Genomic DNA, 267244 nt, shown 5'->3' with positions numbered 1-267244 from the left:
TTGCTTAAATCACCAGTTACTGTACCCCCAAAAATAATTTGCACTGCTTGGAGTACCCCTGAAGTACCCCCTCATGTTCATTTCACTAGTAAGTCTATGGTGTCATGAGTGTTTCCAAGTACCCCCTGTGGAAAGGCCAAGTACCCCCAGGGGTCCTAGTATTCCTGGTTGGGAACCACTGGATTAGATAATTGCATTAATGAGAAATTGAACAGGTGTTCCTAATAATCCTTTAGGTGAGTGTATACTGCATATGTGGGAGGAACTCACCCCATGCTTGAAACACTTCAGCACAGAATAAAGGAACAGTACATTGTCTTTTTCCATGCCATGAACAGACCACTCTCCTCACATCCACCAAATTCATATAGGTACTTCCTAAAAAAATCCATCCATACTCTTCCAACCCATACCAAAACCTTTTCACTATTCTAATCCGGAACACTTTCCTCCTTGCTTCCATGTCCACCAGTTTAAGTCCTCCATCTTTATACTCCGCAACAAGTGTAGGCCTAGATAGTCAGACATGATAGTATGAAGATCTCGTAACACCCATTCAGGCAACTCCGTCACTCCCAGGACATACACATATTTAGATAACAATAGAGAATTAGTCACCACCACTTTCCCTTTTAATTTCAGTCTCCTGATCTTCTGTACTCTCAGCGTTTGTTTGATTTTATTTAAAACCCCTATTCAAGTCATGTTGCATGCTCCCATCTCATCAATACCCAGAAAAACCTTTCCTACCAACAACACTTCTGACTTATCAACATTTATTTTTTGCACCTGAGGCCTTTACAAACAGTTCAAAGCACTCCATAATTCTATTAACACTTCTCATATCCTTCACTGTACACATTGTGTTGTCTGCATACTGATGCACCACACTGACAGCTCCCCCTGGGATCTCAATACCCTGTATATGAGCATCCGCTTTAAGAAGCGCTGCCAATGGCTCTACTGACAGACAGTATAACACAGCTGACAGAGGGCAGCCCTGCCTCACTGACCTCCCCAGGGGGGATCCGTTAGAAATCCATTACATTTCACTCTGCTAGTTGCAGATCTATACAGCAGCTCTATCCAGTCTACCATCCGCTTCCCAAACCCAAATTTCTGAAGTGCCTGCATGAGAAAAGTATGCTCCACTCTATCGAATGCTTTATTCATATCTATGCTCAATACAATACCTCCCTCTACAGCCATGTGTCTCATCACATCTCTAACTGTACATATTATAACTGTACTGTAAGCCTGTGTTTCTGCGATAATTCCTCCCATGACTGTTGATTCTCGTCGCTAGGTCCTTGGCTAAAATCTTATAATCCACATTTAATAGGCATAATGGCCTATAATTCTCCAGCTTTGCCCTACTTCCTTTATTCTTATATATCATAGTTTTTAGCCCTGTGGCCAATGACCCTGGGACTTCTTGGTTCAGCTCCATATTCCTATAGAGCTCTAATAAAACAGGTGCCAGTATATCTGCAAAGGTTTTGTAGAATTCACTTGTTAATCCATCAGAGCCCGGACTTTTAGTACTCTGCAAAGATGATATGGCCTCTCGTATCTCAGCGACTGTTATGTCTGCGTCACACATCCTTTTAACTTCTTCAGATAACTTAGCATCAACATAGCTTAACACTTCTGCTGTGGAGCTTTGCTCAGGATTACCTCTTTTATAGAGTTCTCGATAAAAAGATTCAGCAGTACCTAAAATACCCACCAGGTCCTCAACTTTCTTTCCCATCTCATCTTCAAGCTCACCTATTTGATTACTAACCAATCAATCAAATGTATTTATAAAGCCCTTTTTACAACAAACAACAGTAGTGTTGAATTTCAGTGGCTAGGAAAAACTCCCTAAGAAGGCCGAATTTTAGGAAGAAACCTAGAGAGGACCCAGGCTCAGAGGGGTGACCAGTCCTCTTCTGGCTGTGCCGGGTGAGATATTAAGAGTCCTGTCTTCTCTTTTCCATCCCTAAAAAGTAAGCAGTACATTTCTCCCCTTCTAGCGCATATTGCACTCTGCCTCTCACCACCGTCCCCTGCATCTCTCCATTTTCAAATGCTCCTCTGCTAGGAAGACTATAACCCAACTTAAAAATCATAGCGGCATGTTCACTTAGGGAATTGAACTTGTATCTGATGTCCGGTACCTGTTTTAAAACATTATCACTAGCTAAACAATAGTCAATCTGGCGCTGTCCAATCCTGTTAAGAACAATCTGCCTTCTGGAAAACTGTCTCTGCTTGGATTCCATGACATTCAACATAGTTGTTCTAGATGGATCATTACGAAATTGAGCATTGTGTGAAGCATCAAGCCTCGTCAGAATTATACAACTCCCTACGCATATTTGACTAAGTGCGTTAAAGAACCTAGCATGCTCATAGTCAGCATTCGGGGGCATAAACATTAATCAATCTATACACAACTTCCTGACATTCAAACTTCACCACCAACACCCTGCCCCCATCATCCATATACACTTGTCAAACATTTTTGTATCTTTTTTTTAGTAAAGTTGCTACACCACATGATCACCCACTTCCATGACTCGTGAAAATTAAATCGGTCCATCTGCTCCCAATGTCCCTCATCTTTGCGTCATTCCAATGTGTTTCTTGGAAACACAAAATGTCCTTTTGAAATAAAACTAAAGCCTGCTCAAACTTATACAGGTTCCCTAAAGCATTAGCATTGACAGATGTTACACTCACCATCATAAGGAGGAAGAGGATGATCCAGCCACTCGTCATAGGTCAGGCACTGTTTTTTCTAAAAGCCTTATTCTTCCTTCTACCCTGCCCTTGAGAAAGTGTCCCCACATTGTCCATTATGCTGCCTTCTCCCAAGCCTTTTCTCTTTGCTGATTTGTCTGTGCTTTCCAGGACTGTAGAGCTGTTGTCCCGATCATCTCCCGCCGGTCCAGGTTCGGCATCCCCGACCTCCGTAGCAGGACCTGCGCCCACGACCTCCATAGCAGGACCTGCGCCTCTGATCTCCATAGCAGGACCTCCGACCTCCGTAGCAGGACTTGCGCCTCCAACCTCCATAGCAGGACCTCTGACCTCCAACCTCCGTAGCATGACCTGCGCCTCCGACCTCCATAGCAGGACCTCCGACCTCCGTAGCAGGACCTGCATCTCCGACCTTCGTAGCAGGACCTCCGACCTCCATAGCAGGACCTGCGCCTCCGACCTCCGTAGCACCACCTCCGACCTCCGTAGCAGGACCTCCAATCTCCGTAGCACGACCTCCGATCTCCGTAGCATGACCTCCGACCTCCAACCTCCGTAGCATGACCTGCGCCTCCGAACTCCATAGCAGGACCTCCGACCTCCGTAGCAGGACCTCCGACCTCCGTAGCAGGACCTCCGTAGCAGGACCTCCGACCTCCGTAGCAGGACCTCCGACCTCCGTAGCAGGACCAGTATGCTGACACCAAGACCCAGCGGCCAGAATATTGACTGTCCTACCATAGAAGTCAGTAAAAAGCAGCTGCTGGTGAATGTCAGATGATACAAGTTGAAGGAAAAGCCACTTGGCCAGTACGGGTATCGAACCCGCGAGGAACAGAGGATTATCTACATCACTACAGTATGCCAGGAAATGAAGAATTCAAGAACCAGATGGTAGTAGCAAAACAGGGGCAGGTCCAACCGAGATTTCAACTGGGATTTCAGGATTCCGAGTCCTGAGTGCTAACCATTTCACCATAGAACCGTACAACGGAAGGGGATGTTGGCCTGCACAAGGATATCAAATGACCTGCCTGTTCTTTATGAACAGAGCGCTCTAAGCAACAATACTCCTAAACAAATCGACGATCGTTAGAGTAAGACAACGTCGTTGGCGACATAAAACAAGAAACACCCGCAACTTTGATTTCACACAGTAACTAGCGGGATCACCGGCAGGCCAGCAACCACATCTTAACAAAAGCTGACAGGTTCTACTGAGATTTGGATTCAAAGTCCAGTATGCTCAACATTACACCATAGAACCATCCCGATTGCAAAGACCCTGCGGCCAGAAGATGACTGTCCTACCGCAGAAGTCAGTAAAAAGCTGCCCCCGGTGAATGTCACAGAATTTTGGCAAAGACAGGGAATGACTCTGCCTACCTATTAATGTACAGGGATTTTCCAAAGAGAAATAAACTTGTTCTGGCGAGATTCGAACTAATATCTGGATTTCAAAAGACACTGTCTTATCCCACAGAGCTATCCTGGAACTGGATAAGAATAGTGACTTTTTAGGCCCCTTCATGGATTACAGAGATTCCATGAAAAATTATGGACGGTAATTTTGGCAAAGACAGGGAATGACTCTGCCCACCTTTTAATGGGTTCAAGTTTTATTTGTGAAGAATCAGGGGGTGCTGTGATATTATGGTCAAAATTGGACAACATCTAACAGTACACATTGTTGATTTAAAGCCCCCAATGCAGTCCTTGTAACCCCAGCGTGTAAAAATATACAGAATAGTGAACCTTAGGTTTGAACTTCAGAAGTTCAGAAATGGAGGTACGTTTCTAAGACATTCCCCTTTAACTATGTGAAACAAGGTCATTTGTACTCAGGAGATGAGTGTCCCAAACTATGAGCATTCTCAGGGACTCTGAAATGTACAACATAATCTGAGCAGCCTACCTCCAGCACCACTTCACTAACTGCCACAACAACAATACCGGAGAACCCACAGATCACGGCCAAGCACATAATCCACCTGGCAGGCATGCACTCTCTGAGTTCACTCATGGACTCAATGGCATTCCAGGTCACTGGGAGAAACGGATGGAAAAGGCATGAAACCATACAATTTCTGCTGCCTACTGGGGATCCAAATCATATGGCGAGACCGGAGTTCCCCCTTGTGGATTAGCCCAGAGATCCTGCGGAGTGTGGTCCAATTGGCCGGCACAGTCTGGGTTTGGTGTTTAGTGATCAGATATGGTTGCCTTGCCCTCGTGCAATCCAGTGACACCTTGTGGTGGACTGAGTGATTGCAAGCTCAGTCAAGGTGGAGACAGAGCGCGCTCCTTCCAGTGGATAAGGATAACGTCTAGATTTCCTGGTTTTGTGAGCTGTGTGAAAACCAGAAAAGCATTGGATGTGCTTAGGAAGATATCCAATCCATCAAGTCCACAGCAGGTTGCTGTGATGAAGCAGAGGCATAACCACAAATAAAAATAAACAAACACAGAACATATCTCTATAACATACAGTATATTGACCCATCTTCACAACAACTGCCAATATGGCCATTATAACTCTGAAACTAATGTGTAAGGAGTTCAGCATCCTTTATACACAACTTGGGTTTTAGTTTTATGAAAATAATCAAATACATCACCCTTCACTTAGAAGCTGTTTGTTATTTTGTGACAAAGGGATTGCCTGAATGTTATTGTATGACTGTAAGGTCATGCTGTTGGAGGGGAGTATCAGAATCAAGCCGATCAGACTAGATCCCGTGGCTGTCTTGTCAGATGGTGTAATGGAGCCAATGGGGTGTCAAAGGTTTCTAAACGACTCCTTTAATCTGCTGTGTTGCAGCCCAGTAATGAGCGTGTGTGTTGGTATGCGGGTTAATCCTTCATGGGGATAATGACTTGGTACTGGGAGCTCTGAGGCTGTGTTCACCCTGCTGAGAGAATACACATCACCGAAACATTACTCAAACAGAACGTTTTCCACCGACTGGTGTTCAGTCAGTAAAAAGCGTGGTTAAAGAGTCCCTATGGTTTAGATCCCTTTTTGGTTCCTGGTACAAACGTTTTGTAGTTAAAAGTGTTCTCCCACAATAACCCTATGTTCTATGAAAAATGTAATATTTTAATCTTTTGTCAATATGGCAACCTTGGTTTATCAAGAACACTTTATCCCCCCTAAAATATTAATTAGCACCCCTAAATAAATCAATATATCAGTCAATATATTTTTCTCTGTGATTTCCTTTTTTGTCAACCTTTCGATCACATCTAAATGTATAAATTGTATAGACATTTTATATAATCGTGTTCATTTGGCAGCATGTTTGGTTGAGTTTTGATGCTTTGAACATCTTCAGTAAATAGTAGCTAACATTTCTAGTGGTCGGAAAAGTAAATCTTCTCAAGTTCAAAATGTAATAGCACTGGAAAGCAACGGTATGTTTTGCTAATCAATATAACCTTTCAGCTAGCCCTCCACCATTTTTTGGTTAAAAAAAATATAGGTAAATATATTTATAGGTAAAAAAGGTAAAAAAAAATATATTCGCGTAAAAATGTCATGTATGAAAGTTGCAGTTTGTGAAATTTGACTTGTAGTATCAAAATGATCAGTGTTTTTTGTCTTTACCAGAAGGCAAGAAAGCATTCTAGTAGACGCTTCAGAGAAGACTATGATCTGTCATTTGTAATACAATTAAAAATGAATTATAATGTAATTCAAACAAAATAGTAAGGTGGCCAATAATTGGGGACGGTGGCTGATAAAAGGGGTTGTATTTTTTAGCTACGTCACTAACCAACTACTGAAAATATTAATTTCCCATTAATGACATCTGTTTTTGAAATGATTCAGAATGATTCAGAGAAATCTCGCTTCGATACAGAATATACTGTTTATGTTCATTTACTATAAACTATAGTTAACAAAATAATTTTGGCTACATAGTACAGCCGTTTTTGTGACTTTTGTTGGTGTTGGATAGATGAAGACAGAGTGGACTAAATAAAGACTAATTTCTTTATTTAGATAGAATTTAAATTATATTAGATCAGTGTCTAACACAAACTATGAGACAGGTATACTTTTAGCCAACCTTGACCATACATAACCTTATTTAGATAGATTTTACACCCATTATTACCTTAAAAATACATGATGAAAATATGTTTTGGGGAGTATGCCCAGACCCCTCAAAACGAGGCTTATCCCCCCATTCATGATACTCTACTGAGAATCCATTTGTCTTTTTAGAATTTGTTTTTTAGACCCAGGTCAATCAACCCCTTTCACCCTTTAAATGTTACTCTGGTTAATCACTACATGAATCATAAGGCCTAATTATACCCCAACAGTAGTCGGAAAGTTTTGGGTTACAGGAGCAAAGCAAGACAGTCAACATGGGTGCTTTTTAAAATGTTTCGAACTATTTTGTTGCATTGCTGTTTTATGGTTCTCTTTAAATATTTATGTTTTATTGTTCATGCTATATCTTGATTTTGTTAGAAACATGTAATCTGTTATTACATTTAAAGCACTTTGGAATGCATTTTTTATGTAAGAAATAACATTTGATTTCACAGATTTGAGATGCACTACCAAATACACAAAATGGCAAAAGACAGGGATGCTTTATAATTGTTCATGGTAAAATGATAAACTCTGGTTAGGTGGTCATGAACCAGATTGCAAAAATTCTAGGAACATTCAATAAATTCCCTGGTTTTTCACAAATCCTGCTTGGACAATTCAGGATTAGATGTTTATTCCCTTCTGATTCTTGGAATCAACCAACTGGGATTTTGCAACCCAAGTCGTGAGCAAGTTGCGAAGTGAATGATTCTTAGAATGGTTGACACTGTCATCATGGAGCTGTAAGCTTGACAAGAATATGGTTGCCAAGTATTGGAGCTGCTTAGCTTGGCTAACTGGATTAAGCCTTAGTTCCAATGGCAGCCAAGGTTAACCCTCATCAGATCACCTCTCTGGCCTGTAGACGCTGGAGCTATGATCTCATTATGCTAGCTACCGTCTGTCTGTCTCTGTCTGTCTCGGTCTGTCGATCTCTGTTTGTCTCTGCCTATGTCTGCCTGGATTAACTGAGTGACATATAAATCAATTTAAACCCTAAAACAGTTGTCTTAAACATCAAAGGGGTTAAACGTCCCACTTAGAGCCCTCTCATCTTTTGAGGGGTTCTTCCTTGAACCCTATATAAACTGTTCCACATACACGTTTAGCCTTAAAAACGAACTTGTGATGAAAATACATCAGTTCCTTTCTTCGAGGAACCCCCAGTTGTCAACTAACACAATAGCTTTAGAAACACATGTTTTACAGGCCACATCAGGCCTGCGAGTGACAGGATGCTGGCTTGCAAAGGGATGTGTAATTCCTGTTGGAATTCAGCCAGAGGTAGGAAAGCCAACATTTAATCACCCATGACCTCTATTTGGAATGACTGCCAGAACAAGATAAAATGCTGTATGCAGCTGACTGGTATATGAGACTGTCTGTTATATGAAACTGCCTGTCACCTGAGATTTCCTGCTTTATGAGACTGTCCGTTATACCGGACTACCTGTTATATGAGACTGTCTGTTATATGAGACAACCTGCTATATGAGACAACCTGCTATATATACAGTACTGTGCATAAGTCTTAGGCACCTGAAAGTCCTTTATTTGGATAGTGTTTATTTGTAAAAATACATATGCATTATATTCATGGATTACTATGGATATAAAAAGTCTACACACCCCTGTTAAAATGCCAGATTTCTGTGATGTAAAAGAATGACACAAAGATAAATCATGTCATAAATGTTTCTTCTAATGTGACCTATAATGTGAACAATACAATTGAAAAACAAACTGAAATCTTCGAGTGGGAAAATGAAAAATAAAAACCTTACAATAACCTGGTTGCATAAGTGTGCACACCCTCTTATAACTGGGGATGTGGCTGTGTTCAGAATTAACCAATCACATTCAAACTCATGTTAAATAAAAGTAATTACACACCTGCCATAATTTAAAGTGACTCTGATTAATTACAAATAAAGTTCAGCTGTTCTAATAGGATTTTCCTGACATTTTCTTAGTTGCATCTCAGAGCAAAAGCCATGGTCCGCAGAGAGCTTCCAAAGCAACAGAAGGATCTCATTGTTGAAAGATATCAGTCAGGAGAAGGGTACAAAATAATTTCCAAAGCATTAGATATACCATGGAACACAGTGAAGACTGTCATCATCAAGTGGAGAACAGAAACATTACCAAGAACATGGACGTCCCTCCAAAATTGATGAAAAGACGAGAAGAAAACTGGTCGGGGAGGCTTCCAAGAGGCCTACAGCAACATTAAATGAACTGCAGGAATTCTGGCCAGTACAGGCAGAAAAACATCCAAACCCGGGTGAAATTTGCAAAAACAAACATCAAGTCTCCCAAAAGCACATGGGAAAATGTGTTATGGTTTGATGAAACCAAGGTTGAACTTTTTGGCCATAATTCCAAAAGGTATGTTTGGCGCAAAAACAACACTGCACATCACCCAAAGAACACCATACCCACAGTGAAGTATGGTGGTGGCAGCATCGTGCTTTGGGGCTGTTTTTCTTCAGCTGAAACCAGGGCCTTAGTCAGGGTTGAGGGAATTATGAACAGTTCCAAATACCAGGCAATTTTGGCCCAAAACCTTCAGGCATCCATTAGAAAGCTGAAGATGAAGAGGATGTTCACCTTTCAGCAGGACAACGACCCAAAGCACACATCCAAATCCACAAAAGCATGGCTTCACCAGAAGAAGATTAACATTTTGGAATGGCCCAGCCAGAGCCCAGACCTAAATCCAATTGAACATCTGTGTGGTGATCTGAAGAGGGCTGTGCACAGGAGATGTCCTCGCAATCTGACAGATTTGTAGCGCTTTTGCAAAGAAGAGTGGGCAAATACTGCAACATCAAGATGTGTCATGCTAATAGACTCCTTCACAAAGAGTGCTGTAATAAAATCAAAAGGTGCTTCAACAAAGTATTATTTTCAAGGTGTGCACACTGAGTTTTTATTTTTCCCCCTCAAAGATTTCAGTTTGTTTTTCAATTGAATTGTTCACATTATATGTAGGTCACATTCAAAGTGGAAAAAGTTCTGACATGATTTATCTTTGTCTCATTCTTTTACATCACAAAATACTGGCATTTTAACAAGGGTGTGTAGACTTTTTATATCCACTGTATGTAATATGAGACTGCCTCTTGCCTGGATTAGCCATTTAGAATCGTGAGATCAACAAATCAATCAATGTACATGCAAAGCCACATTATGAAAAAATTTGCTTGTAAAGTGGGATGTCCACGCCCATGGTTTCCTTCTCAAATCCCATTAGAGGTTTAGAGGGGAGAGACCTCTGACTTTATCGTACAATGGGTTTTGAGAGGGAGACTATGTGGTGACTAAGGAAGCAAGGATTATGCAGTTGAGAGCCTCCCACAGAGTAAAACAAAAATAACACCAAATAATTTTTCAATCCAAGATAAAACACATATTCCCAAATACGTACATTTACTTTTTAGCCATTTTGCAAACCTATTCCTCCAGTGCAGTTAGGTTTATGTGTCTTGCTCAAGGGCATCACAACAGATTTAATTTTCTTCTTCACAGAACCCCTTTGGAAGGTGTTTCTAACCCTAACCCCCTATCAGGGTTTCCTTTCACTGTGGTCAGCCAGTATGCTACTCGGCGACAGGTCTCTGTACTTCAGGTCTGCTCAATCCTGTTCCTGGAGAGCTACAACCCCGCAGGTTCTCTCTCCAACCCAAATTTTGCCCACCTGATTCTAATAACGAGCTGGATGAAAAACGGAGTCACGTTAGTCACAACTGGGGTTGGGGAGGAAACCTGCCCGATGGTGGATCTCCAGGAGGAGGATTGAGCACCCCTGCTTACATTCTGACGCTACATTCAGATCAACTGCTGCTTTTAAGTAGCTGTAAACCTCCCATTCAGGTCAAAGGGTAATTGACAGTAAATCACACATTAATCAGATTATTATGTATTTAGGACCTGAGCCATATACTAGAAAACAGGTTTAGAGAGTTAAAGAGGGAACTTCTGTCAACTCTTGAGTTTAACTGCGTATAATCAGTAGAAAGAAAGTGGATCACCTTTCAGCCAGGTTAATGTCTATGGGAATACATCCTCTACAACTAACCTGCTGTAGTTGTACTATTTATTGTACTGTAATGTAATGGGCTGTAAAGTATTGTATTGTAATGTACTGTATGTTAACATACTATAATGTAATGGACTATACTGTTAAAACACCTGTGTAGAGAAATACATTATTATGCATTATGTACATTATTGTTTTACATTATGTATACTTCATTGTGATTTATTATATTTTGTTCTGTTTGCCTATTAGTCTATTGATTGTAATATTATGTGCAATTATATACAAATTATGCTATGCTATGCTGGGCGTGTGTTTTATTTCCTTTTAAGCCTTGTATTTGCTGCTGCTTAGCCAGGGGTTAATGGTGATCCCATTACTACACAGTCTATTATAATCCATTACATTCCAGCACATGAACATACAGTGCATTACATTATTTTACAGTCCATTATAGTCCATTACATTATAGTCCACAATGAAGTACATGAACATGCAGGACATTATAATACTTTACAATTCATAATAGTCCATTACATTACAGTCCATTACTTTACAGTCCATTACTTTACAGGTCATTACATTAAAATACTCCCTCAAATGTTTAATTACTGGTGCAAATCTTCGCATTCATCACTGTCTGTGATATTCTTCATTTGTCTGGGAGTCACTGACAAGTAAAAAAAGGTTTTGAATATTTTGCCACACTCATGCAATGCCAATCAATCAAGTAAATTTTTTTTGTACCTAGAAGACATTTTACTGTGAATTGTGATTGTTTTCTTAATGCATGTTTTATTTCCATTTTGCAAATGTTCTTATTGTTGTAATACAGGACTCAGCTGTAAATGAGACCTTGGTCTCAGCTAATTTATCTGTGTAAATAAAGGTATATAAAATAAACTAACAGTACATTACATTACAGTACATGTCTGCCATTTCTTTCCATAGCAGGAAAATACTGAAGAGGAAGTCAGAAGTTGAGATCTTTACACTTGTATTTTGTGCATTTGGCCAAGAGAAATAGATTTTCTGGGTTTACAGACTGACAGACCGACAGGCAGACACGTGATGAGCTACAATGTCCTACTGCTTGAGCCCCTGTTACAATGTGAACTCGGAAGCATCGTGGAAGCATCATGGAAGCATCGTGCTACCATGAGAATAGATGGTACCGGTACCCCGAAAGAGCACCGGCACATATTTCAATCCAAGCCGCATACTGCCAGTACCGCAGTCCATCTGTTCTGTCCCGAGTCCGTGGATTTAGCCGACCATATGGCGGTGCTGAGGGGTGGTGGGGCGGCGGGGCGGAGGGGGATTAACTGACATGATGCAATGATGTGTTGCTGCAGTTTAACAGGAAACCTGAAAAGCTGTAGCAGATCACAGTGTGGCGACCACTGAGAGGGGAAAGTCATTCACATGGATCTGTTACAGCACCATGTGTAGCCTTGGACACGGTGGGGTTGGGTAGGGTTGATGGGGTGTGGTTGGGGGTGATGGAGAGAGATTGAGACAGATGGAGTTTGTCTGTAGGGTTTACTTGGAAATTTCGAACGTTTTATTTTTGTTTTCACAAAAGACACAGTTGGTATTTTAACTTGCTTTGGCAATGTGAATAAATGTTTCCCATGCCAGTAAAGCCCTTGACCTTATGAAATTGAATAGAGAGTAGAAAGAAATAGGTGAAGAGAGACCAGTGAAGAGAAACAAAATGCGGAGAGATTGGGAGACCGGAGAGCACAGGAGCCTGGCTGTTCCTCAAGAAGTACAACATTAGATGACTGAAACCTCATCTAACTGGATGGAATGGACTTAGTAATTCACCTGGAGTAAAAGTTTGATAAATAGTTGAGTCCCCATTCAAGTAAACGATGTGTCTATCCTATTCATTATATTTCTATATACTTAATCCTTTTCAAATCAGTGACATGCAATGAGATCACCTTTGAGAAACCTGCCCCTGGCGACCGGAGGTGTATTGGCAAACTCAGAGTAAACCTCCCTTGAGCTTTCAACCCATACATATGCAGAAACTAGATTGACGGTCATGCAAAATATAATATTTTGGGCAAACGTCTGTTCACTTGCATCCATCCCCACACCTCACTGCACATGCAGTTGTGTTATCATTTTGAAGAGGGTCTCACTGAACAGCCTGCTAATCGTCTTGCATCATGAACACAGTAAGACTCAATATTTTTTGTACCATATATCAGTCATTCTGTGGTTACCCATGGTACATTGTGGTGTTTATCCTCCGTGGGGTAGATATAGGTCACCAGTTCTCTAAACGGACATTGAGTGATACTCTGAGGCTGGGCTCCATTAAAATTCAATCCCGGAAGTGACATTCCAATTAAATGACTAACGACAGCTTCATTTTCAATGATTTCTCAGTAAACCATCAACATTCGAATGTTCCTCAATGTTTATATTCCAGCATGGGTAAATATCCACGAATAATTTACTGAAATATGAATTCACTACAAAGTATGAAATGCATGAGCCACTGTGTCATTTCTCTTCTCAACAAATTCGAAGTAAAGCCCATCATGTTACATTTGTCAATAAGACAATACAGTGACTGAAAGTGATCATGATCTGATTTCTGTCTGAACAAACACAACACTCAGTCGTCCACTAGAGGGCATCGGACTACAGTGACATTCCTTTATGCACACACAGCTCGCCGCCTAATATTGTTTCACTTCATCACCATTACAACCTAATAGAAAACACTACATATTTGGACATAGATTACACTAAGTATGATATATAATGTGATAACCATAACAATGAAATTAAATGCATCCAGTGTACCAATTTCAATACCAATGTATCAGGGAGGTACTGTATATTCAGGCACACAGGAGAAAACAGCCCTGCTATCATAAAGAAATCCACCAATTATTTGAAACATGCAAGTTCACCTATCTAAACCTCATCTCTCTAAAAAACTGTCAGAATTCTAACAAAGCATAATTCCTGCCAGGCTTAAACCAATATCGTTTGTTGCAGGTAGAGAGGCCTGCTACTCCATAATGCTAGTTTCAGATGCTTATTGGAAAAATAGTAAACTGTAATGGGGGGTTGTGTTCAAGAGCTTTTTAAGTTTTTATTCTTCCACTATATGTTTACTAACATTGCTACTACTAAATTTACCTTGCTTTACACCGAGAATGATAACATTAACTACATTGATCGGTTTGTGGTAGTCTTCAAACATTTCTATCTTTTGGTTGAGAAGAGAAGATACCAGGTCAAGGGTGAAATGGCAATCCTCGACAACTAACACATTGATCGTGTTCCAGAGGATCAAAAGACTGCATGCGACTGTCGACTGACTGATCTACAAATCACAGTGCATCATAAATAACTACTCGTTGTAATTTGTATATCAGCCTGCTGGTCAGTCACAATTTACCCACGATACATTGCGGTTTTCATCCTGTAGAACACGGCCATTTTCTACGAGTTCCCACTGATAAATTCGACTTTCAATTGAAATGTCCCACTGGGAACTAGGAGCTTCCGATATCTCTGCACGTGAACGCGGTTTTAGCGCACATATAGAAGGACTGCCCCACTCCTTATATGGCTGGCCCACTCAATGGAGACGTCAGAGGCACACCCGTCACGTTCAAGCACATTATCCCGTTTTACAGGACAACACGTCCAGCCATAATCAAAAACCGTTTTCACTAGCTGTCCTCTTTCTTTTTTAAGATTAGGCCTACTTATTCCATGGAATAGCAAGAGCACAGAGACTGTTTTCATTAACCCAGTTTTATAGTTGCTCTGTCACCGCTTCGGCTCGAAACAACACGGGATATCTTGTTAGAGTACACGGTTTTCGTTAACAGGGTTGGATAGTGGGTATAGGAAACACTAACATTGTAGAAGCGGAATTGCTATGACTGGATCCAGGTGGATTTTGGCTGGATGCTGATGTGTTGTAATTTGTGCGACTGTTTTCTGAGCTAAACTCTGTTCAGTGCGATCATTTATTCACGCGTAATTTGTAATATTACGCATTCATCAGCCACCGGCACTTTACAGATTTGTATGCTTTATGCATCTAAATTACAGATGACAATGTTGCAATAATTTAGTATTTATATATATATGTGCCTTTACTTGTCGACACCCGCGAGCAGCGCCCTGGGGTTACAACGGAACGCAAAGTTTTGGAAACATTCACGGAAAGCTATGGCAATGGTAACGTGGAGAAATGGCGAGGAAGATGTCACCGGCGAATCTCAAGGCGGAATCTCTTCTCCAGTCGCTCAAGTTGGACCGTTATCCCTCTCTACCGACCTAACAGGTCACCTCAACCCGACAGCCTCCTTGGATGTCCCCACAACACCCCAGACACCCCAAGGTGCTCCTTCAAGTAATACATCTCAGTCTATTAACAGCCAAACGTCGACTAACTCGATGGACAAACAACAACCGCAGCAAATCGAGTGCGTAGTGTGCGGGGATAAATCCAGCGGGAAGCACTACGGCCAGTTCACATGTGAGGGATGTAAGAGCTTCTTCAAACGTAGCGTTAGACGGAACCTCAGCTACACCTGCCGTGCGAGCAGGAACTGTCCTATTGATCAACACCACAGGAATCAATGCCAGTACTGCCGCCTCAAGAAATGTCTCAAAGTGGGCATGCGGAGAGAAGGTAAACAACCATGTTTCTATTGTACCCATTGGTTGCTATACCCTGTAGAACTGACCGCTGGAATCGTATTTTTCACGTTGATTGTAAATGCACCCTCTGGGTCCTTTATTGTAAGCGGTTTGTAGGCTTTCGATGACCATTGTGTTTCTATTTGCTGTTGAATCTAAATCAATAATCTAAATATTAAATTGTTCTCCAAAAATGCAAAATCCACTGCAAAATGGCATATATTTAAGTTCAGTTGGGTTTAACACTATTTAATCTTCTTAATTATTGAGCTCCTTAGTATTGTCATTGTCCATTACGATAGCCTATGTATTTCGGGTTTTGTGTGCTTTTATATGAAGAGAAAAAAGGGTTTCATATAGAACTCAGAACACTTTTTGTTCGATCGGGTACACTTTTTCTAAACGTGTAGTCCTGCTCTAGGCCTAATCCGATAAAAACTCTGGCTAGTATTCGGACTAAAGTTAAACCTCTTCCATACCAATATATGTATCGACATTGTCACCTTGTGCGCCAACGCGACGCAATCCATTAATACTGTTGCTGTCTCTTTGTGTCATAGCCGTTCAGAGAGGGAGGATGCTCCCCACGCAACCGTACCACGGCCAGTTCTCCCTAACCAACGGAGATCCCCTCCAATGTCACTCCTATCTATCTGGATACATCTCCCTTCTTCTCCGAGCCGAACCCTACCCCACATCCAGATACGGCACTCAGTGTATGCAGTCCAACAACCTCATGGGGATAGAGAACATCTGCGAGTTGGCCGCCAGGATGCTGTTCTCGGCGGTGGAGTGGGCCCGGAACATCCCCTTCTTCCCGGATCTCCAGGTCACTGACCAGGTGGCCCTGCTCCGGCTCACGTGGAGCGAACTGTTCGTACTAAACGCGGCCCAGTGCTCCATGCCGGTGCATGTAGCTCCTCTCCTGGCTGCGGCAGGGCTGCATGCCTCCCCAATGTCCGCGGAGAGAGTCGTGGCCTTCATGGATCACATCAGGATTTTCCAGGAGCAGGTGGAGAAGCTGAAAGTTCTGCATGTCGACTCTGCCGAGTACAGCTGCATAAAGGCTATAGTTCTCTTTACTTCAGGTAAATACACACTGTTGTATTCGTGAATGGTATCAAGACAGCATCAATCCTTCACTGTGCTGAGCTACATTAGCCTGAAGGTCTTTCTGAGGTACTTAAATTTCAGAGGCCTCGATTTACTCTGAAATCCAGTTTACATTTAACACCAGAGACACTTTCTAAGGCAATTCACTTTGCAGCACATACAAATAACAACATTAAAGTAAATATATAGGAATACAGACCTACACAGATGTTAATTTAAAAAGCTACTGGATGCTGGGATGGAGAATAATTTGAAACTGGGGGAGCCTAATAACAATATTGGTGAATTATATCACTTAAATTATGATATTATGTTATTTTACAATAGTTGTACTTCATATTAGACCCATGTGCATCATTTAGTTATTAGGCCTAAGGGCGTATTATAATCTAAAACATATCAGGACGATTTACTTCATGGTATAATTTTATATTAATATATTTTGTTAAAGGCTTTTAAAAACATTAGCAAACAAAAATGTTTTAGGAAAGAAGTATTAGTGTGTGTGTGTGTGTGGGGGGGGGGGGGGTTGCCCAGAAATGTGTGACACTGAGCCATCATTACCCTAACAATATAACTTAACCTTTACCAACAGAATAGGAAGTAACGAACTAAAGTTTTGCTATATTTTTTGGTTTTGTTGAACGTAATTTATTTACACAACTGAGCCTAAGGGTAAATTTGGCATTTTATTGTCTAGATGGACTCGTTTATAATGGTCTATAAAAAGTTATGTAGTAAAATAAGAAATCCCATGATATTTTGTCATCTGGATTCCTTGAATAACAATAAAAACAGCATTAGACTGTTGTCACATTAGCTGCAAGGCTGTGAGCAAGCATTGTGTGCACGTGTTGTACAACTAGGACGTGACCCTTTATTCACCCCTGTATTCTAGAGCTGTTATCCTCACATAACATGAACCTGTGAACACGGAATGCCCTGCACCTCTGCATTCACAATAATGGTTCTAAATATGCTTTTAAAAATACTTTTGATGAGCGGATAACATGCGCTGTCTTAACACGTGATTACGAGAATAGGCCGGAAGGCCTGCTGCTGCTGGGCTTTTTTTCTGAAACCGCTTTGATTTTCACGGCTGGGCTGATCTAGGTATTGATTTGATAGGCCACTGTAACGCCATTTTGAGGCAACCGAATTCAGCATGATTAGTCATTGAAACACACGTATTTACATTAATTGAAATAATATCAACACGTATTTGAAATAATTTCTATCACTGTCTGTCTGCAATATTTACTATTTTATTTTTATTGATAAGCTTGTAAGTGAGGTTTCTCTGTCTGTTTTTAGATGCGTGCGGTCTGTCAGATGTCGCTCACGTAGACGGTCTTCAAGAGAAGTCCCAGTGCGCTCTGGAAGAATACGTGAGGAGCCAGTATCCTAACCAACCTACTCGTTTTGGGAAGCTATTACTCCGTCTGCCCTCTCTACGAACCGTCTCCTCGTCGGTTATAGAACAGTTATTTTTCGTCCGTTTGGTTGGAAAAACCCCAATAGAAACTCTCATCAGGGATATGTTGCTTTCCGGAAGCAGTTTTAATTGGCCTTACATGTCGATGCAGTAAAAAAGAAACACTCCAGGAACGGAATCATAGAACTAGAATTATTCTGTCAATGGAACCTGAACAGACCGCCATGAAAAAGCACGAGGAGACGCGGGAATGAAATGGCGGGGATCCTCCTCACAACTTGTGATTTTGGGAACAACATATAGTAGACTATTTATTGGACCCTGTATGTATATTTATCGTGCTTGTTAATGATGTTTGAGAAACTTGTTTTCAGATACATTTAAGAAAATAAAAAACTGTTTTGATTTAACCTGGATAGTGAAGGATATACCCGAGAATTGTTTTAGTTGTTTTCCTATGTTGTCTGGTGTCCATACATATTTTTTGTCTTATATGCACCAAACATGGCACTAAAATCATTAGGCCTAGTTACTTTCAATATGTCAATAGATAAATTATAGCCTACCATATTGCCAATTCTTGCCAGCCTGCCACTACCCACTGACAGAGAACCGTATTTATTTCATCTTTAAATATAAGATATTTGGTCACTTTCACTTGGTGGTTGCCTGAGTTTTTACATCGTTATTACTACCCTAATAATATCACACATTTCACATCACTCCCCAGTAAGATATACTTTCGGGATTCTACATTGAATCATATATGTTACGTCATCCGTCAGAGAGATTCAATGAGCAGGGTGGTTGGGAATGACTTGATAAGTGAGTAAAATACGTCACTGCAGGGTATTGCTGCGAATACGGCAGCTGATGTGCTTGCTCACGTCCGTGCGCGTGTGCGCGCGTTTTATTGATAATAATTATGATTTAAGTTTGTTGATTTTGAAAAACCACACTGATGTGATTTACTGTGAAAAGTGTTGCGTTAAATTATGAACAATGATTTATAAATAAAAGGTATTTCTCATTTACATTTTGTCTAGTTACTGTGTGTGTGTGTGTGTGTGTGTGTGTGTGTGTGTGTGTGTGTGTGTGTGTGTGTGTGTGTGTGTGTGTGTGTGTGTGTGCGTGCGCTGCAGTGGAATGTGGTATTGGTGTAACCAGAAGTTGTTCCTTCCAACTAGACGTTCTAAATCACAGTAATTGCTTCCTTAGACTGGCGCCATACTGGTGTCGCCATTAATTTGAGTTTCTGCCATTTCACGTTACGATATTGGCTTGCCTGGGCTACTGTATTCAAAGAGCAATCATGCAGTCAATGGGTCGAAAACATGAATGGTTTTTATCGTGTAGTATTGAAATAGCCTGGATTGAAATTCAAAATTTAGCTTTCAAATTAGCAGATGCCAATAGTAGGTCAGGCCTGTTAAACGTTCAGACATGATGCCCGTTGTTTACAAAACATTACATGTACTCTGAAATAGTGAGAGAAATAGTATAGGCTATCTTACATTATATTTTCAATATATAAATATTGGACGCTGATCGCGCCCAACCGTCGGCTTGTGTAAATAGGCCTAACCCGTAATAAAAAAGGCCTATCGCCATTACAAATCACGGAGTTGCCAGGTAAACTCTAGTCGACAGGGCGTGAGTTCAGACGAGGGATTATGATTGGCTCGGCTACTCCTGTATTGGCAGGCGGACAGCGACCTAATGAGCGTTCCCTCAGAGCGGTGTCCTCCGACGTTAAACAATCAGGACCACAATATAATAGTTCAAATAAAATTTAATATATGTTTATATTGAAGCCGAATGCGTAATGTTAAATGTATACAGTTTGAACATTACTTATTGGTCTAGTTTAAGTGGCTTGAAAAAAAATTACACAAAGTTGCCTGTTTGAATAACTTATTCCGAATTCCTGTTAGAACCCCTTTGGTTCCACTTTGTTTCAGATGCGACTCTTGGTTTCAGTCAGAAATCACCGTTTGGGGTCCTCTGTATCCAGTATCTCCGTTTCCAGTAGGCCTATCTAAAGTTCCACACACCATTTGTATCTGGAAACGGGGTTAAATCAGATAATTATTATTATACTGCTGAAGAACCCGTTTGGAATCCAAGGGTTTGTGCCTACTTTTGGTTGGATTGAATAAATAAACGTTTTTTTCCCTTCAGTTCTAGCACTGTTAGCTTTGGCTGTACCTATGCGTTGACCAAAACTTCAGTAGCTAATCTATCTAATCTGTAGTTGCTAGACGTTCTATAGGCTGACAATAAAGTAATTTAACATCGAAAGTAGTTAAGGCACGGCAACATTTTTTTTCTCGTTACCAAGGGTTTGAATTTCTAGGGGTTTGAATTTGTTCCTCCATCAAAAAAAGTTGTTAAATATATATATTTCACCCCAAGGAGGCTTCTACAATAAAGATTGTCAACCCGACATACTCCGTGTCTTCTGCACTCAAAGACTTCATGTTAATAGTGTAAAATGTAGGGTTTTTATGCTAGTGGGTCGTCAACAATTAATATTAATTAAATGTAAGTGTAAATTAATCCACAGTTCTTCATGAAGTCATGGAGTGGAACAAACCCATACCCTTGAAGGTAAGTAGAGTACAAAGAGATGATACACCTACAGCTGTTGACGAGAAACTTGTTTTTGTCGAGCCCTGAATAGTTTCAATGTAATTCCCTTTTTTGTCTGGCAAAAGGAACGTTTCACAACTACAGATAAGACAGAATTGCTACTGTTGTAGCGGTCGAAGCTATGCGCTGGACAGGTTTTGTATAGGCCTAGATCTAAATTACCCAGTTCAGTATCCGTTCTAAATAATTATATCAACTTTGTATTTTTTGTATTCCCTATAAGTGGTTTTACAACCAGCAGCACCGTTAAAAAAAAACTAAATGTCAGATTGTTGGCTTGAAGGCCCGCCAGTAGGCCAGGGCTTGCCCAGTCTACATATGTTTTATGCACAAACCAACTATTTATACAGACAAAAATTGAAAACATTGAAAATATTTAACTTAACCTGCCTTTTAATAGCCTAGCATGCTATTAAAATTGAAAATAATTGCTAGGATAGTCATTACTCTCAGAGATTTGTTATAAAGTCGGATAAGTTTGCACTAAAAGTAAGACAGATCATACATGAGATAACCCAACCTTTAAAAGGAAAAAAAGCATAGATCTAGATACATAACTAGTGTTCACTTGACAAACACATTATTTGCCCATTAACATTCCGAATATTAGTAGCCTACACTGTGTACCCACACCGGACTACCATGGACACTGAGGCATTTATCCTCTAGAATTTATGTGGACATTTTCATTTTGCAGTAATTAGATAATAGTCGAGATTATTTGAATTAGCCGTGTTGGTATTTGACTATTAACCATTAGCGTAAATCAATTAGAGTAAAAATGGCAATCGATTGTAAACTTTTTAAATTAAGGCCTCAAGAGATTTTCCAAAGAATTGACAGTTAAACGTGAGTTGTTCTCAGAATTAGAGGAAACGCGAAAATAATTAAAAATTAACAGTTTAGAAAAGTTGCCATGTCAAGAATTTAGCTAATAGCCTACACCCATCACCCCTCCCTCAACTCTCAATCGGCTTTGGATATATTTTCTTCATGACCTTTGAACTTTAGGTGTCAAGCCAGTTCCCGGAATGCTGCCTAGATAGTCCACACTTCTACATCGAGTTCATAAAGAAGGAAAACATTAAAATAGTTAACCCACATAACTTCTATTGACTATAGCCTAGTCCTCTGATTAGGATTCACTCAAATTCAAGAGCAAAATAATATTAATTCAGGGTAATGTAAATTAAATGTATTTATTATAATTTAAAGAAATAATTAAACATGTTTTTTTACCTCACAGGAATACCGTTAATGGTTCAAGGTTTTCAGGAATAAGCCTATCATTAAAGTAGGTGGCGTAAGATTTGTTCCGTCTGGACAGATTTACATAGAGGCTGTAACCATTAGGACCTGGGACAGCCCATTGCATGAAACTGATTTAATTATAATTGGCATTGTGTTGTTCAAATGCAGTCATTACTATAGCTATTGCTTTTCATTATTATATGTAAGTAAACAAAGAACAAAGTTGTATGGTTGTGAAATTTAAATGCCTTCTTGTTATCATTTGGAAAACTTTCTACTTTATAATTTTTTTTGCAATTGAAATTCTTTAATCCATGCCCCTAATCTCTTTTATTCTATTGAAACATTATTTGTATTATCTTAAAAACAGCACTCAGATTCAACCCGGTATTTGTTTGATATAAGCCTATTGTAGACGAACAAGAAGACCTATTTTGATATCTTTTGACCCAGAAAATGTTGTGGTTGCAATATCATTTAAACCGTTCTGTGTGGACTGTCGTCGGGGCGAATCAAATCTCTAGTCTGCAAAGTGCCCTTGGGGTCAATATTAGAAAGAAGCAAAGGCCTTCCGTAAACCGACAGATAATCATGATTTGTTTTAAAGCAGACAACCATTTGGTTCATTCTTGATTTGCGGCGGTAACTGTTTTTCGCTGTCTTTGGTATCACATAAAACCTGCTTCAATTGATAAAACATGACAGATAATAAATGCTTCGTTTTATTAAATAGGTATTTAAATAGGCTATGTAAGTTGTAATGCAAAACATCTTCGTATTCATTCTCTAAATGACTGTGGGGTAGAAAATTGTCTGGTCCTAATGTTGATGTGTAGAGGTGTAACGACGGTTTGTTGACTTAGACATTATTTAGCAGGATAAAATGAACAAACGTATATGTTGTATACATTTATAAAATAAAGGTTATTCAAAAGCATAATCTTTTTAGACGTGAAAGTCTTCCCTGTTCACTGTTCTTAATGTTGCCGCCTTGAAAATCACAGATTGCAAAGAAATACAAGGACCTTGAGCATTTTCTCTTGTGGCAAACTGTTAAGGGAAGAAATCTTTTTTCATCTGATCACATCCTTCTAGTTTGTAATATATTTTCGTAATCCACTGATAATTGGGTTTATCTTAATCCTCGGTGTATCTTGGGCGTTAGTCAAACAAATGAAAGAAAATAAAAACGATCAGGAAAAACGATTGATCGTATCAATATAGTAAATCATTTCAAAGAATAGAAGACGACGAGTGCTCTCTTTTTCAGCCCAAATTTACCTGAATTTTAATGTGAAACATAATTGGCTTTGCCAGGCCTACTCATATTGATTGCATTACGTAGCTTAAAAAATATTTTACCTATAGTTGATTTCGAATGGAAAAATGCAAACACATCTTAATACAAATACAGAGAAGGAAACAATGAAAATATTTGTTTATAAGCCCACATGCCAATATGATCCAAGAACGAGACATTTCTGTTTATTGCGCTCATCCAGCCTCCTCCGGATCCATGTTAACTTCATGACTCTGCTTGTCAAATAGATTGACGTCGAAAAGAGTTTAGACAGTGACCCTGATGTTTGCATTTAAGCTCTGCACTTCATCACTTTAGCTTTGAAATTATAAAGTGAATTAAACGGCGTGAAGATTTAGTTTGATGGTATTTTTCATACACATCGAGGGAAGCGTTTAGAAACGGCAGCAATTCTGCAAATAAACCCCCCATTTTAGGGGACCAAAAGTATTTGGAAAAAATTCACTCAATACTCTTAAGAAGTTTAATGTTCATTGGGGCAGTGAAGGTGAATATAGAGTCCTTATATTCATAGCACCGAACAGCTTGTTGAGTGTTAAAAACAGGTCGGATACAATCCTGTTGGTTTTGGCTGATTAGACTATGTTGCTTACAGTGGAAAATTATGTTCAATAAAGTTGTGCAATTTTTTGTCATCGATATCGTAAATTCGAATATAACGTGTTTCTCAAAATGTTATTTGTGGTTGTGTAAGTTTCATATTATTTTCACAATTAATTCGTGGTTATCCATATTCTTGATAGCATCCCATCTACAAGTGTTTAGAACTATAGTCTATCCTTATTTAAAGTAACAGTGACTCCAAAAGCCAGGAATTACAGTATATAACATTAATTTATACTTGATACAAATTAGCTTGAACAACTAAAGCAAACTGCCAATGCATCCAACAAGTTTGTACATATTAGCTTTCAGGGAGTACACTTGAAGTGAATTTAAGTTAAAATATCGATCTATTTAACAAAAAAGGGGCTGCTATTTTTTTATAATGTTTAGATGGTATGGCTAACAAAATAACCTCAAAATAAAGCAGACAGCATGCACTTTAACCCCTGCAGTCTGCACTTTAACCCCCAAAAGTAATGGAGCAACCCATAATCAGACAGCACAATATATATCAGATTGCTTTGGGAGTGTTAAATGCATTACTGCTTCCTACTAGCGTGAAGCGATAAGCATTTTATGTTACTGTATAGATTTTCATTGATAGCACAGGCAGTCAGGCAGGGGGGCGAGCAGGCGGATGGATAGACAGACTGGCTGGCTGGCAGACACACACACACACACACAGTCTCTCTCAAACACACACACACAGTCTCTCATGCGCACAAACCCCACGGACACAAGTGGACAGGCAGAGCATCCATGAATCCACATCCATAACTGAAAGGGTTGATATTACTGCAGATCTGCAGTAGAGTGAAGAACATGACCAGCCAACTAGAAACAATAAAAGAGGATGGTGTGTGTTCCAAATAACAACGTATTCCCTACATAGTACTCTACATTTGACCCTGGGCACTATGGGAAACTGGCTGCGCCATTTTTGACCCAGCCAGTGTTTTGTGTCCCACCACCACTAAGATTGTCCCCAACCTGTCCCCTCATCCCTGCGTGGGTTGGTAACATCCCTCCCTCTGTGTCTCGTGCTTGGAGGATTGACCTGGAGACTGTCTGGCTCTGTTCTCCGGCGTCTGAGGCTATCTACCAGACCTGGAATACCTTCAAGAGAATGTTTCCCAGAACACACAGGGAAGCGGGAGACCAATCGAGTGAGGAGCTGTTCTGGTGTTGCTAGGAGACAGATGCATTGTAACTTCCCTGGAGAGGTTGGCCGTGACCTCTCTTGGAGGATCCCCCTTACTAAACGTATGTTCCAAATGCCCCCCTAACTCTATTTAGTGCCCATAGGATCCTGTCTAAACTAGTGCACCACATGGAGACTATGGTGCCATTTGGGAAGCAATGTCTGGCTAAATAACAGACCAATCATTTCTCTCCCTGAGCTACCAATTACCCAGTAAAGACTCCTCTACCATCTACCTAAAGGGGAACTCTGTTGTAAATATGCCATACACTGTCTGATTGATGACACTGACAAACAGGGCGTGGACGAGCGAATGTGGACAGAACCTTGTAGTCAGACATGTTCCAAAGGGGAGGAGCTAGAAAAGGGTGGAACTGAGGTTGGCCACAGAGAGAGAGATGGAGAGAGAGAGATTTAGAGAAAGTGAGAGAGACGGAGAGATGTGCTGGGGGAGGACAGAGTGGAGTGAGGGAGGTGGAGGGGGAGAGAGAGGACAGGCATTGGGGAGGGTGGCGTAGCTGTCAGGCGAATGAGACGATGAAGATTTGACAGCGAGGTGAGAGAGAGTTCATACTAAACGAGGCTTGTCGATTAGAGCGGCTCGGGCACTGACAGGTGGAATCTCAGGGGGACGTCTGTCACTCTGTCTGCTGCCCGTCTGAGCGGACACACACTCACGAACACGCACACACGCACACACACAGCCTGACCATAGGGGATGCAGGCTGGGCGGCGCCTGTATAACCCACTGCCACTTTTGGCGCGTCTTATCAACCTGCCAGCCAATCAGCGACCCCGTTCTATCCACCCACCTGCCATTCAGCTGCCAGATAAAAGGAAGGTTCTAGGGTAATCCTACAGATTGATAGACAGAGGTCTGATTAATCTCAATTGAAATAACTAAAAAGGATATTCCTTTGCCTTTTCCTAGAAAAACTAGGAAAGGTCTTGGAAACAGAATTATTTTTTCTTATTCAATATTTTCTGGACGCTTAGTTGTGATGTGGAATACAGGGTTGGTCTCATTTCATCTCTCCTGCCTCCTGAACACTTGATCTCAAACCGTAATATAGAATCCACTACTGTGTGGATCAATTGTCTCTCCCATGGCTACACACATCCAATCCAATGCGTTTACATTTGTGGGAATTACTGAATCAGTAGAATACCAATAATGAACCAAATGACACAGGGGTTGGGGAAAGTGTCAGGAAAGGTTTTGGGAACAGTTTCAGAACAGCGCTGGGAAAAGTTTTGTGAAGGGTTGGTGACAGTGTTGGTGACAGCGTTTGAGACAGGGTTGGGAACAGTGTTGGGAACAGTGTTGGTGACAGGATTGGGAACGAAGTTGAGGACAGGTTTTGGAACAGAGAACATGGGACCCTAGCTTGGAGGTAGGGTGTGCTGACAAGGCACTGTGTGCTTGGTGTACGCTGTTTCTAAGATCTATTAAGATGCTAATCTCTCTGGTTGGAATTCAACTCGTTTTTGTTTCCCGACACAGAGAACACCAGGGTGGGACTTGTTTGGGGGGGGGCATGTGTTCATACTACAAAATGAAGGAAGAGGGTGAGAAGTGGGGGAGGACCCCAAAGAAGTTGACCAAGCAGACCGAGGTTAACAGTTTTGATTTGATTTTGTGTCTTGCCGTAATTAGCCAAGATAACCATGAAAGAAGGTCCTTACGTTTCATAAGCTATGTTGACACATCAAACCACATTGGATAACCCACAACAGTCCAACAGTTTAGCCTTCCAAACCCAAACTGGACACCTGAATCTTATTTCTACCAGGCCTGCACAGATATAACGTAAATTGTGTCAACTTCATTTAAAACGCTGTCATGGCTTCTTCAAGGAATATACAGTATTTCACAACACAAACTATGTATTCACCGCACATTACAGGCTAATGGTAACAACATGCCAAGCACATACAACCACAACTGAGGATCCTTACACCAAATACGCAACAAGGAAGCCATATTACCATGAAGCAGGCGTGTAATACTCCATTCCGTAAAGGCTGCCCTCGGTCTGTGTCAGCACGTCCCAACAGAGCTATTTGTACCAGTTGTAGTAGCGAGGTTACATGAAGCATGAGCATGACCTGGAAGACAGAGGGAGAAAGAAAGATGGAGAGAGAGAGAGAGAGAGAGAAAACAACAGAGAATTGGTTATGTGTGTGTGTGTATGTATATATATATATATATATATATATATATATATATATATATATACACTCATAGCTCTGGAAAAAATTAAGAAACCACTGCACCCTTTTCTTTCCTTTCCAAAAAAGTTGAAAAGTAACATATTGAGTGAGGAACAGAAAGGTTAAAATTGTAGTGGTCTCTTAATTTTAACCCTTCTGTACCTCACTCAAAACCTTCCTTTCCAACTTTTTTGGAAAGGAAACCAAAAGATGTAGTGGTCTCTTAATTTTTTCCAGAGCTGTATATATATATATATGTATATTTATACACACACACACTCGCAGAAACTCTGGAGTTTCTCTATGGAGGATTGCACTCAAATCACTTCCTTTATGGTCTCCCACCTCATTATAGCACATGACTCAGAGCTGTTATCTTGGCAAAAAGGGATTTATTTTTTCATTCAACAGTTAAACGTTAAATCCTTGTGATGTTTTTGTGTGTGTAAGATCAAGATGATAAACAACAATGGATTGGCGTTCATTGGGGGAAATTCAACTGACTGCACATTACACATAAAATATCACTGGAAAGCGTCTGTCAATATAAGTTCCCACACTTGTTTCTGAGACAATGTATGTCTGTATGTCTGAGCAAAAACATAAAAGAAAGTCTCAGGTCTATCTTTAGACTTCAGAAATTATATGTTGTCAAGGTATACATCTGGGGAAGGTTAGAAATACATTGCTGAAACATTATAGGTTCCCAGGAGCACAGTGGGCCCCATAATTGTGAAATGATGTAAAAAGTTTGGGACAAGTAAGACTCCTTCCTTGAGCTGGCCATAAAACCAAACTAAGTTACCAGGCAAGAAGAGCCCTGTGCAGAGAGGTGATCAAGAACTCAATGGCCACTCTAACAGAGCTTCAGAGTTTCAGAAACGGGACAACCTGCCAGAAGGACAATCATTTCTGCAGCTCTCCATCAATCAGGCCTTTATGGAAAATTGGCTAGATGCAAGGCGCTCCTGATTAAAATGCATATGATGTGCCACCTTGAGAGCAAGATATAAATGATTTTTCGGGGCTGATGAGACGACAATCAGACTAAGCCTGAATAACAAGTGCCACGCCTGGGCAAAAACTAAGTACCACTAATCACCTGGCTAAAACTATCCCTACAGTGAAAAGTGGTGGGAGCATCATGCAGTGGGGATGTTTCTCAGCAGCAGGGGCTGGCAGACTGGTCAGGATTGAGGGAATGATGAAGAGTAAAATACAGAAGTCCTTAAATAAAACATATTTAAAATATATTGGCCAACATTCCTAAAAACATACATTTGTTAAGTATACTCATACACTGTATATATTAGTGCAGTCAAAATACTTACTAGTAATATAATTAATGTGATTAATTGCACAATCTTTTGTAGTTTAATCGCGATGAATTGCAACTTTAGCATTTCTTCTAATTTGGCCCTGACTAAACAATTTGTTTTACAATGCAGTACATTATGTTAAAGACATACTATGTTTTATTGAACCTATGGACAGTCCTCGACTTGAAATTAAATAATTACTGTACTTGGGTCTTTGCGGGAGTCTTTTGTTGGTCCATTAGACCAGGGTGTCACAGGCCATGGTTCTAGGATTTCTTCCCTCAAATGACCACAACTATTGGTAGTATCTATTGGTAGTATCTATTTGTTGCACATAAATCTAAATAGAAGGTTGCTGTTTTTCTGATACCATAGTTCTACCATGTCCGATTTGTTGATCAAGACACCAAGTACCATGCTATGTTAGGCTACAATACAAAACACATCATCCCCCCTTTTGGGGAGGGCTGCTGAGTGTGCAGGGATCATCCCCCCTTTTGGGGGGGTTGGCCACAACAAAACACTTTGTCTTTATTAAATGATTCCCAAATTCAAACAGTTGCATAATGTAGTACTTAAATGACAAAGGCACAATGGCAGCAATATGGCTATAGATTGTTATCAGAAGGTAACTGAAATCTATGCACAGCATGCGAATTGTTAGTTAATTCCGATGCAAAATATTTTTGCATAAACGCGACTCACGACTGTAATGCGTAGCTTAGTCTAGCAAAAACATTAAATTACAACTTGTTACAAGCAAGGAGTTAGCTGGAGGATTTGTGCACACAGAGTCTCGTGATTAGATGGAGAAGAGGGTCAGACGGGAGACGCGACTGGCCTTTTTGTTTGCCGAGTTTGTGGAGGGAGACGGGCTTGGGGGACGTTAGGAGACATGATCAAATTCCGGGACGTATAATAACGCGCTGTTAGGCAGAATTCACAGACAAGTAGCGAGTGAACACCAATAACGACATGAATACATGCTTTCCATTGCTATATTGAAAAAAATTCGATGTGCAGCTCCAGAGCAAGTCAAATGCCAGTGAAGTTACCGTGAAGTAATTGCAGTACCGCGCTCCAGACAGGAAGTAAGTCATGCTCTGACTACGGAGGGTCAGGGTTCAAACAGGAAAAATGCGTAAACAACGACAAAAATATCATTTAATCATTAATCATTTGAAAATAAAAGCATTAAGTCTGGCAGCCCTAATTTACTGCATACATATTAAATATTATTTCCTAGTATCTCTCATCACAGTCTAGGGAAGAACAGCCTGTTCACTTCACGCAGCTCCTCTCTAGGTTTTCCTACTGTAGCTACTGGGCTTATATAAATGCATTGCTTGCTCTTTGGGCTTCAGACTGGATACTTTTGTGTAATCAGCTGTCATTTTTAACTGGCTAAATAAACTATATTTCATTGTTTGAAACTAGGATTAGAGTTTTTTAAAGTATGTAGAAATCTTGATAGAAGTGACACAGAGTTGACAGGGTGTTTATTTTTCATAGAAGAGACACAGTTTATTTTTTACTCCGCAAATTTTTTATTCAGCACATTAAAGGGCCCGTAATTTAACATAATGGTGAGAAATAATTTAAAGGGATGCAAGAAGGTGTGCTTCTCTCAGCTAGACGCAGTAGCATTGAGCCGCGCTTCTGTCAAGTTCTCAGGCTGCTAAACAGAGCAAAATGTATAGACATACAGACAGATAACCTGACAGACCGACAAGACTGAGAGAGCTTCAAGCTGCTGCAAGAAGGCTTTGGCAGCCGGGGCCCAGGTCCAGTGAATGGGAAGCAGGGAGTCCCCTGTGAGGCAGAGCGAGGGTGACCAGCTTCAATGAGAGCAGTGTACACAGGGTGACGGGGGAGAGGGAGGAGAGATTACCGGGGGAAGGGAATGCTTTAGCTCAGCGCTTGGCCCCCCTGACCCACCCACCCTCAGCTGCCCCGGCCGGCATCAGATGCTTTCACACACAACATATTTATTTGTTTGGCGGTGAAGAAGAAGGGGCGAAGTGGCTGTCAAGGGAAAGACACTGGAATTCTGACAGCTTTATTATGGTCTGAAGAGTGCCGCTGACAGGAGGACAGGGTCGGCACGGCCTGGGAGACAACGCCACCACTCCGGTGTCACATCCGGGCCCAGTGCTGGGAAAACTGACCCACATTTGACAAGTGAAAATAATTCTGTGGCGCAATTTGACTCAAAGCATGTTGTGGCTCAGCATAATGAAAATAGAGTGGGAACACTAAGGTAACCGGTGCAGTACTAGCTCCCAACCACTGGACCACTTATCATATCACACACCCACAGTCCTTCTACGGCACAATCCGACGGAGTGCATTTTCCAGCTCGACATGACTTATTTGGCCACTGAAATGAGGGTATGGAAATTGGGGAGGAAAGATGAATGGAGGCAGAAAGCCCCCCTGGTAGTATATCGTCGTACGGTACAGTAGGCTGTCTAATCATATTAGCGCAGGAGTGAGCCTCTGACATTAGCACCTGCTGGCTGGCGTCAGTCAGGCTAAGCTAGTGCACAGCATGCTGATATGCTAGTGCGCGTACACGCATGTAGCATTAAGCTAACATCGCAAGGCTAATATGCTAGTACATTTACTACGATGGTACACAATATCCTGCTTCACAAATCCAAGCAAAATATTGTTTTTGCTAGTCCTGAAATGCTAGCGTGCACATTGCATAGTCCACCAATGTGTTAGTCCATGCATGCTAGTTGTCACTAGTTGAGTTGCTGTAGGCCTATATGTCTTCATGATACGTTACAGCTACAGGCCTGATCTCCTGTGGAGCGTTAAATATCCCTGATTGTGTAGAATTGTTGAGAAACCCCTCCCCCTCCCCTCCCCCTGGAGTAGTTGGGGTGGTCTCTTGTGTCACTGTAGGCCCTAAATGCCCCCTCCCTCCCCGTCTTGTGGCTACGCTAAATGCCCCCTCCCTCCCCGTCTCTCTCCCTACACGGTGTGTGCATTTGTTCACTTTACTGGTTTGAAAATAAAGTGATCAAAGAAATGTGTGGTACACGAAATTATGTGGCATTAAAAAAATATGCGTTATAAGAAAAATGTGTTTTAAGAAATATGTGATAAAAAGTATGTTGTAATCTCACTCTAACGTAGTCAACGGGAGCATAAACATCAGGGGAAAGGAGATTATTGTGATGAACCCCCCCTCTCCCTCCTTCCCTCCCCCTCTCTCCTTCGTCCCCTCCCCCCTCTGGGCCCAGTCGTCATGAGATTACTGAAGCAGAGCTGACATCTCTATCAACCTGACCGTCCACCATGACGCTTTCCTTTCTCTCTCTCCTTCTCTCATCTCTCCATCCTCTTCTTCATCCCTCTCTCCTTTCTCCCTTCCCTTCTCCACCTCTGACCTCAACACTCCTCCACCTCTCTAACCACAACACTCCTCCACCTCTGACCTCAACACTCCTCCACCTCTGACCTCAACACTCCTCCACCTCTCTGACCTCAACACTCCTCCACCTCTCTGACCTCAACACTCCTCCACCTCTGACCTCAACACTCCTCCACCTCTCTGACCACAACACTCCTCCACCTCTCTAACCTCAACACTCCTCCACCTCTCTAACCTCAACACTCCTCCACCTCTAACCACAACACTCCTCCACCTCTCTGACCTCAACACTCCTCCACCTCTGACCTCAACACTCCTCCACCTCTCTGACCACAACACTCCTCCACCTCTCTGACCACAACACTCCTCCACCTCTGACCTCAACACTCCTCCACCTCTGACCACAACACTCCTCCACCTCTCTAACCTCAACACTCCTCCACCTCTCTGACCTCAACACTCATCCACCTCTCTGACCTCAACACTCCTCCACCTCTGACCTCAACACTCCTCCACCTCTCTGACCACAACACTCCTCCACCTCTCTGACCACAACACTCCTCCACCTCTGACCTCAACACTCCTCCACCTCTGACCACAACACTTCTTCACCTCTGACCACAACACTCCTCCACCTCTCTGACCACAACACTCCTCCACCTCTGACCACAACACTCCTCCACCTCTGACCACAACACTCCTCCACCTCTGAGCTCCCACAAAGGTGTTGCCTTCTTTCACACCACAGCAGTATTTTAAAAAATGTTGCACCAAGAGAGATCAAGCAATGACGCAGATCTACATAATTGTAGCAATTATGGTTTTAGACAGATTCCAATTTCCATGTAGATATTCTTGTCCTTGTTCAATAGAGGCACTGCACTCGCCTCAACAATGTACCTACACGACATTGTAGGACAGCCAGGTTGACACATTTTCTCTGGCTTTGTAAAGACTACAGCCTGACAAGAGCCCTATTCCCAGCCCTGAAGGTGGGCTTTTCAAAACCGGAATGGTCCTAGTTTCTACAGATCCTCAACAGCTCACTAGCTAGTCTTTTTGAGATTGCAAAATAATGGCTGGTTCTGATGATTCCTCATTACAAGAAGACCTGCACATCACTATGAATTCTGGATATTGTGGTTTGCTTCCAACCAGGAAGTGTACATGGCCTGTTTCTACCAGTGAAATGCAGAAACATTTGTAATTGCATAGCATGAGGAAATTCTAAATGTTTATGGCCATAGACAGAAAACAAATGTAATATCCTAATATCCACTTTCAGTTTGTTTCAATGTTTCAATTTGTTAGTTCCTGTTCCAATTTGTCTAAATAATTAAAAAGAAAGATCCATTAGCAAAAGTTCCACCATACAAAAACAGAAAAATCTAATTATACTATATTGTGCATTGCGGAAAGATCCTATTAGAAATGAAGTATTTTACAAATACTTTGCTAGTTAAAAGGTGACTCCAGGATACTGGCCTTCAAGGCACAGTTCTTCCTCTGCCTAGTGTCTGTGTTCTTATTCCCATCTTAATCTTATTTTTGATTGGCCAGCCAGAGATATATGTCTCTGTAAAGCACTTTGTGACAACTGCTGTTGTAAAAAGCGCTTTATAAATACATTTTGATTGATTGATTGAGATATGGCTTTTTCTTTGCAACTCTGCATCCTGGAATCGCCTTCACTGTTGACATTGAGACTGATGTTTTGCAGGTACTATTTAATGAAGCTGCCAGTTGAGGATCTGTGATATATCTGTTTCTCAAAAAATAAACACTCATCACCTTGCACCAATTTCTGTTCTGGTTGGAGGAAGTTTTGCGCTTTTCTGTGAAGGGAATATTATCCAATGTTTTACAACATTTTCGGTTTCTTGTAAATTTTGCTTGGAACAGCCTTCATTTCTTAGAACAAGAATAGACTGACAAACCGTAACCCTAACCCTGAACCACAAACGCTGATGCTGAAGCCACTGAACTAGTCTAAAGAAGTCCAGTTTTATTGCTTCTTTAATAATCACAACAGTTTTCAGCAATGCTAACATCATCTCAAAAGGGTTTTCTAAAGATCAAATAGCCTTTTTAAACTTGGATTAGCAAACACAACGTACCATTGGAACACAGGACTGATGTACATAGATATTCCATTGAAAAAAAGCAGTTTCCAGCTACAACAGCGATATAGAACATTAGCAATGTCTATACTGTATTTATGATCAATTTAATGTTAATTTAATGGACAGAAAATATGCTTTTCTTTCAAAAACAAGAACAGTGAACCCAACACTTTTGAACACTAGTGTATATCCTCACTGTTTAACAGTTAATGTTCACTTTAGGAATTTCTTTCACCACTGTTTCTATTTATATCTAAATGAGGTGAATTTTCTTTGAAATTTTATTGCATAATTTGATGTTAATGCTTTATCAAGCTGTAGTAAAGTATTAAAAAACATGTTGAAAAGGTCTTAATCACACCACATGGCTGGTAAAACATGCTCTGTCATAAGGCACATATTACTGTAGTTTCACATAGTGGCTACGCTGCCCAGTTGTCTCAGCCACTGTGCTTTCGCATCTTCATCTTTCAGGTTTAAGGCTGAGTAGTTATTTCATGAAGCACTTTGTGACAACTGCTTTGTAAAAAAAAAACAAAAAAACATTTAATGTATTGATTGATTGATAACATTAGTTCCATCCACAGTAACAGCAGGCTAACAAGGCTTAAAGAATGTGTCCATTAGGTGTCAACCATGGTCTGGTCTTTCATCCCAGGGGACCAGGAGTAAAAGCATCAGCTCATCAGTCGCCACAGGGGACTGATTGTCTCAGAAACACCAGGATTGCATTGTGCTTTGGCCTTCTAGGAATGGATAACCTTTTTTAGAATGGACTGGCCTTATGTTGGTAGGCTGTAAACCTCTTACGGAGGCAAGACCATGAAAAGTGGTGTGGGATGCTGAAGGAAGTGGGGGTCTATGGAGACAGCGAGACAGAGTCGTTGAGCGGTCCTGATCTGGGGAAGACCTCCTCTCAGACCTGATCTGGGGAAGACCTCCTCTCAGACCTGATCTGGGGAAGACCTCCTCTCAGACCTGATCTGGGGAAGACCTCCTCTCAGACCTGATCTGGGGAAGACCTCCTCTCAGACCTGATCTGGGGAAGACCTCCTCTCAGACCTGATCTGGGGAAGACCTCCTCTCAGACCTGATCTGGGGAAGACCTCCTCTCAGACCTGATCTGGGGAAGACCCCCCCTCGGAGCTGATCTGGGGAAGACCTCCTCTCAGACCTGATCTGGGGAACACCTCCTCTCAGACCTGATCTGGGGAAGACCTCCTCTCAGAGCTGATCTGGGGAAGACCTCCTCTCAGACCTGATCTAGGGAAGACCTCCTCTCAGACCTGATCTGGGGAAGACCTCCTCTCAGACCTGATCTGGGGAAGACCTCCTCTCAGACCTGATCTGGGGAAGACCTCCTCTCAGACCTGATCTGGGGAAGACCTCTTCTTAGACATATTGGGAGCCCTCTCTCTCTACTGTGACCCCTTGTCCTTAGCCGTCTCCATGAAGCCCGGCCTCCCTCTCCTTTTCACTCCACCGATCCTTCTCTCCGTCTCCTCCTCTCTTTCCTCGTGCTGACCCTGGGTCCCCTTCCAGTCTGCATAAAGCCCAGCGCTGGTCATTATTTTGGGCAGATGGAGAAGAGGTTAGAGTCTGAAAGGCGCCGGTGTCACTCCTGAGGAGAGGATGGTAGGGATGACAGAGAAGAAAAAGCAAATCAGAGAGAAGATCAAAAGCAGCAGAGCTTTTCATTGGTGTGAAAGACGCTAAAGAGGATAAGGAGCACTGGAGCCCAGAGGAGCCCAGAGGAGCCCAGGGCATAGAAATAGCCTCTCTAGATTGTGCTAAGAGCCTCTAACCCTGGTAGTTTGAATGAAGAAGTCGTGCTACTCATTCCAGTTCTGGGCCTGGAGCAGCCCGGGGTCCCCTGTTCTCTCTGGTAATCCAGTCAGCTGACGGAGCGAACGGGAGGAGAAAGAGATGAATGGCAGGGTTCAAGGCCCTCTGCAGGACTCACACAACAGGAGGGCCTTTCTCTCCTTCTCCTCCTTTATCCTGCCATCCTTTCAGAGTGTCAGACATGCAGCTTGAAGATCTACAGATGAAGATAGCACAATCCCACACGCCAAGCCCTAATCACAGTGGAAGATGGGGGTGAGATGGGGGTGGGATGGGGGTGGGATGGTGCGGGTGGGAGAGAGGGGGAGATGAAATACAAGCCAAAGGAGAGAGAATACTAGCATTCTTGTGTGTGTATGTGTATATATATATATATACACACACAAACACACACACACACACACACACACACACACACACATATATATATATATATATACACACAAACACGCACACACACATATATATATATATATATATATATATATATATATATATATATATATATATATATATAGTCCTGATAATTCTCTCCAGTTCATCAAACGGAAAGGATGTGACGATTGTCTCCATACTCATATTAGAATGACATGAAATAAGAAAGGAACTGTTAAACATGTTTAGAGAACCTTTCAGAATACAATGAGAATAAATCTAAATGGATTGGTGTATGTCATAGCATCAGTCAGAAATGGCCTGGGAACCATATATATATATATATATATATATATTTTTTTTAATGAAACTAGTTTTATTATGGTCTTATGTTATCTCTCTGGTGTTTCTTTCCCATTCTGTCTTGTGCCATCAGTCTCTCTGTACTGTTTCTCTTTCCACCGTCCTGTCTCTCTGTTCTGTCGTGCTGTCCTCCTCTACTATTTAGTTTTGTCCTAACAAATTAAAATCTGGTTTATTTTATGAATCCCACAGCTTCCCGTAGATGGACCTAATGCAATTGACCCGGTTTACATCAGTAGTTGTCACAAACCACTTAGAGCAAAGAGACACCAAATTGATATCCAACTGTTAGTAAATGCATTTTAATAGGAATCAAACCATCAACTGGAGCTGCAAGCACTAGCAGCTAAGCTACAGGGGAAAATGTTTCATCCCTGGCTAACTCAAGCAGCACATTTGTTGGCCTGCCTTGTTGATTGATGGGATGTTGACTTCTCAACTGAGATTGTGGATGATGGCTGCATAAAGTGACAGGTGTAGAGTTTGTGGTATTTGTGTTATTGGTGTAGATGTAGTGTAATTTGTGGTGAGGTAGTAGTATTTGTGTAATTGGTATAGAGGTAGTGGTATTGGTGTAATTGGTGTAGAGGTAGTGGTATTGGTGTAATTGGTGTAGAGGTAGGGGAATTAATGTAATTGGTAGTGGCACTGGTGTAGAGGTAGTTGTATTGGTGTAATTGGTGTAGAGGTAGTTGTATTGGTGTAATTGGTGTAGAGGTAGTGGTATTGGTGTAATTGGTGTAGAGGTAGGAGAATTAATGTAATTGGTAGTGGCACTGGTATAGAGGTAGTTGTATTGATGTAATTGGTGTAGAGGTAGTTGTATTGATGTAATTGGTGTAGAGGTAGTGGTATTGGTGTAATTGCTGTAGAGGTAGTGGTATTGGTGTAATTGGTGTAGAGGTAGGGGAATTAATGTAATTGGTAGTGGCACTGGTGTAGAGGTAGTTGTATTGGTGTAATTGGTGTAGAGGTAGTTGTATTGGTGTAATTGGTGTAGAGGTAGTGGTATTGGTGTAATTGGTGTAGAGGTAGGAGAATTAATGTAATTGGTAGTGGCACTGGTATAGAGGTAGTTGTATTGATGTAATTGGTGTAGAGGTAGTTGTATTGGTGTAATTGGTGTAGAGGTAGTTGTATTGGTGTAACTGGTGTAGAGGTAGTTGTATTGGTGTAATTGGTGTAGAGGTAGTGGTATTGGTGTAATTGGTGTAGAGGTAGTTGTATTGGTATAATTGGTGTAGAGGTAGTTGTATTGGGGTAATTGGTGTAGAGGTAGTGGTATTGGTGGTATTGTTGTTAACATATACAGCTCCAGAAAAAATGAAGAGACCACAGCACCTTTTTCTTTCCTTTCCAAAAAATGTGAAAAGGAAAGTTTTGAGTGAGGAACAGAAACATTCAATTTGCAGTGGTCTCTTAATTTTAACCCTTCTGTTCCTCACTCAAAACCTTCTTGGAAAGGAAAAAAAAAGGTACAGCGGTCAATTTTTTTTCCGGAACTGTATGTCAATGAATGCTTGCATCTTGTATGCGTGTAGATCTTTGTTTTAGTCACAGTGTGTGACCAGCTGTGGCCAAGTCCTCCTCACTTTGACACACCTAGCTTCTACGGATCGCTTAGGACCGGCTTGCAGGCCACATATTTTGAATTCAAAGATATGTGAGTTTTCTCCATGGTTTTCTAGCAAGACCTATAAAAGGACGCAGCCATTCTAGCAGACAATTATTTCACTGAATCAACAATGACATTCTCAATGAAGACAGGTTAGCTGGAGAGTCAATGGCACTGAATGTTCTCACTATGTTGGTTGTAGTGTGAAGGACAAATTCCCACATCAGTGTAACTACACACCTGACAGCATTCATACCCATCAGGACACACAAGCAGTCAACACCTGGCCTGATCACACCTACGCCCGTCAACATAGAGAGGAACAGAGGGAGCATCCTTCTATAGTCCAGGTTATGGCATCTGTGGGCACAAAAGCTGTGCTACTGAGGTTTATTTGGACTGTGAACGTTTTCCTCCTTGACAGCTAAATATCATGTTTAACTACACTTCCATTGCCAGACTCGTTGACACTAAGCAGCCCTGACCGATGCATTGGGACAACCAGGAGATTGATTAAAGTTGTGTTCATTAACTTAAACGTGTTTTCTTCATGTTCAGAGGCTGCAGCCACAAAAAATTACACTCAACACGGGATCACTGAAATGCTAGGATGTCTTAATTAACCAAACAAAGTATTTCATGGTAAATAGAGAGACATGTCCACACCTGGGGCGTGAAAGGGGGGCAATGTTTGCATCGTGCTAATGTGCTTTGTGTAATTTTTGTGGGGCTTCACTAATGAGATAATGCTAGAATAATGGATTATTACAACATAATATGCTGCCTGGAGTATTTACATAGTGAGTATGGATGAATGTGTTATTTGTAAAGAGAGGGATTCCTTTGAGCAGTGTCAGGAATGCTACTCTTGGATTTACATCCGATGGCCCCGCCCAAGTATTCCCCGCCCAAGTAATCTCCGCCCAAGTATTCCCGCCCAAGTATTCCCCGCCCAAGTAATCCCTGCCCTTGGACCTTTCCATCTTTCATTATGTTGCAAAATCAAAAATGGATTCAATTATCAGTTTTTGCCACTGATCAACACAAGAAAAGTCCTGAATGTCAAAATGAAAAAATTCTTTTTTTATTAAACTCATAACTATCGTATTTCTATATGCCTTGGGTTTACAGCAAAAAGCAATTCTGACATCACTGTATCTGTATTCACTGCATCTAGCTTACTTTGTTGCAGTAGAGAAACTGACTTACTGTAGCACCCTTAAGTGATCTGACAGTTTTCAAGACTGGATTCTCACTGCACTCATATTACATATCTTAACGGAAAAATCTGATTTAGCTGTCTTACTAGCTTCACACAGATTTCTCAAGTGCCCGAACAACCAGTCTGGGCCTAATTCTGTGTCTAGCTTTAACCCAGGCAGCATCTCTATTATGTATAACTAGTCTGGGCCTTATTCTGTGTCTAGCTTTAGCCCAGGCAGCATCTCTATTATGTATAACTAATCTGGGCCTAATTCTGTGTCTAGCTTTAGCCCAGGCAGCATCTCTATTATGTATAACTTCTGAGTGCACTGTGGTGAACCAAAGGCCAGACCTATTTTTAATTCTCAATCTCTATCAAAAGTCAGTAGTAGATAATAGTAGTGTGTAATTTATAGCCGTGTGTAGTTAATTGTATTGTTTATCTCTAGTAGTTAATATTAGAGTGCGAATAACAGTTAAACTACAATTGTCTACATGCTACTATTAAATACACACAAATATGAATCACGGTTATTCAAACACTAATATTAACTACCACAGACTTAGTTGTAGTTTACAGTTGTGGAAGCAGATGCACATGTAGATTTTAATGTAGTTCACGTTTACTACGATTTGTTGTCAAATGACTAGCTTAACTATAATTTACTATTCCATAACACTGGCTATCGGTAGAGATAACTGGAGATCACACGCGTGTATACACACAGATGTACATATACAACATAGACTGAGGAGTGAAATGGCCAGCGTTGTTCCGTAGCGGCAGTAAACTCCATTGTGCTCCAGGCCGGTTTCTCCTCAGCTTTGATACGGAGTTTTAACTAGTCTCCAGGGATGCTTCAGACAGAGCCATCAACTCCCTGCTAATCAGAACGCATATGCCACATCACAGTGCATCACCGCAACTCCCCCTCTTCCTGGAGCCGGGCTTATTTCACTTGGTAATTCAGATGCATCTCTCCATACATACCCCCTATACATATTCATGTTCAAGCCGACGTATGTGAGTGCCAGCCTAGTGAGATGTCCTTCTCGTGTCCTTGACAGCAGACTGGTAATGTGGAATATCTGTGCACTTCGAGTAACTATGGTATATGACACGATGCAGTATCATTGTGACTGGTTCCGCAGTTCGATGTCTCTCAAGTTGCCTGTGCAAATTATTTAGACCACTTCACTTTCGCCACATTCTGTTGTGTCATGGATGTAATTTAGAATTTATTAAATTATGATTTTTTTCCTTCAGTGTACACAAAATTCCCCATAATGACAGAGCGAAAACAAGTTTCTAGAAATTGTGCCAATTTGTTGAAATTATGGGGTATATATTACATACACATATCTCATGTTTACAAGTGTTCCGACTCTAGATTCTGAACTTTGTCAAAGGGTCTTTGGCAGCGATCATGGCTTTGAGTCTTCTTGGGTATGCATCTACCATCTTTGCACACCTGGAGTTTCCCCCATTCTTCCTAGTAGATCCTTTCAAGCTATGTCAGATTGTATGTGTTGGAGTGTTGGAGAACTGCGATCTTAAGGACTCCTCACAGATGTTCTATTGGGGTCAAGCCATTCAGGCCTATTAGTTACATTTTTGTCACAAACCTTCTGCCTGTCCTTCAGGCAGAATTTCATATGACTTTTACACAGGAGTGCTTCTGTCTAGTCACACTAATATAAAGGCCTGAATGATGGAGTGCTGCAGAGATGGTTGACCTTCTGGCAGGTTCTCCCATCTCTGCAGAGAAACACTGATGCTGTTAGATTGGCCAGTGGGTCACATCCTGGTTAATTACAGGTGCATCTCAAAACATTTTAATATCGTGGAAAAATTCATTTCTTTCCATATTCCGCCATATATTTTAGATTCATTACACAAAGTGAAATAGCACAAGCCTTTTTTGTTACAATCTTGATGATTACGGCTTACAGCTCATGGAAATCAAAAATCCAGTATCTCAAAATATTATAATTAAAATTTACAATAAAGAAATGTCGACCTAAGAATAGCTCTAATCAGATAATTAACTCAAAACACCTGCAAAGTGTCCTAAGAATGTTAATTCATGCACTTAATACTTGGTCAGGGCTTCTTTTGCACAAATGACTGCCTCAGTGCAGCGTGACATGGAGGCAAAGGTTTCCAAGGTTGTTCAAACCTTTTTGCATTTTACAATGATGGAGCACACACTGTTCCTGGGACACTTCCCCCAGATCCATGCCTCGACCCAATTCCCTCTCAGGTTCTCGGTCAGTTCCTTGGTTTCAGCTCTGAAATGTACTATGAAATGTGGGACATTATGGAGACAGTGGCATGCCCTCAATCAATTGAGGTGGACTCCAATCAAGTTCTCAAGACATGATCAAAGTGTCTGATTACCTATATAAAATTAAGTAAACTAAAAACACCTTTTCTCTTTGTCATTATTAGGTATTGTGGGTTGATTAATGGCAAAAATTACAAATCAAATCTATAACCAACAAAATGTGGAGAACGTGAAAAGGTCTGAATAATTCCAGGTGACACCGAATATTGTTCTTGTACCATAATATCAGTACGATAATGACCCAAACACTCTGCACAGATGATTGAGGCCTACTTACAGTGGAAGCCTAAAGATGGAACACGCAGTATCGCCTAAGGTGATCAACCCTAATATATATAGAACAGGGACAATAACAAAGATCAGCCCAAGTCAGGGACAATAACAAAGATCAGCCCAAGTCAGGGACAATAACAAAGATCAGCCCAAGTCAGGGACAATAACAAAGATCAGCCCAAGTCAGGGACAATAACAAAAATCAGCCCAAGTCAAAGGTAGCAAAATGGCAAATCCTCCATGAAACTAGGATGAATTAACCCAGGACTACTTTTACAAATGTTACTAAAACTACATAATAGTCTACCAAAGCAAATTGCTTCAGTTTTGAATTCAAATGGAGGAAACACAAAATACTGACTTAAAAACATATTTATTTAGTTGTTGCTTATTTCAGTGACAAATACTGTTTTTTCTTATGTTGTTCTGTTTTAAGTCTATTCATCTATAATCAGTTATTATACAGCAAGATTAGTTTCATGTTGGGAAATATTTCTAATAAAAAAAAAAAAACTGAAATGTGTTGCTTCAATGAATACTCAACCCCTGTACTGTGGGAGCTTCCCGTTTATGCAGAAAAAATAAATTGCTCTAAGAAGGGACACAGGTACCTACCCTTGTCCTCCACCTGTGAACCATTCAGTTTGCTGAAGGGCCACCGCTCAGGGTGTGAATCTGAAGGAAAATTAAGATCAAAGAGCCTCCTACAGATGTTTGAGTAATACTAATGCATGGATTTGGAAAAGGGTAGAAAATAATATCCACGTGTTTGGATATCCCAGTGAGCACAGTTGGATTAATAATCAGGAAGTGAAATCACACCACACCACCAAGGAAAGCCGAGTTCAAACATCCCCTAAACCCCAGCACTCAAACAAGAACAAGACGCTTGAGAGAAGCCACAGATAATCCAGCAATCACTTTGAAAGAGCTACGGAGTTCAGTGACTGGGAGTCAAGTAATGGTTCACTGGTCGACCATATCAAAAGTGCTGCATAAAACTGTCCTGTATTGACGGATGTCAACAAAGAAACTGTTAGTACCATTTGAAAGCTTGCTAGTGACCCAACTGTGATGTCTGTGGAGGTTTGTATGTATATAGATCCCATACCAACATTACATGAATTACATACAGTGGATATAAAAAGTCTACACACCCCTGTTATAATGCCAGGTTCTTGTGATGTAAAAGAATGAGACAAAGATAAATCATGTCAGAACCTTTTCCACCTTTAATAACCTATAATGTGAACAATTCAATTGAAAAACAAACAGAAAAATAAAAAACTATAATAACCTGGTTGCATAAGTGTACACACCCTTAAACTAATATTTTGTTGAAGCACCTTTTGATTTTATTACAGCACTCAATCTTTTTGGGTAGGAGTCTATTAGCAGGGTGCATCTTGACATGGCAATATTTGCCCACTCTTCTTTGCAAAAGTGCTCCAAATCTCTAAAATTGCCTGGTATTTGGAACTGTTCATAATTCCCTCCTTGAATAAGGCCCCGGTTCCAGCTCAAGAAAAACAGCCCCAAAGCATGATGCTGCCACCACCATCCTTCATTGTGGGTATGGTGTTCTTTGGGTGATGTGCAGGGTTGTTTCTGCGCCAGACATACCTTTTGGAATTATGGCCAAAAAGTTCAACCTTGATTTCAGACCATAATACATTTTCCCACATACTTTTGGGGGATTTGATGTTTGTTTTTGCAAACTTCAGCTGGGCTTGGATGTTTTTCTTTGTTAGAAAAGGCTTCCGTCTTGCTACCCTACCCCATAGCCCATTCATATGAAGAATATGAGAGATTGTTGTCACATGTAGCACACAGCCAGTACTCCTGAAATTCCTGCAGTTCCTTAACTGTTGCTGTAGGCCACTTGGAAGCCTCCCTGAGTCTTTTCATCAATTTTGGAGTCCAGTTCTTGATAATGTCTCTGTTGTGCCATATTTTCTCCACTTGATGATGACTGTCTTCACTGTGTTCCATGGTATATCTAATGCTTTGGAAATTATTTTGTACCCTTCTCCTGACTGATGTCTTTCAACAATGATATCCCTCTGATGCTTTGGAAGCTCTCTGCAGACCATGGCTTTTGCCCTGAGATGTAACTAAGAAAATGTCAGGAAAATCCTACTAGAACAGCTAAACTTTATTTGTGATTAATCAGTGTCACTTTAAATGATGGAAGTTGTGTAATGACTTCTATTTGACAAGAGTTTGAATGTGATTGGTAAATTCTGAACACAGCCACATCCCCAGTTATTAGAGGGTGTGCACACTTATGCAACCAGGTTATTGTAAGGTTTTTAATTTAAATTTTTCCCCCTTGAAGATTTCAGTTTGTTTTTCAATTTAATTGTTCACATTATAGGTCACATTAAAAGTGGAAAAAGTTCTGACATGGTTTATCTTTGTGTCATTCATTTACATCACAAAAACCTGGCATTTTCACAGGGTGTGTAGACTTTTATATCCACTGTAGATCCTTTACCATTCAGGTGCTGATGTGTGTGCCTCGATACGAGTAAAGGCTTTCTTCTGTCATGACATCCACCGTTTTAATGTGGATCTGTCCTCTACCAAGACCCCAAGGCAATATACACTTGGGTCCTTTTCCAGGCTGGTTTGTCACAGATTCAGATATTTTCAGGTATAAAGCAATTCTTTTCCCTAATTTATGTGGGTCAATAACATTTTATCTTACTTCATGTGTGTGTACTCTGACCTCCCACATGTTGATGACTAAAACAGTTTGGCTTGTGTGAGACCTCGTATTTATACCAAAGTGAAACAGGAAGTTATGGAAGAACACTTTAGATTTCCAATTTCAAGTGGTACTAATAATTGTTTCAAGCTTTGAGAATAATATTTATTTCTTGATTCGGAATTAGTTTATTCTTTGGATAATTTTACCTTAATTGAAGGTTACATTTCTATCCGATTTTGAGTGTAAAATCAAATAATGTTTGCTCATCTTAACATAGGTACAAATTATTCTGGATCGCACAGTCTAGTTCCCACACCAATCAGATATATACATTTGTTGTTAAAAAAACCAAAAGCATTAAAATAATTAATGCCCAATGTGGATGAAAAGGCTGTAAAGATTTAAACCAAACACAGAAGACAGTGACTATTATTCATTCATGTTGAAAATTTACTTTGCGTAGCATGTAGCACATAAAATATATCAATACTGTTACAGCTTTTATACACTCACCTAAAGGATTATTAGGAAAAACCTGTTCAATTTCTCATTAATGCAATTATCAACCAATCACATGGCAGTTGCTTCAATGCATTTAGGGGTGTGGTCTTGGTCAAGACAATCTCCTGAACTCCAAACTCAATGTCAGAATGGGAAAGAAAGGTGATTTAAGCAATGCTGAGCATGGCATGGTTGTTGGTGCCAGACGGGCCGGTCTGAGTATTTCACAATCTGCTCAGTTACTGGGATTTTCACGCACAACCATTTCTAGTGTTTACAAAGAATGTTGTGAAAAGGGAAAAACATCCAGTATGTGGCAGTCCTGGGGGGCGAAAATGCCTTGTTGATGCTAGAGGTCAGAGGAGAATGGGCCGACTGATTCAAGCTGATAGAAGAGCAACTTTGACTGAAATAACCACTCGTTACAACCGAGGTATGCAGCAAAGCAATAGTGAAGCCACAACACGCACAACCTTGAGGCGGATGGGCTACAACAGCAGAAGACCCCACCGGGTACCACTCATCTCCACTACAAATAGGAAAAAGAGGCTACAATTTGCACGAGCTCACCAAAATTGGACAGTTAAAGACTGGAAGAATGTTGCCTGGTCTAATGAGTCTCGATTTCTGTTGAGACATTCAGATGGTAGAGTCAGAATTTGGCGTAAACAGAATGAGAACATGGATCCATCATGCCTTGTTACCACTGTGCAGGCTGGTGGTGGTGGTGTAATGGTGTGGGGGATGTTTTCTTGGCACACTTTAGGCCCCTTAGTGCCAATTGGGCATCGTTTAAATGCCACGGCCTACCTGAGCATTGTTTCTGACCATGTCCATCCCTTTATGACCACCATGTACCCATCCTCTGATGGCTGCTCCCAGCAGGACAATGCACCATGTCACAAAGCTCGAATCATTTCAAATTGGTTTCTTGAACATGACAATGAGTTCACTGTACTGAAATGGCCCCCACAGTCACCAGATCTCAACCCAATAGAGCATCTTTGGGATGTGGTGGAACGGGAGCTTCGTGCCCTGGATGTGCATCCCACAAATCAACTGCAAGATGCTATCCTATCAATATGGGCCAACATTTCTAAAGAATGCTTTCAGCACCTTGTTGAATCAATGCCAGGTAGAATTAAGGCAGTTCTGAAGGCGAAAGGGGGTCAAACACAGTATTAGTATGGTGTTCCTAATAATCCTTTAGGTGAGTGTATGTTGGCAATCAGGGTTGCCATGTCTTCAACTTGTGAAATTGGCAAGAAATTAGGCAGATGATGAAGTCCAAGGGGGTGGCTTTTGGGCCAAATCCTTCCTGTGACCTGCTGCTGAGAACTATTAATCGGGGGGTCCTGACTGGGCGCTGGGGGGCTGACTGAGTGAGAACAGCACAGACGCACATAAAAGAAAAAAATCCTGTGTGAAATTTTTTTTTAGGGACAGTCTTCAAGCCTTGTGAATAGGTTTTCCGTTGTCATCATTCAACTAGACGTTTCTGCTGGACTTGGCAACCCTGACAGGAATAAAGATATTAGAGGAGTTGAGGTGCAGAAAAAAAAATTGTTACAAGATACTAGTAATTGTGCATATGAGATGAGGACGGAGGGTTCTGCACATCCAGGAGCAAAAAATATATATTTATAGTCATCATCTCTCAAAATAGATTTGAATCTCTTAGGGATTCATGATTAAAAAAAAAAAATCAGAAAGTTAATGTGCAAAAGTTGTTTGAATAACAATAACAGAATTTTTACCTGTTTAGGTGAGATATAAAGACCAATGACTGTTCATCTTGATAAGGGGGTGGGCTCTTGACCATTCTTTTAGCCAATCAGGCGTGTATATGTAAATATCTTGTCATTTGTTTTCTAAGGTCCACCTGATAAGACTAAGCTATTCAAGGGCAAACCATTATCATTAAATAAAAAAACAGCATTGTATTAGACATACAGTGGTGATTTTCAAATAAAATGAAAAAGCAAGGGTCTTTAAAAACCTAAATAAGATAACAAAAAATGATAGACATTTTGTTACAAAATCCAGATAAAGCCATTTTTGATTAAAATATTTCTTTCAATAAACAAAAAAAGCAAATTCCAAAAAGTCCACCTTAATGTCCGAAGTGTTGAGTCCGTCTTAATGTCCACAATGTTGAGGCCATCTTAATGTCCACAATGTTGAGGCCATCTTAATGTCCGAAGTGTTGAGGCCATCTTAATGTCCACAGTGTTTAGGCCATCTTAATGTCCGAAGTGTTGAGTCCGTCTTAATGTCCACAATGTTGAGGCCATCTTAATGTCCGAAGTGTTGAGGCCATCTTAATGTCCACAGTGTTGAGGCCATTTTAATCTCCACAGTGTTGAGGCCATCTTAATGTCCACAGTGTTGAGGCCATTTTAATCTCCACAGTGTTGAGGCCATTTTAATCTCCACAGTGTTGAGGCCATCTTAATGTCCACAGTGTTGAGGCCATTTTAATCTCCACAGTGTTGAGGCCATTTTAATCTCCACAGTGTTGAGGCCATCTTAATCTCCACAGTGTTGAGGCCATCTTAATGTCCACAGTGTTGAGGCCATCTTAATGTCCACAGTGTTGAGGCCATCTTAATGTCCGAAGTGTTGAGGCCATCTTTATGTCCGAAGTCTTTATGTAGCCTAACAGGAAAGTAGTGCATTCAATCCAGATTCCTGTGACCAGGCCTTCAGCTGCGATTACAAAATCCATGATTTGAAACTTATAATATATGTATTTAAGAAACATATAATATATGCAACTTCAGCAGAATGGTTTTCATCCAAAGTGACTTAGTCATGTGTGCTTGGTTTTTTAACGTATGGGTGGTCCTGGGAATTAAACCCACTACCCTGACGACAGAGGGCCAATAACTAATCAGCACATCCTGAGCTATATGCAAAGACAGGGCAAATGGATCTGAGGAGAAAACATGAATTTGTCTTCCACCAGGGCCCCTAGATCCTTCCTCCATCACCTACACCTTCATCACTTCCTCTTCCACCAGGGTCCCAAGAGCCCTCCTCCATCAACTCCACCTTCATCACTTCCTCTTCCTCCAAGGTCCCTAGATCCCTCCTCCATCACATCCTCTTCCATCACCACTAAACAGTTCTCTTCCTCCTCAGTGGACTCTGGGCGCCTGTCGTTTTCAGCTCTCTGTACTGCACCTGGAGACACACAGGCAGACAGACAGATAGACAGGCCAACAGGCAGGTAGACAGACATGCAGGCAAACAGACATATAGTTAGACAGACATGCAGGCCGAATGACAGACAGGCCAACAGACAGACAGGACATGGTCAGGGGCAGTTATGATTGATATCAGCAGTGCTTTTGTGTCTATGGCGGTATAATCTAATCTAAGTAACAGCCAGACAACAGCAAATAAGAATGCAATAATCTGCTAACATTTTACTGTTAGAGTATTCCTTGATTTCCTCATGATTCCCACTTGGATCCAAGAATATTCCAAATGGAAACTTTGGGAAAGTTCTGCTACTCAACTAGCAACCTTGTGGTGACAATATTCATAGAAGTCTTCACCTGGGGAACGAAACGACCCACTGGGATGTTAGGGGAGGAAACATCATAACAGAAATTAGACTGGGCTATAATTAGACTGGGCTATAATTAGGTAGATGGAGCAAATTACACAGGTAACGATGTCAACTCCTGTGGGATATTTCAGTAGAAAGCACAACTGAGAGACTGAAGGCTTAGTGGCTTCCTGACGACTGATTTAGAAGCTGAAACCTGAAAGGGCAATTCCACCACTTTTATGCTTTTATGCAAGCAGCAATACCAATGAACACATACTGAAACAAGCCTGTAAGTATGAAATGATACACAAATTTGATCATAAGCAAAGATTAACAGTACTGAAAAGTGTTGACCAACAAGAAAACCAAGAAACAGATTGAAAACAACGGAAAATATGGCATAACACAGCTCACCCACTACCCAGACTCCTCTATCCCTCTACCCTGCATCTGTTTTTAATTTATGTCTTTTATTCTTTGACAACAGAACTTTGAAATACGTTGTTTCCACTTGGTTGTTATGGTGCTGGAGGTAATGAATTTGAGGATAACAAGTGGTGAAATGGCCCTTTAACTTCCACAGATGCTTACCTTCTGAACATCTGACGGGACTCTCCTCAGGAAATCAAGCATCTCATTGTTGTCGATGGCATAGGGGTCCCGTAACTTCTTGGTAAATTTATTAATTCCTGAAAACATTCAGGAGATACAAAACGAAACAGTCAGTATAAACGTGTCATTACCAGTAATCTGGGCGGATCTGATGCAGCTATCATTAAATAACAAGAAACAAGGAACATGTTGTGAATGTGTGATTATGTGTTTGATAACTTTCCATTCTTCTTGTTTTGAATGTGTATGATGACCTCACAAAATGCATTTCTGTGGATAATACATTTAATGTAAATACTACTATATATAAATATTACAAGTATCTTGACAACAGAAAACAAGCACTCACCCCATATTAGAACAATATATCGCATAGGAATGAAGTATGTGATAACTGTTGCTGTCAGCAGAAGCAGGAAGGCTAGGTTGGAGAGGAATGGTACTGACCAGTTAAAGGTGCTGTCGAACAGAACACAATGCATATTCATACTGAGGAATAGAACACAATGCATATTCATACTGAGGAATAGAACACAATGCATATTCATACTGAGGAATAGAACACAATGCATATTCATACTGAGGAATAGAACACAATACATATTCATACTGAGGAATAGAACACAATGCATATTCATACTGAGGAATAGAACACAATGCATATTCATACTGAGGAATAGAATACAGCGCATATTCATACTGAGGAATAGAATACAGCGCATATTCATATTGATGTAATTCGTAACCAATAGACACGTGACAAAACACCTCTGAAATGGAAAAATAGGTATTTTGTACACAATTATAATAAAACCAAATAAATAGCATAAAACGTGCATACAAAAACCAGTACAATATTCTATACTACACACAATTTTTTTTATTTAAGAACTATACTAAGAAAAATCCAACAAAAATGCTCACTTCTTAATTCTCTCCCCAAAGCATGCAATCTCCTCCAACAGGTTTTGGACAGTGACAACAGTCTCTTGAACCATGTGAATCTTCTCCATCAAACCTCTCTTCTCGGAGTCCTACACCAAAAAAAGAAGTCATAACTACATGTGGTTATCATTAAACTTGTTAAAATGTTACATTTTGACAAGCACACTTGTTTGAGGCCAGAATTTATATATATATATATATATTAAATGTCTTTATCTAAAAGTGGGTATATCCATTACTTTGAGAATGGATAGAGAATATCTGAAAATCTAATATTAACTCCATGACCCATAAAAAGTTCCACCAACATAAATTCCGACAACAACCCACCCATTGAATGGAAATTATGTAACTGATTGTACATAAACATTAGTGAGTTATGTGTGCGTGCACAGACATAGCCAGTTGGTTTCTTTGACCTCACTCTCTAGTTTGAAAGTCGGGTGTAGGACGTTGTTGCTCTGCTCTGATGCTCGTGTGACAGTAAACTGTGCAATGGCAAACTGCGCTCAGCTTGGGGAAAAAGGAATTTCATAAAAATAGTCTGTTTATCTGTGGTAGCGGCACTGCTGTTATTACAATAAGAGGGAAAGACTGCAGTACAGACTCGGTTTCAATAAACTCATAAAAGAGACAGGGAAAAAGACAAAAGAGGCAGATGAACGAAAAGTGACAAAAGGAGCAAGAAGTTATAAAAGAAGCAGAACGAGAGGGAAGAGTGGGGACAAAGACATTGGAGCAGTGCTGGACTTGATGAAGTAGAGCCATTTATTTATTTATCTAAATGTTCTCACGCCTCCCCAGGGTCACACAGAGACGCTTAGCACTGCTCTCACGAGAGATGGCAGAGTAAACACAGAAAACAGGGACCCAGAGGATCTTCACCAGGACAAAAAGATACAGAGAGATACAAGAAGAGACACAGACAGAAAGACACAGAGAGGGACACAGACACACAGAGAGACAGACACAGAGAGATAGAGAAAGAGACACGCACAGAGAGAGACACAGAGAGACAGACACAGAGAGACAGACACAGAGAGACAGATAGATAGAGATAAGCAGAGACACTGTTTTCCACCTGTCTCACTGATTTCCACTTTTCTTACTGATTTCCATCACTGTCATAAATTATTGAGATATATATATATATATATATATATATATATATATTATGCTGTATGTTTATTTCTCTTTTTCTATGTGCTAATATATTTTGCTCAAACATTGTGATTGTACAATATGTAAACGTGTGTCATGCCAAAAGTGAATTGAATTGAGACACACACAGAGACACACACACACACACACACACACACACACACACACACACACACACACACAGAGAAAGAGAGAAACACAAACACACACACACACACACACACACACACACACACACACACACACACACACACACACACACACACACACACACACATATATATATATATATATATATATATATATATATATATACAGATATGTTTATATACACCCATCAGCCATAAGATTATGACCACTGACAGGTGAAGTGAATAACACTGATAATCTCGTTATCATGGCACCTGCAGTGGGTGGGATATATTAGGCAGCAAGTGAACATTCTGTCCTCAAAGTTGATGATAGAAGCAGGAAAAATAGGCAAACATAAGGATCTGAGTGACTTTGACAAGGGCCAAATTGTGATGGATAGATGACTGGGTCAGAGCATCTCCAAAACTGCAGCCCTTGTGGGGTGTTCCTGGTCTGCAGTGGTCCCTGTCCAAAGATGAACTGGACCACGGAGCAATGGAAGTAGGTGGCCTGGTCTGACGTTTCCTTTTACATCACGTGAATGGCCGGGTGCATGTGCATCGCTTACCTGGAGAACACACGGCACCAAGATGCACTATGGGAAGGAGGCAAGCCAACGGAGGCAGTGTGATGCTTTGGGCAATGTTCTGCTGGGAAACCTTGGGTCCTGCCTTTCATGGCAAGGTTATTCCCTGATGGCATTGGCCTCTTTCAGCAAGATAATGCGCCCTGCCACAAAGCAAAAATGGTTCAGGAATGGTTTGAGGAACACAACAACAAGCTCAAGGTGTTGACTTGGCCTCCAGATTCCTCAGATCTTAATCCAATTGAGCATCTGTGGGATGTGCTGGAAAAACAGGTCCAATCCATAGAGGCTCCACCTCATAACTTACAGGACTTAAAGGATCTACTTGCTAACGTCTTGGTGCCAGATACCACAGCACACCTTCAGAGATCTAGTGGAGTCCATGCCTCGACTGGTCAGGGCTGTTTTGGCGGCAAAAGGACCTACACAATATTAGGCAGGTGGTCATTATGTTATGGCTGATCGGTGTATATACATATTATTGTTAATATTTTGTTCAAACATTGAATATGTACACGTGTGTCATTCCAATAAAGCGAATTGAAAATTGAGAGACTGACACAGAGACAGACACAGAGACAGACACAGAGACAGACACAGAGACACAGAGAGAGACACAGTAATATACAACTAAAATGCTAAATACAATATATATATTTGTACCTTTGGAATATATTCAAATGCCTTCACATTTTGTTGTGTTATTGACTTAATCCATATAAATGTTTTGGCATGGATCTACACAGAATACCCTTCAATGACAAAGTGAAAACACATTTTTAGAAACATCTCATGTAAAAATACATTCAGACCCTTTATTCTGTACTTTGTAGAAGTGCCTTTGGCAGGGATCTCAGCTTTGAGTCTTTGGGTATACCTCTACCAGCTTGGCACACCTGGATTTACAGAAATTGTAACTCTGTAAATCCACACCACTGGTGTTGAAACTCTGCAGATATGTTCTTGGTGACCTGCCTGGCCAAGGCCCTTCTTGCTCAGTTACTTAGTTTTGCTGCCAGTTCTATTAAGTCTTGGTGTTTCCAAGCTTATTCCATTTCATAAGGATGGAGCCCACTGCGCTCCTATGAACTTTTAATGCTTCAGGTATTACGAGCCTCCCTAGACAGTTGTAAGGAGAGTTCTTAGGATCGGGTATTGGCTTGGACTTGGCTTAATCTTTCTGACATGCACTGTGAAGTATGGAACCTCACACAGACAGGTGTCTGCCTTTATTCTTTATGACTTTCATGTCAAATCAATTGAATTTTCCAAAGATGGATTCCAGCTAAGTTCTAGAGATGATCAAAGACACAGAACGAATACTGACTGAGCTCAATTTAAAGTGTAATGGCAAAAAATCTGAATCCTTAAGATTACATTCAACATATATTTCCTTTTTACATAAATTGGAACACATTTCCATAAAAACAGAAACATAGAAGGGTGTATATTTGACACCATTGTCCCAGATCACAAGTGTCATAAAACGCAGAAACAACTGGTCTTAGAGTATTCATGGTGGGAAAGAGATTAAAGGTTGGCAGAGCAAAATGAGGTTGCTAAGACCAACATTGCAGACACTGACATAAGCGAGATGTAAGACTTGGCTGTCAGAGTCACATGTGCATGACGGTTTCACTGTGTTCCAGCCTGGTCACACGGGACCACAACAGAGATGTGTAGCATTGTGCGTCGACTCCACTCGACATTGCTGTTTACTTTGAGCATTGACCTCATAATTGCAGAATCTACTTTAAAAGAAAAAGAATAAATGCAAAGAAAAAGGAAACACTTGATACCTTTTCATCGTCATCGTCTTCATCACCCAGGTACATATTGTCCTTAAAAGAAAGAATATTAGTTATGAAAGAATTACAGTACATTAGATTGTGGTTAGGAAGGTCAATTTATTCCAATCTGCCTATATGCCTATAGACCAGGATCAGGACTTTACAGACCACTGGTTCATTATATTACATCAGATCAGGACTTTACAGACCACTGGTTCATTATATTACATCAGATCAGGACTTTACAGACCACTGGTTCATTATATTACATCAGATCAGGACTTTACAGACCACTGGTTCATTATATTACATCAGATCAGGGCTCTGCAGACCATTGCTTCACTATACTTTAGATCAGGGCTCTGCAGACCACTGCTTCACTATACTTTAGATCAGGGCTCTGCAGACCACTGCTTCACTATACTTTAGATCAGGGCTCTGCAGACCACTGCTTCACTATACTTTAGATCAGGGCTCTGCAGACCACTGCTTCACTATACTTTAGATCAGGGCTCTGCAGACCACTGCTTCACTATACTTTAGATCAGGGCTCTGCAGACCACTGCTTCACTATACTTTAGATCAGGGCTCTGCAGACCACTGCTTCACTATACTTTAGATCAGGGCTCTGCAGACCACTGCTTCACTATACTTTAGATCAGGGCTCTGCAGACCACTGCTTCACTATACTTTAGATCAGGGCTCTGCAGACCACTGCTTCACTATACTTTAGATCAGGGCTCTGCAGACCACTGCTTCACTATACTTTAGATCAGGGCTCTGCAGACCACTGCTTCACTATACTTTAGATCAGGGCTCTGCAGACCACTGCTTCACTATACTTTAGATCAGGGCTCTGCAGACCACTGCTTCACTATACTTTAGATCAGGGCTCTGCAGACCACTGCTTCACACCCATTATAACCCTACAGCTAAAGAATGCAAGCCTGGTGTACGGGAGGTTAAACTGAAGGTTATGTATGTCTAGTGTTGCCTACTACAGTGTCGTGTATTGCTTCCAGACATAATAATATTCAGATGACCTCACACCATTCCTCTACAGCAGTTGAATCCAAAATGACACTTGGACTATGTCCCACTTGAACACTGTTTAGGAAACAACAGCAGCCGCGTCCTGAGCTGCCTTGACACTACGGCTCAATGCAGCAGAGACGGCCGTGTTGACACCAGAAGGACGGCACCATCAAAACAAAAGAAGAGGCCTAGTTGAAACGCGACAGCGTGACTCAGCTACATTAGGCCTAGGACTGACGTGGTGCAGGAGGTACATGAAGCGCTTCAGGACTTGCTGTTTGGATGACCTCACCATTCCTACTCGGCAGTGACTAACAGACAAACCTGCTGGTAGTAGATCTAGAATGTAGTGTATAGAAGCGGGAGCCCTAGAATCTACTGAATTTAGTGGTAGTAGTTCTAGCATCTAGCACAGGGGTATGGGGGGGTGGCAGAACTGCCGACGGCTCAACGAAATCAGCAAAACTCAGAGAACAGATCGATTTAGAAGAGCTACAATCTAGTGGATGGTGGTGGTAGTCCTAAGGTTTAGGAACCGTGGTACTCACAAGGTCCTGGTTGGCCCGTCCAGACGCAATCTGCACATAGTTCCACGTGATGAGCAGAACCAGACAGAGAGGCAACATGTAGAACTCCCAATGCCATACTGCCAGTAGGAAGACCTGGAGGAGCAACGGGAGAGATGAGGGGCGGACCGACTGAGGGCTGTTCAACGCTGTTCTCTTCATTAACTGAACTTCCAGTCAAATACACGTTGCATATCTGTTCTATCCACTGTGTTTTCCCATAAAGGTGTTAAAAGAGGACTGTTTGGCACTACTTTTTCTGAAATAAGCAAGGACTAGATGGCCGCATATTTGCTCCAAAATCTGTATACAGTTGTGCTCAAAAGTTTGCATACTCTTTGAGAATTGGTAATATCTGTACCATTTGTAAAGAAAACATGAGTGAGCATGCAAAACACGTCTTTTATTTCTTATGGGATTCACATTCAACTGTGGGTCATAACAGAATGTTATAATCATAAAGGAAAACAAAGAAAACCAACAAAGAACAAAATGAACTGACCCCTGTTCAAAAGTCTGCATACCCTTAGTTCTTAATACTGTGTATTGCCCCCTTTAGCATCAATGACAGCGTGTAGTCTTTAGTAATAGTTGTTTATGAGGCCCTGAATTCTTGCAGGTGGTATAGCTGCCCATTTGTCTTGGCAAAATGCCTCCTGGTCATGCAAAGTCTTTTTGATTTGTCAGACCACAGGACAGTTTTACACTTCACCTCAGTCCATCTTAAATGAGCTCTGGCCCAGAAAAGGCGGTGGCGTTTCTGGATCTTGTTTATATACAGTTTCTTCTTTGAATGGTAGAGATTAAACTTGCATTTGTGGATGCAGCAACATACTGTGTTCACAGACAAGGGTTTTCAGAAGTGTTCCTGAGCCCATGCAGGGATTTCCACTACAGAACCGTGTCTGTTTTTAATACGGTGCCGCCAGAGGGCCCGAAGATCACGGCCATCCAGTATTGGGTTTCGGCCTTGACCCTCGCATAGAGAGACTTCTCTGGATTCTATGAATCTCTTAATGATATTGTGTACCATAGATGATGAGATCCCCAAGCTCTTTACAATCTTACATTGAGAAGCATCATTCATAAATTGTTACACTATTTCGCCCGCCAGTCTTTCAGAGTGGTGAACCCCTCCCCATCCTCACTTCTGACAGACCCATCCACTTTTAATACCCAATCATGTTACTGACCTGTTGCCAATTGACCTAATATAATGTGTGATATTCCACCAGGTTTAGATTTTTAGCATTACACAACTTTTCCAGTCTTCTGTTGCCTCTGTCCCAGCTTTTTTGAAATGTATTGAAATCAAATTCAAAGCGGGCATATATTTTTCAAGAAACAATAAAAAGTCTCAGTTTTAACATTTGATGTGTTGTCTTTGTACTCTTTTCAATTGAAAATAGGGTTCAAATGACTTGCACATCATTGCATTCGGTTTTAATTTACATTTTACTCAGTGTCCCAACTATTTTGGAAATGGGGTTGTAGATCAGTTGAACAACAGATCCCCTGCTTCAGACCAGCTCCCTGTTCTCCAAGGACTAACGTACTTTTGACAAGGCTCTGGCTTTAAAACACCATCCACCTGTGCTGCGAGCCTCAGGGAACAGATCTAAGGACAGAAAAATATGGTTTGTGAAGTCTGAATAGCCTCAGTCTGGCTAAACAGGGCTATAAAATAATCCTGTCAGAACCGTGAAGGTTCTATATGAGGAGACCGTGCCCATGGCTGCCACCAGGATTTACATATTTTCATATGCTAATAAAATAAAGGTGAACATCTGGTACAGCTATGTTCCTTGGAGTTTCCTCTGAGGTAGAGGCTGATCAGCCATCAAAGACATGAGTGCCATATCACTGCCCCTCTTCACCAGCATAATGCAGAAACACACACACACACGCACACAACTAATGGTTTTATTCCAAATTTAAATGTTTTTACTAGAAATTACAATGTTGGAGATGAATGAGGAAGGATGTTTCTCCCATTTCTCTAACATTTTCATCCTTCTAGAAAATGTATGTCAGTCCAGAGGAAGAATCGTTCATTTGTAACGAGCCGGTCTGAACTAACTATTGTTAAATGGGTTTACATGTTTTTACATTTATTATTGGAAGCACACGCACGCGGAAACACGGACAGAAAAAACACGCACGCCCAGCTGGACAGCAGAGTTTATTATCAGGGCTCAACAGTATACCAATTTCACTCACTCTGGATAAGGGCATCAGCTAAATTACTAACATTTTAATGCAAAATGTGTGCAACTGATTTTTGTAATTTAGGCGCGCACATGGTCCCTGTACTAAAGGTCAACACAGAGTCCTGTTGGCTGACAGTTTGAGTGACTGAGGCAGGGGGAGCCGAGTGGAGGAGGGGCTACAGGAGGGAGACGGGAGGGGGCCGCAGGGGGAGCCGAGTGGAGAGGCAGACGGAGAAAGGGAAGGGAGGAAGTTCAGTCACGCTGCCCTGGAAATGTAGACATGAAAAATGCCATAAAGATTGGTGATAACGGGCTCCATTACGATCTAAAGGGGCTTTACAACCTTCCACAGCTCACAGAAATATGATCTTAGCCATCGAGAATAAAGAAATAATATGCTACAACTGTTAGGAGCGGCTTCTGAATAGGACACCAATTCACTGAAGACATCCTGAGTGAGATATAACCTGCATGACAGAGAACATACATGGATTGAATTTACATTAACTGTATTTCAAACAGTAAACCAACTCTATTATACCTCTTATGATTTCACATTATTTTAAATTATAGTGTTTAAACATTGACTGGAACACCTGGACATTTGGCCAATCCTTTACCACTTGCTAAAGAGTATATCATACTGAATAAACATGGTTACAATAATATAAGTGTTATTTGTGTAGCATGCATTAGGCACAGCATGCATAAAGATTATGTAAAACATCCAATCACGTTTCCTCTGTCCCGGAGGATAATATTGGATGCTCAATCGCTTTCACTTTTTTATATGAGAGGAATTTGCATCAGTAGTTTAATTCTACAGTTAATATAATGAGAAGAGCTAGTAGTAGTGGTAGTATAAGTCTATAGTTTATACAATAAGACCTAGTAGTAGTGGTAGTATAAGTCTATAGTTTATACAATAAGACCTAGTTGTAGTGGTAGTATAAGTCTATAGTTTATACAATAAGACCTAGTTGTAGTGGTAGTATAAGTCTATAGTTTATAAAATAAGAGCTAGTAGTAGTGGTAGTATAATTCTATAGTTTATAAAATAAGAGCTAGTAGTAGTGGTAGAATGAGTCTATTGTTTATAAAATAAGAGCTAGTAGTAGTGGTAGTATAAGTCTATAGTTTATACAATAAGAGCTAGCAGTAGCTGTAGTACAATTCTAAAGTTAATATAAAAAGAAGAGCTCACAGTAGTGGTAGAATAATTCTACATTTAATATAATAAGAAGTGCTAGCAGTAGTGGTAGTATAATTCTACAGTTAATATAATAAGAGGAGCTACCAGCTGTGGTAGTATAATTCTGTAGTTAATATAATAAGAAGAGCTACCAGCTTTGGTAGTATCACTTTATAGTTTATATAAAAAGAAGAGCTAGCAGAAGTATACTTATATAGTTAATATAATGGCAAGAGCTAGGAGTAGTGTAGTTCTCTAGTTATTATAATGAAGAGAGTTAACAGCAGTAGTGTAGTTCTCTAGTTATTATAATGAAGAGAGTTAACAGCAGTAGTGTAGTTCTCTAGTTATTATAATTACATTGTTAGCAGACAGCCTTAATCTAAAGAATATTACAGGATCAATAACCGTCTTTCTCAAGACTGAGTAACTCAAGAGGTGATCTAGTAACCTTTTAGTGGCTGGTCTGATGTTGTCACACTTAATCTAGCTACTGCCCCTATATAAGATGGTATTTCCATCTAAAAACAATTGTAAACTTAGCACAAATCTCAAAGAAGGAAAAAGACAGGCAGAAATACACCCAATATGATAATGTGCTTTGATAGACTATTTGGAGAGAAATGTTGCCTACCCTGTACTGTCCTGGGTGATAATGTCATCACTACCTTTTATAACCACAAAGTCATGTACCCAAACTATTCCTAAAAACATTAAATCCAACAAACTTTAACTTTTGGGATCTGGGCCCTAATGCTAAAACATCTTTTACAACTTTATACCTAGCCCTAATCCCTAAACAAACCTTACAACAGACCTTAAAAACATAAATTATTCTTATTGTCAGTTGTACAATATCTTTACCCTCACCTTATCCATTCTGTTAACATCTCGCCTAATCTTAACCATAACATATTTTGTATCCCATTTTTGACTTTTCAAATGTAGAATCAGACTTCTTAGCTGCTGAATCTGTTCAGTAAGTCCTTCTGCTGGCAGCAAGCCAGTGGTGGCACAGAAGAGTCACTAATCAAAACCATTACAACATTAATCGTAACATCTGTAAACATTGGTAATAACCTCTGTAAACATTGGTAATAACCTCTGTAAACATTGGTAATAACCTCTGTAAACATTGGTAATAACTTCTGTCTTACATCAGCCAAGTATTCAACACTAACATGATATGTTGTGGATTCTTCAAGCAAGTTCACATTAGTGCGCCAATAATATAAGTACATGGCAGTCATAGTTCAATCCTGATAAAAATTTACCTTAGTTATTAGACATGAATAATGCTAAGCTATTGCATTTATAAAATAAACATTAGTTGTGACATACATAAAATAAAGCTAAGCTATTACATTCTTATACATCAACTAAACCTTAGTTATTAAATATATAAAATAAAGCTGAGTTTATAGTGTTAACTAATTTCTGCTGAGTCTTCACAAAACAACATACAATGATAACGACTATAATAATGCCGGTTAAATAAATGAATCTATTTATCAACAAAATATCACGAGAATCAGTCAATCTCTAATTGAATAAAACAAAAACTAAATAGTCACCTCAACCTTCCAAAATAGAGCACATTTCTGACATGGATGCATTTGAAAGTGCTTAACCAAATAAAATAATAAAAATATATATATTTTTTAGTAAAAATAGTAAATGGACCTTTTAGAATAATCTATTTAATGATAAATAAATCAATTCATAAATTATAGGCCCACAAAGTGGGAAACAATTAATAAAATATGTCTAAACGCACCATGAGGAAAATCATGGCTAAAAAGGTGAGTCTTAAGATGTTAAAATTGTCTTCTGCTTCTGAGACCCTTGGGCTCTCCAGCAGGCTGGCCCAGAGGTCAGGGTGGCGGAAAGCAGACATTTGAAGTGACTTCTAGACCAGTGCAAATTCATTACATTATTACGTTTATTTTATAATTTTATAGGCAACAGAATAGGCACATTTTGTTTTCTTTTAATGACCTGTTAGAATACTTTTGACAAAATGTCAAATTCTGTCTAACAACAAACTAGTTTAATCTTTATTATAATTTTTTTAAATCAAAAACACTCATAATTTGTACCACTGTCTCTTGTAACTTTACCCTACTCCCCTTTAATCTTCCTTAAGGCTCTGTAACTTTTGCCCCATCTGGTGGATGCTATTTGAATTAGCATGAAGCATTCTAGGCTCTATAACTTCGGCCCCATCTATTGGCTGAAGTGTGTAATGACATATAGCACTCCAAATGACCCCTCAGCTGTCAGCTGCGGGTAGTTACGACCGTTTAGCACGCACACACCCATACAACTAGTTTATTGATCAGTCAGTCATCCAGACATCCAGCCAGTCAGTCCGCCATTCAGTAAGCCAGTCCACCAGCAGACCGCCAGCAGACCAGTCAGTCAGTAAGTTGGTCAGCTGTCAGTGAGCCAATTGGCCAGACAGTCAGCCAGGCTGCTAACGGATTATGCTGCTGTAATGTACAGAGAACACAGGTCTGTATGCAGCCTCTGAACCATACCTTTATTAGCAAAGTATAGTTATAAATATTTAGGACTGTGTTTGCTGCTGCATTGAGCTGCCTGGTCAGGAAGAACCTCAAAGGGAAACCCAGGACCTACGCGCAGGCAGGACTGAGGAGGAGTTTCTTTACAGGTAAAAATTTGAAGTGTATTTTGATTTCAGACAGACTTGTGAATTGGGACTATATAATGGATAGTGTATTGGTTTCTTTTATAGGAATTAATAGATATATAATAAAATGTTTTTATATAAGATATATTATTCAATTTCAATACCAGATTATGGTGATACACTAGGCTATATATGCATGCCTCAACTTCTGTACTCAAATCTCTGGACGCAGTCTATCATTCGGCATTGCGTTTTATCCCTGGTGCACATTTTTACAGTCAACACTTTATCTGCTTCAGTTGGCTGGGAGTCACTGACATCTAGAAGGGCCAGATATTGGTGGATGTTTATATATCAGGCAGTCATGCAAATACATCCTGACTGTCTAACAGAGAAAATAATTTGGAAGGAAAGCAGTTTCCAAACACAATCTCAAAACTGGACAGTGCTGGAGGTACTGCAGGGCTGTTCAGAACTGGGTAAAACTGCTTTTGAATATTTTGCCCCATACTCATGGAATGCCATTAAGAGGGATCTAAAAAGTTTTTGGTGCCATATTACATTTTTATAAATTATTATTGTTTTCTGAATGTGTTTTTAATTGTTGTAATGCAAGACTCAGGTGTGAAAGAGACTGTTGGTTTCACTATATAAATAAAGTTGAATAGCTGATGATGTATAAAGGATAGTGTACAGTGGATAATGTATAACGGATAGTGGATAATGTATAACAGATAGTGTATAGTGGATAATGTATAACGGATAGTTGCAATGCAGGCTGGATAGCGTAAAATTGCCCTTTTCAAACCGATGACATCATTTGACAAAATACCAAATATTTATATATTTTGAATGTTTCTTTCCCTTAATAAGCCAAAATGCTTGCAGTTGTCTTTAAACGTTGGCACACCTCTCACACCACAGCTCTGGCCGCTGCCATGTAACTATGCCACAACAAGTAGTCCCCACCACGCTGATCTTTCCCTCAGTCGGCTCTGGTGAGACCATAACTGTACCGTACATACGCAGTTGGCAGTAGCTGAACACATATCTATGAAGAAGCCAGTCGTTGATCAATCTTTTCTGTGTACGAGGCATTAAATAGATGTATCTCAGCGATGGTATGCCAGACTTACCAAGAGAAACTTACCTAGGCTGAAAATTAGGGCCGGTTTCACAGACGGTTTCACAGACCCTCTCTGTAGTGTTTAGAAACCCCCCTTTAATAGGTGCTGCCTAAAACACTAAGGGCTGGTTTCCCAGACACAGTTTAAGCCTAGTCTAGGACTAAAAGATCAAGTTCAATAGAAAGTTCCATTGACCTTGTTGTTTTAGTCCTAGACTAGGCTTAAACTGTGTCTGGGAAACCAGCCCTTAGTGTTTTAGGCAGCACCTATTAAAGGGGGGTTTCTAAACAGTACAGGGAGGGTATAGTTGATGCACTCTTAAGAAGCTAGGGTGTCAGAAGTATCAGAAGAAGGCTTGATCAGGGTTTGATCACTAATAATTGTAAAAAGGTTTAATTCATGAGGATTGGTAGGATTATGAAACATGGGTTAGTATAGTATGAAGATAAGTTTTGATCAAATCCCAGATCACAAGAACAAAAATGACACAGTGTGTCACTTTCACAGGGCTTTCACAGGGCTGTCTCAGCACTTTCACAGGGCTGTCTCAGCACTTTCACAGGGCTGTCTCAGCACTTTCACAGGGCTGTCTCAGCACTTTCACAGGGCTGTCTCAGCACTTTCACAGGGCTGTCTCAGCACTTTCACAGGGCTGTCTCAGCACTTTCACAGGGCTGTCTCAGCACTTTCACAGGGCTGTCTCAGCACTTTCACAGGGCTGTCTACTTCAGACACTGGCTCAAATCTAGGCTGGCCTTTCAGATCGTTTTTTTTTTTCTTACTAACATTTCATTACTCCTATTGACTTGTGAAACCCCAAACCCCTCCTTTCTTCCCAAGCGCCCCTGGAAGTCTTGAAGTGTTTCGCGTCAGGGTTTAAAAGCTCTCCATGTCATTACTCACCAGGAAGGCGGTAAGACTCCTCTGAAAGCTCTGCCACTGGAAGCAGGTCTTAATGTACTGTAAGGCAGACTGAACCGCTCGGCACAGGTTGCGCACACGGTGGACGTTGCGTGACAGGATCTGGAATGACACAACTTCCTGTTAACAGTACACATGATTATATGTTCAGCTACTGGCTATTAACAGGATCTGGAATTACACAACTTCCTGTTAACAGTACACATGATTATATGTTCAGCTACTGGCTATTAACAGGATCTGGAATGACACAACTTCCTGTTAACAGTACACATGATTATATGTTCAGCTACTGGCTATTAACAGGATCTGGAATTACACAACTTCCTGTTAACAGTACACATGTTTATATGTTCAGCTACTGGCTATTAACAGGATCTGGAATGACACAACTTCCTGTTAACAGTACACATGATTATATGTTCAGCTACTGGCTATTAACAGGATCTGGAATTACACAACTTCCTGTTAACAGTACACATGATTATATGTTCAGCTACTGGCTATTAACAGGATCTGGAATTACACAACTTCCTGTTAACAGTACACATGATTATATGTTCAGCTACTGGCTATTAACAGGATCTGGAATGACACAACTTCCTGTTAACAGTACACATGATTATATGTTCAGCTACTGGCTATTAACAGGATCTGGAATGACACAACTTCCTGTTAACAGTACACATGATTATATGTTCAGCTACTGGCTATTAACAGGATCTGGAATTACACAACTTCCTGTTAACAGTACACATGATTATATGTTCAGCTACTGGCTATTAACAGGATCTGGAATTACACAACTTCCTGTTAACAGTACACATGATTATATGTTCAGCTACTGGCTATTAACAGGATCTGGAATTACACAACTTCCTGTTGACTATGAACATGACTATATGTTCAGCTACTGGCTGTTGACTAAATATTACACTTGATGACTGTATTGGCTGTCGACTAAATATTACATACAGTGACTGTATTGGCTGTTGACTAAATATTACATACGGTGAATGTATTGGCTGTTGACTACATATTACGTACAGTGACTGTATTGGCTGTTGACTAAATATTACATAAAATGACTGTATTGGCTGTTGACTAAATATAACATACGATGACTGTATTGGCTGTTTACTAAATATTTCATACTGTGACTGTATTGGCCGTTGACTAAATATTACATACGGTGACTGTATTGGCTGTTTACTAAATATTACATACAATGACTGTATTGGCTGTTGACTACATATTACATACAATGACTGTATTGGCTGTTGACTACATATTACATACAATGACTGTATTGGCTGTTGACTAAATATTACATAAAATGACTGTATTGGCTGTTTACTAAATATAACATACGATGACTGTATTGGCTGTTGACTAAATATTACATACAGTGACTGTATTGGCTGTTTACTAAATATTACATACGGTGACTGTATTGGCTGTTGACTAAATATAACATACGATGACTGCATTGGCTGCGGACTAAATATTACATACGATGACTGTATTGGCTGTTGACTAAATATTACATACGATGACTGTATTGGCTGCTAATGTAACATCACATGCATTGGAATTCATTTAGCAAACCTTTTTAGAAAACTTTGGGTTGTCTTCAATGAATTTCTTCTCCTTTGGTTTAAATGTTTTGACACCAGCTCTGACCTGGAAAAAAAGGGGGACATTTAGTGTGAAATTTAGTAAAGGACAACAAGGTTGTTCCCCTTTTTAGACACAAGTGCATGATTATAATGCAGTTGAGCCAAACAGCAGCCCTGTGATTAGATCATGCTTAGTCCAACTATCTACACACAAACACGCACACACACACACACACACACACACACACACACACAGTGTCTCATTCCAGGATGCCTCTAGTGTATTGCTATGTGTCCTCGTGGGCACCTCACAGATGTGATCCCCATTTCCCCTGGGCCCTGATCAAAAGACCAGGGGAGCCCAGGCGTTTGTCTGTACTCACTGGGTTAAATATGAGCTCCATCTCCAGGGAGATGCTCCCTTTAGAAAGACCGCCCAGGTCCTCCTTCTTCAGTGGACAGCAGATCTGTTGGCCATTATGAATCTGGAGGCAATGGTTAATTTTCCTTTATTATTTGATCCAAAACCCATTCTCTTTCTACAGGTGTGTCCTGTCTACATGGTACTGCTTAGCTATCTGCAATTTAATAAAGGTATGAACTTCTGGTCAATAGACCCCCACCACTAACCACACTGACCTGGTGTGCATGTTGATTGACTAGGGACATGTAGACTATTTACCGATAGTAGAGGAATGGCCACCTTGCCCAGGAAGTCAGGAGCTTTGTCCCCGTCCTCATCAAAGATGGTGAGCTCCAGAACATCATGGATGTCTTTGACTGGGCTGGAGAACACTCATAGCATGAACTCATTGTAATCCTGGTCTATACTGCTACACAACACTGATGGATTGGTATGATAAAACAATGTACTACAACATTAAACTGAAAGGTTTTTGTTAAGACATTAAGCCACCTGTTTAAAATATTAGGTTTTTGGTCAAACTTTCAAACAAATGTTCAGACATAAACAGATGTTGAACCACATGTTCAAATTACAAGGTTTCAAGGTTGTGAATCGTGAGTTTAAAGGGAATCGCTGGTGTTTCACTAACAAGGTGAAGACTTTGTTCCAGTCGGGGTTCAGGGTCTTATAGAGAGTGTGAGTCTGTAGCCTGTCATTCCCCAACTCCAACACACAGAAAGGATCACTCTTTCCTGCCGAGACACAGATCACATCACATTTAGCCAGGATGACTTTAAAGAATATCACATCACATTATGATTATAGATTATGATGTTACGTTAGGCCAAGGTGACACCTTAGAGAATATGACGTAACATTTAGCCAAGGTGACACCTAATAGAATATGATGTCACATTTAGCCAAGGTGACACCTAATAGAATATGATGTCACATTTAGCCAAGGTGACACCTAATAGAATATGACATCACATTTAGCCAAGGTGACACCTTAGAGAATATGATGTCACATTTAGCCAAGGTGACACATTAGAGAATATGACGTCACATTTAGCCAAGATGACACCTAATAGAATATGATATCACATTTAGCCAAGGTGACACCTAATAGAATATGACGTCACATTTAGCCAAGGTGACACCTTAGAGAATATGATGTCACATTTAGCCAAGGTAACACCTAATAGAATATGACGTCACATTTAGCCAAGGTCACACCTAATAGAATATGATGTCACATTTAGCCAAGGTAACACCTAATAGAATATGACGTCACATTTAGCCAAGGTCACACCTAATAGAATATGATGTCACATTTAGCCAAGTGACACCTTACAGAATGTCATATCACATCCCTAAAATTGGTGTACTTCGTGATTTACAATTCGTGCTGATTTGTGCCCGTGTCATCAAAACCACATGCTTGTTATTTTATTGCAAACTGTAAATACAGTACTTACACTGTTCAACAGTAAAATAAAGAACATTAAACGACTGCTCCTTACCATTTAAATCTGCTGCCAACAGATCATTAGCCTTTATAACCTTGACTTGAAGGAAACCCACATCTCTGAGGTTCTTGAAGGACCTCTTCAAACTCTGAAGGCAAAACATTAGACAAGAGATGTTTGATTAATATCCAGGACCCACTTTTTGCCAATCGGAACAGAATTATATGCCTAGTAACATTAACAGTAAACAGTATATACAGATTGGGAGTCTCGTTGAATTCGTTGACCTGAATTGGTTCTCCTATTCATGTCATCGTATTTCTGTGCATGTAATCCTATGAAGATACATAACTTTTAAAAAACTTGACCCTGACAGAAAAATGTCAAGATATAACGATGGAGATGCGGTTTAGTCAGAGTCCCAAATGGTACCCTATTATGTAGTGCACTGAAAGTGAATATCACTATCACTAATATCACTAATATCACTAATTTCACTAATTTCACTAATATCACTAATATCACTATGCGCACATGAGGCCGCAAAATGATTATTTAATTCTTATTTTTTTAAAGTCACTTTTTAGTGTTCTATGACAATAATTCTACTGCTTATAACACATTTTGTTTGTAATAAAAACATTCTAAGAACTTCTATGTGTGTTTAATAAACGTATCTGGGAAAAGTAAATTACAAAAAAATCCACATTTTAAATTAAGCGTGAATGAAAATGACTCACTGGCTGTGCTAGTGTTAAACTTCTAAAACACATTAAACAGGATGGAATATGAAACACACAGACATTACTGGCATATAAAGTATGCCTCCAAAAGCAATGATTTCTGATGTATTTCTCCAATAATATTTTTCTATTATGAAACAGTATTAGAGTACAAGTGTACTTCTCCATTAACAGGACTACATTATTATTATTACCTGTAAGTTGTGCTGATGTTTTCTCCAATAACAGTAGAGAATACATTTGTTTTATTAATCAGTATTAGAGTACTGATGATTTTCTCCAGTAGAGAACACATTAGTATAAAAGTATTTTAGTGCTATTCATCAGTATTTTAAATGACTGACATATCTCTCGAGAGTGGTCTTTCGCTCCTCAGGCTCCTCAAGGGGCGGGGCACACAAGTCGGAGATGGAGACGCCACTGCATGCGCTCACTGTGACCAGGAAGACCACTTGACCTTTGCCCTGGTCCAGAGGGCTATTGAACAGCTGGGACTGATTGGCTGGAACCCTGGACAGGTCCACCTCACACCTGATACATATACACAGACAGAAACTCAAATAGACACAATGGGCCAGATTCACAGACACAGACATTAAGCCTTGTCTAGGACAAAAAAATCTAGTTCAATTAAAAACTCCATTGAGCTTGTTGTTGTAGTCCTAGACTAGGCTTAATATGTGTCTGAAATATGTTTATTTAAATGGCTGTAAAGCTATAAAATAATGTTAAAACACCCCTGCCGTAATCCTATATAATAATGTAAAAACCCACCTGCCGTAATCCTATAGAATAATGTAAAAACCCACCTGCCGTAATCCTATAGAATAATGTTAAAACCCACCTGCCGTAATCCTATAGAATAATGTTAAAACCCACCTGCCGTAATCCTATAGAATAATGTTAAAACCCACCTGCCGTAGCACTCCTCATATTTCCGTCCTTCCTTGTTCCACACCTCCACCTCCAGAACCCCAGGACCATTGGGGAACTGGTTGAAGTCAAACCTTTCTCTCCACTGGGGGTTTGCCTTTCTGGGCTGGTTCTGGGGGGAGAACAGACAGACATCTGACACAGAGGTTTTGTTCCTCACTCAAAACCTTCCTTTTCAAAATTTTGGGAAAAGAAAGAAAAAGTTGCAGTGGTCTCTTCATTCTTTCCAGAGTATATATGTATGTATGTATACACACACACACACACACACACACACACACACACACACACACACACACACACACACACACACACACACACACACACACACACACACACACACACACCCGTTCAAAAGTTTGGGTCACTTAGAAATGTCCTCATTTTCGAAAGAAAAGGAACAAATTTGTCCATTAAAATAACATCCAAATGATCAGAAATATAGTGCAGACACTGTATTTGTCTCAACACAAACTGAAGTTCTCGTACAACGCTGTGTACTACACTCTTCACAGAACAGCGTGAACTGGTTCGAACCCGAATAGAAAGAGGAATGGGAGGCCCCAGTGCAAAACTGAGCAAGAGGATGAATACATTAGTGTCTAGCTTAAGAAACAGAATCAGAGGTCCTCAATTGGCAGTTTCATTAAATAGTACCTGCAGAACACCAGTCTCAATGTACACAATGAAGAGGAGACCCCGGGATTCTGGCCTTCTAGGCAGAGTTGCTAAGAAAAAGCTATATAAACCGATAAAAAGTAAAGATTAAGATGGGCAAAAAGAACACACACTGGAAAGAGGAAGATAAAAAAGTGTTATGAACAAACAAATCTAAGTCTGAGGTATTCGGTTTACAAAGAAGAAAATTCATGAGACCCAGACCAAATGAAAACATGCTGGAGGACTGCTTGACACCATCTGTCAAACATGGTGGAGGCAATGTGATGGTCTGGGGGTGCTTTGGTGATGGTCAAGTGGGAGATTTGTACAGGGTTAAAGGATCTTGAAGAAGGAAGGCAATCACTCAAATATGCAACGCCATGCCATACCCTGTGGACAATGCTTGATTGGAGCCAATGTCCTCCTACAACAGGACAATGACCCAAAGCACAGCTGCAAACTATGCAATAACTATTTGGGGGAAAAGCAGTCAGCTGGTATTCTGTCTGTAATGGAGTGGCACAATCACCGGATCTCAACCCTATTGAGTTGTTGTGGCAGCAGCTTGACCGTATGATACGTAAGAAGTGCCCATAAAGCCAAACCAACTTGTAGCAGGTGCTTCAGGAAGCATCGGGTGAAATCGCTTCAGATTACCTCAATGAACTGACAACTAGAATGCCAAAGGCATGCAAGTCTGTACTTGCTGCAAATGGAGGATTCTTTGGCAAAAGCAAAGTTTGAAGGACACAATTAAAAAACATTATTTCTAGACTTGTCAATGACTATATTTCCTATTCAAACTAATTTCATGTATATTTAAATGGAAAACAATGAAATGTCTAAGTGACCCCAAACTTTTGAACTGTAGTGTGTATCTGAATACGTTTGTGGGTATCTGTGTGTGTGTTTGTCTCTGCCTCTGTGGGTATCTGTGTGTGTGTTTGTCTCTGCCTCTGTGTGTATCTGTGTGTGTGTTTGTCTATGTCTCGATATGTGTATCTGTGTGTGTGTTTGTCTCTGCCTCTGTGTGTATCTGTGTGTGTGTTTGTCTATGTCTCGATGTGTGTATCTGTGTGTGTGTTTGTCTCTGCCTCTGTGTGTATCTGTGTGTGTGTTTGTCTATGTCTCGATGTGTGTATCTATGTGTGTGTTTGTCTCTGCCTCTGTGTGTATCTGTGTGTGTGTTTGTCTATGTCTCGATATGTGTATCTGTGTGTGTGTTTGTCTCTGCCTCTGTGTGTATCTGTGTGTGTGTTTGTCTATGTCTCGATATGTGTATCTGTGTGTGTGTTTGTCTCTGCCTCTGTGTGTATCTGTGTGTGTGTTTGTCTATGTCTCGATGTGTGTATCTGTGTGTGTGTTTGTCTCTGCCTCTGTGTGTATCTGTGTGTGTGTTTGTCTATGTCTCGATGTGTGTATCTATGTGTGTGTTTGTCTCTGCCTCTGTGTGTATCTGTGTGTGTGTTTGTCTATGTCTCGATATGTGTATCTGTGTGTGTGTTTGTCTCTGCCTCTGTGTGTATCTGTGTGTGTGTTTGTCTATGTCTCGATATGTGTATCTGTGTGTGTGTTTGTCTCTGCCTCTGTGTGTATCTGTGTGTGTGTTTGTCTATGTCTCGATATGTGTATCTGTGTGTGTGTTTGTCTCTGCCTCTGTGTGTATCTGTGTGTGTGTTTGTCTCTGCCTCTGTGTGTATTCATGTTTGTCTATGTCTCGATGTGTGTGTATTCTCCATACCCTGCTCTTGTATCTCTGGTCCCCGAGTCTGAAGCGTACGAACAGCTCCCCAGCTCCGTCCTCCGGGAGGTCCTGGCCCTCCACCAGAGTCACTCCCACCACCCCAGACCACAGCTGAGATTTCCTCAGAGCCTCTGACAGACGACCACTCTGGGTCACCGGAGACTGGAGGAGAGGAGAGGAGAGGGGAGGAGAGGGGAGGAGAGGGGAGGAGAGGGGAACCTTGTTTAGAATGCTTAGAATGATCATCACCTTTTTGAAGAATAAAACTGCTAAGAGAGAATTCAACAAGGCCGTAGCAGTGGTCCTAGTATCATCTGGTGTGAGGAAAACACATTTCTGAACCCTGTAAAATATGTTAATTATCTCCCTTCACATTGACGGGATAAACCTCAAGCCAGAATTTAAGTATTTTAAATCAGAACAACTGCTCCCAGTGATCCCACTAATTGACTTCCGTCAATCAGAGGAGCAGACCGACAGATGGCTTAATGAATGAAAATTATCTCTCTTTTCTACAGCGCCAAAAAGACAAGGAAAATGATCCCACGTTCCCACCGGGGAATTAAGTGGATCCAGGCTACTGTTCAGACTGGCAGCGCTACATGCACTAATCCTGTGTCCTCAATGGCACTCCATTCTGTATCTAGTGCCCTACTTTTAAGTGTGGACCCATAGGTGTCTGCACTAGTTGTGAGCTATGGGCCAGGCAGCCATTTGTGACACAGCCTCAGACTCATCTGTGATTGGATAATTAGGTGAGCTTAAACAGAGAGGAAACTGACAGCCGCGGAGAAATACCTTGAGCCAGTCAATTAAACAGATCTGTCTGCTTCCCAAACGGCATCATTTTCCATGAATAGTGTACTAATTGCAACTGGAGCTTGAGGCTCAGGTCTAATGTAGTGTACTATAAAGAGAAAAGGATGCCATTTTGGATTCTCGACTTGTCTGGGAACAATCATCTTCTATCTCTGTCTAATATGAACTACAAGAGAGAAAATAAGGTTTGAATAACTGTTTCTAATTGCATGCAAATCCGACAACAGCCACCTCTGAAAAAACAGAACCAACCTGCTACATTTGTCTTTAACCGAATCAAATCAACCTAAATATAATTGATATCATTTCAGATATTATTAGGGTTCTGGCGGTAGCCTACACTAAAAACCCTTCATGGCTTCTTGGTGACATACTGCCCTCTAGTGTAGATAAAAAGATTATCTCCGGCTTTCACATAACCTGTAAAAAAAACCTGTAGAAATGGATTGTTCCAACAAATTAAATGCAAATTAGCAGTGTTTTAGCTGGCTAAATCAATTAAATGCAAATTAACAGTGTTTTAGCTGGCTAAATCAATTACATGCAAATTAGCAGTGGTTTAGCAGGCTAAATAAATTAAATGCAAATTAGCAGTGTTTTAGCTGGCTAAATCAAGCTGTTAGTGCATTACATGCATTCATCTTACCCTGATACTTCTCTTCCTCACAGACCACCTCTGCAACAGATACAAGCAGAAAACAGGTACATGCAGAAAACAGGTACATGCAGGTTCCAAGCGCAAAAGAACAAAAAACGGAATGAATGTGTAGTTAGTGGAGGAATGACAACATGCACATATATACAAACTGAAGAACATTTGGTAGACATCGTGGCTTTGGTGAATTTCCATTTGCACATGGTACTGTAAAGACTGGCAATAGCTTCTTACAGAGTTCCTCGGTTTGTCTCCGTCTCTTGGAGAGAGGCACATGTCCAGCATGATGACTCCCATGTCATCCTCCAGACTATTGGGGTCGTCTAGACGCAGGGACAGCTGACATGTCCTGGAAGAAAAACAGTGTTTGTATTAGGTAGTTTAGCACAGTCACTGTTCAGTTACACTGGATTAGCTTTGCATAGTCACTGTTCAGTTACACTGGATTAGCTTTGCACAATCACTGTTCAGTTACACTGGATTAGCTTTGCATAGTCACTGTTCAGTTACACTGGATTAGCTTTGCATAGTCACTGTTCAGTTACACTGGATTAGCTGTGCATAGTCACTGTACAGTTACACTGGATTAGCTTTGCATAGTCACTGTACAGTTACACTGGATTAGCTTTGCATGGTCACTGTTCAATTACACTGGATCAGTTACACTGATCTGTTACACTGGATTTCCTGCCCTCTTCTCTTTGCACTTCTGGTTAGATGCTAACAAGATTTTGTTGTACTGTACTTGTGCTGTTCAATGACAATAAAGTTGAATCAAATCTATTCTGATCAGCTTTGCACAGTCACTGTTCAGTTACACTGGATTAGCTTTGCATAGTCACTGTTCCGTTAAACTGGATTAGTTTAGCATAGTCACTGTTCAGTTACACTGGATTAGCTTTGCATAGTCACTGTTCCGTTAAACTGGATTAGTTTAGCATAGTCACTGTTCAGTTACATTGGATTAGCTTTGCATAGTCACTGTTCCGTTAAACTGGATTAGTTTAGCATAATCACTGTTCAGTTACACTGGATTAGTTTAACATAGTATTGTGGAATCTGAGCTGATGTATTGATTAATTATACCATTGTATAGAAGAGTGAAAAATCACTAGCTACCTACTGTATTGATAGTGAAGTAATGAGTTAATGTATTTAGACAGTAGGAAAATTCAAGATGTGTTAATACAGAGCTAAACTAATCAAAGGAACACACCTAGGCTGATTGACACCGTAGACATTTGTTGCTAAAAGACTGTCACTGATCATGTGTTAGTGTCTTTCTGTCTCTATTTGCAAATATTAATAAACTGTATGTGTTAAAGAGTATTTTGATCTCTTCCTTAGCTGTCTTAAAGGGTTCTGAATTTCTATCATAATAGTCACTGTTCAGATATGTTTGATTAGCTTAGCAAATCTCTTCAGTTGGCTTTGGTTAGCTTAGCAACTTCTCTAACTGCCACCCAAGTATCAACAGGTAGAAAACAATATGTCTTCTGAAAATGATGGATGATGGCATTTTGACACTTACTTCTCCAGTTCCAGGTCGCTGAGGAGAACATAGCTGGATCCCATAAAGTCGTCCATGGTAAGATCCCGGTCATACACCTGAAAGATCAATGGTCAAATAGGGGGTGCTTATTGGTCTGTATGAGTTTGCAGGTCTGAGGTGTGTCTTCCATATACCTCAGAACTCACTGAGTGGAAAGAGGTGAGGATGTACAGTCTCTGGGCCAGGTCTAAGATTTACCTCAATGTACAGTCTCTGGGCCAGGTCTAAGATTTACCTCTATGTATACTCTCTGGGACAGATCTAAGATTTACCTTAATGTACAGTCTCTGGGCCAGGTCTAAGATTTACCTTAATGTACAGTTTTTGGGACAGATCTAAGATTTACCTTAATGTACAGTCTCTGGGCCGGGTATAAGATTTACCTTAATGTACAGTCTCTGGGCCAGGTCTCTGATAGGGACAGAGAAAGACTCATTCCAGGTAGGGTTGAGGTTCTTATAAACCACCTTGCTTTTGTAGATTGTTTTCCCGTCCAGCTTAAACTTTACATAGGGATCACTGGTACCTGAGAATAGAAAAAATGCCAACTGAACATGTCTTGCATTGACTGGTAGGTTAATCTTACATTGTTATTACGGCCAGCACCAGATTGGACAGCTGGGTATGATTGGATTACATGTCTTTGTTCCTGGGTAGTAAGTGCTATTTCCTAATTGTCTATGCCTCAAAGTAATAGAAAATGGCTATTATTCCCCACAAACTTTGCTTTTGTGACCAGGACAGTGATATGTTGAAATTTGGACTCATCCTGCTGTTGGACTCATAGTATTAGGGAATGCTTCACTGTTGGACTCATAGAATTAGGGAATGTTTCACTGTTGGACTCATAGCATTAGGGAATGTTTCACTGTTGGACTCATAGTATTAGGGAATGTTTCACTGTTGGACTCATAGTATTAGGAAATGTTTCACTGCTGCTGTTGGACTCATGGTAATGGGGAATGTTTCACTACTGCTGTTAATTTCCAGTTCCAGTAAACGTATCCACCTACTCCTGCTTCAGCTTGCACTATTACTACTGAGAATTTATTTCAAAGGAAGTGGTTTAGCTCAGTAGGGGACCACAGTTTCCTGAATGGCACTCAGGCGTGAACATTCGGCATCCACAGAGCAAGAGCTACAAGTGTAAAACACATTCATCTACAGACAGCTATAAAGGGTTTCAGTAATGACTCGGTTGGGGTGTTCAGGTGGAAGACATTTTACCAACAGGTGGCAGTATATGATACATTATAAAACCGGGTGGTTGGTAACCACACCAGTAAGGGGTTTTACACTGCAAACATGCCACAGCTCAGTGCTGTTTCCAGGCACTCAGCGTTGAGTCATGCCCAAGGCTGTGGTATACTGGTCATGAACCACAATCCCCTGAGATTACTTGTTGCTTTAATGCAACCCGAGGGTCCTGGGTAGGGCTGGGACTCAGTAAAGGCCACTAAGATGTTATACTCTGACTGTATCACATAGAGCCTATTGAATAGCTAATGATTAAATGTAATAATAATAACAATCCTAATAATTATCAATATTTGATGATTATTATGACTATTATTATTACATGGTCTTGTTTACAATACTATGGACTGATTACATTTTCAACACTATTCCTAATAAAATGGTCTGAATTAGGGTGTTGCGATATTTATCATATATATATAGATATGTTGGTCTGAATTATGGCACAATTAATCTAAATATAATCAGAATTGCGATACTGACATTTGCAATATCCAAATGCCAATTTTGTTGTTTTTCTTGCGGGTGCTATATGTATTTTTGTATATTGCATACATACCCGGACTAAATTTGTTTAAATACTTGATGGTTTTTCAATACTTGATGGTTTTTGGTTTTTCAATGTGCAACTGCTAGCGAAGATGTCAATTTCAAGTTAGCGAGTGGCACCAGCATATGTTGTCCCACATTCACAACAGCATGGTTATTAAAAGATTAGGCTTCAATGTCGGTGCCTACAAACAAATTAATAAGGGAGAAAATAAACCTCAGATGTTGAGACATTTTGCCTAAGCAGCTATGGCAACGGCACAAACACAGCAAACACAGCAAACACAGCAAACACAGCAAACAAACACCACTGCGTTAAATGAGTAGTAAAACGAGTAGTTGGAGACAGGCTGCACTTCAAAGTGCAAAATAGAAAACACTGAATTTTAACTTTTATTCAGATTAACAGCACATTATGCAGGCTATGATCGCAATTTTTAAGTGAGATTATCTACACTGTTTACACCCATGTTTGAAAATTGTGATTCAATATTTGATCAAAACCGTGCAGCCCTTGAATCTATGAGCAGGCTTCCTGAAATGCGTCCCTTCTCATAAAACCCCTGTGTAACTTAACCAGCTCCCAGGACCAGCTGGATTCCCGGTCCACCTTTGAATCTTTAACACAGCTTAGTTACATAAACAAGGAGGGAACAGGATCTTTCACGCCCTCCATCCCCACCCCCCCTCCCCCTCTCCACACACACCTCCCCCTCTCCGCGCATGCCCTCCCTCCCCCTCTCCGCGCATGCCCTCCCTCCCCCTCTCCACACACACCTCCCCTCCCCCTCTCCACACACACCTCCCCCTCTCCGCACACACCTCCCTCCCCCTCTCCGCGCATGCCCTCCCTCCCCCTCTCCACACACACCTCCCCTCCCCCTCTCCACACACACCTCCCCTCCCCCTCTCCACACACACCTCCCCTCCCACTCTCCACACACACCTCCCCTCCCACTCTCAACACACACCTCCCCTCCCACTCTCAACACACACCTCCCCTCCCACTCTCAACACACACCTCCCTCCCCCTCTCCACACCTGCACTGCTACCTGGCTGTGAAAAGGCTTGTGCAACCATCACAAGGGTGGTTCCTCCATCAATTACACAGGTTAGACAAACCCTCTCTCTGCCTCACCCTCGCTTTGCACTCACCCTCGCTCTGCACTCACCCTCTCTCTTCATACCGCTCTACCTCCCCGTCTCCATTATTCGCTCCCCCCTCTCTCCCTCAAAACCTCTCTTTACATCTCTCCCCTGCACTCTCTCACTTTTTCCATCTTTGTACTTCCTTCTCTTCCTCTCTGCACTGAAAAGAAATCATTCACGGGTTCGTAAATATTACCTAAAAACATTTGTGATCTGTACACAAAAATGCAGGTTTCTGGATTTGCACAAATATTTGAAAATAATATTTGCATGAAATTAAGAGTAAATTGTGTTGAGTATTTTGAGTTCCCCTAAAAACTTGCTAAGCGGCCTTGTTTTATAGAGGATTGTGGGTATTTCAAATTTGTAGATTTAAAGACTTCACACAACCCTGTATACATGTTTTCTGAGAGTCCATTCACATAAATACACATATTCACACATAAACACATACATCTGTATAAAATAAACATATACATTCAATGATGAAGCCACCAATTTCCAATGTCAGGCAAAACTGTATGTTCCTCCGTTAGGTAAAAGTGCATGTTCCACCATCAGGCAAAAGTATATATTTAACCTTTTCCAAAATTGCTGGAAACACTCAAAAGTGATGTAAAAAGGTGCCTCAATTAAAGAAATATCACCTCTCTCTCTACAAATATTGTTGGGAATAATAATGCCATCTAAGTAGCTATGAAATATACAAACGTACAGTATGTAAAATCTTTCCAGCTTCTGTAAGCTGCTGGACCAAAAAACATTCAAATATTACTGAGGGGAGAGTGATAGTTCATTTTATAGTGGACATCGCTTGATATTCGGTTCCTCTCTGCAATTTCCACGTCTAGTCCCGGCCCACCTTAAGTCCTGCCCCCCCAACACTGGATCCCTACTTGCCTACTGGTCAAACAGGTCTACAGAGGACGGCATCACCACAGCATTACACTCTGCCCTGACCCACCTGGACAAAACCAACACCAATGTGAGAATGCTGTTCATAGAATTTAGCTCAGCATTCAACATAGTCATCCCCTCTAGGCTGGTCAACAAACACCATGACCTGGGGATCAGCCATTCTCTCTGCAACTGGACATCCTCACCAACAGACCCCAGTCTGTCAGGTTAGACAACTTCACCTCCTCCACCCTGATCCTGAACACTGGGGTTCCACAAGGCTGTGTGCTGATCCCCCGCCTGTACTCCCTCTTCACCCACGACTGCGTTCCTGTACACAGTTCCAACACCATCGTCAAGTTTGCAGATGAATAGGCAGGTCAATATGACAGTGTTACTGTTCAGCAGCATGTAATCGTGAAAACTAACTTTTTATAAAGTATTTTCAAGCTTGATTAGGTAAATGCATGATTTATTCTTATACACACAGACTGTAGACATCATTTGTGTGATTTTTTCCAGATGTTTAGAATATACTTTTTACGCTAGTTGAAGAAGTTTAACATTTCCGAAGCAATTACACTTAAAGGTGCCCTTACTGAGGTTTCCTCAACTGGAGTATATGAAGCTGCTGACTGTTTTAACAGCTGACCAACTCAGTGTTTCTTTTACCACAGTGTTGTTAGGAATATCCGTAATGCTTACAGACACTGGTGACACTTACAAACGCAAACTCTTGTCAGCAGAAACAAAAGAAACAGTTTTTGTTGGACAAAGCGTCACAAATATCCTTAAGATGTATCCATACAGTTAGCAATGAGCATTGCCAGCCTTGACAGCACTGGTAGCAATATTGTCCTTAATAGTAATAGTTATATTATTATTCTTGACAGCACTAGTAGTAATATTATCCTTGATAGTAATAATAATATTATTATTCTTGACAGCACTAGTAGTAATATTATCCTTGATACTAATAGTTATATTATTATTCTTGACAGCACTAGTAGTAATATTATCCTTGATAGTAATAATAATATTATTATTCTTGACAGCACTAGTAGTAATATTATCCTTGATAGTAATAGTAATATTATTATTCTTGACAGCACTAGTAGTAATATTATCCTTGATAGTAATAGTTATATTATTATTCTTGACAGCACTAGTAGTAATATTATCCTTGATAGTAATAGTAATATTATAGACAGTACTACTAGTAATATCATCCTTGATAGTAATAGTTATATTATTTTTAAGAATTAGATCCCAGAGGACGGTTTAGTGAGGTTGAGCTACTAATCTGTTTCCATTAAGTCAACCAAGTTAATCCAAATGTTTATTAAAATACAATATTTATCAAGTTAACCCAGATGGGAAACTTTATTCTGTGTCAAGTGCTAACAACAGTGTTGACTGGCGAGTAATCACAGCCTAAAGGTCATAACCTTTGACACAGTGGTAAATAAATCAGTTGCAAGCACCTTACTTACATTTCCTCCAAGCTCAGCTATGATTTAGCATCACCCTGTTCAAAACAGTTGGAAGCAGGCGGTTATCACCAAAAATGCACCCGAACATTTTGCCGTGTTGGGGCCCACCAGCCATCTGTCTCACAGAGACTAATACGACTCCAATATAACCGTGCTCACCACAACAAGTCCCCTTCAACCTGCTCACTAAACCTAAACTGTACTCCAGTGTTCAGAATCTCCCACAGACCAGACAAAGTGCATCAAGACAGTTTGGATATTGTTCTGCGTGTGACTCTCAACACTCCAGTATACTGGATTTGAAACGGAACGATTATTACGATATTATTAGATTCTCAGAATTTGAGGGTTTTAAGGTCTTTTACCTTAGATTTTCAGAAAAGTAAAGGCATGTATGACAGAGTTTAAAAATACAGTCAAGAACGTTCTACTTCTTGGCCCTGTGAAATGTCCCCGTTGCTTTGGCAGTATGTTTCTGGTTATTGTCTTGCTGTATGATGAAGCACTGTACAATGGATTCAGAGACATTTACTTCTGCTTCCACAACAACATGTTTGGCTGGATTTAATTCTGCTGCTGCCTTCAGCACCTTCATCATCATCATCATCATCAACGAAGACCAACGAGCCGTTCCACTGGCAGCACCAGGGTGGTGGTGCTCTTAGAGGAAAACTGGGATACGCAAAAAATTACATATCCATTTCACACCAACAAAACAGTCTATGGAACAGCACCAGTACACACTGGTATTTGAACACTGTATTCAGTTCATACGACTACACATTTAAGTGTAGAGGTTTGTTAAGGTCCAAAAGGCAAAGTATAACTTATCAAAATCTTTTTGCACATTTTAAAAGAAGTATGATATTTCTAGCTTAAACATCAATGTCCCACACGGGACACTGATTTTAACACACACACACACATATTTACATTGTAGTAGTCATTTAGCAGACGACCTACCCAAGGTAATCAAAAAAACATCCCTTACAAGACAGCTACGCTCTTACCAAACGAGCAACATGGCAGATCCTGTACAAAGAAAAAAACAACCCTGATAAGGCCGCTATGCTCTTACCAAACGAGCAACATGGCAGATCCTGTACAAAGAAAAAAACAACCCTGATAAGGCCGCTATGCTCTTACCAAACGAGCAACATGGCAGATCCTGTACAAAGAAAAAAACAACCCTGATAAGGCAGCTATGCTCTTACCAAACGAGCAACATGGCAGATCCTGTACAAAGAAAAAAACAACCCTGATAAGGCAGCTATGCTCTTACCAAACGAGCAACATGGCAGATCCTGTACAAAGAAAAAAACAACCCTGATAAGGCAGCTATGCTCTTACCAACAGAGCAACATGGCAGATCCTGTACAAAGAAAAAAACAACCCTGATAAGGCAGCTATGCTCTAACCAACCGAGCAACATGGCAGATCCTGTACAAAGAAAAAAACAACCCTGATAAGGCAGCTATGCTCTTACCAACCGAGCAACATGGCAGATCCTGTACAAAGAAAAAAACAACCCTGATAAGGCAGCTATGCTCTTACCAACAGAGCAACATGGCTTGTATTTGTGATTCTGCCAGTATCACCTCCCTGTTTTGGACCCTTTCTTATATTTTGAATCCCTTCCGGCAAGGAGTCCTTGTGCTTCTCGCGGACTCTTGGTTTTAACGTTCACAAACATCAGTGTGTTATGAAAGAGTTAGAGGGTCTTACCACATCGATCTCTGATGACGAGGCTACGTCCTTCCTTTAGTTTGATGTTGAGCAGGTAGGACCTCTGGGTCACTCTGGGCCCGTCTGACACACTCAGCAGGTCACCAGAACTGACCGCCTCAAACTGTTGGGACAAAAGACAATCTGTCACCTTTACGTCCATTAAATCCACTTTTCTTGGCTTCTCACTAATAAACCCTAACTGAGGCATTCCTGTTAAACACAACATACCATTTTGCAGCAGATTTTTGCTGAAAATGTCACTAACTTGCCATTGAACGAATGCTGTTTTATAGACACACTCATCTACCTGAAATCTCCTTCCAGTGGAAAGGTCCCAACACCCCAACAACCTACTGCACACTTGACATCTTTCAGATTGGCATTGTGATTGGGGGTGACATGTTTGAGACAGGGTGAGCTCGCTTTTAGGAAACAGTGGTTTTTTTTAGCATGGGCTTCATCACATGGTTGTGGTGATCATGTGACCAGAGTGGATCATAAGCCTCAACACACTGCTAATACAGCATATTTTCCCAGAATCCCTGGATACAAGATTACAGCTCCATGCCCCCCTGCCACCCTCAAACTCTGACCTGGTCCAGGACACACCAGACAGAAAAATGCACACAATATTCTCTACATGCTCTTATCCCAATCTGTTATCATCCCATTCTACCTTCATCCTCTGCTGCTATCGTTCTATTTGGCTAGCAGAATAATTCTGCAGTAATCTGGATTGAAACCAGAAGGAACCAGAGGACAGAGACCTACTATTTGCATGGTGACAATGGTCTCATGATTTAATACATCAAAACATTTACCCTATACAGTCAGCTACAAGAAAGCCAGTCAGCTAGCTAGCAGAAAGCCAGTCAGCAAGTCAGCAGAAAGTCAGCCAGCCAACCAGGCATCATCCAAAGACCTGATCTCATCTGTGAGGGCATTACCCCAGAGGTCTCAGGCTATGGTAACAATTATGTTTTCAAAGCATGGCCGGGCGTCTGGGGTTTATTATTTATACACTGAAAGCGGAGAAATCAGGAATAATAGTCATTGCAATAGTCTGGGATCGGGTTCTGAACGTAAAAGGAATCTAGTGTTGTTATACCGTCTCAACATTAAATCATTCTGTCACCCATTAACATCACACAAACATTTTATATTTCACTAGACACCATTAAGCATTGTATTAAACTATGACGTAGCTACTGAAGGTTGTAGCCAGCAAAAAACAGCAAGTTTTTGTCTACCGTGAACAAATCCTCTTTTGCCACTGGTTGTTTTAACAGCTTATTAGCCATTTGTGAATGACATTGATAGAGTAACTATCAATATAGGTAACAATAATTGACATTATTGTCAAGTGAAAAGATGAAAGAATCGTGTAGCCAGCAAAGTTTTTGTCTATCCTGAACAATTTGAAAATCCACCAGAACGGTTTTATGTTAGGCTTCCTATAACGTAGCTACTGAAGGTTGTATCCAGCAAAGTTTTTGTCTGTCCTGAACAAATCCTAAGGCATAATGTGTTTTGACTGTGACAGGAGTTGAACGCGGGACCTGTTGTTCCAGAGCCTGCGTCTCTAACCACTACGCTATTTAACAAGGAGTAGTCAGTCGGTCAGGCAGGCACTCAGTCAGCTCCGCTTACGCAGTCTGGCAAAAAGGGTTTTCAGCACTTTCTTGGGGAGTGGTATGTATATCCAGCAGGAGCACAGCTGGAAAACAGGATTTGTGCCAATAAAAAAGATATAGGAAAACACATTACTTTGGTCAACGGAGGACATGTTGTGCAGGTCTGTCCATTACTGTTGTTAGTCATGCAATAGCCCTCCTGTAAACATCACAGAAGGTTTTTTGGGGGATGACAAAGACTGATTACTACAATGATTCAGTCTTGGAACAAACTGGGGCTTTTGCAAACATTAATTTGTAAACACGAGGACTTGTACATGCTGTTACCAAATAGTAAACTAATACAGTAAGCTCTGAGCTTGAAGAATAATTTAGTCAAGGATATTGTCATAACTTCTTAGTGACAGCCATAAAATCCCTTTTTCTCAAAGTCAATATTAAATCTCTTATTTTTTTTATCTTTTTCTTGACTGCAATAAATAATCCCAGATTAAAAAATGTGAATGCTAACTGGATCATTACTTTATTGTCAATTAACATGGAATAAAGCAGCCTAGCCTTCTCTCCTGTCCTTACGCCAATACTGGGGTTGTCACAAAGACCTGGGAAAAGACTGGGTCACAGCAGTTCTGTTGGTGAGGTAAGCATGCCCCGGGCTACACAGTGTTCCTACATATGACAACCACAGGCAGAATAAAACCGCAAATAATATTGCAAGTAAAAGTAATGACAGACATTGAAGTAGAGATGTCACACAGATGTAATAATCTGATAGTATTGATTCACTGCAAACTTGACACACATCAACATATCTTGAAGTCACTCTAATCTGCAATTTTGATGCCATCTTCACACAGTGTTTTGCCAAAGGCAATAATCTTGTGAGCACCTGTGGAGGCTCCACCCAGGCAAGGCATTTAAGCGGTGTTCCACACCTTTATCACACCAATGTTTTACTTGATTTCCCCAGGCCTAGAGTAGCTCACGTGGAACTCGTCATTCATAGCCTCCATGGCCCCACCCAGGTGACTAATTTAAAACCGTGATGTCAATGCCAAAACATGTTACAAGTGTTGTCTTCTAATCATCGCTACAGATTCCTGTTCTAACTCATCTATCTGATCATGAGGTATTCTCTATACAGCACACTAAATCACACCACCCTATTTCCTTTAGGGCACACTACTTTAGACCATCCTATTCCCTATATAGTACACTACTTTAGACCATCCTATTCCCTATATAGTAAACTACTTTAGACCATCCTATTCCCTATATAGTAAACTACTTTAGACCATCCTATTCCCTATATAGTAAACTACTTTAGACCATCCTATTCCCTATATAGTAAACTACTTTAGACCATCCTATTCCCTATATAGTAAACTACTTTAGACCATCCTATTCCCTATATAGTAAACTACTTTAGACCATCCTATTCCCTATATAGTAAACTACTTTAGACCATCCTATTCCCTATATAATAAACTACTTTAGACCATCCTATTCCCTATATAGTAAACTACTTTAGACCATCCTTTTCCCTATATAGTAAACTACTTTAGACCATCCTATTCCCTATTTAATGCACTACTTTAGACCACCTTACTTCCTATATAGTACACTACTTTAGACCACTGTATTCCCTCTATAGTCCACTACATTATACCCCCCTATTCCATGTATAATGGACTACTTTAGACCACTAGCTTAGACCACCCAATTCTCTATAGACCCTTTTTGTGTTAGTAAACAGTGATGAAGTATTTTGTGGGCAGAGCCAAACTGGTGGCAGAAAGTAACAGTAACCTCTTCAGAACACCTAGGAATATGGATCATCTCTAATTATTTTGTAAAGTAAATGTCATATCACAGATATAGAATTACCGTATGTCCCATTAATTCATTAAATGCTTGCATAAATACTGAGTGATGTAAGCTAAACTGTCTAAGCATGACCAATTTGGTTTGTTTGCATGCCAATTCCGCTAGCTAATGTTGCTAACGTTGGTCAATGGTGTTTACCATTCTGAAATAGCTGAGAATTACAGATTTTTTGATTGCTGCTGTTACTGATTTATTGATTTATTGTTAACTACATCATTGATTTTGCCTGTGTGTAATAAACAGTGGACAAAACTTTGCCTGGTATGAAATGAGTGCTGTCTTCAGAGACAAGCATTCCGGGTGATCAGTCCAGTCTGTCTGTTTTATTGCTTGCAACCACAAACATCTGAAATTAGCTTCAAAGGTATTCGACAACGGTTTTCAATAAAAATGAAGGCCATCTTTTTTTTGCATTCCTAGTCTGACATCCAACGGCACAACAATATATTGTTTTTAGCCAAGGATCTTGCCCGTTTCCCTACACTTGTTCCCGCAGTTTCTGCCACCACCAAACTTCAGTGACGTAACCCTGACGGCTACTCCAAATTGGTCTATATAGTCAACGACTTTGGACCACCCTATTCCCAGTGTACTCCACTACATTGTACCACCCTATTCCCAGTTTACTCCACTACATTGTACCACCCTATTCCCAGTTTACTCCACTACATTGTACCACCCTATTCCCAGTTTACTCCACTACATTGTACCACCCTATTCCCAGTTTAGTCCACTACATTGGACCATCCTGTTCCCAGTTTAGTCCACTACATTGGACCACCCTATTCCCAGTTTATTCCACTACATTGGACCACCCTATTCTCAGTTTAGTCCACTACATTGGACCACCCTATTCCCAGTTTAGTCCACTACATTGGATCACCCTATTCCCAGTTTAGTCCACTACATTGGACCACCCTATTCCCAGTTTAGTCCACTACATTGGACCACCCTATTCCCAGTTTAGTCCACTACATTGGACCACCCTATTCCCAGTTTAGTCCACTACATTGGACCACCCTATTCTCTATAGAATGGACTTCTTTAGACCACTAGTTTAGACACCCCAATAGTTTAGACCAACCCTTTCCCTATTGATTCCGTAACCAGAACTTACGCTGATGTTCTCCATGTTCTGAGGTGTCCGATTTTCCAGGTCATGGATGTTCCCGTTCTGTTGTGGACACAGAGAAATGCCAGTTCAGTTCACATTTAAACCTTGATTGCACTACACAAACTACACAGTCAATAGAGGAGGCCTTCTACAGAGAGCTGTTATCAGACCAGGATGACAGACGCGTCACATAGAGGTCAAAGGGTTTTCAGAAAAATACATCTGAGAGCTGGTAAGCCAGTGTTTGTGAGACGATTCCTCTCATTTTCTTGCCTTGGATTATATAATCAAAATCCTTGCAGTTATTAAACATTCCTTTGCCACGGGATATAAAGAATGCTAAACCACTGAACTAAGATTAATGAGCTGAACAATTTAACCTTTCTCTCTTTCTCTTTGTGCTGTAGCTACACAACAAGCTGTAACATTACTTCATCAACAACAAACAGCTGCAGTACACTCTAACACCAGCCCAGCACACAGATTGAACAGACACAGCAACATGTCGGTAGAGCCACTAAGAACAGTAAACTGTAACAATGTACAGGTCAAACATAAGCATCCATAAAGTCTGTCTCAACATACACACAGGTTGGAGCTAATGACCCACTCCTTTAAATATTGGGTGTTTTCTTCAACCTTGGATTAACCAAACAAGCTTGTAAAACGACAGGGATTGATGGGCGGTTTGTTTGTGCCTCCAGCCTAAAGGACATCAGAGGTCAAGGTCTTAACCACCCAAGGCTCCAACGCGGACAACATCCCCTTCATTTTGACAGTCTTTGTTTTTTTTTTACCATGTTTGTTTTCCTCTCGGCGATAACCGTTCTGGGATCACTCGCCTGAACACACTGCCTTGGTTTGAATCCAAGGTGGGAAAATGGAATGCATCTCGTCAGCCGCTTGAGCAAGGCTGTTAACCAATGTAAGTCACACTGGGATGGAGCGTCTACTAAATGACTGCAATGTAAATGTCAGTCTGTGTACACATTTTAAAGAGTCAATCCCATACACTGCTGGCCTCAAATACTGGTTATACTGTAGGCTTCCAAAAACCGATTCACTCAGTAACAGTACTGTCTGACACCTCTGTAACAGTCCGGTCTGTTACTCCAGTAACAGTGGAGTGTGATGCCTTGCTAATGAATATTGAGCTGTGACCACAGGGCCCAACTTATAGTTGGGAGCATATGGATGTCATCATAGAGCTGAGAGCATGGAGGTGTGATCTTATAGTTGGAAGCATAGAGATGTCATCATAGAGCTGTGAGCATGAAGCTGTGATCTTATAGTTGGGAACGTAGAGATGCCATCATAGAGCTGTGAGCATGAAGCTGTGATCTTATAGATGGGAGCATAGAGATGTCATCATATAGCTGTGAGCCTGAAGCTGTGATCTTATAGCTGGGAATGTAGAGATGCCATCATATAGCTGTGAGCATGAAGCTGTGATCTTATAGTTGGTTGGGAGCATAGAGATGCCATCACAGAGCTGTGAGCATGGAGCTGTGATCTTATGATTGCGAGCTTAGAGATGTCATTATAGACCTGTGAGCAAGTAGCAGTGATCTGATCATGATATGGTTTGGCAGACTACTGACATTCAAACAGAGAATTTACTTTAATAACATTATGCCATTGTTATTAGTACAGTTTGCTTCAATTTCCTATTAGAAAGGGCTGGTTTAAGCCTTAATCCCTTAATCATGAAATACTGCCGCATTATTATTTGTTAATGAACCCTGACCGACCAGAGCACCTGAAAACAGGTGGTAAAGTGGTAGCCCGGTTGGGATCGGGTTACTGTGTAAACCAGGTAGGCTATTGTATAACTAATGGGTAAAAGTAATGTGAAGCAGGAACAGGATTCTTTATCCTCCTCAAACAACCAATCAGACAGTTGATATAACAAGCCAACTCAATGTAAACAGAACAATGGAGGATGAATCACCAGGGATGAAATATCTAACAATCCTTTATCGATGTCACCATAGTTAAAGGTCTGAGAGTAATGGGAGGTGGACCAACATTGCCTCACCGAGTAAATACACACTAGAGTCTTTAGCAGAAGAGCCTTTTATTCACCTCTGTATGGGGAATATATTTGATCCCTCAGTAAATAAGATTAAACTCACCTTGGACACAAAAGGCTACCAAGGCGGTTAAGTAAAATATTAGTGAACTAATAAGACCAGTCACCATAGTATTAGATTAGTCCCCTGACTGGAATGTATTAATCCATGAGTCATTCTAAAATGAGGTATTTGGGCGTTGCATTTTAGAAAAAAAATACTTGCTTAGTCACCCATTTTCATTGTTTATTAATATTTTTTGCAATTTATTTAATTGTGCCACCAGTAAGAGAGTGGTGTGGATCTGGGTGGTTGTGGGTTCGATTCCAGGGGGGGCAGTAACAGTAATGAATACACGGACTGCTCCCAAACAGAGGAACATTTTAGATGTAAGATTTTTCCAGAAATGGGAAAAATTTATTATTTTCCAATTAAAGACAGACCCAGTAGTATCTAGCTAACACAGTGGTCTACCTGATCATGACAGGACATAGTAAACCAGAGGATATTAACAGTTTACCTGAGTCATGTCTTCTGACACCTGCACCGATGGAACATCTCCGATGTACATGGCAGCGGGGCTAGCAGCTGCTTCATCAGACTGCCTCCTGCACAGAGCAGGAGGATCACGATCCCCAGAGTTTCTCCCATACGAACTGGAGGCACTGTTATCACTGGAGTTTCTCCTGCGCGGGCCAGGAGTGGAGTCAGTACAGAACTCCGTATGTTCCATGTCCACGGTTCCTGTCACCCCAGCTTCTCCTCCGGGACAACAACCAGCAGGCTGAATCAGCGCCAGGCTCTCCGCCGATAAGTCCATTTCCAGAGGACCAACGTTGACGCCCCTGTAGGAGCCAGCGCTGCGTCCACTAACCACCGACTCCTGGGATGTCCAGCCCATCTGGTCCCCCGAGACGCTCAGCTGGTTCGGAGCCGCCATGCCGACAGGCGCCACAGAGTTAGCAGCAGCTCCCTGGCGCCGGTCTCCCGCGGCGCTGCTGGACGGCGTTGTGGGGTTGCTGTAGGACTGCTGGTCCCTCGGAGGCAGGGGGGAGGCGGGCGCGACATGGAAGGTCTCCCTCTTCACGTGTCTCATGTCTGGGGCGGAGGCACTCATCTTGTTGTCGAGGACATTCTCTGTATGCACCCCTGGCTCGGTGGGACTCTTCCGGCGCCGGCGCATGCTGGACAGGAGAGGTCGGGCGCGTAGCCGCAGGTTGGACAACACGCCGGGCTTCTTGGACGGGGGGTCCATGGTGAGGATGGAGGAGGATAGTTAGGGTGAGGCCGTCTAGGGTTCAACGACCATCACCGAAGACTGCGAAACAGAGAAAAGATGACAGAGTCAGGGCCCAAGAGGGCTGATTCAGGCTGATTGCTCAGTCACACTGGAGGGTAGATTTGGTTGTCCTTGGTCAAAAGAGCCATTGGACCTTTATCAAGAATGTTCCTAACGGCCACAGCACAGCAGGACAGGAAGCTTGACAAGATGTTCTCAGGCTTAGAAAACCCTGCAACCTGACAGGAGGTCTCCCTTGTTAAACTGTGTCCCCACCCTCGAAGGTGGGCTATTCAAAAAGAGTGGTACTAGTTTTCCTGAAAGCCTCTGGACACAGTTCTATCCTTCTAGCCCCTGGACATACAGATGGAAGTCAAATAAAAATTAAAAACACGCTTAGGAACATAAAAGTAGATTATTCCATATAGGAGTACTGTATGATACCTTCAAGCAATGAGCATCCTATCATGCCCTGTGACATGTATAAAAATACTGAGCAGGACCAGGTGACCTAGATTCTGGATCAAGATGGCAAGAGGAAAGGACCTAAGTGACTTTGAAAGTGGGTTCATTATTGGGGGACAGGTGGCAGGAGCTTCAGTCATAAAGACTGCTCAACTGGCCAGTGTTTCAATAGGAACAGAGACTAAAGTTACATAATGTAGATCTATGGGACAAACATCAGTACATAGGGCCGGAAATTGTGGTCGAAAGCCACATTTGATGGCCGTGACACTCGTCCATTACTACAATATGTAAGGAAAAACAGAAGAGAAAAACAGACAAGGGACAAGGCCAATATCAATATTGGATGGTCATGATGTTCAGGCCCTCAGACGGCACTGTATTAAAAACAGACATGATTCTGTAGACATCATTGCATGGGCTCAGGAATACTTCAGAAAACCATTGTCTGTGAACACAGTACTCCGCTGCATCCACAAATGCAAGTTAAAACTCTACCATGCAAAGAAGAAAGCATATAAAACCAAGATCCAGAAATGCCACCGCCTGTTCTGGGTCTAAGCTCTTTTAAGATGGACTGAGGTGAAGTGGAAAACTGTACTGTGGTCAAACAAATCAAAATTAGAAATACATTTTGGGAATTATGGACGCTGCATCCTCTGGGCTAAAGAGAAGAGGGACCATCCGGTTTGTTATCAGCACCCAGTTCAAAAGCCAGCATCCGTGATGGTATGGGGGCCTTGCTTATTTCAGCAAGACAACGCCAAACCACATTCAGCACATATTACAACAGCATGGCCCCGTAGTAAGAGTCTGGGTGCTGAACTGGCCAGCCTGCATTCCAGACCTGTCACCCATTAAAAACATTATGAAACAAAATATACGACAAAGGAGACCCTGAACTGTTGAACAGCTGAAATCCTATATTACACAAGAATGGGAAAACCTTTCACTTTCAAAACTACAGTTACCAAATGCTTACAGAGTGTTGTTAAATTAAGAGGGGATGCAACACAGTGGTAAACATGCCCTTGCCACAACATTTTTTAAACGTGTTGCTGGCATCAAATTCAAAATGGATATGTATTTATCCAAAAACAATCACATTTCTCAGTTTCAACATGTGAGATTTTTTCCCATATGTAGTTTATTGCTGGTAGTCTGTGGACAAAGTCACGCCTGCTAACCCCTAGACAATGAGCAATATGAGCTCATCATAACTATCAGCAGATAATATACAGCAGTTCCCTATTACAGCAGTCATAAAACTTTCCTACAAAGAGGAAGTATGATTTCTGAATGACTTTCATACCACACAAATACACATCCAGTGTTGGGTTATAGTTGTGCTGTTGCCAGTGTCATCTGAATGACTTTCATACAACACCAGACCTCATCCCACACCAATACACATCCAGTGTTGGGTTATAGTTGTGCTGTTGCCAGTGTCATCTGAATGACTTTCATACAATACCAGACCTCATCCCACACCAATACACATCCAGTGTTGGGTTATAGTTGTGCTGTTGCCAGTGTCATCTGAATGACTTTCATACAACACCAGACCTCATCCCACACCAATACACATCCAGTGTTGGGTTATAGTTGTGCTGTTGCCAGTGTCATCTGAATGACTTTCATACAACACCAGACCTCATCCCACACCAATACACATCCAGTGTTGGGTTATAGTTGTGCTGTTGCCAGTGTCATCTGAATGACTTTCATACAACACCAGACCTCATCCCACACCAATACACATCCAGTGTTGGGTTATAGTTGTGCTTTTGCCTGTTTTAGTATTATTTCATCACATTACCCATCCTCCTGACAGAAGGCCTAGTGCCAGTCCATTGTAAATAACTATTTGTTCTGAAATAACTACCTTACGTAGACCCCTGCCTCTCCTCCAGAGCTCTGCCTCCCCTCCAGAGCTCTGCCTCCCCTCCAGAGCTCTGCCTCCCCTCCAGAGCTCTGCCTCTCTTCCAGACCCCTGCCTCTCCTCCAGAGCTCTGCCTCCCCTCCAGAGCTCTGCCTCCCCTCCAGAGCCCTGCCTCCCCTCCAGACCCCTGCCTCCCCTCCAGACCCCTGCCTCTCCTCCAGAGCCCTGCCTCCCCTCCAGAGCCCTGCCTCCCCTCCAGACCCCTGCCTCCCCTCCAGACCCCTGCCTCCCCTCCAGAGCCCTGCCTCCCCTCCAGACCCCTGCCTCCCCTCCAGACCCCTGCCTCCCCTCCAGAGCCCTGCCTCCCCTCCAGAGCCCTGCCTCCCCTCCAGAGCCCTGCCTCCCCTCCAGAGCCCTGCCTCCCCTCCAGAGCCCTGCCTCCCCTCCAGAGCCCTGCCTCCCCTCCAGAGCCCTGTTCATAAGTTCTTTAATTTCTCTATTTTCTCTCTGCAGCAAACTGTCTAAAATTAGGATTCTGAAATCTGGACATAATTTAGTTTTTGGCATATTTTCTATTGTTCCTTTATTTGCTTTTGTTCTTTGTTCCCATCAGCTTTGGCCAAAGCAGCTCTACGGAACACAGTGAGCTGCTGGCAATATTTATGGATTCAATTGAAGTACTAATGCTAGTAGAAGCAGCGTAGTTGATGTGTAGTGTAGTAGTATCATAGTTCTGTAGAAAGTGTAGTAGTAGCAGTGGCAATACCAGTAGTAATTAAAGTAGCAGTAAAAGTTGTGTAATAGTAGCTATAGTAGTAGTACTAGTATTAGTATTATGAAAATGAACTTGCAGTGATGTTCTCCTTAAAAACTGGACTTCAAAACTGCTCCTAATTTCCTTAAAAACAAAAGGACAAGGTTCGTAAGAGATAAAGCTGTTTGGAATACTCTGAATGTTTTAGCAACATAGTGAATCGTATCTCCTGAGAGTTAGTGTGACATCTGTCATTGGCAGCCAACCCAGAGGAGACTATGGTCAATGTGAACATGCACACACACGATAAGATCTCAAAGCCGGAGTGTTAAGAGCAGAACTAGAGCCTAACATGAAGAGCAGAGCTTCCTCGGAAAATAAAAACATTCTGACTGAATGATTCAATTGAATTTAACCACCAAAATATGTTCAGTTTTAAAAACAGTTTCAACGTCAATGTCAACTTTATTTATAAAACAACGGCCATTGTGCTGTACAGGACTAAATATCAAAGTATCCAAAATATAAGAAATGTACAGGTAAACAATTACACAGACACACATAACAAGACAAACAAAATAGCAGATTCAAAGCCAGAGTAAAAAGGTGCGTCTTTAGCAATGACTTAAAAGTGTATATAACCTGGGCGTTTCGAACATGCAGTGGTAGGCTATTCCAGAGGATGGGACCACCCACCACGAAAGCTCGAGGAATACGACAACACATCTGAATACAGGAGAATGTCAAGAACACACACAGTCTATTTCCAGGTACTGAACTGTGAGTCTAGATCAGGCTTGTTATAGAAATTCCCTGCCCGAACTGATCTAACCCAACCCAACACTATTCTAACCATATAGCCCCTAACCCAACACTATCACAACAATACAACGCCTAACCCACTACTATAACAATAAAACCCTAATCCAACACTATTACAACAAAATAACACCTAAACAAGTAATCCTAACACAACACATAAATGGTTAGAGTGTTTTATTACGCCAAACCCAACATTATTTATGCCATGTATACCTAACCCAACACTATCCCAACCATGTAGCCCTGCACCAATATGATTAAATTAGTCCTAAAACAACAATATTTAATTATCCCAAACCCAACCATGTAGCCCTTACCCAACATTATTTAATTAGCCCTAACCCAACATTATTTCATTAGCCCTAACCCAACATTATTTCATTAGCCCAAACCCAACATTATTTCATTAACCCTAACCTAACCCAACACTATTCAAACAGACACTATTCCAACAGAATGTTATTCACTACATTAACACCATTCATCTCAACATTCACGCAACCTGTGGTCAGGACAAAAAGTTCAGATATTTGCTGTATATGAATACAGAGCCATATTTCCATTAAAATTAAACCTTGTATTATTACTGGATCTGAAAAGTGGTTCAGTAGACTGATTATACTGCTGTCAGTCAGGATATCAAAATATTTCTGCCATTGTAACGAATGAATGACAGAAGGGCAACATCAGGATATTTCAGCCTCTCATTAATGCCACCTTACCACTGACACTATCTTACCACTGACACTATCAAGTTTCAAGGTTTATTTGTCAACTGCACAGAACAACACAGCGTCATCCTGCACAATGTAATTATGATATGGCACCCCTGAAATCTACATACTGAGAGTTAAGGAGAAGAATATACAGGTGCTGGTCATAAAATTAGAATATCATCAATATTCTAATTTTACACAGACTGATATATTTCAAGTGTTTATTCCTTTTAATTAAGATAATTATAACTGACAACTAATGAAAACAATAAATTCAGTATCTCAGAACATTAGAATATTGTGAAAAGGTTCAATATTGAAGACACCTGGTGCCACACTCTAATCAGCTAATTAACCCAAAACACCTGCAAAGGCCTTTAAATGGTCTCTCAGTCTAGTTCTGTAGGCAACACAATCATGGGGAAGACTGCTGACTTGACAGCTGTCCAAAAGACGACCATTGACACTTTGCACAAGTAGGGCAAGATACAAATGGTCATAGCTAAAGAGGCTGGCTGTTCACAGAGCTCTGTTTTCCAAACACATTAATAGAGAAGCGAAGGGAAGGAAAAGATGTGGTACAAAAATTTGTACAAGCAATAGGGATAACCGCACCCTGGAGAGGATTGTGAAACAAAACCCATTCAAAAATGTGGGGGAGATTCACAAAGAGTGGACTGCAGCTGGAGTCAGTGCTTCAAGAACCACCACGCACAGACATATGCAAGACATGGGTTTCAGCTGTCGCATTCCTTGTGTCAAGCCACTCTTAAGCAAGACACAGCATCAGAAGCGTCTCGCCTGAGCAAAAGACAAAAAGGACTGGACTGCTGCTGAGTTATGTTCTCTGATGAAAGTAAATTTTGCATTTCCTTTGGAAATCAAGGTCCCAGAGTCTGGAGGAAGAGAGGAGAGGCACAGAATCCACTTTGCTTGAAGTCCAGTGTAAAGTTTCCACAGTCAGTGATGGTTTGGGGTGCCATGTCATCTGCTGGTGTTGGTCCACTGTGTTTTCTGAGGTCCAAGGTCAACGCAGCCATCTACCAGGAGGTTTTAGAGCACTTCATGCTTCCTGCTGCTGACCAACTTTATGGAGATGCAGATTTCATTTTCCAACAGGACTTGGTACCTGCACACAGTGCCAAAGCTACCAGTACCTGGTTTAAGGACCATGGTATCCCTGTTTTTAATTGGCCAGCAATCTCGCCTGACCTTAACCCTATAGAAAATCTATGGGGTATTGTGAAGCGGAAGATGCGATTCGCCAGACCCAACAATGCAGAAGAGCTGAAGGCCACTATCAGAGCAACCTGGGCTCTCATAACACCTGAGCAGAGCCACAGACTAATCGACTCCATGCCACGCCGCATTGCTGCAGAAATTCAGGCAAAAGGAGCCCCAACTATGTATTGAGTGCTGTACATGCTCATACCTTTCATGTTCGTACTTTTCAGTTGGCCAACATTTCTAAAAATATTTTTTTTTTATTGGTCTTAAGTAATATTCAAATTTTCTGAGATACTGAATTTGGGATTTTCATTAGTTGTCAGTTATAATCATCACAATTAAAAGAAATAAACATTTGAAATATCAGTCTGTGTTTAATGAATTAATATAATATACAAGTTTCACTTTTTGAATGGAATTACTGAAATAAATCAACTTTTTGATGATATTCTAATTTTATGAGCAAAAATATAGCCAAACAAAAAATAGTTAAAATCCCAGAATTACCTCAGAGGCACAAAATCATTCAACTTTAGAGAACTGAGACCGCATCTGGTGGCTAGCGCTTCTGTGTGCCAATACTAATATTGGATAATACTGTAACTTCTGCAAAAGAGCTTGCAGTGTGTCAGTCAGACAGCAAAATGCTCTGCAGTGTGTCAGTCAGACAGCAAAATGCTCTGCAGTGTGTCAGTCAGACAGCAAAATGCTCTGCAGTGTGTCAGTCAGACAGCAAAATGCTCTGCAGTGTCAGTCAGACAGCAAAATGCTCTGCAGTGTGTCAGTCAGACAGCAAAATGCTCTGCAGTGTGTCAGTCAGACAGCAAAATGCTCTGCAGTGTGTCAGTCAGACAGCAAAATGCTCTGCAGTGTGTCAGTCAGACAGCAAAATGCTCTGCAGTGTGTCAGTTAGACAGCAAAATGCTCTGCAGTGTGTCAGTCAGACAGCAAAATGTTCTGCAGTGTGTCAGTCAGACAGCAAAATGCTCTGCAGTGTGTCAGTCAGACAGCAAAATGCTCTGCAGTGTGTCAGTCAGACAGCAAAATGCTCTGCAGTGTGTCAGTCAGACAGCAAAATGCTCTGCAGTGTGTCAGTCAGACAGCAAAATGCTCTGCAGTGTGTCAGTTAGACAGCAAAATGCTCTGCAGTGTGTCAGTCAGACAGCAAAATGTTCTGCAGTGTGTCAGTCAGACAGCAAAATGCTCTGCAGTGTGTCAGTCAGACAGCAAAATGCTCTGCAGTGTGTCAGTCAGACAGCAAAATGCTCTGCAGTGTATCAGTCAGACCGCAAAATGCGTCAAGAGCCCCATAACAGCCACCAAACACACAGTGACTTCCCTGAGGCCCAGTCTCAACTGAATTGCTATAGCCTAACACTGGGACTGAATTAAGTTTTCTGGTACTAAAGAAGGGACTAGCGTGTTGAGGGCCGACACCTGCTCCTACGAAAAAAGGCTACTATAATCCTTAACATCCTTAAACAACAGAAATCTGTAAGCAGGAACCTGCTCAACAATACAGCCGTCCAGAGAATAGATGTGGAAGTAGCAACATGTTCCACTAAGGCCAGTTCCAATACTGAAATATCTGTTGATATCCAGATCTTATATGACTTTTCAGAGATAATGTGTGTTTGTTAGAGAGCAGTGAGCCGATAATCCAGGAGGGAGGGCCTTGGCTCCGTATTCTGACCCAGATGACGGGATTACAGGAAAAGGACTAAAATGTTCCAGGAATGCAAAAAAGTGTGCATTATGGAGGAAGGAGGGGAGCAGGGAACCGAGTGGAGGGTGAAGGAGGGGTAGACTGTGACCTCTTTCCGTTCCAAATGGCACGATATTCCATATCTAGTACACTACTTTTAACCAACCTATGCCCTATTTAGTACACAACTTTAGACCATCCTATTCCCTATATAGTACACAGCTTTTTACTACCCTAGTCCCTATATAGTAACATTGATACCAAATAGCAGGGCAAGTAAACCTGGGTCTCTGACGTGAACGGCAAACACTTAATGCTGCAAAAGGATTAACCCACTTGTAACAGAACTTATAGCAAGAAGAACTATATAATCTAATAAGGGAGGGTAGAGCTTGAATTTACCACATGAATAGCACTGCCATACCAAAACAGCCTTCAGTGTACAGATTATAAACAGAGTCATGAAATGTTCACATTTATTTGTGGTTTTCCCAAGTCTACACAAGTAAAGACATGTCCTCTGCACACAAATGTACATGAGCTGAATCGATGTGCCTCCCACTACAACAGGGTACCTAAAACGTATGCTTGTGGCACACCAAAGCACAGCTCCACATGCCCAATTTAAAACCATTCTACCTTAACACAATGAGCTCTATAGGACAGGTAGTTCACAAACACAGATACACCCCAATCTGACCCACAACAGAATGTGTCAAAGAACTTCAGTGTTGAGGCCTGATCGCTCTCAATATTAGTATATTGTAAAACATCAGCAGGAAGTTGCAACATCCTTATCTCTGCAATCTGTACAGTTGGAAGTAACTAGTGATCAATACAACAACAAAAAAGATATGTTTACAGCAAACACGGTTCACTAAAAAGCATCTGAACAGCAGAAATGAAGTTAGTATTTTCCAGCATTAATTCTAAATATTATAGGTTGGCTGCTGATCTTATGAATGTACATTATCCAAAACATGATTACAACCTTTACTAATCATAATAACTGGCCCTTATTCAACTCAGTCGTTAAGCTAACTGCTGGAATCCAATGGATGGGGGGGGGGGGGGGAGAGAGAGGGAGAGAGGGAGAGAGAGAGAGAGAGAGAGAGAGAGAGAGAGTGAGAGAGAGTGAGAGAGTGAGAGAGAGAGAGAGAGAGAGAGAGAGAGTGAGAGAGTGAGAGAGAGAGAGAGAGAGAGAGAGAGTGAGAGAGAGAGAGAGAGAGAGAGAGAGAGTGAGAGAGAGAGAGAGAGAGAGAGAGAGAGAGAGAGAGAGAGAGAGAGAGCGCTAGCTACACTAATCCTACAAAACAGCTTCTGTCATCACTCCATCCGGCATGCAGAACAAGGCAGTAGAGTCAGGAACAACCCTACCGTCTAGATGGCCCAAAGCAGAGGCAGAGTCAGGAACAACCCTACCGTCTAGATGGCCCAAAGCAGAGGCAGAGTCAGGAACAACCCTACCGTCTAGATGGCCCAAAGCAGAGGCAGAGTCAGGAACAACCCTACCGTCTAGATGGCCCAAAGCAGAGGCAGAGTCAGGAACAACCCTACAGTCTAGATGGCCCAAAGCAGAGGCAGAGTAAGGAACAACCCTACAGTCTAGATGGCCCAAAGTAGAGGCAGAGTCAGGAACACCCCTACAGTCTAGATGGCCCAAAGCAGAGGCAGAGTCAGGAACAACCCTACAGTCTAGATGGCCCAAAGCAGAGGCAGAGTCAGGAACAACCCTACAGTCTAGAGGGCCCAAAGCAGAGGCAGAGTCAGGAACAACCCTACAGTCTAGATGGCCCAAAGCAGAGGCAGAGTCAGGAACAACCCTACCGTCTAGATGGCCCAAAGCAGAGGCAGAGTCAGGAACAACCCTACAGTCTAGATGGCCCAAAGCAGAGGCAGAGTCAGGAACAACCCTACAGGTCATTTGACTTGGAGGCAGAGTAAAGTCGGGAAAATCTTACAGTTCAGTTGGCTCTGAGTAAAGGTAGAGTAGAGTCAGGAAAACCCTACAGTTCAGTTGGATATGAGTATAGTCCGACTAAAGTCAGGAAAACCCCACAGTTCAGTTGGCTCTGAGTAGAGGCAGAGTAGAGGCAGGAAAACCTTACAGTTCAGTTGGCTCTGAGTAGAGGTGCAGTAGAATCAGGAAAACCCTACAGTTCAGTTGGCTCTAAGTAGAGGCAGAGTAAAGTCAGGAAAACCCTACAGATCAGTTGGCTCTATGTAGAGGCATCTGTCCCATTATCTGGGGAGTTTGCTGTCGCCACGGTGCAGGCTAACAGCTTACCCAATGGCTTGCTATGAAGTGCACTGTTTTAAACCACAGCCCTGTGGAGGCGTGTCCTACACTACAGGGTGCCATTTAGGACAGAGGGAAAACAGGGTCATAGGTCCGGGTCAGGGACTGCCATTAGATAACACTCTAAGCAGATCAGAGCAGTCTGAAAAACCAAAACATTAACAGGTCACTACAACACACAGAGAGGGAGATGTGAGGAGTGAAGAGGATAGGAGAGCAGAGGTGAGGAGAGCAGTGGTGAAAACAGGAAAAGGAGAGGTAACACAAATGTTATTAAATGCCTTGTTGAAATGCTAACAATGCTAGTTAAAACTGTGGTATTTTTCATGGGAAATGCATGAATGAGCCAGATACAGTTTCTATTAGTCTGCTCTGTAGATTCATAACAAAACCTGAGGTTTGTCTGGCAGCTATGACTGGTGAAGGCAAGAAGACAAAGGAGTTTGGATGAAACATCGTTCAGCAACCACAGCTAGGACAACTCCCTTTCACTTCACATGGAACTGGCATTAAAACTGGCCCTAAAGAACGAATGGCTGTTAGCCACACTGAATGTGAACAACAATACCATAGCATGAGATGCCGTTGTATAAACATTATGATAAACTAGGAGTCACAAAACAGTTTGTTTACAGGAAGTTACAGACGGTCAACAAATAAAATCCAGTGCCGTGAGACGGGTAGAACTCTGGAACCGTTCTCAACTTCAGGCTATCGTATACTCTCAGAACAAGTGTGAACCCAAAAGGGTTCTTTAGGCGTTTCCTTACAGAACCTTTTTTCACCATTCTAGGTGAAACCATTTTGGGTTCCATGTAGAACTCCTTTCACAGAGAGTTCTGCGTGGATCCGACTGGGGTTCCACTTGAAACCAAAGGTCTCCCCTTGTAACTAAAAAACGGTTTTCTTACAGGAATGGCTGCAGATCATTTTCTGAGAGCGTAGCAATGTTAAACGTAAATGTTAAACCATAAATGTTAGAGTTAAAAGTTAAATAATAAATGTCAGAGTTAAAGGGGCCCTATGCAACTTAATGCCACCTATCAGCAGTGAGTTGTATATCAGTTCTATAACTCCATTGGGGTGTGACATTGTCATTATTTTGAGCATACTGACCTGTTTGAAGCAGTGTTACCTCCAACCATCAATACTCGAACAATGAACACAGACTTTCGTTTCAAATGGGGTTAAAGTTGATGGGCCCTTTCCATAAATACGGAACACAGAATAAACAGCAGTAAACCGCTAAACGTCATCTGGGCTATCTATTGGTCAGATGCATTGCCACATTTCAGACACTTGTTCTAACGAACATGAAACCATAATCGTGCTAGCTAGCGCTAGCTGGAAAACAAAATGTGCAATATAATTGCTTCTTCCGAGCAATATTCGCTTATGCATAAGGTTTAGTAAAACAACCCACAATGCATTTAGTTTTTTTTAACATTTTGCAGAGAACACCAAGTTGTAACACAATCTTCCTGCAAGAAATGGAATCAAGGAGTGTCTGCCCGGACACTACTTAGCTTGTTAGCATCTTTGTCTTGACCAAAGACCTTGGAGAAACTTTCCTAAAATGTATCTGCACTCATACAAATAGAATAAACAACCACATTGAATGATTATCTACAGAGTATAATTGTTTCTCTGTCATCAATCTAGTAACTTACACATAGATTTTGTTGACTATCTAGCCAACTAGCTAAATGAGGCGATGTAATCTACATGTCAAGTAGAAAGGTACAAACTTCACCTCTGGCCATCAAATGCAAATTTTTGCCTAGTTTGTCTTATGCTTGCATTGCTTCTGTATATTTACATTTCTGGAGCGTTCAGTGTAGGCTACATGAACCCAAACAAAGCTTGTCATTGGCCTTCACCTCACACACCTTCAAGGAAGTGCACGCCTACAAATGTCCCAGCCTTCCACGTTTTACTTGCAACCATGGCACTGGGGATAGTGTCAGTCCTGACACTCTGCCAGAGGCTGTTTTTTTGTTAACTGATGGTATATAAGGGTTATTATTTTAAATAGAAAATGCTGCATAGGGCACCTTTAAATGTTTGTGTTGTCAAAGACAGGAGATTTGCTGAAGCAGGTCCAGGTCTGTTAACATTACAGACATTGGGCAACCTTTGGCTAACATGTCATCTGAGCTATTTCCTGATCAGTATGTGCTTGTGCGTGTGTGTGTGTGTGTCTGTGTTTGTAGTACGCGTGTGTTTGTCAATGGGCATATGTGTCAGTATGTGTTAGTTTGCGTCAGGGTGAGCTCTCATGCAATGCACCTCTATGTCAGGAAGTCATGTATACATACTGGACAAACCTCAGACTCAATCATATTCTAAGATGTTCAGAATACAGAATTTACAAGAGAATGGTATCATAACTGAATTAATTGGTTCCTTAGTTACTTGATGATTTTAAAAATGTTTCAAAGTTATTGTTGGAGAGTTATTGGCAGTCGTTAAGACAGACATTAGGCTACATTTTATTAATGTACAGTATGACCATTGATCACATTCCATTTTATGAGATTTTACATTATCTAGTTATAGGTGACAGAAAATGTAACATAATCTTATTGCTGGAGAAATCTATGTGCATTATCTTATTACAGGTGATACCTATTTTACATTATCTTATTACAGGTGCTACAAGTGTGGATATTCTTATTACAGGTAACACCTATCTTACATGATTTTATTACAGGTAACACGTATCCTACATGATCTTATTACAGGTAACACCTATCCTACATGATCTTATTACAGGTAACACATATCCTACATTATCTTTTACAGGTAACACGTATCCTACATGATCTTATTACAGGTGACACGTATCCTACATTATCTTATTACAGGTAACACGTATCCTACATTATCTTATTACAGGTGACACGTATCCTACATGATCTTATTACAGGTAACACATATCCTACATGATCTTATTACAGGTAACACATATCCTACATTATCTTATTACAGGTGACACGTATCCTACATTATCTTATTACAGGTAACACGTATCCTACATGATCTTATTACAGGTGACACGTATCCTACATGATCTTATTACAGGTAACACGTATCCTACATTATCTTATTACAGGTAACACGTATCCTACATTATCTTATTACAGGTAACACGTATCCTACATGATCTTATTACAGGTAACACGTATCCTACATTATCTTATTACAGGTAACACATATCCTACATTATCTTATTACAGGTGACACGTATCCTACATGATCTTATTACAGGTAACACATATCCTACATGATCTTATTACAGGTGACACGTATCCTACATTATCTTATTACAGGTGACACGTATCCTACATGATCTTATTACAGGTGACACGTATCCTACATTATCTTATTACAGGTGACACGTATCCTACATTATCTTATTACAGGTAACACGTATCCTACATTATCTTATTACAGGTAACACGTATCCTACATTATCTTATTACAGGTAACACGTTTCCTACATTATCTTATTACAGGTGACACGTATCCTACATTATCTTATTACAGGTGACACATATCGTGCCGGTGTGTTCATGCGATGTTTGTGGAAGCCCTTTCTGTATCCTCTGGGCTAAGTCACTTCCAAATGACAGACCACTGCATGACCCCAAACTGTGCCAACGCCACATCCCCCTGACCCCACACCTGACCCCACACCTGACCCCACTCCTGACCCCACACCTGACCCCACACCTGACCCCGACTATCCAGGTCAGTTGCATTAATGACATCAAATCGCAGAGCTGAGTTTCCTGCAGTTAAACTGTTAAAAACTGATATTATTCTGTCTGGCTGCATCATCAGCTAGGTGCACCCATGTGACGAAACTAGATGGATCCATGTGCCCAAACTAGATGGCTCCATGTGCCAAAACTAGATGGATCCATGTGCCAAAACTAGATGGATCCATGTGCCAAAACTAGATGGATCCATGTGCCAAAACTAGATGGATCCATGTGCCCAAACTAGATGGCTCCATGTGCCCAAACTAGATGGATCCATGTGCCAAAACTACATGGATCCATGTGCCAAAACTAGATGGATCCATGTGCCAAAACTAGATGGCTCCATGTGCCAAAACTAGATGGCTCCATGTGCCAAAACTAGATGGCTCCATGTGCCAAAACTAGATGGCTCCATGTGCCAAAACTAGATGGCTCCATGTGCCAAAACTAGATGGATCCATGTGCCAAAACTAGATGGATCCATGTGCCAAAACTAGATGGCTCCATGTGCCAAAACTAGATGGATCCATGTGCCAAAACTAGATGGCTCCATGTGCCAAAACTAGATGGATCCATGTGCCAAAACTAGATAGATCCATGTGCCAAAACTAGATGGCTCCATGTGCCAAAACTAGATGGATCCATGTGCCAAAACTAGATGGCTCCATGTGCCAAAACTAGATGGCTCCATGTGCCAAAACATTGCATCTCTAAACATGTACATCATCTGCAAATTGATGTATAAGATATCAAACCATTACACCAAGTAAATGGACAGTTCATGTAAATGTACATGCACAATAAGACTGTGATTCAGAGAATTACAGGACAGGTGTCCTTCGTGAGTACTAGGCCATCCACAACCATGGACCAGCATATCTGGTTGTCCTCCAGGCCATTCAGGGAGGTGGTTCCTTGGCTGTGGAACACAAAGTATCTGGTCCTGATTAAGACAGCTTGGAGACGGAGTTCTTCAGAAAAGCTTCAAAATGATCATTTTAAAACTTTTTTCCCTGTCTGTGATCTGGACACAGGCATACAACTTTCAATTATCGTCTGCTTGCAGTGTAATGAGTTTTGGATTGCATTTATTGTTTTTGTATTTATGCACAATTATTGACAAACCTGTTTTAGAGAGTATACCTCCACAGCAATCTTGACAACTACATTCCTAAATTCCAAACATATCTCCGGCATTTGAAAAATAGACTAAAGGCTTCATATAGGATACAGATTGATATTCACCTACAGACTGTTATTACATTTCAGTAGTTCGGAAAAGTTTTACACAACATTTATAAGTCGATAACGTCTCCACTTCATCAGCTAATCAGCACAGCAGCTAAAAGTTCACATCTGTCTTGCACAGACTCGTGGAAGGCAAGTCCAGGTAACTTTCCAACCATACGGATCAAATATAAGAATATTAATAAACATGTACCTTTTCTTCAATTATGTACACGTTCGCGTTCTCAATCGTCTGCGTCCCATGCACGTCAGGGTTGCGGGATCAGTTTATTGAAGCGAGAAACACACATCTGTTCTGCAATCTCCGTCAGCAAAGCGGCGCTTCAGAACAAGCCACTGGACTTCCTCTTTGAAAACGTGAGCGCGCCATGGGATGGAGCGCGCGAGGAATTAAAGGGTGGTGACGCTGACGGTCGAGGTTCGGCCGACATAAACTAGTTTATAATATCACAAGGCCTTCATTATCAACTTAATCTTAACTTAATTGGGTTCGAATGCAGAAACGCAGACACGTTTCTGATTACGGGTCTGCAGAAACGCTGACACGTAAATGATCTAGGGCCAACCCCAGTAAGTTCTAGATGAACCGTGGTTTGTCTATTTTAATTAAAACACATTCATGACATGCTTCTGACCAAAAGTACCATCTATCCAAATCCGCTAACAAAAAAATCAACAGCGTTTACAGATAATGTGCATAATCATAATTTGAACAATTTCCGGTTTATTTCTGTCACATAATGTGGACATGTATTCCTGTAAATATATAAAATATTTTTACTGCACACTACAGTCTATGACTGCACAGCGCTGCATTGTTCAACCCACATACATAAAAAAGAAACTCCGCTAAGGATCATCAATGAAGCCGCCAAATATTGTAGTTTTCAGTTGATTGACATACAGTTACATGGAGTCTTACGCCAATCATGTGCCCTCTAATGGTCTAATAGCTCAAAAACCGAGAGTCACTTACAGATCCCTGCCTCCTCGTGGCCACCTCATGTCGTGTTATACATACAGTTAGGACTGGAAATATTTGGACACTGTCACAATTTTCATAATTTGGGCTCTGTACGGCACAGACTTTCAGCTTTAATTCAGGGGGTTGAACAAAAGTATCTTATGAAACGTTTAGGAATTGCAACAATTTTCATACACAGTCCACTTATTTCAGGGGCTCAGATGTATTCAGACAAATTAACATAATCATAAATAAACTGTTCATTTTTAATACTTTGTCGAGAATCCTTTTCAGGCAATGACTGCTTGAAATCTGGAACATATGGACATCATTTCTTTACCATGGAAAGGATCCCACGATCATCCACCACTATTGTCTTCTGTGGATGTCCAGGCCTTTTTGTGTTGCAGAGATCACCAGTGTGTTATTTTTATCTCCAAACTGTTGATTTGGCCGCTCCTAATGTTCCTGCTATCTTATTGAAGGATTTTTTGGCCTGTTTCAGTTGCATTGAGAGCTCCTTTGACCACATGTTGTGGGTTCACAGCAACATCTTCCAAATGTGAATGTCACACCTGGAATCAACTCCAGACCCTTTACCTGCTTAATTGAAGAAGAAATAGCAAAGGAATAGCCCACACCTGTCCAATTACACCTTGACTTTTGAGTCAATTGTCCAATTACTTTTGGTCCCTTGAAAAAGAGGGGCTACATATTAAAGAGCTGTAATTCCTAAACCCTTCCTCCAATTTGGATGTGAATTCCCTCAAGTTAAAGCTGAGAGACTGCACTTCAAGCCCATATTTATACCCATATTTAACTGTAACTTGAATATATTTTGGTAAACAGACAAAATAACAAAACTTGTGTCAGTGTTCAATTATTTCCGGACCAAACTGTAGCCTGGGATGAACAGATCATAATACAATTATATTTACTCTCATGACTGCACCATCTTGTCCAATTTCTGACTGAGAATGTACAATATTCACATTTTATTAAATGTACAGAAAACACCAAAGCATTTGATTACTTATCAGAGTTTGTAGATGTTTTATTTTAATCTCTATCTCTTGAACCTCTTCAACCAGTAATGAGAGTTTACAGCGTGAACTCACCATGGCTTTAGAGCCGGGAGACACAATTTCAGTTCTGGAGGGTCAAAACACCTCTGGTGTGTCCTGTCTCTCCACAATGAACGGTTTCAGACCTTGAACAAGTTCAATTTGCCTGGATGAAGAAACGGAAACCAGAAGTGTTTTGACCATTCAGGATCGGAAACCCGGAGCCCAGTCCTGACCACAACGGGCCACACCTACCCCGCGAGGCGGAGGTCCGAAGGAGTCTCATCAACACACATTTCTACCCAGAGATTCTGGTGGTCTACTGCAGCACACGTTTACTGGAACCCATCAAACAGAACAGAACAGTCCATTCTCTGTTATGAGACGAAACATCAGCGTTTGACCAAATAGCCCTACTTCCACATTGGTAGCAACAAACCCATTACCAATAATGACTGGAAAACATCGATCTTGAATGCCTTGCAAACTGGCAGTAATCCACAAAAATATACCTTTTCAAAAGCTGGTGAACATACAATATATAGGTACATACACCAACAGGGATATATATTAAAGTTGCTATATACCTGACCAACGTTTTGTTTTATTCATGTTTGACTTTACATACGTAACAGCAGGTGTCCATGGCTTTCGATTTGAAATCAATATCGTGCTGAAGTTTTGTCTCATTATGTCAATTATCAAAACGTGACAAAGGGAAGCATATGGCCTGCGCCGAACAACAAATAAATGTAGCAGTGAAATGAACGGAGATGATGGCGTAGCACTGTACAACCGGCCCAGTCAGAGGAAACTACCTGAGATCGAACTCTCTCCCAAATGTCACCCTATTCACTTGATAGTGCACTGTTTTAAACAGGACCCAAAGGGAATATAGGCTGCCATTTGGGACGCAGTCTTATACAGTGACCACAAAGTATTAGTACCCCTGATAGAGATGAGCAAAACCGTCAGTTGTAATTAAACAACACAGGTTATGCGCAATTACATTTTTATCCGAAAACTAATATATGCTATACTACCACAACTGCTCAGAGGAAACCATGATTTTTTGTTTCTTTTTTAAATGATTGGCATCCTAGCATCCCTAAATAAACAAAAGTACATATTAGTCTTAGGCAACGATGTTGTGAGTCTCCATGGTTTTCTGTTCCACTGGGGTTTCAAAATGAGGCAACATGCATTTAAAATCTATCAACATGGGAACTCACAAATTATAGTTTTTGTTGATTTTCAAAAATTGAGCAAAGGTTGGGAAAATAACTAAAAACCGACAATATATATCACTTACCACTATTATGACCATTTTTTTTTTAGTTCAGAACCAGTCAAATGGTGTTTAACCTGCATGCACAGGGACCAAATGCATGTACAGAACGCACTGTGAGCAAGCTGGTTTGGAAGGCAAATAAGAATCACAGCTGAAGAGTAAAGAAAACTCTTGAACTGAATCTTGAAGTCTCCTAATCGACAATTAATCATCACCACCTTCAAGCCAAGAGTCGATCTGAAAACAACAGCCAGAAACAATACTTTAATTGAGAGCTTTTAAAAAATGTAAGCTCCTTTAAGGTCCAATGAGAATCAGATTGGAACAGGATGCCTTGGTCAGTGCTCTTCGACCACACACAGGTGAGGCGGGTTTAGCGTCCACACAAAAATGTGTGTGCAGAAAGTAATCTTTCACCTCCTGTAAAAACACGCAGGTGAATCTTTGATCTTTGGATCCCAATGTGTTCTCCAGTCAAGGAACGTGACTCTGTGGAAAAGGAGCTGCGTTATCCTTGCAAGAAGAGGATGTCGTGGAGTCAATCGAATATATTACACACGCTGGAAAACGACTCCATAGCTTATTACCTGTACTTATTTTATATAAAGGTGACTTTACCCTATCATTATCACAGGTGACAAAATGGAGGTGTTCATCCCCTCCCTGATTTGTGTGCCACTGTGCAGATATTACAATGTGTGCAGACTTCCCACGGCTCACTGGTAACAACAGGAGATCAGCGACGCGACAAAACTGTTGTTGGTATCTAGGAGCCAGAACTCCCATCAGGTGACCCATTGTCCTCTTCCTTTCATTAGTCTGGTATGCTGTGGATACCTCGGCTTAACCAAACTGATCTCCGGGTTCACGTTCCCCTCCCAATTTGTGCAATTTGTAGGGTAGTGAAGGCTGGCAGGTTCCACCACAGCGTTTCCCAAACTAAGTGTTGTGATCAGTCGTTAGGCCTGGGTGTCCGTGGCTATTTATGAATAATAAATTAATAAAAAAATTGCCCCTGATCTATTAATCTATTATTCCGATCACGCTTTATGACAATGTAGACGTGTAGGCTGCTAGCGTGTACATCAACATTTTATGTTCCTCATGTACATTCAAAACCCTGTACTGTCTGTCCTGGGAAGGTGGGCTAAGCCTAGAATGTATTGTGATCCTAGCAACGCCTCTGGCTGTGATCCTAAGTGAAGAGGCCTGATTTTTATATGGGGTCACACGAAAAGCATTTGAAAAGAAAACAGAGCACTTGGTTCATAGGCCGTGGTTACACACGTCCCATCTGCTAGGCGCTAACGCAGTCTGTATACAAACCACATTGGTTTCCGTTTCCACATTTATAACAGTTAATTAAGCTAAGAAGTGTTTCTGTTCCTGAAAGAAAGTAGAGAAGTCACCGGAATAATTCTCATGGCTAAATGTGTCTTAAAAAAGAGACCCTCTGAAGTCTAAATACCTGGGCAAAATTTGGCAGATAGTTGTTTGCTTGAAACGTTTTGATATGTCTGCATCCTTATGGCTAAGTACTAATCATAATAATCACTACATATTCTGTTTGCATACTGACTCATGGCAACAACATTGTGAGTGCGGGTCGACATGTGACCCTTGACCCGAGTCATGGCCGGTCCTATGTGACCCAGCTGTCCATTCGCATGCGTTTGCCTGAAGGGGTCGCCCTCTCCTCCACGCCCCTCTGGGCTCTTCCCAGCCCTGACGCCAACCCCAACGTCGCGGAGGAGGAGTGGAAGTCTGGTTGATGCTCCTCCCTGTCCTCCTCATAGGAGGAGCAGGAGGAGCTGATGCTGTCGGCTGGAGATCTCCCAATCTCTGATACGTTGGAGGAGGCGGAGTGATGAGGAGGCGCAGGAGGTGGCTGTGCTAGGAAACCCGACGGAGGCTGGCTGAAACCACGCTCCCTGGGTGGAGATATGGGCTCGGATTTAATGTTGACATTGTTCTGGATCTGGTTGGTGCCGGAGGGCAAACTGGACGCCGGGAGACCTGGTACCTGGTTACCATGGTTACCAGACCTGCAGAGTGAAGTGGAATCGTTCTTTTAAACCAACAATGGAAATAATAAATACAGGGATGACAACTACAGTATGAATACAGGGATGACAACTACAGTATCAAAACCGGGATGACAGCTACAGTAAAAGTACAGGGATGACAACAACAGTATCAATAAAGGGATGACAACTACAGTGTAAATACAAGGATGACAACTACAGTATCAATACAGGGATGACAACTCCAGTATAAAAACAGGGATGACAACTACAGTATAAATACAGGGATGACAACTACATTATAAATAAAGGGATGACAGCTACACTATCACTACTGGGATGACAGCTACAGTATCAATACAAGGATGACAGCTACAGTATCAATACAGGGATGACAACTACAGTATAAATACAGGGATGAAAACTACATTATCAGTATGTAGTATGTAGTATGTAGAATGTAAGGTGTATTATGTAGTGTGCAGTATGTAGCATGTAGAACGAAGGGTTTATCATGTAGTGTGTAGTGTGTATTATGTAGTGTGTAGTATGTAGTGTGTATTATGTAGCATGTAGCATGTAGTGTGTGGTGCTACTTACACTAGCTGTCCCAGCTGATGGTGTTGCCATGCTGACATGTTACTTGTAGACATGCCAGAAGGAGAGCTGAAGGCCTGCAGGGTAGAGAGACTGGACAGGTCGGTACTGCTCAGGGAGTAGTCTGAAACACCAAGGTACAACACACTTAATATCAAGTCACTATCACTGACCTCTAACCCAAACACTGACCTCTAACCCTGAAACCTATCCCTGACCTCCGACCCAGACAATAACCTCTAACCCTTTAAACCCTACTCCTGCCCTGTAACCCTGACTTTTAAACAGGTATGACAAATTATAGGGTACAATTTTAGGAAACTAATGTCAATATCTATAAATGCAATTGCTTGAAATTACACTGCGTTCTTTAAATGGTCTGAATTAAATGCAAGGTCGAGTTTTTCATATACTTTGGCCACGAATACATATAAAACCAGACAAACCTTCTAGGGTACGGGTCAACAGAATAATGAACTGTAATGTAAAAGATATTTTCAATAAGCAGTTACGTCAATATTACTGCCTGTCATCAGTGACCTACCGTTGTTATAGGCAGAGTTGATTCCTGGATACATCAGGCCCTGCTGACCTAGACTGGGAGTGGTCACATAAACCACTGGAGTCACCAGGGATTGGCTGGACTGGCAACTGCTGCTCCTCTGATTGGTCTACAGATAACACAAAGACACACATATCTAAGCAACGCTATACGGGCATTTAGCTGAAACGTCTACTAAAGCAGCTAGTCATTTTAGTCCACAGAGTACATTTACAAACATGATGAGATTTATCCTGCAACAACCAGTAGAACCACTGGGTGTCACCATTGACCAAGGAAATAATGTATGTTCTTTTAATATATACTTGATGCACAAATATATCAATATCAGTGTTCGGATTTCGGTGAGTTTTTCAAAACAGAAAAAATATTTTCTAATCGGATTACTCAATGTTTTACGGATGGTTGGAGTCAAAGAATAGCACAATGCTGACAGGAAAAGGTCCGATCTAGAGTCAATATCTAGACCCATATCATAACCCCAAGTCTTTAAAACAAGCAAAGTAGAAGATATTCCTTTGCTTTTTCAACCAGCAACACGTTCAGACATGGTGCTTAAGTTTAGGCCTTTACAGACCCGCAGCATTGAACAACTGTCATATAAGGGAAGAGCCAGTCTCCCTGACCTCCAGGCTGACCGAACAGATGACAACTCAACATCAATAACAAATTTCCCTGGACAAACTCTCTGCCATGTACAACCCCGTTTCCAAAAAAGTTGGGACACTGCGTTAAAAAAAAGGCCTGGACTGCAGGCAGGCCAGTTTAGCACACGGACTAATTTACTACAGAGCCATGCTGTTGGAATACATTCAGAATGTGATTTGGCATTGTCTTGCTGAAATAAGCAAGGCCTTCCCTGAAAAAGACGTTATCGGATGGCAGCATATGTTGCTCCACAACGTGTACATATCGTTCAGTATTAATGGTGCATTCACAGATGTGCAAGTCACCCATGCCATTTGCACTAATGCACCCCCATACCACCACGGTTGCTGGCTTTTGAACTGTGAACCGGAGGGTCCCTCTCCTCTTTAGCCCTCTTTATGATTGCCAAAAATTATTTTATCAGACCACTGGACAGTTTCCCACTTTGACTCAGTCCATCTTAAATGAGCTTGCTCCCAGAAAAGGTGGCAGCATTTCTGGATGTTGTTTATATATACTTGTTTCTTTGCATGAATGAGTTTTAACTTGCATTTGTGGATGCAGCAATGTACTGTGTTCACAGACAATGGTTTTCAGAAGTGTTCCTGAGCCCATGCAGTTTGTTTTTAATGCAGTGCCCGAAGATCACTGTGATCCAATACAGTATTTTGGCCTTGTCACTTGCGTACAGAGATTTCTAGATTTTCTCAATCTTGCAATGATATTATGTACCGTAGATTATGAGATCCCCAAACTCTTTGCATCTTTAAGTTGAAAAACATTATTCTTAAATTGTTGCACTGTCTTTCACAGAGTGGTGAACCCCTCCCCATCTTTACTTCTGAAAGACTCATCCTCTCTGGGATGTTCTTTTATACCCAATCATGTAACTTACATCTTGCCAATTAACCTAATTAGTTGTTAGATGTTCTACTAGTTAGTTTTTTAGCATTACACAACTTTTCCAGTCTTTTTGTTGCCCCAGTCCCAGCTTTTTTGAAACGTGTTGCTGGCATCAAATTCAAAGCGCCCAGACAGTACATTTTTCAAGAAACAATAACCTTTCCGTTTTAACATTTGATATGTTGTCTTTGTACTATTTTCTATGGAATAGAGAGTTTAAATGATTTGCAAATCATTGTATTCTCTATTTCTTTACGTTATACACAGCGCCCCAACTTGGAAACAGGGTTGTAGCTTCGCAGCACTGTTAAATAACACCAACCGGAAATGTAAACACAAAAAAACACTAGTTCCCCCCCCCTCACACACACACAACCCCACACAAACTACAACACTGTTTCAATCGCCTGAGTAATAAAACAAGCCTGGCAAACTCATCACCATGTTGCCTCTGCAGTACATTGTAACACACCGAGCCAGATGAACTCATTCAAGGCAGTGTGTTGTTGTCGATGACTTAATCAGAAATTAGGTCATACACCCGCTGGAAAAGGGAAGAGGAACCCAAAGAGCTTGTATCCTCTTCCTGCACCCCCTTCCTCCATGATATCATCTCTGTGTGGACCACCACGCTATAACGCAGCAGTTCTCTGTGTGGACCACCAGGCTATAAGCCAGCAGTTCTCTGTGTGGACCACCAGGCTATAAGCCTGCAGTTCTCTATGTGGACTACCGAGCTATAATACAGCAGTTATTTGTATGGACCACCAGGCTATAACACAACAGTTCTTTGTGTGGATCACCAGGCTATAAAACAGCAGTTCTCTGTGCGGGCCACTAGGCTATATCTAAGCTGCCCAACAGTTAAAAAGCGACTGCTATTGAAACAGGAAAAGACTAGCACTTTGAAGAACAAATACTACAATTAATTCACAAACCAGCATGAACAATGAAGAGTTAAAGCTCTACACCTGGCCAATGAGGAGTGGTTAAAGCTCAATTCCTGGCCAATGAAGAGCAGGCAAAGCTCTATTCCAGGCTAATGAAGATTAGTTAAAGCTTTACTCCTGACCAATAAAATTGTGCTAAAGCTCTACTCCTGGCAAGTGAAGAGAAGTTATAGATTTACTCCTGGCCTTGTTAAAGTTGAACCCCACATTCCGCTGAAGACAAGTTAAAGCTGGTTAAAAGTTAAAGCTAGTTAAAAAGTTTAACTCCTGGCTGATGATTAACAGGGATTAAGGGACACACCTGTTATTCTCTCTGGTGATGAGTTTTTACTGGGGTGTTTCCATTTCTGAAGAGTTTAAAAAGAGGTCAGATTCTATCATCCACCACACTTACCACAGCTGCCCCCTCCACCTCTGGCTGCTTAGGAGGAAAGGAGTGAAAGGTTAAGAAGAGTTATACGTTTTCTCCTCCTCTTAAGCAGTCATAGAGAGAGAGGGATGAGAGAGGGAAAGAGTTGGGGGAGACAGAGGGAGAGAGGTGGGGGGGAGACATGGAGAAAGTGGAGAAAAATGAGACAGAAACAAAGAGCAAACAAAGGAACAGTGACCCAAACCGGAGACAAGGCCAGGAAGGAGTTCTACCCCATCAAAAGAAACATCCCAATTAGAATACAGCTTAATGAGTCCTCCAATCAGTCACAGAACTCGTTGCCCTTTTTGGCTGTCAGGTCTGGGGTCCTCTTACCAACCAAGAACACACAGAATGTGACAAAAACCCACGCCCCTATGAAATTCAGAAATGATTTAAAAGATTTAAATAAATTCCTTCCGATGCCAGTAAATCAGTTTAAATAAAAGAGAGTGGGGGAATGAGGTGACAGGGAACCTTCCACCCATCAGTCTGCAATCTCAGCCAATCACTACAGCCTGAAAATAAAGACGTTTTCAGTGGAACACAACACCACAATAAACACCACTGTTTTAGTGTGCGTGTGTGTTTGTGTAAGGTGTGTGTGTGTGTGTGTGTGCGCATGCACATGCAAATGTTGTCTCTGTAAAACCAAAAGAAGACTTGGTTTATACCAACACACACAACCACACACACACACACACACACCCACATACACAGACATTATTCCAAGTTGTCTTGGGTCGCAGTCCGGCTAACTTTAGATTGACCTCAAACTGACCTCAAGCAACACAGACACACTCACACAGAGAGTACCTCACTGGCCCCTTTCAGGAGTGTGGCACGTTACGCCCTAATGTCCAGTGGCATGATCTCTCCAACAGTAGGTTGGGACTATTACAGGCCTGGACACGGGTCCACCCAGGATCCAAACTATCCACTTCCACTTCGTCTGAGTCTGTGGTCGAGACATGAACCAGCTTTGGAAAATAAAGTGAATAAATACTCTTGTTCCAGAGACTGTTCTAGAACTGCCAAGACACTTCAGAGGTGTACAAAGAACTAGGGCTCTTCAAAACAGAGTAATTTGGCACAGTGTTATGTTATGCAGACCTGCAGTCACAAGGGAACTCACAGCCAGTCTATGCATGTTACCTAGACTCACCCAAACACACACACACCCACACACAAACATATATCGACATGTAAACCTCTATCTTTTCCCGTCTGATGCCATCTGCGTGAGAACCTCCCAGTAACCAGGGTTGGCTCCTGTATTTACAGAACCCATCCCTAAACTGAATCCTCCAGATGAGGAATGATATCAGACCATCCCTAACTTGACTCCTCCTCCAGGAATCAGATGAGGAACAATATCAAACCATTCAAACCAGTAAACAACACTGATTCTCTGCTGTCACATGGTTCTGGAAAACAGACACAGACAGACAGACAAGCAAACAGGATTGGGGATCACAGACAGACAGGGCTGGGGAATACAGAGACAGACAGGATTGGGGAATACAGAGACAGACAGGATTGGGGAACACAGACAGACAGGGCTGGGGAATACAGAGACAGACATGATTGGGGAATACCGAGACAGACAGGATTGGGGAACACAGACACAGACAGGATTGGGGAATACAGAGACAGACAGGGTTAGGGAATACAGAGACAGACAGGATTGAGGAATACAGAGACAGACAGGGTTGGGGAATACGAAGACAGACAGGCAGACAGACAGGGCTGGGGAACACAGACAGACCGAGTTGGGAACAAAGGGACAGACAGACAGGCAGGGATGGGAAACACAGACACAGACAGGATTGGGGAACACAGAGACAGACAGGCAGGTAGAGAGACAGGACTGGGGAACACAGAGACAGACTGACAGACAGGCCTGGGGAATACAGAGAAAGACAGACAGACAGACAGATAGGATTGGGGAATGAAGAGACAGACTGGCAGACAGGTTTGGGGAACAAAAAGGCAGGCGACAGAATGACAGGGATGGGAAACACAGAGACAGGCAACAGACAGACAGAGTAGGGAAACACAGAGACAGGCAACAGACAGACAGAGTAGGGAAACACAGAGACAGATGGACAGAGTTTGGGAACACAGAGACAGACAGACAGACAGGGCTGGGGCACATAGATACAGACAGACAAAGAGACAGACAGGGTTGGTCGGTCTGTCTCACCAGAGGTAACATCATTCCTTTGCTGGATGGAGGGATGACCACTCTGAGGTCTGGCTTATTCCTGGTGCTGGGCCCACTACTGCCCTCTGTGGGAGGAGGGGATTTAGGCAGCAGGACTTTCCCCAGGCAGGCTCCGCTAGGGCTGAATCCATTCCCTGGAGGAGCACACATATAGAATGCAGCTTTCAGCAAGTTACAATGTGACAAGCGACTGAAGCACAACTGGGCTGTACTACTGAACGTATATTTGACCTGTATTACTTAACCAGTACATTGAGTGTGGCCCGGCTGTGTAACCCACTGCGTCCGCTGCATATGTACAGACAGGTTTGGGGAACATAGAGTCCAGCCCAGCTCTTTCAGCGAAAACCCTCGCCACGGTCGTCGTCCACTGCGGCTCAGCTGAACATGCTATATACATGTTCACTGTGCTGGTCTCGTAATTCCACTGAGTTGTGTCAGCCCCTCACCTCGTCCAAGCCCATGTTCAACAATCACACCTCCGACATGATGCTGCGCCCTCCAGTAATTGAGCTGCGAATCGTATGACTAGGTTCCTGAAAACGACTGTGTGTCCGTTTGTATCGGAGCCGTATTAAATCCCCTTACGAATCACAGAGTTCGGCTGCTACAGGGGTGTTGAGCAGCACGGAGGGAATCCAAGGCCTTCTGTTCATTACTTCAGGCAGACAATTGCATTATTTGATTCCCAAATGGCGATTCAACAGAAAAACTTAGCAAGGACACCAGCGCAGGCACTATGGGATCTTTAGTGGCTACAGAGAGCCAGGACACCCGTTTCATGTCCCGTCTGAAGAAAATAAACCTACGTGAGGCAGTGTCCCAGTCACAGCCCCTGGGGCTTTGAGATTTGATACACAAGGGAAGAGGGCCCTCTACTCGCCCAGCACTTCCATCCGCGTCCAGTCTCCCATCCAGAGAGCCACCAGGACCCACCCTGGGACGCTGGGAGATCTATGTTTAAATCCCTGTGCCCAGAGGGCTTTCATGCCCTCATCAATGGGATGTTTGTAGATGCCAGCAGGAATGTCAGGCCACATCACCGCGTCTCAGATCTCTGCTTGACTAACATACAGCCATCCGTCTGTCTACTGGGTCTCTGCGTGTGTGTTAATCCAATGATTCTGTGTGTGTGTGTGTCTCTACCTTGGCTGAGCTCCCTCTCCGGAAATATCGACACTGACAGAACAATGTGTTTTGTCCAGACATTGTTGAGAGAGGAAGCAGATATTAAAATAAAAGATAATAAAAACGTGTGAGATAGACATATGATGATGTGAATATTCTCTGCGTGCAGACATAAGTGCTTCATATGTCAGTCCTTTATGCTGCTTCCCAGATAACATAATCATTTCCTGTCTGTGGTCTAACTATAGCAGTCTGGTCCTAGCAGAACAGCGTTTTGTTGCCCCGGGACACAGAACAACATTCCACAAGTCCTCCAAACAATATACTGGCTGTGTAGGGCTTCGTACATGGTATGGCAAGAAGCACTCAAATGAACATGAGAACCGAAAACATACCGTAATCAAAATCAACAACAAGCACTAAGACTGAGAACAGTAACGCAACCCCGTTTCCACTGAAGTTGAGGCGCTCTGTAAAATGTAAAGAAAAACCAAATGCAATGATGTGCAAACCATTTAAACTCTATATCCAATAGAAAATAGTACAAATATTACAAATTAGTACAAAAATAAACACATTTTTGTTTCTTGAAAAATATATGCCACTTTCAATATGATGCCAGCAACACGTTTAAAAAAAGTTGAGACTGGGGCAAAGACTGGAAATGTTGTGTAATTCTAGAAAAACAACCTGGTGGAACATTTAACAACTAATGAGGTTAATTGGCAACCGGTCAGTAACATGATTGGGGATAAAAAGAGTCTTTCAAAAGTAAAGATAGGGAGGGTTCACCACTCTGTGAAATCTGCACAGGCAATTAGTGGAACAATTTAAGAATGACATTTTGAGTTTGGGGATCTCATCATCTACAGTAAGTAATATCATTAGAAGATTCAGAGAATCCAGAGAAAGGACGAAAACAAATATTGGATGACCGTGATCTTCAGGCCCTCAGACGGCACTGCATTAAAACAGACACAATTCTGTAATGGAAATCACTGCATGGGCTCAGAAACATGGACCCCGAAAACCACTGTCTGTGAAAACAGTACATCACTGCATCCACAAACGCAGGTTGAAACTACCATTGCAAAGAAGAAACCATATATAAACAAGATCCAGAGTCGCCTTCTCTGAGGCCAAGCTCATTAAAGATAGATTGAGATGAAGAGGAAAACTGTCCTGTGGTCTGTCAAATCAAAATCTGAAATTATTTTTGGGAATCATGGACGCCGCATCTTCTGGGCTAAAGAGGAGAGGGACCATCCAACTTTTTATCAGCACCCAGTTCAAAAGCTACCATCCATGATGGTATGGGGGTGCATTAGTGCACATGGCATGGGTGACTTGCACGTCTGTCTCTCTGATCCTAAAGCCCAGAACCCTCTCAGACCCAAAAGCCCAGATCCCACTCAGATCCTAAAGCCTGATACTTGATACTTCGGAATAATGGAGCTTTTTTGTCTCTCCTCCAGATAACCATAAAAAACTAATGTGAGTCCCAAAAGGTACACTACTCTCTATGGGGCCTGCTCAAAAACAATTCACTACAAAGATTAAGGTGCCATCTGGGACTTAATGTGACTGACACACACGCCATCTCCACTAGGCCTCATCTACTCTGGCAGCCCACTTAGTATAATCCATCATTCAATTATCACAGCCTTCATGCCACGGACAGCTGGAGACCAGCTTCTTAGAAAAAGAACACACCAGTCAGCCCAATGCTCGGGAAATACGTCACTGTCTAACATACTACTGAAATAAAAACAAAGAGCAAAGGGAGGAGCGAGGTGAAAGGAGGAGAGTAGAAAGGAGGATCAGAGATTACAAAGGAGGGGAGAGGTGGGAGAGGAGAAATGAGGAGAGATGAGTGGAGAGCAGAGGGGAGAATGATGGAATAGCATCGTAGGATGGTGTAAAACTGCTAGAGTACATCTTGAGTATATCTGTGAGAGTATATCTGTAAAAGTATTTCTGTTAGAGTATAATTGTAAGAGTATATCTGTTAGAATATATCTATTAGAGTACATCCGTTAGAGTATATCTGTAAGAGTACATCTGTTAGAGTACATCTGTTAGAGTACATCTGTTAGAGTACATCTGTTAGAGTACATCTGTAAGTATTTAATCATTTTTTTGTACTTTCGATTGCAGTAATTTTTTGCTATCAACACAATTGAGGTTTTTCCTAAAGGCTTAACTGTCATTAATCATCTTATTTCCTAACTCCCTTCCTAGCTAACTTCCAACCAAACTTCTTAGCTAACATCCTAGCTAACTTCCAAACAAACTTCCTAGCTAACTTCCAAACAAACTTCCTAGCTAACTTCCTAGCTAACTTCCTAGCTAACTTACATTCAAACGTCCTAGCTAACATCCTAGCTAACTTCCAAACAAACTTCCTAGTTAACTTCCAAACAAACTTCCTAGCTAACTTCCTAGCTAAGTTACATTCAAACGTCCTAGCTAACATCCTAGGTAACTTCAAAGCAAACTTGCTAGCCAGCTTTGATTTTACAAAAAAGAAAAAGGCATGGTGTTTGGCAATGGCAGGCTGAACATGCTGAATGTGTTGTTTAGAGCAGTTGTCTCCAGAGGATAGCTTCAAGGCAGACTATTCCGGACGGTTTTACCAGTGCCTTACCGAGTGCAATGGTGCCCTCTAGGTGGGTGCTACACATCTGTTGTGGGAATTTTATTCTATGGAGTCTGACTCCGGGGAGAAGCATTGCTTCACAGGTGGTGATCTGCTCTGGACCGGTCTGATTCTGAAACCCTTTTGGTGTGATCCCACCAGCTTTTTCTATTCCCTATCCTCACAACTCCATCCTCACTTCTCCATCCTCACAACTCTATGCTCACTTCTCCATCCTCACTTCTCCATCCTCACTTCTCCATCCTCACTACTCCATCCTCCCAACTCCATCCTCACTTCTCTATCCTCACTTCTCTATCCTCACTTCTCCATCCTCTCTTCTCCATCCTCACAACTCCATCCTTACAACTCCATCCTCACAACTCCATCCTCACTACTCCATCCTCACTACTCCATCCTCACTACTCCATTCTCACTACTCCATCATCACTTCTCCATCCTCACTTCTCCATCCTCACAACTCTATACTCACTTCTCCATCCTCACTACTCCATTCTCACTACTCCATCCTCACTTCTCCATCCTCACTACTCCATCCTCACTTCTCCATCCTCCCAACTCCATCCTCTCTGCTGACACTGACTGGTCATCCATTAATGTAATGCCCTGCCTGCAAAGGCCGCCCGTGACATTTTTCTCCCGTCTCTTTCTTTGCTTCCTGGCTTATTGTGCGGTGAGATTGTGATGACAGTAAGTTCAGCAAATCCTCATTAACTTAATATTATTATTCCCCAACACCACCCGGGGGATTTACCTGGCTGGTTAGAGTCAGACCCAAGGCCATGTCCAGAACCATTTAGAACTGAGTGGTCTGAGCCTCCGTGCTGCATCCCCCCTACAGAACCAGGAAGAGAGACACAGGGCACACATGACACACTACACAAGGTACCTGTTCAGGCTAACCAGCGCCACTTTGAAAACCAGTGGCCCAAAAAATCTGTAATGCATTGTTAATTACAACGCTCTGATCATGGACCATTACAGGGAAATATTTTGTGTCTAATCTGATGGAAAGTTACTAGTTTGTCATTCATCATAGATTTTCAACTAAATGTATACCAAGCTACACAAACACACAAACACACACACACAAATTAACCTGCACTGCCTTTGCTGGGTGGTCGTTGCTGTGCCAACGTTGATGGCTGCTGCAGGTTCCTGTGGTGGTGGTGGGAAGAGGAATGCAGACTGCTGGTCCTGTCACCGGAGCCCGGGCACGGAGACTGGATGTTGGGAAGGTTTTGGGCCTGGGACCCCTGGGACCCCTGGGAGGATGAGCCCCCAGGGATGTAGCAGGACATGGAGGAACTGGAGTGACCGGTGCTGCTGGTGGACACGGGCAGAGGAACCTGCTGCAGGGAGAAGATCTGCTGCTGCTGAGACAGGTCACTGGGCTGGAAGAGGGATGGAGACATTAGTGGAAGACAGGGAGTTTTCTGTAGTCATAACATTTAATAAGTGAGTATTCTGTAGTCTTAACATTTAATAAGTGAGTATTCTGCAGTCATAACATTAAATATGTGAGTATTCTGTAGTCATAACATTAAATATGTGAGTATTCTGCAGTCTTAACATTAAATATGTGAGTATTCTGCAGTCATAACATTGATAAGTGAGTTTTCTGCAGTCATAACATTAAATAAGTGAGTATTCTGAAGTCATAACATTTAATAAGTGAGTATTCTGCAGTCATAACATTAAATATGTGAGTATTCTGTAGTCATAACATTTAATAAGTGAGTATTCTGCAGTCTTAACATTAAATATGTGAGTATTCTGCAGTCATAACATTGATAAGTGAGTTTTCTGCAGTCATAACATTAAATAAGTGAGTATTCTGCAGTCATAACTGTTTATTTGTTTATATTAAACTTTTATTTAACCAGGATAGGCTCGTTGAGATTAAACATCTCTTTTCCAAGAGTATCCTGGCCAAGAATAGGCAGCCGTAAGTCGTTACTTAAAATGTTTCAGAATACAGTACAACAAATACAAGTATAAACAATACAACCATAAGACAATTACACCTTTATTCTGCAGATGCTAAAACATCATAATTAAAAACATTGACAAGTAAGGGAGTCAGATTCCAAGTCCATCCACAAGGATTAAAAATCCCAAGAAAGACAATATCTTTTAGTTTAAAATGATTTTGAAAGGTGTTTCCAATCTGATTACATGAAGGCACATTTCCCAAAATTTTTTGACCGTTGGCGCAGTAAGTAAAATAACATCCTGTGAGCGGAGACAGTATTCACCACATTTTTACGGATAAATGAATATAAATATAAGGGCAATAAACCCAATATGGCTTTGTAAACAAAGGTATACCAGTGGCTAAGTTTACAGGATGCTAGGGAAGACCATCCAACTCCAGCATATAAAGTGCAATGATGTGTAAGTGCCTGACAGTTTAAGATAAATCTCAATGCTCCATGATAAAGGGTGTCAATAGATCTCAAACACTGAGCTGAGGCATTCATATATAAAATATCACCATAGTCCAGTATAGGCATAAAGGTTCCTGATATATGTTTTTTTCTGGCTTTAAAAGAGAAACAAGCCTTGTTACTCAAATAAAATCCCAACTTTAACTTAAGTTATTTTGCAAATTGAACAAGTCATCATCAATAAAAATTCCAAGATATTTATATGAAGTTTCAATCACATTACCCTGGTAGGTAGTAATACATGGAAGATTTAGAGGTTTCTTTTTTATTTCAGAGAACAACATTTGTTTGGTTTTGTCCACATTGAGAACAAGGTATGTTGAACAGCATTAAAAGCAGTTTGTAAATGTTGAAAAGCTCTCTAAGGTCAAAGCACAACAATAAATAACAGTCCTCTGCATAAAAGTGGAGTTCAGAATTTTGTAAATTTTTATCTAGATCATTTATATAAATAGTGAACAAGAGTGGACCCAGTACAGAGCCCTGTGGTACACCATTTAGAACAAACAATAAATCAAATGCAAGTCAATTAAATTGTGTGCACATAGTTTGCTAACCATGAAACAGTGTGCTGAGAAAGACCTATGCTTGATAGCCTTTGCTTCAGTATAGTGTGATCTACTGTATCAAAAGCATTTGAGAGATCGATAAAAAGTGAGACACAATGTTATTTCTTATCCAGAGCAGTAGTGATGTCATTTAAGATCTTCATGGCTTCTGTAACTGTGCTATGCTTTTTCCTGAAGCCAGATTGATACATAGATAAGATAGAATGAGTATATAAAAACTCCTTTAACTGTTCACTAACAAGGGTTTCAAGGATTTTAGTGACAGCTTCAAAATTGGCCTATAGTTGTTTAAAAGAAAGGGATCACCCCCTTTAAGCAATGGTAAAACAAATTCTAACTTCAATATCTCTGGTATTTCATTACATTCCAGTGTAAGATTGAACATGTATATCAATGGATCAGCTATAAAAATAGTCTGCCAACTTCAGAAAGCATGGATCAAGAAAATCAGGACCTGCAGGTTTTTTTTAGATCTAGGGACTTCAGAGCTTTATGGATTTCCTGGACTGAGAATGACTGAAAACAGAAAATCTGACCAGATATCACAGGTTCCTCCATACAAGGTATATCAGAAACAGTAATGGAATCAAACAATTCACCAGATGATACAAAATGTTTGTTAAATTTAGCATTTGAGGTTTGTCATACACAGTAATCGAGTCCTTCATAATGCATGATGGCAGAAATCAACTTAATAGTTTTCCAAAACATCTTAGGGTCATTTAGGTTTTCAGTAATTACTAATAAAATATACTCCGATTTGGCCTTCCTGAGCAGCGAAGAACATTTATTACGCAGCTGCCTAAATAAAAGCCAGTCAGCATCAGAATTTGAGTTTCTTGCCTTGGCCCATACTAGATTGCACTCATGAATAAGAGAAGAAAGCTCAGAGGAAAACCATGGATTATCACACCCTCTAACTCTAAATTGGCGGAATGGGGCATGTTTATTTATAATTTGAGTTGAACCGTTGTGAAAGTACTTCCAAGCAGTTTCAACATCAGGAATAAGTTAAATCCTTCTCCAGTCAAAATGAAACAAATCACAAAAAGGCCTGCTCAGTAAACATAAAAAAATATAGAAATTAAGCACAGTTTTGTTTTTGGGATCTTACCATTTCTAACAGCTACAATAACACAATGGTCACTCAAATCATAAAATAATACACCTATTGCAGAGTATTTATGAGGCACATTTGTCAATATTATATCAAGTAGAGTAGATTCTTCAGGATATTTAGGATTTGGGCGAGTGGGTGTGTATCAACTGGGTAAAATTCATGGAGTTACAATACATTTTAAAATCAACAGACAACGGCTTTGGCCGAAACCAGCTAAGATCACGACTAAAATTATTTCTCCACAGTGAAGTTTAGACATGAGGTGCATGAGAGAAGAGAATGCATCCCCAGCTGCACAGGGGGGTCTATAACAGCCAACGAAAGTTAATGAGAAACTATTTGAAATCTCAATATGCAAGGCCAGAAATTCCAATTGTTTACAAATAGTTTGGGACATTTCAACTTTTACGCTTCACATGTTGTTACACCACCACCATTCTTCACTCTATCAGTGTGATATACATTGTATCCATTTATACAAACAGACTTCCAGAGTTAGGTTTCACAAAATACAATTATATCAGCATCCGTTGATTTAGCCCAAGTCCAAACTCCATAAATTTTGGACAACAGGCTACGTACATTTAAATGAAAGATGCCAAGACCAGTTCTAGATTTAAAATCAGAGGGAGTTCGAAGATCTAGCATAAAACTATTAGGGCCAGGATTACATTGCACGTTAGAGTCCAGTAGTCAGTATGCTGATTAACCCAGTTAGCCAGCTAGGAAAAGCAGCAAGATCTAACGATCCGTAGTGGAGAAGCAGCTACAGATACTTGTCCAGGAAGATAGGAACCATCATCCATGGGCTAACAAATGAGTTTAGTAAGACCTCGATCTTACAACAGCAACTATAGTCAGCTGTACACCACCACGGGTGTCGATTGGCTACAAATAAATAATAGATAACATTGATGATGGAGTATTCAGCAGTCATAACATTGATGATGGAGTATTCAGCAGTCATAACATTGATGATGGAGTATTCAGCAGTCATAACATTGATGATGGAGTATTCAGCAGTTATAACATTGATGATGGAGTATTCAGCAGTCATAACATTGATGATGGAGTATTCAGCAGTCATAACATTGATGATGGAGTATTCAGCAGTCATAACATTGATGACGGAGTATTCAGCAGTCATAACATTGATGATGGAGTATTCAGCAGTTATAACATTGATGATGGAGTATTCAGCAGTCATAACATTGATGATGGAGTATTCAGCAGTCATAACATTGATGATGGAGTATTCAGCAGTCATAACATTGATGACGGAGTATTCAGCAGTCATAACATTGATGATGGAGTATTCAGCAGTCATAACATTGATGATGGAGTATTCAGCAGTCATAATATTGACGATGAAGTATTCAGCAGTCATAACATTAATGACGGAGTATTCAGCAGTCATAACATTGATGATGGAGTATTCAGCAGTCATAACATTGATGATGGAGTATTCAGCAGTCATAATATTGATGATGGAGTATTCAGTAGTCATAACATTGACGATGGTGTATTCAGCAGTCATAACATTAATGATGGAGTATTCAGCAGTCACAAAATTGATGATGGAGTATTCAGCAGTCATAACATTGTGTGTAACTGAAAATTTCCAGATTTGGAACACATTACATTTCTATTGAACCATTATTGTTAGTAGTTCAGTTCTCATTAGGCGGTGAGAATGTCATGCATTAATTATCAGCTGACAGGAATGACTGGGTTAAATCATGATCGGGAGCAAAAACATGCAGTACAGGGGAGAGTACAGATGACAGTACAGGTGAGAGTTCAGGTAACAGTACAGGGAACAGTACAGGTGACAGTACAGGTGACATTAAAAGGAACGGTACAGGTGACATTACAGGTGGCAGTACAGGTGACGGTACTGATGACATTATAGGGAACAGTACAGGTGACAGTACAGGTGGCAGTACTGATGACAGTACAGGTGAAGACAAGAGAGTGACTTTGAACAGAACAGTAGGGAATGTATTGCAGTAGAATGGTGAATAAACCCTCAATTACATTCCAGACACATCGATTCTAAAAACTGAAGCTGTTCTGGAATCTCATGGAGGCCCAACACCTCACCATGACATTTTGGCATTTCAGTGAATAACAGCTCAGTGAAAGCACAGTGTACTGCTCATTACAAAGTCCTGCCATTCAAAGAACCACAATATACATGTAGGCCTCTTGTCATTTTTAACAGTTAATTGCATTGGATAAGAGCGGCTGCTAAATAACTTAGATTTTAAATGTTAATAAGGTAGGATGAAGCCAATAGGGCGAGAATGCACTCATATTTACTTCCGATGATTGAGAGAAAGAGAGCAAGAAGGGAGGTCAATTTTACCAAGAAAACCATGTGGCACATTGCAACATTCCAGTTCAAATACTTACTGTCATTTTATGGTTTCTCATCATAATATCAAACTCCTCATTAATTTGTTTGTATTTCTCTTCGGTGTGCGGCGTCAGGACATACGTGACCTCCGGGTCAGGACTTTCACAGCCACGTGGCTCCTTCTTGCTCAACGCCTGAAAACACCAACATGGAGAGAGGGGTGAACACAGAGAAAAGGGGGAGATGGTACTTACAGCAACACGGCATCTGTACATCATTAGAGCTGGACTATCTTCAGTTACGTCCATGCTGGGGCTGACCATGCCGGGGCTGACCATGCCAGGGCTGACCATGCCAGGCCTGTGCCCAAAACTGTCCTCAGCTTCAAGACTGGCAGGACAATCCACATGCATTCCTTTGTTTCTTAATTTCTGAAATAAAATGATTGGGACATTTAGGCCGCTGACACGGAAAGGAGCCTGAGTGGCGCTGATGTCTACAGGAAGCCTCCATTTTAGAACGGACAGAGGGTCTATATACGAGCACACTGCATGTGTTTCATTCCTTACGTTTATTATTGTTTCCTCCTTTAATCAATGAGGCCCACCCCAGATGTAATTCACTTGTAACACTACCATGTTACAGAGATGGCAATTCATAAACATGTATGTATATATACATATATGTTAGGTATGATCCACATGATCCACCCTTATTAGGGACAGATCCTGTAGGTATACAATGCCTTTTAATCTTGCCTGTTTAGGAGGTCAAAGTGTGATAAATAAAATAACAATTATTTAATCTGCTCTTGTGTGTAATTGCTCAAGCAACATTTGCCCCACTCACTGTCACACAAACGTTTTACCATGGTTGAACTGATAAATGTATCCTGACATTACTAAATGAGTAATGTGATTGACATTTGTTAAAATCTGCATTCCCATCTAATTTGCCTCGGCCTTTGCAGGGCTCCCAGGCACCGCAACCAGTATGAAAATCGGGGTCGAAATGACGCTGCAATTAAATGTCACAGATTGCTGTGCCACTCCCGGGCCCTAATATAAACCTAAAACATTTGATTAGTAAAATATTGAATCCTTAAATTGTTTTCCTTAAATGAAGAGGATCAAGACGCAATCTTTGCTAGAGGGAGGGAGTGAATTGCATTAGTCCTCAACATGCAGGCCAGTCATTTCATTCAAGCCTTGTCTGTTCGTCTGTCCATCTGTCTGTCTGTCAGTCTGTCTGGCACCTGTCATCTTCTCTGCATCCCTCCGGCCAGTCAGCAATACCTAACACCTCTCTTATCTTTGTCCACCTCTCTCAGAGGTGGAGGTAGTTAACTAGGTGAAGGACAGAGACACAGAGAAAGAAAGACTGCTACTGGCAACAGACACAATGACAGGTCTATGTCCCCATGCTGGAGGGACTTTGCAGGTTCTTGTTTGACCTCAGACTGAAGATGGATCTTTCAGCTCTCACGCCGTTTGAAACACTATCCTCCTCTTGCCTCTGCCCTCTCCTCACCTCACCTCTTCTCTCACTCCTCTTTGGAAACAGAGAGATGGGAGGGGTGAGAAGGAGCAAGAGAAGGAGGGAGAGAGGGACAGAGAGGGAGACAGGGAGGAACAAAGAGAGAATAGACGATGAGGAGAGAAGCACATTTCTCCCACAAAGGCCCGGGTCTGTTCAGCCATTGTTCATTACAGTTTCAGACGTTGGGGTTGTATGCAACTTAAAAGATAGTTCATTAAAGAGCAAGGTGTCATTGGAATTTTAGCTCCTGAAGTAACAGATCTCAGGAAGATAACCTTTTCCTGTTTGTGCCAGAGGTGGATTCTCTCTGTATGGATGATCACCATCCCAGACAAAGCTTCCGGAACAGAGACAGTACATATGACCAACAGATCCAACAGATCCAACAGATCCAGGATCCTACAGCAACATCTTGCATTGTCACAGTATCACTTCAACACTTCAAGACTCTGGAACTGACAGACTAGGACAGACAGACTCTGGGACAGACAGACTCTAGGACAGACAGACTCTGGGACAGACAGACTTTGGGACAGACTCTAGGACAGACAGACTCTAGGACAGGCAGACTCTAGGACAGGCAGACTCTGGAAAAGCAGACTCTAGGACAGACAGACTCTAGGACAGGCAGACTCTAGGACAGGCAGACTCTAGGAAAGGCAGACTCTGGAACAGCAGACTCTAGGACAGACAGACTCTAGGACAGGCAGACTCTAGGACAGGCAGACTCTAGGACAGGCAGACTCTGGAAAAGCAGACTCTAGGACAGACAGACTCTAGGACAGACAGACTCTAGGACAGGCAGACTCTGGAACAGCAGACTCTAGGACAGACAGACTCTAGGACAGGCAGACTCTGGAACAGCAGACTCTAGGACAGACAGACTCTAGGACAGGCAGACTCTAGGACAGACAGACTCTGGAACAGCAGATTCTAGGACAGGCAGACTCTAGGACAGGCAGACTCTGGAACAGCAGACTGTAGGACAGACAGACTCTAGGACAGGCAGACTCTAGGACAGACAGACTCTAGGACAGGCAGACTCTAGGACAGGCAGACTCTAGGACAGACAGACTCTAGGACAGACAGACTCTAGGACAGACAGGACAGTTAAGAGCATGTAATGTTAAGCTGTTTGTAGAACACCATTAGTGGAACATTTGTACACCATTAGAACTTTGACAGCATTTGACTCCCTGACCACTCAAAGGAGAAAACTGCCATATCGCTCAGGTCCAAAGTAATCACCAGGCACCAACTTAAGCTAATGTATGACTGTGTTGTCAACTAAAGTCAGTAAATACACAATTTATATCAGAATGTTATTGACTTTAGGTTTAATAAAATGGGGTGGAAAAAAAAACCTGTGCAATTCCCTCAGATTGATAATGTTTGTCATCCGTTTTCCATGTTGATTCATCGTCATCATATAGATTTTTTGTGTTGAAATGATGGGGAAACAACGTTGATTGAACCATGTTCAGCCCAAGGAGCATTTTCTGTCTGACTGACCTTAACAAAGCCTTCTCCAGCGAGTGCAGTAATATGGAATTCAAAGAAATATCGATTAAAAGTAGAACGATGGCATGAAACAGTGTGAGGTTTAAATATTAATATGTAATTCTGGAGTGGGTTACCTTCTGTTCTTCACGTCAGAAAGACTGAGAGAACACCCAGACGTCTAGAGTCAAACACCACCGCTGTTTGACCTGGTCAAAGTGACACCTTTTGAGTCCTAATTATTGATATATGTATATTATATGTTCAGCCCCCAGTGTTCAGGATGCAGTGTTCAGGATGCAGTGTTCAGCCCCCAGTGTTCAGCCCCCAGTGTTCAGGATGCAGTGTTCATCCCCCAGTCTTCAGGATGCAGTGTTCAGCCCCCAGTGTTTAGGATGCAGGGTTCAGCCCCCAGTGTTCAGGATGCAGTGTTCAGCCCCCAGTGTACAGGATGCAGTGTTCATCCCCCAGTCTTCAGGATGCAGTGTTCAGACCCCAGTGTTCAGACCCCAGTGTTCATCCCCCAGTGTTCAGGATGCAGTGTTCAGCCCCCAGTGTTCAGGATGCAGTGTTCAGCCCCCAGTGTTCAGTGAACTATGTTGAGCTACAGTCCAAGCACTGTTCCCTGACAAGTTCATTTACCGCCTACTGGGCGTTATAGCAGTGACTCATCCAGCTACTCCGATCGACTCCTACAGATGATTTTTCAAACCGGGTGTTCTCCTTAGGAGCATTGATACTAAAGGCATTTCTGGAGATCAATGATCATTGCTATCATCATTGCAATGGGACTCACATCTAAGAAGAGAAAAGCCTTTATAAACTGTCTTAGTGTCTGAACCCTGAGGATATAACCTTTCTTAAGGTGTGAACAGGTTATAAAGGATCATAGTCCTTTATAACCTGTCTTAATGATTTAACACTGAGGATCCTAGACCTTTATAACCCGTCTTAACACTGAAGATCATAATCCTTTATAACCAGTCTAAGTATGTGAACCCAGAGGATCCTCCTCAATAGAACCCTATTCCCTAAAGGAACAGAAGGCCTGGTAAGGGCAGGATGTCAGATGTCTCAGATGTCAGAGGCTTTCTGTCAGATCAATGAAGGAATCTGGAGCTCTGCCACAAGTTGCCACGCTAAGCGTTCCCAAATAAAAAAACAACTGTGTTCCCTGTTGCTGTTGGTGTGCCCTCCGTTCCCTCGTAGATCAGTCTTTTGGAGCTGGGTGAGTGCCCAGAGTTAAAGCTGGGACAGGCCCAGAGACAGTGTTTTGGGACGGGCTCTGTGTTACACCCTTGCCCCAGACTTGAATAATTTCTGCCAAAAAAAATAAAGACAGAATTATTGGCCCCCGTCTGGAGAACTCTAAATAATTAGGTTACAGGCAGGTGATCCATGTCTACCGGGTTATTAATATCACCTGTGGTTGGTTTTAGGAGCCTACAGGGTGTTTCCACTCAACAGGGTTTGAGAAAGACAAAATGGAACATTCTGCACCCTGTACCACTGTCAAGACGCCGAAGAGCAAAGAACTGTCTGAAGACATCAGAAAGAAAATTGTCCTCAAACATTGACATTGCCAAGTTTACAAGTAGCTCCAACGGGACTTCCTGTGTGCCCAGTCTGCAGTACTATCAACACATACGCAGCCCATGGAACTGTGGTCAACCGCCCAGAATGTGGCCCGAAGACACTTGACCTCGGATGTTGTTGAAAGCTTGTGCGAACGGTTCAAAAAAGCACCTCACACAACAGCAGTTGTGTGGAGGTAGCCCTCAAACATTACAGAACAGCTGAAGTTGGCAGCGGAAGAATGGTCCATTGCTTGTAGAGAATGGTTGTATGTTTACTAATGGTTACAAGACCCGTTTACTAACAGCTGCTAGATGTATTCCATGATTCTTGGCCACTGGTTATATAAAAGTGGCACTCTGGAATCAAAACGGCACACAGATTGAGTACTATGTCACTGATGTGACCCACGACATCAAAACCACTCATTTTCATACTTAGAAATGTATGGCTCCCTGTGGTAAGATAGTTAATCTACTTATATGACTCAATCATAAGCAGTGTATTACACATTCAGATCGGAAATTAAAGGTTTTAAAGTGTTTGCTTTCAATAAAAGTGCAAAAAGGGCATACGTAATTGCAGTTATCTAGCTCCAACCATACACAGAGAATATCTAAGTTTAATAAACCATTATTGTGAATGTATCTTTTGTTGATATAAAGAGGGAAATCAAGAGAAATCATGTCAGACCTGTTATCACCTTTAACAAGATCAAATGTTTGCATTGGGGTTGCATTCTTTCCCAATGACAGTGCCCATACTTTCTTAATGACACTGTACATTTTCTCTTAATGAAACTGTTTTTCACCACTGTTGTGAACCTTCTACAGACTCCACAGCCACATTGCTGGTGAAAAGCAGAATGCATGATGACGTATTTGAACAGGGGCCAATTACAGTTTCATATGAATTAAATTTACTTCATACACTTTGGCAATGTTGTCGTTAGCTACTTAAGTCAGTAAAAAACAGCCAGTAAGGTTTACAGTAGCAAACTCAATTTCGGTTGACTACTTCAGTCATAGCAAGCTAGCTAACATGATACTGCATCTAAAGACGATAAAAATGAAGGCAACATAAAAATGAAGGCAAAATGTTGCAATGCTAAAGCACCTTAGACCAAATCTTCACCTGAGCACACTGATGATGCGTGATGCAGAATGCTTTGTTAGACACATCCCCCAAAAAAAGTTTCAAATGATTTGTGAAGAAATGTGCAACATCTGAATATAGCACTACCAGGATCTAAAGCCAGCTGGAAATGGCTAATACACTGTAGTCCTGTAGCCATTATGAACTGAAGGGTCCGAAGAGCATTTCTCTGTATTGTGCCACAAGTAAAAAGCCAAGCGTCCTTCTGCTACAGGCAGTACAGTCTCTGGTTCCAGAGGAGCACAGCTTTCATTCCTCATAATGGAATTAGTCTGTCGCCTTCCTGTGGGAGAGAGCTCTGGGGCAAGATGATTGGAGGAGGTTGTGCTGTTTTTGTGGGTCTACTCCTACAGGCTACGGTAACGCAACCCAAATGGCACCCAATGCCTGACCCAGTGCATTGCTTTAGCATGCTATTCCCTATGTAGTTCACTAATTTTAGCACCATATTCCCTATATAATATTCCACTGCTTAAGACCACCCTTTTCACTTTAAAGTATAGTAATTTACACCACGTTCATGGAACACCACCTACCATGTTAAACCACAGAACAACACGAAAACACAACAGAGATGTGTGTGTGTGTTTGTCTGTCCTCTCTCCAGGTTATTAGCCAGGCGAATTTGACTGAATCAGCCACAGATTTGTTTGCAGTCTGCAACAACACGTATAGTAAAACACAGGTGCCAGTGAGAGATGTCTGCTTTCCATACTGGCTCTGCTGTTTGCAATATTGAGACAGGGCATTTGACTAGCACAGCAAGCAGACACCAGTCTTCCTAAACCTCTGCAGGAAGTGCAATGAGTCACAGAGGGAGAATTAGTCACGCACCAATATTTCTTGTCAGGCCTACCATAAATGAACAGCCATTATTCAGTCCTGCGTTAAATGAACAGCCATTATTCAGGCCTGCGTTAAATGAACAGCCATTATTCAGGCCTGCGTTAAATGAACAGCCATTATTCAGGCCTGCGTTAAATGAACAGCCATTATTCAGGCCTACAGTGTCTGAACATTTTGTTATGGCTATACATTGCCATTTAAGTCACTGAAGGCACACACTCTCCCCCAGAGCTTCCAGCAGTATGGTGAGTTTGTAGGACCGTGAAAAGCAAACAGCTAATCCTGGCCTGGCAGGTGGCATACACAGCAAATAGGCACTACACAGTCATGTGAAAGAGTCAGTACCCCCCTTGGAAAGCTGTATTTGTTTTAGTTTGTTTTGGTTCTATGTAGATTGCCAGTGATCTGGAATTTTCTCCCTTTGCAAATGATCTGTTGGACAGTTTGCTGTCCAACAGATTGCTTGGAAACCGATTTGTAACAACTCCCAAACTCATGGGCATCAATAATCTTTCTTCTGATTGCCTCAAGTAGGTATTTGGAGTTTGGCATGACGTGTTACCACACCTGGTTAAGACCAAACCAGACCAAGTTTCTCATATTTATGGAAGGCTGACCCCTCCTTCTAATGATTTTCTAATAATTTGCTCCTGTTTTAATGCACATGATTGTAATTTTAGTCATTTTATGTGATGGTCAATATAGGATGTACTAAAGTTTTCCGCATAAGCACTAATAACAGTCTGGTCAAGTGTATGAAGCAGTAACACTAATAACTGTCTGGTCAAGTGTATGAAGCAGTAACACTAATAACAGTCTGGTCAAGTGTATGAAGCAGTAACACTAATAACAGTCTGGTCAAGTGTATGAAGCAGTAACACAAATAACAGTCTGGTCAAGTGTATGAAGCAGTAACACTAATAACAGTCTGGTCGAGTGTATGAAGCAGTAACACTAATAACAGTCTGGTCAAGTGTATGAAGCAGTAACACAAATAACAGTCTGGTCGAGTGTATAAAGCAGTAACACTAATAACAGTCTGGTCGAGTGTATGAAGCAGTAACACTAATAACAGTCTGGTCAAGTGTATGAAGCAGTAACACTAATAACAGTCTGGTCAAGTGTATGAAGCAGTAACACAAATAACAGTCTAGTCAAGTGTATGAAGCAGTAACACTAATAACAGTCTGGTCGAGTGTATGAATCAGTAACACTAATAACAGTCTGGTCAAGTGTATGAAGCAGTAACACTAATAACAGTCTGGTCAAGTGTATGAAGCAGTAACAACACGCATGGCCCACTTAGTCTCACTCTAATCGACCCCCATTAAAGAAGGCAAAACTGCTGTTATTGTGACTAGGCTGAATGACCCATAAACCAGAGCTGTCATTATGGCTTTGTCAACACACTGTGAATCAGCTAGGCTATTCCTTATTAACACCAAGCGGCCAATCTCTGCCAGAGATATTATTAATGCAAGGAAGCCAATCTCTGTGAGGGCACGGAGAGAGATATAATTTATGCCAAGATGCTAGGCCCTGTGAGTGGACGTAGAAATGTGTTATTAATGCCAAGAAGCTAGGCTCTGAGAGTGGACAGGAAGAGATATTGCTAATGCCAGGCATTCAATGACTGTGGGCGGATGGGGTGAGATAGAAAGAACAGCTCTGGGGACCATGATTCAACAAAGGCTACATGACACCAATGACATCACAAATGACTGCACTAAATCATTCAAAACCACTGAAAGCTGCTTAACATAGTCCACTCTGATTGCTCAGCAAAGCTAATTCGTAAAGTCATTGTGCATTTCAGTTACAACTGATTCCTGAATAGTGATTGGAAGTGATACATTATCTCTTGTTTTTGACAGCAATTAAAAAAGACACTTTATAAATAGTAAGTGTTGACGTTTTACTCAACGTTTACTAATGAACGTATGTCACTTATACTGCAAAACATCTTCGTATTGTTATGCATTGTCTAAATTATTGTGGTGTAGCAAATTGTCTTGTCCAAATGGTGATATGCATAGGTGTAAAAACAGGACCAAGTTATTCTGAGATGCTAGTTTCAGAAAAAGCTTTTCCCCAGCAACTCACTGCCTTTCTGAAAAGAAATAATAATTATGAAACACTTCAGTCAGGGTCTAGACCCCATCGTAGTACTGAGACAGCTCTCGTAGAGGTGGTAAATTACCTTTTAAAGGCATCAGAACACAGCACTCTCTGTCTTTGTACTGTAGGTTGTTAGTACTGCCTTAACTCCCTTTGTTCAGACACCAACACTGCATTCTTTTGGAGAGACTGGAAAACCACATGGGACTCTGTGGACACGTTTTGCCTGGTTTAGATCTTATCAGAAAGATGTCAGTTCATATGTATGGATGTTACGGTTTCATGGTCCTCAAGGCTCAGTTTTGGTACCACTTTAGTTTTCACTATACAGCTTTGGGAAACATTAAGAGACCACTGCACCTTTTTCTTTCCTTTCCAAAAAAGTTGAAAAGGAAGGTTTTGAGTGAGGAACAGAAGGGTTAAAATTAAGAGACCACTGCAAATTGAACACTTCTGTTCCTCACTCAAAACCTTCCTTTTCAACTTTTTGGGAAATGAAACAAAAAGTATTTTCCGGAGCTGTATATGCTGCCTCTTGATGACTTTCGGAAACATAACTTACATTTTTCCAGAGGGCCCAAAGTTGTACATTTCAGTAAAACATGGTGAAGCCCCATAATTATTTCACACATAAGGAAGTTGATGACTAAAGTGAAATGTATTATTACTACAGTTAACAAAAAAAAAAATGTAATGGTAATTTTGGGTCCGGAGAAACAAAGACATATAATGAACGTGGATGGTTGTACGGTCATCGCCCAAAACTGTGAGGGGCCTTGGCGTTGCTCAGGATCTCCCATTTATGAACAAGTTTAAACATATCTGAAGAGCAGCTTTCTTCTGTCTCTGGAATATTTTGAAAATGTGACATTTTTTATTTCTACAAATTATGCGGAAAAGTGCTCCACTGGGAGGACAGCCTTCTAACCTAAACCCAAGGGATGAAACCTCCCAGCTACAGTGGAATCCTTGTCTCAGACCCTCATTTTTACGCTGCAAAAATCTATGACTAAGTGTAGTTTGATTCTATGCATTCCACTAGGAGGACTGCCCTCTAGCCTAAACCCGTTGACTGATTGATTTAATGTACATTTGATTGATTTAATATACCAGAAAAGTCAAATGGCAAATGTGCAAGAGGGAGAAAATCTTTTTAGCGTTTTCTTTTTAAATCTCCGTAGACCTCCGATGATGGTGTCAAGGTAACGAAAACAATTGCCAAAGCATTATAGTGAGCAGAAGTTTGAGAAGACTCCTCATAGTGCAGGCTGTCTGGCCATGCCAAGTCTCCAGGCAAGAAGGGCCTGATAAAAATGTACGCCACAACTCTCACCAGCAGCACAAAGTCATCACCAAATGATGTAAAATAAAACATTGAAAGGTAATTGTTAATTCAGAGAGATATCTGTTTGCACTAAAACATACTCTTATATTTTTCTCCCAAAATGCCACACGCAGGAGAGCTTGGTCTTCCATGGTGTTTCACGCAGCCACTCACCTCCACGATGTCAGCGTTGGTCCGGCTCTCGTGCGGCTCGTTGTACTCCGTGTACTTCAGCAGGACTTTGTCCATGTCCGTGCTGGCGTACTGGAACAGCTTGTTGGAGGAGTTGAAGATGATGAGCGCAATCTCACAGTCACACAGCACGCTCAGCTCGTACGCCTTCTTCATCAGCCCAAACTTCCTCTTCGTAAAAGTCACCTAGGAGAAACGTGTAAAGACAAAACATACTGTATTCCTTATATATAACATACTGTATTCCTCATATATATATATGACTTCAGCAGGGCCACTGTCATTAGTGTTGTCGCACTGGACCATGGACTGAGCATTAGGTAAAGTGAAATGTGCATTTCACGTGTGTGTCAGTGTGGGAGGGAGTTGTGATATCTGTCTTATCATTCCTTTGGCTGTGCAAACAAAACAAATTCCCAGGCCTATGAAGCCCTTTAACACTGAAAATAGAAAGACGTAAATCCATTGAAACTGAATGTAATTTGAGGGAGGGTGCGAATGTAAGAGTGACAGAGAGAGGGAGAGCGAGAGGTACAGGGAAAACCCTGAACAAGTTGGAACATGACCCCAGTTGGCTTTTGTAGTGGAAAAGAAAATACGTAGTGGAAAAGAGAAAGCCTTCTACTACGAGGCCTCTGCAGGCTCTGATTAGAAGACAACTAACAGACTGGCTTCTCACTGGACAGCAGAATAATCAATACTGAGAAATGGGGGTCAGACAGCCATGGGGCTAGTAACCGAAAGGTCCCTGATTTGAATAGCCAAGCTAACAAAGTGAAAGATCAGCTGCTGTGTCCTTCATCAAGGTGATTAACTCAATTTACTGCTGTAAGTTGTTCTGAATAAGAGCGTCTGCTGAATGACTGAACAGTACCAAGAATGTGGTGGACTCAGCCACTCATTGTTCACTCGTGCTGCCAGGCTGGGTCAGTGGAGTCGTGTGAAATGGAAATAATTGGGGGACTATCTGGTCCCTAATGATTTGCATCTTGGATGAGAGCGCTATGTCAGCTTATCAATACCAAACCAAGCAAAACCTGGAAAACTGACAAGAAACCAGGGAGAAACTACAGAGAAACCAGAAAGAAAATAGGGATGAACTAGTAAGAAACCAGGGAAAACCAGGGGGAAATTAGAAAGAACAGGAAGAAATCAGTGATAAGCCTGAGAGAAACTAGTGAGAAAGCAGGAAGATATTAGGGAAAAACCAGGGGGAAATTGGAGAGAAGCCAGGAAGAAACCAGATAGAATCCAGAGAAACCAGGAAGGAATCGTGAAGAAACCAAGAAGAAACTAGAGAAACCAGGAAGGAACCATGAAGAAACCAAGGAGAAACTATAGAATTCAGGTAGAAACCAGGGAGAAACTACAGAAACCAGGAAGGAACCATGAAGAAACCAAAGAAAAACTATAGAATTCAGGTAGAAACCAGGGTGAAACTACAGAAACCAGGAAGGAACCATGAAGAAACCAAAGAGAAACTATAGAATTCAGGTAGAAACCAGGGAGAAACTACATGTAGGGAGAAACCAGGGATGAACCAGGGATGAACCAGGGATGAACCAGGGATGAACCAGGGAGCAGGACTGTCACTGTATATATAGACAGAGACTGACCCGGAGAATGTGCTGTATGAATCCCAGTCACACTGCTACCTTCAAATTCAACTCTGTAAGGAATATTGGAAGCTTTTAACAGATCAGCAATGAATACTGAAATACTGTAGTTTAACAAACAAGTGATGAATATTGAAAGTTTTTAACAGATTAGAATTGAATATTGAAAGCATTTAACAGATCAGTAATGAATATTGAAATAGTTTAACAAATCAGTGATGAATGCAGAACCCTTTAAAGATTACTTTCTAAAATAATTTTATAGGGCAATAAATCCCTATAAATCTTAACTCACTATGAGTCATAACTTGCTAAGAATAACACACTAGGATCCATAACTCACAATGGGTCCTTACCCATTAGGAATCAGAAATCACTGTGAATCACAAGCCACAGATAATTATAACTCACTATCAATTATGACTGATTATTAATCAGAAATAACCCATCAGCTCATTACATGCGTTGTTGCATCATCTTACAGACGCAAAATTTAATTCTATTTTTTTTTTTTGCAGGATGTGCTCATGAAGTCCTCAAAAAGTTGTAATTTCCACATTAATAAAGTTCTTCAGAGAGAAAGAACAAGAGAGAGAGATGGAATCATGGCTGTAATTGCTGCCAAGTCTGCCTCTACCAAATATTGACTAAAGGGGGTGAATACTTACACAATCAATTATTTTCTATAGTTTAGCATTTGTAAATAATTTAGAAAAAATATGATTAATCCAGAGATGAAAGAGAAAACTATTTATAAGTTATGTACATTTTAAATACTTTAAATACGGCTCCGGAAAAGACTAAGAGACCACTGCACCTTTTTCAATCCTTTGCAAAACAGTCGAAAAGGAAGGTTTTGAGTGAGGAACAGAAGGGCTAAAATTAAGAGACCACTGCAAATTGAACCCTACTGTTCCTCACTCAAAACTTTCCTTTTCAACTTTTGTGGAAAGGAAAGAAAAGGGTGCTGTGGTCTCTTCATCTGCCAACCCATCAATGAAGAATTTCTTATCTTCCAGTGACCCATGTGGAGTATAATGGATGTGTTAAAATAATGAAAAGAAGACAGATGGGAACAGAACCAATCAAAATAAGATAGAGGTGGAAGCAGGACCAATGAAAAGAAGATGGAGGTGGAAGCAGGACCAATGAAAAGAAGATGGAGGTGGAAGCAGGACCAATGAAAAGAAGGTAGAGGTGGAAGCAGGACCAATGAAAAGAAGGTAGAGGTGGAGGCAGGACCAATGAAAAGAAGGTAGAGGTGGAAGCAGGACCAATGAAAAGAAGGTAGAGGTGGAAGCAGGACCAATGAAAAGAAGGTAGAGGTGGAAGCAGGACCAATGAAAAGAAGGTAGAGGTGGAAGCTAAAGCCGTCTCCAAAGTCAGATGCTTGTGGATGTGTCAGCAGTTTGGATGAAGTTATTGAATAACATAAATGTGTAAATTAATTCCTCAACGCTGGCATAAGCAATCCTTGCACACGCAACGCTCACACACGCAATGTTGGCACACTTAACACTAGCACACTTAACACTGGCACAGGCAATGTGTACCATCTCATCAGGGAGTTAGAGCAACATAGCCAATAATATAATGAACGTTTCCACTCAGCAAACTGAAGTCTTGCTTTATTACAAGCCTAAAACTCTTTTCTCGTATTCTAATACATATATTTGAAATAATATTGATGTAAATATGATGTAAATATGAATCCTTTAACCTATGACACTGAGTGCCACCACACAAATATTAATGTTGCAGCTTTTCTGCATGTAGTGCAGGGTAAATTAAACTGACAGAGAAATTGGAAAGACAGACAGAGCAGACAAACGGACAGAGCACCCAAACAGACAGAGCAGACAGACACAGACAGACAGAGCAGGCAGACAGACATACAAGGCAGACAGACGGACAGATCAGACAGACAGACAGATGGACAGAGCAGACAGACAGACAGAGCAGACAGACGGACAGAGCAGACAGACAGACGTACAGAGCAGACAGACAGACAGAGCAGACAGACAGACAGAGCGGATAGACAGAGTAGACGCTCAGCATGTTAAGCTAAAGAAAAATCCCCTGGTGGTTATAAGACTGGTAGTTATAAGACTGGTGGTTATAAGACTGGTGGTTATAAGACTAGTAGTTATAAGACTGGTGGTTATAAGACTAGTGGTTATAAGACTGGTGGTTATAAGACTGGTGGATATAAGACTGGTAGTTATAAGACTGGTGGTTATAAGACTAGTAGTTATAGGACTGGTGGTTATAAGACTAGTAGTTATAAGACTGGAAGTTATAGGACTGGTGGTTATAAGACTGGTAGTTATAGGACTGGTGGTTATAAGACCAGTAGTTATAAGACTGGTTTTTATAGGACCGGAGGTTATAGGACTGGTTGTTGTAAGACTGGTAGTTTAAAGACTGGTGGTTATAAGACTGGTAGTTATAAGACTGGAAGTTATAGGACTGGTAGTTATAAGACTGGAAGTTATAGGACTGGTGGTTATAAGACTGGTAGTTATAGGACTGGTGGTTATAAGACTGGTAGTTATAGGACTGGTGGTTATAAGACTGGTAGTTATAAGACTGGTAGTTATAGGACTGGTGGTTATAAGACTGGTAGTTATAGGACTGGTGGTTATAAGACTGGTAGTTATAGGACTGGTGGTTCTAAGTTTTTTATAGGACCGGAGGTTATAGGACCGGTTGTTATAGGACTGGTTGTTGTAAGACTGGTAGTTTAAAGACTAGTAGTAATAGGAGTGGTAGTTACAGAACTGGTAGTTATAGGACTGGTAGTTAAAGGACTGGTTGTTGTAAGACTGGTAGTTTAAAGACTGGTGGTTATAAGACTGGTAGTTATAAGACTGGAAGTTATAGGACTGGTAGTTATAAGACTGGAAGTTATAGGACTGGTGGTTATAAGACTGGTAGTTATAGGACTGGTGGTTATAAGACTGGTAGTTATAGGACTGGTGGTTATAAGACTGGTAGTTATAAGACTGGTAGTTATAGGACTGGTGGTTATAAGACTGGTAGTTATAGGACTGGTGGTTATAAGACTGGTAGTTATAGGACTGGTGGTTCTAAGTTTTTTATAGGACCGGAGGTTATAGGACCGGTTGTTATAGGACTGGTTGTTGTAAGACTGGTAGTTTAAAGACTAGTAGTAATAGGAGTGGTAGTTACAGAACTGGTAGTTATAGGACTGGTAGTTAAAGGACTGGTAGTCAGACTCTTCAACAGGCTAACTTACCAACAAGCTAATTAGCTAATTGGATAAAGGACTAATAGGCTAACAATAAGCCAGGAAGGCTGAAAGAGAGAGGGAAAGAGAGAGGGAAAGACAGAAGGAGGGAGAGAGAGTAAGAGAAGACATACCTGTCTGTTCCTCTCGTCTATAATTCTAGTGATCTGGATCTTTTTCCTCCCCATGATGTCACTTCCTAGTAGCTTTGACAGCTAATGTAATAGTAGATCCACTCCCACAGGCAAATGAAACCCTGATATCAACACATCCTTCAGCTCTACACACGTCTTCACAGCAATACCTGGGAACAGAAAGACAGAAACATACAGGGTTAACAAACTAGCAGAAACACAAATGGTTAACTAAATGAGAAACACAGAGTTCACTGAGACACACATGGTAAACTAACTGAGACACACAGGGTTAACTAACTGAGACACACAGGGTTAACTGAGACACACATGGTAAACTAACTGAGACACACAGGGTTAACTAACTGAGACACACAGGGTTAACTGAGACACACAGGGTTAACTAACTGAGACACACAGGGTTAACTAACTGAGACACACAGGGTAAACTAACTGAGACACACAGGGTTAACTAACTGAGACACACATGGTAAACTAACTGAGACACACAGGGTAAACTAACTGAGACACACAGGGTTAACTAACTGAGACACACAGGGTTAACTAACTGAGACACACAGGGTAAACTAACTGAGACACACAGGGTTAACTAACTGAGACACACAGGGTTAACTAACTGAGACACACAGGGTTAACTAACTGAGACACACAGGGTAAACTAACTGAGACACACAGGGTAAACTAACTGAGACACACAGGGTTAACTAACTGAGACACACAGGGTTAACTAACAAGCTAACTAAAAGAAAAACACAGGATTAACACATTAGCTAAGACACCCACAAAGAGGGGAGAAGTTGTCAGTGGGCTGTCTTGGCCTAATCTTGCTCCATCAACTCCCTAAGGTTTCTCGGCCCATGCAAAGCTAACTGAGGTCATCAAGTGAGTGATGATGCTGTCACACAGTGTATACTGTACTACAGTGCTTTCAGAAATACTAAATTCATAATTTCTTATATATATTTATATATATACAGTATATATCTATATATGTATAAACAGTACATTGCCATAAATGTACACATAATACCCCATAGCAAAACAGGTTTTAGAAATGTGTGCCAACATATTATAAAATAAAAACCAGAAATATCCCATTTACTTAAGAATTTAGACCTTTTTCTATGGCACTCGAAAGTGTCCGTAAAGCTCTAAGACAGGAATGTGTCGAGGCACAGAAAAGTATCGACAGCACAGAAGTTCCCCTAGAACAGACTGGCATCCATCATTCATAAATGGAAGAAGTCTGGCACCACCAACACTTCCTAGGGCCGCCTGCCTGACCATGCTGAGCAATCAGGGGAGAGGTGCCTTGGTCAGGGAGGTGAGAAACTGATGGTCAATCTGACAGAGCTCCAGTGCTCTTGTGTGGAGATGGGAGAACCTTTCAGAAAGACCACCATCTCTGCAGCACTTAATCAATCAGATCTTGATAGTAGCGTGGGCAGATGGAAGTCACTCCTCCGTGTAAGGCACGTGACAGCCCACTTGGAGTTTGCCAGAAGGCACCTAAAGGACTTTCAGAAAATGAGAAACAAGATTCTCTGGTCTGATTAAACTAAGATTGAATTTTGGTCTGAATTCTATGCATCACGTCAGGAACTGTTTTTAAGCAGCAGGTCAGGATCGAGGGAAAGATGCCCTGAGCAAAGTGCAGACAGATCCCTGATGAAAACCTGCTCCAGAGCATTCAGGACCTCGGACTGGGGGGACGAAGGTTCACATTCCCAAAGGACTCCAATCCTTACCATCCTAAGCACAGGAGTGGCTTCGGGACAAGTCTGTGAATAAATCACTAAAATGACTGCGTAGAGATTTTCTCCATCCAACCTGACAGAGCGTTAGAGGATCAGCAGGGACGAAAGGGAAAAAGCCCCTAAATACAGGTGTGCCAAGGCTGTAGCTGTAAATGTGGAAAGAGTGAAGTGCAGGTCTTCTGGAATGTTGTTATGATGTGTTACAACACTGCCATATGGTTAAGACCAAACCAGTCCAAGTTTTTAATCTTTTAATCCAGATCCTCCTAAGTCACTCTCTAATTATGATAATCATTAATACCTGCATTGATACACTTGATCCTAATTTTATCAATCAATCAATCAAATGTATTCATAAAGCTGCAGTTTACATCAGCAGTTGTCACAAAATGCTTTTACAAAACACTAAACCTTAAACCCCAAGGAGCAAACAACAGAAGTGTTGAATTTCAGTGGCTATGAAAAAATCCCTAAGAAGGCCGATAGGTAGGAAGAAACCTAGAGAAGAACCAGGATCAGAGGGGTGACCAGTCCTCTTCTGGCTGTGCCGGGTGAACATATTGAGTCATCTTCACGCCCCTGGGCCAGACTAAACTTAATCATAGATCATGCTGTAGAGATGAGACACTTGGAAATTTGCATTTCTAACCTTAATTGGCAAATCATTCCACAGTAGTGCAGCTCTATGAGAGTAGACCCTGCCCTCAGCTGTTTGTTTAGAAATTCTAGGTACAATTAAAAGGCCTGCATCTTGTGATCGTAGGTTACGTGTAGGTATGTATGGCTGGATCATTTCAGCGAGGTAAGTAGAAGCAAGTCTATGTATTGATTCATAGGTTAAGAGTAAAACCTTAAAATCAGCCCTAACCCTAACAGGCAGCCAGTGTAAAGAGGCTAGTACTGCAGTAATGTGTAAACATTTTTCATTTTCTAGTTAGGATTCTAGCAGCCGTGTGAAGCACTAATTGAAGTTTATTTACTGCTTATTCAGGGTAACCAGAAAGTAGAGAAATTGCAGTAATCTAATCTAGAAGTAACAAAAGCATGAATTTGTTTTTCTGCATCAGTTTTTGACAGAAGGTTTCTGATTTTTGCAATGTTTCGAAGATGAAAATAAGCAACTCTTGAGACATATTTTATATGTTCTTCAAAGGAGAGGTCAGGGTCAAGGGTAACGCCAAGGTTTCTTACAGTTTTTTGGGATACGACCATGCAGCCGTCGAGGTTCACAGTGAGATCTGCTAACAACCCAATTTTTTTCTTGGGTCCTAAAACGAGCATTTCTGTTTTTTTGAGTTTAAAAGCAAGAAGTTCTCTGTCATCCACTTCCTAATATCTGAAATGGATACTTACAAAGTAGCTAAATTTGGGGCTTCTCCATGCTTCATCGAAATATAGAACTGTGTCATCAGAATAGCAGTGAAAATTGGTGATTCCGGATGATATCACACAGAGGCAGCATATACAGTGGATAACATCAAAATAAACTGTAAAAATGGCATGTTAAAGAATGACACAAAAATAAATCATGTCAGAACTTTTTCCACCTTCAATGTGATCTATAACGTGAACAATTCAATTAAAAAAACAAACTGAAATCTTTGAGGGGGAAAAATTTAAAACACAATAATAAGGGTTGCATAAGTTTGCACACCCTTAAACTAATACTTTTTTGAAGGACCTTTAGATTTTATTACAGTACTCAGTCTTTTTGGGTAGGAGTCTATTAGCATGGCACATCTTGACGTGGCAATATTTGCCCACTCTTCTTTGCAAAAGCGCTCCAAATCTGTCAGAATGTGAGGAAACCCTAACCCTAACCCTAACCCTACATGAACATCAAAGAAGTTCATGTATTCATTAAAGCTAAAGTGAAGCTGGTCGAGCAGATGTGAGTGCTTTTCGGTATTGTAGTGTACTGTCCATCCAGGCTAGTCTGAATACTTCCAACTTGGTGGGGCACCATTTTAGCTCCAATTTTCTGGAGGCTTGCTTGAGTCTTCTAGTATTGTCTGTGTACCAGGAAGCAAGTTTCTTGTTGCGTATTTCTTGTTTTTAGAGGTACAACCGCGTCTAAAGTATTTTGCAGTGTTGAGTTTAGATCCTCGATTAGATTTATTTACTCTGTCACTGATGAACGAGCTTGGAAGAATATCAAAAATTTGTAGTCCGAGAATTTATAGTACGGTTTTTAAAACTCAAGCCAATAACATCTAGCCAATAACATATAGTTTATGATCAGAGATTAATTCATTTACTGAAACTGCATTTGAGATGTGAGGTGATAGCCTGGAACGAGTTATGGGGGGGTACTGAAAGTACTAAATGCAGGGGTGCCAATAATAATCCTTTCCAAGTGTGCCAATAATTCTGGAGGACACAGTATTTTTTTTTGTGTACCAGCATGTCGTTGATGTCTGATGAAGACCTACTTATCACATTTTCCCATTAGATAACATACAATTATGAAGCAATCTACTAGAATCATTACAATCCAGAGTCTGAGCCCATTCACAGAGACAAACACACTCACAGAGACACACACTCACACAGACACACACTCACAGAGACAAACACACTCACAGACAAACACACTCACACAGGCACCCACTTAAAAAGACAAACACACACACGGACACACACTCACAAAGACACACAAACACTCACAGAGACACACAGACATACACTCACTGAGAAACAAACTCATAGACACACAAACTCGCAGAGACACTCAAACTCAAAGAGACACACACACTCGCAGAGATACACACACACACCAGAGATCACACACACACATACACAGAAAGACACACACACTCAGAAACACACCCACTCACAGAGACACACACACACCAGAGATCACACACACACACTTATAGAGACACACACACTCAGAGACACCCACACACACACAGCAGAGAAACTGAGGAAAACATTCTGGTGAGAAGTGGAGTCGAGGCATAGGCATGGGGAATTCCTTCTGATGACATGAATATGGACTGGGTGAAGAACAACTGCTATTGCTGGTCTTGCCAAACCCAAAACAGCACAACTATAGAATTGGATTGGGTATTGCCTGGCAAAGCAATTGAGAGAGAGAGTGAGAGATGGCAGAGATGGCAGAGATGGGAGAGATGGCAGAGATGGGAGAGATGGCAGAGATGGGAGAGATGGCAGAGATGGGAGAGATGGCAGAGATGGCAGAGATGGGAGAGATGGGAGAGATGGGAGAGATGGCAGAGATGGCAGAGATGGCAGAGAGGGGGAACGGGATGGAAGGAATATTTAACATAGAATTATGCATTGAAAACTAATTCAACACATTAACTGTGGGGTTTTACATACATTCTCTTTGACTGACCCTAATCCTCTTAATACATCAAAATGAAAGCACAGCCTCAGATGAGTTAAATTTTTCAGATAATACAAATTTGAAAGCCTAGAAAGTGCTAGGCTTTCAAATGAAACTACTACAAGCGCACAACTTCTAAATAATCCCAAACAGGTTTTCTGAAGAATTGTTAAACATCGTCCATCAGAACCTATTACATAACGTCTGGACATATTGAAGTACATCCTTGCTAGTTTTAATCCACCAGTATGCGTGTGTGTGTGTTTGATACAAGAGAACAGCTCAGATACCAATGCTACAGTCTCACTCTCAGGTCTGGTGACTCTCAGCAAGAGATGAAACCAAGCCCGTAGCCTCATTTAAAGATGGCTGTCTGCCAACTGCCAATAACTCAGTTCATTACAGCAGAGAGCAATCCAGGATAGAAACCCCCAGTCCCCACCATGACAAGGCTCCGGACGGGTCCCAAATAGCACCCGATTCCCCATTCAGCCCACTAAGTCCTTCTCTAGACATGAGTATTACCCAGGCTGAGAGCTCAGAGTTCCGTATCCTAAATGGTAACCTATTCTTCTTTTGATATACAGTTCACTAGTTTCTAACAGGACTCTTACCTGGTCATAAGTAGAACACTACATAGGGCAGAGGGAGACCATTTGGGACCCGTGCCAGGCATCTAAGAGCTGTTATTTACACTTCGTAGGCAGTGAAGCAGTCTGCGTTGCAGTGGCAGTTAATGTTGTTCCACACCAGCCTGTTTATTTAATTAGTAGGCCCATTGTGATGTCATCGTATTATGGTGTTGAAGAGTTCATTACTAGCAGCCACATGGGAACCCTACCACATGTACAATGCTATTATAGATTCCCTGTAGGGGGCTAGTCAAAATGGGGAATAGGGTGTAGTTTGGGACACAGGCGGTGTCTTCTGTTAGTTCTCCTCCAGACACATTGATATCCTGACGTCTGTCTCAACGCTGAATGAAACACAAGCTGCCCTGTTAAAACTTTACATTACCAGACTCCTGTTTTCGCTTCATCTCCTCACAAAAACAGAAAGTGTTGAACCTCTTTAGCAGAGATGTACTCTTCCTCACTCCCTCCCTCTCTAGAACCAGTGAAATAAATCCCTCCAATACCATCTTGCCAAACAGAGGAATGGGCTCCATATCAGAGATCAAGCATGGTTGTGGTAGTGTGATGCTTTTGGGATGCTTTGGTGAACCTGGAAGACTTCGAAGGACCCATAAATTCGGCTCTGAGACAGAGCATTCTTAAAGTGAATATCATGCAATTCACCAATGAGCTGAATCTGAATCTGCATTCTGTGGTATAACTAGTTTATGGAATAAAGAGTCATATGGAATAATAAAAAAACTATTTCAATAAAGTGAAATGTTTCTCTCAGTCAAGCTACCATATAAGTATTCAGACTCCACAAAGTATTATCTGAACATTTTGCATCTGTAATGTCTCGGTAGATAATATTGTGTCTTTGACACTGAACCAAAATGCTCAAATCTGCCTGAGTAGACACAGTTTGAATCTCAACCGTACACTATCTGTTCATCTCCCAAATGAAATGATAATTCTTTCTTCATCTCAATATGTTTGCTCCCACTCTGAAATAAATGTGTGGATTTCAGCAAATTAAGTCTTCCTGTTCAGTTAACAAAGCATCATGTGTTCACTTATATCTCAGCGTGGTGCACTCCGTTTGACCAGACACAATGGGTCCAAGGGACCCACAAGGGAATAGGGTGCTATTCTAGACTCATACCTGCCCATCTACTGAACCCATTAAGCTGGCAGCCGATGAGCACCAGGGTTATTCACTCTAATGCAGTCCTTCTAAAGTTCAGATAATGAAAATGAGATTACAGTATTACTTTGTAACACAATACTGTATATAAAGTTTATTTCGGAAAGTATACAGGCCCCTTCACTCCCTCCACATATTGTTGTGTAATAGACTGAATAAAATTTTTTAAAAAATTGCCATCAACCTAGCAGGCGATGTGTGCTAACTTGTTTTTGCCAGATGTATCGCTTGGAATTCAGGTCTAATATTTTGACCAGAGAATGTTTTTCCTTTTGCTCTCAGAGTCCTTCGGGTGTCAAATGCCTTTTACTTAGGAGTGTCTTCCGTCTAGCCACTCTCCCAAAAAGGCCTGATTGATGGAGAGATGTGGAGGTGATCCTTCTGGCTGGCTCTCCCGTCTCTGCAGAAAAACTCTGAAGCTCTGTTAGCAATTTGTTGCTGCTATAATCTTGACTAAATCCTTAAATAATGATCATATTACTCCAGAGGTAACCGTTCTACACAGGCTGATTGTTAGGTTTATGGCTGATTTCAAGGTTTTACTGCACTCATCTCTCTCAGCTGGTCCTGCTGTACATACCAACACCTATGCTATAGTAACAAGACGCAGTACTCCTTAACGTTCCTAGAGTTTCGAAACAAACACCTTGAAGCAGGGCTTTCCAGTGGAATGATTTGTAGATTCATGTTAGAGGTGCACACTCAGTCTCAACCTTTCAATCTTTACTGATCCTGTGGTCCCAGGTTAGTCCACCTGGCTGTGTTGCTGTCACTGCCCACAGCTCACCTGGTCATAGTGTTCCACCTGGTCCACCTGGCTGTGTTGCTGTCACTGCCCACAGCTCACCTGGTCATAGTGTTCCACTTGGTTGTAATGTTCCACCTGGTCCACCTGGCTGTGTTGCTGTCACTGCCCACAGCTCACCTGGTCATACTGTTCCACTTGGTTGTAATGTTCCACCTGGTCCACCTGGCTGTGTTGCTGTCACTGCCCACAGCTCACCTGGTCATACTGTTCCACTTGGTTGTAATGTTCCACCTGGTCCACCTGGCTGTGTTGCTGTCACTGCCCACAGCTCACCTGGTCATACTGTTCCACTTGGTTGTAATGTTCCACCTGGTCCACCTGGCTGTGTTGCTGTCACTGCCCACAGCTCACCTGGTCATACTGTTCCACTTGGTTGTAATGTTCCACCTGGTCCACCTGGCTGTGTTGCTGTCACTGCCCACAGCTCACCTGGTCATACTGTTCCACTTGGTTGTAATGTTCCACCTGGTCCACCTGGCTGTGTTGCTGTCACTGCCCACAGCTCACCTGGTCATACTGTTCCACTTGGTTGTAATGTTCCACCTGGTCCACCTGGCTGTGTTGCTGTCACTGCCCACAGCTCACCTGGTCATACTGTTCCACTTGGTTGTAATGTTCCACCTGGTCCACCTGGCTGTGTTGCTGTCACTGCCCACAGCTCACCTGGTCATACTGTTCCACTTGGTTGTAATGTTCCACCTGGTCCACCTGGCTGTGTTGCTGTCACTGCCCACAGCTCACCTGGTCATACTGTTCCACTTGGTTGTAATGTTCCACCTGGTCCACCTGGCTGTGTTGCTGTCACTGCCCACAGCTCACCTGGTCATACTGTTCCACTTGGTTGTAATGTTCCACCTGGTCCACCTGGCTGTGTTGCTGTCACTGCCCACAGCTCACCTGGTCATACTGTTCCACTTGGTTGTAATGTTCCACCTGGTCCACCTGGTTGTTCTGTCCCAACTGGTCGTACTGTTCCATCTGGTTGCACTGGTCCATCTGGCTGTACTGTTACACCTGGTCAAAGTGTTCCACCTGGTCGTAGTGCTCCATCTGGTCCTATTAGTCCACCTGGTTGTTCTGTTCCAACTGGTCGTACTGTTCCATCTGGTTTCACCTGGTCCACCTGGCTGTTCTGTTCCACCTGGTTGTAGTGTTCCATCTGGTCCTACCGTTTCACCTGGTCATACTGTTCCACCTGGTCATACTGGCACACCTGGTTGTACTGGTCCAAATGGTCATACTATTCCAACTGGTCCTACCACCTGGTTGGGCTGCTGATCTGGATTCTGCCTGATGAACAATGTGGCCTTAAAAGGTCATGCAGCCTTATAATCTTTAAAATGCACAGCCAGAACAGGACCGATCACCCCTCAGAACAGGATCGATCACTCCTCAGAACAGGAGCGATCACTCCCCAGAACAGGACCGATCACCCCTCAGAACAGGACCGATCACCCCTCAGAACAGGACCGATCACCCCTCAGAACAGGACCGATCACCCCTCAGAACAGGACCGATTACTCCTCCGAACAGGACCGATGACCCCTCAGAACAGGACCGATCACCCCTCAGAGTCTGTTTCCGCTCCAGGCATCTTCCTAGATTACGACCCTACAATGGAATTTTTCCTTGTTGTATCTTGTTTGTTGAGGTTAGGCGGGGTATTCGTACCCAGGCACTTTGGGACGTTGTGCCAATTGTTGATGTGAAAAGGGCTTTATGATATTATAACATGATTGATTAACTCATGTCGGGACTCCAGAACCGGCCGACCAATCAAAGTGATCAGTAGGAGGCTAGGAACCAATCAGGTGTACTGATCCACACTGACCTCCTCCTCTCCTTAGAACCGTTGAAGTGACAGTATGGTGTTGGATAGTTTAGGATCAATGTCTCAACCAGTGCAGGAATTTCACGACGGCAAAGACGGCCATAGAAGGAACGTTAGATTTGGCATCACTAGATATGGCAGCGTTTGTGGTGAAAGATTCAAACAAAAACGACTTGCTCCGCGCACACATAAGTCACTACATTTGTTCATTTAGGTCATACTCAGCACAGGGGATTGTGATGTTAAAGGATACTTCGCGGTTTACTTTTGTGTAACTGAGGTAATGTTAGCCTACTGGCTCGCTAGCCTTAACTTAACTTAACTGTCAATAATGTTGCCTCTTTGTCATCATCATGTGTATGCATGCAATGAAACAAATTCCAAAATCTATAAAACACTTGAGGGAAGAGTAGATGAGAAGATAATTTAACTTTTTATGTGGAAAGACCATATAAGTTATAATAAATTATTATTCAAAGTATCCCATACATCCCAAAGTGTCGCATTATTCAAATGTATTTATAAAAATAAAAACATGTTTAGGATACATTTAAAAATAAAGAAATTGGCCAATTAATATAATTAAGGAAATGTAGTTACTACATTTACAATACATTTACACATACATTACCAAATGCATGCATTTGAAAATGTATTGGAAAATACATACTAAATATATTTAACAATAAAATTGGGAATTATATTTTGGAATATTTTTTTTTTAAATTAACACCTGGGAGGTCGTGTCTCAAACGCAGGATGCTTGGCTTCTAAGGCAAGTGCGCTAACCGCTACTCCAAACAGGGATATCTGGTTACAGTATGTCAATACAATACATCACTAATGAACATTTTGAAAGGGTTGTTTGCATATTTACTGTGCGAAGACAAGTGTGCTGAATCTGTTTTGAAAATCCAGTCCTATTATTGGCTGTAATACAGTGGATATAAAAAGTCAACACACCCCTGTGAAAATGGCAGGTTTTTGTTATGTAAAAGAATGAGACAAAGATAAATCATGTCAGAACTTTTTCCATTCTTAATGTGATCTATAATGTGAACAATTCAATTGAAAAACATACTGAAATCTTAGAGGGGATAAAAAAAAACTTACAATAACATGGTTGCATCAGTGTGTAGACCCTCTTATAACTACTTATATCATTTAAAGTGACTCTGATTAATCACAAATAGTTCAGCTGTTTAACATCAACATTTTCATGGTTGCATCTCAGAGCAAAAGCCATCGTCCGCAGAGACCTTCCAAAGCATCAGAGGTTATCATTGTTGAAAGATATCAGTCAGGAGAAGGGTACAAAATAATTTCCAAAGCAACATAGGAAATTGTGTTATGGTCTGATGAAACCAAGGTTAAACATTTTGGCCATAATTCCCAAAGGTATGTTTGGCGCAAAAACAACACTGCACATCACCCAAAGAACACCACAACCACAGTGAACCATGATGGCACAAAACCTTCAGGCGTCTGTTAGAAAGATGAAGATGAAGTTCACCTTTCAGCATGACAATGACCCAAAGCACACATCCAAACCCACAAAAACATGGCTTCACCAGAAGAAGATTAATGTTTTGGAATGGCCCAGCCAGAACCCAGACCTGAATCCAATTGAACATCTGTGGGGTGATCTGAAGACAGCTGTGCACAGGAGATGTCCTTGCAATCTGACAGATTTGTAGCGCTTTTGCAAAGAAGAGTGGGCAAATATTGCCACGTCAAGATGTGCCATGCTTATAGACTCCTACCCAAAAAAAGTGTTCTGTAATAAAATCAAAAGGTGCTTCAACAAAGTATTAGTTTAAGGGAGTGCACACTTATGCAACCAGGTTATTGTGAGTTTAAAAAAAAAAATCCCCCTCAAAGATTTCAGTTTGTTTTTCAATTGAATTGTTCACATTATAGGTCACATTAAAGGTGGAAAACGTTCTGACATTATTTATCTTTGTTTCCTTTTACATCACAAGATCCTGGCATTTTAAAAGGGGTGTTTAGACTTTTTATATCCACTGTATAATACTGATTTCAGAAAAAAACCTGGCTTACCCCTAAGGGACCCCACAGTCCTTGCCAGGCCTAATATCCACTAAAACCTGATGCTTTTAAGGGAATAACACCTGTGTTAAGCGGTAAAAGAGATATTGGTCTCAGTTTGTGTTCCTTGTTGAAATAACGTGACAATCATTTTCAGGTTTGCTGTGAAGTGATAAAATATAACAAGTCTCACTTGAATGTCATTTTGGACTGTGAACATTAATTGTTGTTGAAATACATTTTGACAAAATTGAAATGCATTAATATATTTTGACATACATTTTGGAAATAAAAGGTGAAATACATTTTGATACCTGAAATGTAATTTGAATAAAGTTAAATGTAGGTATACATTTTTAATAGCTGAAATGTATTTTGAATAAAAATAAATGTATTCGACATAAATCCATCATACATTCCACATGTGTTTTGCATTGCAGAAATATATTTATTTTCTGTATGGGATGATACAAAAAAAAGTAGCTTTTTTTCCTATCAACAATTCAAGTTCTTCATTTGTAAGCTCCAAATCCTTCTATTTCACTCAATGGCCTTGGTGCCCTGGCATGAGGTCCTAAACATTTCTGTGACACCAAAGGCCAAATGGCCTTGCCCCTAAAATGAAGAAATTCCAAGCTTGGTCTCAACAGTAGTGCCCTGCTGTAGATAGGGAACAGTATTCCATTGAGGACAGATCAAGACTTCGACAAAATGTTTAATCATGCCTTAACCCTCAAACCCCAGTAACCAGTGTGTTGGCAGAATCTCTTGAAATCTATTTACGTCCCACAAACACAGTTTTATATGAATGCAGGGAAGTAGACTGACAGGCTAATATTTGTTTTCTGTATTTACAGAGTTGTGTGGAGCCTTTAGCCTCTAACATGATTCTCTGTAGGCTGGTTGTTGGAAGATCTGGAGGATCTGGAGACAAACCAGGCCGGAGGTTGGGGATCCTGCCCAAATGGGCCCCTATTCTCCCATGGGGCCTGGTAAAAGTCATGCACTAGACTGGAAATGGGGTGTGATTTGGGACGCACTCTAAAAGCTGATTGTTAGACGATTCTGCTGGAATTCTATTACAGTCATAGATAAGTTATTCTAACTACCACAGACAGAGGAGCAGAGCTGAGAGGAGAGAGGAGAGGAGCAGAAGAGAGGTGTGAGGAGCAGAGGAGAGACAAGAAAAGAGCAGAGAGCAAAAGAGGAGAGGAAAGGAGGAGAAATGAGGAGAAGAGAGGTGTAAGGAGCAGAGGAGAGAGGGGAAAAAAGAGCACAGAGGAAAAGAGGAGAGAGGTAATTAGGAGAGAAGAGCAGAGGAGCAGAGGAGAAAGGAGCAGAGAGGAGCTAGAGCGGAATAGTAATTAACTTAATATCTGTAATTCCAGGATTATAAAGGGAATATGGTGCCATCTGGGCTCTGCTCGTGTGATGTTGCTGAGAGCACTGAGACAGAGGAGTCTTCTGCCTCTAACTGGGAAGATCCTTTCTCCTGTTTGCATTTGCGTTTCAACAGTCTGAAACAAAGTGGGGTTTTTTGACACTATTTATGCTATGATGACAAATAATTTTCCCCGTAACCATTTACACACATTATTAATGTGTCAGTTGTGCACTAGGCAGACCATGTAAGTAAATATCAAATACACAGCCATTTATTTTTCAAATTGGCAGGAATTACCCAATGTATTGCCCAATGTACTGTAGCCTACTTCGAATTTTAGTTTTGTCACCAAAAATACACTGACATTTAAAAAAAGGAATTCAAAGTCTATCTGCATTTTTATTTGAGTTGTGTCATAGACTTCCCTAATAGCCAGACAGAGTAAAGGAAAGCGGGTGGTAAAACAGGCCATCAAACCTGCTGAATCAACACATTTCCGTAAAGCAAAACATCCTACAAGTAGTGTCACTACAACAAACAATTCAGAAACATGACAAAAGCCAACAGAGAAAAAGCCTGTCAAAACACTGAGAGTGGAGAATCTGAAATCCATCTCACCTACTACAGGAGTACAGCACTTCTCTTCTCTGTGTCCCTGCTCAAAGAGAATATCCCCACTGCCAGTGTCCCCCTCCAGAGGCTAGCCAGAATCACTGCTGGTTTGGGGGGGGGGGGTTTGAAAAAAAGAAGGAACTCTTGTTCAGTGACCGGTGGTTGTAGTCTGGTGGTTGTAGTCCGGTGGTTGTAGTCCGGTGGTTGTAGTGCGGTGGCTGTAGTCCGGTGGTTGTAGTCCGGTGGTTGTAGTCCGGTGGTTGTAGTCCGGTGGTTGTAGTCTGGTGGTTGTAGTCCGGTGGTTGTAGTCCGGTGGAAGCGTAAAATAGTGCAACTTTCTAACTATGCCCTGGTCTTCTGAGACCAGGAAGGAAGGAGCCTCTCCACCTCCTCTCCCTCGCTTCTCCCTCCCCCTCTCCTTCTCTTCTCCTCTCCCTCTCCTCTCTCTTCTCCTCTCCCTCTCCGTCTGCTATGGAGAACTGATTAAACTGAGAAAAATATTTCACATCCAAGAACAGAGCAGCGACTGACATCTCTCCACAGGGAGAATACCTCTGCACTGAGCAACTAGCATTAGACAAACACGCACACAGGCACGCATTTTCTCACACACATACACACACTCCAGAGTTCTGTCGCAACCTAGAGTTTATCCCAGATGTCATTAATGAGTCCAGTGTGCTGCTTCCTTCAGGTCACTACCTAACACAACCCTTTCCAAGCAAAGTGAACATAGCTGAATCGTAGCTCAAGTCCAAATCTCACAATGAGAACTACAACATAAAGGAAACTCCATAACATACTACAACTACTGTGATACTCAGTTCCTCCATGTTATAGAATATAGAAGACCTCTGTCTCAGCCCTCACCTGTATCAGCCCTGACCTCTGTCACAGCCCTGACCTCTGTCTCAGCCCTGACCAGTATCAGCCCTGACCTCTGTCACAGCCCTGACCTCTGTCACAGCCCTGACCAGTATGAGCTCTGACCTCTGTCTATGCCCTAACCAGTATGAGCTCTGACCTCTGTCTCTGCCCTAACCAGTATGAGCTCTGACCTCTGTCTCTGCCCTGACCTCTGTCTCTGACCTTTATCAGACCTGACCTCTGTCTCAGCCCTCACCTGTCTCAGCTCTGACCTCTGTCTCAGCTCTGACCTCGGTCTCTGCCCTGACCTCTGGCTCAGCCCTGACATCTGTCTCTGCCCTGACATCTGTCTCTGCCCTGACCTCTGTCTCAGCTCTGACCTGTCTCAGCTCTGACCTCTGTCTATGCCCTGACCAGTATCAGCTCTGACCTCTGTCTCTGTCTCTGCCCTGACCCCTGACCTCTGTCTAAGCCTCTCTCTCTGTCTTTCTCCTTGTCTTAGTCTTCTCATGCTACGTCACGTAACTAAGTAGAAAACAGACTTCCCTTCCCTAGGCCCAGAAAGCATTTAAACAAAAAGACACACAGAGGACTCTGTATTTCTAGCCTCATTCAAACGCACGTCAGTCCCTCAGACCTGTAGTTCTTTCTGTTCACTGTGTCCACCCTTTAGACCTGTAGTCCTTTCTGTTCACTGTGTCCACCCTTTAGACCTGTAGTCCTTTCTGTTCACTGTGTCGGTCCCACATACCTGTAGTTCTTTCTGTTCACTGTGTCCACCCTTTAGACCTGTAGTTCTTTCTGTTCACTGTGTCGGTCCCTCAGACCTGTAGTTCTTTCTGTTCACCGTGTCCACCCTTTAGACCTGTAGTTCTTTCTGTTCACTGTGTCGGTCCCTCAGACCTGTAGTTCTTTCTGTTCACTGTGTCCGCCCTTTAGACCTGTAGTTCTTTCTGTTGACCGTGTCCACCCTTTAGACCTGTAGTTCTTTCTGTTCACTGTGTCGGTCCCTCAGACCTGTAGTTCTTTCTGTTCACCGTGTCGGTCTCTCAGACCTGTAGTTCTTTCTGTTCACCGTGTCGGTCCCTCAGACCTGTAGTTCTTTCTGTTCACCGTGTCGGTCTCTCAGACCTGTAGTTCTTTCTGTTCACTGTGTCGGTCCCTCAGACCTGTAGTTCTTTCTGTTCACTGTGTCCGCCCTTTAGACCTGTAGTTCTTTCTGTTGACCGTGTCCACCCTTTAGACCTGTAGTTCTTTCTGTTCACTGTGTCGGTCCCTCAGACCTGTAGTTCTTTCTGTTGACCGTGTCGGTCCCACAGACCTGTAGTTCTTTCTGTTCACTGTGTCCGCCCTTTAGACCTGTAGTTCTTTCTGTTGACCGTGTCCACCCTTTAGACCTGTAGTTCTTTCTGTTCACTGTGTCGGTCCCTCAGACCTGTAGTTCTTTCTGTTCACCGTGTCGGTCCCACAGACCTGTAGTTCTTTCTGTTCACCGTGTCAGTCCCTCAGACCTGTAGTTCTTTCTGTTCACCGTGTCGGTCTCTCAGACCTGTAGCTCTTTCTGTTCCAGGAATACCCTCCACTTAAAAGGGGTGAAAACCAGCATAGTCGTCCACTACTGTTGATTATAGTCGATGGGAAAGTAGGGTTCCGCTAGGCTGGGTCATGGCTCACAGAAACACCACCACCCGGGTAACGTAGGGCACCAATCCAATTAGCAAACCGCCCCAGATCCACGAAGGACACGCGCCCTATTGCTCTCCACACAGAGCCTGTTCACCTGGGCAAGAGGAACACCCGTGTGAGGAAACTTTAGACCTCATCTTCCTCGAACCTCGGCACATGGGTCCGTATCAGACCATGAGATTCAACATGCTGTTCACGAAGCAACTGAAAATACTTGACTTAACATGAATCTTCACTCTGGTTTCCACAGCAACGTACATTCAAATTGTAGACATTTAAGAGACACTCTTATCCAGGACTTGCTCAACTCTTATCAATGAACTCATATCCACCCTTATACCAGCTATGAGGCACCCATTGTCCCAGAGTTTTCTTTGCTAACTAGCAGTATGCTATTTGCTATATCTGCACTAACTGTCTAAGAGCGTAGAGCCGCTCGGCAAACTCCCACATCTTCCCCGTCTCCGTTCCCCATCACATCTCTGCCAGTTATTAGGCAGCTTATCGTAGCATGGGGTCCTGCAGGAAAGTAGTGGCTTTTAAAGGGTTTAGGGCATCATTGAGGGCGCAGTTATTACTCCGTCTCCATTACTCATCATGTCTCTGCCAGTAACTCATCAGAGAAGACTGACGCACACTTAGACTAAGGACACACCCCAAATGGACTCGGTTTCAATATAGGGACCATAAACCCATGGACACTGGTCAAAAGTAGTGTACTGTATAAGGAATAGCAGGCTATTTGAGACATGTCCTGACTACACCACTTAATGGCATTCATCTGGTTGCATTTATCTAATCACATCACTGGGTACAGAGACCAAATGTATGTGATTAAATGAGATAGAATGTAACAACATTCTGATTGATACTAAATCCTGTTAGGAGGCTTTAACTGCATTATTTGATGAGAGAGACAAGTCAAGCCTCATTCATAAAGAGATACTAGACTAATGTTCTGAAATTTTACAGAAAAGTGATGTGGAATCGAGTACTCTAATTACGCAAGAGCCGGTATTTAGATGAAAGCATACTTTATAAATCAAGCATATCAAAACTGCAATTATCAGTTTACTGATACGCCATTAAAAATATTTCTAAATGATGGACACATTAGGTTTCGAAAAGAGTTCATGAAATGGCCATCACTTCTAATAAAATGTTACACTACAGCATATTCAATATCAAAACACTGGTATTATTTCCCTCATTTGGAGGGCTTCATTCAGATAAACCTACCAACTTGGCTACAGAATAAAAAAAATGCAAAGATAATAAAACAAAAAAGACGTAAAAGCGTGGGTAGATAAATTAGGAAAAGTTATGAATTAAAATGCCCAAATGTATTTAAATTATCCAAATATCATATTACTTTTCATGCAGATGCACAGAAATATAACTAACTACGAAAACTTGGGCTGATTGCTGACTGGTGCAGGATGACAGTGTTTTACACGTTGTTGGCTCTGGGAACCTGCTGTCTTTCATTTACTTGCCCATCACTTTTGACCACAAGGCTACACTGCCGCCGGAAAATGTTACAGTTTATATAACAGCCGACATAACAGTCTGTAATAAGGAAATGTAAAACCCAGGACCGTTAGGGCACAGGAGCGTTGGAACACAGAAGCGATGGAACACAGGCTTTCACGCAGGAACAATAAAACGAAGGAACATTAGAACACAGGAGTGTTAGAACAAAGGACAGTCAGAACACAGGAACATTAGAATTTGGACACAATTAGACAAAGGCAGAAATTAAATTAACCAAACAGGAGCAAGTCACGCACTCAGTAGATTTAAAGGTTGAATTCCGAGGGCAAGTCACTGGCTTCATGCTTTATGGTGAACAACAAGGTTTTGTCACGCCAAGGTTCTTTGCACTTGGAAGGGGGAGACCGTGGAGTTATCAGCCGTGATGGAGAGGTCTCAGAGAGGAAAGGCCTCCCCCAGGAGAAACCGCAGCTCTATTTTGTTGAGGGAGTGGGCTGATATCCAATGTCTGCCAGCCATACAAAAATGCTTGTTTAACACTGGATGTCAGAAGGGGGCGGGGGGTCATCCACACAGCAATAATAGGAGAGACCATGAGAGGACATGACGGAACCAAATGACTTGGTGTACAGAGAAAAGAGGACGTAGAACCGAGCCCTGGGGAACACCATTAGTAAGACCTGTGGAGCGGACACATATGCTCTCCACGTGACCTGGTGAAAGCAACCTGCCAGGTCTGACGTGATTCAGGAGTGTGCAGCTCCTGAGACGCCCTGAGTGGGTGGAGAGGAGGTTCCATTGGTTCACAATGGGGCTCCAACAATTGATACATAAAAATTCCTTTTTGGTGATATTTAAAATTGTGGCCAATTAATTTTAAAACCGAGTAGGGTCTACGTGACCAAACATATACTTATTTGTGAGCAGAAAAAGTCCTTATATGTCTTAAAAGCAGGGGCCGAGGAGCGTGCTCTTAAGAAAGACAACAGGGGAGCCGGTCAAAGATAGCACTTTCAAGAGGTTTTGAAAGGAAAGAGAAGGGATACTGGTCAGAGGTTTTTGAGTTAAGACGTGTAAGGTGTTTTTTTTCCTGAGGAGGTGAGCAAATCTGGCCAGTTTGAAGCAGAATGGAACAAAGGCAGTGCTGGGAAGAGGTGATTCACGAGGTGAGGAATAGGAGAATACCCCCAGAGAAGGAAGGAATGGAGAATTAAGATGGGGCAGGTTCTGGGATTCTGGGAGGGCATTCTGGGAGGGCATTTCAACAAGGATTTGACCCACAAGAATTGGAATTTATCTTCCCAATGGGGGATGTTGTCTCAGCCAGGCTTTTTGGGCATTCCCCCAACTGAATTTCAAAAGTAGGCTTCTCACATTGTCTCGGACAATCAGAATTCAGCCAAATACTACTCAGAAAAAACCTGTCCACACTTGGTGGCAGCATTAGCCAGGTCCAGGCCCATGACCTTCCAGAAACATTTCATCATCAAGTCTGTCCAGGAGAGAGAAGCCTCTCAGGTGGGTTATTTTTTTTGTTAATTGATTTGAACCCTTTGTAGGTTTCTTTCATACATTTTTTTTTCTCAAACCATCTTGGGCCGACTTGGTAAACCTCCTGGGTACATGCAAACAGCTGGTGGCAGATGCTGGTTTCTCACATAAATGCACAAATTCACTCAAGTTACAGATATATACTACATAACTGTCCATACTATATCTGAATACCTTAGGCCAGTGGTTCCCAACTACGGTCCTCAAGTACCCCCAAAAGTACACATTTTCATTTGTAGCCCAGCAAAGCACAGCTGATTCAACTTGTCAACTAATTGTCAGGCTGTCATTGAGTTGAATCGGGTGTGCTTGTCCAGGGCTACAACAAAAATGTGTGCTGTTGGGGGTACTGGAGGACCCGAGTTGGGAACCACTTCCTTAGGCCATGCCCTGACGAGTTCGGAGATGTCGACCAGTTATTGCTTTCGTAGCGTCATTAGCTTATCACGTGACCTTGTCATCAATCATGCAATTACTACGGATAGCAGACTTTTAGTGACACACACGCACACGCACACACACACACACACACACACACACACACACACACACATAACTCTCTTATCAACTGTACCATTACTACAGCAAATAGACACAGACTGACACGGAAAATCATTCAACCTGACGTCCCAAACTATTATCCCTGCCTGGGCTGAAACTAAAGGGAGACAATTGAATCAAGGGACGGGAGGAAGGGAGAGAGTGCACGAGGAGCGATACAACAGGAATCTCACAAAGCCAATCAATATGGCAAACCATAACGCATGAAGACCACAGATATACATTCTGTGTGAATATACCACTGATCTTCCAACTTCCCAAACATGACTAATAATCTGTTCATACTGTAACTTACTATGTCACTGATTCTAACTATAGTCATTAGGAATATAATTCTCCACATTGAACAAACTTTTCCTTGAAACAAAATATTCTAATTGTCTGGCAAAAACAGGCAACTTTTACGTCAATATTTCCCCCCCAAAAAATGTCATTTTGGCATAATGACACTTATCCTCGTAACACTGTTACTACATAGGAACTAATGTTGTTGACATAATTTTGACCACATGGTTGTGACCCTCCCTGTCCCGTTACTTTCGATGAAACTTCTTAATATCTGCAATTCTTCACCGCTCTAACTGCTTATTTATGTGTCACGAACATCTGCGCGTAAATAACAACACGCAAAATAAGTAAACAAGTGTTTAAAATAGCTGCTAATAAATAACTAATCTATAAAAGGTATTCATGGGCCAAAACAACAAACTGCATTCGCAAAGTTTGAATATCGGGGAGACTAAAATCGCTCAATATCACTGTCTTCATGAAGCTCCCTCTCCGTCTCTCTCTGCACCGCTACAGTAACAGCCATGATCGAGGTATTTGTACTACTCACCCCGCTTCCTCCCAGCCGATTGATCGATAAAAATACTTTTTTTATCGGAGTCGCTCCAATACAGACAGACCGAGTGTTATTATGGGCGTAATTTCGGTCCTGCTGATAGCCGGCGCTATTTTTAGGGCAGTGACAAAGTCAGAGGATACAAGGTCTTGTCATAAAAAGGCTCCGCCCATCTAGAGATCTGGGAGCGTTCATCATCTCTCAACGTTTTCGAACGTCCACATAAAAAACACCTTGTCAAAACCAGGCGCGTAGTAGGCACGAATATTCCCGGAGGACTCTGTGCAACCCGTTGGAGAATGGGGCCATATTTAAATTTTAACATATATGTATATATTTTGAGCTTTCGTAAAATATTGACATCACTTCTTTCAGATCCCTTAACTACATTTGATTTATTATGGATTTATTTGGAATTGTATTTCCTTCAGTCTACACACAATATCCCATAATAACAGAAAAAACACGTTTCGAGCCATTTGTGCCAAATCGCCAATCTATTGAAAATATCTCATGTACATAAGAATTCAGTCCATTTGCCATGACACTCCAAACTTAGCTCAGATGCACCTGTGAAATACATTTTCCAACCATGAGCTGCAGTTTGAAATAATATGCAGGTGCCAGAATAGGAAATTACTGATTATTCTACATTCTTTTATGTTAAACAAAAGCCTAAACACCAAGAGAAAAGGGTGCCTGAAAAGTGTATATTTGATATTTTTCTTCTTACTGAACCTGCCCCTGAGAAACATCATAACCCGCCCTGCCCTCTCCCCAATGGGGAACAGGGCCTATCAGCAACATCCAGATAGACTAGAGAAATGATTATGGACTGGATTGTCCTGACACTGTGCTGAAACTGTACTGTCACTCTCCAATGTTTTGGATGTCAATTTAAAAGAATTAAAACAAGAATGTTTCTGGGGGGTTTTCCTGGCTGCAGAATAATGCAACCTGCAATGTTTACATACACAACGATCCAATGAACGTTGCAAATCACTGCAGAAACATACAAACAGACAGACACAGACAGACACAGACAGACAGAGAGACAGACAGACACAGACAGACAAACAGACAGATAGACAGACACACACAGACAGACAAATACACAGACAGACAGACAGACAAACAGACAGACAGACAGACAAACACAGACAGACACAGACAGACAAACAGACAGACAGACAAACACAGACAGACAAACAGACAGATAGACAGACACACACAGACAAACAGACAGACAGACAGACAGACAGAGACAAACAGACAGACAGAGAGACAAACAGACACAGACAGACACAGACAGACAAACAGACAGATAGACAGACACACACAGACAGACAGATACACAGACAGACAGACAAACAGACAGACAGGCACACAGACAGACAGACAAACAGACAGACAGGATATCTGTCTAACTTCCCCTCCCGAACACTCTGGGATCACAAGGTGTTTAGATGGAGACTGGACAAGCTTCCTATGAGTGTTTCTGTCTCCGTATATTGTACACCACTTTAGACCAACCTATTCCTTACATAGTACACTACTGTAGACCACCCTATTACCTACATAGTACACTACTATAGACCACTCTATTACCTACATAGTACACTATTGTAGACCACCCTATTATCTACATAGTACACTACTGTAGACCACCCTATTATCTACATAGTACACTACTGTAGACCACCCTATTCCCTACATAGTACACTACTGTAGACCACCCTATTACCTACATAGTACACTACTGTAGACCACTCTATTACCTACATAGTACACTATTGTAGACCACCCTATTATCCACATAGTACACTACTGTAGACCACCCTATTCCTTACATAGTACACTACTGTAGATCACCCTATTCCCTACATAGTACACCACTGTAGACCACCCTATTACCTACATAGTACACTACTGTAGACCACCCTATATCCAAGGTTCATCAGGCTCTTTGGACTCCCATAGGTTTAGATGTAAAGTATTGCACTACTTGAGGAATAGGGGATCATTTAAAACTCTGGCACTGAAATATTACTGTGGAATGATGAGAACACTGCTGGGGTTATTACCAGTTATTACAGTGAACAGAGTGGATTTGCAACCCTGGCTGAGGGCTAACTGATATCTAACCCTGGGTGTTTGTATTAGGGAGATCTAACATTTTCATATATACCTCTAACATTACCTGCCAGAAGTCACTTACATTATTTACCACTCACAGTGAATCATGTACCATTTACACTCACCTAAAGGATTATTAGGAACACCTGTTCAATTTCACATTCATGCAATTATCTAATCAACCAATCACATGGCAGTTGCTTCAATGCATTTAGGGGTGTGGTCCTGGTCAAGACAATCTCCTGAACTCCAAACTGAATGTCAGAATGGGAAAGAAAGGTGATTTAAGCAATTTTGAGCATGGCATGGTTGTTGGTGCCAGATGGGCCGGTCTGAGTATTTCACAATCTGCTCAGTTACTGGGATTTTCACGCACAACCATTTCTAGGGTTTACAAAGAATGGTGTGAAAAGGGAAAAACATCCAGTATGCGGCAGTCCTGTGGGCGAAAATGCCTTGTTGATGCTAGAAGTCAGAGGAGAATGGGCCGACTGATTCAAGCTGATAGAAGAGCAACTGACTGAAATAAAGTTAACTCATTACAACCGAGGTATGCAGCAAAGCATTTGTGAAGCCACAACATGTACAACCTTGAGGCGGATGGGCTACAACAGCAGAAGACCCCACCGGGTACCACTCATCTCCACTACAAATAGGAAAAAGAGGCTACAATTTGCACGAGCTCACCAAAATTGGACAGTTGAAGACTGGAAGAATGTTGCCTGGTTTGATGAGTCTCGATTTCTGTTGAGACATTCAGATGGTAGAGTCAGAATTTGGCGTAAACAGAATGAGAACATGGATCCATCATTTTGGATCCACTGTGCAGGCTGGTGGTGGTGGTGTAATGGTGTGGGGGATGTTTTCTTGGCACACTTTAGGCCCCTTAGTGCCAATTGGGCATCGTTTAAATGCCACGGCCTACCTGAGCATTGTTTCTGACCATGTCCATCCCTTTATGACCACTATGTACCCATCCTCTGATGGCTACTTCCAGCAGGATAATGCACCATGTCACAAAGCTCGAATCATTTCAAATTGGTTTCTTGAACATGACAATGAGTTCACTGTACTGAAATGGCCCCCACAGTCACCAGATCTCAACCCAATAGAGCATCTTTGGGATGTGGTGGAACGGGAGCTTCGTGCCCTGGATGTGCATCCCACGAATCTCCATCAACTGCAAGATGCTATCCTATCAATATGGGCCAACATTTCTAAAGAATGCTTTCAGCACCTTGTTGAATCAATGCCATGTAGAATTAAGGCAGTTATGAAGGCGAAAGAGGGTCGAACACAGTATTAGTGTGGTGTTCCTAATAATCCTTTAGATGAGTGTATATTATGCAGTACTTATTTTGCGTACAACTTCATTGTTTATTACTAATGTACCATGTTTTTACTACTTACATTATGTATCACTTAGATTATGTGCCATTACTGCATATATGTACTACGGTTTCATTTCAGATTCCAACCCACACTTAACCACCCCAGTCCCTCCCCTTATTCTCCGTCCTGACCCAAACCACCCAACTACTCATCCCAGATCCTTTTCATCCATCCACACCAACCCACCACCCCACAATTAATAGCCCACAATGAACGTTGCCCTTCAAAGGCATTTTTTTATGGGGGCACCTAGACAGATATGATTCCTTCTGGAGGCACCTGGACTCTGATGAAGATGGTGTGATACGCAATCTTAATGAGAGTTGATGGGGATTAGCATGGGACAGAACGGATGATGATGGTGTGATACACAGTCTTAATGAGAGTGGATGGGGATTAGCCTGGGACAGAACGGATGATGATGGTGTAATATGCAGTATTAATGAGAGTGGATGGGGATTAGCCTGGGACAGAACGGATGATGATGGTGTGATACGCAGTCTTAATGAGAGTTGATGGGGATTAGCCTGGGACAGAACGGATGATGATGGTATAATATGCAGTATTAATGAGAGTGGATGGGGATTAGCCTGGGACAGAATGGATGATGATTGTGTGATATGCAGTCTTAATGAGAGTTGATGGGGATTAGCCTGGGACAGAATGGATGATGATGGTGTAATATGCAGTATTAATGAGAGTTGATGGGGATTTGCCTGGGACAGAACGGATGATGATGGTGTAATATGCTGTATTAATGAGAGTGGATGGGGATTAGCCTGGGACAGAACGGATGATGATGGTGTAATATGCTGTATTAATGAGAGTGGATGGGGATTAGCCTGGGACAGAATGGATGATGATGGTGTGATACGCAGTCTTAATGAGAGTTCATGGGGATTAGCCTGGGAAAGAATGGATGATGATGGTGTAATATGCAGTATTAATGAGAATTGATGGGGATTAGCCTGGGACAGAACTGATGTCTCCTATACATCATACCATAAGGAGAAAAAACATCTAAATACAGGTGCTGGTCACAAAATTACAATATCATCAAAAAGTTTATTTATTTCAGAAATTCCATTCAAAAAGTGATACTTGTATAATGTATACATTCATTCCACACAGACTGATATATTTCAAGTGTTTATTTCTTAAAATTTTGATGATTATAACTGACAAATAATGAAAAACCCAAATTCACTATCTCAGAAAATTTGAATATTGTGAAAAGGTTCAATATTGAAGACACCTGGTGCCACACTCTAATCAGCTATTTAACCCAAAACACCTGCAAAGGCATTTAAATGGTCTCTCAGTCTAGTTCTGTAGGCAACACAATCAATGGGAAGACTGCTGACTTGACAGCTGTCCAAAAGACGACCATTGACACCTTGCACAAGGAGGGCAAGACACAAAAGGTCATAGCTAAAGAGGCTGGCTGTTCACAGAGCTCTGTGTCCAAGCGCATTAATAGAGAGGCGAAGGGAAGGAAAAGATGTGGTAGAAAGATTTGTACAAGCAATAGGGATAACCGCACCCTGGAGAGGATTGTGAAACAAAACCCATTCAAAAATGTGGGGGAGTGGACTGCAGCTGGAGTCAGTGCTTCAAGAACCACCACGCACAGACGTATGCAAGACATGGGTTTCAGCTGTGGCATTCCTTGTGTCAAGCCATTCTTGAACAAGACACAGCGTCAGAAGCGTCTCGCCTGAGCAAAAGACAAAAAGGACTGGACTGCTGCTGAGTTATGTTCTCTGATGAAAGTAAATTTTGCATTTCCTTTGGAAATCTAGGCCCCAGAGTCTGGAGGAAGAGAAGAGAGGCACAGAATCCACATTGCTTGAAGTCCAGTGTAAAGTTTCCACAGTCTGTGATGGTTTGGGGAGCCATGTCATCTGCTGGTGTTGGTCCACTGTGTTTTTTGAGGTCCGAGGTCAACACAGCCATCTACCAGGAAGTTTTAGAGCACTTCATGCTTCCTGCTGCTGACCAACTTTATGGAGATGCAGATTTCATTTTCCAACAGGACTCGGCACCTGCACACAGTGCCAAAGCTACCAGTACCTGGTTTAAGGACCATGGTATCCCTGTTCTTAATTGGCCAGCAAACTCGCCTGACCTTAACCCTATAGAAAATCTATGGGGTATTGTGAAGAGAAAGATGCGATACGCCAGACCCAACAATGCAGAAGAGCTGAATGCCACTATCAGAGCAACCTGGGCTCTCATAACACCTGAGCAGTGCCACAGACTGATCGACTCCATGCCACGCTGCATTGCTGCAGTAATTCAGGCAAAAGGAACACCAACTAAGTATTGAGTGCTGTACATGCTCATACTTTTCATGTTCATACTTTTCAGTTGGCCAACATTTCTAAAAATATTTTTTTTGTATTGGTCTTAAGTAATATTCACATTTTCTGAGATACTGAATTTGGGATTTTCATTAGTTGTCAGTTATAATCATCACAATTAAAAGAAATAAACACTTGAAATATATCAGTCTGTGTGTAATGAATTAATATAATATGCAAGTTTCACTTTTTGTATGGAATTACTGAAATAAATCAACTTTTTGATGATATTCAAATGTTATGACCAGCACCTGTATGGTAATTAAAAATGTATTTATTGGATTGAATAATGCTAGAGTAGCTTTTGGTTATGGCTAATTTACTCTCCATTTAATTTCCAAGGCCATAAATCCAGGCATATAGGAAAGTCTTTGTACAGGAGGACATTGACTTTGGAGGTAAACAGCCCTTTTGCAGAAGTATTCCTGAACACAATGTCCTGGTTTTACTATGTCCCTACAGGGGTCAGGGATATTACAGGGGTCAGGGGTATTACAGGGGGTCAGGGGCATTACAGGGGTCAGGGGTATTACAGGGGTCAGGGGTATTACAGGGGGTCAGGGGTATTACAGGGTGTAAGGGGTATTACAGGGGGTCAGGGGTATTACAGGGGTCTGCGTGTTAACAGGGGGTCAGGGGTATTACAGGGTGTAAGGGGTATTACAGGGGTCAGGGGTATTACAGGGGGTCAGGGGTATTACAGGGTGTAAGGGGTATTACAGGGGGTCAGGGGTATTACAGGGGTCTGCGTGTTAACAGGGGGTCAGGGGTATTACAGGGGGTCAGGGGTATTACAGGGTGTAAGGGGTATTACAGGGGTCAGGGGTATTACAGGGGGTCAGGGGTATTACAGGGTGTAAGGGGTATTACAGGGGGTCAGGGGTATTACAGGGGTCTGCGTGTTAACAGGGGGTCAGGGGTATTACAGGGTGTAAGGGGTATTACAGGGGTCAGGGGTATTACAGGGGGTCAGGGGTATTACAGGGTGTAAGGGGTATTACAGGGGGTCAGGGGTATTACAGGGGTCTGCGTGTTAACAGGGGGTCAGGGGTATTACAGGGGGTCAGGGGTATTACAGGGTGTAAGGGGTATTACAGGGGGTCAGGGGTATTACAGGGGGTCAGGGGTATTACAGGGGTCTGGGTGTTAACAGATGGTCAGGGGAGGAACTGGCCAGGTGATGGTCTGGGCCTAGTTTGGTTGGGTTAATGCGGTATACTCGGCCCCCGTATCACATCAATATAAATCAAATATTATCAGGAAGACATTTCAGACGAGTCAGGTACTTCAACACAACAGCAACACGTTTTGTCCCCATTTATACAGTTGACACACTCAAACACACACACACACATTTGTGCTGCAGTCTCACATGGGACCCAATGAAACTACAACGTCTATATAAAACCAGTTCCTCAGAGAGAGGTAGAGGAGCGCTGAGAAATTATCATCCGGGAGAACTCCGCTCCCAAGTCATCCATCAGTGTGGGCCTGCTGAACAACAGTGAACACTACATCACACCTGTCCACACTAATGTGCTTTCACACTCCAAGGGGGGGCTCCCAAATCACCCCCTGTTCCCCTATGGACCCTGGTCAAAAGTAGTGCTCCGTGTAGGGTGTATGAGGTCATTAGGGACACAGGACGAATCCTTCGTCACAGCTCAGCCCAGTGCAGGGCATGACTCATCAATTCTGGACGCTCTTTGCGTTAAAACTCGTCAGAACCAATGCATCACATTTCCCCTTCACCTGAGCAGTGTTCATCTGGCGCTCCCCACATTCTCATCCATCTCTTCAATCATACTCATCCATTGCTCCTTGCCTGCTCATCAGTCTCTCTCCAAGTCTCCTTATTCCTCCTCAACCATTTCGTCTCTCCTCCTCATAACCCTTCTATTCTCTCTCCTCTCCTCAAGTCCACCCTCACATCTTTCACCCACATCTGACTTCTCGCTTTATTCTCCCTTCTTCACCAGCTCAGTGAGGAGTCCTCTATTCCTCTGCCAGAGTTCTGCCTTTTATTGCCAAGGGAATGACCTCAACCCATTCGTCTCAGATGGGAACTTGCTAATGGGGAACAGGAAACGCAATCAACAATCCTTCTCGTCCCCGCCAGTCCCTCTTTCCACCCCAGAGAACTTCCTCTGACAAAGATTTAACGTGCATTATTTTTAGAGGATTGATATGAGCTCATAGTACAATATAGGGAGGCCTGACTGTCAGCTGTGGTTATGACCAGCATGACTGTCAGTTTAGAGTAGTTATGACCAGCCTGACTGGCAGCGTAGAGTGGTTATGACCAGCCTGTCTGTCATTGTAGAGTGGTTATGACCAGCATGACTGTCAGTGTAGAGTGGTTATGACCAGCATGACTGTCAGTGTAGAGTGGTTATGACCAGCATGACGGTCAGTGTAGAGAGGTTATGACCAGCATGACGGTCAGTGTAGAGTGGTTATGACCAGCATGACTGTCAGTGTAGAGTGGTTATGACCAGCATGACTGTCAGTGTAGAGTGGTTATGACCAGCATGACTGTCAGTGTAGAGGGGTTATGACCAGCATGACTGCCAGTGTAGAGTGGTTATGACCAGCATGACTGTCAGTGTAGAGTAGTTTGTACCAGCATGACTGTCAGTGTAGAGTAGTTATGACCAGCCTACTAAAAAGTAGTTAAAGCCAGCCTGTCTAATTGGAATGAGGTTTTTGGTTCCTGGGTCGTTTTACTGAACATTTCTATGTAGATAAAAACTCTGACTCTAACATGTCCTCTGTTGGAAAAGGTCCAGAGATGTTTACAGTTTTCATTCATAAAGCGTTCGAACAATGGGAGAAAATCATGCAGAATGGAAGGATGATACGGTCTTTGTGATCCCTTTATTCAAGGATGCTCTTTCCTTTCTAGGTTTGTTGTTGTTTATCGGAGCATTTTATCTGTTTCATTGGGAGGACTAAGTTGTTCTTAAGAGGGGATGGAGGGCTGAAAGGGGGGAGGATAGAGGGAAAAACATATCTGAAAGACAGGAGTGAGAGTGATAGAGGTTTGGGGCCTCTAGAAACACAATGACCATGTCTTAGAGGAATGTCATGCCTTAACAGGATTCCATTAGAGTCACTAAAAGTGATTTTAAAATGCTTATGCTGCAGAAGACCTGGTTGATGTGGAGTGTTTGCATGTGTGAGAATGTGTGTTTCTAGAAGCTAATGGGGTACCCTCTAAATAAATGAATGAATCCATTAAGCAAAACACTGATTCATACTCTAAGACCAACAGGATATCAAACAGCAAACCACAGAGGATGTCTCCAAATGGACGAGGAACAAATGGCTGAAGTCTGTCAGAATACACGAGATGCACCACCTGTTAATGCTCATCTAACCTCTGTTTGACCTGTTCCTGTCTCAGTGACATCTCTCTCTCCTCTCTCTCTCTCTCTGTCTGGGACTGTAAAACCTATGGACACACTAATGTATCATCCAGCATGTTTATAAGGGTGGATAAAAAAAATCTAGAGAATTACAGAAAGCTGGAGAAAGCCTTTACATCTCAGTTCATAAACTATAGTTTTTCAAAATGATTAAACTTGTAAGTGGTCCGTCTGTGAAATTAGAAAATTGTGCAGTAACCAAATCACAGCTATAGAGCTCCAGTGCCGGAGACAGCACACTATGACCGTGGATAACGCTTTTAAACAATTACCAACTACCATGAAGCAAATGCATGATCTCGTCAGCCTCCAGCATCAGTGTCGCCAGGTAGGCAAAATTCCTGGGGGGGGGGGCGTGGGACAGCGGTTGTTGGACTCCAAATGACAGCTGAACCTTGCAAGCCTGCTCTGCTTCAAGATTCCTGTTGCCCATTGCCACAGCGCCCTAACGAACACAGATCGGAACTACAAACAACCAATACAAATTTGAACATGGTGTGTTATGCAATTACTGGTCCCATGACTGTCTAATGACATACAGTAAACACAAATATTATAAACATCAACACTTCCCGGCTAAAACAGTCTGTTTTCTGAAGACTGGCCGTGTCCCAGAAAATTAAACCACAGAAACACAGGACCCACAGGAACGAAGGAGGGAGCAGAAATAGAAAGGTGCGTGATTACTGTATATGAAACTACAGATGAACTGTACTTCACCCGGTTCTGAACACCTAATGGTAGTGTTAGCTAATCACCCCCATTAAATCCTGCAGCCCTTCTACAGTAAGCACGCCCCTCCTAAAGACCTCCTTCTGTCGTAATCACACACCCTGCTCCTAAATAGCTCCTCCTACAGAAACCTCCCTTTTGTCCTACAGTAACCACACCCTTTTCCTAAAGACCTCCTCCTATAGTAACCACACCCCGCTCCTAAAGAACACCGCCTACAGTAACCACAACCCTGTACCAAAAAACTCCTCCATCATCTGCCTCTCCGACAAATAAACATAAAAAATATTCCACTACCTGAGTGAGGATTTTGATGGGACCTATAACATAACTACCAAGTTAAACATTCATATTTTGGTTTCAAATATTGCTTTCATTTAACATACAAACAGAAATGCCAGGACGTGTTACAAACATTTTTGGGGAAAAAATTCAAATATTCTGCATCTTGAGAACCACTTTTCTGTAGAACCCAATAAACCCCACAGGCCTGATCAACCGCAGTGCTTTATGCTGGGAATAAGTTGCCAATTAATTTCAGACAGTGATAGAAGGAGTTCTGCTGCCCCCTAGCCCAGACAGACAGGCAGAGACAGACAGGTTGGCAGACAGACCGATTCAACCACATTAAAGGGTGGCTGAGTTGATTTTAAATGTTTTCTATAACATTCATTCCTTGGTGAAGTTGCAAGTTTCATACAACCCTGATGGAAGCTGAACCTTCCCTGTTGTACGGAACAGGGCGTTTGGACTATCTTGAGAGGGCACGGAGTATGTCCATATAAATCCTCTATAACAGGTTCATGGCAGCTATATGATGCAATTCAGTCTAATTAGGACCCTCAAAGGGATGACACTGGGTCAGACCAGCGGGTATAGAGACAGTTGGTCAGACCAGCGGGTATAGAGACAGTTGGTTGTTGCTGGATTCAACTGTGAAAACACCCCTTGTTGACAAATCCTCAAATGTTAGTAATATTTAAGCAATGAAGACCAGGGTGATGCTTTGTGCCCAAGAACAGCCCCCGAGATGCCTGCTTTTATGAACTGGCTACCAACGCAATTAGAGCATTAAAAGGTGATGTCATATCCGTGATATACAAAGTAATACCACAACTTTCATTCATTCATCTTGTAGAATACAAACTAGTTGCTTTTACAATTAGATACAATACACTGTTAGTCATTACACATACATTTATGATATTTCAGGTTACGGATTATTAAATCAAAGTCTGTTTTTCAAAAACACCATCCATGTCCATTCCCGGGTCAGAAGCTGGACAGACTATCAAAGTCTGTCTGTCCCAAGTCCACAGACCAGGGGAACAGAGACTTCCATCCATCCTGGGGCAGAGCAGTAGGTGACTTCTGGTCACTGTTTCAGGTCGAAGGTCCGAACACAATGACTGGAGCAGCAGTAAGCCACGAAACTCACTGTAGTTCTGGACAGAGACATGAATAGGGAGAGAGAGGAAAACGTATCTGTTAGATTATGTGTCTGTGCATGACCATGTAAGGGTGGTGTGGATGACAGTGGATGAAGTGTGAACAGTTAGTGGTCAGGGTCACCATACCTTCGGTGCACCCCTGCCAGGGCAGTGTCTCTCAGGGGGAACAGTTTAGGGTAGACAATGGTGAACATGGGCTGGCTGCAGCTATGACAATGTCCCAGGGGCCACTGCAGTAGGTCAAAGAGGCTCTTGGGTAGCAGCTGACTAAACTCTGAGTGAAACAAAGAGAAGGGCGTTTCAGAGGAATACATTCAAGAATATACATTTACATACATTAATCACCATGAGAGAGTAACAGTTTTATTTTTCTCAACAGTACAAAATGGTTTTCCCCTAGTCAGTGCAGCATTACCATGCAACATGGTTATTAATTGCACAAATACAGCAATTCATGAAAAATCACTGATATTGACCAATATAGCCCTTAGGATATGTAATATGTGCTGTCAACAAAACAATCTAAGCTGACAATGTAAATGATCAATGATCATTTTGGCTGCTATTGCAACCCGTAGAACAAGGCAGTTCAAAAGAACAATAAGCGCTAAGCTACGAATTGGAAGAGATGAAGCATCCCTGGGTGAAGCATCCGTGGGTGAAGCATCCGTGCAGGGGGCCTCAGAGGAACGGATAGAGGGGAAGGTTGTTGAATATGGGCAGAGTTTTACCTGGACGGAGCTACCCCGCCGCGGGCCGCAAATAGACTTTTTTGTACAATATGGGCTCGATTAAATCTTTCATTTAGAATACGTTCTGCGTTTTAAATATATAGATAATCTAGGCTATACACGTTGTAATATTTCCACTTTTATTGAGTCAGTTGTTTGTACTGCTATAATATAGGCTACCTTTGTGTGCATATTGTTGAGCGGGGGAGTTTGTCTTTGAGACCAAACGCACTCTACTTTTTGATCTGCATTTTAAAGTTTTTTTTCACCCGGGGAGGGTGATGTGAAAATATATTTTGCTTGGGGTAGGGTCCACCATTTTCATATTTTCGGGGGCTTCCAGATACCCCATGTCATAAACAACGATCAGTCCCTTAGCTACGTTATGCTAGCGATGCCTAAAAAAAAGCAATTGTTCGTACGGCCACCGGAAGATGACTTGATGAGAGCATACTGACAATCCGCGAGCGCGAGTCGGTATGCAACAGACACTGTGGAAGTGTACTCCTCCACGGTATTTACAAGCGTCACTGCATTTACACAGTGAAAGAAAATATACCGGTCGGCATACCGTATAAGAAAGCAAGAAAACTATGGGACGGCAAAAACGAGTATGCGTTGCTATGGTGATATCCGTAAATAAAAACGAGGTGTATTCCACGTTTTTAGGCTACACAACAATAAGCTATAATAAATGCGATTAAAAAATATGACATTTATGTCTGTATATTTTTTAAATAATAGCTAAACATCCCTAGATAATAGGATTATTATTCAACACAGTAATAGAATATTACATCCAAAAGCGTTTCACCATGATTTTTCATCATGTTGTCCAGCTCCGGGGGTTCTACAAAATAAAAAGCCTTTCATCGTCTATATTGTCTGGATAAATTCAACATCCGGTTTGATGTTGATGTTTTGGAATATTGTCGGCAGGTACCGACGGCATTCACCGCCAGGCTCAACACTATTTAAGATCGTGCTCCCATTGAAAACAAGGACATCCGGTTTGCCGTCTACCTCCTAAACCTAACGAACGGAAGGGCGGTCGCAGGTCAAAGTATGAACATAATTTCGGAATCTCATTAGGCAGTACTGATAACATTGAGGCTTGCAGCAACCCAGCACACATACATCCCGCTATGATGATTAGGACAACGTCAACAACATACAAGAGCTCCACTAAACAGCGTAGACTTAAAAAACTTGGGGGTTCAATTATTTAGAACCAAATATTTAGGTATTTCGAATTTAGTGCTGGCCACTTCAGAATATTCCAGGGTTTTGTCTTGAACCATTCATGTGAGCTTTTTGAAATGTGTTTGGGGTCACGGTCCTGCGAGAAGACCCATGACCTCTGTCCTTACTAGAAATCAACCTAAGTAGATATGTAATTTAAGCAAGAGCCCCGTCTTTCATTTTTCCATTTTATGTCCGGTGAAATATTCTTTTTGTAAACACTTCTAAAATATAATTACTAATAGAAAACTATTTACTTACTGATTGTTTCACTACATACAAGCCTCCATCAGCCTGTCTGTGGTTGTATATTGATGACTGTTATGATGAGGTGTTATGCTATTACAATAACCAGGTAGGGCACCATTCTGGACACGTGTCTGGCATTAAAGGTCTAGACCAACCAATCACTGCCTTAGAACAGAAAACATCACTACATTTCGTCGTAGTTAGACAGATAAAACAGCCTTACTGGAATGACAGTCGATGGTGTGTGTGTGTGTACTGTGTGTTCGTGTACACCTTCCTTACATGTTAGTATTATTTAGTAAGGCTTTCGTTGGAATCATAGCGAAAAAGATAAAAAGGATAAATATTGGTGAAGGGAGACATAGTGAGGCATAGTGGTGAAGGGAGACATAGTGGTGAAGAGAGACATAGTGAGACATAGTGGTAAAGGGAGACATAGTGAGACATAGTGGTGAAGGGAGACATAGTGGTGAAGGGAGACATAGTGAGACAGTGGTGAAGGGAGACATAGTGGTGAAGGTAGAGAATGGTACCAAACCCTGGTCTCTGGCGAGGAGCCCCACATGAGCACAGAGCCTGGTGTGTGTGTGTGTGTGTGTGTGTGTGTGCGCGCACATGTTCTGGTGTGTGTGGCAGTTTCAAAGGTTCTAGTCTCAGTGTCCTCTCCAGACAGATAATGTGTTTGTGGCGGAGCTTGGCAGCTAACAGAGCCGCCTGGAGACCATGTGCATAAAATAAGCATGTCCCAAATGGCACCCTATTCAGTATACTGGACTAATGAAAGTAGTGTTCTATATAAGGAATATGGTGCCATTTGGGACACACATCTCATCAGTCCACCGTTGGAATGAATGTGGTTTGACCTAATGAGAACACGCTCTTCTCTCAGTCTGAATATTTTAATGGGTCTTTGTGTGAGTTTTCAGTGGAACCATCAAAGACTGTAATGAGAAGCTTTCCAATCTTGTTTTCCAACTAAAAATGGGTGACTCAGAAGATGGTCTGAATCTGAAAGAGCTCTTCAAGTGCAAGGTATTATTTTATTGTGAGGTGTTAGCCTAGAGGTGTGCAACAAAGCTGTGTGACAAAGCACTTGTGTCACAAATGGCACACTATTCCCTATAGGTTGTGCTCATCAAATGTAGTGCACAAAATGTATAATAGGGTGATATTTGGAATTCTCGAGGCCAGAGCTGATTATCACTGCATGAGCAGGACATTGTCATCATTGAAATACACATTAGTATGGAACTGTTAAAATTACCTATTTGTACGTCTAAAACCTTAATAAGAACACCTTTTTTAAGCCTCATTTCAGCAAAGAATAATCTTGATGTTTCAAAAAAACAATAAGATCCAATCAAATATACCATGTCTCTGCCAATTGGCAAACACCCTACACTATGAGAATAAAATAAATGATGGGTGACAAACCAAATCCTATAACTGATTCCAGAAGCGTAACATGTCACATTCTAGATTGTGCCTTGGATGGCTCATCTTTTGCCTGTAGTCTGTAGCTTCGTCTGCTGGCCCCTTCGTCTGAGCAATAGAGGGGAAAAGGGTTGCAGGGGTCATGTCTGGCTGGGGGGAGGGGGTAATTGGGGACCTTTTCTGGTCCGTGTTTGCTTGTTTTTGATAGGAAGATCGATGGGAGACAGGAAGCTCAGTGTTCAGGTCAGACAGTACTGCCCCAGTGCACCATGCGAAACAGGAAGCTCAGTGTTCAGGTCAGACAGTTTGCTACATGTCTTGATACTAAATGATATCCTATTTCAGATTTAGTGCGCTGTTTCAGGTTGAGGATGGAGAAATGTATGATTATAGAGATGACAGACCAGAGGTTGTGGACAGACAGATTTCTGACTAGTGAGATGATAGTCTACAGGTTAAGGGTAGAGAGATGTCTGACAACAGAAGTGACTGTCCAGATGTCGAGGACACAAAGAAATCTCACTGGGGAGATGACTGTCTGGAGATTAAGGATGAAGAGATGAGAGACTAGAGAGATGATGGTCCGGTGGTAGAGGATAGAGATATACACCCATCAGCCATAACATTATGACCACTGACAGGTGAAGTGAATAACACTGATACACCCATCAGCCATAACATTATGACCACTGACAGGTGAAGTGAATAACACTGATACACCCATCAGCCATAACATTATGACCACTGACAGGTGAAGTGAATAACACTGATACACCCATCAGCCATAACATTATGACCACTGACAGGTGAAGTGAATAACACTGATACACCCATCAGCCATAACATTATGACCACTGACAGGTGAAGTGAATAACACTGATACACCCATCAGCCATAACATTATGACCACTGACAGGTGAAGTGAATAACACTGATACACCCATCAGCCATAACATTATGACCACTGACAGGTGAAGTGAATAACACTGATACACCCATCAGCCATAACATTATGACCACTGACAGGTGAAGTGAATAACACTGATACACCCATCAGCCATAACATTATGACCACTGACAGGTGAAGTGAATAACACTGATACACCCATCAGCCATAACATTATGACCACTGACAGGTGAAGTGAATAACACTGATACACCCATCAGCCATAACATTATGACCACTGACAGGTGAAGTGAATAACACTGATACACCCATCAGCCATAACATTATGACCACTGACAGGTGAAGTGAATAACACCGATACACCCATCAGCCATAACATTATGACCACTGACAGGTGAAGTGAATAACACTGATACACCCATCAGCCATAACATTATGACCACTGACAGGTGAAGTGAATAACACCGATACACCCATCAGCCATAACATTATGACCACTGACAGGTGAAGTGAATAACACCGATACACCCATCAGCCATAACATTGACCACTCACATCATCTCCAAATTGCAGCCCTTGTGGGGTGTTCCCGGTCTGCAGTGGTCAGCACCTATCAAAAGTGGTCCAAGCGGTGAACAAATTGCTGAAAAGGTTGATGCTGGTACTGATAGAAAGGTGTCAGAACACACAGTGCATCGCAGTTTGTTGCGAATGGGGCTGGGTGGCCCAGACCAGTCAGGGTGCCCATGCTGACCCCTGTCCACTGCTGAAAGTGGGCACATGAGCATCAGAAATGGACCACGGAGCAATGGAAGAAGGTGGCCTGGTGTGATGAATCACGTTTCCTTTTACATCAAATGGATGGTCGGGTGTGTGTGTCTTACCTGGAGAACAAATGGCACCAGGATGCACTATGGGAAGGAGGCAAGCCGGTGGAGGTAGTGTGATGTTTTGGGCAATGTTCTGCTTGGAAACCTTGGGTTCTGCCATTCATGTGGATGTTACTTTGACACGTACCACCTACCTAAGCATTGTTGCAGACCATGTGCACCCTTTCATGGCAACGGTATTCCATGATGGCATTGGCCTCTTTCAGCAGGATAATGCTATGTTATGGCTTATCGGGGTATCAGACACCCGAGATAACAGTCCAGAGGTTGTGGGTGGACAGATGTCTGAATATTGAGATAATACTCTGGAGGTCAAAGACGTAGAGATGACTACAGTACAGAGATGACAATCCGGAGGTTTAGGATGTAGAGACGTCTGACTACAGTACAGAGATGACAATCCGGAGGTCAAAGACGTAGAGACGTCTGACTACAGTACAGAGATGACAATCCGGAGGTCAAAGACGTAGAGACGTCTGACTACAGTACAGAGATGACAATCCGGAGGTCAAAGACGTAGAGACGTCTGACTACAGTACAGAGATGACAATCCGGAGGTCAAAGACGTAGAGACGTCTGACTACAGTACAGAGATGACAATCCGGAGGTCAAAGACGTAGAGACGTCTGACTACAGTACAGAGATGACAATCCGGAGGTCAAAGACGTAGAGACGTCTGACTACAGTACAGAGATGACAATCCGGAGGTCAAAGACGTAGAGACGTCTGACTACAGTACAGAGATGACAATCCGGAGGTCAAAGACGTAGAGACGTCTGACTACAGTACAGAGATGACAATCCGGAGGTCAAAGACGTAGAGACGTCTGACTACAGTACAGAGATGACAATCCGGAGGTTTAGGATGTAGAGACGTCTGACTACAGTACAGAGATGACAATCCGGAGGTTTAGGATGTAGAGATGTCTGACTACATAGAAACAGACAAATCAGATGACCGTAGATGAAAAGTTAAGAGGCTCATCCTGAATTATTATTATTATTATTAAGTGTGTTGTGCTTTCAATCACCAAAGCCTATGCGATTCCTGCACTTTGGTATTACTGAAGAGCAGCTAGCTGATTACCATGCCAGCGGCTCGTACAGACCTGGAACTGGGTCCTCCTACGAAGCCACAGAAGGCGTGATGTCACCCTAATGACACCCAGCTGACGGCCAACTGCAGTCCCCTTTGACCTCACTCTGCCAGGAAACGCCTCAGCAGTCTGCGGACCGTCCGTCGCCTATCATTACCAAAGTTGTTGTGGTTGTTCCGTTTCATTTAAACTGTAGGTTTGTGTTACTACTGTTGTTGTGTCTTCACTTTTTGTGTCACTGAGATTTCTTTACGAAATGAACATGGCCTTGAAAGCTGGATACATCATTTTGTATATTATTATTATTACAGATGCAGATAAAAGCACCAAAATGAAGACCACCTCCTGCTGTGATGTCATTGGGAAGGTTCTCTACTTCAGTAATGGTTAACACCTGGCTGCCCCGGGCAGAACCCATGCAGTCAACTAGTCGATTGTTCAGTTGGCTGCTGGCATGAAATTTGTTTTAGTGGAGCAGTCTCATGGCCACACCACACCTGTCTGGTTCTCCGGCCATCTCAGCCCACTAATCCGTGCTGTGCAGTCACATGGTCGCGTCAGCCAGGCTAGACAGATTAGTCCACTACTCAAAGAAATATGTGCAACTGAAATTCTTTATCGTTATATTATACGTTATAAGTCAGGTTGTGTTACACTAAAGGTGTGTTTACACAGTACCTTAGCCCAGGGCTAACCAAGTGTTCACATGTGAACATTTGAAGTGGGCTAGCCCCACCCTTAACCTAGCCTACTAGCTGGCTAGCTAGCCAACCAGATGTAGGCTGACATAACTAACGGTGCTTAAAGGAGTTGCCTGAAGTAGAAAACACGCTCTGTGTTGAATTACCCATTGGTGATGCAGTCAAATATTGTTATAGAAATAAATGTTACGCTCACACTTAATGAAAAACGTGTCCTAGCTACCTATAGACTCCAATCTACCAGGCTTCAGTCCGGATATTCCATAAGTCCCATCAAGCGAGCCTTCTGGGTGAAACCACGCACACCAGAACTTGTCGACCCAAGGAAACTGTGTCTCAAAATTGTGTAAATACAAGATTCAGATCTATAAATAAACTTAAGATTTGTAAATGTATGTCAACACTTGTAAATGTTAAGCAACAGTTGTAAATGTTTTACAGATTGGTAACGGCACGTGTCAAGTATGTATGTAAATGAAGTGAAAGGGCAGGTTTTGTGATTGGACAATAAATGTTCTGTGGTTTTGTTCTTGATCCCGTTTCACATTGGTTATTTTGTCACTGTGTTTCTGGGGCTAGTCATGAGAAGTCGGTGCTAACTCTGCTCCAGAGCAGGGCCAGCTAGCCCAAGGTTAAGGGTGGTGCTAGCCCATTTCAAAATGTGCAAGTGTGATTTACATACACTTGTAATGTGCCGCCGTTACAGCTGTGTCTGTTTTTTTTCCTTTCACTCTGCAAACATTTATCATTACGTTATACCTGCTAAATCTTAGCAAAATAGTTATTGCAACTTTCTTTGGATGTAAATCAAGCAAGTCGAAATAATGAAGGTTGACTAACGTTTTTCTCTCTCTTTGCGTAGTTCAAGCAAATACTGACAGGGTGGCATCTTGATCAACCAATGTCAAGTCGTTAATCATCTTGGTAGCGTAACATCGAACATTTGTCAGTGATCTAGGCTACAATAACATTATTCGCATGCCGGAGAGAACATAACATTTGTAGCTTATCATAGAATGTAAAATGGTATTGTCGTATTTGTCCGTTAGCCCAGGGCTTGGGAATACAAGTGTGAATCCTTAGCCCAGGGTTAACAAACTCTTGTGCAAACACAGGCTAAGATAGCCCAGGACCAGTCATAGCCTGAGGCTAAGATAGCCCAGGACCAGTCATAGCCTGAGGCTAAGATAGCCCAGGACCAGTCATAGCCTGAGGCTAAGATAGCCCAGGACCAGTCATAGCCTGAGGCTAAGATAGCCCAGGACCAGTCATAGCCTGAGGCTAAGATAGCCCAGGACCAGTCATAGCCTGAGGCTAAGATAGCCCAGGACCAGTCATAGCCTGAGGCTAAGATAGCCCAGGGCTTAGAACAATGCAGTGTAAAAAAGGCCTACAGTGTCTATTTGGGATGGGGGGGGGGGGGGGGGGGGGGGTGAGATTTTACACTTCAACTAGTCTAGAGATCAATTGAATTGGACAAAAATCCTTTGTCGAGGACAGCCCTACTGCTGACTAACATTGTCATTAAACAGCGGGTGACACAAGAGGGTGCGTGCAGCTGGATCTACGTGTCTCTCCTCACCTCTGAGGGGCTGTTTGGACATGTGCAGGGCCCTCATGGAGATCTCCTCCAGAGGGACGACCCGCTCCTGCTCCGAGCCAACAGCTTTCACTTCAGCAGGCAGAGGGACACACATCCCTGCCAGAGACAAACACGGTGGTCCCTCCTCACATGCCTGGCCCGGCAGACCACACCTAGCAACAGATGGACAGGTTATACAGGAAGACAGACGGGCAGTACAAATAAGACAATAGCAGTGACATACAGGAAGACCGACGGCAGTACAAATAAGACAATAGCAGTGACATACAGGAAGACAGACGGGCAGTACAAATAAGACAATAGCAGTGACATACAGGAAGACAGACGGGCAGTACAAATAAGACAATAGCAGTGACATACAGGAAGACCGACGGCAGTACAAATAAGACAACAGCAGTGACATACAGGAAGACCGACGGCAGTACAAATAAGACAATAGCAGTGACATACAGGAAGACAGACGGGCAGTACAAATAAGACAATAGCAGTGACATACAGGAAGACCGACGGCAGTACAAATAAGACAACAGCAGTGACATACAGGAAGACCGACGGCAGTACAAATAAGACAATAGCAGTGACATACAGGAAGACCGACGGGCAGTACAAATAAGACAATAGCAGTGACATACAGGAAGACCGACGGGCAGTACAAATAAGACAATAGCAGTGACATACAGGAAGACAGACGGCAGTACAAATAAGACAATAGCAGTGACATACAGGAAGACCGACGGCAGTACAAATAAGACAATAGCAGTGACATACAGGAAGACCGACGGGCAGTACAAATAAGACAATAGCAGTGACACACAGGAAGACAGACGTACCCGCTGCAGCCAATCACCTTGTTGTACAGATACGATGGAAGGCCTCGGAGTTCAACATTGTTGTCTACAAAAACAAACTGCAGCTCCCTGGACCGTCCCAGATCTGGAACACGAACATACACACAAGTTTGTATGGCTATCCTCACGGGGACCAGAAAAAAAAAATTGCATGCTCCCTTGCCTTAATCTTAACCCTAAACCTAACCCTTACCCTAACCTTAACCTAACCCTAATCTAAACCTCAATAAAGTAACATTTATGCCTCAACTTCACCTAGATGTAATGCCTAACCTTAACCCTAAACTTAACCAAAAACATTTGGTCCCCATGAGTATAGTTAGACCTAAAACACACACACACCATCATCGTTTAATTAACTAAGTAGGAGCACTAAGTCCTGTTCCATTAATTAACTCTCTCTCCTAGTATAAAGCAGCAGCTATCAACAAAAGCTGAGCTGATAATTGCACAACAAGAAGAACTTTCAGGTCTCCAATGACAAATAACCGCCATAAAAAAGGCACATGCTAGGGCCTTGTGAGAGCCATGTTGCTTTCCAGCTGAGCCTCCCGCTCTCCCCGCCTCCCACTCTCCCTGCCTCCCACTCTCCCCGCCTCCCACTCTCCTCCCACTCTCCCCCCCATTCCTGGCTGACTATGGGAACACTTTGCCCTTGATGTAAACTTGAGTTGCTGCAATCCTTGAGTGCTCCTCTGGCAACGATGTTGAGATAGGAGAGTTCCTTTGAAGAGGAGATGAGGAGAATAAAGCGGAGCGGATGAGAAGAGAAACGCTGGAAGGTAACGAACACACCCCCCCCTTTCACATTCTACCCCTCTCCCCAAAGCCCTGATTAGCATTTCAGGCTCATTAGCTTCCTCCAGGACTGGGATGGAGGATGGATGGGCACCCCTGAGCTCCCTGGAGGGGACTCGGCTCACCTGCCGCTCACCCCGCTGTCAACCACCACACTCCCCCTCTACACTCTTCATTAGCCAGCCAGGCGCATCGCTAATATTACCCAGCAGAACATAACATTAGCTTAGCACAGTTCAACATGGGTGTGATGGTGCCAGGATAAGTTCAGAGATATATAGGGTATAGAAGACTGACGTAAAGGACTGACAGCTAGGACATTGGGCTGGGATATAGGACCGGTGTATAAGACTTGGCTGGGATTTAGGACAGTGGTATTGGACTGGGGGTAGAAGACTGGGGCATTAGACAGTGGTATTGGACTGGGGGTAGAAGACTGGGGCATTAGACAGTGGTATTGGACTGGGGGTAGAAGACTGGGGCATTAGACAGTGGTATTGGACTGGGGGTAGAAGACTGGGGCATTAGACAGTGGTATTGGACTGGGGGTAGAAGACTGGGGCATTAGACAGTGGTATTGGACTGGGGGTAGAAGACTGGGGCATTAGACAGTGGTATTGGACTGGGGGTAGAAGACTGGGGCATTGGACTGGGGGTGGGATAGAGGTCCAGTGGTTGGTCTCTGACCCCATACTAACCCAGGGGCACAGAAGTCAGGCGGTTGGTTGCCATGGAGAGCTCATTGAGCTTGTGCAGCAGGCAGAGTTGCCTGGGAAGGCACGTCAGGTTGTTGCAGTCGACGGTGAGGCAGTGGAGGGACAGACACTGGTGCAGTCGCTCTGGAAGACAGACTAACTGGTTCCTGCTGACATCCAGCGTTTCCAGGTCACGCAAAGCACCAATCTCTGTTAGGAAGCACGCGCGCACACACACACACACACACACACACACACACACACACACACACACACACACACACACACACACACACACACACACACACACACACACACACACACACACACACACACACACACACACACAGGGTTGTCTTTCTTCAACATGCTTGTACATAGTAAGCTTCAAAAATATTTGCTCAGAGACAAAGGTTTGGTGGTTTTTGCATGTATCCAGATCATGTGAAATGTTTAGAATTGAGGGGACTTTCTGTACATTTTCAAGAAGTGTGAGGTCCCATCGGAGGTCCCTGCTGTACTAGATGCAAGTAGATATGCCAGCCAGTTAACTTGTTATCCACTCAGTCAACCATCCAGTCAACCAGCCAGGCAGTACCTGAAGGCAGCCAGTCAACCAGCCAGGCAGTACCTGAAGGCAGCCAGTCAACCAGCCAGGCAGTACCTGAAGGCAGCCAGTCAACCAGCCAGGCAGTACCTGAAGGCAGCCAGTCAACCAGCCAGGCAGTACCTGAAGGCAGCCAGTCAACCAGCCAGGCAGTACCTGAAGGCAGCCAGTCAACCAGCCAGGCAGTACCTGAAGGCAGCCAGTCAACCAGCCAGGCAGTACCTGAAGGCAGCCAGTCAACCAGCCAGGCAGTACCTGAAGGCAGCCAGTCAACCAGCCAGGCAGTACCTGAAGGCAGCCAGTCAACCAGCCAGGCAGTACCTGAAGGCAGCCAGTCAACCAGCCAGGCAGTACCTGAAGGCAGGCATTTCAGCTGGTTGTTGGCCAGTCTCAGGTGTCTCAGGGAGGTCAGCCGGCCGATCTGGGGGCACACAACCTGCAGCGCGTTGTCACTCAGATCCAAAGACTGCAGCCTGGCCAGGTTACCTATTGCTGAGGACAGAGACATTCATCAAAATAATCTGAAGATGAATAAGTAGCTGGGCTCTTAATATGTCCTTAAGGGTACGACACGGCTGTGTGAACTGGAAATGCGTGTTATTGCACAGCAAGGTGACTGGACATTATTGACAGCGACTCTGGAGTAAATACAATTACAGGCCTTGCTCAAGGGTAGTATGAGAACATACTCTCGGCTCTGGGATTTTAAATAGCAACTTTGGGTTTCTGGCCCGAAACCTTAATTGCTACACACCCATTACCTGTAGCTGCAAGCAGAGTTTATATGACCTTTTAACACAGTTACAACTTTGTTTTTGGGTTATGTGGAGGACATGGCGTAACATCCCTATGCACACTTCCTAATGTCAAAAGTCTGACTGGGTGTTTTTCCTAACCACTGTGCTAAAAAAGGGCTTCACGAAATAAAGTAATTAATTGATTACAGGCTTAGGTGTTGCTATAAGTTAATCTGGATAAGAAAGAGCATAGAGGACGATTTACCTTCAGGAATGACTGCTATGTTGTTGGAGTGGAGATACCTTGAGGAGGAAAAGAGGGATGAAACACTTAAATCTGTCGCTGGCTGTGCCTCCAGGGCACATATACTGCAGAAGGCTTTCTAATCGCTGCAAAAAGTCACTTGTTTACCCTCGAACACGGTCACTATCGAAATGCCACAAAACATAAAAAATTATAATAATAACAGTAGATCAACAAGAACAAGCTCTAAAATACATGAAAGTCAATAACAATGGCTGTTCATTTGGTTATGTTCACAAAACAGAATTTCTCTGAAACAGGGCACCATCTGGTGGACATAAAAGTAAAACTGCTGGTCCCATAGTCTGCATTCATTCCAGCTCCAAATTTCTCTCTGACAATGACAACAGATGTTAATGCTTTTATATACTCACAGCTCTACTAAGTTGGGAAGCTTCTGCGCCAGAGAATCAGGCTGTAGGAGAGACAGACCAAGTTGTTAGAACACTAACTCCTGTCTCTTCTGGCCCAGCCAGACAGCATGATATGACGGTTGATCTAGCTGCATGCCATTCAGATGGGAACACGTCAATACAAAAAGCACACGGATCTAATCTACTCCAGAGAGACAAACAAACACATAGCAATGTGTTACGTGTTGTTTGAAAGACCCAGAGTTAGCAGCCTGGACCAGAGCTAACAGACATCTTGCCCATTTTCTGGGACTGGAGTTAAACAGCATTGCACTCGGCTCTCGGTCGAGTTGAATAGCAGTTAATCCCTCACATAATGTCTTTCCACCTGTTCTTAACAACATGTTGCCTGCAGTGACCCAGAATCAGCAGTCTGCCCTCCATCGCAGAATGAGCCGTGCCCAATAAAGTCTTACATCCACCTGTTTAATGCGACCCTCCCTCCAGATCAAAACTAAACATGGTTGGGTGAAGGCAATATATTACAACGGTAACCCCATTGACCCGTACCAACATGGTGAGAGAGTTCCTCTTCATATACAGCCTCTCAAGGAACTGCAGTCCCTCGTCCTTCAGCAGCTCTATAGGGAAGTTCTTCAAGTTCCTGTAGGCCCCCAATGACCAAAAACAACAGCAATCTGTGAAACATTACTATGGAAGTGATGTGGTCTTAACCCACAGGAACATGTCTTAATGGGTCACACACCTGTAGTTGAGGAAGAGGTTCTTATGGCGTTCCTGTTTAGCCATGCAGATCGCCTCCTGCAGCTCAGATGCCATAGCAGCGCCCTTGATTCTATCTTGGCACCATGGTCGACACCTTAGATGATCACACACACACACTCACAAACCTGACTGCGACGATTGATTGTATTGTTATGGTAGAACCCCTAGACGAAAAATAGACACAATTCAACAATACCATCATAGTTAAAATCCGTAAAATGCAATGCAGCCAGAGCTACACGCTGTGATGATCCAAGACTCGAGAGCATTAATCATCAGCTAGCTCAGCTGGTTAGTCAACTTTAGCATACAGTAACGCTGTAAAAAGTTAGCCGTCAGCTACTGTAGTTGCAGGACAGCCATGGTCGGCACTGTGCGGAACCGTGTTGCCCAACGACTGGTTAGCTATCCAAGTAACTGGCTATGGTGATTTACTATATTAACCAACAGCGTTATTGAGAGTTTCATAAATACGATCACCTGACCTGTTAGTCGGTTGGTTAGCTAGCTAGTTAGCTATGTTACAGATAGACCCTGAATGAAACTGTAATAGGTTGACAGCTACGGTAGCTTGTTGCTATGACTCCAAGATTCGTGTTAAATTCATATGTATTACTTGCTAACGTTCGTCTTTTACCTTATCCTCGCATAAAGTCTACAGCATTCTCACGTCCCTGAGCGGACACATTGATCTTCGAAATGTTTTCATCTGTCATTTGATCAACAGATGTGACGTCATTAAAACGAGACAAAGTGATTCGTTTGGCCGCATTTGTTGTTGTATTATTTTTCTGTCTTTTCAACGCTTTTAGCTTGAGCCACACGAGGGCGCACTTCATTTAAACCCAAAGAAACCGCGGAGCTGCGGGTGATACCAGTCTAGTGGTAACACCCGCGGGAGACTGGAGTTAAATTCAGCGCTACGCTCATCACCTCCGTCTCCCTTCGGAGACACTAAAAGTACATTAGAAGAACGTGCAAAGATTTAAGGAAACTGTCTGCTCTTTCTTTAAAAAAAATAACCCCACTTTAAGAAAATTATCGATAGAATTCCGTTGGTGTAGTCGCGAAAGTGCTTGTGAAGGAGCTCAGTTGAATGCTAATTTCTGATGAATGTTTTTGCACCTGACAGTATCTAGTCCACACTGTGTGCCATCTATTGGCTACAGTGAAAGTACCAAGACCAAGGTGGGGATATTTGATTTCTTACACAAATGTATGAAAAAAGAAAATGCAATAGGAACAAATGTAACTTTGGATCGAAGTGAAAAAGTACAATATCCACAGCTCTGAAAACATGCATATTTTCTTATAATTTAAACGTTTGACAGGCCTGAGCCAGATTCCAGCCTGGTTTGCCCAGTCTCAGTTGCTAGTTTTTAGCTGCAATTGCTTGTGTGTTAGGGGACTTCTCCCGGTGTCTTCTTGAACCTTATGAGGGCCTGAGCCTTAGGACCCCACCTTGGGACTCCTGTTTTTCTAGCCTTTTGTGCATCCATTTCTTGTTGTTGCTCTTTGGGGTTTCAGGCTGGTTGTCTAAGCATTTTGTGACTGCTGATGTAAAAAGGGCTTTATAAAAATAGATGTTATTTGACTGATTGGGAAAAGATTGGCTTTGTCAACATGTTTTAGACCAAAACTAGACCGATGCCTTGCCATACCTTGAAAAACTAACATGAGTAGGAACTGTAATTTGTGTATTCTTGGTTAACATCTGGATTTGGCTTTGTGTTATGGGGTGTTATTGTCCTGCTCAAAGATGAATTCTCCCTGTTGTAGGCAGGTTTTCCTCTAGGATTGCCTGTGCATAGCTGCAGCCTGTATCTTTTTAAACTGAAAATCTCCCCCGTCTCTTCAGTTGTCACACCCATACGTGATAAAACCACCAGCATGCTTGAACATAAGGAATCAGTTACTCAGAAATGTGTGGTTTTGGATTTGTCCCAAACTTTGAATTTGCATTTAGTCCAAAAAGTGAATTTTGTGTTGTATTTATATTCTTTAAAGTATTAATGTTCCCATTCTACAATGTTCCCTTTCAAAAGTATTCATCCCCTTTGCGTTTGTTTCCTATTATTTTGCATTACAACTTGTAATTTAAATAGATTTTTATTTGGGTATCATTTAATGGACATACACAAAATAGTCCAAATTGGTGAAGTGAAATGGAAAAAAAATACTTGTTTTAAAAGATAAAATAAGATCTGGTGCAACCAATTACCTTCAGAAGTCACAATTAGTTAAATGAAGTCCACCAATGTGCAATGTGCCACATGATCTCACTATATATACACCTGTTCTCAAAGGCCCCTGTCTGCAACACCACTAAGGGGCACCACCAAGCGGCACCAAGACCAAGGAGCTCTCCAAACAGGTCAGGGATAAAGTTATCAAAAAGTACAAATCAGGTTTGAGTTATAAAAATATATCCCACAGAGCACCATTAAATCCATTACTCAAAAATGAAAAGAATATGGCACCACAACAAACCTGCCAAGAGAGGGCTGCCCACCAAAACTCACAGACCAGACAAGGAGGGCATTACTCAGAGAGGCAACTAAAAAACCAAAGATAACCCTCAAGGAGCTGTAAAGCTCCACATTGGAGATTGGGAAGAAAAATAGCAAACATTTGGTATTCGCTAAAAGGCATGTGGGAGACTCCGCAAATCTATGCAAGAAGGTACTCTGGACAGATGAGTTTTTTGGCCATCAAGGACAACGCTATGTTGGCACAAACCCAACACCTTTCACCCCGAGGACACCATCCCCACAGTGAAGCATGGCGTTGGCAGCATCATGCCGTGGGGTTATTTTTCATTGGCCGGGACTGGGAAACTGGTCAGAATTAAAGGAATAATGGATGGTGCTAAATACAGGGAAATTCGATAGTTACTTTCATAACTCCAGTTCTATGAGTGGAGCGTCGCCCATAGGGGCTTCGCTCCTATTGGTTTAGGGCAAAGCGAGCCAGCCCAAGATGTACTCCCTGCTGGTCCCCTACCTCACCAACGAGATAAGCGCCAACAGGATGGCTCACGATCGAGCCGTTCGCCTGTGTCAACGCCCCGTGGCGGTAAGGAATCGGCCATGGCGTCCCTACCACCATCTGGGCCGCCTCTGCGAACCCCAGGGGCGAATGGGGCGATCAGGATGAGCGACAGCCCCTCTGATTGCACCCAAGACATGACAGGGAGAATGCACTGTAGAGGGGAAAAGCGTACAACAGAACTCTCGGCCACGGCCAGTGAGCCAACACGTCCACGCCCAATGGGGGCCTGTCCTGTGCTCGAAGAGAAAACCACGGGAGCAGTGCGCATCCTCCCTGGACGCGAACAGATCCACCTGCGCCTTCCTGAAGCGACTCCAGACCTCGGCCACAATGTCGGGATGAAGACGCCACTCGTCATCCCGGGGACCTCCCCGAGACAGCAAGTCTGCGCCCACATTGAGGTCTCCGGGAATGTGAAGGGACCTCAGAGACCTGAGGTGCACGCGCGTCCATTCCCAGATCTACTCCGCCAACAGGTGGAGGGGCAGAGAACTGACCCCACCCTGCCTGTTTACGTAAGCAACTGCCGTGCGATTGTCTGACCACACCAACACGTCCCGACTCCACAGCGTCGGTGTGAAGTGCAGCAGCAAGCATCTGATCATGTCCAATTCCAGCCAGTTGATGTGGCGCTCCAACGGAGACCACACCCCTCAGACTGAATGCGACTGGCACGTCCCCCACCAGCCTGTCAGGGACGCATCCGTAAACAACGGACCGAACCGAACCGACACCCTGCCCATAGGAACCCTGCACAGCAGAGTGTGCGGGTCTCTCCAGAACGCCAGGTCCGACTCCAGAGAGCTCAGGACCTTGACCAACCGCCGCCGCTGACGCACCGGATCCAGACGAAGGGGAACCACCGCATGGGCTGAAAACGTCAAGCCCAGTAGCGACATGACCACGTACACCGACACTGTGCATAAGTGGAAGATTATATGGTCTGATGAAACCAAAATACAGCTCTTTGGCCTGAATGCTGAACGGTAGGTTTGGTGCAAGCTTAACAGCGCATCTCATCCTAAGAACATCATCCCTACCGTGAAGCGTGGTGGTGACAGCATCATGCTGTGGGGATGCTTGTCCAGGGCTTGGAGCTTGTGAAGATAGAGTAAAATGGATGCACCAAAGAAGAGAGAAATCCTGGAGGGAAACCTGCTGAAGTCTGCACGATACCCGGGAGAAGATTCACCTTATATCAGGATAATCACTCCAAACATACAGCCAAAGTCACACTGGACAAAAAGATTAACGTCCTGGAATGGCCCAAACCCTGGAACCCAATCCAATTAGATGTCTGGAAAGAAGTGAACATTTCTGTTCACCAAAAGGTCCCCATCCAACTTGCTGGAGCATGAGGAATTTTGCAAAGAATGAGCAAACATTGCGGTCACCAGATGTGCAAAGCTGGTAGAGGCTTATTCAAATAGACTCATGGCTGCAATTGCTGCCAAAGTTGCATGTACCAAATACTGACTAAAGGGAGGGAATACTCATGCAATCAATTATTTTCTGTTTTGTATTTGTAAATAAAGCAATTTGAATTATTTTTCATAACTTTGACATCCTGAACTTTTTGTTGATCAGTGGCAAAAAACACTTTAATTAAATCCATTTAAATTTGATGTTGTAACACAATAAAGGGGAGTATATCCTTTTGACATTGACTGTAATTCCCCTTTAATTTACTTTCTTTAAACTGAATTTGACTGCTGAACAAATTTAAAACGTCCCTAAACAAATACGTATGCAACAACCACATTTGAGCTATTTTTTATTAATTAGTAGAAAATAACAGAATTCTATTTTAACTTTGACACTATACAATATTTTGTGTAGGCAAGTCACTCAAAAACACAGTTAAATCCATTTCACATTATGTAATGCATCCAAATGTGAAACAGTTCAAGGGTTGGTGAAGACTGTCATTGTTTGTTCTGCGATTTAAAAAGGTGAAACAGTAAAAACACAAGATGGTACATGGGGGAGCTCCACTGTGAAGAGGTTGAGTGGTCCATGTTCATGATTCCCAACACTGAACCTGGAGCATGGAAGCAAACGCACCAACAGTTGCTGTCCAACACCATGGGGCAGAAATACTTTGCCATCATCATATATAACTGTAGACAAACGAACAAAACAACAAAACACCGCCACACGCTGACCGACAAGCCAAATGTTCTGACAAAGTCAGTCAACTTTTCATGTAGTTGTAACGACAGAACAGTGTTGTTTAGAATGATAACATAGTGCCGCTCAATTGCCTCCATTTCTTTGAGGTTTGGGGCTTCCGTAATAATGTGCTGATTATAATGAATGAATCCAAAATGGCTGCGTCCTTCTCTTACTAAACAGCAACTGTACCAAGTCTTTCCTAGCACCCTACATTTTACTAAAGCCTTATGGACGATGGTCAAACGTGCACTACATAGGGTTTATGGTGCCATTTGGGACACAAGCAATGGGTGTGGAATCGTTTCGATCTGGTGCAAGAGGCCAATCAACAAGAGGCACTGTCAACTGCATTTCAACCAATAAAAAAAACCCCAAAACCTTCTGCTTCAAGCTATCAGATCCCTTCAATCTCCATGGACGAGTGAGTTCAGAATGCAATTTTTTTTTTTATTACTTTAGTCACCAATCATTGAATACAAAATGATTACATTTGAGCACCTTGGCAGAGCTTGGATCACCTTCTGATAAGACTGCAGTGAATAACTTTCCATTGACAGAAACAGTGGAATTGCCCAAATGGAACCCTATCCCCCACATAGACCATCCTTTCTGGCAAAGGTGCAGTATTTTCGGAAACCGTGTGCTGTTCTAGAGCCATCAGTGGTGTGGTTCCCCAAAGCCATGGCTACTAACATCCTGGTCAGTGTGAAACACTGGAACCCCCCTAACAACACTGGAACGTACCAAGCTCAACATCCCATCCGGTATGTCCCGAATGGGCCGTGTGGTCAAATGTAGTGCACTTCATAAGAAAATAGGGTACCATTTGGGATTCAGCTTCTTCCATTCAATCATCCACAGTGTATTTTTTTTTCTTCTTCTGAATCCATCTATATATTGACAACAGTACCAACAATATCCACACAGTTTAACCAACAACCCCCCCCCCCCCGGGGCAGCCAGCAGTACGATCTGACCGAGGAACCATGGATGGCTGAGGGGAAAGGGGATCAGTGTGTGCGGCTGAGGGCAATGGGGATCAGTGTGTGCGGCTGAGGGCAATGGGGATCAGTGTGTGCGGCTGAGGGCAATGGGGATCAGTATGGTTGGCTGAGGGGAATGGGGAACAGCGTGTGCGGCAGAGGGCAATGGGGATCAGTATGGTTGGCTGAGGGCAATGGGGATCAGTGTGTGTGGCTGAGGGCAATGGGGATCAGTATGGTTGGCTGAGGGCAATGGGGATCAGTATGGTTGGCTGAGGGCAATGGGGATCAGTATGGTTGGCTGAGGGCAATGGGGATCAGTGTGCGCGGCTGAGGGCAATGGGGATCAGTGTGCGCGGCTGAGGGCAATGGGGATCAGTGTGCGTGGCTGAGGGCAATGGGGATCAGTGTGCGCGGCTGAGGGCAATGGGGATCAGTGTGCGCGGCTGAGGGCAATGGGGATCAGTGTGCGCGGCTGAGGGCAATGGGGATCAGTGTGCGCGGCTGAGGGCAATGGGGATCAGTGTGCGCGGCTGAGGGCAATGGGGATCAGTGTGCGCGGCTGAGGGCAATGGGGATCAGTGTGCGCGGCTGAGGGCAATGGGGATCAGTATGGTTGGCTGAGGGGAATGGGGATCAGTGTGTGTGCGGCTGAGGGGAATGGGGATCAGTGTGTGTGCGGCTGAGGGGAATGGGGATCAGTATGGTTGGCTGAGGGGAATGGGGATCAGTATGGTTGGCTGAGGGGAATGGGGATCAGTATGGTTGGCTGAGGGGAATGGGGATCAGTATGTGCGGCTGAGGGGAATGGGGATCAGTATGGTTGGCTGAGGGGAATGGGGATCAGTGTGTGCGGCTGTGGGGAATGGGGATCAGTATGGTTGGCTGAGGGGAATGGGGATCAGTGTGTGCGGCTGTGGGGAATGGGGATCAGTATGGTTGGCTGAGGGGAATGGGGATCAGTGTGTGCGGCTGTGGGGAATGGGGATCAGTATGGTTGGCTGAGGGGAATGGGGATCAGTGTGTGCGGCTGTGGGGAATGGGGATCAGTATGGTTGGCTGAGGGGAATGGGGATCAATATGTGCGAAGGAGAGGACACAGGCGGACATAAACTAATAAGAATAACTTGAACCAAATCTCTACTAAATTTTTTCTTTACAATTTAAACATCAAAAGATGTACCATTCAAATTCAGCATGAATGACATTGCATAGCTCTGGTCTGAGGCCAAATCTTCTGGATATCTGGTCAGTTGTAATGCCTTGGGCTTTGCACCTCCCTTGTCCACTAACTAGTACTATACCACTAACTCGAACTATCACTACAGAAAACATGTGGTGAGTAGCCCATCAGACAGAACAGTAATATTGTCTTTCCAGATCCGTGAGGGACAGAAGAGATGTAGTCAGAAACACATACATAGATTATAAAGAGTGAGGTAGATAAATGCTTGAAGAAAAACCCAACAATGTCCCCCAATTATGAATGAAAATAAAAGAATAGAAAAATATCTCCATGTAACAATTACACTAATCATAGGGCATTTTGTACAGTGATTTACAAATATCACACCAGGAAGAAATAACTAAAATAAATAGCCATGAAAGGAAAAGCATTTCTAGTGAGGGAAACAGTTACTCTGAAAAAATCCTTCAAAATACATCACAACCAACTGGTGTTATTAAAGTTAATGTAGTGAGATGTTTACAATGTACCAGTATTTTCATGTACTTTCATTTTCTGTTATATGTACAGTAGGCGTGTCTATAGTATCTCTGGGAAGAACAGTGACTAGAGTGACCATGAGGCTCAAAGGAACAACTCCCACTGAAAGTAAAGAGTTTTAGAAGGTTTCCCAGGGTAAGGGTAAAGGTTACCCAGGGTTAGGGTTAAGGTTTCCCAGGGTTAGGGTAAAGGTTACCCAGGGTTAGGGTTAAGGATTCCCAGGGTTAGGGTTAAGGTTTCCCAGGGATCAAAAGGATGAGATGATGAAAATGTATGGAAAAAGTAACAAACTTTACTTTGACCTGAGAATCAGTCTGTCGGTCCGTCTTTGGTCAGTGTCCGTCTCCCTGTCGGTCAGTCTGTCGATGTCCCTGTCTGTGGCTCTGTCTGCCTGTCTGTCGCTGTCCCCGTCTTCCACCATGTCTGTCTGTGCCTCTCCCTGTCTGTCAGTCTGTTGCTGTCTCTGTCTGTCTGTCTGTCTCCATTTCGGTCTGCCTTTCTCCGTATTGTGTCTCTCTCTCTCCCTGTCCGTCTGCCTCTCCCAGTCCGTCACCGGTCAGTGTCCGTCTCCGGTCAGTGTTCTACTCCGGTCAGTGTCCGTCTCCGGTCAGTGTCCGACTCCGGTCAGTGTCCGTCTCCGGTCAGTGTCCGTCTCCGGTCAGTGTCTGTCTCCGGTCAGTGTCTGTCTCTCACTCTCTCTGTCTAAGTAATGAACTACATTTCACCTGAGCCCCGCTGCCTGCTGCTTCCGCCATAAGAAATCCACAGGGAATAAGAGAGACATGTCTCAGGGCCCTGGTCAAAAAGTACAGCATCACTTTAGGGCTTGGGTTGGTATTTGGGACGCCGCTAGTTTAGAAGCCAACTGGTCAGTGAGTTGTCATAGTAACAGCTCCGGGTCAAAACTGCGTAGACCATCAATACGAACAACATTAGAAGGAATACAATCATTATTATGTCTCTAACAGAAGAAAACCACGCACGTTTCATTCTAGGAACAAACAAAAAAATGTATTGGAAAAAATAAAAATAGAAGGCATTGGACAACATGTGGCAAAAAGAAAAACATTGCGCAAGAGAGGAACAGCAAGGTTTCATATTTTCAGAAATACAATAACAAGAATAATCATATAGACTGTAGTGGAAACCAGGGAAGGACTCTTAACCTGAAGGATTTTTTTTATATATAAATATCATATTACAACCACAAGAGAAATAATTAAGATTAAAATAGCAGCTTCTTTAGATGAACATCCGAACCGTAAAAAAGTTATTATAAAGACACAAACTGATGATTGATGTTTACGAAAATGCACTGTGGTCTAACATACAACTGTAAGACCAGTATAGAAATGTTCCAAATCGTAGAGAAGACGGACCTTGAAGACGAGACTAATAATAGACCTGTACAGAACCAAGCTCCCTCGCTCCCGGGTGTCCCAAATGCTGTCCTGTCCTTGCATAGTGCACTATATAATGACTGGGCTGGCATTTGGGAGGCAGCTCTTCTTTAGGGGACAAGGCCCGGACAATTGTTTTGGGTTTGGTTCTGATGATCGGCAAGTCTCGAGCCTCCCCCTTTTCTCTCCAACTACGTCCTTGTTGCCTGTAACACCAGGCTGTCGGTTAACCCCGACAGGACCAGTAGAAAAAGGAGACAGAGCCTACGTTTCAAACAGCACCCCACTCCCTATTTATTCAACTTCAGACCAGAGACCATGGGTGAAACATGGGGTGAACCGTGATGCCCAACACTCTGGTCAGGAGGGCACTAAACAGAGTAGGGTGCAGGGAAAACATCCCCTGGTTCAGCTGAAGGAACGTGACTGGAGAAATAAGCCTTGACTGATCATGGGCCGAACAGGTCCCTCGGAACACATGTGCCATACAAATGTGTCAGGACTTTGTTGCTTCTCGCTGATGGACAAAACAGAGGTCAGAAGAAAACCAGAAGTAAACTCAGAAGATAAATGGTACATTTGGCAGATCGGACATTTTAAATTATTTTTAGCCTCTCCTTTCTCAGCGACACTGTGACATCATCAGTGGCGACCACTTTTCCCAGCGCGTCAGAGAGGATCACGGGAGCAGAGAGGAGCAGAGAGGAGCAGAGGAGAGAACAACGTTCCCTTCCCCGCAGGGAGGTGTACATCTGTCAGTTTGATACAGAGCCTTACCGCCCTCTAAGTGCTTGACCGTTCCAGACACAAGATACCCTAAAAGATGTACCTCACAACGATAATCCCCCACCATAATGCCCCGCGATACAAAACCACATCAACTATAACCCCAACAGGCCTGCACGTTTTCATTTCCCTATCTGGAAATATTTATAAAAAGTAACAACCTTTACATATAATAGTCTGGAGTCCAGGAAGTAGAGCTGGCCGGTTCTGGTTCTAGACGGGCCCACATCATCAGCAGGTGGGTGATTTGAATGACTCAGTCGGTCCATTTAAATCTAAATACAAGTAGGAGTCCAGCACCAGAGACGGAGTCCATGAGCTCTGGGGATCTGGGCTGGCGAGGGGGCGTGTCCTAGGATCAGCAGGCAGAGGACTGTGGGAGGGGCATGGCATGTTGGTTCTTCCTGCCACCATTCATGAGGGCGTAGGACTGCGTGTCATCAAAGGACGGTCGCAGCAGGACCTGGCCGGACGCCGCGGGGCCATTGGACGCCGCTTGTCCTGAGACCCCTGAGCTCTGGTCCAGGGCGGAGGAGGGTCCTGGGGGCCCCGGGGAGCAGCAGGCCGGGCTGGGGGCACTAGGGGTCGGAGGGCAGGGGGAGGAGGGGGGCTGGACCAGGCTGGAGGAGGGGGGTGATGGGGGTGTGGAGCTCAGTGTGTGATGCCCGGGGGGCACCGTGGAGGCTGGGGTGGGAGGAGTCTGCTGGCAGGGGGGTGAAGGGGGCTGGTGGGGCGGGGCTGCGGAGGGGTGTGGCTGGGATGAGGGGGGACAGGGGAGGGGTGGTCTGGAAGAGGCTGCTGGGTCCAGGGGAACGTTCTCCATGTTCTCAACCTCCATGTCCAACTCCTCGGTGTCTGCAGGCTTGTTCTCCTCGCTGTAGAAGAAACTCATTTCTCTGAACGGAGGATCCAGCTCTTCCTTGATGCTGTTAATGATCTCCAGGAAGGAAGGACGCATCTTGGGGTTGTACTGCCAACACATTCGCATCAGCTCAAACCTGGAGAGACACCAAATCACATGAATAACTGGCTCTTTGTGGAAGCAGCAGTTCCTTCAATTCAAACACCAATATTTATTTAAGTTAAACGTTTACGTTCCATATCTAAAAATGCCCGTGTTTGTTTAAGTGTGTGTGTTACGTGTGGGGGTGTTGATCAGAACTACAATGTAGACAGTGTTCATTTTGTAAATGACTATTGTAGCTGGAAACAGCTGTTTTTCTATTTTTAGAAAACCCTTTTGCAATTATGTTTGCACAGCTGAAAACTATTGTGCTGATTAAAGAAACAATAAAACAGACCTTCTTTAGACTAGTTGAGTATCTGGAGCATCAGCAATTGTGGATTGATTACAGGCCAGAAACAAAGATCTTTCTTCTAAAACTCATTAGTCTATTCCTGTTTTGAGAATCAAGGCTATTCCACACGAGAAATTGTCAAGAAATGGAAGTACAACGCTGTGCACTACATCCTTCACAGAACAGCGCAAACCAGCTCTAACCAGAATAGAAAGAGGAGTGGGAGGCCCCAGTGTACAACTGATCAAGAGGACAAACACATTTGAGTATCTAGTTTGAGAAAAAGAAACCTCACAGGTCCTCAACTGGCAGCTTCATTAAATAGTACCCACAAAACACCAGTCTCAAGATTGGCAACTCTAGGATGCTGGCATTCTAGGCTGAGTTGCAAAGAAAAAGCCATATCTCAGACTGGCCAATAACTTACCAACTTCCTCCTACAACAGGACAATGACCAAAAGCACAGCTCCAAACTATGCAAGAACCATTTAGGGAAGAAGCAGTCAGCTGTCAATAATGGCAGTGATTCTGTCTATAATGGAGTGGCCAGCACAGTCACCAGATCTCAACCCTATTGAGGTATGTTGGGAGCAGCTTGACCGTATGATACGTAAGTACCCATCAAGCTAATCCAACTTTTGGGACGTGCTTCATGAAGCATGGGGTGAAATCGCTTCAGATTACCTTAACAAATTGATGACTAGTATGCCAAAGGTCTGCAAGGCTGTAATTGTGGCAAATGGAGGATTCATTGATGAAAGCAAAGTTTGAAGGACATAAAAAAATCCTTATTTCTAACCTTGTCAATTACTATATTTCCAATTCATTTTGATAGATTTCCTATTCCTATTCATTTCATGTATGTTTTCATGGAAAACAAAAGCATTTCTAAGTGACCCTAAACTTGAACAGTGAATCATTTCTGGTGCTGCTGTCATCCCCCCTCCAAACACTAGATGGCAGTGTCCTCTACTTTATAGTCCCACTATGCAGAGCCCTGATGATGGCTGGGGATTGCCTGGGTTTTCAGCCTGGGTTCCTCTGATCAACATGTTTTCAACCAATCAGTAAAATCAGACAGTGTGTTGGAGCCACCTGGTACCCAGCAGCGCCTGTTAGAGGAACCCTACGGTCCTATGGTGATAGGGGAAACGTGTGCTACAGTGTTAGTGGAACCCTGTGGTATTGGAGGAACCCTGTCCTTCAGAACAAAAACAACAAAAACAATAACATTCTGTGTGTCTCGGGCAGTGGTGGGAACATTCCTTCTCACCACACCTTTAATTACACACTAACAAGCTAAGAATACCTCAAGAGAGCAGAGCTGCCGAAACCAAATAACTCGGAGCTCCTACAGGCCACCCCCCTCAGCTACCTCCGGACTCACGTGGCGAGGCGCCAGTCTCCAGTCCAGGACCAAACAAACGGCATAAATAGAGGCTGGCCTGTGTGTCTGAGATGAGCCAGGCCACAGACAGAGCCGACGTAATGACAGTCCGAACGCCGCCTGTCCTGGATGACTGGGCGGCTCTTTGGGGCGGCCTATGATCAGGCGGGGCTCAGACAGCCCAGCTGACCTTTTTTCGATAATTGGTCTTTTGACCAAACAGATCACCTCGGGAGAAGACCGTCTTGGACCGGAACTCTCGGCAGACGACTGCCGTAGAGGGAGTGTCGCACTGTCACCACGGTAACCGCGGCAGCTAAGTTAACGACACGGGTAAAGACTAAACAAGTCCAGATGGAAGCACAGGACCAGCACAGCGCATACTCAGCCGTTCGCCGAGGTGTTAAGGAGAAATCATCCCTGACCTTAAGACATCTTGACCTCCTGACGGGCCACACCATGCTTTATTCACAGGTGGTGTGTGTACATTATCTGTGTGTAAGGAAGGTGTGTGTACATTATCTGTGTGTAAGGAAGGTGTGTGTTTGTGAGACTCACAGCATGTCAGGGCAGTTGTCAGGTTTGTCCAAAAGTCCTCCTTCCATGACAAAGCGCAGAACCTGTTCATTAGACAGGCCCTGGTAGGGCTGCTCTGCTAGCGTGGCGATCTCCCACAGCACCACCCCAAAGGACCTGCACACATCGAGACCGGAACACATGTCACACACACACCCAAACATGTTGTATGTAATTAACACCAGGAGTAGTGGATTCACAGCAGACCAGACCAAACCTGCTCTGAAAAATCAAGTAGCAACAGAAGAGAGAGACAGAATGGGTGAAAAGGGGGGGGGAAAGACGACAAATGGGAGAAAAAGAGAGGGAGAGATGAGGGGAGAGAGAAAGAGGCAAAGAAAGAGACAGGGATGATGAGGGAGAGATGGGAGAGTGTGCAGGCAGAGAGGAAGAATGAGAAAGAGGACAAGAGAGGGAGAGAGACACAAGGAGAGAGAGAGAGAGAGAGTCTGTGGTTCTAATCTGGGTCAGATGGGACCACTCCACCCAGGCAGCTCCCCTAGAGGTCAGTGGGTCAGATGGGACCACTCCACCCAGCCAGCTCCCCTAGAGGTCAGTGGGTCAGATGGGACCACTCCACCCAGCCAGCTCCCCTAGAGGTCAGTGGGTCAGATGGGACCACTCCACCCAGCCAGCTCCCCTAGAGGTCAGTGGGTCAGATGGGACCACTCCACCCAGCCAGCTCCCCTAGAGGTCAGTGGGTCAGATGGGACCACTCCACCCAGCCAGCTCCCCTAGAGGTCAGTGGGTCAGATGGGACCACTCCACCCAGCCAGCTCCCCTAGTGGTCAGTGAAATGAACAGGTGCAGTGTGGTTACCAGACATCAGAGTTGGTGGTAAACACTCCGTCTTTGAGGGACTCCGGCGACATCCATCGGACAGGAAGCAAGCCTTTTCCTCCCTTCCGATAGTAGTCGGTCTCGTAGATGTCTCTGGTCATCCCGAAATCTACACAGAAACAGTGAAACCCTTTCAAAATGCTGATCTTCACACTATACCTGTAATACGAGCGGGTTTCATCGAAAAACTATCTAAACGACACTCATCTAGTCTCATTTTCCTTTCTTCAGTGTGTGTAGTGTTGTGTTTGTGTGCCTGCTGAGCTTGTCGGAGTAGTTCCACCAGAGGCCTCAGTCAACTCCCTAAACCAGGCCCACCGGGCACATTTCACTGTAACCAGGGACTGGTTTATGCCGCAATAGCAGGTAGGACAGAGACAATCAAGCTCAGACCTGGTAGGGTCAGAGGGGTTGCATGGTTGCCCCACGTAGGCGTGTTAACACGAATGCACCGCCGCATGTCTTTACCTCCTATCTTCACAGTGTAGTCCTCAGCCACCATGCAGTTCCTGGCAGCCAGGTCTCTGTGGACGAACTTGTTAGCGTTGAGGTAAGACATGCCATCTGCTATCTGCCCAGCCATCTGAATCATCTTCTTCAGTGGAGGAAGGTTCAATCTGTTGGACTGGGATGCCTTCAAGGAAGAGGAAAGAGGGGGGACTTAGAGACACAGTGGTTAAGACCTTTCTGTTTCCTCTTCGTTAGAGATACAGTGGTTAAGACTTTTCTGTTTCCTGTTCGTTTGAGATACAGTGGTTAAGACCTTTCTGTTTCCTGTTCGTTTGAGATACAGTGGTTAAGAGCTATCGGTTTCCTGTTCATTAGAGATACAGTAGTTAAGAGCTATCGGTTTCCTCTTCGTTAGAGATACAGTAGTTAAGAGCTATCGGTTTCCTCTTCGTTAGAGATACAGTGGTTAAGACTTTTCTGTTTCCTGTTCGTTTGAGATACAGTGGTTAAGACCTTTCTGTTTCCTGTTCGTTTGAGATACAGTGGTTAAGAGCTATCGGTTTCCTCTTCATTAGAGATACAGTAGTTAAGAGCTATCGGTTTCCTCTTCGTTAGAGATACAGTAGTTAAGAGCTATCGGTTTCCTCTTCGTTAGAGATACAGTGGTTAAGACCTTTCTGTTTCCTCTTCGTTAGAGATACAGTGGTTAAGACCTTTCTGTTTCCTCTTCGTTAGAGATACAGTGGTTAAGACCTTTCTGTTTCCTGTTCGTTTGAGATACAGTGGTTAAGACCTTTCTGTTTCCTGTTCATTTGAGATACAGTAGTTAAGAGCTATCGGTTTCCTCTTTGTTAAAGATACAGTAGTTAAGAGCTATCGGTTTCCTCTTCGTTAGAGATACAGTAGTTAAGAGCTATCGGTTTCCTGTTCGTTAGCGAGAGAGATAGAGTTTTTAAGAGCTTTCGGTTTCCTCATTAGAGATAGATATAAACAATCTACCCCCCCCCACGGCATTTTGCGCTGATTTCTCCAATGGCTTCTGGCTCCAGCCACAAGACTAAAACAGTGTTCCCATTGTGACAACATGGAAGCAGTGGGTGTCATTGATGGCATGCACATGTTCAGTGGCACACGGCTGTAAGACCATGTGACCTGTCTCTGAGCATGTGCAGACGTTTCCATGACATTGGCGATGAGGGTGTGGCCCAAGGCTTACATTTTACACAGGTGTCACAAAATCTTTCAGTTGGTGGTGCTGACATATGAGGGAGTCGCCCCCCCCAAGAAAATATATTAGATAATAATTAGAGCAAAAGAAATATTTTGCTGATTATTTTCCCTCCATAAAGACTATTTTGGTAGTTTCAATAGATTGAGTATAGACAGCTGTCCCTTACTCCATGTTTTTTTGTTGAGAATACTAATTAAGCATACAGCCATTCAAGCTCATTTTATTTTTATGTTACCAAGTATACCAATAACACATTCTTTTTTACAGCAATAACCTTATAGAGAACATTCAGGTTTTTTATATTCGATTTTTCTTGGTTGATTTAGCTATTATAATCTTAGATTTTAGTAAAACCTGTGGTCAATAAGGTCTAGTGATGGAAAGTTCAGCTCTTATTACTGACAACAAATCTGTCAAATGTTCTCAGTCATTTGGGTCAGTAAGGCTGTGGTCAGCTCCCTCAGAACAACCAGTCATAATTGGACAGGTTATTGATGACAAGAGGTACATTTGAACTACTAGGCATACAACAGTGTATTTCCTAATGCATTTACAATGAGGTCTAGTTACAACTTCAAAACGATTGACAGCTGCGGGGGCGGTGAGCAAACTGCAGAGCATTTCCTGAAATAATTGATTGTTCATTAACCCCACATCAGTAGCAAGGCCATTGAAAGGTCTCACGAGTGACCTCCAGCTCGCGATCCGCAGGTCTCCAAGGGAGATGCCCGCGTCCTGTAGGACAGAACGGGTTTTGTTTAATCATCCTCTATGATGCCCCTGAAATAAGAAGGCTTGTTTATGCAGAACCATCTGGATCACAACTCTGTCAATGGCATATTACAGTGTTGAATTTCACTATGATCTCTGCCTTCTTGCTGGGTTCGCTCTTTTGTCGCTGTATTTCATGTGGCTAATTAAACATGTTACTCGAAAAGCCAAGAAAAAAAGGGTGTCTGGAGTCCTGAAGTGTGGTGGAGATTGCAACCGGATAAACCCTTTGCAGATCTGCATATGAAACCATCTTTTATTTTGCCTACATGATCTCAGGAGACACAGATTTAACGGTCAGGGGTTAACTTGGATTTTTAAACTCAAGTAGTTAGAGGTTAAAGGTTAAGAATTAGGGGAAACTTCTGTCTTATCTCAGGCCACCAGGGGTTAAGGGTGACTTACGTCTTTAGCTCGCAGCGATCTCAGGTAACTCTTCAGGTCTCCTTTAGTCATCAACTCCATGATGACCAGGGTGGGCTGGCCCTGAGAAACCACTCCCAGCAGACGCACCTGCACCAATCACAGCACACAGACATTACATTCCTGGGCCAGTTTGTGACATCACATTCGGAACATTCTGACATCAGACACAAAGGTTTTTCCTGACATAGAAGACACTTATTTATGTTTATGACATCACATCTGGAACTTTCTGACATCAGACACAAAGGTTTTTTCCTGACATAGAGGACACTTATTTGGGCTCCAGATATTGCAGAAAAAAATCTCACCTACGTACAGAAAAGCGTGTCTGATCTGCTGTGATGAGTCACCCTGGCTGATTGCGTGTGAGTGCTTTTGTGTGTGTGCACGTGGGAGCGCATGTGAGCGCGCGTGAACGCGTTGTCCGCCTGGCTCACCACGTGATGACAGTTGAATTCCTTCATGACGGAGGCTTCATTCAGAAACTCGATCCTCTCCCTCATGCTGGCTGACTCGTTGACCGTCTTGATGGCCACGCGGGTCTCCGCCTCGTCCTTGACCACGCCCTTAGCGATGCCCTCGTACACCATGCCAAAAGAGCCCTGGCCCAGCTCGCGGCTCATTGTGATCTTCTCCCTCGCCACCTCCCACTCGTCCGGCACGTACACTGTAGAGGACAGGACAGGGTGAATACACATCCACCCACGGGAGGGGTGTCAGACAGGTGCTGTACGACACCCGCTGGGTCCAGCAGGTGGTCTGGTCGGGGTGACTCACTCTCTGCAGCGCTGAAGTACTCCGGGTTGACTGACGCATACAGAACCCCATTACCCAACCGGTCGCTGTTCCTGAAAACACACCCAGAGGTCAGGTCAGCAGGGTTACTGTGGCTCTGGGCAACACAAGTACACTACCTAAGGAACACCAGTCTAAAGTAGGAATAAGGTGGTCTATAGTAGTGGACTATATAGGGAATAAGGTGGTCTATAGTAGTGGACTATATGGGGAATAAGGTGGTCTATAGTAGTGGACTATATGGGGAATAAGGTGGTCTATAGTAGTGGACTATATGGGGAATAAGGTGGTCTATAGTAGTGGACTATATGGGGAATAAGGTGGTCTATAGTGGTGGACTATATGGGGAATAAGGTGGTCTATAGTAGTGGACTATATGGGGAATAAGGTGGTCTATAGTAGTGGACTATATAGGGAATAAGGTGGTCTATAGTAGTGGACTATATAGGGAATAAGGTGGTCTATAGTAGTGGACTATATAGGGAATAAGGTGGTCTATAGTAGTGGACTATATAGTGAATAAGGTGGTCTATAGTAGTGGACTATATAGTGAATAAGGTGGTCTATAGTAGTGGACTATATAGTGAATAAGGTGGTCTATAGTAGTGGACTATATAGGGAATAAGGTGGTCTATAGTAGTGGACTATATAGTGAATAAGGTGGTCTATAGTAGTGGACTATATAAGGAATAAGGTGGTCTATAGTAGTGGACTATATAGTGAATAAGGTGGTCTATAGTAGTGGACTATATAAGGAATAAGGTGGTCTATAGTAGTGGACTATATAGGGAATAAGGTGGTCTATAGTAATGGACTATATGGGGAATAAGGTGGTCTATAGTAGTGGACTATATAGGGAATAAGGTGGTCTATAGTAATGGACTATATGGGGAATAAGGTGGTCTATAGTAGTGGGTATACAGAGACAGACAGGGACCGACATACTTACTTCTTTCTGTTGACGATGATGAATGTAATCAGCAGACAGATGATGAGGACTGACAGAACAGGAACCAACACCATGATGTAGAGATAGTTCTCATTATAGCCTGGAAGACAGTTACAAGAACATTTATCCGTCTTGACTCCAGGAGTATTCCAGATTCCAGCCATACATTTGGGGGAAAGCGCCATAACAAGATGAAGACCATATCTTACGTTCGGCCTGCACCACGTAGAAGGACATGGGCTCAGTCCAGGATCCGTTACCCGCCAGGGAGGTTGCCCGCACCCGGGCCGAGTAGTTACCGGGTCCAAGGTTACCCAACCGGGCACCGCGCTGCTCTCGGTACAGCTGGCGGGACACACACTCATGCTTCTCCGACTGGAAACACACACGCGGAAACACAGATGGTTAACATACTTTTTTTGATGCACCTTTCAAGTATACAGCTTGTGAGTTCATTGGTGAGTCAGATTCACTGTGTGACTGGTTGATCTATGGCTGGCCCCAGGTAAATTGTCACATGAAACATTTCTTAAGTATCACACAATTTTATTGTTGCACAACAATTTCAGTGGTCTCCTACCTCTGTGCCCAGTCTGAACTTGATCTCGTACATAAGGATGAGTCCATTGGGGGATGAGGGTTGAGGCCAGCGGAGAAACACAGAGTCATCCTCTCCTGTCCATTTCACGGGGCCTGGGATATCATCAGCCTTCTCTGGGATACAGGACAGACAGACAGACGTGTTAGAACAGGCTTCTCTGGGATACAGGACAGACAGACAGACAGACGTGTTAGAACAGGCTTCTCTGGGATACAGGACAGACAGACAGACAGACGTGTTAGAACAGGCTTCTCTGGGATACAGGACAGACAGACAGACAGACGTGTTAGAACAGGCTTCTCTGGGATACAGGACAGACAGACAGACAGACGTGTTAGAACAGGCTTCTCTGGGATACAGGACAGACAGACAGACAGACGTGTTAGAACAGGCTTCTCTGGGATACAGGACAGACAGACAGACAGACGTGTTAGAACAGGCTTCTCTGGGATACAGGACAGACAGACAGACAGACGTGTTAGAACAGGCTTCTCTGGGATACAGGACAGACAGACAGACAGACGTGTTAGAACAGGCTTCTCTGGGATACAGGACAGACAGACAGACGTGTTAGAACAGGCTTCTCTGGGATACAGGACAGACAGTATGTTAGAACATGGTTCTCTAGAATACAGAACAGACAGTATGTTAGAACAGGGTTCTCTAGAATACAGGACAGACAGTATGTTAGAACAGGGTTCTCTAGAATACAGGACAGACAGTATGTTAGAACAGGGTTCTCTAGAATACAGAACAGACAGTATGTTAGAACAGGGTTCTCTGGAATACAGGACAGACAGTATGTTAGAACAGGGTTCTCTAGAATACAGGACAGACAGTATGTTAGAACAGGGTTCTCTAGAATACAGGACAGACAGTATGTCCTACTGGATATATGATAAACGACACTGACAGCAGGTCTCATCAGATAAAGGACAGGCCCTACTTGGTGTTGATGTACAGTGAACTGAGCCATACCTGCTGGTTTGGTGCGGGAGAACACAAACTCTGCTGCACTGCACCGGTTCACCTGCTTGTTACAGGCGTGGACGTCGATCCGGTAAACGGTGAACGGCTGCAGCCCGGCGATCTGCAGTTCCCGCTCGCTCACTGCTTGCTGCAGAAACTCATACTCCCTGTCGGCCAACTCCGCCTCCGTCGCGTTGGCCCAAGGGTCAGGGGACGAGGCGTTGGGGTACGCTGCGCCACGGTGGAGCGAGGTACGGTTCGCCACGCCAAACAGATCCCTCCGCCGGCGGTCTGGAGGTCTGAACAGAAGTGTTTTTACATTCTGATATTTCATAGTAATGTGGTTACACATGTGGCCTGAAGTGGTGTACCACACAGGAAAGAGATTGGTCTGAAGTGGTGTACCATACAGGAAAGAGATTGGTCTGAAGTGGTGTACCATACAGGAAAGAGATTGGTCTGAAGTGGTGTACCATACAGGAAAGAGATTGGTCTGAAGTGGTGTACCATACAGGAAAGAGATTGGTCTTAATTAGTGGACTATATAGGTAATAGGGTGGCCTATAGAAGTGGACTAAATAGGGAATAGGGTGGCCTATAGAAGTGGACTAAATAGGGAATAGGGTGGCCTATAGAAGTGGACTAAATAGGGAATAGGGTGGCCTATAGAAATGTATAATATAGGGTGGTCTAAAGTAGTGGACTATATAGGAAATAGGGAATAATGCAGTACACCTTTTTCATTTGGTACCTATGAACTTCCTGCATGCTCCAGATAAGGGTCAGGTGTGTGTGTGTGTGTGTGTATATATGTGCGTGCACGAGAGAGAGCAAGCCCAGAATCCCCCTCCCTGTCAGCTGGCTCTCTGCCAGTCGGTCTGTTCATTGATGTTTGAATCAGTCGTAGAGCTTCAGGGGATCTCCTCTGTTTCATTATTATTCCAGATGGGCTTCCTCTACAGTCCCTGGCAGACTCCACCATGGCCGTGTGTGAGAGGAGCTGCCACACTACACCAGGAGTCATTTCCTCCTCTTTCAACCTCCTCCTCATTCCATTCCCTCTGCTCGTCTCTCCCCGAATCCCGATCCAATTCGCTGGCGTTTGACGACCACGTTTAAAACATCCAAATCAGGGAAAACGGGATGCTTTTTTGCGAGACCCTAGAGGAACGTTTCAGTTTCCCCCCCAGAGTGCCCCCCCCCACGGCAATTGAAGCCCTTTGTACTGTAACATACTCTTTGTCCTCGCGCTACATTTTGTGATACAGAGACTCGGGATCACATGTGGCGGTTTTATGAAAATCTGGGAATATTTAGCCACGGAATGATTTCCACATTTAACATCATCAGTATCACATCCTTCTAGGTTACAGAAACATTCTTAGCCAGGCAGGACTTTGTTTTTCTCCTGGATCTAATCACAGAAATTGGCTACAGAATCCCGATTAGTTTGGTGTGATCTCGGCGGGTCAAGATGTCCTAACGAAGATTGGCATCTAATTCTTTTCATGTTTTACCTACCCAGTAATACACACAAGCAGCAATTAGAGGGAGAACCAGGCGGAGGGTTTGGTGAGCAGCTTAGATCGGAACACTAACCCAGATTCTACTAGAACAGTGTTTTGATGAGGGACCGGTTGTAACTGAACACTTGGCCTCTCAATGCAGTTCCAACTAACAGTTTCAAATGACACACTATTATTCCCTACAGAGCGCACCATTCTGCCTACATCCTTCAGCAAACAGGGTGCCGTTTTGGGACACTGGGCTGGCTATTCTGCTGAGTCACTTCACAAACCAACAATCTAATCGGAAAAACTCCCTCAAAACTTTTTGGAATCAAAGAAACTCCCCTGACAGCACTCTGACATCTACAACCGGACAGTTAAAATATGTGAGGATGTGTAAACTCAATTGGTCCAATAAGAATGCCCGTATTTGGTCAACATTTACTGAGCATGACCAGTCAGGACCACAGCCTGGCTTGTGTGTGGTTGGGCGCGCGCGTGTGTGTGTGTGTGTGTGTGTGTGTGTGTGTGGTTGGGCGCGCGCGCGTGTGTGTGTGTGTGTGTGTGTGTGTGTGTGTGTGTGTGTGTGTGTGTGTGTGTGTGTGGTTGGGCGCGCGTGTGTGTGCCTGTTAGCCAGTGTGCATGGGCTTACCTGGGGGTGAAGATGGAGTTGTGGAGGAAGTTCTCAAATACTTTTCTGTAGGAGGCGTCGGCGGCCTCTGCCTCCAGGTCCCCAACCGATTTGGGACAGGGACAGCAGGCGGGCTTGTCCCCTCCCTCCGTGTCTGGCCTGGTGGGCTTCAGCTCCTCCTCCATGTCCGTCACGCCCGTGGCAGCTATGCGGATGGGGATTTTCAGCTCTGACAGACGCAACACCAAAACCGTTAACATTAGGACGCATTATGAGTTCACAATAACACTGTTCTTCCGGGTGAAAATATATGCTGAAATCACGTTGGACTGCCGCTCATGACCCCTGACCCTTCGCCTCGTCTGCGATGTTACGCACTCGGCACCTGTTCTTTCATTTGTGTTCAGGGTTTTTTGCTTTTGTCCACTCCTCAGCCTGTTGTTGTTTATGTAGTTGGCTTACCCTTACCCTGAATTGTTGCTAGCTAGCCAATGAAGTTAAACATCTTTAGCTAGTTTGTTAGCTAGCTTACCTCTGTATAGGGACAGCTAAGGTGAGATCTGTTCCATGACCCAAACGACTCATCTCTTTCGCCTCATAAATAACTCACATCACTGACAAACGACTCATCTCTTTCGCCTCATAAATAACTCACATCACTGACAAACGACTCATCTCTTTCGCCTCATACATAACTCACATCACTGACAAACGACTCATCTCTTTCGCCTCATACATAACTCACATCACTGACAAACGACTCATCTCTTTCGCCTCATACATAACTCACATCACTGACAAACGACTCATCTCTTTCGCCTCATACATAACTCACATCACTGACAAACGACTCATCTCTTTCGCCTCATACATAACTATATCACTGACAAACGACTCATCTCTTTCTGCAACACCAGAGCAGTCAAGCCCATCCAACTCTGATTCAATTTTTTTAAGGTTCTATCTGCTCTGATGTTTGCTGACCCTGGACCATGCCCCCTACTCAGCTGATAAACCAGGACATCACCCACCACATCACCCTCACATCTCACCCGCCACATCTCCCTTAAACCTCACCCGACACATCACCCTTCAAGCCTTCACTTCCGAATCAGATGCAGTCAATGTTCTGAAATGAACACCTACCAAACTCCAAACGCAGGTAGATCTTACATTTGGCGAGTAGATCTCAGACGGCTAACCGCCACACTGGCGGGTAAATGTTTGTACCCAACGTTTCTTAACGTAATCAGAGGCGAAGATCGGAGCAGCTAAGTGGTATCAAGCTAGAGAGTGGGGTCAGAGAACAGTAACTGGCTTTGTCTGTGCACGCGCACGTTTGTGTTGAACTGTCAGTAAGTGGTTACTTTGATATAAAGAAAGTACCCATTGTCTGAGCGACAACCCAAGGTAAGAAGCTAGCTAGCTAACTGTCACAACTCAATAGCTATAATGTTCCCCAGGCTGTAGGGTTCATGGGGTGTGTGTGTGTGTAGGGTTCATGAGGTGTGTGTGTGTGTGTAGGGTTCAGGGGGGGTGAGTGTAGAGTTTAGTGTACATGGTCTAGGAGGTCAATGTATAGGGGGTAGGGGGTCAGTGTTTCGTGGTTAGTAACTAACGATCAGGGGGGCAGTGTGTAAGGATCAGGGGTCAGTCTGTAGGGGTCAGGGTTAGTGTGAAGGATGTACTAACCTTTAGAGCAATAGTTGTGCTGGTACAATTCCTTGTCTTCAGGCTGCTGCTGCCAGCGGACCATGTAGTAGGTCTCATTCCCATTGGGGGAGATGGGAGGGGACCAGCGCACCACTAGGTTGGTGGAGGAATTGGAGTATGCTCTCACATCCAGGGGCATGGACGGAGCTGCAGAAAGTGACAGGTTGTTGTTGGTGGTTCTGCCAAGTGGTTATGTAGACCATCTAGCTAGCCACCAGAGGAGCTGGTGGTCATGTAGACCACCTAGCCTAGCTACATGAGAAGTTGGTGGTCTTGTAGACCATCTTGCTAGCTACATGAGGAGCTGGTGGTCATGTAGATCATTTAGCTAGCTACATGAGAAGTTGGTGGTCGTTTAGACCATCTTGCTAGCTACTTGAGGAGCTGGTGGTCATGTAGACCATAAACCCAGATACATGATGAGTCAGTGGTCATGTAGACCATCTAGCTAGATACATGAGGAGCTGGTTGTCATGTAGACCATCTAGTTTGCTACATGGGGAACTATTGTATACAGACTGACCTGAAGGACTGGTTCTGATGTAGACTATTTCACTCTTAGCTCCCAGAATGTGTTTATCCTCAACCAGCAGGGTTATAGCCTTGACATAGATGGCATACTGGGTCCAGGGCTTCAGCGGGGATAACAGAACTCCCGGGTCTGAGTCTTTATCCTGGGGAAGGTCCACATCCACCATGTTCCAACTGTTGGACCCACAGCCATCCTGGCCGTCAAACTCAGTGATGTTCTGGTAAGGACTGGAGGACAGAGCTCAAAGTAGTTATCAGCCAGGACTGGCAGGCAAACAGACAGGAATACTGTCAAGCAGACAGACCGACAGGAATACTGACAGGCAGACTAGAAAATTAGCAGACAGACAGAAACAGGCAGGCAGCAGACAGACAGGGCGATGGGCAGATTGTCAGGCATGCAGTGCATTGTTAGCACTAATGCCACAGGAGTGTAGATCTCAGAGGAAAGCAGATTGGCTTTCTCCTAAATACCAGACAGATCCTCCACACAGACAGGCAGGCCCACACGGACGGACAGACAGACAGGCAGGCCCACACGGACGGACAGACAGACAGGCAGGCCCACACGGACGGACAGACAGACAGGCAGGCCCACACGGACGGACAGACAGACAGGCAGGCCCACACGGACGGACAGACAGGCAGGCCCACACGGACGGACAGACAGACAGGCAGGCCCACACGGACGGACAGACAGGCAGGCTCACACGGACGGACAGACAGGCAGGCTCACACGGACGGACAGACAGGCAGGCTCACACGGACAGACAGACAGGCAGGCTCACACGGACAGACAGACAGGCAGGCTCACACGGACAGACAGACAGGCAGGCTCACACGGACAGGCAGGCTCACACGGACAGACAGGCTCACACGGACAGACAGGCTCACACGGACAGACAGGCTCACACGGACAGACAGACAGGCTCACACGGACAGACAGACAGGCTCACACGGACAGACAGACAGGCTCACACAGAGAGACAGACAGGCTCACACAGAGAGACAGACAGGCTCACACAGAGAGACAGACAGGCTCACACAGAGAGACAGACAGGCTCACACAGAGAGACAGGACCAGACGGACAGAGAGACAGGATCAGACGGACAGAGAGACAGGACCAGACGGACAGAGAGACAGGACCAGACGGACAGAGAGACAGGACCAGACGGACAGAGGCGTACAACTGAAGGCTGACTTACGCCTCCTTGTAGTAAAGTATGAACGAGATGAGGTCTCGGTAGTCAGGGGGTTTGTAGCGTTGCCATGTCAGCTTGATACGGTTAGACATCGTGCTGTTGGACTTGAACCGCAAGACCTTACTCTCACCTGGTAACACAATGAATGACCAAATTCACACTTCAGTTAATCTGACATTTTCTTTTTCCAAATGTAACCCATTTTAAAATGCATTTAACCATCATCTGAACTAATGGTTAATACTACCAACCAGTCCATTGTTTTACAGGTCTGACATTAAGCAAACTTCATAGTCAAACTAGCTAAACTTCATATTTATAATATTTGCACTTCAGTAGGCGCAGTATCATATTTGCTGATGTTAAATTTGTTGTTAGAACATATAGGCTATAAAAAAAGCAATCACTTCACTTTCACTTGATTTGACCAACATGTTTTGCTCAAAACAAGAGAAGCACCCTTTAAAGTTCTCTTTACACAGCAATACTCAAATGTTGTAAAATAATTGTGCTGAAAGAAGCACCTTGAGAGAGCAAGTTTATGCAAAAAAAACAATTTGGCAGCTTGAGTTTTCTAAGATACTTTTAAGAAAAAAATAGACTAGTGTAAAAAGGCCCCAAGTCAAAACTGCTGTTCCATTGTTATGAGCATTAATTTGATTTAACTGACCTGCTCCACTGTTATGAGCATTAATTTGATTTAACTGACCTGTCCCACAGTTATCAGTACCCTCTAAGTTAACTGACCTGTCCCACAGTTATCAGTACCCTCTAATTAATCTGACCTGTCCCACAGTTATCAGTACCCTCTAATTTAACCAACCTGTCCCCCAGTTATCAGTACCATCTAATGTAAACGACCAGTCCCACAGGTTATCAGTACCATCTAAGTTAACTGACCTGTCCCACAGGTTATCAGTACCATCTAAGTTAACTGACCTGTCCCACAGGTTATCAGTACCATCTAATTTAACTGACCTGTCCCACAGTTATCAGTACCCTCTAAGTTAACTGACCTGTCCCACAGTTAAAAATATAGCCAGAATCAAAGGCTTGGTGTCCCAAAAAGACCAAGAGAAGCTCATCCATGCTTTTTATCTCTAGTAGGGTTGACTACTGTAATGGCCTCTTAACAGGACTCCCTAAAAGACTGAAAAACAGCTGCAGTTCATTCAGAATGCTGCTGCTAGAATGTTAACCAGGACCAAGAGAACAGAAAACACCACTTTGGTTGTAACATTTTTGCAAAGGCTTCCAGGCAGTTACTGAATTGATTTTAAATTGGTGCTATCAGTTTATAAATCACTGAATGGTTTAGGCCCCAAATACATTTCTAATATGTTTGAAGAATATAAACAGAGCAGGGCTCATAGATCCAGGAACACAGGTCAGTTAGTAGAGCCCAGAGTCCAGACTAAACATGGCCAAGCTGCGTTTAGCAGTTATACTGCACACGACTGGAATAAACTACCAGAAGATCTTAGATGTGCCCCAAACGTACACATTTTTAAATTCAGGTTAAAAATACTTCTCATTTCACGTGCCTATGACTGAGCACTTAAACTTAACCGCACTGTTTAGCCTTACAGCTTCCTATGTTTTTATTCAATTTCTATTTTCTTATTCTGTTTTATTATCATGATGTTGTTTTGATGTTTTCATTTGAGTATTTGATTTTATGTTATTGTATTTTTTTTCTTTTTCTTTAGAAGCACCTTGAACTGCTTCTATGTATGAATTCTGCTAAATAAATAAACTTGCTTGCTTGCTATTTAATGTAACTGACCTGTTCCACTGTTATCAGTACCATCAGTGATACAAGCAGAAACGATAGTGATTAACATAGTGCGATGTCAGAGGTATTGCTGTAGAGGGCGATAAAGTGTGGGAATCAAACATGCTATACATTGTTTCAATTAAGGAATTTGTCATCACTGTTGACTGAAAATAGTGTAGTGTTAGGTAGCTGCTACATGTGTAATACAGAAAATAGTATTGTTCAGCTAGCTTGGTCTGCGTGTCTAGTGTATTAGACAATATCGTACAGCTAGCTTGGTCAGCGTGTCTAGTGATTTAGAGAATAGTATCGTACAGCTAACTTGGTCTTTGTGTCTAGTGTATTAGAGAATAGTATCGTACAGCTAACTTGGTCTGCGTGTCTAGTGTATTAGAGAATAGTATTGTACAGCTAGCTTGGTCTGCGTGTCTAGTGTATTAGAGAATATTATCGTACAGCTAGCTTGGTCTGCGTGTCTAGTGTATTAGAGAATAGTATCGTACAGCTAGCTTGGTCTGCGTGTCTAGTGTATTAGAGAATAGTATCGTACAGCTAGCTTGGTCTGCGTGTCTAGTGTATTAGAGAATATTATCGTACAGCTAGTTTGGTCTTTGTGTCTAGAGCAGTGTTTTTCAACCCTGCTCCTAGAGGCAACGCCCTGAGTGTTTTAGATCTCTCCCTACTCTGTCACACCTGATTCAAATGATCAGCTCATTACCAAGTCCTTGGTGACCTACACCAGGTGTGTTTTGGCAGAGAGAAAACTAAAACATGCAGGAAGGGGTGCCTCCAGGAGCAGGGATGGGAAACACTGGTCTAATGTATTAGAATTCAATATATGGTCTGCGTGTCAAGTGTATATGACTATAACATCGTACAGCTAGCTCGGTCTCCGTTGTTCCTGAAAACGTCCTCATCGATCTCTTCTTTGATGCCCGTTTTCTCCCACATCTTCCGGATCTCTGACATGCAGAGTTTAGGGTTGGAGCGGAAGAAGAGCTTCCCGGCTCGGATAGTCAGGTTGTGCTGGGACCAGTCCCACAGAAACTGGAGGTGCTGGTTGTCTACTGCATGGAAGGCATACATGCTGAGGAGAGGAATGGAGGGAGGGAGAGAGAGAGGAGGGAAGGTGGACAGAAGGAAGGGAAGGAGGAGAGAAAAGAAGGAAGGAGACATTATGGTGGATTACAAGCAGTCATACAAGAACAAAATTATTTTTACGATTATCAAAATATATTGCGCATCTTACTCTGACCCAGAGAGAACAGAAGAGAGACGACAGCAAAGGAGCATTGGAATTATACAACTTTAACCAATTTTGTTCTGTAAGGACTCTGGACTGGCAGGAATGCAGCTGACCTCGGACAGCAACATTCTTCAGCGGATAACTCAACACCATGAGAGAGGGGCATGGCCGAGTTAAGGCCCTCTCGTGACCTTGGACGAAGTGTTCCACTATACTTTGTTTTCCACTGAATTAGCAAGGTTGAGGTGGGTCATTAGTGGGGGCCTAAGTCCTGCCACGTACGGGTTATACGCTGTCCCTGGCAGATGAACCCAAAGGTCCTGCCACGTATGGGTTATACACTGGCCCTGGCAGATGAACCCAAAGGTCCTGCCACATACGGGTTATACGCCGTCCCTGGCAGATGAACCCAAAGGTCCTGCCATGTACGGGTTATACGCTGTCCCTAGCAGATGAACCCAAAAGTCCTGCCACGTACGGGTTATACGCTGTCCCTGGCAGATGAACCCAAAGGTCCTGCCACGTACGGGTTATACGCTGTCCCTGGCAGATGAACCCAAAGGTCCTGCCACGTATGGGTTATACGCTGTCCCTGGCAGATGAACCCAAAGGTCCTGCCACGTACGGGTTATACGCTGTCCCTGGCAGATTACCCAAAGGTCCTGCCACGTATGAGTTATACGTTGTCCCTGGAAGATGAATCTCTGGCAAACATTTGTTTCTTCGATTCATGTTCAATCAGACCACAGAGTCAATATTGTGCCAGCCTTTGGTTCAACCAGGAGGCATTCACCAGAGCCTATGCACTTGGGGAGAACATATTCACCGGCCAACAACCACAACTGAGCTTGCCAGACATTTCAGTCCAATATGCAGGGCAAGGACACAGGAGATTCACAGGGGGGCATGCAGGGCGGCACTGAGACAACTTGCACCTTCCTCGCCAAGATGTCTGGGCGCTGTCAGAATACTGCAACCAGGATTAAAACAGTCATCAGAACACAGCTTAAATTCGAGGTGGTGACTTCAGCAAAGCGACGGCTTCTTTGACCGGGTGGAGCAGCACAATGTTTGATGAACATGAACGATAGCACAGCTTTGTTATGTCCTCAAAAGATTTGCTGAAGGACCAAGAAAATGTAGAATTAGATTTTCAGTCTGCGACAAATAGCGAGCTTCTTATTTTGATAGTCCAGATTGTTCTAATGATGCATTGTGGACTGACAAGTCATCCAACTGCTTGAGTCCAGGGGGCACAGTGTGTTGATGAAGGTACAGTATGAGTTGTCAAGGCGAGGACACAGAAGATTCTCTCCCTGCATTCCAATACAGCCACCACTCATTGCACTCCCTGGTTGCCATGGCAACATTCTCGGCCACAGCGAGGTAGAGAGAAGACTCGGAGGGTCAGGAAATTCCTCAGAACAAACCACTCTCGTTTATCTGCATCCCTTTTTCACTCGGTTATTGTGTACCTGCTCTCTCCCACCTTTTCCATGTCACTCTTTATCCCTCTCCTAGCATGCGCTCACTGTTTCTCCTTCTGAAACAGTAAAGGATCATGCAAATGAAATGATAAAATTCCACGGGCGGGGAGTCCTCCATTCCAAGGTTTACAGCCTCGAAGCACCAAGGTCACGATTCCACCTTGCTTTTGTTTATACACTAGAACATTCCAGAGTCCTTGTGTGTGTGCGCGCGTGCGTGTGTGTGTGCGCGCAAGGCAAAGACATACCCTTCCATCAGCTCCTCTCCGTTGATGTATCTGAGGCTCTTGAGGAAAGACAGGGAGCCCAGCGTCTGAGCATGTCTGATCCTCACATAGCCTGTCACAGTCTGGATCAACCCCATGAAACTCTCCAGCTCTGATGCTATGTTCTCTACAGGAAAGAGAGACAAACAAAAATATTGAATGAAATGTACAGACTCCACATTCTAATAATGCATGCAGACCAGAGTGAAGGAAAACATTGCTAGCTTTAAGACAAAAAAGGTTTGTTAGCTGCAAAGCCTTTATTGACAGAACATTCTGGCAAGAGTCATTTGACCAGAAATACCAAAGCTAAATTATTTCAATGAGGTATATGGTTAGCAGTGGTTTGAGTTAGCTAGAGACAAGCATTGATGGATGTTTTACCAGCTAGCTTTCCAACTAACGCTCTGTAGTTTACTTACTGTATACAAGTTATTTAAACCCATTATATAATTTAATTACCAGCAAAATAGTTTATTGTGGAAATACATTGATGTAGATGTCTTTGCACAATGTGGAAGCTACATTTCTGATTCAGAAACCTCAGGGTGACAGAAGCAATAAATATAGCTTGTGTTGACTGATGAGCTAGACAGAACTTCGTAGAAAATGTGGAAAATTAACGTTCAGTCACAGCTGAAATTTAACACTAGGGAAACCCGATTAATTGTGATACATGGCATACACATGTTGTGATTTTAAATCTTCACCATTTGACTTTGTGACATCTCTGCCAAGAAGAAACAGCAGTCTGTGGACTTGACAACTGTTTTTCACATTTACAAGAGAATGGTGACATTACACAACACAGCACACAGTTATACAAAATACACCCCAGGCGTTCCACTGGAACATCTCTGAAATTCTGCACCGCCTCAACGCAGCCTCGACCAATCAGACATGAGAACGTTTCAGTGACAGGGTCGAGGTTCAACAAGGAAATCGAGAGCCGCACCAACCGTTCACGCACATTCCAGCGTAATCAAATGCCGTTCTGCCGGTGGACAGGCGGACCCAGTACGGACCAGCCCTCCAGACTCATGCAGGAGCTACTTACGTCCTCTGCGGATGTTGATGTGCAGGTTATTCTTGATGATCGTGCATCCCTTCAGAGACTGTGCTGCGTCCACCGAGTCAATGACCTTCCCATCACAGATCTTATCACACAGTCCGTCACACTCACTGCAGAACATACTGGAGGGGAAGAACCGTCATCAGAGATGGGCACAGAACGTATAGGATGTAGATCAGTAAGTATAGGACGCTTGGGGGGGGGGGGCAGTCATAGGAAATGAGATCAGTAGCTTTGGATAGATTGTGGTCTTTGGGATGGTGTCATTTGACCACACCATTCAGAAAGTTGGAAAACTAGTAAGATATAGTGTCGGTTTAGAGAACATGCTAACACCTCATATTTCATTGTGTTTGATTATTTAGTCCTAGACTAGACTAACTGCTATCTGTCACAACTACTGACTGGCTCAAATGCATTAAAAAGTAAACAAATTCAACATATTCATTTTTAACACGGTACATCTGTTAGGCTAAGAGAAACGCATTCCAGGCTACTACCTCATGAAGCTGGTTGACAGAATGCAAAGAGTGTGCAGAACTGACATCAAGCTATCAAGTACCTACACTATGAAATGTATTTTGACCTGTTTAACACTTATTTGGTTGCAACATGATTCCATATGTCATTTCATAGTTTGAAGTCTTCACTAATACTCCACAACGTGGAAAATAAAGTAATACTCTTGAATGACTAGGTGTCCAAACTTTGGACTGGTACTGCACGTCTGGAGAACCTGCTAACAGTGTTAGACCGTGTGTCCTAATGAAGACAGGAGACCTGATACAGTCTCCGTGTGGGCCACCTAACAGGCTTAGGTAATTACATATAGCTATTCTAGGCTGGCCACTTGCTCACTCAGTCAAACACTTAGTCACTCCAGATAAACACATTAGGAGTTCAACGTAAGCAGAACCCAGGTTTGAGCATCACTCACTGAGCAAAGGACAACACCTAACAGTGTCGCTGTGAGTCTCGAGTGACCGACCCGGAGCCCGGCCCACTCACCTCTGGCTCTCGCTGCGGGTGAACCCGGTGGGACAGTCTGGCATGCACTCGCCCCCGTGGATGACGAAGCGGTCGTAGTCGGGCAGGTGGACCCGGGCGCAGAAGTCCAGGGTGACACAGCGCCAGCCCTCGAACCTGTAGGTGCCCGGCGGGCAGTCGGGAACGCAGCGCCCGTCGTGGTAGTAGTGAAGGCAGGCGGCGCAGGTTGTGTCGTTGTCCGGCTCGGCACAGCTGCCCAGACACTGGCCGTGGCAGCACCGGCCGTCAGACGTGCAGGCGTGGCACCGGTTAGGGCACACTGAGGAGGAGGAAGGAGGGGAGGAGGAAGACGCCGGTCCGTTAGACCCGGCAGATAACTGGATCGCCACGCACGGCATTCACAGACAGAGGAGCACGCCAGCCGCTGATGAATTGTCATTTTGCGTTGTCTCCACGTCAGTGACACGGGGGGGGGGGGGGAGTCAAATGAGTGGGGCCGGCTGATGGCGCGTCTTGTCTGGCAGTCAGAAAGGGAGCCAGCCATATACAGCTGTGTTATTACAGCAATACCCCCACCTCCCCCCCCAGAGGAGGAATACAGAGAGCCGAGACAGTCTGCACTGCGCTTTCAGAAAACACACACTCCGCCTAGGGCAGCTAGTAGAGCCGCACACACACACACACACACACACACACACACACACAGCGGACTGCAGTCTCAGAAGATATACACGCTCTTTCACACGCATTTACATCAGTATGTACACACACACAGACACACACACACACACACACACACACACACACAGACACACAGCACACAGACACACAGACACACAGACACACAGACACACAGACACACAGACACACAGACACACAGACACACAGACAGACAGCAGGGTTGGTTTGGCCAACAGACTGCGTTTCCTCCCACTGCTCTTTGCTCCATGTTGTTGTCGTGTGGTTGAAACGGGTGGGGGGGAGGGTGGGGGGCGTGCGTACACCAGTGTTTACAACCAGAGCCGAGTGGCAGAGGGGGAGGCGCAGCAGACAACTTTAAACCCTAATACGTTACCCAACATCCCTGCTACGCCTTCTGTTACAAGCCATGTGAAAACAAGAACGAGGACGCCAGGCCTTCATTCATTGGGGTTCACTCGGCTTCACTGCAGAACGGATTTCACCTCCATGACACAAGTAGAACGTTTCTTCAGTCTACCCATTAAACATGAAAAAACATCCTCAGAATCACCCATCATAAAATCGGCAGAGAGCCTATGTCCTATTAGCGAGGAAAACACATTTAAGGCACTGCCATGTTAGTATAATGAAGCAAAGCACTTCACTCCTTTTCCTCTGTGCCCACCAGCTTCCTAGCTGGCATAGTGTTTAGCCACAGCTACTGGGTACACACACTTTATCAAGTTCAACATGTTAAGATTTAAACATTGAAATTGATGGCGCAGTAAGTATTTCTTGTCAGTAGATCAGATAATATCTCAGATAACAATTACGGGTAATAAAGGGCAACAGGATCTGCTCAGGGTTAAAGACTTAAAGTACTAAAAGCAGACATGTCTATACAACTCGGTATCAGGCAAATACATTTCAAAAGAGCTAGAGGAGATAAAAGACTCAAGTACCTCATTGTATTCATCTAACTCTCCTTTAGATTACTTCTGACTCAGTGTTTTTCCACATCTTTCTTTCCCCTCTCACGATCAGACTAAGCTGTAATAAAAAAATAAAAAAAGATTCTCTGAATCCAACTTGCTGATACAAAAGTCCAGTCCAGAATTTCCAATGGTCCCTGCTACAACAGCTAGGCAAAGAGAGACCTGTTACAGAACAGCTCAGTCTAAACAATGGAAGACCAGGTCTATTGGACTAAAATATCTCTTGAAAGACCAGGGGTACCGTAGCGGAACGTTTCTTGAAAGACCAGGGGGACCATGGTGGAATGTCTCTTGAAAGACCAGGTGTACTGTAGTGGAATGTCTCTTGAAAGACCAGGTGTACTGTAGTGGAATGTCTCCTTAAAGACCAGATCTACTGTAATGTATCAGCCTGTCTAGACTCTACTTAACTCTAGCAGTGACTGAACTATGGGAGCTGCTCAATAAGGCTGTATTACTCATCTGCTGCGTAGGAGGAATCCTACTCAAAGCACTCTTCCGCTGCTTTGCTTTGGTAATGCGTAAATCCCAAAAGACACCTTATATCCTTTATGGTACACTGACCAGTACTGGGGTTAACAAATGACCTGCAATGTAAAGCGGCATGAAAGGATGAGCGAAAACAGCATCGGAAAACAGTCTCATCTTAGTCTTGTTTTCTGAAATGATCTGTTATGTTATGGCTGGTGATCTGCTGCTGTCATGTTATGGCTGGTGAGCTGCTGTTATGCTACAGTCAGTGATATGCTGTTGTCATGTTATGGCTGGTGATCTGCTGTTAAGCTACAGTCTGATCTGCTGTTGTCATGTTATGGCTGGTGAGCTGCTGTTATGCTACAGTCAGTAATCTGCTGTTGTCATGTTATGGCTGGTGATCTGCTGTTATGCTACAGTCTGATCTGCTGTTGTCATGTTATGGCTGGTGAGCTGCGGTTATGCTATAGTCAGTGATCTGCTATTGTCATGTTATGGCTGGTGAGCTGCTGTTATGCTACAGTCAGTGATCTGCTGTTGTCATGTTATGGCGGTTGATCTGCTGGGGAAGACAGACAACGGTTTCCAAGGTGACAGCCACCTGTTGACAGGAAGCACTGGCTTAGGATGCTGTTGCCACCCAGATGCAAATACTCAGATGAAAAGCCACCCTTTCCCTTTACCTTATACAGGAACTAATTTGGGTGTTGTGATTTCAGGAACATCAGGGGTGTGTAGGTAAAGTAGGTATGTGGTTGGGTAATTGAGGAGGTAGGTTGAACAGTCGAAACACGCCTATTGAAAATGCAGCTTTCGTTGACGTAGAAAGATCGGAAACAAGAAAATGAATGCCAGACAATTTTTTATGCTAGAGGAGAATAACGACTGTTGGACTGTATCTCAGTCAGGGAGAACCGGGTCACGCTACAGCGAGGGAACCGTCAGACCGTTAGATGGCTCATAGGCTTTCTGCACAAGGCAACAAGTGGTCTTTGGAAGAGATGTTAGAAAGGGTCAACTTTAAAACCTGCGACGGATATTTACGAGAAGTAGAATGTATATCCCATGTTGTGATGCGGAGAGACACGGGGAATGGACACAGGGTGTGTTCAGTGACCTGGAGGGCATCTTATTAACTTAGAGTGGAGGAGACAGGAAAACTACGGCACGCGCCATCTCCCGGACATCTTCCTCCATCTCCATCTTTCAGCCTTCTCAGGTCCCCCCATGCTTCTCCCTACTTTTGGCCTCTGTCCTGATCACTAAAATATCTCCCCTGAAGAGGACCCAAGAGAAAGGTGGTGTGTTGGGGCAGTGCTAGGCCAGCTGACTGCCCCCGGAAGATTCCAGAAGCTACCAGGTTTTTTGGTGGGGAAAACTTGGTAGCTTATAGTTAGCAACATGGGGTAGGTTCCGACATGGAGATCATCCGTAGAGTGCATAGTTGGTAACATGGGGTAGGTTCTGACATGGAGACAATCCAACACAATTTCTGACCATACAGGTAAAGGCTCCAAAGGGTTTTGATGCAGACAATTTCAAAGGCCAAGTCAAAACACAGGGGAGACAACCTGCCAACTTGCGGGTTTAATGGATATCTTTTCACCCTGTTATCAGAAAAAAGCTAGCCTTGCAGAGATTAATTCACAGTAGTATGATCTCCTTATACAGCTATGGGAAAATCCCTCAAAGAACAATACATCAAGGGAAATGGACAGCATGAACATGCAGCAGTAGCAGTCTACAGCAGGTCTATTCAGACCCAAGAGGACTGGAGGACTGCAGTTTTGGAGTAGGTCTTTTCAGACCCCAGAGGAATCGAGTACAGCAGGTCTTGGAGCATGAATATTCTGTAGAGCCCCACCAAGTTTTTTGTACCCAATACCGATTCCGATTTTTGAGTGGAACTATTTCTGGGCTCGACAATAACGGCGGGAAAGTTGAACGAGCAACTCACTGTCCCGATCCGCCCAGTGCAAAAAAAAAAATAGTATTGAAAATGTTTAAAATCGCATTATAAACTCAACATCCGGCAATTGTTTTGCAGCTCTTGGCGCGCACTGTTGGTCAATCATGAGTTAAGTTGTGATGTGACGAGTGGTTGTCAAATGTTATTTCTCTAATCTCAATACATTCTTTTAAACAACTGGTGGGAGACACAAAGTGAAGATTGCAGTAAAGGATAATTATGTGCTCAAACGGAAGCCCAACTTTTTACCTGGGTCGACTTTTTAGACAGGCACCGACAACTTTTGAAAACAATCCCTGACCAGACATGCTAATAGCCGACAGCACCTTGTCTACATGACAGCTAAGCGGGTGGCGGACAATCCATTTCCCGGGCCCGTGACCGCGCTGGTCACGAATGTAAATGCAGATGCTCATTGTGTCATTGCAGGACTTATAACAACGGCATATCACATAACTAAGACGGACCAGCCAGTCACCTCATTCCCCCGGGCCGGTGAACTTGGGTAGTCAATAGCATACTGATGTGGCGTGTTGCAGACAAGTAGCTAGCTACGTCTACTGATATTTTTTTAGGACGGCCAGATAACGGTTGAAAACGTTAAAAAACTAACGTTAACAATGGGCAAATCACTGAGCCAAATGAATGCGATTCCTTTATCAAATACACCTGAAAAAAGTGTTTGTTTGCCAACGATCCATCACTACCTCGTGACCGTGTTGAAAACATACGTATTGACTTCAGTGGTGCACTTCAATATTCATAGTTAACGTTCTGCAGATAATTGTAAGATTTTCTTGAATGTAGGCAAATCATGGAGCCAATTTCAGATTCTTGATATGGATGCAATTAATTTCCAGATGTTCAACAGAAAAAGGCAATTGTTGTCGAACAACCGGACACTACTGCAATTGTAGCACCAACTAAACATGGATCTGATGCTGGATTCGCTCTGAGCTGCCTCACATTAGCCAACTCAACAAAAACGAGATGACAACTATAATGTTTTATGTAACTACGTTTTTATCAACAGTAGGAACGTTGCCAAATAAGTGTGTCATAATTTAAAAGTAAATAAATTGGTCTGGTGGTGGTAGTGCTGCTTTCGTCCAAGCTAAACTCTTCTGGACAGCTAGCTAGATAACAAACATTAGCTCTGTGACGAAACTACAGTACTTCAGACAAAGCTAAACGTGCCCCCTCAGTGCAAGCTGTGCAATACACTTCCCCAGTCCCATCAAGCTAACATTAGTTAGTTAGTTAGCTAACTGTCATGGAAATAGCAAGTGCTGACTTTTTGAAAACCCATACTGTACATCACAATGTTATTATGAAAGCGGTCCGTTGCTCTTTAAGGTTGTGGGTGAACTTAAAGCCAGTGATAGGGCATCCTCTTCAGAATAAACAATTAATTGCAAACAAATATATCAATCTCTTATCGGTGAATGAATCATAGATACAAATACCGGTATACTGCTAATACTGGCCGATATAATCGGTCGGGATCTACTATTCAGACCCCAGAGGAGTACACTGCAGAAATTGTATTATGTATATTCATCTTGTTTTTATCCTTAAAATAAGGTATATTTTTCTTAACAAGCTAAAACCGCTTGGTTTTATAAAATATGCTTTGAATATCTAGTAATTTGTCTTGTTCCATTGGCAGATTTAACTTATTTCAATCAAATAACTCCTCAAATATACACTGCTCAAAAAAATTGAAGGGAACATGTAATCATCACAGTATAACACCAAGTCAATTAAACTTCAGGGAATATCAATCTGTTAGGAAGCATAAGCGATTGTGAATCAATGTGACTTGTTTTGGTGCAAATGAAAGTGACCACAGCTGCACTGGAGGGGCAACAGCAAGACAACCCCCAAAAAGGAATGGTTTTGCAGGTGTTGGCCACAGACAATTGCCCTCTCCTTATCCTTCCGGACTGATTCTTCTCTAGTTTAGCATTTCTCTAGTGTCCTTGTCACTACTGGTAGCATGAGGCAGTACCTGGAGCCAATTCATCCATATGTGCAGTCACTAGAAGGTTTGTTGTGTCTCCCAGTACAGTCTCAACAACATGGTTCTCTGTTCTCTTCGCAGGTGAGAGCAGGGTCACACTGAGCACATGAAAGAGTCTGGAGACGCCATGGTGAACGTTATGCTGCCTGCAACATCCTCCAGCATGACCGGTTAGGGGGTGGGTCAGTGATGTTCCCCAGACCCGAATCCAATTGAGAACCTCTGGGAAGTTACGTATCGGTGCATCCAACGTTGCCAAGTAGCACCACAGAATGTCCAGGAGCTCACTGATGCCCTGATCCAGGTCTGGGAGGAGATCTCCCAGGACACCATCCCCCGTCTCATCAGGAGCATGCACAGACGTTGTCGGGAGTGCATACAGGCACGTGGGGGCAATACACACTACTGAGTCACTTTATGAGTTGCCGTGATTAAATTCATCCAACAGCCTGTGATTTCAAATTTAAACTTAGATTTTCGGTGTGAGTTTGAATCCAGCCCTCAATCGGTTGGTGAATTTGGATTCCACTGACCGTTGTTACGTCATTTTGTTCAACTATTTACACAATGTGCTGTAAAAATGTTGATCTTTAATTTTTTTTTTTCATTACCGGGTGCGTCATTTCAGTGTTCCCTTAAAGTCAAAAAAGAGCAATGTAGTTACATTTTCTTATTTTTTTTTTATTATTTTGCAGTGCAGCAGGAACTCAAATAGTACTAATGCAGGTAAATGAAGTTAAGAATATGATGGCTAGCTATGTCTGGAGGCATGAATATAATTATGTTTTTTTGCGGTTAATGTTTTGGCTCTCAGAACTAAGTATACGCAGATGGGTCGGGTTGGGGAGAAATATCTGACCTTCTGTTGGGTGGATCTAGGACCAGATGTACCCAATGAGGTCCGGTGGCGGCTCTGAAAAACTGACCTTTGCAGGTCCATCTAGGGCATAGGGTGTCATTTGGAACCAAGACCTTCCAGGACACCAAGTCGTTTATAGCGCTGCTCCACTCATTACGAATATATTTAGTATTTCAAATAACCTTCCTACGAGCATATCAAATATGGCTTTCATTTTATTCCAACACGCTATTTACATTTTCATCATGATACACTGAAAACGTCAACAGAAGAAATGCTGACACACTGAACCAAGAGTCGGGTTATGCAAACAAGAATTTCCCCAAGCATAGCGGATGATCTCTGCAGGTTTAATACTAAACAGAGTTGATCTGTGATGCATTAGATACAGTCAGGTAGAGTTTGCATTTGAAGAGTTACTGAAACGAAAGGGCTAACATATCTTAAAACCATACATGGCATGAATTACTTTATTTCCCCGATAATATTTTTTCAATTGCCTCCAAAGTGAAAATAGGAATATTATCGTTCTTAAGGTCGGTTGTGCTGAAAACTGAGATTGGACTTACAGTAGGAATACTTCCCATGCCACTTGAGAATAAACTCTGAAACAATCTCTATACAGCTTCTATTCAGTGCTGAGCGTGGACTGAGATAAATCGGTGCCCGTACTCAATCAAACAAGCTCAATCATATTGTCGGTGACTGAAAAGCAGACACAATGTGAACCCACTTAAAACCACTCCCCTTGAATTCAGCCTTGGTCAAATGTCTTTCATAATGAACCAAATCTGAAGGCCACATCAACAACATAAGCCACCCTTTACGGTGTCAAGCTTCCATTTATAATTTACCCAAAAGGCTTTTCTGTTTTCATCTACATGGGCTTGCACTCGTGTCTTGTGGTGGGGGATGTCATGTAATGATTTGAGGAACCCACAACGGTGTACCTTACAAAACTCACTTGTGGGTCACTGCTACACCACAGGCCAAAACTCTGGAGCTAAAACCAAACAGGATTCATTAAGTCTTCGTGACACTCACTTAACCTCACTATGGGCAACCCAGCACTGTCAGGAGTGTTTTCATAACAGATCATTCCTAGTGATCAACATCCATGGGCTGCTCAGTTCCTCTGGTGACACTCATATGACCCTCACAAATTTAATACTATTCCCTATGTTGTGCAACGTGTCTGACCAGATCTTTGGACATGGTGTAGACTACATAGGGAATAGGATGCAATTTGGAAAACAGCCCAGTGGAGAAATGTTTGCCATGGAGCCAGGAGATCCAGTATTGTATCTAGTCCAAGTGTTGTAATCCCAGTTTGTCCTCTGAAAACTAGGCATGTCCTCACATGGCTCCAGATTACATACAATGTGTCCCCACCAGTTCCCACAGTAGGCTAAGTGTCTTTACAAACCTCCAGACTAGGTACAGTATGTCCTCACAAGGCTCCACGCCAGGCATGCCCACACAAGGCTCCACGCTAGGCATGCCCTCACAAGGCTCCACGCTAGGCATGCCCTCACAAGGCTCCACGCTAGGCATGCCCTCACAAGGCTCCACGCTAGGCATGCCCTCACAAGGCTCCACGCTAGGCATGCCCTCACAAGGCTCCACGCTAGGCATGCCCTCACAAGGCTCCACGCTAGGCATGCCCTCACAAGGCTCCACGCTAGGCATGCCCTCACAAGGCTCCACACTAGGCATGCCCTCACAAGGCTCTGGGATGTTGTGTATTAGAGAGATTGTGGTAGACAGTCACATTTATTTGACAGTGGCAGACAGTTAAATAAATGAGCTGAATGGAAGCAGTGAGGGTGAACAAAACAATGTCCCTATTCTGCTCTAGTCTTTTCATGTTGCCATGTTTTTTTATCTTTCTGCTCTGCTGTTATGATGACGTTTCCCATTCATTAACCATTCTGCTGGAAAACAAACTGTCTGGACAGGATGGCGCAATACACACACACACACACACACACAGGGGAGAGGTCAACTATCCAAAAACAATCTGGAGTGGGCGTGGCAGGGGCACGCCTGTCCAGAATACATAGGGTCCCACAGGGACAGACAGCCCACCACTGAGATGAAATGACTTGGTAGCTGCCTTAATCATGGCGAATTAGACCTAAACAAAACCCATCTGTCAACATTAAAAACACAAACCAACCTGAACATTAGTGTCACCGCCACAGCAACCTGAACATTAGTTTCACCGCCACGGCAACCTGAACATTACTGTCCCAGCCACGGCCTTAATGTAAATGGTCACTGTATGTTTGTTATCAGTACACTGAACGTATCACTGTGGAAGGGGCAGTGTCTGTTCAAAACAACGACTTACAGTACAGCAACATCACACGCTAGTCTTCTTAATGGGAGAAAATACATATGAATGCTATACAGGTACATTGCTAGTTTGAGACAAGAGGCAGTGACATGTACCAAGGGTTTGTATAGCGGTGGGTTTTCATGAGCTTCAGTCCCAGGACAACAACTAGATTTTAAACGGGGGCTTCGGGTTGAAAAACAGTGTCGTACAGTTATATATTGATTTGACACCTCCCCAATGTCCACAGAAACACAATATGACACAAACCTACGTATCATTTCAAGTCGCATCACGCAGTGTTTTAGGGTAATGTGCGAATTGGCCGTGTTGTCGCTAGGTTAGCAAAGAGGCCTATTTAGAGGTTTTGGGGAGGGGCCTGGTGGAAAGTTAGCTATAAGACCCAGGCTGGGCCAACACTGCAGGGATCAGATGACTGTGAACAGCTACCTGTTTGTCCTGAGCCATCAGCGCAGGGTTTAGTAGGACAGGACACACAGGTCACTCTGTTTCTGCCCCTCCTCAAACCACAGCTTTTCGGTGGTTGGTAACAGGTCCTTTTTCTCACCTTGCAGGGCCAGACACTAACTTTGTTCTTGTGTGCAGATGCCCCATAATTCACGTGTGCATGCATCTCCACAAGACTGATGAATATAGCGTCACTCTTCCGGGTGGGCATACACTGTAGTTAACATTTACTTGACATATTTTGGAGGGGGGAGGGCTTTTAACAGGTCACATAAGCATTATAACTAACAGTTTGAACACTGTGGTAAGCAAGTGCATGCACACAAAGAAATTACTGTTATATGGTCAATTTACATACTCGCTACATAATACCATACTTACATTATTATATTCCCTTTACCTGGTTTCTAGAATAGATATACAGGCGGGGTACAGCCAGTCAGACGGGCGGTCGAGGGGTACAGCCAGTCAGACGGGCGGTCGAGGGGTACAGCCAGTCAGACGGGCGGTCGAGGGGTACAGCCAGTCAGACGGGCGGTCGAGGGGTACAGCCAGTCAGACGGGCGGTCGAGGGGTACAGCCAGTCAGACGGGCGGTCGAGGGGTACAGCCAGTCAGACGGGCGGTCGAGGGGTACAGCCAGTCAGACGGGCGGTCGAGGGGTACAGCCAGTCAGACGGGCGGTCGAGGGGTACAGCCAGTCAGACGGGCGGTCGAGGGGTACAGCCAGTCAGACGGGCGGTCGAGGGGTACAGCCAGTCAGACGGGCGGTCGAGGGGTACAGCCAGTCAGACGGGCGGTCGAGGGGTACAGCCAGTCAGACGGGCGGTCGAGGGGTACAGCCAGTCAGACGGGCGGTCGAGGGTTAGACAGACGGGGAGTCTAGGGTTAGACAGACAAACGGGGAGTCTAGGGTTACAGACAAACGGGGAGTCTAGGGTTACAGACAGACAGAAAGTCTAGGGTTACAGACAGACAGAAAGTCTAGGGTTACAGACAGACAGAAAGTCTAGGGTTACAGACAGACAGAAAGTCTAGGGTAACAGACAGACAGGAAGTCTAGGGTTACAGACAGACAGGAAGTCTAGGGTTACAGACATACAAAAGGTCCAGGGTTACAGACAGACAAAAGGTCTAAGGTTACAGACAGACAGGAAGTCTAGGGTTACAGACAGACAGGAAGTCTAGGGTTACAGACAGACAGGAAGTCTAGGGTTACAGACAGACAGGAAGTCTAGGGTTACAGACAGACAGGAGGTCTAAGGTTACAGACAGACAGGAGGTCTAAGGTTACAGACAGACAGGAGGTCTAAGGTTACAGACAGACAGGAGGTCTAAGGTTACAGACAGACAGGAGGTCTAAGGTTACAGACAGACAGGAGGTCTAAGGTTACAGACAGACAGGAGGTCTAAGGTTACAGACAGATGGAAAGGTTCTTTACAGCTGAATCAGAGGGATGAATCCCTGTACCAGACACCCATCCATCTAGTCACTGACCATGAGGGAGAGAAAGAGAGGGAGGGGCAAAAAGGGGGAGAGCAGTGACTCACAACAGTTGGCCTGCTAGCCACTTGGTCTGTAGGCAGATTAGCCTTGCTTGGGATTACATAGGGAGGGAGGGAGGGAAGGCTGGGAGTTCACGAGAGGTGACCTCAGTGAATTGCAGCTGGGCGGAGGTGTTTCAGGGCCATGCATGGCAGGGAGCAACCTTGACAGCATCTGCAAAAATCTGAGACCCTTCCTCTTATGGACGTGCGACTCGCTGTTTACAGTCCCCAGGGAAATACAGCTACGGCATATTTACTGGAACGGCTGAACAGTCCAGAAGAGAACATCCCCTGGATGTCTTTCTGTGTCTCTCCCGGTCTGCCTGTGCAGAAGAACTCATTCAGGACAGGAGGAGTGTTTTGGCTGTTTATTAGGCTGGCATTTTATTTATTTAAATTAGGGCTGTATCCCTAGTCGACTGTTCTACTGTTTGGACAGTGGCTCTTCCTCAGGTTCTTATCGTGATTTAGCCTGCTCTTAAAAAACCTGTCTCTTTTACAGTTTAGCTTCCACCTTAAGGTTAATCTTAAGGTTACTCTGTTAGAAATTCCATGAGCACGGGGCTCGGCATGAAACCCAACTGGAAAACTCATAACAGTGGCTCTCTTGGATGGACAAGTCTAAAGAAGTTAGATAGCTAAGATAGCCAGCCATATGCCATTTGGTTAACTTTGTTTTCTGCACTTCACAACCACCTTCAGATTAAACAGCCCAACTTCATGAAGCATTTTGCAACTAACTTTTAATTCCGTCCCTCTATCTGTTGCTTTCTCTGAAGCAAACAGTTTGACTGTTTCCATTTTACTGTTTCTCTGTATGACCATTTTATATTCCATCTTCCCTAGAATTACTGACTTGTCATCCACTTGTTAACAGGACATAATGTACCTCTTTGATTGGGCCCACACACCAGTCGTGATGACTTGATTAGTTTATCATAAAGGCCCGTCCATTACAGTCTGTCAAACTGGCCCGTCCATTACAGTCTGTCAAACTGGCCCGTCCATTAGTCTGTCATACTGGCCCGTCCATTACAGTCTGTCATACTGGCCCGTCCATTACAGTCTGTCATACTGGCCCGTCCATTACAGTCTGTCATACTGGCCCGTCCATTACAGTCTGTCATACTGGCCCGTCCATTACAGTCTGTCAAACTGGCCCGTCCATTACAGTCTGTCAAACTGGCCCGTCCATTACAGTCTGTCAAACTGGCCCGTCCATTACAGTCTGTCATACTGGCCCGTCCATTTCAGTCTGTCATACTGGCCCGTCCATTACAGTCTGTCATACTGGCCCGTCCATTACAGTCTGTCATACTGGCCCGTCCACTACAGTCTGTCAAACTGGCCCGTCCATTACAGTCTGTCAAACTGGCCCGTCCATTACAGTCTGCCAAACTGGCCCGTCCATTACAGTCTGCCAAACTGGCCCGTCCATTACTGTCTGCCAAACTGGCCCGTCCATTACTGAAGCCCCTCTATCTGTTGCTCTCTCTGAAGCAATCATTATGACTGTTTTTGTTTTACTGTTTCACTGTGTTACCATTTTACATTGTTGAGTGGAGACAGAGGGGGAGAAATCAGACCTGGGGGGGGAAGTCAGCCTTAGTTTGTTTGTGTCTTCCCCATATCCCTCCCTCTGTCCCAGTGTACATTTGGGAATTGTTTTGAGGTTGCAGTTAGGAGACGTTCCAAGTTTACAGTTGTTCTAAACATGAAAACATGTCATTGCTCTGGGGTTGCAATATGTGTCTGGGAAAGGGCTTGAAATACAAGGAATAGCAGTGTACTTTTGTTCTGGGGGGGCTTTGTAGTCATGCCCCAGATCTGCTGGGTTTGGTGTTTAGTTAGTCTGCCCACCTCCTCCTTTCCGTCCCCAGTCACAACAGAACACATCCACCTGTTGGCCATGCAGGCCCCCGGCTCTGAATCTCAACAGACACCATATCCCACAGGGTCTGACTGGAGGGGCGCTGGTCGAAAGTAGAAAATGAATGTGCTATATAGGGAAGTACGGTCTAAAGTAGTGTACAATAGGGATTAGGGTACTATTTGGGAGTGTCTCACAAAACAAAAACTACGTTTCAACAATAAAGCCAGATACCACGGCTTTATCACAGTATCTATCTGTCTCTAGTCCAAGGAGTGGGATCTCAGTCCACCACATTATCAATCGGTCTCTGGTCCAAGGAGTGGGATCTCAGTCCACCAGATTATCAATCCGTCTCTGGTCCAGGGAGTGGGATCTCAGTCCACCACATTATCAATCCGTCTCTGGTCCAGGGAGTGGGATCTCAGTCCACCACATTATCCATCTGTCTCTGGTCCAGAGAGGGGGATCTCAGTCCACCACATTATCTATCCGTCTCTGGTCCAGGGAGGGGGATCTCAGTCCACCACATTATCTATCCGTCTCTGGTCCAGAGAGGGGGATCTCAGTCCACCACATTATCCATCCGTCTCTGGTCCAGAGAGGGGGATCTCAGTCCACCACATTATCCATCTGTCTCTGGTCCAGAGAGGGGGATCTCAGTCCACCACATTATCTATCCGTCTCTGGTCCAGGGAGGGGGATCTCAGTCCACCACATTATCCATCTGTCTCTGGTCCAGAGAGGGGGATCTCAGTCCACCACATTATCTATCCGTCTCTGGTCCAGAGAGGGGGATCTCAGTCCACCACATTATCCATCTGTCTCTGGTCCAGGGAGGGGGATCTCAGTCCACCACATTATCTATCAGTCTCTGGTCCAGGGCCCCTCCCTGATTTCAGTCCACCACAGTATCGGTCTCTGGTCCAGGGAAGGGAAACTCAGTATCTGAATGTGTATCTGAAAGGACTACACATCTGACTCAAGTGGTGAATAGCAACAAATCTCACCCCCTCAGAGAAGGAAACAGCATCTGGAAAGAAGGAAGAAACTTGCAGGAAGTCTAAAAGTTTTGGCCTGCATGCTACGTTTGAAGAACTGCATATTGTGTAATTCTGATGACATGACAGGGATTATGAAACAAGACACACACTGCAGGATGTTCTCCAGCGAAGACTGTGCCAGACCACAAGTCACATGTAGAACACCTGGCTGCTATTCCTGAAGACACACCTGTCAACCTGGCTGCTAAATCTTAAGACACACCTGTCAATAACATGGCTGCTATACCTAAAGACACACCTGTCAATAACATGGCTGCTATACCTAAAGACACACCTGTCAATAACATGGCTGCTATACCTAAAGACACACTTGTCAATAACATGGCTGCTATACCTAAAGACACACCTGTCAATAACATGGCTGCTATACCTAAATACACACCTGTCAATAACATGGCTGCTATACCTAAATACACACCTGTCAATAACATGGCTGCTATACCTAAAGACACACCTGTCAATAACATGGCTGCTATACCTAAAGACACACCTGTCAATAACATGGCTGCTATACCTAAAGACACACCTGTCAATAACATGGCTGCAATACCTAAAGACCCTGACAAGAAATCGGCAGCCAAAATTGACAATGTATAGACAGTTCATTATTTTGTTATAAATATTATAATTTGCCTGAAACTGTAAGCCATTGTGTTGAATAACTCCCTACTGTCCACTAATAAGCACTCATGATCCAAATAACCTGATACAGCTGTCCTGATTCTCCATGTGTCACAGTGGTCTCCTTACTATGCAAACTATGTGGAATCGCATACTGTCACCACAGAAACAGGTGGAAGGAAAGAGAGAGAGAAAATGAGAGAACTTACTCTCTCACAACTACATAATGAAGTGGCCACAATCCTTTGTGCGGGGAAAAGCAGTTGTTACTAATGAGAGTTTTTCTGCTGTTCCAGTAGCAAGGACAAGCAGTTGTTAATAATGAGTTTAGCTGCTGTTTGGTTTTTCTGCTGGCTGTAGTGCCTCAGGAAAAGAAAAACGATTCTCTAGCAAAAATAAAAGAGGAAGTCAAATTTCAGTTTGACGTCTGTGTACAACTGGACAATAAAAGGATCCTAATCTTTTAACAACACTGATAGGTAGAAGTCTAGATTTGCTGAGGGGATCAGGGTAGACTATATACATCTGGAGCATGTCCAGACCTGGGGGGCCAGCGCTTTCGACACCTCCAGACCTGGGGGTCCAGCGCTTTCGACACCTCCAGACCTAGACGGCCGGTACGGTCGACACCTCCATTCCTGGAGGGCCTGTACGGTCGACACCTCCATTCCTGGAGGGCCTGTACGGTCGACACCTCCATTCCTGGAGGGCCTGTACGGTCGACACCTCCATGCCTGGAGGGCCTGTACGGTCGACACATCCATGCCTGGAGGGCCTGTACGGTCGACACATCCATGCCTGGAGGGCCTGTACGGTCGACACATCCATGCCTGGAGGGCCTGTACGGTCGACACATCCATGCCTGGAGGGCCTGTACGGTCGACACATCCATGCCTGGAGGGCCTGTACGGTCGACACATCCATGCCTGGAGGGCCTGTACGGTCGACACATCCATGCCTGGAGGGCCTGTACGGTCGACACATCCATGCCTGGAGGGCCTGTACGGTCGACACATCCATTCCTGGGGGCCTGTACGGTCGACACATCCATTCCTGGGGGGCCTGTACGGTCGACACATCCATTCCTGGGGGGCCTGTACGGTCGACACATCCATTCCAGGGGGGCCTGTACGGTCGACACATCCATTCCAGGGGGGCCTGTACGGTCGACACATCCATTCCTGGGTGGCCTGTACGGTCGACACATCCATTCCTGGGGGGCCTGTACGGTCGATACATCCAGACCTGGAGGCCCTGTACTATCGATACATCCATTCCTGGGGGGCCTGTACGGTCGATACATCCAGACCTGGAGGCCCTGTACTATCGATACATCCAGACCTGGAGGGCCAATACAACAGAGGGAGGATGTGACCTTGCCACTCTGATTAGACTGACCTTCCCATTAGCAACAGTATTTCCTCTACAAAATCACAATGTTACCTGATCGTCTGTTATGACTGGCCTTCTGTCTGGCAGACTGTTTGGGGGTTTACAGGTGTGAAGACACTGTTGGGGTGCTCTTTCGTTCCATTAAGAGGGAAACATTGATCACATTATTTTCCCCATTCAGCTTAAGCTGTGCCGCTTTCTTCTGCCCTGTCATTGTCTATAGCTCTGCGCATTATATAGGGACTAGGGTGCCATTTTACACAGGGAAAATTCTATACAGGGAAATCGGTGGCCCTATACAGGGAAATCGGTGGCCCTATACAGGGAAATCGGTGGCCCTATACAGGGAAATCGGTGGCCCTATACAGGGAAATCGGTGGCCCTATACAGGGAAATCGGTGGCCCTATACAGGGAAATAGGTGGCCCTATACAGGGAAATAGGTGGCCCTATACAGGGAAATAGGTGGCCATATACAGGGAAAAAGTATAATGCCACCCAGGGAATAGGTGGCAATACACAGGGAATAGGTGTGTATATGTAAGAAATGTAGAACTACAGTAGATATTAAACACTAGGCCATTATATTGGGATTGTGTATTTAAAGGTAGGACAGTACACACCAAGCCAGATCAACAGCAGCCTGCATTCCAGGACTAACGGGCTGAAGTTGACTCTTTCATGGAAGATGACAAGGTGTATTAATATGAGGAAAAAGGCTTGGATGGATCATTCTCCTGTCAGCCAACCGTCCTTTGTAACCTAACAGGCTGTGAGCTGTGAAGGATGACAGTCAGAGCCTCAAGCTGCAACAAACATGTTTTGAAATGCAGGACAGGGCGGGAGGGAGGGAGACAAAGGAGCAGACGAAATAACAGGAGGATAAAGGCCAGACAAGGGAGAAAGGGGGAGGAGAAACGAGGGTGTTGTTTTCATGTTGCCCATTTCCCGCACGCTCAGCTCCCACTGTTGTGGAACAGGTCTGAGCCTGTGGACCTCCTCTCCAGGGCTGTAAACCATAACAGATGACAGTGTCCTAAACAGCACCCTAACCCTACAGTGACATGGCTTTGACCAGGGCCCAGGACACTATATAGGCAACAGGGATCCAGGTGGGAGACGGGCAATGTTAAGCCAGTGTTCTGTACAGCTATGACAACAGTTCAAATAGGCAACGTTAAACTTTAAACAACTTAACACTTGAAAATAATTTGTTCTTGTTCCTTGACACAGGGGTCAAAAACACAAAAACAGTTGGATATTCTCATGAGAAAACAAATCCCTTTATTAGGACTAACATGTAGGCATGGGGCTGCTGTTATCACCCCCCCCCCCCACCACCCACACAAAGACTAACATCACCATACCCCCCCATTGGGCCTTACATTACCATACCCCCCCCCATTAGGCCTTACATTACAATTAACCCCTACTAAGACTAATGTTACCATTACCCCCATGACTAACATCCCCATTACACCCCCCCCAACTAGGACTAACATTATCATTACCCCCTCCCCACTAGGACTAACATCCCCATTACACCCCCCCCCCCCCAAATAGGACTAACATTACCATTACTCCCTCCCCACTAAGACTAACATCCCCATTACACCCCCTCCCCAACTAGGACTAACATTACCATTACCCCTCCCCACTAAGACTAACATCCCCATTACACCCCCCCCCCCAACTAGGACTAACATTACCATTACTCCCTCCCCACTAGGACTAACATTACCATTACCCCTCCCCACTAAGACTAACATCCCCATTACACCCCCCCCACTAGGACTAACATTACCATTACCCCTCCCCACTAAGACTAACATCCCCATTACACCCCCCCCCCAACTAGGACTAACATCCCCATTACACCCCCCCCCCCAACTAGGACTAACATTACCATTACTCCCTCCCCACTAGGACTAACATCCCCATTACACCCCCCCCCCAACTAGGACTAACATTACCATTACTCCCTCCCCACTAGGACTAACATTACCATTACCCCTCCCCACTAAGACTAACATCCCCATTACACCCCCCCCAACTAGGACTAACATTACCATTACCCCTCCCCACTAAGACTAACATCCCCATTACACCCCCCCCCCCCAACTAGGACTAACATCCCCATTACACCCCCCCCAACTAGGACTAACATTACCATTACTCCCTCCCCACTAGGACTAACATCCCCATTACACCCCCCCCCCAACTAGGACTAACATTACCATTACCCCTCCCCACTAAGACTAACATCCCCATTACACCCCCCCCCCAACTAGGACTAACATTACCATTACTCCCTCCCCACTAGGACTAACATTACCATTACTCCCTCCCCACTAAGACTAACATCCCCATTACACCCCCCCCCCCAACTAGGACTAACATTACCATTACCCCCTCCTCACTAGGACTAACATTACCATTACCCCCTCCCCACTAGGACTAACATTACCATTACCCCCTCCCCACTAGGACTAACATTACCATTACCCCCTCCCCACTAGGACTAACATTACCATTACCCCCTCCCCACTAGGACTAACATTACCATTACCCCCCCCACTAGGAATAATCTCACCATTACCCCCTCCCCACTAGGACTAACCTCACCATTACCCCCTCCCCACTAGGACTAACATTACCATTACCCCCTCCCCACTAGGACTAACATTACCATTACCCCCTCCCCACTAGGACTAACATTACCATTACCCCCTCCCCACTAGGACTAACATTATCATTACTCCCTCCCCACTAGGACTAACCTCACCATTACCCCCTCCCCACTAGGACTAACATTATCATTACTCCCTCCCCACTAGGACTAACCTCACCATTACCCCCTCCCCACTAGGACTAACCTCACCATTACCCCCTCCCCACTAGGACTAACATTATCATTACTCCCTCCCCACTAGGACTAACCTCACCATTACCCCCTCCCCACTAGGACTAACCTCACCATTACCCCCTCCCCACTAGGACTAACATTATCATTACTCCCTCCCCACTAGAACTAACCTCACCATTACCCCCTCCCCACTAGGACTAACATTATCATTACTCCCTCCCCACTAGGACTAACCTCACCATTACCCCCTCCCCACTAGGACTAACATCACCATTACCCCCCCCCCCCAGGACTAACATCACCATTACCCCCCCCCCAGGACTAACCTCACCATTACCTCCTCCCCACTAGGACTAACCTCACCATTACCCCCCCCCCCAGGACTAACCTCACCATTACCTCCTCCCCACTAGGACTAACCTCACCATTACCCCCTCCCCACTAGGACTAACCTCACCATTACCTCCTCCCCACTAGGACTAACCTCACCATTACCCCCCCCCCCCCCCCCAGGACTAACATCACCATTACCCCCCCAGGACTAACCTCAACATTACCTCCTCCCCACTAGGACTAACCTCACCATTACATCTGATGAAGGTCACATCAACACAACAATGTATGACGTGATCAGTTAACCAGCAGACAGTCAGGGCTGGTGTTAAGCTACTCCTAGGCGCTGCCCTGGGCATGACCTCCGGCACGGATCTGTGAACAGCCAAGGGTCCCGTCCCTCAGCCCTCTCACCAGCCTGTCAGACAGAGGCTATTTACAGCAGAGTTTATTTTGGAAACACGACGACCAGCATCGTTCCCATCCCTCCCATGGGGGCGTTGTGAAGCTGAGACTGTAAGGAACACAGTGCTGATGACAGCCATTTATTTAATTACAGAACCTACTTCACATAGTAATGATGGCTGTATAGGACACAGGTGGAATGTAGTAACGAACATTACAATGGAATTCAACAGAGTTCAAAATCTACTGAACTCAGTAGGGTGTCAACCAAATACATAAAATTCACTAGAAAATGTTTTGCCAAAGATGAACATATGATACGAACAAAATCAGCCACTGGCATTTCCTTTCTGTAGAAGCATATCCTGGAATCCCCAGGTCACTGTGAGGCCATTAGCAGTGATGGTAATGACAACCTTCTTCTTGGTAGGTGGAAAGGCTCATCCAACAGGGAGTCATTGGCAGCACATGTGCAGAACCTCTTCAGTATGTACAAGGAACATGTAGCGTCCGGATTTGCAGCCACCCCAACTCCAAAAACATCCTCAATTCAAAGCAGCCCCACGCCTACCTGGCAGGATGATAACAGCGGCCCCACGCCTACATAGCAGGATGATAACAGCAGCCCCATATCTACCTGGCAGGATGATAACAGCAACCCCACGCCTACCTGGCAGGATGATAACTGGTGGTTTTATAAATCCATGAGAGATTTATTCAGCAAACTGAAATCAGAAATGAGCTTAGAAAAACATTGATTAAGTCCTGTGATAATGAGCACTTAATGAGCACTAAGAGCCAATACACCCAAAAGATTCAGGATATCAAAACAAATATCCTGGTGAAGTAGGAAGGACCAATTCTGTTGATATTTATTGTTACCAAAATAGTGCTGTTTTGATTGAAAAAATTTGTTTTAATGACCTGAAACAGAAAAAACAGTCAACAAATAAAAAATTTTCCTGGATTAAGAAGACTACCAAGTCATTATATCTATATACAGTATCACACCCCTCACATTTTTTGCAAACATTTGATTATATCTTTTCATGTGACAACACTGAAGAAATGACACTTTGCTACAATGTAAAGTAGTGAGTGTACAGCTTGTATAACAGTGCAAATTTGCTGTCCCCTCAAAATAACTCAACACACAGCCATTAATGTCTAAACCACTGGCAACAAAAGTGAGTACACCCCTAAGTGAAAATGTCCAGATTGGGCCCAAAGTGTCAATATTTTGTGTGGCCACCATTATTTTCCAGCACTGCCTTAGCCCTCATGGGCATGGAGTTCATAAATGTCATTATCCATTAGTTGGGTCTACATGTCTCAAAGCAAAAACAAAAACACACACATCCCAGTCTTCCTCGATTTACTGCAATATATGGATCTTGTCTGTGTACTTCAGGCTTTACTTTTGCTATTCTTAAAGCTGCTTTTTATAAGATTCTCAGCAATGCAGTACCTTTCCTTATTCCTCCGTGACGTAATGTGGTGGTCTAAACACGGTGCAATTCTGAGTGAATTCCAACAAAACACAGACTATTTTAGTGGAAAGATATCTGACAAGCAGAAAAACACCTGTGGTCAAAAGCTTAGAATAAAAACAAAAACAAAATGAAGAGCAAAGAAGAAGTCAACAGGCCAGCAAGACAGCAGAACACAAAGGAAGAGGCTTTTTGCGAGAAACTATCTGCGCCACAACCTCCACCCAATCACTGGTTGATAACAGCTCACCCAATCAGAGGGGACATAATTACAGTAGCCAGTTAAATAAAGACAGACCACAGGCGCTCCTTAAGGATTCCAGGAACAGGAGAGACAGAGATGAACTCAGAAAGACAGACAGTGAGACAGACTCACAGATGTGCAGTTTCACAATGCCTCCCTACAATTACAGCAGAGTAGTCTCTTCTCCACAAGCTACATAGACTACCAGTTAGACCACGAGGCACCACAGACCACCGGGCACCACAGACCACCAAGAGTTTCAGTCCTGTAGGACCGGAGCTGAAGGCATTTTCAGTTTGTACTACTGTCCAACCATCCTGTCCACACAAACCACCTGCACCCATTCGCTTACTGTGTTTCCATTATTTAAGCACGCCAACGTCATCCCCTATGCACTCCTGTCTCTCCCCTCCTCCTTGCCTTGGCTCTGACCTGGTCTAATCCCTCGTTAATATCTAACACAGTTGGATCCTGGAGGCCAGCTAATCACATTGGTGCTTGAATAAGTCACTGTGATCACCTATGGAACATATCTCGGCCACAGACTCCAGGCAGCTTATCTCCCATCAGTCTCCAACACGGTCAGAACACACTGGCTTTAAGACGGCTGGAACTTTCTGTCCTCACCTGTGGAGTATCTCAGGCTCAGCGGCTCAGACGCCAGGCTGCTTATTAACGCACGCTCTTCCCCCTCCTGCCCCTCCTCCCCCCCCCCCCCCCCCCCTCCCTCCCTACGTCCACTCCAGCCCCCTCCCTTCCTCCTTCTCTGCCAGAGGGAGAGCCAGCAGAGTCAAATCAAATGTCATTTGTCAAATGCTTTGTAAACAACAAGTTTAGATCAAGTAGGAGATAAGTAAGTAAATCAAACATTTAAGGCAGTCAGCAGACACTCCCATTCAGCGCAACTGACAGGAGCAATTAGTGTCTTGCTCAAGGACATGTTTTTTTATTTACATTTGGCAACGTTTGAGTTACTAGCAAAATGCTTTAACCACGACGCTGCTCATTGCCGTGTAAGAAAATAAGAGATAAAAGACAGCAATAGCAGTAATGGAAGTGTAATAAAACAGTCTGTCTCTATTCAAATGATACATTGAAAAGAAAGCATAGCCTACGACACGTGGCCTATTTGAAACTGTAAGCCAACGTGGTCACATTTTCTTGTTGTTAACTAAAATACTCTGCAGGCTTCATTCAAATCACACATGGTTTAAACATTTTAAAAACAAATGGCCAACATACATACTCACAAAGTGAGTGTTTTATCTTAAACCGAATGGAAAATAACTGACAATGAATTAGCCGATGCAGGTTTTTTCCTGTGCGTGAGGAAAGGTTTTTAGCAGAGTGGGTTGAGTGGTCAGCAACAACCGCTCCTGGAGTGACCAGCGAGATTTACGACAACTCACCACCGCTCACATACTGTGACGGCTACAGAATACATCTGAATTTCAGCGAATTCTTAAGAATTTAGGTGCAAACAAGCCATTGAGTATAGCGGTCTGATGTAAGTTTGGCCAGTGTAAAACATTAACTAGTGAAGTCTAATAGTAAAATGGCCAGATAGGTGTTCTCCTCTACAGTTGATCCGTAAGAATGAAAGGTTCCCAGCAGCAGTTCAAAGCACTGATTAACTTCTCCATACACACACTAACCAGAAACACATCTTAGAATAGCTTGCACGCTTTGAAAATACATCCACACTCCAGGTGGTCTACCCTCAGTCGCTCACTCCACATCTCTCTGAAGATGACCTGAGGCGCGCAAGTCATTTGTTTTGACGACTGCGAAGTCAACCCTGACTATTAACACTGTCTCATATCCTCATGTGATTCAGACATACTATCATATAAAAGCCAAGACAGACTTCTACATAAATTCAAGCAAGGACAGTCTGCTTCATGAATTACTTTGCAACCAGGACAGTCGGTTCCATAAATTCTAGCCAGGACAGTCTGCTTCATGAATAACTTTACAGGCAGGACATTCTGCTCTATGCTCTTCTTTACAGGCAGGACATTCTGCTCTATGCTCTTCTTTACAGGCAGGACATTCTGCTCTATGCTCTTCTTTACAGGCAGGACATTCTGCTCTATGCTCTTCTTTACAGGCAGGACATTCTGCTCTATGCTCTTCTTTACAGGCAGGACATTCTGCTCTATGCTCTTCTTTACAGGCAGGACATTCTGCGCTATGCTCTTCTTTACAGGCAGGACATTCTGCTCTATGCTCTTCTTTACAGGCAGGACATTCTGCGCTATGCTCTTCTTTACAGGCAGGACATTCTGCTCTATGCTCTTCTTTACAGGCAGGACATTCTGCTCTATGCTCTTCTTTACAGGCAGGACATTCTGCTCTATGCTCTTCTTTACAGGCAGGACATTCTGCTCTATGCTCTTCTTTACAGGCAGGACATTCTGCTCTATGCTCTTCTTTACAGGCAGGACATTCTGCTCTATGCTCTTCTTTACAGCCAGGACATTCTGTTTGATGCCGTCACTTATTTCCAGGGTAGGGTAGGTGTGGTAGTTGTAATAGTCATAGGGGTAATTCAAAGTCGTAGGGGAAGTTGTGGTAGTTGGAGTAGGGGTAGTTGTAGTAGTCGTAGGGGAAGTTGTGGTAGTTGGAGTAGGGGTAGTTGTAGTAGTCATAGGGGAAGTTGTGGTAGTTGGAGTAGGGGTAGTTGTAGTAGTGGTAGGGGAAGTTGTGGTAGTTGGAGTAGGGGTAGTTGTAGTAGTGGTAGGGGAAGTTGTGGTAGTTGGAGTAGGGGTAGTTGTCGTAGTTGTAGGGGAAGTTGTAGGGGAAGTTGTGGTAGTTGGAGTAGTTGTCGTAGTCGTATGGGAAGTTGTGGTAGTTGGAGTAGGGGTAGTTGTAGTAGTCGTAGGGGAAGTTGTGGTAGTTGGAGTAGGGGTAGTTGTCGTAGTCGTAAGGGAAGTTGTGGTAGTTGGAGTAGGGGTAGTTGTAGTAGTCGTAAGGGAAGTTGTGGTAGTCGTAAGGGAAGTTGTGGTAGTCGTAAGGGAAGTTGTGGTAGTTGGAGTAGGGGTAGTTGTCGTAGTCGTAGGGGAAGTTGTGGTAGTTGGAGTAGGGGTAGTTGTAGTAGTCGTAGGGGAAGTTGTGGTAGTAGTCGTAGGGGTAGTTGTAGTAGTCGTAGGGGAAGTTGTCAGACCTCATTGATAATATCCAAGAGACGATGAATCACCACTACACTCTCTGCAGCATGCTGCTTCATATTATTATTTTCCAATTACTGTGCAAGCAAGCCACCAAAAGCACAATGGAGGCTAAGAGCAGAGAATGGTTGTGTGTGTTTAGCTTATTCAGCTTGGATTCTCAGTCTTCCCCCATATATTTAAAGTAGCAATCCACCCCAAGAAACCTAAACCATGAAACTGTAAATCTGTAAATTAGGGTGAAATGTATTCCCCAAATGTAATTTCTATGTTGTCCGTCTTTAAAATCAGAACAATTGTGCAGTAACACCATCACAGATATATAACAGGAAAAGGCAATATTGCTTTCTGAACTACTACTGGCACACACCAAATCAGCCAGTAGATGCAACGAGAATACACTACAGATGACCAAATCAGCCAGTAGATGCAACGAGAATACACTACAGATGACCAAATCAGCCAGTAGATGCTATGAGAATACACTACAGATGACCAAATCAGCCAGTAGATGCTATGAGAATACACTACAGATGACCAAATCAACCAGGCATACATGCCTATCCATCCACCTATACTAACTCTTGCAAAATATTTACTTTAAAAAGCACAGAGTGCCACCGTCCTTTCCTCCAAGTCCCAAGATGCAAAGCAGTTCCTTCCTCTGGCTGACTGCCTGCCAGCCTGTCGACTCATGTTTCCATAGCAATGTAATTCACAAAGCGGGGAGTTAGGAACACAATCTCTTCCATGTTGAAAATGACTTCTCTTCTACACAGACTCACCTTCCGAACACGCAAACTAAACACAAACCACCACCCATCCATTTTATGTTGCATCCTGTTTAATGAATCATATTCTCATTTGTATTATATTTGCACTGCACTCTTCAATTGTCCTACAAGAGCTCCTTACTTCAACTGACTGCATTGTTTAGGAACAGAAGAAGAAGAAAAAACTTCACTAGACCCACCAGAACATCTGCTGTGATGTGTGTGACTAATAAAACGTTGAAACTATTTACATCCTGTTGTTCCCTCCCTCCCTGCTCCATATCAGCCATCATAGCCTGCAGCATGTACAGACTCAGGAATGGAATTCCCTTGATGTTATACTGGACACCCTTAAAGGGAAAAGCCCAGGTAGAAGGTCTGTTAGAAGAATAGTCATCTAAAATAACTTTCCTCCACTAGGAGAAACGAATGTGGTCATGATCACTGGGAAGAATCCTGTCTGCTTTCCACATAATGGCAGACATCCATCACAGCATGCATTTCTTTTGAGAACAAGAAACCAGGCAAGCCAAGTTCAGCCGGCCCGCAATAGAAAAGGTTATCACCGCGAGATTCGAACCCGGGTCGCCCATGTGAAAGGCTGTGTCGTTAAGCACTATACCACGGAGCTGTATATTTGCTGGGTGTCAGTATAGCTTCTTGTCTCTATCATGAACAAATCCTCTTTTGCCACTGGCCGTTTTAATAGTTTATTGGCCATTCGTGAATAACATTGATACAGTTAAACTGACTAACGTTTCTTTCTAAGTTTACCTCCACCACAAATAGCGTCAATGTATGGCATTTGCCATTGGCTGTTTTAACAGTGTATTAGCCAGTAATAAACTTTACTGGAATCCACTAACTTACTGGAATAGTCATAAGAATTGAGCAATTGCTAGCGAGTCTGCCAAAGCTATTTCATTTCATTTCATTTGCATAAGAACGAAGGTGTTTCTTTCATGGCAAAACAAAATGTTTCGTTCATTCGTGAATTACATTTATACAACAACTATCAATAAAGGAGATGATAACTAACTTTTTCATCATGTGAAAATACGAAAGAATCGTGGAACCTACCAGAAATAATTAATAAATGTTGTTGCTCTCAACAGATTCAAACTTAGGCCTTCCACATGAGGCACGGTCTTTAACCACTACCCCACGGCATTACATGTTTCAGCAGTCACTAGTCTCCATTGAGCATTGTGTTAAACTGACTAACGACCATCCATATTGTAAACTTAATAAGAGCCATACAGCATCAATGTACTGTATGGCTTTTGCCACTGGCCGTTTGAACAGCTTATTAGCCAGTAATAGGCTTAATAGTATCTACTAACTTCCTAGGAATAATCATAAGGATTAAGACATTTCTAGCGAGACTGAAGATGAACTATTCCATCCCAGAAAAAGTCGCAGTATAACCGTAAACAGGTTTTGGTTTTAGCCAGCAAAGTTATCGTCAATACGGAATAATTCACAATGCATACTTCGCTTTGCCTGCCAGGACATACGAACTCGGGACCTATAGTTCACAAGTCCGCTTCTCTAACCACTACGCTATTTAACAAGGGATAGTCAGTCAGTCAGTCAGAGACCTTCGCTCTTCTTGGCTGGCTCCGCTTATGCGGTCCAGCAAAAAGGATGTACTTCATGACACTAATCTCTGTCTCAGTATTACACATCGTACCCATTCAACAGATGACAAAACACTGTCTGTCTTAACACATCACGCCGGAACCATTACAATCTTATCTTCCGTCTGACCCCACAGAAAGTAGCCATGTCGGCCCAGCATTCTCGGCAGGAGAAATGTAAACAGCAGATACAAGTTTGATGAGGTACAACTGGTTGTTGTAGGGGAGGGAGGTCAGAAAGCGTAGCTCTTAGAGAGGTCAGAGGCAGAGAGAAAAAGCAAGCAGCCACAAAACTGCATAACCTAATGGGGGCAGAGAGTTAAGTTCCTTAGAGCTCAATTAATGGCTGTAATTAAACAGGAATCTCATTGTGTTAAAGGTCCTGACCCCCCCCCAGCCTTGGTGCAGCACCGCCCAGGTGTCAGGTAAATGGGATCACTCAGAACAACTTCATTAGTTACAGTGTTCACGGAGAGGAAGCTTCTCACCACCTCTCTACACTGAGGTCGTGCCGTATGCCCTCACTCTTTCCTACACGCCCCATCTAGCCCAATCACAGAGCGGAGAAAAGAAAGAGCGAGTGAGGTGTAACATTTACTCTGAATATGTCTATTTCACTTTGTTCATCGTGTAAACATAAGCTTTCTGTGCCAATAAAGACCCTCTGAAGTGTGATCAAGGAGGAACAAACAACACTGTAAACATAACCAATATTTCTCTCTATTTATGTTCCCTTCTCATTCACACCTCTGCTATTTGCACATTGTTTCAACACTCCACATGGCAGATAACATTTACATGTCCTTAAAAACCTTTGAAACTTTTGTGTGTGTAATGTTTACGGACAGAGTCGACAGACAAGGCAGACAGACAGACAAGTTTGGTCTAAGTGCCTAGGATAAGGCCCTGCTATCTGTTCAGACAGACTAACTAAAGACAGGTGGGAAAGCGACAGCGGGGGGAGCCCTTGAAGAAACATCTGTGTTGAAGAAAAACAAGTCAATTATCTACAGAGGGAGGAGAAGAAGTGGAGAAGAAAGGAGGAGAGGAAAAGCAGAGAAGGGAAAGAGGAAGACAGACAAGAGTGGGTAGAAGGTATGGAGAGGAAGAGGAGGTGGAGGAGGTAGTTAAGAGTTGGAGGAGGTTAGAGAGGTGGCTAAGAGGAGGGGGAGGTTTTCTTTCAAAATAAAGGTGTTTTGGTGATCTTTGCCAGCAACATTTAGTTAAGCAAAAACCTAAAGAGATGGTAACAAAATAGTAGACATAACTTAATTACTGCATTTTATATTTGAAGGATATATTTGTAAGTTCAGTTCTCTAGCGTTTACATGAGCAATAGCTGAGACAATGTGTTTACATCCCTAAATAGCTATAGCAGATAACAGCTAGTTAGCTAGGCAATCTAGATAATATACAATGTGTGGTCATGTCTATGGGAGAACTGTAACAGAGTGGAAATAAGTTTGTATCCTATGCAAGCGAAATCAGACAGATAGGTAGTTGACTAGGTTTCACTTTAGCAGCTAACTAGATAAAACCTAGCTAGCTAGGCTCAGCTCTTTCTTCACCACGACAGACCGATACATCGACCGCATTACTGCAGAAGCTGCACCGATCAGTCTGTCAATCTCACGTTCCATCCTTCCCTCACTTGTAAACAAGACTCCTAGATACTTAAACTCCTCCACATGAGGCAGGAACTCTCCACCAACCTGAAGTGGGCAAGCCACCCTTTTCTGACTGAGGACCATGGCCTCGGATTTGGAGGTACCGATTCTCATCCACACCGCTTCACACTCGGCTGAAAACTGTCCAAGTGCATGCGGAAGGTCCTGGCTTGAAGGGGCCAACACGACAACATCATCCGCAAAGCAGAGATGAAATCGTGTGGTCCCCAAACCTGACACCCTCCGGCCCCTGGCTGCGCCTAGAAATTCTGTCCATAAAAATTACGAACAGAACCGGCGACAAAGGGCAGCACTGCCGGAGTTCAACATGCACTGGGAACAAGTCTGACTTACTGCCGGCAATGCGGACCAAGCTCCTGCTTCGGTCGTACAGGGACCTGACAGCCCTTAGCAAAGGACCCAGGACCCCATATTCCCGAAGCACCCTCCACAGGATGCTGTGAGGGACACAGTCGAATGCCTTCTCCAAATCCACAAAACACATGTGGATTGGTTGGGCAAACTCCCATGAACCCTCCAGCACCCTGTAGAGGGTATAGAGCTGGTCCAGTGTTCCACGGCCCGGACGGAAACCACACTGTTCCTCCTGAATCCGAGGTTCTACTATCGGCCGTATTCTCCTCTCCAGTACCCTGGCATAGACTTACCCGGGGAGGCTGAGACGTGTGATCCCCCTGTAGTTGGAACACACACCCCAGTCTGCCATCCCAGAGGCACTGTCCCCGACCGCCACGCGATGCTGCAGAGGCGTGTCAACCAAGACAGCCCCACAACATCCAGAGATTTGAGGTACTCAAGGCGGATCTCATCCACCCCCGGTGCCTTGCCACCGAGGAATTTCTTGACTACCTCAGTAACTTCAGCCCGGGTGATGGACGAGTCCACCTCTGAGCCCTCATCCTCTGCTTCCTCAATGGAAGACGTGACGGCGGGATTGAGGAGACCCTTGAAGTACTCCTTCCACCGCCCGACGACATCCCCAGTTGAGGTCAACAGCTGCCCACCTCCACTGTAAACAGCATGGGTAGGGCACGGTTTCCCTCTCCTGAGGCGCCGGACGGTTTGCCAGAATCTCTTCGAGGCCAGCCGATAGTCCTTCTCCATGGCCTCACCTAACTCCTCCCAGGCCTGGGTTTTTGCCTCCACAACCACCCGGGCTGCAGCCCGCTTGGCCTGCCGGTAACCATCAGCTGCCTCAGGAGTCCCACAAGCAAACCAGGCCTGATAGGACTCCTTCAGCTTGACGGCATCCCTTACTTCCGGTGTCCACCACCGGGTTCGGGGATTGCCGCCTCGACAGACACCGGAGACCTTACGGCCACAGCTCAGAGCGGCCGCTTCGACAATGGAGGTGGAGAACATGGTCCACTCGGACTCAATATCTCCAGCCTCCCTCAGGATCCAGTCGAAGCTCTGCCGGAGGTGGGAGTTAAAGATCTCTCTGACAGGAGACTCAGCCAGACGTTCCCAGCAGACCCTTACAGTACGCTTGGGTCTGCAGAGTCTGTCCAGCTTCCTCCCCCACCATCGGATCCAACTCACCACCAGGTGGTGATCAGTTGACAGCTCCGCCCCTTTCTTCACCCGAGTGTCCAAGACATACGGCCGCAGGTCAGATGAAACGACAACAAAGTCGATCATTGACCAATGGCCTAGGGTGTCCTGGTGCCACGTGCACTGATGGAAACCCTTATGCTTGAACATGGTGTTCGTTATGGACAAACTGTGACCAGCACAGAAGTCCAATAACTGAACACCGCTCGGGTTCAGATCGGGGGGCCGTTTCTCCCAATCACGGCCCTCCAGGTGTCACTGTTGAAGTCCCTCAGTAGAACGATGGAGTCCCCAGTCGGAGCACTTTCAAGCACCCCTCCCAGAGACTCCAAGAAGGTCGGCTACTCAGCACTGACGTTCGGCCCGTAGGCACAAACAACAGTGAGAGACCTATCCCCGACCCGTTGGCGCAGGGAAACGACCCTGACAGTTTAGCAAATGTTAAAAAACATTTGCCATTGAACTGACATTTTTAAATCCTGCCGGTGGTGTAACTATAACAAAGTGAACTTGTTTTTTGTCTCACACTAACTGTCCAACTTGACTCTTTTTTCAGGTCTAAATCTACCTGTGTAGTCCTCAATTACTTGGAAACGTGTCGATGTTCCATAGCGGTTTCTCAGGCGCTTTAACGCAATTATTTTGGTACTGGTAACACTTAAGTTGTAGCATAGCTCCTTAGGCAAAATTCATATCATGAAGACATTTAGAAATGTTCATTAGTTTAAGCTATACACAAAATGCATTAATAGCCTAATCAAGTATTATCTCACTGTTATTATTGTAAATGCACCGTGTTTGAAATCAATTGTAAAGACAGTTGACTTATAAATTAGTTTTTGAAGATATAAAGTCACATCTTCCAAATTAAGTATTGCCCGTCTGTATGTCTGTCTGCAAGTAAACCATCCTTACTAAATGAAATGAAGCACAAGTACATGCTACAAACATGCTAGCGGTCCCTACAAGTTTCCATTCATTAGGCTAATGCTAGCTAGCTGGTTGGCAAATTCCGGTGAGCAAGATGCAAAAACACTTAACTGGACAAGATAAAATGATTCCTTGTTAAACCTTTAACTAAGCCTTTAAGTCATATGTCTGTCTAGCATATACGTCACCTGTTTGTTGACTCTAGTCATTGCAGGCCTTAGAGTCCATTTTGTTTCTTTATATAGTGCTTTGTTTATATGATTTATTTTTGTTTTTTTTATGTGGCACTTTGGGTTTTGGAAAAGTGTGTTACAAATGTATTATTATGTATCAGGAGACTGGAGAGACAGGAAGGCAAGAGAGACGAGAAAAAAAAAATAAAACAGAGTATGTGAGAAAGTCCGAAAATATACCCCTTTCACACCCAGCCTAACCATTCCAAACTCTACGCAGTATTTTTTAATGTATGAAAGGTATTCAAAGGGAAACATGGCAACAAATCCCATACATTTCATTAGAGCAACGGTTTCCCTGCTCAGGAATGTCAACAAGGTGGACGATTTTGTGTAATCTCTGTTAAACTTTGTTATTGGGTCACCCCAGTGACTGTCCGGCTCCAGGACCTTGAAGTCGCAGTGCCTGGAGCCTAGTGTCGGCTACCAAATTCTACTGGCTCCGGCTTTATAAGAACTGAGTAATCCGGCCTCATTTTTAAGCACCAGGCTCCAGGCATTGTCACTTCAAGAACCTGGATGGCCACCCGGGTGACCCAATCATCATGTTCAACAGAGATGATGCAAAATTGCCCACCTTGTTGACATTCCAGGACAGGGAAATGAAAATCTACTCCAATGTTATCTGTTGTCTCAACAGACTGTCCACTGGCAGAACTCATTATTCCTCGTGCCTGCTTTGTTCAAGCCCAGAAGTACTCATACCTACGGGGCCAGAGCATGCTGCGGGGGCCATCACTATTAAAGCAGTTGTCCATGCACAGTTCGGGTGCATGGACAACCATGGCTGATCCATGTTTTATGCGTGCATAGCGAGCTTGCTAGTTAGGGTAACACCAAACGGTATAAAAATGTAATATTATATAAACACACTACTGGCAAGCCATACACTGGCTACATCCATGAATGGACGCGGTAAACACTCATCTCTGAATTACGGTCTGCCACAATGTCTGCATAAAACGGGCACACCACAAACATTGGAGTAAACATTTGTGTAAAAGGTGAGCATATGTATCAAATTATTTTCATAAAGAATATGGCAACAACAGCGAAACATTCCAATATTCCTATACAAAATGGATAAAAAGTAGAGAAGGTGCATTTAACAGGGCAGGTCCAGACCATTCCCAGAGGTCGGTTCCCAGAGAGAGGGGGGGGTTGTGTATTTAACAGGGCAGGTTCAGATTATTCCCTGAGGTCTGTTCCCAGCAGAGCAAGTGAGAGACTGGAGCCAGGAAGTGACTAGTTAGAAGCCGTCAAGTCTGACGACTACATGCTACCATCAGACCCTGGGCCAAGCCAGAAGGAGGGAGGGACCAACTATACACACAAAAATACAGTGCTTTTTCCCAGAATGCTCTTCCCCACCTTGAAGTCACTCCACCTGGCTAACCCTGGATCCCCATCAACAAAGTCAGAAGGTCTCCATTTAGAGAATAGACAAGATGCCCAACACAACATTAACATTTTAGTTATTTAGCAGATGCCCTTTAGGGTTAAAAGTCAAAGGAAAGAAAACATTTTAACATCATTGGCTAGGCAATGTAATCAGTATTTAGAGTTTGACAATATCACCGAAAGCCACTCAAATCGAAAAGGAAACTAAAAGGAATTACCAAACAGTTAAATATCTTTCAAACAGTTAAATATCTAGCTAGCTAATGTCAGCAGGTAACAATTACACTAGCATTACTAGCAGTAGTCGATGTAACAAGCCAGCTTGACTACAACGCCGATTTATGCATGTATGGTGCTACCAATGCCAGGCGATGGGTTATATTTCAAAGGGGGAGTTCAGTATGAAAATGTAAATGGAAAGCATCAAAACGCACTCTTTTTTTGTTTTTAAATCAAAGTTGCCAAAGTATGAATGTGCAGATTTATAGTACACACAAAAATACCCATATCAGTTTTCAATATACAGTATTTCTCTCCTTTAGTTTAATAGCTGGAAATAACTTCTCATTCAATCTAACCACACACATATGTAATAATTGCAACAGCCCCAATTGCTTGATTGCGATTGCTGGAGCCAGATCAAAATTATTTTTATGACGTTTCCAATCTGAATAAGGGGCTTTTATGCCAATGTTATCAATGTCTCAACAAATTCTACGCAAATTATGTCTGTTTCCATCATTCAGGATGTCTAGTGCCTGGGAGCAGAAGAGCATTTGAAAGCTGAGCTCTGTGGGAAGTTATAGACTCAGATAACTTACTGAAACTGATTTACTTCTTAATTTAAGTATGTTTAAAACCAGTTACCAGCGCACTGTTATGTAAATCTGCAACATTTTTATTTAATAGACAAACATCTTTCAGTCGCCTATTTGTTACATCAACTCTGATATACCAAAGAAAAAAAACACTGAAGCATAGCATGGTCTTAGTCAACTCACCTGTTGAAATAACAAACAACTACCATCATTCACTCAAAGACCAAACAGAGGAAGCAAAACTAGAAGAGTTCCTACCAGGGACGCTATCGACAGTAACAGTATGTTATCGAACCGTTTGGTACGCCCCCTACGATTCATTATGCACAGGTAAACCATTTTCCTAGGTAAGGCAGCCAACAGTTTGGGGGCCCAGGCCATTACGGGACTCCTGAGGGCTGACAAACTTTACTCCACAGCAATGTCTAAAAATATGGGTCCCCAACCCACTGCCCCTTAAACAACCAATGGACGATTTGATATGACATCTCAGTAAGAAACGCCCCACAGGGTATCTGCAGGTTTCAGGAACTTACATTTTAGATGTTTTATGACTTTTTTTATGCCACTCATTCAATTTAAGACCAATTTCACACCAACACCCCAAGCAAAAAGGACAACCATTTAGACTGAAGTACCCAATGTTGTTAGAGCAGTAAGCCTACTGCTAACAGCGTTTCTGACTGTACTTCACACGACTGTTGTTGGTGATACGACCAAAACTGTGAAATGCCGGGCATTTGTTGGGAGGCTTTTCGCAGTGTTTCTGTTGTTTTTTTTTGGGGTTAATTTCCAATGAAAGTTTGCAAAAAACACAGAGGACTTTGATTTCTTTAACTTAAACAGAATGCAACTAAAAAAAGCAAAGCTGCTGTGGTCCAACAACTTCTGATCGTATCTAGCTAAGTAGCTTGGTGTCTAGCTGTCTACCTCATGAACAACCGTGTCGGGAGAAAAGCAGCCAGCCGTCACGACTGTCTTGCTGACATCTAACATCTCACTGCACAATCGTGGTTTCTCACTTTCTGCGACCAAAGCTATAATGCGTTGAGAGAGGAGAAAATTTGAAGAGGCACCGCTCTCTTTCAAATCCACTGCGTGGGAACATTTTGGATTCTCCGTTCAATACGACGACCAGGGTAAGAAGACCGTAAACAGAGTACAGTCGACAAGCGCGATGACGCCAATCATACCAAAACCATGCCGTTACAGTGACACCACAAACCGCGATAGGTACTGAACCACGGTGCAGTTAGAATCCTTTAGTTCCTACCTTTCATGTCACTTTCACACAGCAGTCAGAAGCTGACGCCCCTTCGGAGTTAAACCAACAACACAGTGGAGTTTATATCATTTCCTTCCTACCTTTCTGGCAGTGGCTGGAGGTCCAGCAGCGATAGTTGAAGTTGCCGTTGAAGTTGGTCTTGATGCACTGCGGGTTGTCTTCCATAATGCCAGGACACACATCCCCACACTCCTTGCTCTGCTTATTCCCCGCTATGAAGTTGTAGAACTCCGCGTCCATGATGAGGGACCAGTCCACAGAGTCCAAGTAACACAGCTCTGGGTTCTTCTCGATCCGGATGGCGCCTCTTGTGATGTTACGGAGACTGTGTAGGCCGATGTCCTTTAGGGAGGTCATCTCAAAGATCACCAGGGCATAGTTGTAGAAGAGGTTGCGCCCCCGGATCACAGTGAGGTTAGGAAACAGGGTGGACAAGGAGTCGAGTCCAGACACCCTGATGGAGACCAAAAAACGTTTATTACAGACAAGTCAGTTGCCTTCTGGGCTATCCAACCTCTTTGAAACATATAATGACAGAAATGACAACTTAACAGTAAAACAATCCATTGTGGGAATAAATACAAGTGGAAGGAATCAACGATATTAATTTAATAATAGTTTGTTTCTAAGAATTAAGTAAAAAATATATATCTTTTGTCAAAAGAAAAGGAAAACTGAAAAACTAAGGAGGAGGGGAGAAGCGTGGGCATATGAGATGGGGGGGTGATGCGTCTGACTGTCTCACCTGAAGAGCAGCAAATAGTCTGTGATCATGGTGAGTTTGGGGAAGGAGAGTGATCTGAACACTTCCTGGTTGATGTTGTTGTTCTTGTCTCCGATGAGGAGGATCTGGAGGTAGCCTTCGACAATCGTACAGTTCTCCAACCGGCGGAACTCACTGATATCATTACCGATGTCAATGCTGGGACCACAAACTAGAGGGGGGGCAACAATGAACAATGAATTGATAAAACAATGAACTTCTGGAATCTGACTGCATTGGCTGAACTGATGTAACGGTAATAAAGGATAAAAATTATTTTATTCAAATGATAAACTCCTCTGCTTTGGCAAAATGTAACACCAATAGGGCACTACTGAACTGTGAGAAAGTAAACTTTTCAATCTGTCCACATTTCCACTGTTGCTTGTTGGGTGAGTGAAGTGAAGATAACTCAAGTGAACTATCAATATTGAGATTGTGTTGACTGACTGTGTGTATATTATCCTGGGTAAATAGTGGAGTCAAGATTCATTGGGTCAATATCAGCACGCTCAACAGATAAAGACAACGGACTGGTTAGACGTCCAGTAGGCTGCAATGAAACAGGCAACCCAATTCACAATAATTTAATTATTATTATTATTATTATTATTATTATTATTATTATTATTATTATTATTATTATTATTATTATTATTTATTTTTTAATCTAATACTTAGATCAGACTAATCTAATGAAAAACTCTGAATGACCTGGCTGTAGGAACACGGCAAATGGTTTGGTTTACACAGACCACGCCCCAATTCTAATATTTGCTCAATTATACACACAAGATTTGAGGCGAATTAATTCCAGCAAATAGACATTTGTTGAAAAATGTTTTGTCAAGTCAAGTAGGAATGTTAGAGTTGATCCCAGAGTTTACTTTTGACCAAACACTTCCTAAGTAAAACATTTTATTTAGCCGAATGAAAGCACTCCAATATGCAAATATCGCATCTGCCACATCAGCCATCTCAGACACAGAACAATGCAAATCTAGAGAATTAGCTAAAAAGTGTTTGTAAAAGCCACAACATTTAACAAACTAGTTACCACAGGAGGCTAGTACCACAGGAGAACATACTAGTCATGATCAAAGAACTATTGAAGTAGACTCTTTCCCTCAGTAGCGCACATCAACCTACAGTACACAAGAACATCAACTAACCAGGGCAATTAGCCAACATTTATGAGGGAAAAGTAAATGAACAACTTTTTAATGTAGCCGTCTAATTGAGCAGCGAACCTGGTCACAGTGCACATAGGCAGGTTTCTGTTGGTGTATCTGACACTTGCCAATACATTCATTTGACACCAGAGATATGCCAAATGTGGATGATGAATTTACAGGCAGTGATGTATTTTAATAGACAGGCTTTATTATAGTTAATAATCAGAGGCTATCCTACACTTTAATTCTCTTTTGAGTAATTATAATGCATTGTAGTGGTTTACTTTCTGTAGTGGTGGACAACTGCTACAGACCAAGAACAAAAGCATCAATGTTAGGGGCTACTGTAAAAACATTTAGTTGAATGTAGGCTAGCATTCAACACCACATGAAGGCTACTGTAAGCTACAACCCTAACATCTAAATGAAAATGCTATAGGATTTGCCCAACATTTTTTAATTCTTATGTCTTCTAACAAGTAAACTGGTTCAATGCTCGATATTCAAAATAATCTTGAGACCCGAGTATAACTATCACAGATCAGACATGTCCACATTGAATTGTTGAAATCACGTACGTACTAAAAGGTGTTATTAGAGATGTTTTTCCACACCCTGGTAGGCTAGAAAGGCAGAGCTCAGCTCCCCTGTAGTGCTGCCCTTCAGATTTCTTGACGGGAAGTTAGCTAATTTAAAGCTACAATACCATGTTTACCGGTAGATGGCAGAGAGCAATATTACTACATACAGGCAAATACGGTATTAGTGAAGTTTACATTAATTGTGTTTATTTTTTATTAAATCCTATTTTGGATTACAATGTGTATTATTGCAGCCCATTATGAATTTCTAAGACAGAAAAATCTCTGGGTTGTCTTCATGCAATCCACTTGTCGTCACCTTCTTAGCCCACAGTCATCAGCCCAGGAGGAACAGATCCTGCTGACGGGACGCTATCCAACACTCCCTGCACCATAAATTAAACACTCACCGACAGCAATGCCATCCTGGAAGCCTTTCAAAAGAACCATATCCATTACAAAAACAATAATTAAAAATAGATGGTGAAGAAAGCCGATGCCATCTTCCCATTGAACTACACCGACTGAGAACCTACAACACCGGTGAATCAGACTTGAGAGAGGATGGGGGGGGGGGGGGGGGGGGGGGGGGGGTATTGGGTCAATGTTCTCTTGCCCCCCCCCCCCCCCCCCACCACTCCCCTCAGCTGTTGCCACTGTTCAATCAATAGACATTTGTCCAGTTGACTAAGAGGACTTCAGCTGACATGTTTACTGATGACACCGCTGCTGGCCGGTTAGTGCCAACAGGAGGGGTGAGAAAACATAATTAGCACACCCATCGATTATGACGAAGACATACGGAGAGGAAGTCTGACTTCGACGCGACCCGCCGTCACCATACTACATACCTGGGTATTCATTCACATGCAACCGCTGGCGGAAAAGCAGTTACATCCGCACTACGAACCGGCACAGAATTAACCTATGCTGGACGGGCACAGGACACGGCTCCGTGAGAAATCAGCAAATCGGTTGATCTGTGCGTTTGCCTCCGTGAACTCAGTGCCCCCCTACCGCTGACTGCCCGCCTGGCAGCTCACCTCAGAACCAACTGATGTAAGCAGGCCAACCCCTGGACCAGCTCAGCCAGCCACACAAGGAATCTACACAGCCGTTTGTGCCAGCCACACGATAAAGATAGGCCTTGGATGGGAGACCCTGTCTGTGACCCAAATGACACCCTGGCCCCTCGGTAGAGCACTACCTCAGACTAGAGGCCGTAGGGTCTCTTATACTCCGCTCCTCAGCTCCGACAGGCCTTGGTCAAAAGCAGTGCACTACACTGGGAGAAGGACGCCATTCGGGCCACAGCGTGCCTGCAGTGCCAAGCTGTCCGGCCAACCCTGGGGTTACCAGTAAAACCCAATTACACACACTTCACAGACGTCTCACTCTTCCAATCAACAGAAACGACTCTGTTTTGCCAGTCGTGTATTTTTACATGTTCTATTTTAGAACCCTGGGCCTTTTTTTCGCTCCCGGTGAATCACAGGCAAGCACAGGCCGGCGTGTTGGCAATGGACCTCGGATCCGTGGAGAGGGAGAAACATGAAAGAGGAGCGGTAAAAACTACTGCACTTATAAACGGTGATCGAGTTGTGTTCTTAAAATTGACAAAATACAAAGTGTGCTCTGAATAGATTACAAGGAACCGTTTACTATGTGTCTCCTGATGTTATCATCCATTGCTATTGGCTCCTGGCTGATACATCATCCACACATGGAAGACCAGCAGGTACTTCATGTTAATGCGAACTTTAGACAAAAACTATTTTATTTGTTAGTCCAGTTCATAAAACGATGTCGAAACGTGTGCGCGCGTCAGAAAACCTGACTACTGACATGCCAACTAATGCTAAACGCTAAGGTGTTGTGTTGCATATTTCACATTTCAGCATTTTAAAGTTTCTGAAACGGTGTCTACTTTTATATCAGGGTGCCTGGGTTTCTGTTACTCGGAAATTGCCAGCGATTGGACGATAAATAAAAACATGAGAAAAGTGAGACAAAGCGGACTGAGCCACATAGGTTAATTCCTTAAAATGGTTTGTGGTTTCTTGTCCCATTTTAATCTAGTACAGTATGCTAACAGGTGTTCCCTAAATGTAGTATGTATTGTTGTTCATTCATGTTTTGAGTTCAGTCAGAATGCAATGTGAGCGCAATCACAGGAAACGCACGGAGGAAACATCTGATCAACATCTGACCAACATAGCGCAGCAGCCCTGCAAGTTCCAGGTGCAAGTTAACTTGATACACTGACGAGAAATATGTTTATTTACATATATCACAGTTTCATTTGTTTGTATTTCGCACATCTAGTCTCAAACAGCTTACAGAACTATTAAGATGAAATGCACAGTATGATAATTAATGAAAAGTCTCCAGCTCAAGAGATTAAACACAGGATCTTAGACGTGTCTATTTAGATGGGATATGTGGAATGTGAAAGATGCCTGTCAGAACTCCATATTAGGATTTAAAGTTTCATGACAAAGCCCAATGGTTGGGAAGGTATTGGAAATTAATAGCAGGCTACTTGACAGTGCTAAAAGAGAAAAGCTGCAGTTAGCTGTCTGAAAGAGTTGCCAAAAAACATTTGCAAACTGCTGATCATTAGTCCTACTAATGACATCTAATCGGGGAAACTATTCTGTTTTTAACTTAATAAACTCACCAGACAAGAGATGGATGTGGTTGAAATGATGGTGACCACTATAATGGACATGAAAAGCACTGCATCATTTAAACAGGATATAAAAGAACTATTTCCAGTTGGACGGAGGGGGACAAACTGGGGTGACAGAGGGAAGACACAGGACCTGGGCTATCAAGATGGTTCCACTTCATTACAACAACCTAACAAGGACCCCCATAGCCTATGTGATCTTGGTCATTCTAATTACTTTTGGTCTCCAATCTTTTCTGGCATGGGAGACACTTAAAAAAGGAATCATGTCACAAGTTGCTCATTTGTTTTCGGTTGCTCTCAATTAGGCACATTCTTCGCTCTCTTACGAAATACTCAGTAGGTCCTTATTGTACAAATGTACTACCCGACATCTGTCAACATACCTACAAATGGTCCGATGTTTTTACTTAATTTCATAATTTCCCAATATTGTTTCCTCAGTTGTATTTCTCCTGGTTTAGGTTTTTGGTTTGCAATTCAAATGCAATTCATAATTACAATTCTGGTGGGATATCCAGAATGTTGGTATGTCTTTGAGAATTTTTATGTCTGTTTCTGAATGTAATTCCCATCCTTCCCAGCCCTTTAATGGCGCATATAGCAAAAGACAAAGGTGCCAGTATGGGACTAATCATTCGGCTACTATTTTAAAGAAACAAAATAAATATGTTTACTCAAGGTTTACTTCCGTCAGGCAAGCCTACATTATAGTTTAGAGGTTTGTCAAAAAGTTTGAAGTATTTCTGTCAACCCTGAAGATATCATCAGTCTACTGATCGATCTGGGTTTTGTCTGACACTTCTGAGATGTTTAAAGTGAGGGTGTGAACACTATAAATATGGGCTTTCTACAAAGATTGTATACCCTCATGGTTAGGGCATGGTCTTAAGAAATGCCTAGCTTGGGAAGAAAACCACAGTTGTAGCAGACACATGGTTTTCTTCCAGCAAGTTATTAGTGAAGTCTTTACTAACAGGCACGACAAATAGCCTAGCAGTTAGGAGGAACCGAACGTTTGCTGAAAATAATCCCTCCTTCTGGCCTTGAACAAGAGAGTTAACAAAATTTCTCAAGGGTCACCATAAACAACCGACGGTTATCCCACTCTCCCCAGGTTCCTCAGAGAGATGGATAAGCAAAAAACAACCACCTCTAATTTGTACAATAACACCTTTTGTGTGTGAAAGAGAACAGTTATGAGAACCCACATAATGACAATTATTAATGGGGGAGCTCTGCTCTGTCACTGGTACGGTTTCCGGGAAAAACAGAGAAAGTCTGTGACAATTTCTGTTTGGATGTTAACAAGGCAACACTCCATCCTAACTCCTCCTCCACACTCACCGGATTGGCTGAAGAGCACAGAACAGAACCTCCCTACAGTTGTTCTTATTCTCATCAAGACAACAATACTGGGAGACTTGGATTCAGACCTTGGGTTATTCAGAAGTAGTGCACAGCGCGTGGGATAGGGTGGCATTTGGGAAGCAGCCATTTTCTACATATTCTGTTGTGGGTTCTGTTCACAGCATGGTTCCAAGATACCCAATACCCTCTGATTATCCATGTTTGTGTCTCAAATGCACCCTATCCCCGATGAATGCTGGACCTATGCAGCTAAGTCGGAGGGCCATCTCTTTCGTCAAAATGAGGGCACTATAAAGGGAATAGGGTGCCCTTTCGGGGGCAACCAATAGCTGCCCTGTTGGACCACAAGACCCCTTTTACATGCTAATCAAGGTCACTCCGTGTCTGTACTCTGTTAGCCTACCCTTCACCACAAACAACAAGCTACACTCCCGTTTCCCTATGCAGACAAACCCAATGACCTGCCCGGTCAGAGCGTCTCAAAGAACAGTTTCTGCTACAAGCCCCGTCAGGTTTGTAGCTCTGGGAGCTCCCTGGCCAGAAGGGAAGGTGCTCGGTCCATTCATAAAATCAAGGATGTATCCTCAGGCTTGGCTATCACTTAAAAAACTGTTAACTAAGGTGGATAGTAGCTAAGAAAGCTCAAGCGACTTTCCAACAAGTCAAGTTGTGCTGTGTTGTATTATATTATTATGTATATATTTTTTACACTTAGTACATTCACTTTGAGATTGGAAAACCACAATACATTCTGTGATTTACTGGTTACAGTAGAGAGCGAGTTAATCTACAAAGCTTTGGTTTCAGCACCATACATAACTTGCCATGATATAAGTGGCTGGCTGAAGTTAAGGACAAAAAAAAAACATTTGATGAATCCAGTCGAGACATAAAATCTCATGAAATAGTTCGCGATCATAGCTAGCTAGCAGCTATGTGGTCACTGTAGCTGGCCATCAGTTAGAAACTCGGAAACAATATAAGGTACAAAGTTAACTAAGGTAGACAAGATAACTGTATGGCAAGCTATATGTCCTAATGTGAAAGAATAATGCCTATAACCTTGCCTAGAATGAATGAATGAATTCAGCTATTGAAGTTGTCTATACGGTATGTTCCTGTGCTGGAGAATGCTGTAGCACTACAATGCACGTTTTAAAAGCTGGAGCAAAGACGGAGCATGTGCAGTTGGTGTGAGGCATGTAAACGTTGCCAACCTGGCTAGCTAGCCTGCTAGGGCCATCATCGTCATCACATTAAGAAATGCGTGGAACTCCCGAGCTCCCACGCTAGCTGAATAGGTACCGTTACGTTAGTTTGGAATACCATCGCCATTGGAGCCACAATTACACATATCCTAAGATGATGTAACAAACGCTATATGGCTAGCTATTATTGTATTTATGCATAGTAATTTATCAGGTGGTAGTTAGCTGGTTATAAAAATGTAATAAAACACTTACTTTCTCCATTTACGGGTCGAAGGCAGATTGTGAAGTAACACAGCAACAGACCACAGAATACGGTCAGATTATCAGTTCCTGAACAATACTTCATTGCTCTGTAATAAAATAGCTACCTAGCTACCTCCAAGCGTGAGAAATCAAAACGAGAATGACCCAATTTGAACCGTGCCAAATATGGACGCTTCTACATAAACGCCAATTACGTGGACCAAATATGTATTTGAAGAGAAAACGTTGCTCCGCGACTTGTATTCCCAAGGCTTGACTTGTTAGCAACGTTGCCAAATTCAGTTCAGTGACAAATTAGCCGATGCTAGCTCGTAACAGCTCAGTGTTCCTTCTCACGTGCTATGGAATTTCTTGGTAGTCCACTGCGGGGTGATTTCAATCCAGCAAGAAAACAATGATATTTGGTCTTCGGCCACTATTATATGATTATCATAATCATTCAGCTTTTGGTTATTCCATTAACCAACCAGTGATGTATGAAATGGTACAAAAAAAGCTTGCGTCAGGAATGTCTATCAGTTGATAATCCGCATCTTCCGACTCCATTTCTTATAGACTAAACGCCAGTTTGCTCGCTTGAAGGCGCTCCTCGCTGGTCGAGGTAGAAAATCCTCAAACGTGGACGAAAGGTTGGGTTTGGTTCAGGTTTTATGTCCGTATGGTATGGCAAGCAAATGAATGAAGATACATTCGGGCTCTTTCCCGAGTTAATCACACAACGTTTGATCCCAAATATCCGCCAGGACAAAAATGGTTTCAACTGCAGTTCCAATTATTTGTGCAGCCCCCGTGTCTCCCTCTCACCCTCCCCGTCTTCACCCGCTCATACGGGCAGACTACGCATTGAACCCATTTTCAGCTCGCAGAAACAGGATTATTTATCTTGAATGCTTAGTTCTGATTCAGACCCTTGTATATTTGCTTTTAGTCGTCGATTTTAGACAGTTTTCTTGTTTATTACTGAACTGCAATAACGTCAGTCAGCGGCTCAGGTTGTAGCCATCACATCACGATGTTCTGCTCTGTGGGATCAGCGCTGTAAACAAGGCTCGGAGTCGCTCGGTCTTCCAGCCACACACATTAGCCAGCTACGTTCTTCTAGGCTGATGGGAAAACCTGGAAAGAACTCCAGGAGTGGGATTGTTTTTCCTCTGACAAATGCCCACACACCACTGGGCTAAATGTATGTTTCTGATAACGAACGTATATAATGATAAATGTACATATTAGCTTAATTGTATACCATGGGCTCCGATATAGGTTCGTTTCTTCAGGTCAAGGATTTTGTTATTATTACATATCCTTCATTAAATTTGTTAGAGCTGCTACACATCAGCAAGGATGAAATTCATATTTTTCTCGAAGAATCAGTTTGAATACTGTCCAATAGGTATTTGGTAGTTATACATACTATCAGGATGTTGGTGCAATGACCCAAGTGTTGTAATGTTGTTGTGGCGTTTCTTCTAATGTTTCTTTAACGCTTGCAACGTCAGGTTACTTCAAATGTAACTAACATCACTGACACCACCTAGTGGCGTAAAACTATACAAATCACGCCTCGCTGCGCAGCCATGCACCAACAGTTCATAACGGAATGATACAAAATAGTCGAAACATACCGACTAAAATAATGAAGAATAAAAAACGTTCAGATCATATATTAGACTCGTTATTTAAGACTACACTTTTCAGTGTTTTTCTTAGACACTGAAAACAGGAGGTACATGTACGTTTTAGTCCTTGTGATCAGAAGCTCAGAGCTACATCAGCATATCACAATCATATCAACAGAGAAAAATTTGGCTGAGTTCGCGGAAGCTCCAGGAAGTGTGACATGAGACCAGGGGCGGTGGAGCAATGGCTTCTGGTTGAGATGTATGGATTAAACATAGCCTGAAGATAAGAAGGGGCCATTCCCTTTGGGATCTTATGGTAGGCAACAGGTTCCTGGCTGTTACACTGTAACCCAGTGGACAGCTGAGGGAAGTGGGCTAGCATTGGACAACTCCAGATGGTTGAATGATAGGAAGGCTGTTGCATGGGTTTGATGACACAACCGGGGAGCATTACCAGTACTGACTTGCTGTAGTCCGGACGTGAAAAGCTGGTGTTCCGCACCACTTCCTGTCTACGGTCCTACTATTTTAAACGTTGTGGAGAATAAACATGCAAGAGCTAGTCACCTTGTTGATGTTTGCGCGGAGCAACAAGTGGTTGTCCAAGGTAGCACTCTGGGACGGTGACTCTGTGGTGTTGTCAACCACTATGAAGTCTTAGAGCTGGGCGCTGGAGCAGAAATGCTCTGCCTACATTGAGCTTGAGGTTGTGGGCCAGAATCACAGCTGAGATTGCTAGTCGCCACCTCAGTAACAGAAGAGTATAAGAGAGAAGCTGTTGAGTGTGCAACAGAAATGATGGGGGGTCTGTGTAAGAATATGCACTGTGCTGCATTCATGGACAGTTTCTGATGTGGATTTTGCTCCAGACTTTGGTAACTGCACAAAAAGACATTTGGCAATGTCTTGTAATTCTAGTAATGTCTAGTAATGCGCCCGTTAGACTCATTTGTTTTCACCTGTGCAGACACATTTTGTTAGCCAGAGAAAGACCAGGGAGAACAACACCATAAAAAAAATACCCTTATTTTACCAGGTAAGCTGACAGAGACCACATTCTCATTCACCGCAACAGCCTGGGAGCAGTCATCCAGGGACAAAACCACAAATGTTTAGCCCTGTCGGCTTGGGGATTGAACCTGACAACCTTCATGCTACTGGTCAATGCTCTAAGATACACTGCCACCATGTTTAGTTTCTCTATGGGGTCAGGGGTAGCACTACCACGAATGGAGGCGTTGTCCCAGAGCCATTTGGAAGTTCAGAAAAAGGACATAACAATGGAATATTCACTCTGCATGTCACATAGGAGACGTGTTGGTTAAATTCGGGGAGCTCCATCCTCAAATTCCCTTTGTTGAACTCTCAAACCCAAACAATGCAGGCCTCCAGAGAAGAGGAGAACTGTGTCCACATGGTCTGTTGGTGATCTGTTGGTGGTCTGTTGGTGGTCTGTTGGTGGTCTGCTCCGCAACACATTGAGAGAAAAGGAAGCAGTCAGATCAAACCCAGGCCGTTTCCCGAAGGCCACCCTAGGTCCTCTATAGTGCAATACGTTCCACCAGAGTCCATAGAGCCCTGGTCTAATGCAAGTGCACAAAGCAAGGAATAGGGTGCCATTTGGGGCACAGTGCCAGTTCACCGTAGAAGAATCCTTGACAGTTCTAATTATCCCCATAATTATAACCCTCTTTCATCCATCGTCCCGGAGAGAAGGGGACACAAAGACCTGTACACTGCCACACATTACCTCAACCCTGGCAAGCACAGCTACGCTTCGCTCACATTCCTACAATTACCACAGAAACAAAAAAAAAGAAAACTCACTCTGG

At 43.1% G+C, this 267244-nt stretch overlaps 5 protein-coding genes across 18 annotated transcripts; 1 reads left to right on the top strand and 4 right to left on the bottom strand.

Moving 5' to 3' along the window:
* The first annotated feature begins 14578 nt into the window (after positions 1-14578).
* On the top strand, positions 14579-19169 carry LOC105016657 (COUP transcription factor 2). Its single transcript, XM_010880642.4, has 3 exons — positions 14579-15579; positions 16148-16675; positions 18015-19169. Exons 1-3 carry the CDS (start codon positions 15030-15032, stop codon positions 18287-18289), a joined length of 1353 nt encoding a protein of 450 aa, XP_010878944.1. The 5' UTR covers positions 14579-15029; the 3' UTR covers positions 18290-19169.
* Positions 19170-46591: 27422 nt separating this feature from the next.
* Positions 46592-104811, bottom strand: mctp2b (multiple C2 domains, transmembrane 2b). Of its 7 annotated transcripts, XR_003777260.2 has the most exons (24): positions 104671-104811; positions 88834-89631; positions 86245-86301; positions 81604-81727; positions 74916-75058; positions 74512-74588; positions 73215-73329; positions 72972-73001; positions 71504-71668; positions 69084-69214; positions 68514-68700; positions 67481-67574; positions 66607-66709; positions 66234-66336; positions 65935-66036; positions 65541-65615; positions 63915-64034; positions 55812-55925; positions 54238-54279; positions 50539-50648; positions 49964-50073; positions 49594-49691; positions 48872-49006; positions 48552-48629 (listed from the first exon to the last, which is right to left on the bottom strand). XR_003777260.2 is itself a non-coding variant. In XM_029114106.2 (23 exons), exons 2-23 carry the CDS (start codon positions 89566-89568, stop codon positions 48564-48566), a joined length of 2901 nt encoding a protein of 966 aa, XP_028969939.2. In that variant the 5' UTR covers positions 89569-89631; positions 104671-104811; the 3' UTR covers positions 46592-48563. The 7 variants fall into 7 exon arrangements, 6 of the variants coding, with proteins under 6 accessions (XP_028969939.2, XP_028969940.2, XP_028969944.2 ...); XM_029114106.2 differs by lacking the exon at positions 48872-49006 and having other exon boundaries at positions 46592-48629; XM_029114107.2 differs by lacking the exons at positions 48872-49006; positions 72972-73001 and having other exon boundaries at positions 46592-48629.
* Positions 104812-106470: 1659 nt separating this feature from the next.
* LOC105016659 (myocyte-specific enhancer factor 2A) lies at positions 106471-162393 on the bottom strand. 5 transcript variants are annotated; one of them, XM_010880648.3, is made up of 11 exons: positions 162283-162393; positions 141651-141820; positions 136633-136836; positions 126704-126832; positions 126458-126595; positions 121003-121297; positions 120658-120738; positions 116096-116250; positions 110962-111088; positions 110421-110541; positions 106471-109841 (listed from the first exon to the last, which is right to left on the bottom strand). In XM_010880648.3, exons 2-11 carry the CDS (start codon positions 141702-141704, stop codon positions 109439-109441), a joined length of 1707 nt encoding a protein of 568 aa, XP_010878950.2. In that variant the 5' UTR covers positions 141705-141820; positions 162283-162393; the 3' UTR covers positions 106471-109438. The 5 variants fall into 5 exon arrangements, with proteins under 5 accessions (XP_010878950.2, XP_010878952.2, XP_010878951.2 ...); XM_010880650.3 differs by having other exon boundaries at positions 126722-126832; XM_010880649.3 differs by lacking the exon at positions 162283-162393 and adding an exon at positions 155292-156160.
* Positions 162394-172691: 10298 nt separating this feature from the next.
* lrrc28 (leucine rich repeat containing 28) lies at positions 172692-188523 on the bottom strand. 4 transcript variants are annotated; one of them, XM_013138031.3, is made up of 11 exons: positions 188409-188523; positions 187752-187935; positions 187556-187649; positions 187007-187047; positions 186594-186631; positions 185913-186083; positions 184988-185194; positions 183474-183576; positions 182623-182795; positions 173917-174064; positions 172692-173784 (listed from the first exon to the last, which is right to left on the bottom strand). In XM_013138031.3, exons 2-11 carry the CDS (start codon positions 187823-187825, stop codon positions 173715-173717), a joined length of 1119 nt encoding a protein of 372 aa, XP_012993485.1. In that variant the 5' UTR covers positions 187826-187935; positions 188409-188523; the 3' UTR covers positions 172692-173714. The 4 variants fall into 4 exon arrangements, with proteins under 4 accessions (XP_012993485.1, XP_012993486.1, XP_012993487.1 ...); XM_013138032.3 differs by having other exon boundaries at positions 187752-187865; XM_013138033.3 differs by having other exon boundaries at positions 185946-186083; positions 188409-188522.
* Positions 188524-193872: 5349 nt separating this feature from the next.
* igf1rb (insulin-like growth factor 1b receptor) lies at positions 193873-264832 on the bottom strand. Its single transcript, XM_029113977.2, has 22 exons — positions 263782-264832; positions 256482-256671; positions 255817-256190; positions 220628-220925; positions 219605-219741; positions 218530-218674; positions 216427-216635; positions 213775-213901; positions 212561-212796; positions 212017-212184; positions 210346-210553; positions 208195-208484; positions 207196-207329; positions 206825-206990; positions 206616-206715; positions 205649-205719; positions 205309-205538; positions 204851-204958; positions 202462-202627; positions 201973-202102; positions 201136-201270; positions 193873-198890 (listed from the first exon to the last, which is right to left on the bottom strand). Exons 1-22 carry the CDS (start codon positions 263873-263875, stop codon positions 198251-198253), a joined length of 4356 nt encoding a protein of 1451 aa, XP_028969810.1. The 5' UTR covers positions 263876-264832; the 3' UTR covers positions 193873-198250.
* Between the last annotated feature and the right edge of the window lie 2412 nt (positions 264833-267244).

This window comes from Esox lucius, chromosome 17 (assembly GCF_011004845.1).
Source record: "Esox lucius isolate fEsoLuc1 chromosome 17, fEsoLuc1.pri, whole genome shotgun sequence".
NCBI lineage: Eukaryota > Metazoa > Chordata > Actinopteri > Esociformes > Esocidae > Esox > Esox lucius.
The sequence above is the reverse complement of the archived record's forward strand: the minus strand, read 5'-3'. Positions and strand labels throughout refer to the sequence as shown.

What these genes read in the sequence shown, in the direction of transcription:
- LOC105016657 (XM_010880642.4), top strand. Translation starts at nt 15,030, where the DNA reads ATGTGCCTTTACTTGTCGACACCCGCGAGCAGCGCCCTGGGGTTACAA. An exon ending in AGTGGGCATGCGGAGAGAAG is followed by an intron (nt 15,580 to 16,147) that starts GTAAACAACCAT and finishes TTTGTGTCATAG; the next exon opens with CCGTTCAGAGAGGGAGGATG. An exon ending in TATAGTTCTCTTTACTTCAG is followed by an intron (nt 16,676 to 18,014) that starts GTAAATACACAC and finishes GTCTGTTTTTAG; the next exon opens with ATGCGTGCGGTCTGTCAGAT.
- mctp2b (XM_029114106.2), bottom strand. Translation starts at nt 89,568, where the DNA reads ATGGACCCCCCGTCCAAGAAGCCCGGCGTGTTGTCCAACCTGCGGCTA. An exon ending in AGCGACCTGGAACTGGAGAA is followed by an intron (nt 73,330 to 74,511) that starts GTAAGTGTCAAA and finishes TTTTTCTTCCAG; the next exon opens with GACATGTCAGCTGTCCCTGC. An exon ending in GTTGGCAGCAGATTTAAATG is followed by an intron (nt 66,710 to 67,480) that starts GTAAGGAGCAGT and finishes GTGTCTCGGCAG; the next exon opens with GAAAGAGTGATCCTTTCTGT.
- LOC105016659 (XM_010880648.3), bottom strand. Translation starts at nt 141,704, where the DNA reads ATGGGGAGGAAAAAGATCCAGATCACTAGAATTATAGACGAGAGGAAC. An exon ending in TAGACGAGAGGAACAGACAG is followed by an intron (nt 136,837 to 141,650) that starts GTATGTCTTCTC and finishes CGTTTCTCCTAG; the next exon opens with GTGACTTTTACGAAGAGGAA. An exon ending in TGAGAAACCATAAAATGACA is followed by an intron (nt 121,298 to 126,457) that starts GTAAGTATTTGA and finishes TCCCTCTTCCAG; the next exon opens with CCCAGTGACCTGTCTCAGCA.
- lrrc28 (XM_013138031.3), bottom strand. Translation starts at nt 187,825, where the DNA reads ATGGCATCTGAGCTGCAGGAGGCGATCTGCATGGCTAAACAGGAACGC. An exon ending in GGAACTCTCTCACCATGTTG is followed by an intron (nt 187,048 to 187,555) that starts GTACGGGTCAAT and finishes TCTCTCCTACAG; the next exon opens with CCTGATTCTCTGGCGCAGAA. An exon ending in CTGGCAGGGGTGCACCGAAG is followed by an intron (nt 173,785 to 173,916) that starts GTATGGTGACCC and finishes GTCTCTGTCCAG; the next exon opens with AACTACAGTGAGTTTCGTGG.
- igf1rb (XM_029113977.2), bottom strand. Translation starts at nt 263,875, where the DNA reads ATGAAGTATTGTTCAGGAACTGATAATCTGACCGTATTCTGTGGTCTG. An exon ending in CTCCAGCCACTGCCAGAAAG is followed by an intron (nt 220,926 to 255,816) that starts GTAGGAAGGAAA and finishes CCTCCTCCTCAG; the next exon opens with TGTGCCCTAACCGGTGCCAC. An exon ending in GGAGAGGAGCTGATGGAAGG is followed by an intron (nt 216,636 to 218,529) that starts GTATGTCTTTGC and finishes TCCTCTCCTCAG; the next exon opens with CATGTATGCCTTCCATGCAG.